This window comes from Hippocampus guttulatus, chromosome 1 (assembly GCF_054856545.1).
Source record: "Hippocampus guttulatus isolate MCC_2025c chromosome 1, RoL_Hgut_1.0, whole genome shotgun sequence".
In the NCBI taxonomy this organism is placed as follows: Eukaryota; Metazoa; Chordata; class Actinopteri; order Syngnathiformes; family Syngnathidae; genus Hippocampus; species Hippocampus guttulatus.
Window position 1 is genome coordinate 23290796 of NC_141261.1, and position 249205 is coordinate 23540000.

Consider the following 249205-nt stretch of genomic DNA (forward strand, 5'->3'; position numbering starts at 1 on the left):
ACAAGATGTATCTTTTGAGAGGCTTTGTTTTCAAACTCAAGAAAACACCCACGAGTAGGAAACGCTCGCCGACCATCCTCCAGGATCCAGCGATGCCGATTGAGAATTTTTATGATACGGGAGCTGATGGGCCATCTCATTAGGAGACACCGAATGTGGCCAAACATTCTCTTTCACATCCAGCCACACCTGGAGGTGCATGGACAGGTTCAAAACAATGGAGAGGATTTCCATGGACATCACACATAGCTGTGGCCGCTTGACACGTCGGACATCCCCGTCTCATGTGTGGAGACGAGTCTATTGGAACCATAAATGCCATAAGACCGCACTGTTTAAAGAAAAACAAAATAGTTGGATCAACTCAAATTTTGCAGGCAAAAAAACGATAAGTTTGTAAGTTGGGAAGTTTAACTAAATGCTCTAATTTTGCTTTTGTGAAAGTTGGTTTTCCCACATTTCACAACAAAGATATCAGAATTTACACACTATATAAAAAATACAGAAAGTTGGGTCAGCTGAAAATTTCAAGGCATCAACCTTTGACAAAATTTTAAGTTGGGCAGTTGAACCAAATGTTTTAAGTTTTGCTAATGCAGAAAGTGTTTCCCCGCATTATTTCAACAAAGAAATAAATGTTTATTGAAGTAACTGTGCTGAGATTTGTCCCCCATTTTAAGGGAACAAACAAGTTACCAAATTGTTTTGGAGCAAACAACTTCCTTGCTTTCTTGAGCTAACTAACATTGTCATTAATGTAAAGTTGTTACGACTCAAATTACTTTTTTAGCACCCCCCCCCCCCCCCCGGCGCACCCCCAAAGTACAGTACAAGTTGCGTTTTTGATTTTTTTTTACAGTCTTATCAGACAACTGAAACCACAACAATCCAACTGCCTCACAACGTAACCTTTTAGGTCAGAATTGAAACTATTTTTAAAAATGATCCAGATAAATCAACCTGAATACATCTACTCCATTAAGGCATGAGCTGAAGCATGTTCATATCATATCCAGACCTTTCTTCGGTACAGGCTGAATACTGGGTGGTACCTCATGCCTTTGTGACCGGCGATCTTTGTGAGCTCTGTTAAGAAATGGGATCTGCATTTCAGTCAATTATAATGGAAGCGGAATATGAAATGAAGACGTTCCCCGCCTGAAGATCCACCACACTTCACCCATTAGTGGTTGTCATGTTGAGACAAGGTGTTGCATTTCTTTCTTCCTTTGTGGGAAGTAAGGAAAGAAAAAAAACGCAGCGCCCACCCTCCAACAAAATCCCAGCGGAGCAAGTCCATTGGTCAAATGAGGAATCTAGAGGATGTGATTATCTATCGTGAATGTTGCATTCAGTCTCATTTTGGCACATGAAGCTTCTGAGCAAACTCCAAAAAGAGTATTTCATGTCAATTTATGTCATAATCTAGCGATCATTCACTCCTAATAATCAGATGGTATGCGGTCATGATTTTCTTTCAGGTAAGTCGATTAGATGTATTTTTTATTTATTTATTTATTTTTACTGCTGGGAATGTTCATTCTATTCACTTGCAAATCAAACTTGGTTTTTTTTTGTTTGTTTCATCTGTTGTTGTGCAGAGCATTGCATTTTGCTTCTTTATCTCAGGTAATAAAATGAAAGACCCTCGTACGTTGCTATGTAGTATAAATGTTGATGAATATACAACCATTGTCTTCCTCCAGACCTGCACTTATCTGCCATTCATGCACTTGAAAGTAAGTCTCGTGTCCATTTTGTAAGTTATTGATCCTAGAAATAATTAGTAGTTCGTTTCCCCCAGCGTGTCAGACTGCCTGGTTTGACGATGGAGATGTTTCGAGAGAAGGGGACTCGGAGCTCTTGACTGACCTGAGAAGCAAACATGGGGGCATGATCTGCTCTGAGCCGGTGGGCATGGAGGCTCAAACTGTTGCCGGGATCAAGTCTCAGCATACGTGGAACATCTTCCACACGTATGGACGTTTTTTTTTTGTGGTTTTTTTTTACATTTCCTTTTGTGAAACTTAAAATGGTCCACAGTTACTTTTAGTGGACACGGGATCGGAATCAGATTTATTGGCCAAGAATGTCAAACACAGGAATTTACGTATCCCGGTTGCAACCTGTCCAGAGGGACATAAACAATGACCAACAGGGAGAGACAGACCAGGAAACCTGGCAGTTATTCTTGATGTACGCAGAAAACAATAGTGAAGAGGAGAGAGAAAAACACTAGAATAGAATAGAGTCAAATAACATACAAAACCTATTTTTGGATGTACAGCACTCTCTCTCTGAAAGTGTCATTTGAAAGCTATTTTGTGATGCTCGCCGAAAGGAAAAGAAGAAGAAAGAAGTTGCTTTCTTTCAGGTTTTATTTGATAATGTCCAAAAGATGGTCATTTTTTGATGCAAATCAATGTTACCGTTGTGTGGATGACATTCACATGGCAAACCATGTGAAAGTTTGCCTACTTGTTCACTTTGGGAGAATAGACGACATGGCTGTGTGTGTGTGTTTCCAATCTTCAATTCTAATTTACTGCATTTCTCGAGCACATTTAAAGCCAACTGCGTAGCGCAAAGTGTTGCAGATATGTGCAACTCTTATGCATGGTTGGGGAACACCAAAGACGGGAAGCGACTTTTAATACGTGATTTAAATCATGTTTTTAGCCACAATGCGTCCGAGGGCCTTTTGTGCCTCAACAGAGAGCAAGCCTGGAGTCTATGTGACGATTACAAGGTCAAGTTCACCTGTACTGGAGATTTCTGTTCAGGTTTGTGAACAAAAACACAAACGAAATGACGTCATTCTTCAGTTTGAGGGTGTTTTGCGGATGTGATTCCCATAGCGTGCCAGACGGGCTGGTTTGACCTGGATGACCCCGAAGGACATGGAGATTTTGAGCTCCTCGGTGATCTGCAACTCAAGTACCCCGGAGAGATCTGCCCCCAGCCGATAGCCATCCAAGCCCAGGTCGTTTCCGTTGGCTCTGCCTCCAGTACTCCAGAGACATTCTTAAAGTGAGATCATGTTCAGGAAATTCAGCGTCAGGACATCGGTGACACAATCCTCGATTGACAGTCGTTTTGTTTACAGCCTAGATCCTACACATGGCTTTGCATGTTGGAATGCAGATCAGATTGACAAGAGCTGTGAAGACTACAAGGTCAGGTTCACGTGTCCCGAAGAGTTCTGTCAAGGTAAGGCATGGTTCTTTTCGCAAAAATGGACGCCACATGCAGCGTCACAATCAGTCCTGGATCGTAACATTCTGATAGCGCATGTTATCTCAAATCAATCAAACTCTTGTTTGGCGATGAAATATGAGTTTAGATGCATGACGTGTCACTGATGATGTCGTGGTACAGTCGCCTGACTTGTTTGCGGGCAGCGTGGGATTGGTTCCCACTCGGTGACAGGACGCATGTGGGTGTGGATAGTTGTTTGTCTCAATGTGTGCACAGCGACTGAATGGCGACCAGTTCGGGGTGTGGTCTGCCTTCCACCAGATATCAGCTGTGATAGGCTCCAGACATCCGAAACAGGATAAACGGTGTTGAAAATGGTTGGACGGATGCGTGACAAATTGTTGTAAACTGTAACCAATGGCAATTTACCGCGGAAACTTCAATCGGTCATTGAATCATATGTAATTTTTCAAAAAAAAGATTATGAAATTATGAAATGCAAGTGATCTATTTCCGGTCTCAGCTTGTTTATATATATATATATATATATATATATATATACTGTATATATATATATATATATATATATATATATATATATGTATATATATATATATATATATATATATATACTGTGTGTCGCTTGCCCTGTGTGGAGTTTGCATGATCTCCCCATGCCAACGTGGGATTTCTCCGGGTACTCTGGTTTCCTCCCACATTACAAAAAAAAAAAAACATGCACGGCAGGTTAATGGAACACTCTAAATTGTGCCTCGGTGTGAGTGTGAGCGTGGATGGTTGTTCGTCTCAGTTTGCCCTGCGATTGGCTGGCAATGAGTTCAGGGTGTGCCCCACCCACTACCCGAAGACAGCTGGGATAGGCTCCAGCCCGCCCCCAACACTTTGTTAAGATAAGTGGATCGGAAAATGGATGGATGGATGGCTCCACTAGCCACTTGTTTATTGTAGTTGCAATAACAAGCAACTACAATAAACAAGGACATGACAGATCAGTATTGAAAGACTTTCCATAATGTAAGGGTACCATTGAGCAGTAGTACTATGACAGTACTATGACAGTACTATGACCCAATGACAGCTGTGTGACAATGTGAAGAGTCATCGAGCAGAGATAAACTGCTCAGTGGTACAATACGATGACGGTTGTGCAGTTGGTGCAGATAATTGTTGCACCATATTTAAGTTTTAATAAGGTGGTCTAAAATGAGTACAAAACTGACAAAGAAATTGTGTTAAATGTGGAAATGTATTGATCCATGTCTCAGTGTCGGAGTGCCGCACACGATGGTTCAATAGCGATGTTGACCAATCAGACGAGGGTGATGTGGAGGCCTTGTATCAGCTGATGAAGGCTTACCCGAATCAGGTCTGCAGGAATCCGCTCCAAATAGAGGCCAGGACAAAAGACGGCTTGCCTTCGAAACACACGGGAGACAGCTTCCTCTTGTGAGTCCTTCATTCACATGCCAATTAGAAAAGAAAATTGTGCTCGGTGTGACTTGTGCTTTTGTCGTGCTTTTAAATTGCAGCTATGATGTTATTTTTGGGTTTGCATGCATCAATGAGAATCAGAAGAACGCAAAACAATGCGAGGATTACAAAGTGGTGCTGACGTGTCCCTCCGATTTCTGTCACAGTGAGTTTTTGTTTATGCTTGTCTATCTATTTTTTTGTAACCCAAGATTTGTAAAAACGGACACTTTGGTCTTTTGAGCAATTCTTGTCTCTCACGTTTTCAATGACAGCTTGCAGGACTGGCTGGTTCAACGTAGACAATCCCACCAACGGCGGCGATTACGAGACTCTGGACAAGGTGCAAAGGGTGAATGCTGCGGGGGTCTGCTCTCAGCCTGTAGCGGTGGAGGCCATGACAGTATCTGGCATCCCAGCACACAAGACCGGCGATGTATTTCAAACGTGAGTGGGCCAAACGACAATGCCCAAAACGATTGCTCTCTACTGTTGCTGCACCAAAACAGTCAAACATTTGACGTCCATCTGTCATTTGATAAATCAACTGGTGAGGATGGGGCATGGGGATTTTTCTCGAAAAGTGTGAGGACAGAACTGGCCTCTCTTCTTACCACCGCTGTGGCATAAGCAATATTATAATATTTGTTCATGTCATTCCAGCGAATGCTGACTTTGTGTTGCAGAAGGTTTCAAACGTTAAAAGGTTCAAAATCTTTTTGCTACCGGAAGTACATTTTCAACTTTACGAAATGTGCAAGAATACGATAATGCAAGAATGCAAGTGCAAGAATAAGATAATCAGTGGATGAATGAGTAATCTCCATCACAAGTGTGCTGAAAAAGCTGAGGTGAAAAGTCAAAGAAGTGGCGTCGTATAATTACAAACACAACTCGTTCTTACTTGAATAAAATGCATTTTACAGGTATGACGCTACTCACGGCTTTGCGTGTGTGAATGATGAGCAGCCCGAGAAACAATGCGAAGACTACAAGGTTCGATTCACCTGCCCACCGGACTTCTGCGCCTGAACCTGCAGTCTTGTATCTTTTGTATTCGTTGAGCATAAGGACATCAACATCTCTTAATGATTATTGTTAGGCGAAAAGCCTCACCCTTCTAAACAAAAATATTTAATGTGTCCATCATGCACGATAATTTTCCCAAAGCGGTGTGATTCTTTGACACCTAAGGCTGTCTGGAACTCACATCGAGTTCTTCTGAGACTTGTAAATGCATGTTGGAATCCGTGAAACAGATAAAGCACGCTTGAAGTTTGAAAAGTCCTTGCACTTTGAAGGAGAGCGTGCTTTTTTTTCAGTGTTCAATAAATCTAGTAAAAACAATTTGATCAGAATACTGCTTGTTTGGAAGTCCAATAAAAAAAAACGGTGCCTATTTTGGTTCAATTTATTCAACTGCCACAAATTACCCCCCTCCCCAACGCCACCACCACCACACACATTAGCTTGTATTAATATTGAACTTGGTAATGGGTTGCTATTGACTGAAGTGCAGTGCAATAATAAAACTATTCAAATTTGTTCAAGGAATATGAGAGGATCAAGTTCTAAAAGGAAGCCAAATTTCCAAGATGAAGAGATGAGGCATTTGGGGTTGCCTTCCATTCATGTTTGACAATAAAAAATGTTTACTGTAGCTGTGCAATTTCAAGAAGTAGGACGCTCTTCACTACTAGATGGCAGAGCTTGCTTACCAGCTCCTCCAAGCCCAAGACGGCACTTGTCCATCAGAAAAGGAGATATCACCAGTACTGTTATCACTTGTTACTTTTGTCACTATATACTATTTGACGGATTTATGATTAACTCTGAGATGCATGAGCAAGTGGACGCTACACTTTTCTATGAGGGGTCAGAAATGACCCGCATCAGAATCATTGTACTGTATTTGAAACCACTTTGGCAAAGTCACATAATCTTTAATCTTATTTGTATCCCATTTTGGTCAAAACATGCCTTCTTTTATTATGATGATGATGATGATTATTATTATTGTTATTATTATTATACAATACATCTTTATTTATCTAACATCTTTGTTACAGCTTTCACAACTGCTGCAGCTGTAACAAAGCTCTTTCCAGAACAATTGTTTCTTTCTGACTTTCGGGTTGAGTGAACGCTGGCGCGTTTTGGCTGCCGCTGCTCAACCCGTATTGTTTTGTGTTTTTTGTTATTGTAAAGTGTCCTTGGGTGTCTTGAAAGGCGCTTATAAATAAAATCTATTATTATTATTATTATTATTATTATAATTAACATAAAATACCAAAATAATATAACACAACACATAATATAAGACACGGACAGTCACGCAATCGTAACCACTATTCCTACATAGGCTTTGTTGTTTTAAGCAGTTCTAGATGAATGAAGAGAGAATCTAAGTGTCATTATCATTATTATTATTATTATTATTTCATTCAATGCTCTAGATGTTTGTTTTCATGGTTTTTTTTTCAGAATCCAGGCATTCAATCCGAGGTACGTCTTTATGTATTTTTCATTTTTTAATTAACTTTTTTTTTTTTAACATGGTATAAAACACATAGCGTCAACATTTTGAACACTGAAAAAGAAACATCCAAAAGAGGATGTCGCTCGCCATTGACTCTGCAGTGGTAAAGTGCAGTAAACCCTTGCAAAGGCGCTTTTGCTCTTTCCAGGCACTCAAAAGCATTTCTACACTCTTGACTTCACCCGATCACACAGAATCAGGAGCAACTGGTTGTTCTCAAGGAGCAATGCATGCAAGCGGGGACTCAGGCTTGAACCCACAACCTTTGAGCTGGGAGACAACCACTTAACCACCTGAGCAACGCCATCTTAGAGTTCATACAACATTGAGGATGAATATTTTGTAAACTTTTATCCCTTAACTCTCCTCACTTGTCCTTTTTTCTGGCAGCCCAGTAATAGGTTGAAATTAAGTTACTTCGCCTTCCATCATTATTTGGTTAATAACTTATATCACATCATATACTTTTCTTGTACATGGGTGTCATGCTTTTGAATATATTTCCTTCATAAAAAGGGCAGTTACTGAAAGCGATGCATAAATGAAAGCAAGCTGCGTTTGGACTTTGCGTGTGAGCGTGTGTGTGAGCGTGTGAGCGTGTGTGTGTGTGTGCGCGCGCGTGTGTAAGAGAGAAAGAGAGAGAGAGAGAGAGAGAGAGGGAGAGAGAGAGCGAGAGAGACTACTCTCTAGCGGCATCTGGCGGGTAGGATCAATATTGCGTTGTCATAATATGGTACTCTGCAAGGATAGAAATTTTACCCCGAGTAGTATTTTGTGTACACATGGTAGCTATTTCTCGGCCACGCATAAGCATTTTGTGTGCATGTCTGGATGCATGTATGTCATTGGATCTATTTTTATGAGAATACTGATAACTCTCATTGAACACATACAGGTAAAACACGTTTTGAAAGAATGTTAACGTTGCACCTTCATTCCCGTGGATGCAAGAGGCCCTTCTTTAAATTGCTGCTCAGTGCTCTGGAGGAGGTTCAAGAATAGCGATGGATGTCCTTGATGGATACTTTGGCCAAGTTCCGTAAACAATGTGTACACTCAAAAACAGTTGAGTGAAAAATAACCCAGTTGGGCTCAACAATGTGACGCTTCCATGTCAGCCGTCAACTTAAGTTGTTCCTTCAGGACTCTCCATTGAGGATACCGCACCAATAATTTTTTTAAAAAATCTTCCTCTGCATTGCTCACTTTTACTTCAACATGGATGATCCTTCAGCCAAATGATTAGGCTTTTTCTTTGCGGTCACTTCTGAACTGGTTCTGCTCCGCCATGTTGCTTTTATGGTTTTCACCTTCTACCTGCGTGCTGCCCTTGTATGGCTCTTGTCATATATGGAAAATACATCATTTCCCCGATGTCAGTGACACATTGACTTTGGGCAGTATTTGAGTTGGGTGTCCCCTCCACTGCATGCGCCAAATACACAGATATGCTGGCAACAACAATTGACAAGTGGCTTGCTAATGAATTAAGTGAAAAATACAACTCATTCTACAACGTGCCCTTCGGAGTTTGCATTTGCTTTTTCAAGTTGCCAACAGTGTTAATATCTCCTCATCGCAATGGTAACAAAATGCTTGTCCATCAGTATCTTTTTCAGTGTAGGAGTGAGGCAAGCAGGGGCATGAGACTAAACCTAGTGATTTCAACCAGGGTATTAAAAGAGTATGTTCAGTGTGAAGCATGCCAGAGACATGTTATCGTGAAATGTTTTAAATAGTGAATGTTGCCATTAGAGAGGACACTTCAGACATTTCTGAAATGAGATGCAAAAATATGGATTCATGTGATGGGAACATGCACAATGCTTTAGTTCCAGCTTAATATATGAACTCCATATATTTCTGAATGTGAATGCTTTGAGTTGAATAGTCACCACAGCATTTTTTTTTTTTTTGAGGCGCAGTGTGCAATGTCAAAAATGTCACCCATGTTCCGTTTTGCACTTATCCCGCTCCATGCACATTCTTGCACGCTTTGTCCGCGAGCGCTGACCATCCGAGCCCCGCATGATGGAAACTCGTTGAAGCCTAGGACGCGTCACTTCCGGTGGAATCTTCCAGCGCTTTGCGCCTTGCGCTTTAAAAGGCTGCGTCGGTGACGCTCCTGCGACGTTGACAGGTAAACGTGCTGCTGATGCTGCTGGCAGAATAAAGTCACGAGAATTGGAAGGAAAATAGTCATAAAGAAAGAGCGCGCAGTTCGGGGGCGTGTTTAATCGGCATTGATCGCTTAATTTGACTATTTTCTCTTCTGCTTGGCGCTCACCCCAGGTAAGGTGACGTAAAATGATCAACTCGTAGTCTCACAAAATGACACATTTAAAGTGAAATTGCATTGTTTGTGACACAGTTGCGCCAATTGCAACAGAGCCTCCCTGCGTTATATCATTTGCATGATTGTATTTCTGTGAATTTTACACTAAATGTGTGAACAAGATGGTTAGTGTTGATGGTGCAGCGCTGTGACAACAGGTGCCAAATATTTGGAGAGGCATTTGAAAAAACCAAAAAGCAGTGTGTGTTCGGTCAGATGGAAATGAAAACTAAAGCAACAGTTTGGGTCTGGAAAAAAAAGTTTGAAAAGTGGAATATTTGATGTTTTTTCACATACATTGTCACGTTGTCTTTCAGCTGTTGCGATTCAGAGACAGTCATGATCCTGTTGACACCATCCTCCGGTAAATGCATCAATCTCATCTGGATTACTGTGCACTCGTCTGGGCAAATTGGGGATTGATTTTGGTTGCAGTGAATAAACGTGATGAGGTTTTCATAAATGATCGCCGTACTCATATCGTGTATAGTCTGCATGCGTTTGTATGTTCCCGTCGTCTTAGCGCTCAAATGAATGTCATGCCTTTATTTTTCAATTCCCGCTGTTTTTCTGTCCTCTCAATCAGCCTTTCAGTCAATAATAGGTAACGTGGTAGTCTTGTGTAACACGGGACTTGCCATCATACATTCAGCAGCAATTCAGATGTAGTGAGCTGCTTGAAATTGGCCAAATCTGTGTGCGTTTGATTTCCAGCGACATACTGTCGTCTCAACAACACCCCTCAAAAGATGAGCTGCATGTTTCTCTTTTGTGATACTCACAAGTCAATGTGTCTGAAAGTATTTTCAGGTGTCATTCAGAATGGGACGTTTCAGTAAAGTAAAAGCATTCCTGCAGTGAAAAAGTTGTTCGTGGTTGTCTGCTCTTGTCTCATCCGCTGTTTTCTTTCAGATGAAGAATCTCTTGAACTGCCCTGCCTTTGGAATCACAGGAAGTTCAGGGTGAAACTTGCTATACGGGCTGCTACAATGCACCATTTAAATCTATATTGCAACTTTTGAAGTCATGATCTAAGCACACTGTCTTGGACGGTACTATGACATGAGAGAAAGCGAATATTGATTTGTGGGGGGCAAAGACGGGTTTTTTTTGGCCCGTGCGAGCTGGTGTCAGCTTTCATTACATCTCGCTGACTTTGTGTTGATGGCTGCACAGTATGTATGTCGTGTATATACTGTAGCTGTTACTCGAATCTGTATTGCAAAATTTAGCGTCACTGTAACACACGAGAACTTGTAAATGAAGCCAAAAGTAAACAGCGTCTATTTCAGTGTACTGTATGCTCTCTCAGCAGTAAACTCGAACAACGCAGGCAAGCTTTTTTTTTCTACTTTAAAATCGATGCTTGGGTGGCCCTTGTCAATCGACTGGGCCCATTAGCTGCTGCCACATTGTCCTAGGTCACCGCTTTTGATTGGTGCTAGCAGACAAATTGATCTCACGTCTGGTATATGCAGTTGAGTGTGTGAATGAATTGCAGTTGTTGCAATTCATTCACACTCTCACTGTAGCCAATAGTGAAAGTACGTACAGTAGTTACCCAAATGTCCATTGTTCGTGAGCAGTGCTTGTGTGAGTGTGTATATATGTGTGTGTGTGTGTGTATGTGTGTACTGACAGAAAAAAAAGCACTTTAATTGATCATGTGGCAGCATAATGAACAACTGGTTATAGCACATCCACCTCTCATTGCAGAGGTTCTGGGCTCAAACCCAGGCTCCGGCTTTCCAGTGTGGAGTTTGGATGTTCTTCCTGTGCCTGTTTGGGTTTTCTACGAGTACTCCACATTCCACAAACGAGGCTCATTGAAGTCTCTAAATTGTCCGTATATAGGTGTGAACGCTTGTGTCTCTATGTGCGCCCTGCCATTGGCTGGCGACCAGTTTAGGGTGTACCCTGCCTCTCGCCCAAAGACAGCTGGGATGGGCTCCAACACGCTTTGTGACCCTTTTGAGCAGCAATGCCCAAGTCCGGTCCGCGACCATATTTTAATCACCTGCACTCAATGCACATGTTTGAATGCAAGTAAATTCAAAGTGGTGTGTGATATGTAGCGCGAGAGAAACCCTTGATAATGTCTGACTGCCTAATGGAAACTGTCAAATACTTCAATGCATATGACACTGAAAAACATTGTGTCTCTTCATTTACGGCCACTTAGATGTGCAATATAGTAGATGGATAATCTACGTAAAAAAAGGATGTGGATCAATTTTATTTTGTGCAACCCCATGGCAAAATAAAATTGCGTAAATTCAACATTTTTCAGTGTGGCCAACATTTTTTTCAACCAGAGATGCAGGTACAGTAAACTTATGTGTTTTTTTTTTAAAACAGATTCTGAATCTGCCAGCGTTTCTTTTTGCTAGCACATCAGGTCTTTGGAATTATGTAATATGCAATATAGTAATGTTTAGAATTTTTCTGAATTCAGGCTTAGGTTCAACAAGAGGCGGTGGACTTATTTTTTTCGGAAACATTAGGCTGTAAATTACGACGCATGGCAAATCCGTATTTTCTCAAACTTTATTCAGTCAAACTTCAAACCCAAAAATGAAAATGTCTCAAAAACCTGATGTGCTAAAAAGAAGTAAAGACATTTTTGGAATAAGCGTGAAAATACAATTGAGGGTCTCTGATTAAAATTTGCTGTTGACCAGTGGAATAGTTAACAAATCTTTTTTGCGTGGGTGGAGGACACTAATGATGCATGCTGTCGGCTGCACACCCCTGACTAAATGAATGCATTCTTGTTATCCGAATATGGCCGCATATGTTGTATTGCCGGTTCCCGCCCAATAAATGTGTGGCGACAAGTGATGCTTCTTTTATATTAGATAGCAGACTCCGTTTTATGCGATAGGTCGTTTCGTATCCAGTTTTTGCTTTTCACAGCTGAGATTTGACTCAGACTGGGACAAATGGTTCATGTTTCGACACACTAAGGTCAACCGGCTCGGTTGTGGGATAGGTAGGGTTTTAGCTTTAGTCTGGCACATAGCTTCACCGGGATAGCTACTAACTGCCGCTGTAATATGATCGCAGGTCTCTTCCAGTGCACCAACAAGTTGCTTCTCAGCGATCAGGCCACGGGACTCCAGATCAAGGAATTTGCTCGTAGAAATGCTGCTAATGCCCTATCAGTTGCCAACATGGTCATGGGCATAGCCTCCATCCTCAGCAGTCTTGATGGGTGAGTCCATGCAGGTCTATTCATTGAAGAATATCCTTTACAGCTTTGTTGCAATAACAGTGATTTAGTTGAAATGCAGGGTTTTTGTGATATACCAAAATAAGATGAGACCAAGATACTGCGCATCATTTGAAAACTTTAGCCTCAAATGTGGTTGCACAAGTGTGGATTCCCTCTTGCAAGCATTCAAAATGAGCCAATCACATTCAGGCTCATACAATGGCATGACCAGGATGTCCTTTTTGGGATCTGCCCCTCTGTGGGACAGAGTGTAAGGGCTAACAGCCAGGCAAAGGTGTGAAGAACTGCCTTTGTTTTGTAAATGGCGCCATTACTGATGCACCACAGGGTACACGTGAGGAAGACAGTACAAAGGGACACCATCGGCAACATTGGGGAGCACCAACAGTTTGGACTAACGTCCCAAGAAGGGACACCATTGGCAACATTCGGGAGGCCCAAAACCTCTGGGTCTGCCAGTTAAACGGGGAGTCACAGCACACTGGCCCCGATGTAAAGTGCCTCTGGTGAACCCGAAATATAATCTCAGACATCCTAGTTAGGCTGCTCTCTAGCAGAAGCTGGAAAGATTTCTGCTCAGACTGATGGCGGTTTCTAACTGTTCATAATTCCCTCCACTTTATGGTGCCAGTTCCATCTGAAGAAACACTGCGCTTCATTATAGGCATGGTGTTTTTTGGGGGGGATGAATATTGTTGTCTTTGTGCCAAGCACATTGTCCCATTTCGAATTATGAGCAAATGTTCAACCTTACCTAACAAACTGAAAAGACACTAACACCCTCACAAGTCGTGTTGAAGACACTTAATTAGATACGTACAGTACATACGCCCTACCGTGGTGGCAAAATAATCCAGACCGCACAAGCACGGCTCTGGGACACGTAATGGACAATCACCCAGAATGCATTGGCCCCTGATGGTGAAAGGTAAATGCCATGATGTGGTGCTATTCCTAATATACAACGAGCCAAATACTGTATAAAAATAACAGATATGAATAGCCAGGCCCTTTCTCGGCTCAACATTTGCATATCCTCATGCATTTTGCTCCCATCAAATAACTCTGATTTGTTTAGGCACCATCATGCAGCATGTTGGTCGATTCTGATTGGCTACCTGCTGGATCTGGCCGATGGAGCTGTTGCCAGGAGGCTTGGCACCTGTTCTGCTCTAGGTAAGTGGAGTGTTGTGGTCGGGTTGTTGGGCTTTTCAGTTTGGCAAAACACAAAGCTCCCTGCTCTAGGAGACTAAGCCAGTTAATCATCCGGATTGTCTTACAAAGTCCGTAAGGCAAACACAGCCTTGAGAAAGGATGCGTATTGCTTTTAAATAATGCAATATGTATTCAAGTTCAGGTTTGAGCAGAAAGTTGTTTGTAGGTTAGAATTACGAACATTTAAATGTCAAATTAAAAATGTACCTGCATATAGTTGAACATTTTGACAGAGCTTAACTAAGCTTTCATAACATTTCCGAAAAGCACTCTACTACATAAAGTTTAATAGGTTTTCAAATGTTCAGGGAGTGTTCAATCATTATCAAGTTAGACTTACATCAGCAGCGCGGGCACCCGCAGCGGCTCCTCTTGTTGTCTGTTTAAGAGGGAGGGAATTTCATCTGTGCTGTATGTTGCACATACATTCCCACACATACAGCACATTTGACAATAAAGTTGTACTTGATACTTGATCAAGTATTAAGCTCGTATGACCAGTCACTTGACAGTGTAGTGGTTCTTTCACTTCAGTTGATTTATATGCAGGCAACGTGGATTCACTTCCCACTCAGGGACGCTGTTGTCTGTCTTTGTGCGCCTTGCGTGAAATCAACTGCGATAGACTCCATTTCCCTGCAACACTCAACGCGATTATCCATCCATTATCCAAGCCGTTTATCCTCACGAGGGCTGCAGGCGTGCTGGAGCCTATCGCAGACGTTTCCGGCAGTTGGCGAGGTACATCAGCCAATCGCAGGGCACACAGAGACCAGTGTTGGTTATAGTGAATGAAAGGTGAAAATGAGAAGTTTGCTTAAAAAAAAAAAAACACTACAGAAAACCAGATAACACTGATATTCTCAAAAACACTCATGGATGACTGACAATGCAAGTAACGATATTTCATGTTTTCATGCTCAGTCTCTTGATGCGGTCATGGTCGTTGCTTCGAGCTGTTGGACTCTTTTTGCTTGTTAGTAAGCAGCGTGACTCAATGGCTGTTTGTCAACATCAAGAATGAGGAGTACACTCTTTTGTACTCGGCATGTACGACCTTCCTGGGAATGTACTTTGCGAGTCTCTTTGTATTCAGAACAGCTGTGACTTGCAAACTTGGCCCCCAGCTCTGATGTATTTACGTAAAATGATAAAAGGGGGCAAAATAAATGACTATGAACTATGGAGTGTAAAACAACTAAATTGAACTTTGAACTTGTTCGCATAGAAAATGAGCTTTCCCAACACTGGGTGTATCATATAAAGTGCAAAATGATGTTTCCCCTTCACAGAGTGCTTCATCTACTCAAACCTCAGAAGCGCATCAGATGAAAGATCCTTGAAATGACGGGAGAATATACGACAGGCCAGATTTGATGTTTTTGGTTCGCTCAACCCAGAATGCGTGCCCGTCAATGACCGATTTAAGCCGATGGGGGAATCCAAGCAGTCAGAAAAGCATGCGTCTGCGCGCCTTTTCCCACTTTCACACATGGGAGAACACAGCCCCTAAAGCTTTTGAGTTTTCATTCAGTTTTTTCATTTGAAAAGCTCAGCACTTCGGTCATCCGCTCACAAGTCACAATAACTGCTTTTTTTTTTTTTTCCTCAAAAGCCCAAAATAGCTCTGAGGTGCATCATCCATTGTTGGCTGCACATGTTAGGGGGCCTTTGTGTCTGTGCCGTGTTTTTCTGCATGACTTTGCAGGTGAATGTTGTTTTGCCCTCTCATGTATTATGTCAAATGAACTTTGTGATTAGGTAGACTAATTCCACTGGATGGCCTCTCAATTGTTCATGTGATCCCATTGCTTTGGTTTCTGTGCATATCTGAAATTGCTAAAATGGTTGACCCGGCGCTTCAGAATGTCACCTCTTCAATGCAGCTGTGGCCCAACTCACCTCTTCCTTGTCTGCTCAAAAGCACGCCCGCTTCTCCTGAGGGATCAAGAGACAAGGCAGTGGAGAATGTTGTTTGCTGAACGGCCGCTGACGCTGAAATTCCCACATTGCGGATGACCGTGCGGCGGAACACCGTGTTCAGTAAAATACCGACAATTTTTTCATCTAACTCATCTTGTCTCGTCCCCCTTTCTTTCTCAAGGTGCAAAGCTGGATGATTTTGCAGATTTCACAACGTTTGGGATCGCCACATCCCTGCTGCTGAGGACGCCTGACCTGTTGGATCACATCCTCTGCATGTGTTACATCCTCTCAGTTTTTGTTCGCCTCTGTTTCTTCTCGAGCGGTGAGTTTCTAAAACCGAACCTGGCTTCCCAACGTGTGCAGATGAGCTGCCAGGGTTTGGATGTTTGCATTCATTCTTCCAGCGTGGTTTTCAATAAATACGAAATAGATGCCCAACGTACTGAGGGGCAAGAGATGAAGACGACGAGCTTCTCAGGAGTGACCATGTTGGATAGCATTAGAAAGGAGGTCATCAGAGGGATAGCCAAGTTGAGGGTTTGGGTGTAGCGCCACTTGATGTATTTTAAAATTTGATCTATTTTCCATAATGATAAAGCTGTGTGGCGAGTGATTCACATGTCAAGTGACTGATGCGACCGTAACCGTCATGTGCTATGTCACATTCATGTCAGAGCTTTTCAGTGTCCCATAGTTAAGGTAGGGAGGAGTCATTTTTGTCAGTAAAGTTTTGTACGTGTATGTTTTATTTTATGTCTGATGTGCACTTTTTTTTTATTGTATTTTATTTTTAACGTTTCGGCAAGACAATTCATTAGGAACACGCCAACATATGGCCCACAGAGAGAACCTCTAAACTCGAGTATTTCTCGTCTCGGCCTTCAGGAATCCCATTCATGTATTGTGGACTGCCCTGCACCTACTCGGCGGGCGTCCTCGCCAGTGCCTCGTTGCTGTCGGGCAACAACACGGCCATGCTGCGAGTCCTCGCTGTGGCCATGATCCTATTCATGATTAATCACAGTTTCTACCCTCACGACCGAGTGCTGGAGTCGGAGGCCTGGAAGAAAGTTGTCTATGCTGGAGGTAAGGCCATTCTTTTCTCAGTGCTAAAAAATGCAATGTGATTAATTTTAATGGTATTGCAATGTGATGAGCATGTTCTGTTAGTTCAGTACAGTGAAATGGTAAGTGGAATTGTTCAAGACATCAATTTGTTGTTTCTGTAAAATGCTCATTAGCATTGAGCACAATTGCAGCTGGACATATGATGAGGCAACCTCAAATATAACTTCAACTTGGACTCTCAAAATGAAAAAAATACCAACCGGTACCTGCGTGTGTAGGTTATACCTAAAGTTGGAACCAGCCCATATTCAAAAATGGTGCCAAACAATATGGACGGAGCAGTTCCAACTGCTAATATCTGTTCACACCGTCAACGTAAGGCTTCTACTTCCATGATGTTATCTGAGAGCAGCAATGATAATCAGAAGAAAAGAAGACATAACCCGGCAACATACTTGTCTTTCTTCTTTTTTTAATCGTCATGAAATATTGTACCGTACCATTGTAGAAGGTTGCGTTTGTCCTTTTTATTGAATCTTTGTTGAATATTGAATTTATTGGCAGATTGGAGAACCAAGCACTGAGAGTATCAAAATCTTTTTATTACGTCTGTCACAAAGGAAATATAAAAAGTGCTGCAGTCAGAATAGGGAAGCACGTTAACACACAAATTTGTAATTTCATTACTGTACTGTATTAAATATTAAAATCATTTTTGAAATATGAAAACTGCACCATCTGTCACGCCTATTGGCACCGCGTTGCCTTGGCATTCATTTGACTGACAACACATTGTCTTCTCCTAACTAAATTCTATCCCCCCCACTTTTCATTTCTCCCTTTTAGGAGTGGGCATGCTGTTCTGCTCGTTCTTCCTCCCCCCCTGTGTATACTACCTACTGTGGTCTATCTCCTACATTTTGTTCCCAACATCTCTTTGGAGCAGTAAAGTGTAAAAATGAGAAGGTGGCTAATTCCAGACTGCGGCTAGCTGCTATGGAGGCTCACCAGAAGCTCATTCACCACAAACAAACGCTGCTGTATTTAGCATCCCCCCCCACCCCCTTTTTTTTAAATATTGGATGTGACACCTTGCAGGGAGAATCCAGATGAGAAAGACAGATATCCTGACACGATTAACTCTAACTCTGATGCCTTCTCAAAAGGTGAACAAGATAAGTCTTGTCCCACCCCCAGCTTAAAAATAATTGTGATCTGATTGGTCTCTGATGTGATCTCTCCAGTCTTAATCCAATTTCCTATCAGTTTTATGCAAATGGCCGCAGTGCCAAATAAATTAAATGACATACACACATTTCTTGTACACTTGTACCCAATTTGTTTTGCACATATTGTATCTGCAATCACGTACAACATCCTAACCTCCATGGATAGAACCCATGCAACATTTTCTCTGTGCCAAATTTGGTGTTCTATGTATTTTTTTTTTCAGTATTCTAATGTTTGGAAAATGAAGCGTCACATTTGCTTCATGAACCAGTTGTATTTTCTTTTTTATTTCTCTTGATGGCACTCTGTGTTCAACATCGAGCTGAAAGCACACCGCATGGTCATTACTTTAAATGGTCATTTCTTTAACCTCTTCATTTAAACCAACAGTGCCATCTGGAGGAGTCAACATACAATTGGTCCATGAAGCAAATTTGAAGCTTTATTTTCCATCATTACAATTTCAACATCAAGATGGTTTGCTTAAAGTGGGAGTTTGAAATTTTCGTTCAAAAAAGTTTGAAATTTTCATTTAAAAAAAAACCAAAAACAAAAACAAAAAAACGTTGTCACATTTGTCAAAACTGGATTACCAGACAGCAGTAAACGATCAATGATCGTCTCTGGCCCTATCTTGTGCCTATTATGTGACGAGCAAGAAAACACCATACCTGAGGAAAAACAACTAACTGAGAGAAGGCATAACTTACAAGGTGTCCATCATTTGTTATGCACTCAGAGCAGGCACACGATGCGGCCAACAGTTGACCTGTCTCCTTGTAAGCACCTTATTATTATATATCTTTTTTTGGACTGCCAAGTCATAATGACAGTAAATATGACAGTTTTTTTTATTAATTGAAAACTGCCTCCTCGACATTAACTATTTATGACAGCATGTGTTTGATCATACTTGAGAACATTCTTTTGTAATTCTAGCATCAGTTTTTTAAGTGTCACTGGAAATGAATTGTTCTCTTTTCTCCCATGCAATTAGTGATTTAGGGACAGTTTTTAGATTTGTTTTTGTTTTTTATAGCCTGTTTTAGAAAGGTTCTGAGTTGAAAATCCACACAGGGTTGTCCGAATGTCATACTCTAACTGCAACTGAACAGTAAAAAGAGTGAAGTGGTCAGAAGCTTGATGCAAATAACAGTAACAGGCAATCTTGACTTCATTCCGTGGTGATCATCTTTAAGCATAAAGATTTGCAAGTTCAACCGACACATTCCTTCTGTGAAAGTCTTTTAGTGTTGAATCTTCTGTAAGCCATGGTTCTCTTGAAGCTCTTTGAAAAATTTACATATATATATATATATATATATATATATATATATATATATATATATAAGAGGTTTGTGTGACTTGAGTTAATCATATTGTCTTGTTGAGCTGCTTTGTATTTTAAAAAATAGCAAAAAGGTGACTGTAATGGAATTTATACAATAGAATGTTTATAGACAAACAGTATTTAGCTTTACGTGTTGTCAGGCAATATTTGAAGAAAGAAATATCGATGTGGCACTGACACAATCATTTCGACAATTTCTTTTCTTTTGCTGCCGGTCACTGCATTGTTTAAAATGTAGACAGATTAGACAACTTGTAAGACATGTAATCACAATTCACGAAGATTTTGTGTGATTCATCAGTGAGAACTTTTAAATTACTCTATTTTGGAAATTATTAATAGCTGAAGCTTTTCTTATACTGTTGAATAACAAATGATTAATAAAAAATAAATATCTGTACAAATACAAAACTTGACTCTTGTGTTTAATCTCCAGAATCTTCTCTTGAAGTAAGTACTAGATGTTGATTTGACTACACCAAGTATTGGTTGCCAGTCAATCCCAGGGCACATATGGCAGGCAAATGGGGTTATGGATTTGGAAAGGAAATTTCGAGTACCTAGTGAATAGTGGTTAGCAAGAACACAATTTTTTTTCATTATTTTTGGCCGTCGGATTTGTCCTGCTCTTCTGTGACACTTTATCGACCATGAAATTTGGGGCCCCACACTCACACAATCTGGTGGCACTTTGTTTTTGTTTTTAAGCTTGAATGCATACTGTGTTGAGTTCTATGTTTTTTTGTTTTGACGTAGTGTTATAGAGCAAGCGATGAAAATAAAAAGCTCATCGTTTTTTTGTTTTGTTTTATTTTGTTTTGTTTATTTCGTCTTTTTAAGAGTCTTTTTGTGACTTGCTGACTGTAGGTGGCTCACTGGCAGCTGGCGGCCACAGACGCTTCCAAACTTTGGATGAAGCGATGGACGTCATTGAAGGAGTTGTAGAGTGGCACCGGGGCGATGCGCAGCACACTCGGTTGACGCATGTCACACTTGGGGGGTAGAAGGAAACACAATGTCACACAGGTCCCCATCTTTCCCCAATGAAATAGATGGAAATGCCATTAATGTGTTACAGCCTCTCCATTTAAAAAAAGCAAAAAAGTGTTTTAACAATGAAAATAGCATTGCACAATCCTACACCCGATATATAAAAGATAAGTAATAATATAATTAAATAGAATGTGAAGAAACAAAGAGTTTGTGCACGATGATTGATTAATGGAGGCTCCTTCTGGTATGCACTACTTGGCCACCGTACAGAAGTATAACAGTCATGCCGGGAAAGGAAAAACAGTCATTCACACGCCACTGTAAACAGCTCAGTATTTTGCAATCATTTAGTCATTTTTCATACAAGACCTGTCTACAGGTGTTGCTACACCATTTGTGTTCAAATCCATCAGTTTCTTAAAGTAAAATAACGCTGCTATTTGTTAGCCCGTCTGAGATGATGACACTCATACCTCAAATGTCAAAGCGAGGAATAAAACTTAAAACTTAAGTATTGTTGTGTACTCTGCTGCTATGCGCTGCTGCTCTGTGTGTCAAAGTAGCAGCTGTTCGAAAATTCATAATTACCGTAACATACAACAACATGTTACCGTTAAGCTAGCAGCCTTTTGTTACAGTAGATGAAATGAGAAATGAAAAGGTTTGGTTGCACATTTGGGTGTTTAAATGTACCATGTTTCATTCTCTTCTGAACAGGCGGTTAGGAATACTTTAAACAGCGTGTTTTCATTATCTTGAATGTGTCATATAAAATGTATTAAATAAAATACAATACAGTAATCCCTCGTTTATTGCGGTTAATGGGGACCAAAACCACCCGCGATAAACGAAAATCCGCGACGTAGCGACCCCCCCATATAGGTACATGTACAGTACATAATATTTATAAGGCCAAATTTAATGGTATACATGCATGTAGAAGTAAATTTTGAAGTAATTAACATGACTTAATGCTGTATACTCATAGATTTAAACATGTAAAAGTTAGGTTAGTTTATGAATAACAAAATACAGTAAACATATAAAAAACATTTTAAGTCCACAAAAGGTCCGCAAACGAGAAGCTGCGAAAGTCAGCAAAACAACAGCAAGTCACATAGAGCAACATATACAGTACTGTACTACAAGTCTTTATTTCTGACCTTCGCCTCTCGCGGGTGTGCCTGGGAACACATCTCGCGCGGTAAACGGAGGTCGACTGTACTGTGTAATACGATGGTGATTCGAGGCTACTCACAACCACACCCCTCTTCTCCAGCTGATGGAAGATTCTTTGGATGGGCACAGAGAAGCAGAGTGACAGCTGGCAGCCTCTCTGCTGCGGGTCAGATGGCGTGATGATGCGCACGTGAGGTTTGCAGGCTTGGGCGGGATCCTCATTATAGTAGTGGCCAATTAGATACTCTAAGTAGCCCGTTAGCAACAGGGACTTCCTGCGTAGTAACTGCATGCTGGTCATGTTAAAAACCTGCAAGACAAACAATACTGTCAACATTTCAATTTAAAGTGATTAATACTGTAATTTGAAGACAAAAACATTATTTTTTAATCCTACACACACACACACACACACACACACTGGACAGCAGTACCTCCAAACTGGCCTGCAGGGCGCACACAAGGAGAACGGGCTGGTTGGACAGTCTGAAGCCTTTCACTCCGGGTTGCAGCGCCAACTCTGCATCATGTAAAATGTATAAAAATGTGAAACGTATGATGTACAAACGTGAAAAGTACAAAATGTGACAAAGTTGGCCTCGCGTAGGACTCCCCTAACTTGTGTTGTGACCTAGGTCCTATCCTGCAGCAGAACACAGAGGCAGGCGCTTCTGCATGCAATGGCACGGAACCTGGAGTTACTGAGCTTTTTACAAAATTGCGGCGTACCAGAAGATGTCCTCAGACGCATGGAACAAGAACATGTAAGGGTATTTTCACATTGCCTATTAATGACAAGTTTTTAGGTGATAAGTTCCTGGTGTGGCAACAATACACTTCCATAAACTGGCACCACAAGATTGCAGTGGTAAAGAAGAAATGAGAAATGTGTGTTTACCATTGCTCATCTGGAAACGAGTTTTTAAGTCATGACCCCACCACCCCGTCAGCCTGCAAGGACAGTATGACACAGAGAGTCAGAATGCTACGAAGTACGATTGGGTTTTCACCGCATGGTTCAAGTGACGCAATTCGAATATGCACCCTGGAAGTGTCAGGACAGGGGGGAAAAAAACAAGAAGCACCACATAAGCATCAGAAATCAGCCAAAGTGAGTCCAGCGTAAATGCAGAGATTAGAGGTACCCTGTCATCCCTTCTTTCATTTAGCATCGCCTGCTTTTTTTTTTTTTTTTGAAGTCCAACCCTCATATCTTGAAATACAGTATCTATCAAGTTGATGTTATGGTGAGACAAAGATGTTACAACAATGGACTTTTAACATACTTACATCATTCTTATCATGCGGATTATTTTGCACACTTGATGAAAGGCAACACATTCATTCTGGATTTGTGCGACTTGGTATGTGCATGGAAGTTGACCTGTAATCGGCATCCAGCCTTAGCTCAAGGACAATACATTTCTTTGGCAATAGTCTCAACCTCTTTTATAATGAAGGTTAAATGTAATTTTCATGAGGTTTTAGGTTCACTTTGTTAGTTTGGATGATAGAAGAGAATTAGTCAGGTGTTGGGGTTTATTGTGTTGCCCCTTACTGCTTTCAAGAAAAATACCTTTGGTGTTTGTTTTTTTTGTTGGTTGCCTGACCAGCAACCCCATATAAGAATTTGTCGAAGGGAAAAGAGAACGGTGCACTTACGCAGCTTTGATGGTGTACTGATGTTTCTCATGGATGAACGCCCCAGCGATCCCACCGCAACCGGAGTTTAAATACTGGACAAACATGGACATCAATTTACAAAGTTGGTCATCATACGTGGCCGGTGTCAATGTAGCGTATGCGGTGACCTTGTAAGAGCACCAACAAGCAAAATCCACGCCCCAATCGTGCAGCTTCAGCTCAACGTTTCCTGCTGCGTGGGCCAGGTCGAAGCCCACCAAGCAGCCCTGGCCAAACAATGTTGTGGTTATCTTCGGTCCATACAAGTGAATTGGACTGTTATTGTTGTACGTTCTTCTCACCTTGTTCTGGGCAGCCTTGGTGATGGCGGCCATGTTGAACAGCTGACCAGTGTAGTACTGAACTCCACTGAGCATCACTAACGCCACAGAGGCGCCCTCTTTCTCGATCACGTCCAGGATGTCCTCTGTTCGTAGAGTCTCCTCCCCCTGGAAACCAAGATTTAGTTATCACCATTTTACATGACATCTGATTGAAAATTTTATTTGTTCTGAAAAATACTAACGATAACGATGAAACGTGGGGCCAATTGAGATCATTTCATTATGTTTGCAAACGCTAGGTTGGGCTCTATCTTCTCGGCGATAAGATTTACCGGTCTGGGCTTCAGCAGCAACATGCTCTGCTCAGGGTCAAATCCTCGTAGTCGGATCTGAGATTCGGCAGCGTACTGACAAAAGACAGCATCGTAGCATGATGTCACTCTGGCCAAGCAGTCATATGAATGACTCGGACTATTAAAGTCACACACATGGTCTGAAGGGAAGGCTTTGTCTTCCAGAAGTATCTTGTGCCGCGCAGCCGTGGGTTGGTAGAAGGAAAGCTACGAAAGCAAAGTCAGATGTGTGAAGCAAGTTCTCATAACTTACATCAGTGAATTTGTCTGCTTTTGCACCATCAGCAGGTGTAGGTTGACCGTCAACCCGTTCATCAACGCAACCTCTTCTGGACGCGCTCCTGAGGGACAAAAAACCCACAAACACAGCACAAAGGCAAGTTAAAGGCCATTTTACTGGAAGTCTGAGTAAGTCCAGGTCCAAAGACTCACTCTTTTTTGTACTGGTTGCATTTGAATAAACACAACTCAAATATGTGGGAATCCGGAAGGTTACATTGAGCTGCCACAGCTGCCCGTATTGTACTCACTGCACAACAAAAAATGAGCCCGCTGATACTTTCCCAATGGAAACCATATGGTGGCAAACCCAATTCAATTGTATTGTGTTACCGACAACTCTTGCCATGAGCACCTCCAGGTTGTTCTCAGCCCAGGCCCAAGGTCGTGACCCCTGCATATGGCCGTGCACGCCCCTGACAAACACACACTCCATCAAACAAAGTTTGTTTTTCAGCAATGTGGCAGAAATGACTTGCTGTACATTTTGGCCCACTTGTCCAGCTCTTCCTCCAAGTACTTCTTGACCATTTTGGGCTGCAGGCCCAGCGAGTTGCCAACCAGGTAGATGCTGTCTTTGGCGCCATCTACCAGCGACAGATCCGCTGTGGGTCATACCAACAACGTCACGTTTCCACACTGCAACATGTTGCAAGTGGACACACTCTGACACGTGTTACGATTTGTTTCTCTTACCGAGGTGTCAAAGTTTTTCTTCCAAGAGCCACATACAAAAAAATGGAAGGAAACAAGGGTAACTTTGAAATTCTTCAACTTGAACTGAATAAACAGGATGAAAGCAAACCATCAGGCAGGGGTTTTCCTACGACATGACAGCTTCCTGTTGAAGGTATTCATGAAAAGAGTTTAGGATTTGGGGGTGGCCCGCTGGCCCGCATCATACTAGAATAGTTTTGCCCCTGCTGTGAGCAGCAACCAAATCGCAGCCCCAACGTCGAATCAAAAGTAAGCGGACAATTTTTAAGCAGTTTACTTGAGGATCGGTCACGTGATACATTCGCCAATCAGACTTTGACCATGTTTGCTTCTGAAACGGAAGTACCTGTATGTCATTTCTGTTACAAAGAGAAATGTCCTTACAATATAAAGTCGTAGATAGTTTATTTGCACACTGCAACGCAGAAAAGCTCCAAATAAAATCAAATTAAGACCAATTGTTCTTATTTGCAATAGTAACATAGTACGGTAGTTGTCGGGGGTGTCACACTGACGGGGGATATGTGTGACATCTTGGGCCATCTTATTGATCTGACCTCCTTCTATCATATCAACCCTTGCGGATACTGAGGTCATCTGGCACTGGCTTTTAACGTCTTCCCAGGGTGAGGACCAGAACACATGGTGAGGCTGCATTCAGCCATTTTGGTCCGCAGCTATGGAATAGCCTGGCAGCGGACATCAGGTCTGCAGACACTGGTGATGTTTGTAAGAGGAGGCTGAAGGCACATCTTTTTAGCTTACCTTTTGAATAACATCTTTTAATTCTTTTGCATCGAGTTGTTTATTTTATTTATTTATTTTTGTAAACTCTGGTGTTTCCTCATGGTGGGGGGCTCCACACTGGGAGGTGTGGCGGCTGTCATTCTTGTCAGCATGAAAGAACTCCCCTTGGGTGCTCTTTTTCTCATGTGGCTTCTCTGTGTCTCCATGTCTGTTTTAATAGAGTTCATCGAGGGAATTGTGTGTTTTGTGTGAATGTGTGTGTGCGTGCGAGCCCAGGCATGCTTTGGGGAATATGTTGAGGGGAGTGGAAGGGTCCTCTTTTTATGATGTACTTTTTGATGCTTTGATTGCTTAGCACTATAAGCTGCATTTCTATATCGTATATGAAAAGTGCTTTTTATTAAAGTTTGAGTGATTGATCTTTCAACACCTACACTTTTCACAACACAAACACTTTTTGCGTTCAGTAGCGTGGCAGGCCATGTTGGGCTGTAGTTTGGACACCACCGTTTTACATTGTCCACACAATTGCTGTCTTGTATTGCTTGTCTTTCAACATGTTTTTTTTCCTCATATTGTTGTTTTTTCTTTCACAATACAGAGAAAGGGAAAAAGTTGTGAAATATCAGGGAAAAAAAGCATTGTCCACTCACAGGTAGGCAAATCTGCTATTTTGGGCATGAAAAAGTTCTCTCTTAGGTGTCTTAATTCGTCATGGTCGTCCAAGAAGGCGGCCACCCGTTCAGAAGTCGTCGGGCAGCCCAGCGAAGCGGCCACCTTCTCCACAGTTTCTCTCACAGTCAAGCCAGAGATCTGCTCCATTGTTGCTTCTCGGTCAGCCTGCACACTCACACACACTTTAACATGACTACATAGCATAATAATTGAGTGCTGGGCCACTCTCACATTCGCGTCCACTTCAAAGTGGCTTCATACCGTTTTGAATTCTGCAGCAAGTCCAGCATTGTTTAACACCTTGCTCTCCAACGGCACTCGCTATAAGCTTGATGTCGGTAAATGGGGAATACTGAGAAGAGCTCTTGCAATTTATTTCCTTTTTCATCAGTCTTAAAGAGCTGAGGTGATTGTCTGTGATATCTTTCAGGAAGACAGAGTAAAAGGGGCTTTGTCTTTTTTACATTTGGAGCTGTGGATGAAGTATTTAGCAAACAATAACACGCTGTTTAAGATCAGTTCACATACAGTACTACGCTGTCTGTCTTCCTTAGCATGAGGAACAGCTGGGTGATGGAGTTCTTATTTGGCCATATTGGGTAGAGAGTTTCAGTCAGAAAAAAAGTCTAACCCTTTGTTCGTTTTTTTCCTTAGCCAAAAGGTCATTATTGTCAAATGTGAGAAGACTTGTATCTGTCATGTAAAATTGTTTGTCTATGTTTTGAATCAACAATTTGACTGATGTTGGGATTGCTTTCTTATCACTTTGTTATCTTATCTGGAACAGAAGTTTACATGAGATAGCCTGCAGTTCCCTCGGTCATCAACTAACTCCCCCCCCCCACCCCCCCCCCCCCCCCAGTGTCAGCCTACAGACGGACACCATCCCAAAAGAGCCGTCCGCGGAAGCAAAGGTCGGTAAAGTAGCTGAATATTGTACTCCAATAAGAATTCTGTTACTGACTAGAAGTAGAAAATAGTGAGCTACAGTGAAAAACTACTTAAGTTCTTTTTTTTTTAAACCTGAAATAACAAATAAAATGGTCCAAATTATAATAAATAAATAAAACATTCTTCGTTTACACATGTGAAACAGCACACCCGGCTTTGCTTTGGTCTCTCACTGTTGTCGAGACTGTAATTAAAGCACCGGAAGGCTCTCCAGCATGTGATTGAAACTGAGTCGGACATTTACACCTGCAGAGTCATCGGGAGAGCACCTAACTTCCGCAGGGACAATGCACCTTGTCTTCACACTGCTTCCCTTAAGGAAGCACTTCAGGAGTGTGAAATGCAAGGACCACAAGACTGACAGTTTTTTCCACAAGGTGATCAGACTCCTGAATCGCCATTGCACATCAACTCTGAAAGTGCTGCCCACAGACCTCACACACATGCTGACAGTTGAAATAGAAACACACACATTGTGCTTTATGCCCCAAATAAGGTTTACATTTTTTCTCATTATGATGTCCCTTTTTATTTTCTCTCGCTCTCTCTCTCTGTCCCTATGTTTTATATTCTTGTGATTGTAAAGGGAGGCATTCAAGGAAGAATTTCAGTGCATGCTGTATTTTACATGCACATGAAAATAACTCTTTCAATCTCGGGGCACACTGGTAGGAAATCAGTTTGTGTGTGGTTCAGAACTTTCTTGGCAATCCACAAGGTTTTGCTTTTTCATCTTATTTGCTGATCTTGGGTGAAACCTGTCACCACAGAACAAATGACATTCTCGATAACCACATGGAGCTTCAAACAACAAAGCGAGTGAGCGAAAAGTGGTTAAGATTGCACGACTATCCGTGTTTTTATGTTGTTTTCTGTTTATTATTTACTTTTTGTTAACTGTTTTGTAAAGCGCTTTGTTACAGCTGCAGCTGTTGTGAAAGCGCCATATAAATAATTTATCATATTGTATTGTACTGTATTGGAACTATTTGGGCTGCAGTTATGGTTACTAATTCTAATGTTGATAATGAAATGTCGACTCTCAACGCCAAGCCCTCAGGGAATGTGAAGACTAGAGTACAGTACAGTACAGTCCAGGAAATTAAGTGAACCGCAGCCTGTGGGGTGTGAAATTGGACTTGCATATACCACCTATAGGGTACAGCACTTTCCACGACCCACATTTTGTTACGATAAAGAACAGAGACAGATAAAGTAAATATGTTAAGTAAAAGAGGACTGAATAAAAGACACAGGACAATTGGCGACCATAAAGTTGTAACTCACAGTTGATTTGCAGATGTTCCTCTTCTGCCGGTAGCCAATAATCTGATCCAGAGGTGCTCTTTCACCCCTGAATCTTTCCTTCCAGTTAATAATTGTTATGACCTCCAACTCAAACGTGCTTCATTGAGTGCACTACTTGTCAGTCAAAGTCTTCATGTAACTTGGATGTTTACACGTCTATTTCAGTGATCCGGCGAGAGCTCATCATGTGCACAGCAGGAAGCGATCATTATTGTCTCAATTGGTCCTCAAATTAAAAAAAAAAAAGTATTATTTATATAGTACAATGTGTCTTTATTCATTGGTCAGAACAATATAATGTTCTTCTACTCAACGCCAGCGGGTACATTTGGCAGGCCAGTCATAATACCTTTGTGGTCGACAAAACATTCTCACACTAAGAACCTTTGTGAGTAAATTAAGAAAAGATCCTTTTATTTCGTGTATCTGTCAGATCTCAAAAAAGGTTGGTGACAACTGATAAACCAGCTCGCGCAGTCATTGGCCTGTACTGTATTTCATAACGTAGTAGGAGGGAGTGGCTGGAATTCAAACCTGATGTGACCTCTCAGCCGTGTCAGCAACTCTCTCAAAGATCCACCCGATGGCAGCAACACCTCTCTAATACTGAGATCCTTATGCTCAGTCATAAGAGTTGAGGTACTGTGGAAGTCACGCTAATAAGTACCCGTAGTTCTAATTCACCTCATTTACCTAAGCAAAAGTGTGCTGTTCTCATGACACGTGACTGTGTGCACAGTGAACCAGGAAAGAAAGCTCCGTAAACAAGGCTTACTATTCTTGCTTTTATGAAGTCTCTTGGGCATCAAAATGTAAAACGGTATACCCGGGAGAATGTGTTTGTGTGAGTGGTTAAAAGACGAAAGTCTTCCATGGATCGGGTGCACTCACCGAGTCTATGAGCTATTCTGAAGCAACGGCAACCACAGCTCGTTTGGCCGATCAGAAACATGTCAAAGATCCACTATTATAGTGATGGGAATTCCGGCTCCTTTTGGCTCGGCTCCTCTTTCAGCTCCCAAATGGCTCCTCAGTTTTTTTGTTGCTTAAATTAATTTACTACCAAAAATAACGGAATATTATGAGTAAAATGAATTACTAATGCAGAAAATAGACAGTATATCAAATATTTATTATTTATATGGCTTTATGTATATTCTTCTGAACATACTCAACATGGAGTACAACATGGAGTGCTACAAAAATAAAAACTAAGTACAAAGACCCATATCAAAACAAGGTCAACAAAAAGTTCCAATCTCTGAATGTGTATATTTTTAAGCTTTTAACTATTTACAGTAAAACAACATAAGTAAGCTTTGAATACCACACAACAAATTATAAGTTAAAATTTGTAAAACAAAAAGAAGAAAGCAGCACCCAGGTAAAAGTTTTAACTTGTCTTTCGCGAAGATTGGCATGAAGAAAAACCAAGTGCCTCAGCTTTGAGGGGTTGATCCTGTTTATCCTCCCTGTTAATATTTGCCCTGTTTTGGAGAAGATTCTCTCGAGGGAACAGATGTTGCGACAACACACAGCCAACCAAAATGGCTGAAAATCACAATCATTTTACCCAGTTCCTCGTCAATTGTGTTCTGTTTTGCTGGTTTATAGCTTTTTGCATAAAGTGGCTCATAGAGCTCTGGGTTGTACATCTAGGCAGTTGTGACATTGCAGCAGCAGCAACAGTTGCAGACACACTAGCACCTTCATTAATAGCTGGTTCCCTTGCTTGTTTTTTCTCTTCAAATTGTACTGATGGGTGGACTTTTCTGATGTGCCTGTGCAGGTTATTTGTGGAGCCTGATCGATGGGATATTTTAACCTTGCACAGTCTACACGCTGCCTTTGAACTATCAATTACATTGAAATGTGTCCAAATTTCACTGCGTTTCCTATCCATTTTCTCACCTTTCCGCTTTCCACCGTGTTGTTTTTTTCGCTGACTAACTCTCTGGTCTCCTCGTTTGTCTTGTTTGCGTGCTGCTCAGTGTGCTGCTGTGTGTGTCTCTTCTCTAACCCCTCCCCCTTCTCTAAACTGCAGCGTGTGCGTGTGTGTAAAACCCTCCCCTTCCTCTTCTTCCACGGATCTTGACCAATCACGTGCGGGTTTAACCGAAGGGGGGAAAAAAACAGGAGAAAAAAAAAGTCGGCTCCTATTCGGACCGGCTCCCAATGAGGAGCCGACTCCCATCGTTCACTTCAAAGAGCCGGCTCTAAGAGCCGGCTCGTTCGCGAACGACACATCACTACACTATTAGCAACTGATGAGTTTACACTACAAAAAAGGCGAAATCATCCACGAATAATTGACCTCTCTCTCTCACATTTTTATCCCAAAGTTCTCACAGTTTGCACTATGAATTAGAAAAGAAGAAATAACCATATTTATGATCAAATCTGAATTTATTTACAACGTTTCAATCAACACACCAAATTGGGGAAATATGAATGTCCCTTCCCTAGAAGACATGACAAAAAGTACAGGCTGAAATGTACTAAAATATCAAAATTTACTGGCAATTATAAAGAATCGTTTTGAAAACTTCTTACAATTAAAAAAGCTGCACAGATAATAGTCCCCCTCTTAACTTTGATCAACAAACAGTTCTCGAAAATAACCTTCTTGACATATTACGTTGCTGTCGTTGTTCATACTCCTGTAAGTTGAGGGGTTCGTAGGTTTTAGATGGATTGCTCTACGTTTAGAATGGGCAAAAAGGAGAGGATGACTTTGTTTGAACACAGCTCTTTTTTTTTCCAACGGCTGCCTCCTAACTCTCGAACGAACACTCCCCCTTCCGGTAACGACCCACCTTCCTGCTTTTCTTCCCCAATCACATGTAAGCAACATAAGAATATTTCAGGACGTATTAAACAGAGTATAATTAAGGTAACTAACATAAAAGAATATAATGCTTAAATATAAAATGATAATAATTAACAATTTAACAAAAGCTTACATTCTTCCCCCACCCACTAGAGAAATGTCCTCATTTCTTCGAGCACTCAACTATAGAATCCAGGTTACAACAAATTAACAACATTGCACAGGGGGGCGGGGGGGGGGGGGGTGTTAAAAAAAGGCATCAGAAACATACAATCACATCAGAACAAAGTCTTTGAAACGCGAAGGAAGTTTAACTTGGCGGTGGCCTGGGCGTGAAGAGGAACCGGTGTTTGAACCCAGTGCTGCAGGCAGAACGGTAGGCCTCTGGTCCACAGATGAGGGAACAGGTAAGTCTGTATCAGTCGGCTGAGGCCTTTCCAATGGGGCCAGACAAGGTGATAAAGGGCCAGGCAAGCATCTCCTCAGGGTCACTGAAGATCTGGAGGGCTGGAAAGGTAGAGCACCTGATAACGCTGATAGGGCCAGGGGTGGATGAGGTGTGTGACCCACAGGTGCTGATGAAGTATCCAAAGGCATGGTCTTTACATCAGGGTGATAAGGACGCAATCGGTTGTAGTGGACTGTTTGGACTTTATCAGGTGGATCCAACAGATAAGAAGATAAGATAAGAAAACCTTTATTAGTCTCGCAATGGAGAAATTCCAGATTCACAGCAGCAAAGTTATGAAAGGAAGAAGTAGAACAACAAAATATAGGAGCTGCTGGAAAGGCAGCCACTCACGCGGCGCCATTTTGAAGTCAAAATAACAAAAATAACACAACACAACACGTAGGACACAGACAGATACTTGATCTTGTAGGTCACGCCAGATTCCTCTTCAGTCGATCCAAGACACTTCAGAACCACAAAAGGTCCCTTCCAGTGTGGAGACAGCTTTTGATGTGAAGTTGTAGGGTCACTCAACCATACATAATCCCCTGGGGTGTAAGGAGTGTGATGGACATGTTGGTCATAGTGATGTTTCTGTCGCACGTGAGCTTGATCCCTGTTCACAGTAGCAGACCTGAAGGCAGATTGCAGCTTTCGGGTCAGTTGTACTGCATAGTCAGCTGAAGTGCCGGGCGTGGAGATTGGAAACGGCACATCAGGGGGGAACAGGGCATTAACAGGCATCCGTGCCTCTCGACCATGGGTCAGGAAAAAGGGGGTGTATCCCGTAGAGGAGTGAGGGCTGGTGTTATAGGCCAATGCCACCTGATTGAGGCAGTCGTCCCACTCTCCAGACTGCTGGAGAAGAGTCTTAGCTAATTGGTCGATGAGTGTCCGGTTAAATTGTTCCACCATACCGTCACATTGTGGATGATATGGGCTGGTCCTTGTCTTCTTCACTCCTAGTAGACCACAAAGATGTTTGACTAGGTCCGACTCGAACTGCCGTCCTTGGTCCGTGTGAAGACTCTGCAGGATTCCATGCTCTCTGATGAAGTTCTCAAAAATGCATTTGGCCACAGTTGTTGACCTTTGATCTGGAATGGCGTAGAGGTTGACGTATTTAGAAAAGTAATCTTGAACCACCAGCACATACCGGTTGCCATGGCTGGTGACTGGCAATTCCATGATGTCAGCTGCCACTTTCTGGAATGGTGAGGTTGCAGTCACTGTCTTCATGGGTGCTCTCTGATGTGGGACAGGATTGCGTCGAGCATCACACGGCACACACTTCTTGCACCACTGACAAATATCCCGGGACATGAATGGCCAGTAGCACAATACCTGAGCACGTTGCAGAACCTTCTCCGCTGACAAATGGCCTGCCACAGGATTACCATGGAGCAGCTTGAAGACGTCTTCCTGCAACTCTTGAGGTATGATAACCTGATAGACTGCTGACTTGGATGTTCGGTTATGAACTTTCCTACAGAGCAGCTCATTGTGAAAGGTGAGCCTTCTGTATTCACGCCAGAGTGACTTCTCTGCAGCGGGTCTGTTTTTCATCCTCCAGAGTGGGGGTTTGTAGCCTTTGGTCTTCCATCTGATGACGTCCGCCAGGATCGGGTCCTGCTGTTGCTTCTCCTGCAGCTCCAATCCACTGGAGGAAAGCTGGAAAGTCGATGAGGGGCATCCTTCGGACTGGTTTGGAACCGGATGATGGGGTATTGGTTCTGGTTCCGGCTGAAGATCGGCGGTGCACACATAGCTGGGTTTTGTGACGACATGAAAAGGCAGCGGGACGACAGAAGGGTTTTCAGTGGTGGCAGGTGGACTTGTTACCTCTGGGCGCCTCGACAATGAGTCTGCATTCTGATGCCGATATCCTTCTCTGTGGATCACAGTCCACTCAAATGGATCTAATTCCAGGGCCCAACGTGCACGCCGACCAGTCCTGTCGCTGTCAATGGGGATTCTTCTCAGGCCCAAGAGGGGTTTGTGATCTGTAATGATGACAAAAGGTTGCTTGTAGAGATAATGCCGAAAATGTCTGACAGACCAGACAATCGCCCACAGCTCTCTGTCATATGTCGACCATTTCCTCTCTGCTTTGGTGAGGACATGGCTGGCATAGGCAACGACCACTTCCCTCTCATCACGCTTCTGAGCTAACACTGCCCCAATGGCAGAGCAGGAGGCATCTGTGTATAGTTGAAACGGCTGGGCGAAGTTTGGGAAGGCCATTACAGGAGGACGTGATAGAGCTTGTTTCAAATAAGCGAATGCTTCTTCACAAGCTGGTGTCCACAGGAATGGTGTATTCTTTTCTGTCAGTCCATGCAAGGGTACTGCATGATGTGCAAAATTCTTAATGAACTTTCTGTAATAGGAACAAAGTCCGAGAAAGGCTCTCACTTCAGTTGGAGTGTGAGGAGTGGGCCAATCTTTCACACTTTGTACGTTCTTGGGGTCCGGCTTTACACCATCCTTTGAGACGATGTGCCCAAGGAAGAGTACATTGTCCTTGGCAAGGTAGCATTTGGCAGGGTTTAACTTCAAACCGCTACACTGGAATCTGCAGAAGACCTCTTCCAAGTGCTGGAGATGTTCTTCAAAGGACTGGCTAAAGATCAAGACATCATCCAAATAGACGAGGCATGTCTGCCATGGGAGGCCATGGAGAACCATCTCCATCAGCCTTTGAAATGTCGCTGGGGCGTTCGTCAGTCCCATTGGCATCACTTTAAAGTGATAGAGTCCACTCCCTGTCGTGAAAACGGTCTTCTCGCGATCTTCCTCTTTCATTTCCACCTGCCAGTATCCGTGCTGGAGGTCCATGGTGGAAAACCAAGCGTAACCTGAGAGCGCATCCAAGGCATTGTCCACTCTTGGCAGAGGATGTGAATCTTTGATGGTTACAGCGTTAAGTTTTCTATAATCTAAACAGAAACGCCAAGATCCATTCTTCTTGCGTACCAGAACGACAGGCGCGGCCCAAGGACTGTAGCTCTCTTCGATGACGTCTGCTTTCAGAAGCTTGTCGACTTGGCGCTGGATTTCCTGTCGCTGGTCTGGTGTCACCCGGTACGCTCTCTGCTTGATTGGTGATGCATCACCTGTGTGAATGCGATGCTTGATGATACCTGTTCTACCTTGGTCGTTTTGGTGTTTGCTGAACACGACGGAGTACTTAGACAGTGTTGAGGAATGGGAGCGGTGAGGTGAGACCAGACCACCACTACCCACCATTTGGTGTGATGGCAGGAACACAGATACTTGAGATAACAGTTCCTCTTTTGATGTTAAACATGTCCTGTGGAGGGGGACCCTAAAGTGGTGGGGTTCGAGGGCACTAAAGGTGATTGTAAAAACAGTGAGCAGGAAATACCTTCAACAGCATTCTACATTGTTTCTTTCAAGTGTCTGAACAAACACAACTAACAGAGAGGAATAACACCATAACCATTAAACCTAACTACGTAAAAAGTAGAGACAAAGAAGGTCAAGCAAAGTTCGATCTTGATATGATGACAAAGTATAGACCACTGCTGCTGGTCACAGATCTTGAGATTAGGGTTCCTCTTTGAGGGCACTTGACAGCCTTCAGGGATTTTTACGAGGTGGTGGAGGCAAGAAAACCCTTGGGGGGCTGTTAATTAACTAAGGGGAAATAGGATCTAAACTTCACACTACATTCTTTGTTTTAAGTACTTCAGCAGATGTTCAGGACAGAGACTAGTATCAATAGTTCTCATAGCAAGGTGAAATTCCTCAACAATGTTCTACTACTACTTCTAGCGGAATAATTCCTTAACAAATGTAAGGCTTTCAGTGACTGAGCTTGTGTTGGAGTCAGACAGGTTTCATCTATCTCAACAGGAGGAGCAGTCATATCAGAAACATGCAAAGCAGCACAGCGTGACTCTTCTACAGCTACAGTGTCAATAGATGAGATGGAATGAAACTCACCAAGGTGTTGACCGACATGCAGCTCGATGTGTTCTTCGGTCGTGTTTAGAACACGAACAACAGTCATTCCATTCTGTACTTTGCTGAGGGTATGGGCCACGACAACTTCAGATGAAGGGTTGGGCATCAGGACTCCAACATAGTCGGTTGGTACTGAAGATGCGGCCGTCGCACCCGCAACACATGCGGTGATGATTTCACTCCGAGCAGGAATGCAGGCAGGTGACATCACGGAGGCGTTGCAGCAGGCAGCTACTTCGTGGTTCTTTGGGAGTAGAGGGAGATTCATGTCCCAGAGTATCAGCTGGCCTTTGCTGACATCTAGCAGGGCATAGTGCTGGTTCAGGAAGTCCCATCCTAAGATCACAGAATGATGAGCTCCTCTGATGACCTGGAAGTCGTGCTGCAACAGTTCTCTTCCTAAGCGGATGCCTAATGACAAAGTCCCCAGTGTGTCCAAGCATTGACCATTGACAGAGCGAGCCAAAGTGAAGGATGTCTTCATTGGGCGCTTCTTCAGTGCTGGATGTGATACTCTGAAATCCTCACTGATGATAGAAATGGTGGACCCAGTGTCGAGGAGAGCAGATACTTCAATGCCTTCCACAATGGAAAGGATGTTGGGGGACACAGTTTCCGAGGGAATATACTTCTTATTGTCTTGATTGTCAGGTTCCAGGTTGTCGGCAGGGGGCGCTATTTCACAAGCTGAGGTCTGCCCCTCAACATCAGCTAGTGGGCGTTTCCCTGTTGCGTTGATCGGGAAGTGCCGGATGGCACATGCCTCTCAGGAGACTGGAAGTGAACACTGCGTCTGGCTGGTAGGTCTCCATCCCTCTCCCTCCGAGACGGCGAGCTGTAGTGTTTCCTGTATGGCCGATCGGACTTGGACTTGTAGTCACCGTAGTCACCTTGCAATGTACTATCTGCAGAATGATAGCGCTGGGCATCCCCCTGAGAGTCCCAGCTGCGTCTGCTTGGGGAATGCCGTCGCTGGCGTTCATGCACAGAGGAATCCCAGTCAGGTCTGCGTGGAGAATGGCGGCGATGCTGGACATCTTCAGGGATCCAATCATGTCTGCTGCGCCGGAACTCAGGAGAGTCTGGACGGTGCCTGCGATAGAACTCTGGACTTCGACCGTAGCATCTGTCAGGTGAGTAGCAGGTTCTGGACTGGTGTGGACCACAATGGTCGGATTGAGAACGGCGGCGTGCACCACCGAGGGGATCACCAGATGCGGAAGATCGATTGGCCCAGTGGTCAAAGCGCTGGCTGCGGTAGGTGTCCTTCTCCTGTAGCTGGTGGACGTCACTCTGTAGGCCACTCACTTTAAGTGTCAGTTGTTCCATTGCTTCTAGAAGCTTAACAGAAGCAGTATCAGAACATGTCACTGACACCTGGTCCATAGTCTGCATAGGTGGGTATGAAGCATGAAGGTTCAGTGCCGCACGTGCTCTTTCACAGCGCCCAGCAACAATGAGGGCCTCGTCAAGGTCACCTGCTCCCATCTCGTGGATCTTTGCTTGCAGGGCAGGATCCAAACCAGCCACGAAGCGGCGAAACTTCTCCCCTTCCTGTGCTACGCGGCCGTAGTCAGGGAAGGCTTCCATAACGACGCGGGTGACGTCAGCACTGTACACTTCTAAGCTCTCACCAGGCTTGCGGGGGCGGGCATTTATATGGGTTTGGAAAAATGGTAGGGACAGGTTAGGACCAAAAACATCCTGGAGCCTCTTCTTGACAGCCCCGTAGTCCTCCTTGACTGCGGGGGAAAGGCTATCCCAGTACAGAAATGCAGCCTCAGCTAACCTTGTCGGTAAAACTGAAGCCAGTACAGATGACATTTCAGTGGTTGGTCGGTCATACATGGCTTGCATCGACACCTCAAAACGCCGAGACCAGCTAGTGAAAGACACGGTCCCATCTCCTTTAAAAGCTGGTGGTAAATCAATGTTGAGGCGGCCTAGCCGAGTAATATTCGCAGCAGCCATAGAAGCAGCAGTGGAATGAGCCACTTCAGGGGGTTGACTAACGGAAGTCTCAGTATTGGACATAGCGAGCTCAGAAACTGTGAATAATGATGGAAACAATAGCCAAGAAGAAGGTAGGAAAAAATTCAAACTGCAGGAAGCCTCAAAATCTCATCCAAATTAGCGATAGCAGCAGCCATTCGGTAGAGCGCAAAATCCATGTGGCTAGCAATATGACAATTAGCACGAAAAATCGTAGCATAAAAAGAGTCAAAAAGCCACACAAAACATACCAACACCGCTGCCACCAATGTAAGTTGAGGGGTTCGTAGGTTTTAGATGGATTGCTCTACGTTTAGAATGGGCAAAAAGGAGAGGACGACTTCGTTTGAACACAGCTCTTTCTTTTGTTTTTTAATTTTCCAACGGCTGCCTCCTAACTCTCGAACGAACACTCCCCCTTCCGGTAACGACCCACCTTCCTGCTTAGAGAATATTTCAGGACGTATTAAACAGAGTATAATTAAGGTAACTAACATAAAAGAATATAATGCTTACATATAAAATGATAATAATTAACAATTTAACAAAAGCTTACACTCCCTTAGTTGTACCTCACAGCTGCTCCCTTTTTTCTCTGCTCTAGACATTTGGAAAATCTACTTTAGTACAGCAACAAAGTCGGCCTACCTCCTTAGAGGTCGAAGCAGTAGAGGCGTAGTTTCTGCTATGAATTGCAAACGATTGAAACGTATTTCGAAACAGGACCAGATGTCACCCAGCCATGAAAAAACGTATTGTGAGAAAGTCTCACATTCGCAGTGTGACTGACAACATGAGTGAACATCTGCTTCGCTTCTCAGCTCTGTGATTTGTTTCCTTTCTTCTTTTCTGCGCAGCACCTGATGTTTAGCTCCGGAACAGTATGGGAAGTAAGCAAGTAAACAGATGGGTTGAGCCAGAAATTCTTCTTGGAGCCATTGGCATGGAAACAGTGAACTGTCACGCCAATCTTTCAAGCAAGTCGTAAACTATCCAGTTCGACACGTTGCGATTAAAGTTCGTGCTTTTACTAAATGAAATATTTTGAGCATCGTGGGAACAATAACACGTCTGTTCTCTTCATTGCACCCATCATCCATCTTTTCTCCTCGTTGAAGGAGCTGCTAATGAGTGTTTAAGTTGACGGGGTTCCTCCACGGCCACTCTCTTCGTTGCCTCCTCCCCCTCTCCCTCACTCCTTGCACATCTTGCGCACGATCAAAGCACCGCAGTCTCCGAAGAAAAATTCAGGCTCGAGATCGCAGCCCGTCACGCTTTTTGCAACTTTTGCGCCAGACCTTGGATGGCCCCGTGCGACTGAAGGCCGCCTGTTGTGTGTTTTCTCACGCAGCCATGAAGAGTCCAGGGCACATTTTGATATCTGACTTGTTCACGCTTCTTCTTGCGGCACACTCCCTTGCACAAAACGGTGAGTGGATCTTGGTCTGTTTTGAGCAAGCCTGAAAGTCAATAGGTGCTTTTTTGGAAAAATAAATAGTAGCTAAATATCGTCATCAAATTGTTAATTTGTCAACACTGACTATGATTTTATAGTCTCTGTTCACAGCCATGTTGTTAGTGGAAGCAGAGCACGTCAACTAACAGATCACTATGAATTCAATTGAATTTGTTGAGGGGTTTTTTCTATTAAACAGGTCATAAATATTTAATTTGAAACGATATCCAATCCAATCCAATATATATACTGTGTGTGCATATATATATATATACACACACACACACATTCATCTTCCGAAGTGCTTCATCCTCACAAGGGTCGCAGGGGGGGGGGGGGGGGGGTGCTGGAGCCTATCCCAACTGACTTCGGGCAATACACTGAACTGAAGTCTAAAGTCATCCTTTAGACATTTAAACATCACCATTCTCTTTGGTTCTAGTTTTGGTTGTTTTAATGTTTCTCTGCTCTGTTGTTCTCGACCACATAACATCATGACTCACATACCCATCTAGCTCCTATCCTTTTTCTACCGCGAGACATCAAAGCTTGCAGTCATAAAGTTTACTGTCAGCAGAGTAATCAAAAGAACTTTAAAGCTAGTTGGATGTTTCCAGAGCCTCTTAAACCGACAGTAAGTGTTCCTGGTCCATGTCCGAGCGCTGAGTGGCGGCCCTTCTGGAAGGGAAAAACCAAAACCACAGTTATGCAAAAGCCACACTCCCAGATCATCATCTTGTGTTCCAAGTAACTGGAAGAGCACATCTGGTCAGTCGGGTCCCCAAAACTCACACTCCCCTGCCCTCCTTTACTCCACAGGGGCTCGTTAAGAAGCCCCTACCCCGAGACTCTGTAAACTCATTAAGCCCCCAATTGAAGCAGTTTAGCCAGGAGCCAAAGTCTCAACCATTGTCTCTCAACTGACATGTCTGTTTGGATGACCTTTGACATCCCAGCAAGTCCGTGGTGAGGCAAATAGCGGCTTTTAAGAAGGTGTTTTGGTGAGCAATAACACATACTGCCCCCAACTCAAGCCGCCACAAATCCTGTGTTTGTTTTTGTAACAGTTTTCTTTCCCCTGAAGGAGGGGAAAGTACATCTAGTTCTCTTTATTTAGATTACGATGTCGACTCGCTTCTGACCCGCACAGGTGGTGTCAGATGGGAGTAGAGCGGTCTGGAAAGTCACTACTCTCTGCTGAATTTGAATGGTGCGCTTGAATCATCAATTCTGTCGATAAAGATGAAAATCATCAATGTTGAATTTGAGGTTACTTATCCCCTGAGCCAGCATACAAATGAACAAAAAGACACCCTCATCCAAAAAGATGAAGAAAGTCACACTCAGAATGTTACAATAGAAAAAAGAGCCTCTTTATGCCCCAACATCTCATTCACCATGCAAATAACAAGTACCAACATCTTCCCTCAGGCCCGGATGAATCTATCCTCTGTATTTTTGCAAAACCCTTTCAGGTCTTGGGATCTTCGTCATCAACTACATGTATTCTGATGTGAAATCTGGTTGTTCTAATCAGGATTCTGCTAACATATATTTTAAACGTTTAATTTAGTAAATTCCTCTTTAATTCAAATACATTCCAGTTAAATCCCATTATGGAAAGATTTCAACCATAAATGTACATAACCACCACACGGCTGAGTAGGGACGCTGGGCTAAGATGTGTAATTTTCAGGCCACGGCCTTATTACGCTCTTTGAAACATTATGCCAAAGCCCGAAAGTAAGCAGAGCTGCATTGAGTTTTGCTAGATGCAGAGCTTCGCATTAGCTTCTGATAAGCGATTGGTGATGATGTGCTGACTCGACTCCACAAAATATGAATACACTGCATAAAAACTCAGGGCTCAATTTGCAGGCAATCCTAATTCTGAATCTCAAGTGCATGAAACAGGAGAGCCCCCTCAAAGCAGATTCATGTCATTAAGACAACCTGGGAACTGTTCTCCTTTGTAGAAGAAAAACCTGAGTATTTCTGCAATTTTCCTTTTTAACACAGTACGCTTTGAGGAGTTGATGAATAGAAAACAGAACTAAAATGCATTTCCTTTCTCTCTCTTCAGCACCAGAGTGTTTCCCAGGAGGCCATCGCACACTGCGAAACCCCTACCGGAGCATCGACTTTGACTCCACTGAGATCCAGAATACAGCCATCCAGGAGCTGGTCTGTGACCACTCGCTGGCACCGGGCTGGTACCGATTCAAGATCGACAACGAGCCGGCTGAGATGCCGACCACCTGCGTAGAGGTACCGTATGTCCAAATTGCTGTTACAGATGGTGATGATGACATAGCAACACACCAAACTATATCTGCATTCACAGCAATAGCCATGATGTTATTCTGAAAATGTTTCAAAAAGGTGTCAGAAGGATGAAGAGGAAGGGAAGCACAGAGGTTGACCAGTCTCAGGGCCCTTGTTACTTTTTCTCTCTCGGGCAGATGAATCGTTGCGGGACACAGGCGCCCGTGTGGCTCTCACTGAAGGGCAAATCCTTACCGAGGCCTGGCGAGGTGCTCCAGATGTCTGCCTGTGCCACCTGGCAGTTCTTTCATGGCAGCACCAAAGACTGCTGCCTCTTCCGCATCCCCATCACGATTCGCAACTGTGGCAACTTCTTGCTCTACTATCTGCAGCCCACTCAAGGATGCATGGGATACTGCGCGCAAGGTGTTCGCATTTGCTTCATAGTCCCGATTGGAGTGTTTGTCCATGTGTTACCAAAATCTGTCTGCTGTTCAGTTGCTCCAACTTTGGCACCTGGATTCTGCCCATCGGGTGAGGTGGAGGTCAACGGTCGGTGCAAAGGTGAACTAAGTTGAGAACTGTGTTGACAGACTTCTATGCAGCTGCCCTAACTGTCAGCTTGCCTCCTTGCCGATAGCCGCGCTTCCGTCGTTGCCATCTCGGCCCATCATCAGCTCAGAGCTAATCGGCTACAGCATCCATTTGAAGTGCTCCTTCGTCCCGCCGGTATCCAGTCACCTGCTCGGCTTCCATGTGGTTTGGGCACGGCACATCGACCACAGCATGAAGGCCGAAATCCACCAAGAGTCCACATTGAAGACCTTCTCGCTGCTCGAGATAGACGGTGTTCACTTTAGACTAGGAGAGACGGTAATACTTGCCAGATGCCCTTTTCAGTTTGACCCTTTAGTGGATGAATTTGACCCCTCGTAGCCAAGGTTTAGTGCTCCAAAGGACAGCAGAGGGCAATGGGAGGGCTGTGTGTGTGTGTGTGTGTGTGTGTGTGTGTGTGTGTGTGTGTGTGTGTGTGTGTGTGTGTGTGTGTAGGGAGGGAGTTGCATAAGAAGCTGCAGCTCAGCTTTGTCTTCTTCACTCCTGTTATTGATCATTGCTGTTGCTTTAAATGTCCAAACTACAACCTGAGGGACATTTGCATCCTTTGTGATGCCAAGAAACTACTTTCAAAATGGTCAGCTTACTACCGATAAATTATTTGTCTTATCTCCTTTCACAGAAAGCTGTGATGTAGAAGTTTTTCAAGGTAACTAAGAAAAACATAACTACTTGCCTAAGAAATGAAGAATGTCAAGTCAGTTCTGTATGTGAGCGTAAGAGGGAAAAGGCTGACCCTCCCCGCTTAAAACGTTCAAATAATGAGCCTTTGAGGGATGACAAAAGTAAAGGCAGCAGTGGATCCAAAAGCGAACCGGCGACAGTTGGCAGAGTTTAAAGGGAGTGTTTAAATCGAGAGAGAGGGTCTGATGATCCAGCTCGGGACACAATGGTGGCTTGCAAACAAGAAGGTGAAGCTCCGGCTTAGGGTAGCAGAGCTGAGGGCGAGGAGAAGGAATGGCACGAAGCACAAGTGTGGAATCAAGTAGTCCGTGGAGGAAAAAGGTCAAAACGGAAAGGAAAGCATGTGCACTTGTAAACGCCGAAATACCACTCAGAATACATGAATCATCTGGCACCCGCTTGCAGATCAGCAGAGGTATCACACGCGGGAGGATCACTGCTGATCAGCTGCAGGTGTGGGAACACCCTCCGAAAATTACCTGGCCCAGCCTGATAATTAAAAGAAAAAGACAAACAGAAGGTCCCCGGAAGTGGACTTCCCAAAATAAATGACCAAGTGACAATAAATACACAGAAGGAAGAGGGTCTGTGACAACACATCACAGAGAGACTGCCATGTGCAAGGTTGAAATCTTCTCGTCAGTCGAAGGAACGAGTGGCAACATGCTTTTTGCACGGTGTCACGATTGGAGGAGTAGGAAACATCTTTTCGCATTACGCACATTGTTGATAATAACACGATAATGTGTTTAGCAGTTCATTTCCTGGAGCAATTACTTGTCACCGGGAAATAGGAAGAAGTGACACTGAGGTGAAGTCATCCTCGCAGCTCGCCGCCGCACAGCTGCAGACCGCCGGGTTGCCATATTTGGGCTCTGGGGTGGGATTAGTCGTGTCAAGTCAAGTCAAGTCAACAGTATTTATAGAGCACTTTCAAACAGCCATCGCTGCATACAAAGTGCTGTACATGGAGCAATTTAACATGCACAATAAACAGTAAGACAAATCGGTAATAAAGGCGGTAGAAAGCACCAAACAGTAAAACCAAGAACAAATCTAAGTCATGCTGAGTCGAATGCCAAAGAATACAAGTGAGTGTCTGCAACATGCTCCAGTAAGCTCGCTCACAAGGCCACTCGCGACATAACTTTGATTGGGGAGCGAGGTCCAAGGTCAGTTTAATGTTGTCATTGTGCCAGTGGGGAAATGTTTTGATGGATGACAAACATTTTGTCTGGAACGGGAGAAAAATAAAGTTCACGTGAGACCTCACAAGTCAAAGATTGTTGATTTTTATCTTGCAGTTCTCGTGCAGCGTGTCTACATTCCGAGTCAATGTCAACCACAGTCGATCTTCTGCTCGGAAGAGTGAGGCCTTCTACGCTGGGCTGAAGGTGAACAGGCAATCTGGTTTGAAGTGAAAGCAGAAAAGGAGCAAACCCCCATTTGCTTTTTCTCTCAAGTTTTCTGTGGAGTCGCTCCACATAGCAGAGAATGGCGAGGAGCATGAGGTCAGAATCCACAGCACTGTGCCTCTCCCCTGCTACGGCTTCAACCGGTGCGGAGTCCCCCTGGTGTTGGGTGTGCACGAACCAGGTGAGATTAGCTGCTTTGAGCTAATCAGCAGTGTGCAAAATACACAGGAATTCTGCACAACCATTTCACTCAACTAAAACAGGCAGGTTGGTTTTGCATATGCATTTCAATGGATGGATGATGTACTGTCTGCTGCACGGATCATAATCACAGGCATAGTTTTCTTTTAGATCAGTGGTTCTTAACCTTGTTATAGGTACCGAACCCAACCAGTTCATATGCACATTCACCGAACCCTTTATTCGTGAAAAATAAAAATATGCTTTTTTTTCTTCTTTTTTTTACAAATTCAAGACATTAAAAAACGCATTTATTAAAAACTGAAAAGAACTGAAATAGAATTTCAAGACATAAGTATACATTTTTTTAATTGTGCAAAAAATGAACCAGCCAGTGATGGCCAAGCTGGCGTGTCTTAACCTCCATGGCAGAGGCTCTGTCGAACCCCTGAGACTGATCAACCAAACCCCTGGGGTTTGGTCGAACCCAGGTTAAGAACCACTGTTTTAGATGAATAGTTATAAGCAAGTTCCAACTCTAAAAAAATACTTTACTCACCAAGTATCGCCACAATGACTATTCAAACACTTTGAGATATTGCAATTTTCTTCTTGCTAAAACCCTTTTCACAGTAACTTCAAAAATACTTGAACGAACGTATATGTAATAATATGAAGAGGCATTCCTATGATTTCACAGACATCGCGGCCCCCTGAGGAAATCCGTAACTATAATGTGGCCCATGACACAATGTATTTTGACCCCCTGATATATTTATTGTATTGCATGTGTTGCACCACCCAAAGAATAGACCCGAGAGATGTCAGTGTGATGGAGCACACAAACTGTAGTCACTTTCACTTTGCATTCCTGAGAAGTCGCGAAGTCTCGGTTGTAACAGTCGAGATTTTTAATACGAAGTTTTTATGGCACCACCCATCACCGTCGGGTTTATGATTGAATAATATGTAGTATGTATGTACAGACAAACACATATTCATACTAGTTGTGATTAAAACGTAACATTGCTTCCTTACATGGCATTGCGCTCACGCCTTACCCTCTTCGCCCTGGTGTCCACAGATGGCCTCGGACACGAGGTCTCCAATGTGGCGCTGTCTGCCTGCCAGGTGCAGCTCCGTCCGACTGCCTGTAGTGAGGGAAGCTGCGGCCAGGCGTCATTCTTCATCACCGCCGTCACTGACTTCATGCGTGATGGAAACCGGATCAGTTTGATCAGCCCCCTGCCTGAACACAGCACACCGCGCGTGTGGAGTAGCTACATTCCAACATCACTGAAAGTGGGTTCTTATTGATGTTCCATACATAAAGAAAAGAAAAAACAAAATGTTGCATGCACAAAATAAATAAATGTTTCAGAAAAAGAACTGTACACAGTATAGAATGCAATATAAATATAATATAGAGATATAAGCAGATATGCAACTACATATATGAAGCATAAGCCATGTGTCCGCTGTGCCACATGCACACAATGTAGTGTTTGAGTGTGTTTTTACAGGAGTTTCATTTTTTTTTCCACATTCCAGGCCCTGATTCCGCAAGTAGTAGCCATTCAAGTCACAATATTAAGGCTTCCCCCCAGCCATAACAAAAGCTGGACTTATAAAATGGCTCAACAGTATGTAGGGTGGTTATACAATTGCTGACTTGCAGAAGATAATGTGCGACTTTCAGTATCAAAAATTCTTGATCCTTGGGGTATTTTGATCAAAGTATGGCACAGACATCTTATTAAGATATCTGGAAACTGTTCCAAATTGTGAAAAAACAATGCAGAACGTCCTTAACGTGATGTGGGCAGTTGGATTAATGAAGACTCTTGAGATTTTTGAAGAACTTCCAAAGCCTCTTCAGAATGAGTTAGGAGGTCCTTGGGGAATGCTGTGGGATCACTGAAGGTCAAGACTTTAATGAAGGCGACTCAATTTGATGTATCATTGGAGTACAACTTAATTAAATGGCAGTATTCACTCTTTACATAAGATACACAAGATTTGAACTACGTCATGAGACTTTTGGAGAGGTCAATGATGATCTTCTTACATGATCATTAGATATGGTTTTAACAACTTCTTGGTGCTGAGACAATTTCATCATCTGTTTTTCATGAAAACATCAAAGCCAGGGGTCAAAATGTCAATGGCAAACTCCCTTTTGTCTTTGGTGTCCTATTCCCACCTACAGGTCACAGTTCAGGATGTTCCCACTTCTGTCTGCTACTCACTGACAGACCCACATGTCATTACGCTGGATGGCAGGTATTTGAAGGACAGAGAAGACCTCATCAAAAGACATATTTACCAACTTTTTCTCACATGATCACACAGGCACTATGACAACCACCAGACCGGCACGTTTGTGCTGTACCGGAGCCTCGCCAGGGACTTTGAGGTCCACACCCGGCAGTGGGACTGCGGCAGCCGACATTACGCCGTGGCTTGCAGCTGTGGCATTGCGGCGCGAGAGGGTAATGATGTGGCCATCGTTGACATGTGCAATGGCCAACAGCAGGAAACGAGGCCAAAGCTCACTGTGAAAGGCCTCGACGGAGAGCACAACGGCAGCCGCCGTGTCCACGTTTCTCATCATGGGAAGAAGGTCACTGTAGGTATCCAGTCTTGCAAATCAGATCAATATTTGCGTGGCTCAGGACATTTCACCATGACGTCATACATAGTGTGATCCAAAAAGTGAAGGATTCTGGAATGGCACCACAAGTAAACAAACCCTTCCATGTCATTTGACAAAGGCAGAGTGGTTGAGAAAATATCGACAGGATCTATTTCGAAAATCGAAAAAATCCTAAAAAAAATATCCGCTTTTTGAGGCATTTCTGGCGGCGTAACACCACAAACACACAAGTTTTTGTCAGGGGCTTGATTCAGGTCAGTTGTAGTCACTTGTGTTCTGCCACCTGGACGTCTCTGAGCATTTATTGTTTACAAACATTGTGAAGTGTCCTATAAGGAGTCGTATTGGCTTCTGCCACTCCTATTGCAGATTGCCTTTCCCTCCGGGGCCTTTGTCCGGGCCGATGTTGACGACTGGGGGATGAGCTTGTCTGTCCGGGCACCAAGTGTTGACTACGGCAAGACGCAAGGCCTCTGTGGCACCTTTGATCGCAATAGTAACAATGACATCCATGGCTACAAAGGCGTCCATGATGACTTGCATGCATTCATAGAGGACTGGAGGTGGGTCACATGATCATTTACTGTCACTGTGTTGTTGGACTTTTACTCACGTGTATATGTTTTGGTTAGGATAGCTCCTGGCGAGAGCTTATTCGATAAAACGCCCCCAGGTTCGAGACAAGAAGAAATGAGACCTTTCTGTCAGTGCCAGAAAGGATACAGTTCTCTTTCCTCCTCCGATGAAGGAGTCGGGCATATGTCTGGTCCCCTCACTCACTCTGACTGCATTGCACAGGAAAATGTGGATTATACTACTCTGTTTCCCTCACTGGATACGACATTGGAATATGTCAAGGGTCTCCAAAGAAAGGGAATAAATCTGAACGTGTCCTCCAGTCAGCCCTTGGAGGGGAGGGCCCATCATTTCAGTGTGCACAATGATGAAGAATTCAAAGATGACCATTCGCGATCTGATGACAGACTCATGAGACAGACAATGTTCAAGTTCCAGTCGGCCTCTCAAAGCATCAGCCAGGCTGACCTGGAGCACCTTGCCTACTTCTTCCCCGAGGATCACCTCGTAAAAGCGGGACTACAAGTCCAACCTCGGTGGCCCACACCAAGTGGCCTGACCTCTGGCAAAGCACTGGAGGCGTGCCACACAGCTTTGTCCAATTCCACAATTGGCACTGTGTGCCGTGAGCTGCTGGGACGTCGCCTTGAAGAGGCTGTGAATCTCTGCATCCTGGACCTACAATTAAAAGATGACCTGGGATGGGATGAGGCAATGCTACCCTACCTAGCGAACGAGTGTGAGCGGAGGCTGCTGGAAAACAGGGCCCAAAGAAACCACAGAGTGCTGGGTCACCCCGGAAGCCCAGAGGAGGTGGTGACAGCACTGCGCTGCCCCAATTTCTGCAGCGGCAATGGAGAGTGCACAGAATTTGGCTGCCAGTGTCACCGAAGCTTCAGTTCATATGACTGCAGCGTGACCATCGGTGAGTGTCTTCCATCACAATACTTGGAGTTGAATGCTCTTTACTGAAAATTCCTGTCTCTGTTTCACCTCGGCAAAGGCCAGCCAGTAGAGCTGATTGGTCTGGAAAACGGCGGCCTATGTGACCTCAGAACATTTAACTGCCGGAAAGTACGGGTCTTCGGGCGGGGCTTTATCGAGTCACCTGACCTGAGCTGCCATGCCACCAGACTGAAGGTGAGCGACCTCCAGGTTCCTTTCGAGCCTATGTTTCCATCAAGCAGCATGATTCACTTCAGTATGGTATGCAATATTTAGTGTTTCCAACATTAAAAATCAAAATAAGCAATTTTGCCCATCCCGGTTCACTGGTAGGTTACACTCTGACATGAGTTCATATCCGTCTCTCTAAATGTGGACATTTGCCTCTCCAGTATGTGAATGGCGTTTGGCTTCCAGGCGAAAAACAGAGAACAAGAGCCACTTTCCTCAGCTCCAAAGCCTTGGGCTGTGACATCCCCTCATTGAGCAGTGAAGCCATCAGCACAGAAGACTTTATGATGGATGACAAACCGTATGCACGTTGGGAGATTAGGGTAGACGGCTGCTTTAATCTCCTAACTCGAGCTGTTTCTTGTATGTTGTATGCAGCCCTAACTGTTCCCCCAACCTTCTCCTCAGGTGACCAATGATGGCTCGCACTACAGTTTAGCCAAGGCACTGACAATATATGACGGCAGTTGTCAGGTGTGCACAGAATCTCACTCAGGAATCTGTAAATTAAAGGTAATTTACATGGTGAACAGAAAGCCATGCCACAATCTCTTGGTCTTCATATGTTAACGATGGTGAATTACCTTTGTGGACTAGAAATTGATGGTCAGTGGGGGGTCTACTGATGACCAAAGCAGACATTGTTTGCCCTTTCCCAAAACATGACATCTGCTTGTGACCATAAAAAGAGCCAAGTGGGCTTTGTTGTCACTGGACCAGGTTTTACAGAACATGGTCACAAAGAGAAGCCAACCTAAACTTGCCACAAGTCGAAATGTAGCTTTTGATGGTCTATTTCTTTGTGAATGTGTCTCTGGCAGGACCGGACGTGTAACATTGATGGAATGTGCTTTGCAGAAGGAGCCACAAATCCAGGAAGTCTGTGCCTGCTCTGCGACCCGGACACCTCAAAATTTACCTGGTCGCTCAACCAAGGTATAGTACTGTGCCTCCATTAAGTCTTTACGGTCTTGTCATTAGTGGGGAGATCAGTCGTTAAGTGACTGCAGGAATGTCCACAATTACCACAAACATGCTCATATGGCTGCAAGCCTCAACACACAGCAGCAGCAGCAATGGGGGGTCCACATCGGCGCTTGCGTCCTTTTATGACGTTGCAGTGTTTGTGTTCTGCTGCTAAAAGACAGACGGCGGTAGATTTTACTGTGAGGTCAGCCCACTGGGAGCCTGTTTTCCTCTATTAGCAGTTGAAAGGTGCTTTCCCAGCATGCACCTGTTGTTGAACCTCCACAGGAAGTATATGACATGCTTGATCATGTTAACGCTTACCAACACTGACAGAGTCTCCAAAAATAAATTCAACAAAACAATCTGGAGAGAACTACAGTATTTTATATAAACATTTTTTTCCCCCAGTCAACCAGCCGCCCACCTTCCATCAACCTCAGGGCGAGCTCCGTACATTTGCCGGAGAGAACTTTGTCTTCCAGTTCGCCGCATCAGACCCAGAAGGTTCAGCCCTGCTCTTTCAGCTCGTCACCGGACCAAAGGGTGCCATCCTCTCACCTGCTGGGCTCCTTATTTGGAGGGTCCCATTACCTCCCGATGACAAGTGGATTCAGTCAACCATTCACTTCACGCTATCAGATGAGTGCAATGCCCAAAGCACTTTCAAGGTTCAGGTAGCTCCACATAATAAAAGAGAATAATCACCAAAATGATGCAAAAGACTATATTTATCAGATGCACATTACTGGTTTGGTCCTGCATAGATCCATGTGGTGCCATGCGGATGTCAGAACGGCGGCACATGTGCGACTGATTTCACTTACCCTGCTGGCAGTGGAAAGTACCTTTGTGTATGTCCTGACGGGAAAGAGGGTGCCCTCTGCCATGAAGATGTAGACAAATGTTTGTCTGCACCTTGTGCAGAAGGAACATGCATTAACACTGGTGGTGGATTTAGATGCAACTGTCCTGAAGGGCTGACAGGTAACGCAGTTTCATTATCCATCTGGCGTCCTGTGGTTTACTTCCATGTCTCTGCAGGTGCAACTTGCCAGGAAGATATAGACGAATGTAAGCGGACACCATGTTTCCCAGGAGTCCACTGTCTTAACAGTCATGGTTCCTACAACTGTGGTCCTTGTCCCCAAGGCATGCCGGGAAATGGCACAAAATGTCCTGGTAAGAATGTTCATACTCTTACAACCTTTGGACACATTCAGTGCTCAAAACAACAAAACATAATCAGTCTCCTTCATAAAGTGGACATGAGGCCAACCACCATCACACCCACATTGGCTCCAGAAACGACTGTCCCCAAGGTTAAAGAAGTTCGGATGCAGAGCGCAACTGCAATTCCCCCAAGAATCCAGGTTGCCAAGATTATGCCAAGAGCAGAACCCTTTGGGCTGCCAGAGTCCCCACCCACAGCATGGACGAGAATTAGCCTAAGCGCTGTCCTGCAGATTCATACAACCAGCAGCACTTCCAAGAATACAACCGGGATAGCACCTGACCCAGTCAAGGCTGGTCCGTCTCAAAACAGCACCACTAATGAGAAGAAAACCACTGTGGTGCAGAACTCAGGAAAACCAGCTGCAGGTGAGGTTTTACTTGGAGGCTGGCCTCTGGCAGAAGTTGTAATAAAATGAGTGGAACTAGAAGATGACCCCTCTCTTGACATAACTTTTGTCTCTCTAGATTAATTTTTTTCTGCCTGTCACTGTCACAGCAACGTGCACCAGCAGGCCTTGCTTCCCTGGGGTCCCATGTATCAACAGGAGGCCGCCGCATGTCGGCTACGTTTGTGGCCGCTGCCCACCCGGCTTTCACGGCAATGGGCAGATCTGTATGAAGAGTGGCAAGGCTGGTAAGAAGGTTGAACATAGTGGGAGCCCAGTTTTGTTTTACTCAGGACTCAGTCAAAATGCTTTCATCTTCTCTACTTCTTCAGCATCCAATCACCTTTCACTTGAGCAGAAAGCAGGCCCAAAGAGTCGATCCTCGCAGATTAGCAGCAAGGTGTCCAGCCCTCACTTACCCTCCCTACCTTGCAGAGACGGCACCAAACGCTTATCTGTCACTAGAGATGCCCCATTACATCGAGCTTCACCTTTAGGGAGGGGAGGTGGTGCCGGAAGGCGGCAGGTGGACACTGTTGACTTGTTGACTGTTCGATCAACGATGAGTGCTATTTCTACTGCTGCCATCAACAGAGACAACGCGATACCCTCCAAGGGGGTTGTGGCGCCCCGCGTGACAGACCCAAAAGTGAGTCTCATCTAGATGAAAGCATCATATGATTCAAAAACTAAACCATCTTCTGTTTGTGGTCATGTCTTAGCCGTCTGAACAAGCTGCACCCTACAAAGTAACTCCAGCATCTCCTCGCATAATCACTCAGCCTGGTCTTGTGGCAAAACCCTTACAGACAAAACCTCCACTTCTCAACTACTTTGAGTCCAGGCCTTGGACGAGACCTGCACGGCCTCTTGGAGTTTTGTCTGGTTCCCTGCCCGAGTCCGAGTTATGTGCAGACAGGGAAGCGGCCGTATTGACCCTGACGACTCCCCGTCACACCCCACCTCTCCAGAGCACATCTTCCATCCAAGCACGGATCAGTAGTCATGTGACGGAAAAGGAACACATCCTGCCATGCGCTGACCAGCCATGTTTTCCTGGTGTCCAGTGCGATACAGCGTTGGACGGCAGTACCCGCTGTGGCCGCTGTCCTGCTGGTTTCACCGGTGATGGAAGGATGTGCCGAGGTGCGTTTGAGTTTATTAATTAATCATGATTTGACTGGTTTGGTGCTTCTTTGTCAATTGTCCTCTGCTCATGTGTTCCAAGCTGTTTGCAAGCACACGTGCGGACGGAACATGGAGTGCGCTGCTCCCAACGTGTGTCTCTGCAAGGCAGGTTACTCTGGTTCAGACTGTCAAACTGGTAAATTGCTAATTCCATTTAAATACTCGCTGTTGAGGTGGCTTCGTACAAGTTGTTACATTTGAGGGTTCATCACGGCAATGTTCAGGCGAAAAGGCAGGTGGAGCCAGCCACAGGGAATGAATTCAAGGGAATCACAAAAAGCATTTACCAGTATTAAGCTTTACACGATCACCAATCACCACTCAGCAAGTTAAAAAAAATATATATATATTTTTTCCATATATATATACGATCACCGATCCGAAAAGATGCACCAATCCATCCAATCTGTTGAAACAACTTGTTGTTTTTTTTTACTGTACAGTTGATAGAGAAGATTACGACCAGCGCACAAATAGCTAAAATGTGTGTATGAATTCCATTGAAATGCATTGTGAAAGTAATAACAATTAAAACCTAAAAATTTTCCCGAATACACTGTTCAACTTTATCCTCAACAGCCAATCACGGTATTACTGAAAATAAGGTTCGGTGGGCAAGCATATACGCCATGAATACGTCAATGTGTGCATGTGAGAGTCCTGCACATTTCTCGAAGTTTGGTATTGTGTAATGTTGTAAGACGTGTTTTGTATTTTATGGATGATGCATTTCTTTCGTGAAGTGACATAAGCTTTGTCATGTGCGCCTCTATGAAGAGGAAAACACCCTAAAATCCCTAATACTGTATTTGGCTAATCATTCTAATATTTTCAGAGGTTGATGTGAGCATACAGTAAAGATGTCAACATAAATTTTGGTGACCATCGATTGCAGTTTTGGCACATTGGGCGACGTTTAGATTCCTACATTAAGGAATTACCGGTAGACTGCCTTTACAGCAGATCCTCTACTTTTTGTTCTACTTTCTTCCATTCATAACTTTGCTGCTGTAAATTGGGAATTTCTCTATTGTGAGACGAATAAAGGTTTTCTTGTCCTTATTCTTATTCTTAATGGTGCATCACTGTACGCCAAGTGAGGACGGACATATTATATTCGTGTTGGCAACTAAAGAGGCATTTGAACTGTTTAATACAAGATTCCATGGGAGCCATAAACTCTTTGGAATTCTAAAATGAATATAAATATTATTTTCCTCTCACTTTTCAATTCTGTAGCAGACAATTGTCGAAACAGGTCAGCGCCATATGTCAGCAAAATAGAGTAAAGTGCTCATCTCTGCTTTCAAGCAAAGCACATATACAGTCTTACCACAATGACATGAAAGGCAAACAAATTCACAACAGAAAAATGAACTGCTTTGTCACAGATCATGATATAAACTCTTTCAATCTTTCCCCCCCCAGCAATTTGTGAACCGGAGTGTTTGAATGGCGGGGCATGTATCGCTCCGAGGATTTGTCAGTGTCCCACAGGCTTTCATGGAGAGACTTGTCAGGAAGGTAAAGATTCATTTGATCATCGCGGTCGAGCAGAACCTCCACACAGCTTCTTGCCACTAATGAACGTCAATGTGTGTAGCTGTGTGCAGGGTGCCGTGTGAAAACGGAGGCACATGCACAGGATTGCAGACATGCTCATGTCCTTACGGTTTTGTTGGGCCGCGATGTGAGACCAGTGAGTTCACGGCCGCTGGAACTTCTCTTCCTGTTTTGAGTCAAGAACAGTTGTATTGTCGATTTATTCATTTTGGTTTGAGTTATGAGCAAGTTTTTGATATGATGCCGCTCCACCGAAGTGGGAGGGAAAAAAAGAGAGTTCATTTAAAGGTACAAACAGCCTAACACGCCAATACTAAAATGAAAACGCTCACCTGCAGCTAAAATAGGCCAAAGCTAACGGGCCATTTTTTTCTGACATCACACACTAGGCCACGGCCCTTAAAGGCACATGCAACACTACATATGTTGTTGTTGGAACTCTGTTTTTCCGGTGTACAGTAATTATACCTTATAAAGCCAGTTTGTTGCTTTACGGTCTCTTTATATTTTGATATGATTCCATGCTATTTAAATGCTAGTAAAACTTACTTTGTGGTATTTTTGTGGAGGGCTGCAACGGATTGATGTACATTTCAATTTCAATGGGAAACATTGATTTGGTATGTAGTTTTGTTCAACTGAGTTACATTTTAATGAATGTAACAAATGAAAATGTCAAGTCAAGGTAGCACTTCAGTATGTTTCCCCCTTTTTAGATCTATAATAAAGCATACTTAGCCATTTTCAAGAGTTAAGGGTGTCCATATGTTTGTGTTGTTGGTCATAGTGGTTTGCAGCCGCCACTGTCACAACAGTGGCCAGTGTGTCTCGCCAGATGAGTGCAAGTGTCAGCCCGGTTGGAGTGGACCTTCCTGTGAGACTGGTGAGCATGGATAAGAGATCAGCGTTCTGCGTGTGTACTTGCGATGCAACTGCACAGGTAACCCACGGCACAGGCCGCACTTTGGTTTGTGTCCCACTGTTTCAATTTCACATTACTGGTACACAGTATAATATAGTACTTGTCTTTTAAGACAAGTTATGTTATTACACAACATATTCGAAAAAGCACTACTTGTATAGTCTTTGAGGTTGGGAATTACAACGCTGAAGAAATGCATATGGCACAGTGACGGGCCGTGCATTTCAACCTTAGGCCTTCAGTGACGTCACATACTGTACATTAACACAATATAGGCTCGTCAGGCAGCACTTAATTTCAGGAGCATTTAAAACCATCAAGTATGCATTCACAATTAAGAGCAGGAAACTAAATTTACAGATATTGTCAAAAATAAAAAGATTTAAAAAATACTAAATAAAATGCCACCCAAATTACGCTGTGTGATCATAAACAAGTCTGTCCAATAAATTGCCCAATGTCGCAGTTTCATATAAGACACCAACCACACAATAACAAAACAAACTATTCTTTGAAAATAAAATTAACAGATCATTTGCATTTTGAGAATAGGCTATACAACAGCAAATAACTGAAAATGTTGAGCAGCTGAGATTGAACGAATTTTAGTGCACGAAGCTGACTACAATGCGCCATTATAAATTGCAGGTGAGCTGATTTATTTGATACATTTTTGTATCTTTGTCATTTTATTTCGTTACCATTAATACTAACGAAATAAAATAACAAGAAGAAATGTAAAATAAAATTCATTTACTCACCAATGTAGTACCTGCTCACTGAGCTGCAGACCTACGCGAGTGTCCCCAAACGTTTTTAAACGCACCGTAGCTTGTAAGTGCCCAGCCGTGCTCCGATTGTTTCCTTGCTGCCTTGGTAAAACAACTTAAATTGGTAAATCCAGTGGAAGGTCCGTTTTGAAAATTGTGTGGAAAGTAGTTCTGCAACCAGATCAACGTCTTCTCCTTCGGCCATTTTGGGTCAAAATGCAGCAACAGCTCCCTCTAGCAGGCGCTAATCCAATCACCGAACGCGCACGTCCAGCGTCGACGTCAGCCCTTCTCGCTGGCCCTGGTACGCAGACTCGTGATCTGATTGGCTATTGCAAGCTGACTGTGCCCGTTCATTTACAGCGCACAGGGGCCTGCTCTGTTTAATCTGAAGGCCCCGAGCAAGTTTAATTTACCTGGCAACACAAGGTATCTGAAATATGATTGGTTAAAAACCCTACCGTAATAAATAAGTTATTTATCGAGTGGCTTTCAAAGTTATTTAAAATAAGCCACTCGACTAAGTGGAAATAAGATGACGTAAAGAATACAGAGAATAATGTTGTTTCCATATTCATGAAAATAAAATAACATAAATTAAATTTACGTTATTCTCAGAAAAGTAAATTTATGAAATTTACTTTTCTGAGAATGTTTAGGCCAGCAGAGAAGGCCTTGCTGGCCCTGACGGAACGCCACTGATATGGCAGGCCAAAACATAACACGGATCAAGCATTTTCAGTCAGAGACAGGTCAAAATGTTCCTATTAAATCTCTAATGTGAATTATGCTGCCATGATGTCTCCATGTTGGCTTTGTGTAGCACTTTGCTCTCCAGTCTGCCTCAATGGAGGTTTGTGCATTCGGCCCGACATCTGCGACTGTCCTCTGGGTTTCTACGGTGCCTATTGTCAAAATGGTACGTGCATAATGATGACAAGTATTTCTATCATTTGGCCTCTGAACCACTGATGGTAGCTCCTCCGTTTGCAGCCATCTGCACACCACCTTGCAAGAATGGTGGTCTGTGCATGAGGAATAACGTCTGCTCGTGCCTGCAGGGATACACTGGCACACGCTGTGAACAAAGTCAGTCACCAGCTGTTTTTACATTGCCTTCTTGACAAATAGCACTCTTGTGGAAAGTACCTTAAAGTGATGTCTGGATAAAAATCCTAGTACAGTCACAGAAAATAACCTGGGTCAAAGTTATTTTGTACAAACTAAATTCCAATGAAGTTGGGACATTGTCCATCTATCCATCCATTTTTTAATTTGATTTTCCTTACGAGGGTCACGAGCGCGCTGGAGCCTATCCCAGCTGTCTTCAGGCAGTAAGCTGGGGACACCCTGAACTGGTTGCCAGCCAATGGCAGGGCACACATAGACAAACAACAATTCACGCTGACAATTTTAGTGTTCCTTTCATGTTTTTGGAATGTGGGAGGAAACTTGAGTACCCGGAGAAAACCCACACAGGGATGAGGATGGGGTGGGGGGGGGGCTGCAAACTTTGAGACATTGTGTTGAATATAAATACAAACAGAATACCGGGTACAATGATTTGCATATTATGTTCAGCCTATATTTCATTGACTACACTACAAACACAAGATATTTAATGTTCAAACTGATCAACTTTTTTTTTCAAATTATCATCCATCCATCCATTTTCCGAACCGCTTGATCCTCCCTAGGGTTGCGGGGGGTGCTGGAGCCTATCCCAGCCGTCTTCGGGCAGTAGGCGGGGGACACCCTGAATCAGTTGCCAGCCAATCGCAGGGCACACAGAGACGAACAACCATCCACGCTCACATTCACACCTAGGGACATTTTAGAGCGTCCAATCAGCCTGCCATGCATGTTTTTGGAATGTGGGAGGAAACCGGAGTACCCGGAGAAAACCCACACAGGCATGAGGATGGGGGGCTGCAAACTTTGGGACATTGTGTTTAATATAAATACAAACAGAATACCGGGTACAATGATTTGCATATTATGTTCAGCCTATATTTCATCGACTACACTACAAACACAAGATATTTAATGTTCAAACTGATCAACTTTTTTTTCAAATTATCATTCATTTAGAATTATATGGCTGCAACACATTCCAAAAACTAATGAGTGATGTTATCACACACATTAGCCTGGCCGTCCAAGAACACACCTATTTTGACTTGACTAGATGAACAACAATTAATCTAACCTACCACCATGTGCTTCTTCCTCTGAGACGAGCAGTTTTTGAACGCCAATTGGCAATTTAATTCAACATGGTGCCATAGCTTTGCTAACGCTGTGAACTGAATAACACACAAAAAAAGAAAAAAAATACACCGTACTTGCACTTGTTTTTCTTACATTCAGTGACAGAGTATTTGTACTTGTGTACTTCCCACAACCGTCCCTCACCTTCTCTTCAGGCGTGTGCGAGCACATGTGCATAAATGGCGGCCGTTGCGTTGGTCCCAATGTTTGTGACTGTCCATCAGGTTGGCGAGGAAAGAGCTGTGACAAACGTAAGAAGCGCTGGGTCTGCATGTGTATTTTTATTGTTGCCATTTGTTCACCTGTGCTTGATCTCCGCGCCTTTTAATTTCTTTTTTTGGTCCTTGCAGCCAGTTGCGAGCAACAGTGCCTGAATGGGGCTGAGTGCGTCGGACCAAACACCTGTCACTGCACACCGGGCTGGGGTGGAATGTTGTGCCACATCCGTGAGTATCAATCACAGCGTGCGCCACACATGCACGTTATCTCAAGGTCCGTTCCACATTAAGCAGGTCAAGAAACACACTCCTCAGACATGAACAAAAACTACCGGTGAGTGAACCCCCACCTGAGCACGCACTTGGTCAAAGAAGCACAAAAAAAAAAAAAAAACTTCCTGTAAGGAAGGAACCTCAAAGAGAAGCCAGGCTCTATGGGATGAGAACAGTTGCCTAGGCCGGTTTGGATTGAGTTGAAGAGGACAGGATTAGGAATGGAGGGGAGATAGAGAGAAAAACGAGTAGAGCAGGGATGGGCAACTTAAATGATGTTGGGGGGGGGGGCGCAATTTTTCATCAGTGCTATTGGGGGGCCATATAGGAGAACGCACTTCCGAACCAGATGTATGACAAAAATGACCTTTTAAATATGGACAAAATGCATGCTATTAAAATGTTAAAAGGCTTTTATAATCCCCAATTCACATATACTGTAAAAGGTTGACTCTTCAAAGAGTTTGAAGCATAAACAACAAAATAACCACAATGTACTGAGTATCATTGCAAATCCACAAAAAAGTATTCATCCTAATTACGTTATAGTACAGGGCAGTAGAAGACCCAGTGTACGCTCAACTAAGAAACGTTTCCCATCTAGTGGTGATTGTTGATATTAGAACTTAAAACCAGAGCATAGTCACGGTCCCACCCACCCGCCTGTTCACGACCAGCAACAACAGGCAGAGAAATGTGAAGGTGTAATGGCATCACCACCACTAGGCACACTTTCAGAAGCTAGGGAGCACACCATCCACCGGGATGAGAAAGATCAAGAGAAGCCTGCTAGTGACATACCACATGGACAGTAACGAGACAACCGCACAAGTTGTCCAAGTGTAAATCACATCAGGACTGATTCATTGTGCCGCACGCAATACAGTGCTCACTATGTGAGGTCTGAGTAAATCGAAGCCATGTTTGCACCTAATGACTGCCAAAGGACAGTTCTATTCATCATGTCACTGTTTGGAATTGTCAACTCACAGACCATTGCGGGGTATGTACAGTAGGTACTGGGCAGCATGGGAATAACTTTGTCAACTTTACCTAACTTGTGTGACATCATAGCATAGCAGCGTGTCAACATTTTGGATAGAACAAAGAAGTCGGTGACACAGTAACAAACTGTGGCAGCAAAAGAAAATGAGGGCTACGGTTGATTTACTGAGTGTGTGTGTGTTTGTGCCATTTTTTTCCCAAATGGCAATGTCCAAAAGTCGAAGGGCATGTCCAGGTCTCAGCGGGGCTTCAGTGCATTCACTCACCATTTGTTTATTCAGGCAAGGAGGTCAAGAGTAAAGTTGTGGATGTTAGATCGGGCATTGTGATGATCATGAATAAACTGATCTTTCAAGCTTGTAATAATGTATCCTTCCATGAATGCTTTCAAATAATGCTTTGAAAAACCTTATTCAACCAAGAGGCCTGCTTGCATGCCAAGTTCATTTTCCACCTACCTGGCATACCATCTTGCTCTTAACTCTTGACCCAAGCAAGGAGTGCACACCTCTAAATGCAGTAGCCATAAATGGCCACTGAGGGGCATACAAAACAACAATGACGAGACTTGGGTCAAGACTTCAACAACAGAACTGAACTACAACTTCTCCATTTATTTACTGTATCTCAAGAAGAAATTTTATTTTTTTTTATTCATCCATCTATTATCTGACCGCTTATCCTCACGAAGGTCGTGGGCGTGCTGGAGCCTATCCCAGCCGTCGTCGTGCAGTATGGGAAGAACACCCTGAACTTGTTGCTAGCCAATCGCAGGGCACGGATAGACTACCACCATTTACACTCACAATCACACCAAAGCACAATTTAGAGCGTTCAGTCAACCTACCATGCATGTTTTGGAATGTGGGAGGAAACCGGAATACCCAGAGAAAACCCACGTAGGCACAGGGAGAACATGCAAACTCCACACAGGAATGCCGGGGCCGGAATCGAACCCATGACCTCTGCACTGTGAGGCAGTCGTGCTCACCCATCACCTGTACCGCCTATTTTTCATTTCACAGACAAAAATCTGTGATTTACAAAAAAAATACAACCCCAGAGAAAGTGGCTCCAACTGTGTGTGTGTGTGTGTTTGTGTGTGTGTGTGTGTGTGCGCGCGCGCGCGCACGTTTCACATTTCACAGACAAAAATAAGTGATTTACAAAAAAAATACAACCCCAGAGATAGTGGCTCCAACCGTGTGTGTGTGTGTGTGTGTGTGTGTATGTGCGCGTGCGTGTCTCATCCCTCAGCTCAATGTCAACAAAAGTGTTTGTACGGCAGCCGCTGTGTGAGGCCCAACGTGTGCGCATGTCGTAGCAGATTCTCAGGTGCTCTTTGCTCAAGGAAGGTAAGAGAAATTCTACATATATATACAGTATATACCTGTATATATGCGCGCGCGCACACACACACACACACACACACACACACACACACATTATGCCCTCAGAATAACTAAAGTGACATCAAATAATGTTACATTTTGATAACAACTAACCATATTCCCTCCCCGATCAAGCGACTCAGCGTTACCAACTCTCAAATGTGAATGGGGAACGGGTGTGTTAGATTTGGTAGTCCCGCTCTCTGGCGATGTTATTATTTTCTAGGGGACAGTGAGTTTATACTTTTATGCAAACTGCACACTGATTACTTAGAATGCAATGCAGCAAAGTGTCATTTCTCATTGTTGTCCCATGAAAAGATGCAATCAAATCTTTTTTTTAAATGCAAAGGAATAGTGTACTTCTGATATATATATTTGTTTTGTTCTCCAGCTGTCCATCTAGATTACGAGTCAAGGTTTTGGTGATTCTGAGGTGTCAGCTAATCTTCTTCATCCTCGAAGCCAATATCTGAAGTAAAATGATCTGTGCTTCTGGGAGAGGGCTCCATCCCAAGAAGGCAGCTATCTCTTTGCTAGCATGATGTTGTGTAATGCCCACCTAAAGTTGATGCCATTTTGCCAACATCACTTTTTTATCCGATTATATTTAATTTAAAAGGGTCAATAACATTTCATTGTTAAACTCATCTTTCCATGTATTTATTTGTTGTTGTGTACAGTATATATCTTAACCCAGTAGAATTTATGATGTCATTGTGTAATGCTTGTTTTAGAAAAATACAAATAAAGAAAGAATAATAATATTTGTTTCCACCATGAGAGACACATAATATTATAATTTGGGTGGGGTGGAAGGACATGGATCTCTATTATTTTGAGCATTTTACATTTCCTGCAAAAAAAAAAAAAACATCTAAATGACAATGTTTGTGCATGGAACTTGGGAGTTACGTGTCAGATGTTTCTCGAATAAAACAACAAAATTAATTTTACTCAAATACATACCTACAGATAGCAAAATCTGATATTTTTGCCTTGGTCTCTCTCGCTCTCTCTCTTTTTTTTTTTAACAGTATGTGAAAACACTTTATACCATTAATTTTTAGTACCGTTAAACTTGCCCCAGTGAGTCACTTACATGAATTGTTTGGCACATTTCTGTCAGAATATCTACCACAGCAAATGGGCATTTTCTAGTCTTACCTTTAATAGCTACAAACGATGTTGGTGTGACTATTGTAAATGTGCTATTTCAGCGAATCATTTCAATTAGCATTCTCAATAAGTAACGTATAAAAACTACCAAATTCGGACTATTTAAAAAGTCAGTGTCCAAGAGATGCGTGACGTGCAAATACACGTTTTGAGTACCTGTACCTCAATGTGTTACAATTGGAAAAAAAGACAGAAATGTAAGTTTCTCTCGAGAGCGTTAAAACAAGCGAATGGCATTGAATTGGAGCGAAGGCCCAAATGCAAAGCTCGGCTGGGTCTGTTTTGCTCATTGAAAGTGCAGTTTTGCTCTTGGTGATCTGTACGGCTTGCCCTGCAGTGGGGCAGCGTTTGCCTTTGCTGCCCGGGTTCAGGGCCAGCAGGTCTCAAGGAAATGGGGATTAAAAGCTTAATGAGGCCACATTAGCTGTGCACCACTTCCACGCTAATGGCCAGTGAATGATGTAAAATAAGCTTTGCTCGAGCGTTTGTTGCTGATTTCGAGCTCTTCGAACAGAGAGCAGAGGCTTGTGTAGCTGCCACGGCGCTGATCCAGAGGTTTTGATTCACTGCATTCAAGAATAATCCAGCCCTTTCACCATGTGTGTCACTTGCCTTTTTATTGGGAACGGCATCAGCAATCCAAATTGAAGCTCTCGTTCTGAATCCATCTGCTGTCCTCTGGTGGCAAGGAGATTTTCGACAATAACAAGTGCACTGCAGTTTATCTGTCTGTGGTTGCCCGCGCGTCAAGTTAAATTGGGCTCGTTAACGTCATATTTCAAGGGCTGCATTCCGGCCCTCTCTGGCCTCATCTTGGACCTCGAATTTGATTTTGAACTCATTCACTGCCATTTGGACATTTTCAAGATCCACAGCATATTGTGGTCAATCGTTATAAATACACCAAATTACCAAATGAAAAAAATAAACTCTCCTTTCACCTGCAGGAAAATAAAGTTTGATTGGACCTATTTCCGTTCTTATCAGCAGTAGAATAAAGAAAATGGAAATGGAGATGATTTAGCCAGGGCAAAATCTTTCACTCCTTTTCCGCCAGGTGAACTCCTTGTTTGTTTTGACACATTTAATAAATGGGGAAAAAAAAGCTTGTTGCTGCTATCATGTGTTAGAACAGGGGTGGGAAAAGTAGTGCTTAACGGCCACACACACATTGCGAATTTCAAAAATGACAGGAGGCCCAGCGCAGTTGTAGATGAGGTTAAAAAAAGACATTAGAATGTGTATGCAAAATCAAGTAAATAATCCCTTTTTTTATTTAATGTAATTTATTAAGATATCCTTTATTTGTCCCGCAATGGGGAAATTTACAATCAGAGTTCAGAAAGGAAACCACAAGGTAGGGAGAGGGGAAAAAAAAAAACCCACGCTCGAACTATCCTCTTCTGAGGATTATTTAAATCCAGGATAAAAAAAAAGACCCTGGCACATAAATAAGCATATGACAGTTACAACAAGTCACAAGACATAACATGTAATGAGGGGGGAGGATGAATGGGAAGGGGGGAGGGGGAGGGGGGTGACCGCGACGCGGTCCGTCCAACCAGCTGCACAGTCCTCCGTGCGCTCCGTGGATCATTCCACGTCGCGGGGGAAGAAGAGGAACGATGAAGGCGGTGAGGATGAGGATGTGTATGCGCGTGTGATTGTCTGGTTGTGTCTGCGTGAACAGGCCGCAGCTGCTTCGTCAAGGTCTGCTCATGAAGACAGTCCTGGCTTATCAGTCCATGGCCGAGAAGGAGGGGGGTGATGGTGGGGGCACTAGCTTCCGTGCATACTTCCATCCAGGGGAAAGGGTCCAGATAGCGTTGTTTTGGAGGGACGGCCGCCAACAATTTCAGACAGCCTTGAGTCCGTGGCCTGTATCTCTTCACTGGCGCCGATCAGCCAAATCCGCAATCTCTTTCCGCAGTGCGAATTCCAACTTCTCCATGTTGTTGTCGATCGTACGGAGTCGCTCCAAAACCGCATCCATATTGCGGTTGAGCTCAGTCACCGCTTGAGTCTGAGTGTTGGACATTCGCGCTAAACCATCCAGAATGACCGGCAGCTTCTTCACTTCCAATAAAGCCGCTCCCGTCGGTTGAAATTTGCGATAGAACAGGAAGCTGCTAACACCAAACAGCAGCATACCTGTTATCAGAAGGCCGATAATGTAGATGTCTTCCACATCCTCAACGGACAGTATTGCCAGGCACACCGTTCTCCACTTTCTCCGTGGATCAAGGGCGTATCCGGCAGCAAATGTCCCCGAGGGGCAAGTAGGCTCCCCACTGCCTGCTCTTTTCGTCGAAATTTTTTTGTCAATTGCATCGAGAGACCAGCCAACCAATTCCATGGTTTGTTCTTCGGATGAAAATACGGTAGGAGGCTAGGAGAGTTAGACAAAGACAGCACGAAGACTGAGTGGCGAGCAAGGAGAGGGTGGGGGTGGAGGACAGGAGCTGAGCAAAAAGCGTCCGCCTTCGTCGAGAGCCAAGCAGAAAAGTAACTTTTAATATATAATTATACAAAGTATGTTAAAAAGGCCTTTTTTAACAAACATATTCTTAATTTATTCACAGAAGATGCTTTGCAAACAGCAGCGCAGATCCTCACCATAACTGGTAAAGGTTCATCTTTGTCACATCAATCACTAAAACTTTGACCCAGGTTTTTTTAGACTTGCCTCTGGAGTTGGTTTTTTTCCCCCCCCAAATTCCAGCCTGGCCTTTGCATTGTATTGTACTGTACGTGTATCTTAGTGTTGTTTTGTGCATGGAGAGAAGATTGTTTTCAACTCTGCCCTCTGGAGATTGTTGCTGGTGCCATTAACACTTGTTTCTGGGCTTTTCTTTTTTTTTCCAACGTTGATTTCTTCTCAGATATTCCTCTTTTGATGTCAGGCTTGAATGTGTTTGTCTGGAGTAAAATTAAAGTAATTAGCCTCCACCACATTTAGAGGTGAAAGTAAACCTCAGCCAAGCTTGTTCAAGCAGGGGTGCGATCATGTTGGCCCCTCCTGTTGATTCGTTGTGATCTGTAAATGAAAGATACAAGTCTCAAGTACAGATGGTTTTGTTTCATGTCCAACATTGTGGCAGAGAGTTTGTTTGCCTTGATTTCAGGTTTTGCCAGAATGAGACACTTACCATCGTGTAGCAATGTTTTTTTAATGCTCATTTGTAAGCGCTCAATCGGGTTTAGATAATTGCCACGGTTTAACATTCAGAAAGGGGTCTGTCTGTCTTGTGGATATTTTGACATTGACATTGATCTTCTAGTAACATTGTTGCTTTTCGGTGATGTGACGTGTTTTTATTCACGAAGGAAATAAGTGCAATTTTCCACCTAACCATATGAACTTCTCAGCACCGATCAATGGTTTCTTTCTGTCATCCAACAGATTTGATTCAAATCAGCTAAAAGGTGGCGAGACTCATCTATGGATATTTATATCCCATCCAAACATGGCAAGATGCAAGGTGGCGAAGGGGAGGGGTGTTGATCTCCCTCACAGCGACCACTGACATGGCAAGTCCACCTGGACTGTTCACTCAGAGGAAGGAACACAGCTTGATACACAAGCTTGGAGGCTGCAAAAGAATGACACATTTGCTGACTAAAGACGCATTGCTTTTCACAAACTAATCCATGTCAAAAATTTGCTGAAAAATTGTACTAGTTATGATGAATTTACTGTAGCCTAAACCTACACACCTTCAACCAGCTGAGGCCTGGGGCCTCTTCAGAAAATCCAATCTCCTCACCTTTATGCAACATTCCCTTCAATTTTGGGTTAGGATGAGTTGGATTACATCATTGTAAGGTTAAAAAGAGATACAATGTTAGGTCCTTTCTAACATAACAAAGGACTGCATGTTTCAATTGAATTTGACTCCACTTTCCGAACTGACATCATCGCGCAACAAGTTTTGCTGAATCAAATCTCTTGCTTGCAGACTTTACCTGCAAAACATTAGTTCAATAATTAAATGAAAAACATAGAGACGCAAATTATGTTTTGTGAAAGATCACTGGTGATGTTTTTCATTGATTTTGGAATTGCCCTTTCCTTGTTGTTTATCATTTTATTTCTGCTTTTGTGGAACCACGCCTTCCCTTGTGCTTTGAATTTATATTTCTTCATTTGTGACAAAAAGAAAGTTATACGACTATTTTTTTAAATGAATGTTTTTGTTGGGTTTTTTTGCCCACAGTTGGAATAGTTAATAGAAATTCTGCTATTAGAATGATGAAATCATTAAAAATTGTTGGAGTGAAAAGAAAATCAAAATAAAGCACGAATCTAAAATGGAGCATAATACAGTATACTACAGTACAGTATATTCATTTCTTTTCCTTTTTACTCTTCACGTGCAGAGAATGAACAGCAGGGGGTGGCACTGCCTCACTTGTCTCCAAACTGACCTGGGGGGGGGGGGGGGGGGGACAATTAGACTTACGACACTCAATGGCACTTTCCGGCGCGATAGGACAGTAAGCAGTGAGAATTTATGTTTCTGTTTGGCAGGCACATAAATCACGTATTTTTTCATCATTCATGGTACCAATCCCAAAAATATAACATTTAGTGATACAGTAACACGCCATCGTGAATAAATCACTCTACTAATGTAGCAGCCATGGCTAATGTCGCTTGTTTACAGTACTAATGTTAGTTTAGTAATGGTATGGGTATAGCGCTGCTATTTTGTTGAAGCGAGATAGCCAATGCGTTCTCTGCAGCTATACAGTATTATGACTACATTTTCATAATCGGATGCCATTATGAGTGGCCATTTTTGAGAATTGCACCAGTGCAATGTTGGTGACGGGCGTGGCTTTCGTCTGAGACTCATTAGTGGTGAGGCTACATTCACATCTCCTCTTTCTTACTTCTTTGTATTCACGTTTTCTGTATGCAACCCACTCTTCTCATTTTTTCCCCTTCTTGGTATGGGACCAGAGGTGGCTGGGTATTTGGGCACTGACTGGGAATCGAACCTTCACTCAATTTAAGGTAGGAGCATGTACTACCATATGACCAGTGCCCCATGTTGACAAAGGAGTAGAAATCAGCTTCAAATATCAGATATGAAGTAAAACGTCATCATAAAAATACCTGCAAATCGCATATGTGGGTCTATGTGCACTTCGTGACTTCCCACCACAACAGGTGTCCCCCTCGCCACCACCCTCCACCTGTCTTGCCTTCTCTGCCGTGGGCTGGCGACGCAGAAAGCAGCCGTCATTCAGTAGAAATGCTATGCTGATCCGCAGCGGATCCCTCAGTCACCGGATCAGGAGCAGCTGCTCGGGCAGTCGGTTCTATTTTCACCCTGTGGATAAAGTGATGTGCACACCGCGTTCACACGTCAGGCTGCCAGGATGAAGTCCGCAAACAGCGAGCGCACCGACTGCTTCGCGTCGGACCCAGACGACCCGGAAAGCGAGAGTGACGGTTCGGATGGGAAGTCCACTGGCGCCTGCAGCCCACGCCGCGGAAAGGAACCGGAACCTGTCAGGCGGAGGTGTCGGCGGAGAACCGGCACAGAGGCGCGTCTACCTGGTGTGAGTAAACAGAGGCAGGCGGCCAACGCGCGGGAGCGTGACAGGACGCACAGCGTCAACACGGCCTTCACCACCCTGCGAACGCTCATCCCCACCGAGCCTGCAGACAGGAAGCTCTCCAAGGTGGAGACGCTGCGTCTAGCGTGCAGCTACATCTCCCACCTTGCTAACGTGTTGATGCTGGGGGAGGAAAGCCGCGACGGGCAGCCGTGCCTCCGCCACCAGGCCGGCGTGCACTGCCCCGCGCAGCGTAGCGCGCCGCCGCTGCGGGCCATCTGCACCTTTTGTCTAAGCAACCAGAGGAAGCAGGTCAGTCGAGTGGATGGACCAACTAACCGAACTCGAAGAACGCGCCAACAAAAGAAATACATTTTCATCAAACGGGCCAAGCGTTCTCGCACAGACTACTGTACTTGAAATACACGTGTTTAAAAAAAGTTTTAATTTCAGATAACAGAAATGGAACTCAATTCTCAACTCCATTTTACGTATGCAGTGGACCCCGCTATTCGCTGGGCACTGGGACGGCCCGCGAATCCTGAAAATCCGCTATAATTGACACATAAAATAATACAAGGGTAATTTTTTTTTCAAATCTCAAAACATTTTTGAATAAACGGGGATATCCTACCAATAAGCATTTTATGTGCAAACGGGGTTTGGCTTTGCAGCCACAAAAACAAAATAATGAAAACACACACACACACACACATACACATATATATATATATATATATATATATATATATATATATATATATATATATATATATATATATATATATATATATATATATATATATATATATATATATATATATATATATATATATATATATATACATATAAAAGTGTGTGTGTGTGCATTTTTTAAAATCCGCAAACAGGTGCCAAACCACAAATATATACTGAAATAAATGTGTGTTTAGTGTACTCAATTGTATTTTATCAAGTGGTTGCACAAAAAATAATCTGGACCCAGATACATTTTAAGTCGATGTCTGCTTCAAAAGCCACTGGATGACATAAAACTGAGTAAAGGCAACACACCTTTTTGCCAGTGTGCAGGTGTCCATTATAGCACTAACCACAGCTTTAACAATGTGCTGTACATAAAATATACATAATTCAAACAGTAGAAAAAAAACCTGCAGTATATTTTTTCTAATTTAAATACCCAATAACTCCCTTATACTTTGCCATTTAGCATACCGGAAATGGAGTGTTTTATTCCTCCTCCTTGCACTTGTGTGAAGCTGTTAGTCAATGACAGAAAAGCAAGACTGAACGAAGTTTCCCGATGGTGCTGCAATCATAGACCCTATGGCATAAAATAGTGGATTGTAGGCTGGAATTAAACACATCCATTAAGTTGATGTTGGTGGCACTGTCAAAATAATTTTCTTAAATAAGGTCATAAACGGGGAATATCTTGCATCTCTGATTGTGTAATGATTGGTCAGGACCTTTGATGTCGCTGTTATCCTTTTTCACAAGACCTCATTCAAGTCTCAAACACAATTCGTGTTCCTTCTGTCAAGTTACAGCTTTTTTTCTATGTCATATCTACGCAGGTTGGAAAAAAAGTAACAAGCCTATAATGACAAGAGTAAAAAGTAGACGTTTTCTAATTCAGCGAATAAATGTTAAATTTCACGTAACAGTATTTTAACTGTTACGTGAATTTTCTCAGTCTGCACAATTTCATCCTGTAGCAATAAAATGCAGTTAAAAGCTGACATTTGACAAAAGTGGACAAGTAAATGTTTGTTGGGAACAACCTATTCTTTTAACATGCAACTGAAGTTGTGTGCTTTTCACTTCATTACAAATGCCTTTTTTTTTTTTTCTCAGCAGCTCAAAGATGGCAGCAAGCGTTCAACTAAAGCTTAAGGCCTCGGACCCACATGGAGCGGTCGTGCAAGTTTACATTTGTACATATTTAAAATATTTATTCTTAGTTTAAAAGTTAGGGAAAAAGAAAATGGACACCGAAAAGCACTTTCTGTTGCCATCATTTGTGCCTGTGAAGCAACCTGTGTTTTGGTTGAGCTGCAACCTGAGCCCATGTGTAAGGTTGCACTATTTTGGTCCCAACAACCCCGCCGTAGCTATTACTACAGGAAGTAGACCTTGATCAAATACTTACAATGTTGCTTTTTGCACAAAACATCACTCTTAACGATGCACACGGCCCTTTTGTACAAGGTGTTTAGAAATTGTGCATACTGTATTTACAACACAAATATATAACCCTCTGAAGCAATGTTGCACTACCTCAAACATGTTTACCTCAACATCAAATGTGTAACATTACTGTATTTGTGTGGCTCGATACCTTTGCACATCAAATCATCTTCTGGAAAAATAAATATTTTTGTACCATAAAAAAAAGCGTCATCATTCAGCTGGCATGTTGCATGCAGGGAAAACCTTTTCCTCACATCAGTGGTGCGCGTATCCGTCGGAATGCTCCCTTGGTCAACTAAAAACACGCATGATCATTTCATAAGCTTTATTTCCATAAAAAAGTCAATTGGTTTACATCAGATTAAAGAAAGTAGAAACCAATAATCTGATTGCTGGCGAGGCAATATATAGGGCGTGTCTTTCAACGGACTAACCACAACACACGGGGTGGGGGGGGGGGGGGGTTACAAAAGGAAGGCGGAGTTTGAGTGAGAATGAGCCAAAATGATTTGGGCCGAGTTTTAAGTGAAGGGATGTTAAAGAAATGAAAACAAAAGACAAGGAAAAAAAACTTTGGCAAAAAATTGTCAGTTGGCCTCACAGTCTTGTGGTAAATTGATGTGAACTCCGAGTAAAGGCCAGAGTGAGCAGAGGCCACAAGATCATACGGAATGTTTGCTGTCCAAATTAGAGGGCACTACAAGAGTGGGAAGTGAAGAGGACACCAACAGTTACAAACGAGGACCGAGCCCTTTAAAAAAGGTTCTAAAATAACATGTGCAGGTTGTGAGGGAACAATACCAGGAGGTAGAAAAGTCAGAAGGGCATTGACATTCTACCAATCCCTTTTCTACTCATTAAAAAAAAAAAAGTGGTGGTACGTGAGGGGGGTCTGGGGTGGGAAAGCTCATCTGGCGTCTGAGGTTTTCAGTCCGCTTCCTCTTCATCCGATTCAGACTCTGCAGGGGAGAGAAAAAATTAAATGTTAAAAGGTCAACGTTTCAATGACTTGATCACAGCATAAACCAATTTCCAAACTAGGGCCTGACCAATTTGAATTTCTTTAGGCCAATGCTGGCACTTGGCAGAAAGAAAAAATACAGATTAGGCCGAGTGATTAATCGGCTGATAATAAAAATTTTTTTAAAATACATTACAGATTAAATAACTTCATTTTTGGTTCTAACCCAAGACAGCATTGCGCTTAAAAATTACAATCACAATCATTAACGTTATTTTTCAAGTATTGTTCTGGTACATAACGTGCTAAAAAAACAGCATACAAATGACAATTATGGTTTTTTTTTGCTCACGTTAGAAGTGATCTCAGCAGTATATAAATCTGTGACATTATTTTCCTCTGCTGGACAAAAAGTCTCCTCTGTACTGGCTTCAGTGTCACTTTGCATTCTCACCTTCTTCTGCGTTCTTCAACCACTCCACAAACTTTTTCATCTGCTCGAGGAAGACGCTCTTCCCCTTGGCAAGGTGGGCTTCAGAGTACCACTTCAAGATGGCCTCTTCGCTCAATACATCCGCTGAGGAAGAGGAAAAGGGGAGGGAAAATCACTATGGCTGCTAGTTGCTGTAGGCAACAAAAGGCCTTAAAGGCCACTGCGCACCAACCGATGAGAATCAACTGGACAATCTCCCTTAAATATTCCCCTTGCCACAGAAATGTTCCCGTGGTCGTGTTGAGACGCCACGTCAAAGAAAACGCATCAGCCGTTGGCCACTGTAGCCATTTAAAGCGGAAACGGGTGAGACGAAAGCAGAGAGTAGATATTTGAGAGCTTTTGGCTAACGACAGCCTCATTCATTGACTGAACTTGGGCATTCTGGCAGCAGCTCTCCACGCTTCATTTTCAAGTAAAAAGTAAATATCGGATTTTGTCTCAAACTAATTTTATGAACATTTGTCAGTTTCCACATGGTCTTATTTTTACAAATTATCAACCAATCTCAAGTGTTGTCAAAAGCTTGAGAGCAAATCTTTGGACTTGACTGGACACTTCAATTGTGTGAGGTGTGTTACATTTGTATTGCTTCACAAATAGCGTTTCCCCATTAACTATGAAAGTGTTCCTTGTTGGGGGGGTCGAGGAAGCCGTCCACTAATGGGTATTGCTGGCAACAGTGACGTACACAAACCTTCTAATCAATAACAACACACTAATTCAATAAGTGAATTTTCAGCAAATTAAAAAAAAGTGATTTTCCTTTTTTTTCTGGGGCAGGCAAGCAATTTACATTTCACATCACACCAAATCTATCTGCAGATGGTCGGCCATCCAACTGTGTCCGAACCACACATTGCATGACAGTTGAGTGGCAGAGGTTGTGCATGCGGCAGACCTTTATAGAGGAGCACCACGATCTTCTGAAAGGCCTTCATGAAGTGGATGTTATCGTAGCAGTACTCCTGGATCTTTAGCAGCAGACTGAGCTCAGAAAGACCCTGGGAGGTGAAGGACTTCAGCAGAGGGCTATATTGCTGTTGGGGGGAAAGAAAAATCACGTCACGTCTGTCCTGCTGAACAGGCGCGAGGCCACAAATGCACAGGGGAAGTGAACAAACCTTCAAGTGTTTGATGGCTTGTTCGGTCACCAGCTCTTCCTTTTTATTCCACTCCACAGAGCTCATCACACAAGTCCAAATGATGCTGATCATGGCCTGCTCAGAGAGGTTGGCCTTTTTCATCTCCTCCCTGGTGAACGCAATGATCTGTGGGAGCAGGAGACCATTAAAGCTGATCCTGGGGAACAAACAGAAAAGGCGTGTCGCTCCCAGCTAGGTTGCCTTGCCTCTTTGAGTGGGTCTCCGCGGGACATTTGCTCCTGGAGCTCCTTCTGCAGCTCCTTGCGGGCACCGATGGATTGCTGGTTGCGGGCGAAGTCGGACAGCTCCTTCAGCCCAGCGTCTGTAAAGTACTTAGAAAAATGCTCGCAGCTCCGCTTGTTGGCAGGAAAAAGTTCCTGTAGGGAAGAGGCAGCAGTGTCAGAAAACGCAGCGTGGGGAAATTCTTGGCCTCACGAAATCTTTTACCATCAGTCTGTTGTCCATGCCCACTTTGCGGAGGCTGCCAGCTACTGAGTTGATGTCTTTCTCATTGATCCACGACTTGAACAACTTGACGGCAAAGGCAGCAGACACTCCTAAACAGAAAAGTGCGGTGGTGACGAGGACAGTTCTACCCACATACACTCAACACGACACACGTGCCCCTTACCCTCTTTCACAAGGTTTTCGTTATAGAGGCTGCTGAGGATGGAGGCTGATATGTTGCCGTTGGCCAGCAGAATGCCAGTCAGCATGGCCAGCTTGTTGCGCTCAGACTCGGTGAACCCTTTTAGAAACAGCAGCAACTGTGCACACAATAACATGATGGTTACAGAGTCATCTGCAATTTGCGTGCAGTTGTCCTTTAGCAAAATGAGACACTGCGGGGTGCTGTAGTCTCAGTCATGCTCATTTGTCCAACCCATACCATCCACCGTTCACGACATGTATTCACTACCAACTCAGATCTTCAAAATAAATGTGCTCACCTTCTTGATTTCCTCCTCAAAACCCTTCTCCAGGTACTTGTAACGCCTGATCAGCTTGTTAAAAACCTGGGGGAGAAATATTTTGGAGAACATTTCAAGTACGTGCCAATCAACAGGTCGTAGGGTTGCACATTTTCTGGAAGTTTCAAAGGTGAAAACTTTCCACAGGATGAAATCAGGAATTCTCAATAATTGCAGGTTGGTGCTCAATAGGGAACTTTACATATCATTAGAAGGTTGTTGTAGCATAAACCTGACCAAGTTAGCTTTCTCGTTGCTTGGCCAATATAGTGTTTATGTTACAAATCGGAAATCATAGGTAGAATCTGCGAACAAGCTGTTTTTCCACTCGGCAGGCAAATGACCAAATAGCATGCAGAATGATTTTTTACCAACCACACAAAAAGAAAACATACCACGGGAACACACCCACCAGAGACATAAATAGGGTGATTCCACACTGACCATGTTTACACTAAAAAGGCCTTTTCGATTAAAAGTTAAGATGTCTTCAACAAACCGGTCCAGTTGCCCTCGTTCAACCTTTCTGAATCCAATTTGGAATAGTTCCACATAATCCCCACCATAACTTACTTATAATTAATTTTAAATTTGCCTGAATGTTTACAGAGACTAATTGAAAGATGTCCACCCCTACCTACAGGTTCGTATCTAAACTTCCTACCTACCTGAGCATATGCTTGCATTGTCTCCAGGTCTTCTTGTGCCGTAAAGAGGCAAAACTCTGTGCGGGTCATGTCGTCAGACAAAGTCCCACCTGGGGCTGCATGAGAACGCAAAGACAATCAGACATCAGTTCAATAAAAGGATTGTTCACGGCAATTCCACACAACGTACCCAGCATTCCACCGGCCACCAGGATGTCAAAGAGTGTCTCAGCATAGCGGCGGTAGTCAAGCTTGGCGCCAGAGGCATCAAGGAACTTCGCAACCGCCTCCAAGTCAGTGCCAGTTTGATTCAAGCCTTGTACGATACTTTCTTGAAACTGAGTAGGGTCAAACCTCTCCTTTTCATCTGAAGAGGGAGAGCGTGCAATTGTGAGAACGCGAAAAAAAATCCAAGGAGATCATACAAAAGTTTCACCAACCTCTTTTCCTAGTTTTGAAACGCTGGCCTGTAAGCGTCGGCTTTTGCTGCTTTAAATTATTCATAAAAGACACCTTGCAAAAGACGAGACCGGGTTTAAGGAGGTTGACAACGTAGAGTGCACAAGTGTTATTTCCGGGTGCGCTGTGACCAACTACTTTCAATCTAGTTAACCGCACATTTAAATGTCACCAACAGCGAACAAAGACTAAGACATTCCACGCAGCTACATCGAAAGTGTGGCATGAATAAAGGAAAAGAAATTGAACGTGTCATACACGGCTGAAATGAAAAACACCTGGCTTGAGCGGACAAGATATGGCTTTAGCTGTTAGCCTTAGCTCCCCGAGGGCCTTACCATGCGCTGAGCTAGCACAGGTTAGCTGGGCCCAACAACGACCTGGTTAATCTGAACTACTAAACTGACGGCGGACCGATTTCTTGTAACGACATTTATTTTAGGGAGCCCTTTCACGTGAAAAAATGTCGGCCAAGTGTCACCTGGCAATCTTTGCAACGTACCATCGAAGGGGTGAAAATCCGTAAATTTGGCTAATTTAGCGTAACGAGCCTTCGAACGTAGCCCATGACGGCAACGCGAACGTGTAACTACGATTTATTTTAACGCAATCGGATCACATTCCGTGTCGTCTTTAATTATCTGATGACGTGGACACAAATCAAAGTCAATACCCATTCGACTACTCACCGAAATGAATGCAGATAAAAAACGGTTATGAACCAGAGGACTCGAACGGAGTGTCGCGAATGTTAGAGAGCCCCAAACAAAAAGACCTCAACGTCAGGACTTCCGCAGGTTCCACCCTCTGCGCATGCGCTTGTAACATTCACTTCCGCTTTGAAGGAAAAAAAAAAAGAAGAAAGAAATATTTGGGTCTACCTGTAATTACTGTATTTTTGCGTGAATGTTGAGGCCTTACAGCTGTTATTCTAGAATTTCAACTTTATTTTAGACTGTTATTTTTGCACATTATATTTTATTCCTCGCACTGTCTTGACGTGCTACTCCTTCCACATTTTCCGACTAAGTCTCACCATTCCAACTTCAATTTATTCCAAAAATTCATGGTTTGCATTTTTCTCTTTTAACCAAAACATTCAATGTTACACATTTACATCCCATTTGAAGTTCCAAACATTTAGATCCTTCAAATCACCTTGGGAAGAATTTTCAACATTTTAAACTTTCACATATAGTAAAAATTTCACATTTTTCCCAGTATCATTCATAAATTTCGAGCCCCCCCCCCCAATCACATTCTGCATTTACCACTTCTATTTTTCACATACATTCACTCAGTCACACCATCCCAATTTCAACACAATCAACAGATTGATGCTATTCAAGGCTACTGTTTTTTTATAATTTCAAGAATTCAAGTTTGAATTTTTTTCACCAAAAATGCACTATTAATTTCCAATGTCACACTCAATTTAAACAGATTCAAATCGTTCCTATTTGAAATGTAAATAATTCAGCTCATTTAATTAACCTTGATAATGATTTTCAAATGGTCCCAAAATGTCATTTATGAATACCTATTTGGTTTTTCCCTCTAATTTCTACTTTGTTTGACTGATTCAAGCCGTTCCACCTTTGAACTGTTCAGTTTATCGCTACTGCAATTTTTTTCAAAATTTAAAAAGAGAAAAATTATAATTCTTTTGTTTTCCCGTCTAATTTCTACATTTTTTTCCACAGATACAAAGTGTTCAACATGACTATTTATCTTATCTATTCCGCAATTATTTTTCAAAATAAAAGCCCCAAATTATGATTTTCTTTATTTTCCTCCTTTAATTTGTATATGTTTTGAGTGATTCAAACCATTCTAACTTTAAACTGTTCAACGTATCCGTCCCACAATTCCTTTTTCACAATTTGAAAATAAACGCCCGAAGTTGAGTTTTTTGGTTTGTTTTTTTCCTCTCAGGTCTACATTTTTTGACCGATTCAAACCGTTCCAACGGATTCTCCATAATGGTATTCACCCTCCAGTCTCCACAGATATTAATGGCCATTCTAACTTGAACAAGTTCAGATAATTTCAGGTCATTGTATGTTATTTCATGTGTTTCAGTATCATTCCACATCATTCCACGATTTTTCATTCAGCCTCTAGAAAATGCATTCGGTCATTAATATTATTGTGCTCTGAGGGGTGCTTAGGGTGCCTCTGTTTCATACATAAAGTTATTAAGTTTGGGTTTGGATGGAAAAGACAGCCCCGAAGGATAAGGTGAAATGTCACATGTAAAATTGGGCTTGTGCCTCGTATCATCATGACACCTATCATCATCCACCAGTTTGGAGGTTACAGCAAATGTACACAAAGGCTTACCGTAGGCTATGTAAACGCTGTGTATTTGTCGCATTTCTTTGAGAGTCAAGAACAAGTTATAATACAAGAAACTGGTGGGATGTTTTCAAGGACAAGCGAGACCGCAAAGCTCGAGACTATTTCTGCTACGTTGTTCATTTTGAGGATTTATGCTTCCCTGCCAGCCATAAATCGTGTGCAGTGTTGCTGCACTATTGGTCCGTATATTGTTTTCTGTTCATTTGTTAATGAAGTTTGATTTTTTATTTTTATTTTTTTTACTTTTCCAACTGTAACTGTTGCATGTTTGCACCGTGGTTGAGAGGAAATAAATTTAATCTGTGCTGTATGTTGTACAGAGAGCATATTTGATAATGAAGCTGACTTGACTAACTGATCCCTGTTTGTAAAACACATTTAACACAGTTCAGTAAAAAGGCAGAAACAACTGGCAAGATGAAAATGGCTCTTTATAACACAATTGATTTCTTATAGAAGAAAAGAAAACCTACAGCAGTGGTATTCCTCATGAAAATGTACCGAGCACGCTCTGACAGTTGACGAAAGGTTGCCGAAGGTGATTTTTTTTTTTTTTTTTTCAGCTAGCAACCAAGCCATGTGATGTTGCTTTGAGATCTCTGAAACTAGTTTTCCTTCTGTCTTCCGCTAAGCAGCGAACAGATAAAACCTTTTTCTGTTGTCAACTTTCGTCACTTTGCGATTGGGAGAACCATTGCTGCAAACCCTAACATGGCAACAGTTGAACCATACAGTATTTCAATTCAACTGGCTAAATATGACAGTCAGTCAAAGGGAACAATGCGACAGAGCACGTTTCACGTCTTGCATTGTTGTCCCCTTGTCTCCAAAATGCCTGGTACGTCGATGATGATGCACAATGCACATTTCCAAGATAGGTGGGGGAGAATTTTTGATTGATTACGAGACGCTGGTGGTTTTGGCATGAACCTTGTCATCATCCAACTGTTGATGTAGTTAAGCTCTTTCAAAACAATACCTTCTCACCATTTCTTAGAGGGAAAGATCATATTTATTTGTGTCATATTCAAGTATCAGGTACAACATTTTGTAGTTGTACTTCTACTGTACAACTATTGAGATGAGCATAACAGTATGGAGCTTTCAAGAAGTCATACATAAGACAAGTAAGCAGAGTTCATGTTGTAATCGAGGGTTTGCAACTTGTCAACTGTCAACAGGTAAAAACACCACGAATTAGGAGAATGATCACTTACATTTTTAAACATGTATATATATATTTTATATACAGTATATATAAAGGCTCTTGAGCTGGCCTTTTTGTTTATAGAACTTCCTCGTAGTTACATGTGGATGTTGTAAAAATTAACTCCATGTGGACATGAAAAGGTTTTCTTTTATCGTATTCAAGTGTTGCATCAGACTCACATTGTCTTGTATGTTATTAAAATAATAAAGATGTAGGTGAAAAAAAAACCTGTCAAGAGTCACCATAGATGACTGAGCCTTTTAGATGTTTATAGCCCAGGGTTGGAATCATCCTGTTTCCTTCTCTAGATTCTGAAAGGCACACAAATTAAATAAATAAATGCATAATTCGTAACAGTATAAAAAAATGACAATTGTTTTGAGACCATCATGTTTATTATTTTACTGGTTTAATCAATATAACTAAAACCCAAGGGCAGTTGAATAGCAACCACCTTTTTCTAAAATACTGTACTTGTAAATATGATCAATTTTTTCACATTTTTTAATGTTTGTTCTTTAAATGTGTGATTTTTCTCTTATCACTAGAAATGGCTATGAGAGGAATATTTGTGTTCAGCACCAGGCAAAGGAATTCTCGAGGCAACCCTGATCCATTTTGCATGAAACTCACATCTTCCAAAATTTCATACTATACAGTATAACACCGATAACTGTCTTGTCACACCACACCACACTGTGACTTTAATTCTCATCCATTACAGCAAAAACGAACACAAGAAATGTGAGATGTAAAACAGATTCAAATCTCATTCTGAAATAACAAGCACAAAAAGAAAAAACACAAATATTACAAAATAACTCATTACGTTGATGTATATTAAGAGGAAGACAGCTTCACGCCTGGGCAAACGGGGATGCGCACGCAAGGCAAATCCTCTCGGCGGTAGCTGGGCTGTCCAATGAAAACGGACCCGAAAGGCCAACCTCTTTACGTGCTGCTGCGACAGCATCTTTGATCGCAAAGAACACTGAGCTGCCCAAAAAGAGGGTGGGCTCGCCGATACCCTGGAGGGGTAAAAGATGAAAGTGCAGAGGGTTAACCGAGAGCAAAAGCAAATACCCGCTTCAAGACAACCTCTGACCTTGGAGGAGTAGATGGCGTGGGGATTGTTGGAGTCAGAGAGGAGATGGACGTTAAAGCTCAGCGGCAGATCGCACACAGCAGGGATCTTGTACTGAGATGGCCCTCGGGTGTACAGAAGGCCGCAGGGGGAAAACTTTAATTCCTCCATGGTGAAAAGACCCAAACCCTGCATGAACGCGCCTTCAATCTGCACGAGGCGATTTGCGACAAAGGAAATATTGTAATAAATTGCATGACCATGTCAGAAAAACAACAAAAAGGCTGTTCTGGATTGCGTCAGGTTTTGGATATCCTCACTTGGCCAATGTCCACGGACGGGTTCAAACTTTGGCCAACGTCGGCAACAATGTTTGTCCTCATGGTCTAAAAAGGCCAAAAAAACAACATCAGTGTTTGCTACCGCAGCAACAGACTGATAGTCGCTTCTGAACGGACCCTGTAGTCTCCAGTGAGGCAGTCCAGCTCCACCTCGCTACAGCAGACCCCATATGTGAAGTAAGGGAAGGGCTGACCCTCCATCTTGTCCCAGTCTATATAGCTGTCTGGACCCCTGAACAGACAGGAAACACTATGTTCACGTACTCAGTTGTTTGAGTTGTTCCTTGAACACCACTGGTGGGTCGTGCCCGCCCACCAAGTTGCTTGTTTGTCCTAAAATGCTGGAAATTCACCCGTTTCCGTTGACTGTAACGCAGTTCACAGTAGACAAATGCTAAAATGAAGGATTGTCTCTTTCTTGTGTTGCTACTTGGGAATCTCCACTCGGTCCCGAGCTGCAAGCAGTTGATGCCTTGAAGGGCTAGCCCTTAGCAGCTCCTCTCCGAACGGGCAACATGACACCAACGAAAACCATCTAGGTTTAACTCAAATCAAACAAGTTCAAAAACTTGATTCATCCAATAGCGCTGCATACTCGCGCCTGATTGCTAGCTCCCCTACAACCGCAAATACCATACTGTCACCAAAGTCAATGCTGTGAGTTCTGATAGTTGATCATAGACATTGGCACCCCTATGGCCCCTCGCCAGCAGTACCTGGGCACTGAAATGTAGCTAGTACTCCTGCAAACCAATTCTTTTTGACTTCACAGCGATGGCATATATTAAGCTGTATAGGAATTTCTTGGTAAGTGTTTGCTCACGTGGTCCCCCACTTGCGCCATAGATGGTACTTTTTGGCATCCTAATGACTTATTTCAGGAGGTTTCTCGAAAACGGTGTCGATATATTGTACTGTTGTGTGTTTTCAAGATGTCACATCTGTTGGACATTCACCTGGAAAATCCAGTAGCAGACAAGCTGATCTTCTCCATAACAGCTGCACTGACCTGCAAAGAAAGTCATGGAATACTTTGAAGCTGTTCGGTGTATGGATCAGCCTTCCTCAATCGAATTTCTCATTTCATCCCACCCAACTCTCCCAAGTTCCTTTCGGGTGCTTCTGTCGGATTGGCTCCAGTCCCTGGTAAAGAGTCTGACAGGCATTCTAAAGAAAGAAAACATATACATTTTAAACACTGTGTTCACACCTGTATCGTTAAAAGCTACAAATAAATGCATTCAAATTCTGGAGCTGCGGGAAAACAACGTATTATTTTCGCAAATGTTGCATCACGGAATACAATAAGAGGAGCCATTTAGGGTAAAAAGTATTTAACTCATAGGCAAGCCATAAAGTACTGAGGCAGGATGGTTTTCACATCACACGGGAGGCGCTCTCCAGTGCACTTGGGACCGAACCGAGACCAATTCCGGGAGGTCTAGGAAAGTTTGATTTCATCCACACCAGAGTTCTTTTCTGTGTTCGCACGTGACCAACTGAACAATACAAAGGCGGGGAGATCACCAAGAGTTTAATTAAAACAAACTACAGTTTTAGGAGTACGAGTAAAGGTACCGCTCAGGCCTCATTTACTAAAAGCCCACATAACAGCCACTAAATTCAATTGTTCACTCTAACAGAGTACACGCGCAGTTGGTGGGCTAGTGATCGATTAAGATTGGAAGGCAAACCCAACATGATGGAGTTGTTGTTTTGATGGTGTTGTAAGTGTTCGTATAAAAGGCCAACAAACCTTACTGAGTCACAGAAAAGAAAGCAAGCCCGAATTATGGGGAAGCCCACGAACAACGCAATCCTGTTTTGCACGCGCACACCTGCCGTCAATCTGGCCATTATGGTGTTAGTGCTTCAAAATAAGCGGTAAAAGTAACAGGAAAAGGTCGCAGACCTTGACGGCCATGCCATTGGCATCGGTGCCAAAGGAAGCAGCAGAGATAAATGTGTTGGGAACGGCGTTGGTGCTGGTTTCACCGATGTAGACTTTTGTCATCGGGATGTGAAGCTCCCGGCTCGCCACCTGCTCGCAAACAAATGTTGAGTGATTATTCAGGAATTTCTGCCGCTGAGACATCCACTTCCCTACCTGCTGCATTTTGGTATGGACTCCTTGACCCATCTCTGTCCCGCCATGAGTTACCAAAACAGATCCGTCCTGATAGATGTTCACTAGAGCCGCAGACTAAATACACAGAACGTATTCCACATTGTTTTGGAAGACGGCGCTCAAACAGAAACAGCTTACTTGATTCATGACGCCCTCCGAGAAGGCTATGCCATATTTGATCGGGATGATGGAGAGCCCTCTCTTTTTCCAGCGGTTCTGCTCGTTGAATGTGTCGACAGCAATGCGGCGAGCGCAGAAGTCCGACTTGGCCTTACATTCGTCCCAGCAACGCAGCAAGTTCTCCGGGCTGAATTCCACCTTGTAGTGGGTGAGTGACGGCCCCTTGTACATGTTGATCTCTCGAACCTGATCAATCATCCATTAGTTAGACGTTTAAGTCCAATACAATGGTGCCTTGACTAACGGCTTTAATTTATTTCATGACTACACTTGTAATTCAAATCAATCATTCTTCAAGTCAACCTTTTCCGTTACAATAAATCAAAAAAGCCATAATCCCTTCCTTCCCCTGCAAAATATGTTTAAAAAAAAAATAACCAGCAGTGTAACTCTACAGCATTGTACTGTATAAAAGCATACTACAATAACATAGTTAAATAGATTGTTCAGAATGAAAGCAGGTTTGCATTCTGATTTCATGTTTTCAATGGACATTGTGTCGCTCCATCTGGTGCGGGCTTTGGCCATGAGGAGACAGTGTAACATACATCAGGGTTATTGGGGTTAATGAAAAGGAACATCCATCCATTTTCTGAGAAACAAAATAGACAAACTTAAATTGAACAAAAAAATGATGTCAAAGAAATAAAATGAAAATGGCAGTGCTTTAAAAGAGTGATAACTAACTGAAACTACATCTTATGTTTACAAAACTAGCTAAAACTATATGTACAAAAAAAATGTTCTTTTCGTCTTTGTCAATTAATGTCGTACATGACATTTTGGAGTTAATTTTAAGTATATTTATTTCGGTATTACTATAAGTCCATACTGAAAGACGGAAAGTCAAACAGGAATGACAGGAATTGCAGTTTACATTACGACATAATAATTACTTTTTTTTTTTTTTAATCTTGCACAGGACAAAAATTCTATATATTAAAAAAAAACTAAAACTAAGAACTAAACTGACGGAAAGCATTTTTGAAAAAATAAAAATGAATACAAAGGAACAAACGCATTCTGAAAACTAATTACCCGGTAAAATGAACAAAGTTTTAAAAAGCCAGAACAAATCAAAAAATCATGATAATAAAAACTCCCAAGGGTTTATAACCCTGACGAACAAAGCTGCAGAGCTGGAGGATCAGCTTGTGACTATTGTTTGCATTGTCTGAATATTGTTGAAAATTTTTTAACGAACACAATATCAGTTCTAGTTCAGTTAGCCCACCTATGATGTTTCATATTACGTGCCAACAGTTTTTGCTTACAAGACTTGATCTGAGTCTTACTGTTTGGTGCTTTCTACTGTCTTTGTTATTAATTTGTTGTTTTATTGTTGTATATATGATATTTGCTCCATGCACAGCACTTTGTATACAGCGATGGTTGTTTTAAAGTGCTCAATAAATACAGTTGAATTGAGTTGAGTACAACACAAACCCAAAAAATTGAACGAGCGAAAGCCAGTAACTTGAAACATTTGTCAATCGGGGCACTTATACGTCAAGGTAGTACAGTAATTCGTCAAGAGGATTTGATTTTAATTGACCTGATCCACAGGACGCTGTAGCATTAGCCCCACATCGCTGATCAAGTTCTCTATAACGCAGGCAACCTGAGGCACCCCAAAGCCTCGGAAGGAGGTGTTGGACGGCAGGTTGGTTCTGCAGGCGGCAGCTCGGCCACGCAGGTTTGGAATATTGTAGGCATTGTCCAGATGAAGCAGGATCTTCTCCGCTACCTGCAAGATCAGTAACATCTGAGAATTGCAATGAAAACCACGTTGACACCAAGCCGTGCGGATCGGTTCATATGATTCGGAATGGTGACCCGACTTGCGCCGTCATCACCATCATTGGGACATCATAGCAGCACCCAATCATTCGGAGTGTTCACAAGCAACATTGTATCTTGTCTTCTTCACGTGTCTCTGCCTATTACTTTGTACAAGAATTCAAGCTTTATTCAAAGGCACCTTTTTGGTAAAACATATTTGTTGGACCATTGATATGAATCAATTTTGGTCTGCCTTTTTTTTCCTGAAAGTGAAGCTTATTAAAATCTGCAAAGAGAAAGCCAAGCAAACCCAGCTGAAGTTAACAGCTTGGTGGAAATTGGTACGTACAAAGATGGATACATCCACTGCGTTGCCAGCATTGGTCCAAATTTGGATATCTGCCGCAAGGATCCTTCCATCTTTCTGGAAGCCAACCTGAAACAAACACACTTGCTTGCAAGCGGCTGAACTTCAAAAGGCAGAGCTTTTGGACAAATATGTGCACTACCTTATATTTTCCCAGCACAGGATGTCGTCCACCAGTGATCAGCATGTCCTCACCTCGCTCCAGAACGCAGCGGACTGCACAATTAGTCCTGAAAGGAAAAAAAAAAAATCAAACCTCTTTGGTGAAGTAAGAGACTTGAAGAGGATATAATTTTTTGAGTTTCTGATGTATGAAGACCCACTTCCACGCAGCCACAGACGTGATACAAGCCAGTATCACGGTTTTAACAAATTTCCCTCCAAATGCTCCACCCAGTCTCTTGACATGACAGCTAACTCGGTTGGCTGGTATGGCCAACGTCTCAGAGACGGCGATCTGAAGGGAGGCGATATGAGAGCTCGTCTGATGTCATGCGGGCGGAAATGTACGGCAGACAGATACAACGTACTTGAACTGATGTCGGCGACTGAGAAGACGCATAAATTCTAAACTCCGCCTGCTCTCTCAATGGAACAACCAGTATGCTCTGAGTCTCCATATAGAAATGCTCCTGGCCACCAATGCGAATTACCCCTGAACAAAATATTAAAAGGTTGACATTTTGAAGTCATTTACTGCACTGAGTTTGAACGCTGTTTACCTTCATGAACCAGATCAACACTTTTGAAGGCCTCTTCCACGTTTCCTCTTTCGAGCTTCCTCCTTGGCTCAAAGTAGGATGACCTCTTGATGGCGTCCTGTTTCAGACAGGGGCGGAACACTTGTCTCAAACGCTCCATCAAATAGAAGCCGTCATGCTTTCGTATGTCGTTTCCGTCAACCAGACGTCACCAACTCCGGTCCGAAAGGGCCCCTATCCACAATGCGGTAGATGTCTCCTTCCTCCAACAAATCTCATTCAAATAATCCAGATTGTGATGAGATGATGATTTAATCAGGTGCGTTGAAGGGGAAAGACATCTAAAACACTGTGGATAGTGGCCCTCGAGGACCATCGTTGGTGACCCCTGCTGTAAACTCACCTCGATAGTAAATATGGGTTCTGGCAAGTCTTCATAGCTGATGTTCACCGCTGATGCGGCTCTTCTGGCATGTGCTCTAGTATCCGCCAAAACAGCACACACTATCTGACCGATGCACGACACCTGGACACAAATACAGAAGCAGTTTGCGAACATGCAGACGGAGGGTGGGGGTGGACGCATTTTTCAGAAGTAAAGCAGTTTTTGTGAACAAATGACCATTTTCTTGCATTCAACTACTCCTTGCTATAGAGGCCAAAGAACATGCTTATTGCACACAATGTGAAATGGAAGCGAGAACGTTTTTAACCATTTTATTATTATTTTCGGAGATCTCCTACAAATGCATGTGCTCTGATTTACTTTGTCCATCATGACAGCAAACTATCTACGTGTTTTAAGCAAAACGACACTCAAAGACATTAGCTGACTTGATCTGATCAATGTTTCTATGTATTTTCTGACATGTTTTTAATCAAATGCTAACCCAGCCATTCCCAAACTGTAGAAGATATTCAGAAAGTGGTGGGGACATGTCCACACTGTCCACTTCACCTGTTTTGTTCTTGTTTTGGTTGTAAAGTGTCCTTGAGTGTTTTGAAAGGCGCTTATAAATGAAATGTATTATTATTATTATTATCTTTACCTGTGTCTGAGCGAGCATTTCTTCATCATAACCTGAAAACATGCGAGTTTTCTTCCCAGGAATATCGTTTGCTGTGATGACATCGACCACCCCTGGAAGTAGCAGCGCATCAGTCACGTCCACATTACTTTAAAACAAACAAACAAAAAAAAAAAAAAAGACAAAACTTAGTAAAACAGGTGGAACATAGGATATTGACCAAAATGGTTTTCCTCACATGATCTTGGCATGCGCCCGTGAGCTAGTGACCAGCGACAGGAAAAGCTCGCCATCAGTCTTTGGGAGATCATCGCAGTAAATTGCCTCGCCTGTGGCCTGGCTTATGGCGGAGCTATGAATGATGGCACGGCCCACGGGGTCCTGGTCACTTTGGCCCTTTGACACATGCTGAACAATTGGGAGCCATTGTTTGATACGACCATGAGAAATGGACTCTGCCTGGAACTAGAACTGGCTGGTATTCCAGAATTGGATGACATTTTCTGTCCCCTTCATGACATTAAAATAATCCAAGCACAAAATACTGAAGTATGGTACACTTGTTGTGTACATTATAGTTGTGCAAAGACTTAATGTAATAGTCGATGTTGTAGAATTAAAACAATAGTGCTTAAGCATAGCCTAATTTGCCCCACACACTCCCCATACTCCCGTCTTGATGACCAATTTATATACAGTATATGACATAATAGGTCAACTTTTTTGGGAGTAGGATTTGGTCTTCCTCGTGATTATTAAAACATTTTTAAAATGACAGACACATTATAAATTACAGTAATTATGGTCTGATGTTTTGTCTCTCAACATAAAAACAATCTTGCGACTAAAAACATTTAAGCCATCTGGTAAAAGAGAAAAAAAAAACTGAGCTATACCTGAAATGATGCAATCGAGATAATTGATGTGACCCTGGATAGACCTAAGGTAAATCTTTTCTGCTATGAGTGTGCCACTCAAGCCAACAATGCAACCCCGTTCCCCATATTATTAGAAATGGACAATGACATTTGACTTTTTTGTTATATAGCTGAGTTTGCATTGACCATCTGTAGCAGCTAACACAGCTAGCATATATGCTTGTGCAAAAACTCTAACATTAACAATGATTTGCAAACTTGATACTATAAGTAGAGCAAAACTAAAATTTCATTTGCATTTAAATAATATTTTACATTATTTAGTTGCAAAGGCTTTATTCAGCATTTTTAAAAGATATGAGTACACGCTAAAGGCTTGCATCAAACAAAGAAAAACATCACATATGTCAAAAAGTATACTGACAGACAAATCAAATTAAATGATGGGTTACCTGCTATTCTTTAAAACAAAACCAAAATCTTATCAAATAAATGGTCTGTTCAATATCCATCTCCCAGATCTGAACGCAGCCTTCAAAACACATCCCACAGCATTCTGATGAATAAACTCATGTGTGATGGTATCTTACACTACTTCAAATCCTGCCTTCCTGGTTGTATCAGTTCATTCAACTTAATCTGTTACCGATCATCATCTGTGTACCTCAAGGCTCCATCCTGAGACCCCTCCTATTCATTGCATATTTTCAGTTTACCGTAATCGTCTTCTGCAAATATAATTACTTACTTTTATTGCTACATGGTTGAAACCTAGCTCAGCCTCTCCAGTCACAGTGGGACAATGTTTTTGGGTCATATTCCCAAGACATACCTGGAAATGCTGCTGGCTCAGCTGGATTTCTCTGGGTAGCGGTTCCATATTCTCCACAACAATGTTTTCAATCACATTCTGCAAAAAACACTTATTTGAAACCTCCACAACATAAACAAGATAGCCTTTGACGCAAGTGGTTACCATCTTTTTGAGGCTCTGCAGGACCTCAAGGTTGAATTTGAAGAGGAAGCTGAGAGTCAGAGAGCGACAGAATTCTGCTTTTCCTCCCGGAATTGAAGGTGGGAAGTCAAACTCCTTCACAAGCGCCTCATAAGCCCGGCTCAGGGTTTCAGCATTCCAAGGTCTGAATAAGATTCATACTTAATTTAACACCATTAAATAACTAGACTTTTAAAAGTTAAACTTCCTCAAGAACGAAGAATTGATCTGTTTGCCTTGGACCTAACATTTGTGGAGTGATCAAATTCTTAAAAAAAAATCAGAAAAACTGATTAAAAAAAACAACAACAATGATACAGAGTAAATCATGTATCGTCATTGTTTAATCTTGTGGTCCAACATCAAATCCGTCTTACCGCGCAACAATTGTAGCGCAAGTTTGGACAGCTTTGGCTGTTTTTGGTCCTATACCGCCAAAGTATATACTGACGTCCTCCACTACTCTGAATCCTTCGGAGAACAACACTCGCATCCCGGTTGTTATTGTGGCAAAAGCACACTCCTTCCTTGGAGCCTGGCGAAATGCACGAACAAGTTCTCCCTGTAGCAGAAACATGGAATGGGACCAAATATTAATATTGCCGTTAATGTGTCTGCTTTTTAGGTATTCTCAAAAGAAACAATTTTACCTTTCTGGTAAAAGGGATCAGCACAGAGACCACAATTTCCTCTGGCCTCAGGATCGTTTTCCCAAAGCTCAGAAAGAATTCCTGATTGAGGGGAACCTCTCGCCATCCTCCTGGTGATTGACAATAGCAATCATGTGAGCCAGCACAGATAATCTAAAGTGTCCACAGTTCCTGTTGCCAAAATCTCACCAGAGGAGATGGTGCTCACGCTGCAATTCCCAGCAGCCAGAATTGGGTTCAGGTCTGAGTTTGGATGCGCACTCATGATGTGTCCTCCAAGGGTCTAAAGAAGCAAAATGTTTGTCAGATGATTCTTCTTCTTGTTCAGTGACCTCCTGCATATTCAGGGAGGTGGGGGTGTACAGTGATCCCTCGCTATATCACACTTCATTTATCATGGCTTCAGCACATCACGTTTTGTTTTTTTCCAGAGTGCCATTGTTAATGGGCATAGCTTGCCAGAAGCAAGCCAGAAGCAAACCGTCTTTCGCGGTTTTTCACTTATCGCGGCAGGGTCCCGGTCCCCATTAACCACGATAAGTGAGGGATCACTGCATACTTACGGCAACATTACAGATCTGCTGGCTCCCAAGATTCTGCAGTTGTTGGATCAGCGCTCTGAAAAGGTCTGTCTTCTCCTCTGGAAACTGGCGACAGAGTTTCTTTAAAATAGCCCAGATCTCGGAGAGTGGGAAGCCTGTTCCCACCCAAACACCTACAGGGAACCAAGAACTAGTGATGTGAACAATCATTGGCTGTCAAAGCAAAGTCAAATGGACATTACCCACCGTGTGTGGTCTCAGTCACCTCAAACAGCTCCAAGACTCGGATGGGTGATATAATCAATGGATGCACAACGCCCTTGAATTTAAAATCCGGACCTTTAAAACAGACTACAAAGGTCAGCATATTGCACACAGGACTCTTCTCCTCAGACGACATAATATTCATTTTGACCTAATTTAGTGTTTCCCATGATCAGTGGAGCTTCTGGGTTGCTGGTCTTCAGCTGGACCAGCTCTTCAAGCAGGACAGGGGACACACATGTGACCCTCTCCCCATGAAAGGTGAGTGTCTGCGGGCTAGAGGTCTCCGCCATCAGCTGCAAGCAAGAATATAACAGGCCAAATGAGCAGTCCAGTACTCGGTATCCATCCATCCATTTTCTATCTATTCTAAGTGGGGTTAGCGTGAGCTGATTTAGCGACGTAGGCAGCCATTGGCATGGTATGTATAGATGAACACCCATTTACACTCACGTTCACACCTCTGAACAATTTAAAGTATTTAATTAGTCGAAGAAGTATGATTTTTGGAATGTAATGGAGGAAGCCAGCGTACCTGGAGGAAACCTACAGTACGCAACCAGGGGAAGAGCATGCAAATTCCACATAGCAGAGATTCCAACATGGGCCTGTTTAACTGTGAGGCAGACTTGCTAACCACTCATCCACTGTACTGCTCCACTCTGTACATGCTGAATGGAACTCTTTGTGTGTGAAGATACTTACAATCAGTTCAGGGGGAAAGATCAGTTCTTGTGTATGATCTATGGGCAGGAACTGTGACTTGTCAAACAACAAGGGAGTTTCCTGTAAAACATCACATGGCCAAGTAAAGAATTTGTCATGCTAGCTTAACAGGAGGTTATGAAAAATTTTTCATGGGAAATCCCAAGAAAAGAAATGGCAGCAAAATACCACCAGTTCAACTGACTCCAGGGTTTTCTTCTTCGCTGCCACTGTTAGTGCCTCCGTTGAGTTGACAGCAATTGGCTTCCTGCTTGGGTTAAACACCTTTTCAATTTGAATGCTTAGCTACCAAAAACGAATTTCTGCTATGAATTCAGTGGACTGCAGCAGACGCACCTGACAAAAGGTCCTGCAGCCATCAATGATTGGGCGATAGCCAGTGCAGCGGCAAAGATTTCCTGAATCATGAGGGCGAAGGTCAAATAACATGTCTGATCAGTGACCTCTGCTCATTTGGGAGGGTGAAATAAAAATCATATCAGTCTGGAAGTACCGGCGAGTGCCTGAGTGATGTCCTCTAGGCTGGGCTGAGGGTTATTCCGAAGGAGGGTGTACATGGACATCACCATACCCGGAGTGCAAAAGCCGCACTGTGAGCCGTGCGCCTTCGCTATTCGCTCCTAGAAACACATCAGGCAATGCTGATGACAAACGAAGGCTGTGTTCGAATATGTTGTTTCAGGTTGTATGTAGCTTACAGTGAACCCAGGCATTTGCGAAATTTAAGACTGCTGTGACATTGATTGGAAATAACAAGCTCATTTTAAATAGCACAGCCACGTTTGCAGATGCATATATGCTTTAAGCTTATATTTTATATTTCATTCTGTACTGTGTACAGTTCATTTTTGTTCATGCAAATACTTTCTGTTGCCTCTACTTTCTTCCTTTCTGCTGTAAATTGTGAATTTCTCCATTATAAAACAATAAAGGTTTTCTTATCTCATCTTATCTTTTTGTTACTCGTGGATTACAAATATTTGTAGCAGGGCCAAAAGCAGGTGGAGGTTCATTGTATCCTCATAATCAGGAATGGCACTATCCAACCAATTAACAAGGCCATTAATAAATTTGGTGCGGCCCGGTGGTCGACTGGTTAGGTCGGGTACTCCGGTTTCCTCCCACATTCCAAAAACATGCGTGGCAAGTTCATGGAACACTAAATGGTCCCAAGGTGTGATTGTTCGTCTCTGTGTGCCCTGTGATTGGCTGGCAACCGGTTTAGGATGTACTCCGCCTTTCGCCCGAAGACAACTTGGATTGGATCCAGCACGCCCCGCTGCTCTTAAGAGGATAAGCCGATCAGAAAATGGATGAGTGGATTGACAAATTTGTACAACCACGATGCAGTTGCCACACTCGCCAGCTGGCAAGTCACTCGCCAGCTGATTTAAAATTCACCCTTATCACAACTTACACTTAATCAAACAAACGCAACAATCAAAGCACATGGCACACCCACAAACCAACTTATACAATAGCAAAATAGCAAAGCTTTAACCCGCACATTATTTTGGCACGTTTGTGATATTGCAAACAATCGCGGAGAAGTTAAGGATGCTAATTTAGGACCGCAAGCAAAGTAGCGTTTGCAGTAAATCGCAACATTATAGAGTACCAACATTGTAAACTTAACACAGTTAAAGCAGGCAACATAAAACCCACAATATGAAAAAAAAATAGAAACACGCTTTACCTGTTGGCTGCACGCCGGGTCAAGATGTTGCGACCTTGGTTCTGCGTATAGGCGGCTTTTTTCTTTCAAGCTAATCTCGGTCACGTGACATGCAGAACATTTATAGGGACCGCTCGCTAAGATGTACTATACATTCATTATTCATCTTTATGAAAGTGCAACCCCCGTCTCTCTGTTGTTTGTTTGGCAACCGACTCCCACCATTGCTGGTAATAAGGACAGCAAGTTCAGACATGGAGCAACATCCCCCCCACGGACTTGAATTTAAATTTGAATTAGACTTGTTAGGAGAAACTTGTCTCGGAGGACAGGCCCCCCATGCCGCTACAAACATTGGACAATACATTTCAGGCATATGCACACCCAATACTGCCCTCATGTCCTCCCGCTTGTCTGTCTGCCTCCCTCTAATTGTGTATTAATTAAGATGATAGCCTGATAGGGAACCCCGCTTTTCGTGTAAAACGTACAATGTAGTTTATCATCTTTTTTTTTTTTTTTTTTTGGTATTAAACAAAATTAAGAAATCACAGTGAGTCAGCTCAAAACCACAACCAGCAGGTGCCATCTTGAGTGTACAGTAAGCAATCATATGAAGGATGCAGGCCTGACCTGGACCGGGTGGATCCTGGTTTTAGTGCTCCCAATGCCTTCCACTGTGGTGATGGCGGCTCCGTGAAGCTGGCAGAGTGGAAGCAGGCAGGCGTTGACAGAGTAATGACTGACTTGACGGTAAAGGTGTCCAAATTTCTTTGGGTCATCCTGCTGCTTTAAATGATCAAACATGCTAAAACCAGTAAATTAAGCACCAAGACGTGCAAAGGTCGCTAGATTCCCGGGGCAAAAGGCCAAAGGTTTATGCCCGCATTTCTTGACCAATTCAATGCATTCCAACATCGAGTCTCACACGCCCCACATGAAAAATTTCATTGTAAAATAACAGTAAATTACTGGCAGCAGTAATGCTGGGAATTAACTGTTATTTTATAATGCAACTACTGCAATTCATTTTAACAGTATTGTATTTTGAATTACAGCATCCAGTATTAGCAAAAGATAACAGTGGGTGGTATGGCAATTTTCATATACCGGTACTGTTATTTATTTTAAGAGCGAACTCCTGTATTTTAGGATAAGTGTTTTATTGTATTTGCACACGACATGCCAGTTTAGATATTAAATCTGCTCTTTAATAATAATAATAATAAGGCAGCAGATTTATATGCTGCTTATCAGTCACACACTCAAAGTGTCCAAAATGGATTCACTGCGCATGAACACTCTGGGGACAGTAAACTACATATGCAGCCAAAATGACACATGACACGGAGAAGAGCGGAATTTGAACAGCGCAGCCTTTGGTTACTGGACAAGCCGCTCTGGCTCCTGAGCCACGGCTGCGCCGTATTTTGAGTGTTTCTTGTATTTGACTGAAATTGTGTACCTTCTTGTGCTAAAATCTATCACAAACATGTCTAGCATCATGCATGCACCAAGTATTCGCCTGTCTGTGCCAGCTGAAAAAAATGAGCAGGTTCAAGTGTACCGCTACCTTGGATGACCCATTATCAAGTATTGTTGGGGAAACGGCGCAATGTTGTAAAATTTGATAAACATCTGGTGTTCCCATTCAGGCTGTCTTGTATTCTCCCAAACAGCATGCCCGCAATCCTCGTGGTTAATTTTAACGCTAGGCGATGAATGTTGCTTTTCTCTAGCAGTGGAGATCGGAATGTGGTCCCTATCTCTACTGCTTGACAGAAAATACTGTTTTATACTGTTAAATTAAACGTTGGTATTCTTAACCAAGCATTAACGTAGGCGTGAATATTTAACAATATTTTACAGAAAAGAACATCAGAAATCTACAGCAATCCAGTTTTATGCTGTAACTCTTAATTTACATGCTATGACTGAATATTTAACAGCATTTTACAATTATTATAAATATAAACAGTGAATGTACTGTGGCATTTTTACAGAAGTTTGTTTCAGTGTACACTGAAACAAATTAATTAGAGTAATTTAACTGCTTTTTAGTTCAGTTTCACCTCTTTGGAATTCACATGCAATTTGTTCAGAAATTGCATTCACTCATTGACTGGATGCTGTAATTGTACATTCTCTTTTTTTCCCCTTTAGGGCAAACACATTTTTCTGATTCTGTTGCAAAACTAATTTAACTGAGGTGTCATGTTCTGCACGCAGTTATGAAATCGGTATTTTCGATGAAAGGTGAGCGAGTGAGCAAATATGCAGTGCATTTCACCGTTGCCCACTGTTGTATAATGATTACCTTGATCCACATTGAGGTATTGCTTCACCAAGTCTACGCTGCAGCTAACAATTATTGACTATCAGGTATATTCAGTGTCCTGTACTCCCGTCAGAATCTAATGAAGCAAATGCTCTCTATCTTGATTGACAGCAAAAATAGTGGAAGAGTGCATTTTGAAGGATACCAAATGCTTTTGTTTGCAGGTCGATAGCGTGAGACCATCACAGTGCAGGCCCCGCAGCCTCCTCCACCGCAACCGTATTTGGTCCCAGTTAACCTCACTTCACATCATGGTCAAGTTGCAATAATCATTAAGATTTGGATAACACTCACATGATCTCTTGTGATGAATGAATGCATACAGTCATCATGTTTGTGCATGCGGAGTAGAAGGATACGCTTTTCTCTGAGGAAGGACAGTAGCGTCGTTTCAGGATCAACATGTTTCTCCGTCACCTGTTGATAGCACAAGTCAAGTGATTTTCAGGCTATTTCTAACTATTTCATTTCGTGGTAAGGGAGAAAATGCATTGCAAATGCAAGTGGACATGTTCATCATCTTAACGTACAGTACATTGTTTACGGGACTACTTGGATGTTGATCAGCAAAGTATGCCAACACACTGTGTGCGCTGATTTTGTTGGTGTTGTTGAATTTACTGAATTTTATTTTGTCAAGTGGTTGCAAAAAATAAAACCATGAGGACCCAGATAATGTATTTGGTGCAACCATTTGAAAAAAGTATAATTGAGTAAATTCAACACACCATTTTTCTAGTGTGCAGCTGCGGAAAAAAATAAGAGACCAAAAGAAAAAAAACAGCATTTATATGCTCAAAATGAGAATATTCATCTTCGAAATTTGGGAGTCATATTGTCCCTAGTTTATAGCAGTGGTTGTTAAAACAAAAATAGCTCTTAAAAATTACCTTGAAATGTATTGTAGGTAAAAATGTACAGTAATTCAACTGATCTGTACTTCATAAATGTACTGTCCTGGATTCAAAAAGATTTCAACAATTTCATTCAGTTATTCTTTCTCATACAACCAGGAGGAACTGGGGTACGTACCACACTTTCTAGTTTATAAAATAATAAAAATATTTTTTTCCCTTTTACAAAGACATGTCCCTAGAAATAGTACCCAGCTGCACGCTAGCTACACCTGCACAATCAAAGCAAATATAAAACTAAATGCACCACTTTTATTAACATGTTCACGACTTTGATGTTGTCGAATTTCAACCTACTGTATATTTTTAATCCCCATGTGTTATACAAATGTAACTTCACCAGCCACTCCTTAGCTAATCTGCACAATTGATGAGTTTACAAAGCTTACAACAAAATGTTGATTGACATTGTCACAGAGGCAACATTATTTGTTATTGTGAGATGTATTTCTAATATTGTGCAAGGCATCTGCACAAATCCATCCATTTTCTAATTTGCTCATCCTCACAAGTGTTTCGGACGTGCTGGAGCCTATCCCAACTGTCTTCGGGCAGTAGGCGGAGGACATCGACAAACAACCATCACACTCACACCTTGGGACAATGAATGTTCCATTAGCCTGCCATGCATGTTTTTGGAACGTGGAAGAAACCCGGAGTACCCCAAGGAAAACAACGCAGACACGGGGAGAACATGCAAACTCCACACAGGAATCGAACCCAGCACCTCTGCAACGCGAGACCGACGTGCTAACCATTCGTTACCGTGCCGCCTGCTCTTGAATTGGGTCTCTTTATGTTGTACGAGTCTACTTCATGAAGTGTGTGAATCTAAAACAAGTTGAAGCAGAACATTGCCATCCACGCAGCTACAAAAAAAGGACAAACTTACCTTTTTCCCGTTGACAAAGAAGCACAAAGTGTCTCCTGCTGCGCCGGCAGACATTTTCACTTAAGAATGGTCTATGAGTCGATTCTCACTGCTCCTTGTTGATGATAGTTAAGCGCTAAATGGTGTCGTGTGCGGCTCGATGCGCAGACTTTTCTTTTGAAAGCGGGGGCGTAGCCGGTGTTGCCATCATTTCAAAATCTGGACAGTCTTTGAGCTCACTGCTTTTTATCATTGGTTAAAATTACGTCACATGGTTTATGGACGTGTTGTCTATCAGAATATCCAATTCTGGCATTGCCTTGTGTTGAACTCGCTTAGCTTTTGGCATTTATAAATGGATTTTTGGCAGGGGTTTTTTGGGGGGGGGGGGGGGGCAAATTATTTGTTGTGTGGATGCGGGCTGTCCCACTCATACCAGCCAAGGCGTGTGGATGTCTCGTTCATCGGGAAAAAATGCGGGAGGTAAACACTGCATTCATCAAGTCATGAACCAAATCGAGCATCACTACTTCAAACAGATGATTTTAAATGATTTGTTTTAAATGGCCGAAACACATCCGCCCTCCTTTGACAGTCTTCGTTTGTATGAAATATAAAAGAAGCAAAGATTTTGATGTAATAATCGTAGCCTATTTTTTATGATTAACTACCCAGCCATGTAAATTATCTCAGATTAATGTAAATACTGTATATAGAATATTGTTCTGGGGGAAATCCCTCACAAAACACTACAACCCTACTTTGAAGCACTCTTTAAAAATAATACGTTTTTGTCATTGCGTTAAATGAAAATGTACACAGTACAGTATATCAAACGCTTATTCACTCTTAAAGCACCAGCAGATGCAGTTCATGCTCCTGAAAAAAACATGTACACTTCACTTTCCATCCATTTACAAAATCATTACAAACCCATTTAGATTCGATTTAAATTTGTTTCAAGCGGAAAACTGTCTTGCAGCTCCATGGTTGACGTGTGAGGGACTATAAAGTTCACAATCTCTACTTTTTCTTGGAAATTGGCAACAAACTACGATGGTGAAAAAAGTAGTCACAACAGTTCAAAGTTGGCATTAAATCGAGGTGTTGAGCATAAAATAACACACATTTTCTGCCCAATATAGTTGTTGCATTCTGCCATCTCTCAACATATTTTAATTTTCTATTTCTATTTTCCATCACTGTCTTCATGATGAGCAGACCTCGACGAAGCAGCTATGACCTGTACACGCATACACATACACAACTGGACAACCACACGCGCATACACATCCTTGTTATCACCGTCTTCATCGCTCCGATTCTTTTTCCCCCGTGACGTGGTTCGATGATGCGGGGCGCAACGGTGACCGTGCGGCTGGTCATCATCAGCCGCGTCGCGGTTACCCTACCCTACCCCCCCCCCCCTTCCCATTCATCCCCCCCCCTATACATGTTATGTCTTGTGACTTGTTGTAACTGTCTAATGCTTATTCATGTGCTAGGGTCTTTTTTATCCTGGACTTAAATTATCCTCAGAAGAGGATAGTTCGAGCGTGGGGTTTTTTTCCCTCCGTTTTTTTTACCCAGCGTTTTTCCTTTCTGAATTCTGATTGTAATTTCCCCATTGCGGGACAAATAAAGGATATCTTATCTTATCTTATCTTATCTTTTCCAAATCTGCCACTTTAGGTGGCACTTGAATGTGTAGCATGACTGCTACTTCATTTTACATCGTGGGAATCAACAGGCCAGGTTTTCATTGGGTGTGACGTTCAACTGTGAGTTCAGCCCAACGTCACCCTGTGTTTCAAAATCAACAAAGTCGTTGCTCATTAATATCCGTACAAATATATTTTGGTAAGTACATTGACTCTCCAGTTTACATTGGTGGATTAAGGACTGAATAGACAATAATTTAGACATGTTGGGCCATATTTTCATGCTCAGCACAAATCTAGTATGTACCGTAGTCTAATTGTGCACATGGGTGGAGTTTTCTTTCTTTTGGTATTTTAGCAGACAGGCGCAGCAGGAAAGGGACAGTTGCCATTGTGGAAATGAACACAGCTGCCTTCTTTCCCAGCCAATGGAAGCGGCTCTCCTCATTCTTTTTAAATCAAGTGCAGGAGAAGCACACGGTCTACATGGTGGCAATCGGCGCATGCAATGTACATTTAAAAGGAACTGCAAGAAGATCTCCACTTACAGATGATGTCAACTTGGCCCCTGTGACGTGGGCACTTGGAGACCGCCCAATGGGGATGGTCTGAATAATATATTGAAGATGACAATTCAATGAATCGATTTCTGCAATGATTCAGAGTGACTGATGCACGCTGTTGTCATATTTATGAATGAAATACCAACGACATCCACCACACATCTTTGCGTTACGCCACAACTTAGACTTGCTTTTTTCTGATGTCTGCCAAATTTCTAAACATGATGAACTCGACTTGCTCTGGCACAACAATGAAGATGTGCCAATTTTTATGCCAAGCGCACATGCAAATCTCTTCCGAAATGGAGCCCATTATGCAAGGGGTTTCCCATATGTGAAGGTAGGGAGGGTAACGGAAAGATTTTAGAATTACTTAGCCTAAAAAGCAATTTACTAAGCCACATTTTTAACCAACGGAAGTGAGGTAAAAGTTTAAACAAGATATGATAGATATGTCCATCAATTGTGTTTTTATTGTTCATATGCTGTTGTTAAAAAGAGCAGTGTGTATTAAGCTGATCCTTTTTAAAGCAGTTACTTGAGCACCATAATTCGATATGTTCTCATGTGAACCTTGACACATAGCAGAGAGTGGAGCAAAGCATTTTTACTTCTTCTTTATTCACCAATGTAAAGAGAAATGTTGTTAGTTCCCCAGTTTGGACAGCCTTGGTGTAAAACTTTGCTCAAGCTGCAATGACGAACAGAAGACAAAAATGTATTTGGCGCAACATCTTCAGCCATCGTGCATCTTTTGCTTGCATGCAGCATCATCTGCTACTTGGTGGTTACACTGAGAAGAGATGAGGTGGAATTAAACAACAGTTCCTCCAACAAATGTGCAAAAGTCTCACTGTTTGAAAGTATGGCACTTCAAAATCAGCTTTCGTAAGATGCTACAATAACAGTCATTCAAGTAGCAAGTTCAAAGGCATTCGGGCCCGTTTCCATTTACTCCTTTTGGGGATTCCACATGAGTGATTGTTTTGTTTAAAGGCTTCATGACCTTGACATCATCTTGTCTTCCTGGACTCCAGGTGCGGGGATGGTCCGTTCTGATATCCACGATGGATGACAAGGTGGTGATGTCACCACGGGGACAGAAACTTGCAGTCATCATTCATCTTGTAGATTTCAGGTGGCTATGATTGCCCGTGCGTATGTATGTCATTTCAATGGGAGATTGTGAAATGGGTTCCCTGCAAACAAAACATTTTTCAATTGATTTGCACTGCTGAAAAATGTAAAAGACCACCTCCTGATGTAATGTTCACATCCACATTTGCTTTAAATGTAATAATGCTACAAATATTTGTTGTCAATAATCATGGACTTAATAGCTGTATTTTCTCTCATATTCAGTTTGTATATGCGGCTAAAGAAAAGAAAAAAAATCACATCCAGCTTTATTGCTCAAAAATTTCATTGCGTCTAACAGCCTCTTATGTAGTTATATATATACACACATACACGCTGTGTGCTTCTGTAACACCACTTTTAAGGATGATCTTATTTTTAATGAACATTTTAACCACTCTGCAGAATATTATTCACTAAAGTTATATGTAGTTTAGAAAGTGTAGTCTGGTGCAGTCGAGCTTGCCTCAACTTGGATAAGCTTTCCCTTCTCGCAGTAATGAACACTCAAAAGCAAACTTGATAAATTAATAAATGGCAAATTTTTATGCAGACATTTTACTATTATTGTTCGGAAGGAAGTTGCCCCAATAAATCCTTCAAATTTACATTTTTTAAACAACAACAAGAAAAAAAGAGTGAATCACAATACCTCTTGTCTGTCCCTATGGCGGAAGATGCTGAAGGATATGTGTTTGAATGCTATGCTTAATTGAGTTCTGACTCGGAGAAGCCCATGAGCCACCCCAAAATTTGGGTATGAAATGGAACATCAGTTTAAAATTCCTCTCTTCTTTTATAAATGTTAAGATGTCACTGACATTGAAAGAGTCAGCATTAAAGCACTATGGATGGTCTAATGCTGATGTCATGGTGTCATGGCAGGGAGTTTACCAAGTATGCACAGAATATCCCCTTGAAAGACTGATTTGCATTTAGCTGATTTTAGCAAGATTAAATATCAAAAATGTGCCATGTGCTTAAATGCAAAAATATGCTTTTCACGAATGGTTTGTTTCGTTGGGCAAAAAGCAGATACATGGTAAAGGGAATTATTCTTTTTTATGGGGAAAAACGTTTTTGTAGTTTATGCTCATGAGTTCTCTGAAAAGCCTAGTGAGCCACCTCAAATTTGGGCGTGAAAGGCAAATTCAGAAATGGACACTTCTCGTTTTAATGACAAGTGTTCAGCACTGAACATCCTCGCTCGGAATGATCACGTGCATTTACCCGAAATGGTCTCTAATGTACTGTATATTCTAAATGATCACATACAGAGACTCGCAATGTGTCCCATGCTGTCATTCATGTAAGATGAAAATGATCGCTTTCCGCTTCTCTCATTGCCTCTTCTTCTTCTGCTTGAGTGATTTCCTCCTCTTGACGATCATTTCGTGCAACTTGTCCATGCCCTCGTGCAGCCCCTCGCCGATGATGGCGCAGGCGGGCTGAACGTGGTACGGCGTGGACGGGCTCAGGTCGGACAGGGCCAGCTGCCGCTCGATGTCCGCCACGTCCAGGGCTCGCGGCAGGTCCTGCTTGTTGGCGATGACCAACAGCGGAGTCCCGTGGTTCTCGGAGAAGCGAGTGATCTTGTGTAGCTCGGCCCGGGCCTCCTCCAGCCTCTCGACGTCCACAGAATCCACCACGTACACGATACCGTCCGTGCAGCGGCTGTAGGGCTTCCACAGGGGCCGCAGCTTCTCTTGGCCACCGACGTCCCAGAAGTGGCAGCTGATGCCCCTGGAGGTGCCTGCACCGCCCAGCCGGATCCTCTCTGTGTTGAAGCCGATGGTGGGCACCGTGTTGACGAACTCGTTGAACCGGAGCCGGTAAAGCACGGTGGTTTTACCAGCAGAGTCCAAGCCTAGCATAACAATGTGCAGGGACTGGAAGGCTGCCAGGTTGGAGAAACTAGTCCCCATCGTGCAAGACCAGTGCCTGCATGCGCGGCATCAAGTCGGGGATGGAAGGATGCTTCAAAAAGGGCAGCGGCTCGGGAGGGTGGCGCAGAGGCACTCCAGCTGCCTAAATCAACATTTCATCTTCTCAACCTCCGCATCCCTGCATATTCGCGGGGTGGTGCATCGAGCACTCGTGACAACCCGTTGAAATGTCACATTACGTCCCCTCGTGCATCTGCAATGTCGCGGTGCTGAGTTTGCTAACCCACACGAGTGCGTTCCGCGTGTATGAAAAACAAGCCATGTAGCGACTAGAATGTTTGTAGCAGAATGGATGAGAACTGACATCCGGTTTTGGGAGGGAAAAAAACACTGTATTTGGCAATATAAAGTCAATCGCTTTTATTCTGAAACCTCGCGTGAACTATTTCCTCTGCACACAAACCCTTCACCAGATTTAGCCGAAGCATCCTTGCAAAGCTGTAAAGTTTTTTTAAAAAATCAAATAATAATACCAAACATTTTCTTTGTCTCTTGGGCGTCATTTTTTATTTATTCCAATTGCCCCACGGGGATAAATCAAGTTTTCTGAATCGGAATTATTTCTGTTCATTTTTGAAATTATGACGTTTGCGGTTTGTTTTAATCCATGCAGTCTTGGACCATTCTTCGCCACTAGATGACAGCAAAGTTTCGTCACATGAGAACGTGGCACTCGTATCGGAATGTTTTCTTATTTGAAGTTCAGGGAATAAAATTCACATCCAGCCACCGACTGACCCCATCAAAAAGACAGATAAACAAAGCCAGTGGCACGCAGATATACATATGCAATGAAAACAGAAGTTGAGAGTCAACAGAATCGGGGTGAAACTGGTGGAAGTTGTAAATAAAAAACAATGCCAATAATTTCAAGCCTCTCATACATCAACGTACAGCCGCGCAAAATAGGAATGGAGGGGGACTCAATGATGAGAGGCAAGTTTTCTTTCATCACACGAACTGAGTTTGCTCATTGAAAATTCAAATGTAGTCCAGTGGTTAGTGCGTCGACTTCAAAATGCAGGGGTAACGGGTTCGATTCCAGCTCCGGCCTCCCTATGTGGAGTTTGCTTGTTCTCCCCGGGCCTGTGTAGGTTTTCTCCGGGTACTCCGGTTTCCTTCCAAAAACATGCATGGCAGGCTGATTGGACGCTCTAAAATGTCCCTAGGTGTGAGTGTGGGCGTGGATCGTTTGTTCGTCTCTTTGTGCACTGCGATTGGCTGGCAACCGGTTCAGGGTGTCCCCCCGCCTACTGCCCGAAGACAGCTGGGATAGGCTCCAGCACCCCCCCCCCCCGTGACCCTTGTGAGGATAAAGCGGTTCGGAAAATGAATGAATGACTGAACGAAATTCAAATGTTTATTTTTACTTGTTACACTGGATGCGAAAATCTGTGTGGGAAATATTTGAATTCGTATTCGTAAAACTGATTCTGAAAAAATATACAGAATTGAATTTTCATTGAGGAGTTAAAAATCTGTACAATTCAAATTCAACAATACAAATTCTATGTATGTATTTCAAATTCAGATTTTCAATGTATTTTTTTTCCAAGTTTCGTGATAACAATGCAAGTATAAATCCTTCAGATTCAGTTTCTGGGGGCACAGTTGGACTCCACAAGGCGGTCACAAAGTCGCCATTTTATCTTTATTGAACTTGGAAATGTCTCATTGAGATTAAAAAAAAAATCAAAGGAGTCCTGGCAAAGAGGCAGCAATAAACACAAACTACAGTTATATATTCGGCACAGAATTTTCCAAAAACATTATGAAAAACAAATGCATATTGTTGAATTTGTCTCAAAAACTCAGTTTGGATTTAAAAGCAACAGCAGTTTGTTGACATACAAACACCAATGATATTCATGCCATGCAGTACACAATAGGAAACCATTTTACGCAGCTTCTTATTCTTTTGGGGCTTGGCGTAGAGATGTGATTTGGTTTCTGCTGAATGCTTGGCCTGAGCTACTCTAGTGGGATACAGGACCAGAGGCTACCCTAAAAGCCTAAGTTATTTATCACCTTTAACAGAAAGTTGTAATGTAGTAGTGTCGCAAAAGTCACTTTATGCTTCCCTTTTTCCTATTTCATATCAGGTATTTTTTTGGGGGGGGCAGATGTGAGGCCATGAATGAGTCAAGCAATTTTTTTCGCCATACCAACACACGTTTGTACATGACATGGCACAAAATACGATACCTGAGGCCACCAAGACTTGTGGAAAAAAAATAAAAATTTAAGAACAAAGTATAGTGTATTAAAATAAATATTGTATTTGACTTTCGGGGACAGAAAAATATCTTGAATCAATTTTACAACACGACTCCAATGTGAACTGTCGGGCAAGGGAACAATGTGCTGACTAAAAAGATGTCAAATGCTGCTGTCCTCACATGTGTCAGAACGATATCTGAAGCCAAATTGGAAAAAAGGATGTGTGTCGTGACTTTTGGGACACTTTGTTTATTGCTTGATGGATTGGTTTGAGCATGTTTGACAACTTTTAGTTGAAGAAATTCAAAATGGTCCTTGCATTCTTGCATTTTTCTGTTTATGTCAGTAGTAATCACGGTAACTCAGACAGCAAAGTCGCCATAGCCGGTGGGACAGAAGGCTGCACTTTGGAGGATGTCGAGGCAGTTGACCAGGATGAGCGTGCCAGTCAGGTGCTTCCATCTCTTGGTGATGGGATTCCTCATCTTGTCCAAACCCACGTGGAGCTCCTGGATGACATCGCGATAGCTGTCCCCAACGTGTGCTGCCCACGTCAAAAGGAAGTCATAGGCTGGTTTCCACATGGACTGATGGGATGCAGGGTAAGGTTTAGTGGCAATATAAATGTTTTGGGGAATAACTTACATGTTAAACAGAGGAAACTTTGCTCAATCCTCAAAATCAGATTGAGACTATTCTTGTGTGAACTATGAAAGTCAAGAGAGAGTAATGCCATTGTAAGATAAACTATTCACCATGATGTCACACTGACCTCTGGGTGGCAAAAGATGGAGCTCAAACACAACACTCTTTTTTCATGGTGAAATTAGCCATAGTCAATGTCTTTCCTTCAACCCAGAAGTACTAATCTGGTGCCTATTGTTTACAAATATTATGAAATTGGCCATAGCATTTTCGATCAGCAGCAATGACTTTGAGGAGCCAAACATGTTTGTATTTTTTTTCCCCAGATAACCCACAATCCCTGGCACTACCCTTCCATGTAAGACTAACCATGCAGCAGACAAGCTCTGTCATGGAGCACCTCTCTGTCCACCTTTCACAACACTTCTTTGAATATACTGTACACGACAGTGATGTGCTCTTGATGTAGAATAAGACTAAACCGGGACAATTCTCGCCTTGGTCACACATTGTGGTGTGTAATGATGTGATGTGTGTTTGCGGAGGAAAGCGCATACTTTTACCCAATTGTTTTCCATTGAATTGCCCTTACTTCCCATAAATGTCAATTCATTCACACAATTCCCCAAGAAAGTTTCAAATTTGGAATATTTCTCAAAATATCAAAGTTAACTCCTCAATAAGTTTTCCAGAAATATTACACACCTTTGTGACCCTACTTACCACTGCATCTTTTGAAGTCCTTTCTTGCCAGCGGTGTAAATAATTTCCGCTCCATTGTGTTATAAATTGGCCAAAATGCAGCTTTCAATATTCGACCTAAATGACAATCACCAGTAGGGTGTTCTCACCTCACTGTCCAGCACTCCGCTTTTATCACGATGCGGTGCCTCGTAATCTTCCATCTGCTGTCTGGACACCCGGGCCAGTTTTTCTGCAAGTTCCCTCCAACGGGATGCCACCTCCACTGCCGTGGTCAGCAGGACAAAGTCCAGTACCAATCTGGCGACAAGACCCTGGCAGTCCATCTTGAGCAAAGCCTGATGGGGTAGCAGGTAGGGTTAAGGAAACGAAAACTCAAGACCCCTAACTTGGGATGCAAGATTGTGGAAATACAGTAGTCGTTTAACATACAGAATGGGACTTTGCTAATATTTTTGGATGGAGCGGATGACTATTAACTCAACATTCCCACTTTTGCTCTTCAATGAAGCAATTTATTGTTCCATAAGATATTAAAAACTTGATGAAGTTATACTTTACAAATACATCAGATTTTCATGCATTTTGCATGCATGTGTACTTATGACCAAACAAAATGTTTATATGTATGCTTATAGCTTTCCATAAAGTTTCCCTCAATATCTCCTACAATTCCCAATTTAGCATCCCATGAAAATTTACAAGAAACCTACCGGAAACGTTCCACCAATTTGCAACGCTAATCCTGACACCCACAAGGTCAGTTTTCACTAGACTGAAAAACATTCGGAGATCCCTTTCATTTACCTCAGCTAAAGATAACAGCCCTGCCCGGCCGGCACGCTCTACTCTCCGTCACCACCTGGCAGAGCAGAGCGGCAGCCTTCTAACGTGCTGCCCTTCATCGACTGATTTAAGCTGCACAAAGGCTTGATTCTAAACATAGCTTGACAAATACACTTACACACACACACACACACACATACATAATCGGCTTCGGCCTGTGGCACGAGCACAATGGTCTTATATGCAATGAAGCAACTTTGCTTTGGACAGTCAAGTCATTTAAACCAGGACAAGATGGCCACGTGAAATTGAAGCGGTTTCAAAACAAAGTTCAGGATGTCCGAAGAGGCAGAACCTGAATCTGATATGGACAACCGAATTGGTCGAGGTTTCCACCCATCATCCTCCACTGACATATAAAGACTAGTTTCTAGATGATGGCGGTCAGAAGTGTTCATGCTCATCAAAGAAACTTTCCAGCTGTCTGTGGAGGTGTTGACGCGTCATCTTAAGTCACACTGAGGACAATTCTGGATGGTCCAGCTCCATTTATTGTCGAGCGTCTGATGCTGATGTCCATCCGATGTTTTAAAATGTTTTTTCGTGCATGATTCTGCTTGTAAACTCTTGTCTGTTGTAACCCAGTCTGGTGCTTGAAGAGATCTGCCGAGTAAGTGTCGGATGCCCCTCCAGGCCGCCTGCTCACATTTCACATGGGAGCAGTTGGAGGAAGGAAAACAGATCATGTTTTCTATGATTTTGCAGTTGTGAGTGTGGTGAGTGGATGAAGAAATAGGCTGTTCCTTGTGTTTAAAATGATGAGGGTAGAGTGGACAGAATGTGTGTGTTGCTAAATGATGAAAATGATCACGACCTGATATGATGGGGGTGCGTCCGCGCTCTTTGTTTTCTTTCGGTATCAGTTATCGCCTCCCACAGCTTCTCATGGCAGCATCCCCCATTTGGCAACCGGATTCCAGCCCAAAGCTGCCAACGCATTTTAATCCTGCTTCACTTGTGAGCACCAAAAAAGAATTAGAGGCTTATTTATTAGTCAAGGATTTTCTTTCAGGGTCTGAGAATTTTTGATTGAGCAATAACTATGTAAGGCTGGTGATGTTTTCCTGGCTTTGAGTGTCACCGCACGCCAAATTTACTGGGAAACACACATCCCAGACCCAGAGTGCTTTGCAGCTGCTCTGAGAACAGGAGCCTTTCAGTTGCAGTCCAAAGCGGAGTCATTTCGAAATGTTCAACATTGTCTGTTAACTTTAATTTTAACCTAGATATTCAATTAATTCTTTTGAAAACCCAACAAACAACATATTTACAAGGACTATCTCCATCAAAATCAAAAGAAGGCTGGACACTGTACCTTCTCTGCCACAGCCTTTCTAAGCTGACATATCCACTGCTTTTTATGGAAGGTACGGATGCAGGATGGGGGGGGGGGGGGTTGCACTTGCTCAATCAAGTGCAACCGGCTTCTGACATAGTATCAGAAAGGTATTAAAGGCATAAGGCCGAGAGCCGTGACTAGAGTGAAGTTCACTCGCCATGCCCCATTTGTGTTGAAAGCAGTTACGGCTCTTGCGCTGAACTCACCACACATCTCTCTTTATATATACATGTATATACAGTATATATACAGTATATATATACACAGTATATATATGCTTAAAGGAGGATACTGTATTGACTATGCAAATACACACTTATACACACATACAACATGCCAATGTCCAGCTTTGATGAATTATGCCACTGATGTACTGAAAATGCATTGTAAAAGTATGCTGTGTTTGAAGTTGAATGTCTTCCTTCTAGAAAGTTGGGGATTACGTGGAAGTCCTGTGCATTTTGGAAAGTGGTTTCACAATCAACTGATGGACCCACTTGTTGCTAAGACGATACGTTTACTCACCATCATCAGCTCCCGCTGAAACGACTTCCTCACTTGGTTCTCCACATTGGTGCACTCCTCTTTGAGTTTCTCCAGAACACATGCTACCTTCTCTGGCTCATTGTCCAGCTCGGTCCGACAGAAGTAATGAAGTGACAAGTTCCCATAGCCCAGTGCGTCAGCAAACGCCCTCCAGTTTCCCACATTCTCCATCAGGACTGTCCTCACAGTGGCATAGATATATGTAAGAAATTTGCAAGGTTTGAGAATTTGCTCCAGCAGCATCATTGTTGTCAGGTCCGGCCCACACCAATGAATGGGCTTGACCTTTCCCAAAACCAAAACGTTCTTGGCGTGGACAAGCCCCATCTTGCCCTGATAGTATCCAATGTACCACTCTTTTGTGCGCAACTGCCCCCTTAGCTTAATTTTTTCCTCACTAAGCAGGGCGATAACATCGCCCTTCTTGTACTCCAGTAAGTAGTTGCTCTTGTGCTGCCGTATTACAGTTTTAATCAGCTTGCCAAATTTGAGGCTAGTAATGCAGCGATCCTGAAATTTGGGGTATTTAGAAGTGACAGCCAGTGGTGACAGGGTGATCTTGTCCATCTCTCTTTTTTTCAAGAACCTCCTCTGGCCTGTCGGCTTTATTCCAGACTGTGGCGGCGGTTGTGGCGTTTGGATGCAGAACTGGGTGATTATGCAGTCCAGTGTGTCCTTGACTTGGATCCTGAGAGTGAAGTCTGAGATGGTGTTGGGATCATGTGATGACACCATATAGATGAGCCGGCTGACCTTGCCTCGTTTAAGTTGGAATCCCCGGATGACCCCAGCCCCGTCGCAGGCTTTTACCTGATAGTTGGTTACGTTGGGGTACAACCCTACCTGGAGGTCTTGGGGAAACCCCAGGGGAAAATGTTGCTTCCCCCACAAGTGGAGGGTGACTGGAGGGCTGGAGCAAGCTAAGCAACCAACCTCACTCACCACCAAGCTCTTTGGGGCGCAGTCATGACCAAACATGGCCACGACTGTCTTAAAGGAAGGATGGATGTGCTTGGGTCCATAAACACCAAGTGTTACCTTTCTCTGCATGTGATCCCACACGGTCATGCAGTGACTGATGTACAGGGACTGAACCACAATCGCCACATACATGCACGGCTCAAGACTGTCCAGGCGTACTTGGACCATGTCATTATAAATGTAACAACCCGGAATGGGCTTGTAAGGCCCATCTTTGCAGTCACTCCTAACACAAAGTATCTTGGCAGAGTGCCAGCCATCCTCCTTTAACGTGACAGATACTTTAATCTCCAAAGTGACGAAAGACCTGATCTCCATGTTGCTGAGTTTGATCTCCACCACCGGGCTGACAGTGGAGCAACGGTCGTTGTTGAGTTCCAAGGGAAGATCCAGTAAGGCGCTCATGGAGACCTGCTGCTGGTCACCCTGACAAATGTGACCTTCAGGAATGTGCATGGTGATATGGGTGTCAGGCAGCTCAACAACACCTCCGCTGCTCCCCAACCGGCACACAATGCTGGTCTCAATCGGTTGGGTCTGACCCCAACCTGGATTCTGGCCCAGCGATTGCAGGTCATGGTACGACCTGGCCAGCTTTCGGTGGTTGAGCCATGCTGTTCGGAAGTCCTCACGGCTCTGAAATTCCTCTGGCAAAGGTGCCTTCAGGCCCGTGAAGAAACAAGAGGAAGTTATGTTTGGATTAGATTGTCCTTGTAGAACCGAAAGTTGGGAGAGACTCTGTGAACGTTTACTCTTTGAAAAAGTATTATCCCTGTGGAGGTGTTGCATTGCTTGGTTGCGATGACTGCTATTCTTGGTGTCAAGGTTGGAGTTGCTTGGATGCGCAAGAGTGTCTAAAAGAATCAGATCAGCAGAGTTAGTGACACTTGCTTCGCTGTAATTCCAATCTAATGGATGGATGATGGCGTTATCAGAAAATGGATGCTTGTTGTTAGTTGGCGAGGGTTTAAAAGTCGCCCCTGTCCACTCTCCGAACGCTTCAAAGTCCTTCAGCATCCCTTCTTCCTCTCCAAGACTGTCACTGAGCGAACCATTCCTGAAGTTGAGCACTGTGACATAAGCAGCAGGGATGTATCCCATCTCTCTGTTGTTGTGTGCGTACCACCACTCGCCGCCTGATGTGTCCAGAACAAAGAGTCGATCTCCTTTGGAGAATTTCAGCGTGCTTAAACTTCTGGGCAAATAATCCTTGATGGCGATCACTTCCTGTGCAGCCCCATAGGAGACAGATGTGTCCAGTCTTAAGGCACTGGGAGAAGGCACTGAAAGCAAAAGAGATCAACAATAGTCAAATAAACTACATGGACACAGCTCAAATAACAAATCAATACACAATTCTATGAGACAGCGAGTGTTTAATCTGAATATGTAGCAACATGTAGCAACTTGAGGAGGCTAAGCGGGCAAGGTCCAGAAATACTTGGTATAAGAGCGCTTGAGGGGCCTGAGCCAAACTCCATCAAACATCTTCATCACGTACAGCGGCGATTGTGAGCTAACATCAGTGACCTCTGAACGCACAGATGCTGTTCTTTATAAATGCACACAAATGCGACAAACACTCTGAAATCATGCTTTCTTCCCAAAGGAAGAGTTCGAATGAAAAAGGGAGACCACCCCCACAATTTCCACTTTCTGTTGGCCTGCTTATGTGTGTTTGTTTATTTAGCAAGGAGCGTTTGAAGCTGGAGAGGCTTGTACAAGATTCCACCCCCATTCCAATAATTCTATCAAATGAAAGTTTTCAGGAAGAACAATACAAGTGAAAAGACAAAAAATAAATGTAGACAAAGTACGAAAACCGTCAGCTCACAAAGAGCCCTTTCCTTCCTCTGTTTCAGCCAGTTGTATCTTGTGTTTTGAACACAAACTTGTCATGAAAAAGGGAATAAATTTCCTCTTATTCAAATTGAAAGCACTTCTAAGAAGAACAACTTTAATGGCAGAAGAAGTACATAATTGAAGGCATAATCTACTATTTCTAGCTCAGCTCCTTAGTGCAACAGAGCATAAATGCACTTCAATCAGTGAAGCAATTTACACTTTGTATACAGTATGGCCAGGTTATTCCTTGATATCTAACTTTCGTATACCGCAAGATTCCCTTGGAGGAATACCTGATGCCATATGTGCCAATCATCAAGACAACATGACTCAGCGGGTCAAAACAATTACCGGTACATGAGAGCAAATGAAATATTTGTATGAATGAATCATACCTGAAGAGAACATTTCATCGACTTGTGGGAGGCCAGCTGGAGTCCCCTCGCAGAGATCCACAAGCATCCCCTCAGACTTGCAGCGAGGGAGGACGTGATTGCTGCTCGTTGTGCTGATGATTCGGTGGGCAGCCATGGCCAAGCCTCATTCAATGCTTCTCATCTGGAGAGGAATGAAAAGATGTTTTTTTGGACTGGAGCATTCAATGCTGAAAACAGCTCTGAACAAAGAAATGGTCTTACAATCAATAAGTATCTAGAGATAAAATGAAAACTTTAGCTACCGAGTTAGCACACGCTTGAAAATCGGAAATGAAATGTGGCTGATGTCAGCCATGACAAGGAGCTCAAGGTCAAATGTTTATTAAATATTTATATCATCAATGTTATCTGTGGGTGGCACGGTGGGTGGCTAGTTTTCTAGCATATCGTTTTGATTTTGGGCTCCAGCTCTCCTGTGAGGAGTTTGCATGTTCTCCCCATGCCTGTGTGGTTTTCTCTGGGTACTCCGGTGTCCGCCCACATTCAAAAAAACATGCACAGTAGGTTGATTGAATGCTCTAAATTGTCCCTAGGTGTGAATGTGAGCGTGAATGGTTGTTTTTCTATGTAGGCCCTGCGATGAGCTGGCAGCCAATTGAGGGTGTAGCCCAACTAATCCGCGAAGACAGCTGGGATAGGTTCCAGCACACTCACGACCCTCGTGAGGATAAGTGGTTCGGATAACGGATGGATGGATATTATTTGTGTTTATGTGCACATTTTTCCAACTCATAGTACTGAGTTTTGAGATCGACACAATATGTGTCAAAATTGTATGATCTTTTTTAATCAATTTAGCTTTGCTAAGGGACTATGTTTTTTATTTGTTAAATTGATTTCAAAGAAAAGTAGACATGTTTACATGAAAGTGCTAAATTTGAATGAAAATAAGTGGAGAACAGAGTAAATATCATACTTTCGAACTCTTAATAAAGAAATAAAGAAAATATTTACCTTTCACATTTAAATAACCCATTGAGAAATACTTAATTCTGAATTTTCCACTTTTATACACACGCACACACACACACACACACACACACACACAAGCGCATGTCAAATAAAGGATTTCCAGATTAGCTGGTGACCTTACTGGCAGGGCTAAAACACGGTCACTAATTTACTGTGGCATGAATACAAGATTCCTCGATTCAAAGTATTTCGAGTGAATTAAGGTGGAAATCTGACATAACACTTCACACCTGCTTTGCATTTTATTCATTGCTGTGACTGTGTGGTGATTATCATTTTGTAATCATTGACATTTTACAAGTACCTTTTTTTTTTATCATGTTCAGAGTCACCTCACATTCATCATATTTTGCAATGTGTGGACCTGTTAGCAAAAACAAAAATAAACGTATTTGAGTGAAATGATATCATTACAAGTGTGTGCGGGTGGGGTGGGGGATACCATTAAAAATAAATGTGAAGCTGTGAACTGACCACTTGCTGCTTCAAAACCGGTCCACTGTGACAAAAATCCACAATAATCCACAGTCATTGTCAGTGCTCATTTCAGTTTCTTTTCTTTCTTCTATGTTGCCTCGTTTTAAGATTCTAATAACAAGGTTGATGGCTCAAATGAAATCCCTCCTCCCGGTCCAGAAGTTTCAATCCACCAGACTGAAGGAGGTTGCTCCTGCTGCTGTACGTGTGAGATGTGGGCGTGGTGACGTCAGAGCAGGGGTGGAGCCACGGGCACGCGACCGCTCAGGTTGCAGCTAAATGCGACTATCAATGGACTGATAGGATAGGTTTCAAAGAGTAAATGGTGCAATTCTTAACTGGTCTTTTATTTTAATTTTATTTGAAGATACACCGCTACAATATGTTTTTACATGATTTCAAGTAAGAAGGCCCGCTTTCACGTCATAGGGGTCAAAGTCGGACCTGCTTGAAAGATACAAATTCCCTGGCAGCCCACTCCCATCATCATAATTTGATTTCTTCTTTTCTGTTTCCAGGTCAGAGCTACTCTTTGAGGCAGTTCGATGCTGCACTGACACAGAGCTCACTTCACTTCAGACCTCTATGTCAAAATTGTAATAGCTCGATCTTTTTTTATCATAAAAATAGCCCTAGGCAGTACCGAACTTTATAAAAACATACAATAATACATAACACTGATCTCCGGTGGAATCTTTACTACTTTAGATCTGTCAGTAATTTGTCCAAATAACACATACACACACGTGTACTAACAGTAGTATAGATTTGTGAGAAAAAAATAATTGAAACTGACTGAATTGGAGGCTGCGGTCCAGTGTCATTGAGAAGTAAATAAAGAAGAGAAAAAGTTAAATACTTTAGGCATTATATTCTTATGCTTTAATACATTGTGAGCTGTTTTTTTGTTGTTGTCGAGGAACGGAAGACGATCACGAGCAGGCTGCTCTTAGTGGGCCTTTCAGTTCCCGTCTGTCCAATTAGTCCATCCTGGAAGGAGGAATTAAAATGTGGGCCATCAGGTGGGAGTGTGCGCAGGTTAGACACCCTGATCCAGGAGTTTCTAATCCGGGGTGAGAGTGGGGGCTGCAAAGGATTATGGGATTAGGGCGGGGAATATGCCACATGAGAAATCTACATCCTCTATTGCCATGGTGACAAAAAAAATATCTCCAAGAGATTTCATTAAGCGACAACAAAGCACGTCAGCACAATTGCATGAAGTGATTTTGGGTCTTTTTCTGAGCCGATCATCTCTTTGATATCTGGTAATCAATGAAAACAACTTGACAGGTTTTGGCTTTACTGAGAGTCATTTATATTTCATTCATATACTTAAAGTTGACTTTTGACATTTAAACTAGACCTCTAAAAATTTCAGGACTTTCTGCTGGTAATTCCAAGAAAATAGAGCTGCAATTGATGGTCCCTAATCCGTTCTGACTCTACAGGAACCATCATGTGCCAAGTCAAGTCAAATTAAGTTTATTCATAAAGCCTTTAATCACAAAAGAATCTCAAAGGGGCTTATCAGGCCCCTCAATAAAATCACCAACATCCCCCGGTGTAGTCTCTCCATTCCAGGAAGAGAAAACCCATTCATAATTGTAGGTGCCAGCTCTGTGTCACACACTGAACATGTATAGATGTTAATTGGATTGAAGGTATTTTCTAATAAATCACTTGGTAAACGGGATGCTTGTCACGTGGTGTGGGTGTGGTACGTCAGCACAGGTGGTAAAATCAGCTGTTTACTTGGCGGAAGTGTTCTTTCTTTTGAACTGTCAGAGGGTGAATGCGGAAGGCCTACTTTTTGCTGACCATACATATACACGCATGGAGGCATGATAATCACACGCACAATTCATCGCTTTGGAACACAATTTAAACCTACGAGTAAAACATACTGGACTTTTCATTATTATGTACTGTATTTATAATTATTATGTGGCTCTTTGGACAGATGAGCATTCTACACACTTGGACTAGTGATGCGCCTGGTAAAGCATCCCTGCACTCGGCCTCTTTGGTGACCACAAGTTGCTTTTGAGAGTTGCCTACAAAAACCTTAAGTACTGGTCACAGATGGAGGAATCCCCCTTCCAGGATGACCAGGTTACAATGGATGCCAAGCGGGCAATATTAAACACGTAAGATAGTGCTGTACAACTTTAGTTACAACAGCATATGAGCCCATTTAATGAAATGAAGCTCCGCCTCAGAACTTGTTTCAGTCAGCCGGTGCAGAATCCACAGCAACACTTAACTCATCTTCACCTAGTCCCCTCGGAGACTCAGTTCGGCCTGCTGGCTGAATTTGCGAGTAAGTACTTCTCACTACTAGTGGATACCTGCTGCTGATTATGCATTTTCCAGGCTGATGACATGCATATTGCCATGACAACGACAACACCAGACAGCCGAGTAACCTCGAAGAATGACACTTTCATTATCCATCCATCCATTTTCTAATCCGCATTACCTCATGAAGGTCGCAGTTGTGTTTGAGCCTTTCCCAGCTGTCCTCAGGAAGTAGGTGGGGTACACCCTGAACTGGTTGCCAGCCAATTGCAGGGCACATATAGACAAACAACAATAAGACAGAGGGACAATTTAGAGCTTTCAATCAATCTACCATGCATGTTTTTTAGAATGTGGGACGAAACCAGAGAAAACCCACGCAAGGCACAGAGAGAACATGCAAACTCCTCACAGGAAACCAAGGGTCGGATTCGAACCCACAACCTCCGCAATGTGAGGTGAACGTGCTAACTAGTCATACACTATGTCCCTTCTTTTATTTCTCTTGGAAGGAAAATGTGTGTGGCAAAGAGACAATGACCTTGATATGAATGCACAGCAACTGTCAACCATCCGAAGGAGGGTGGGGGTGAGGTTTTTTGTGTGGTGGGAGGGGCCCCAGTGCCAGAGCCACGACACCCGTCTTCACGGATGTGCATGTGTTTCTCAACACACTTGTATTCGCTGCTGTCAGACTGAGCTGGTGAGTTTTGGTCACATTGTGCATACTTTTGATAGGTTGGTGCATAGCTGCTGCACCCATGCCACATCCAAATTGTGAGAAAACCATTGACATTCAACAGAGTGTGGAATGAACATTTCATATTAAATTGATGTGATGCTGATTATTCAGATTTAAAGTTAATTCCGTGTTTGCTACCTCTTAGCACTACAAACTTAGTAATGAGTGAGTAATACAACAAGAGTAATGTCGAAATAACAAAAATGAACAATTTTTTTGTTTGTTTTTTGGTGCAGGTTGCTGTGGAAATGGGAGCTTTCCCAACTCCTCCCCCCTTGGACGCGACCCGCCATCCGGCGTCAGTGACCAAAACTGTGGCCGGTATGTGAATGAAAGTTCCTGAAAGAGACATTTTCAGTCGGCCAAGATCTTGTTATTAAAGACCAACACTCTTAGTTAAATATTGTAAAAGTCAACAAAGACTTGAAGCAGATTGGCTGCGCTGTGAAACCACAAATGTTTGATTTTGTTATCGGTAACTAAACACCTTCACCGGGTTCTCATCTCCTGCTGCACTCCTGCTTCTTCTTCTTCTCACCTGGCAGAATTTTTACATTTCATTTATTTGGAAATATACCAAGAGGTCACACGTACTCTACTTCATATAAGAAAAAAAGAAACTTTTTGTCATACGCTGTGTTGAAATAACGATGACATCACTACTAAGGCTGAGTAGGAGGGAGTGTCTTAATTTATCAGCCTTATATCAGAGTAGAGTCTGTGAAGGAGCAACTCCCTCGTTCAGCGTCTGTTGCCGTGGCGATAAGAGCAGCCAGCAGGTTGCGGTTTCAATTCTTGGCTTCGTCCTTCCTGTGTAGATTTTAGACTTTTCCTGCACTAAGTGACTTAATCAATTACCGTATTTCGTTTCGACTCTCATTAAATATTCAGTGGTGCCTTGATTTAAGGGTTTAATTTACATTCCGTTCCCCAAAACACTCGGATCTCAAAGAGCTGCCTCAGTTCAATGAATGGAAATTCTGTTTCAGTGCCGCACTTGTATCTTATTGCATTTCATAAAAACATACGGTATAAATCTAATGTAAAGAATGACAAAGTTTGCGCATCATGATTTCATGCTATAAAGCCCAACGCCTTCGCGCTTCATCTGGAGTGCATGTCGGGGCCACCAGGGGACAGTATACACATTCGTACGAAACAAAGAACGGTTTCGCAATTGTGATTCGGTATCTGCAGAAATTTTACACGGTTTTCTCAGAGGACAAAAAAACTTAAATAATTTTAGAAATAAATAAACAGACTGATGCCAATTTTGTTAGCTGATATAATTGCTTTGCGTAAGCATTAAGCGATCAGACTTGTGTAGTTTGAAAAAAATACACATGTAATTGTCTTTTTTTATTGTTAAATTTCAACTTGGAATTGAAATAAATGGTTGGAATAAAAAACCTGGCATCTTCTGTGAAAAAAAATCTGCTCATCGGGATGAAGTTCAATGCCACCATTTAGTGCCTGTAACTCTTTTTTTTTGCTTACAACCCAGGACCAAAAAAAAAGCTCTCTGAGGCTCATGTCTCGAAAAAAGTACAAGTCAAGTCATTCATAGAGGAAGTTGAGGTACCACTGTATTCGTATAGGTAGATAATTAATTTTTGTGTCTACTTTTTGGGACATTTGTGTTGGTGATGTGTCTTTTTTTTTTCTCCGTGGATCTGTGTTTAAGAATTGCTGCTCTGGAAAACACCTCAGGCTGAAACGTTTCTCCTTAACTGAGAGGAAGAACTGGGAGTCAGACCAGGAATGATTCACCAATTTTATACTTCAACTTGTGTTTTCTTTTTTTCTCTTCAAGACTTCAATGTGGAAGGCGGAATCATTGGGGCCTTGATTGGAGGTGAGAGCTTAAGACCAAGGGCTCTATTTTCACAGACTGCATAAATGCCGCCGTATCCTTATTCTCATGTCAAGGCAAGTTGTTGTCAATTTGGTAGACCAGTCTCTGTCAAGATGGCCGTTCCATCGCAGTGAGGGTGTGTCTATGGTGTAGTGACAATTTGATGACAAAGAGTCAATCTTAATTTATACCATCCTAGACAACACCTAAATGCTGGTATGTGATTTTGGTGAATTTGGGCACAGTCAGACAGGTATGAGGGATATCAAATGTCTTACATTCATAAATGCGTGGACAGTGGGCATCATACCCTCTCAATCATTGTTTTTTATTTTTCAAATACTCCCACTGAGCGACACAGATTTTGGTGGTTACACAAACAATTATCAATGGGGGTGGAGGGGTCTCCAATGCCCACTTCACACCGTACATGTGCTTCTGTTATGTTGAAACTATGAGTGCACCTAATTTAAACGGAACGAAAGGACACACTTTGATTGGTCATGATTGAAGTCGGCTGTGACCACTCCCATAGCATCACCGTCCTTATTCTTGCATAGCCGCTGTCCTGCAGAGTTACGTCACATGCCAGACAGGATTTATGATTTTGTTCATTAAATTTTTGCTTTTGCTAATGGAAGTAAAATGCATGGATTTCAGTATTGTACTTTTATGGTTGTGTCTTTCCTCTTGTAGGTGTCATCAGTGCGACACTAATCCTCATCTGTCTGATGGCATTCGTGCTGTGGCGCCGGTCCAGACATAAGGGCTCTTATGTCACCCATGAGATGGACAACCAGGATGATGATGACGATGTTGATGATGATGGTGATGAAGATGATGATGATTACTCAGGATGTTCTGACACTGAACTCCAACATGAAGTACCTCTTGAAATAAGTGCGAAGGACTAGAGCAGGAAAGTGTGAACATTAACACGAAGATGGTGAAAGTACAGTGCCAGTTAACGATTTAGACACACTATCTCATTCAACAGTATTGTGGTTTTTATTCTCCAAATATGACTACACTTTGAAGATTTGAGAGAACGAATCAATTTTTGCAGGATACAATGGGTATAAAAGTCTACACACTCTTGTTCAAATGGCAGATGCTGCGGAAGCTCCTTGGCTTGTCCTGTATGGCAGGACTCTTTATTTAGAGTTAATCAGAGGGATTTTAACGTTGACTGGTGTGTGCCCGACTCTCATTTAACACAAGTTCCAGTTTATAAAATATGTGCCCACTTGTGGAATTACATGATTTTAGTTGTCTATTTTTTACATCATCTCTCAAAAAGATTTTTTTGTGAATGAATCTATGCAGTTACAGGTCACATTCATGGTGAAAATGGATTTCTCTTCGCCTCATTTTTTATATCACAAAAATTTGACACTTTAATAGGAGTGTGGAGACTTTTGATATCTATCGTGGATAGATATTTCAGTCACTTTGTAAATAAAATACTTCTCATTTTTACATTCACTTGTTCTCTAATATATGAGGTAATAAATATGTGACAGTCAGGCGCCAATACTACCAATTTTGAGATATCATAATTTAGTAATTTTGAATTTGTACCGTTTTTATTTTTTTAATATACAGGAATTAAATGTGGTGGCCCGGTAGTCCAGTGGTTAGCACGTCGGCTTCACAGTGCAGAGGTACCGGGTTCGATTCCAGCTCCGGCCTCCCTGTGTGGAGTTTGCATGTTCTCCCCGGGCCTGCGTGGGTTTTCTCCGGGGGCTCCGGTTTCCTCCCACATTCCAAAAACATGCATGTCAGGCTGATTGGACGCTCTAAATTGTCCCTAGGTGTGAGTGTGGGCGTGGATGGTTGTTCGTCTCTGTGTGCCCTGCGATTGGCTGGCAACTGATTCAGGGTGTCCCCCGCCTACTGCCCGGAGATGGCTGGGATAGGCTCCAGCACCCCCCGCGACCCTAGTGAGGATCAAGCGGTTCGGGAAATGGATGGATGGATGGAAAATGAACATGTGAACAACACCGCCTTGTGGCTAAGATGTATCAATGTATCCAGGTGTCAGACGGACAGACTGAAACCACTCTCAAGGAAGGAAACCCGGGATATAATTTAGACATTTCCCAGAACTTCTTACAATGTGTTTTACAAATAACTGAGACAATAACATTACTGCATAGTCTCAATATTTTTTCTGGATGCTAGGGAGTGGTGAGAGCTGGGGTTGGGGTGGTGGGAGAAGTGCTCAGGGGGGAAAAAAATTGTGGTACTATTTCACATCAAATCATTCATGGCCTCTTATAACATTTTTCTGCTCATACTTTCTCTGTTTCCAGTACAAATTCATCCTGACATCAGACGATAACACATAGTTATTTAAGATTCAATTAACTATGAAAGTACATGAACACATAAATAAAATAAAAATAAGATATATCTATCTATATCGGTGTCTGTCTCTTTCTTCCCCCTCGCTCATATATATATATATATATATATATATATATATATATATATATATTATATAATTAAAACCAATAAATCACATACATTTAAAGTTGTCGTTTTGTGTTCGGCCACGTCTCAAAGCTACTCTCTGCAGGGTCGTATGTAGTAAAAATAAACAAAATAAAATAAAAACAAAAAAATGAAATAGACGGCTCGTATTTATACCACCTGGAATAGTGTAGAGTCCAGCATGTGTTTTCCAGCCGAATGAGACTTTTATTTTTTTAACCTGAATGTTGCCACCAGCACGCGATTCAGACGACACACCAGCGGATTTTGGCCAATCGTCACAGGAACAAAGTGGAGTGAAACTGGGGGGGCGGTTCCGTCGTGACTTTTGTCAGTTGTGCTGCGATGGTCTGTTGACTTGTGATTGGCGTTTCGCCGGAAAGAAACGGAAACCAAAAGGCATCTCTTCACATTTCAAACGTGAAAACCCGTGTCTTCCTTTCTCTTGGGGGATGCGATTGTCTCTGGTGCCTCTGGACTGACAGTGTGCTCTTCAAAGGATTACAATCACGTTTGTGACATTTTGTGGGTTCGGATCTCAGCATGCTGGCGAGCTCGGCGGTTTACGCCGTGAAGAAACGGAAGAAGCCGCTTCAAAAAGTGTAAGTCACAAGAAAAAAGACGCTTTTGTGAACCCGCGTAATTTCTTCACTTGCGGTCTGTTCGTTTATTATTATTCTACAGCTACGGCACTATGCATGTCGTCGTGGGTGGAGTGTTGTTTTTGTAAACTTATGTTATATTATTAATTATCATTTTATGTTTGAGCATCATATTATTTCATGTTAAGCATACCTAAATTATATTATGTTGTTTAATAATTGCTTAGACATTTTTTTTATGTTGATAGGTTCTGATTGGCTGTTAAAGTGAGAGAAGCAGGAAGTGATTTTAGTTACGGCGGTTGTGTTCTCGGACGTGCTGCGGTGCAGACGGATTTTTTTTCTTTTTCTTTTTCTCTTTTTATTAAACTGCATTGACCCATTTGGATAACTTGACATAGCTGGCAAATATCTAATTTCTGACAGGATAATTACGACTGAACTGACGAGTCTTGCAGAAACAAAGTAAAACAACAATGCAAAATAAGGAGATACATGAGCTAATGATAACAACTGCAAAAAAAAGCCTTACCTGTATATGTTTTATCAGATAAGACGAAGAATTTCTGAATGCCAAAAGCTGGTGGTTTTTGGGTTATCACAAGACAACACATTTGCCACTAATCATTATTGTCTTGCACAAAAAAAAACTGAAATAAGGCCAGTGATGGCTGTACCCTGGTTCCCTGAATCTGTTGCGTATTCTTTGTTCCCTTGGCTCACATTAATTATATATTTTATTCTACTACTAAAGTACAGTTATCCTGACAAACCTACAAGTACTTTCCATGACTGTTTTGATCCACAAACATGCTGTGACACTGATTAATTTCAGCACCACCTTGACCTTACGAGACATCTTAACCAGCGACGGTCATGCGATGCATGTAGACTGAGTGCAGGGCCAACCACTGTTGTTATTTCATGCCGGCAGTTTCATGCGAGCCACCCCATTCTCACGAGTGGGCTTCGAGTGCTTCGTGTTTGGAGCTTGGGGTCAGCAGGCAAGCAGAAAAGTGTCTGGTTTTTGCACAGTGCTTTTTGTGGCGTGACACATGAGATAGTTTCCCCCTCTCTTTTATCCACTACACCTAAGTTGTAGTTGTTCTCAAACTCATTGAATGAAGAGAGAGTGTTTCGATTTTATTGACAGGTCGGCGTGGCCTCGTTGGTTTAGTCATCAGAACACTGGAAATTAAGAACAAATGAACACCCGGTAAGTTTCAAGGTAATGTTAAAATACTGTCCCGCTTATTATTATTATTTTTTTTAAACAAGCACCAAGAAAATCACATCTTTCTTCTTGCCAAGGGAGCTAATATAAGATTCAGGAGTTTACCTCTGTGTTGTCTTTCCATAGCTGTGGTCTGCCCTGCACATTTCTTGAAATTTCGGACTTAGGTCTCAGCACTGTGTTTTGAAGTCCCTCTTTCCAAAGTCTCGCAGAGAACTAGTTTCTCCCAGGGGCCTCTCAGCCCAATTCTGTGTGACATCACCTTGAAAGATGTTTGCTAATACTGGACAGGTTGTTGACCTGGAGATGATTACCCAACCCTACGTTCAGGCCGAACGCAAAACCTCGCTTTGCCCCACGTGTCTTGTGCACGTTTGCGGAAGAACTACGAGACAGAAGAGGAGCGGCGAGTCCTTCTTTTCTGACAGCAATAAGGTGGTTGTGCCAAAACCTAATGCAAAATATAATCGTGGTTTACATTTCAACAGTTGTAAACAAGTAAATACATTGATACATACATTCAGATTGGCCTAAATGCTGCAGAGGAGAATGTGGCTCACGAGGTGAAGACTGGCTGGTATGTAGGTGAGACAGGTGCAGTGATTGGGGAGACACCCAGCCCACACTGAATTAAGGGAAAGGCAAGCAAAAACAGAACAGAGGCAGTGGCCACACAGTGGAACACCGTAGACAGATACAATCGATTCTAACGCAGCGACTGGGCACTGAGCCCCTCACAGGTGGACCGAGCTTCTCACCCTCTCTCCAAGAGAGAGTCCGGACACCCCACGGTGGAACCCCACTGGCTGATTATTGTTCTTTCCACCAGGAAAGTGTCGATAGCCATCTCACCTTCATTTCAGATCCCACGTTTTCTGGAGGATTATTGGCAGCAGATGGCTATTTGTGCTTGAAGGAGGGAAAGAATGTCTGCATTTAATTCATTCCGCCACATACATTTACTGTAGCCTTGAACACAGCACCAGGACCTGTCACAGCTTTGTAACAGTGAACTAAAACGTTCACACGAACTGTAAAGACAGGTGCTGCAAATATGTTGCAATCGTCTGGGTTGTTTCAAGCTAAGCAGATGTCTGCTTATAAAAGAATGCATGTCATAATAAAATAATGCGGTATGGTATCCTGTGGTTTATAAATACTCTGGGTCGTCTCGTGATTTTATGATGTCTCATCAAGCCAGTGAGAGCTGATGCCATTTCATATAGTACATCCTGTCCTCGTATGTGCTGATTCAGGCTGTTACCTTGCTTCTCACGATGTTGTCTTTGATTCGTGGTTCTGCTTATGGTGGGAGAAGGCGTTCCAGGTTGGCTCCTGTTTATTAAAAAAAAACTAGAAACAATCTGCATGTTCTCCTGCTTGTATGCACCTTACTCATGTTTTGAACTGATTTTCATCTTCTCTCTGGCAGACCCAAACTGCCACCTCCTGAAGGTGCCCAATCAAACCCGTCCAAACGGCATCGTGACAGACTGAACAACGAACTGGACAAGCTGACCAGTCTGTTGCCTTTCACCGAAGATGTTTGTGCTCGTCTGGATAAGTTGTCCGTGCTTCGACTCGCCGTGGGTTACCTGAAGGTTAAGAGCTTCTTTAACGGTGAGTCTCAGCAGCAGAGCTCAGAGCTGCAGAGTTGCGCTGATAGTACGCTTCATTCCACTTTGTCTTCACTCAGATATCTTCAGGATTTAAGTTTCAACCCAATCAGTCAGCAGTTTCTCTGTAACTTAGCAATGCCAGAGCTTAATCGTTTATTGAAGTGGTGGGGCAAATGTCTACAGGTTATACAATACAATACAATACATGCTGATTTGTATAGCGCTTTCACAACAGCGGCAGCTGTAACAAAGCGCTTCACAAAACAGTTAACATAAAGTAAAATAATAAACACAACACATAACATAAAACATGGACAGTCGTGCAGTCCTAACCACTTTTCCGTCACACGCTTTGTCGTTTGAAGCAGTTTGAGATGAAAGAGGAGAGAATCAAAGTGTCCTTTAACCAGTGGATCGGAGACGTCATGCTCAAAATGTGCACACGTCGGCTACAAGCTAAGTTTCAAAGTCAACAAGAAGCTGTAGCATCCATTAACGAAAAAAGAGATTGGTTCACTTCTCCTGTCCCATGGAAATCCATTTCAATTCCAAGTGGCGACTCACGGTTCCAAATACGCATTGGCGCTCTGCGCCAACGCTCCTCTCTCCTCATCCTCAACTTCAGCAGCCATCCATCCAGCCGCACCAACGCCGACTGTCCAACAGCGCCGACATAGCCACTGAACAAAACGGGGTTGTGAAAAATGCTGCCCATTACAGGCGCAAAAAACACAAGCACCCCAGGTCTGTCCAGCACCGACAGTCAATGGCGCCGACATTCCTCCCAATCAAAATCTGTGCTGGCACAGGCGTGCTGCCGAGAAGGCGCAACCACCAAGCAGAGATACTTCTTCTTTGACGAATGTCGTGGCCAAAAAATGCTGAAAAAGGTCCGTATCAGGTCCACACGATGAAACAACAAACAACATGTGACAAAACAAAAGACAAAAAGAACAAAAAGCAAGGCTCATGAAGAGCACTTGCCGAAGGCTGCCTACTCGGGCAAATCCAGAGATCCAGAGAAAATGAGCTTTTTGTAAAAGCATGCATTTCAAGCATCATTTCAAGTTGTACACTATTTTTTGCTTTTGTGGCAGCTCAAATACCTCAATAATGTGTTCCTCCTACAAAAGAACATTACAAATAATGTTTTTGTCGCAAAATAATTTATTTGCACACAACAAAACTATTGAACTATGAACAAAAGTGCAGCTGTGGAGAAGATGGTTTTTGGCTTCCATCCAGTTTGTCACCACATCGATTCATCCCACCACGTCCAGATGCACGACCTATAAATTATAGAAACATAAAAAGTTGCAAATATATCTTGCTGCAGAGTGAGGTACAATAATTTTATTTACCTTTCTTTCCACCACCAAAGCGAGGAGTCGTCATCTTTTGGCTTCTGGTTGGACAATCTGTAATTTATAGAAGTATGTACAATTACCACACTTTTATTTTTCTATTTTTTTTTTTATTGTTGCTTTCCACTTAAATTTCAACATCTCTCACACACACACATACATGCCCGCACACTGCTATTTACACTATTCATTCCACGTTGTTCAGCATCCAATTTGAAATGAAATGGAATATGAATTTAACACGAGTGGTTTTAGCAGAGCTGAGCGGACCAAATGTGTCCTGTTTTTTTTGTTTGTTTGTTTTTTGAAAACCTATGGCGACATGCAAGTCAGCGCATTTACGGCGCATATTTTCATCCACATCTACGAGACGCATCAACCGTACATAAATGATTAGTGTTACTGGCAACTTCATAGTGTAGCGGTACATAAAAGTGACTGAGGAGGCATAAGAAGTGATGAAGTTTTGAATGGGAACTTGCAAGCGAGTCAGCAGTTACCTCCTCGTTCCAGCGGCTCTGGCGAGGACTCTCAGCTCCTTTCCGTTATGTCCGAAGGCACATATTCGTCCGACATCGGGATCCAAATCGCTCTCCAATTCATCGTTTTCGCCGTCGTCTTTACGAGACGATTCCAACGAATCGCTGACGTGTGCCCGGCGTCGGCCATGCGAAGCAATGCAGCCTCTTTGCCGTCATCGCTGGAAGTCGCCGGGGAGACGATTTGTGGGCGATGTGGGGCATCTGGAGGCACAAAATGCTCTGCCAAGCGATGATCGCTGACGTGGAGCAAGTTCATCTTCATCAGATGAACTCGAAACTCGGCGTGAGCTATGCGGGCTGCGTGTAGCACGCCATGTTTGTGCAGGCCGACGTTCGTTTGACGGGTGCCGCTTTCGATTAGTGACCGAAGCGTCATTTTCTCTTCCACACAAACACCATCTCCTTTGTTGTTTTGTTTCGAGGACGCTTTTATACCGAAAAATAAATCATTTTTAGTTAGTTATTTCCTTTTCTCCATCGTTGCTAGTTGCTAATGTTCCAATCCACTATCCACATACGCCCCTCCTTCACTGTACGCCCTTTCTACTACTTCTGCTGCGTGATCCTGGTTGATTTTTGCACCACTGCCACCCGATGGCCATTTTTTTGCTATTTAACATTGCCGTCAAGCCTAATCCTGTGGTGAGAAGTTGCATCGGACTCTCTTGCACCCTCCCCCATGAAAACACGTGATTGACGTATTAATACGTCATGGGGAGGGAACGGCTATGCGCAAATTGACGTATTTATACGTCAAATGGTGTAAATGAGTTAATCATACCCCTCAGATCTTGAATTCTTTCAACCAATCCATCCCCCAAACAAGCTCCGCCCCTACCTCACCTTTACCCCATTCCTCCTCACCAAAACCTGTTGTGGAGTCCAGGTCGTTGTTGAAATGGCTCGACCTTTTTACCTTACACTGGAACAACTCAGGGCTTTATGCATTCATGGGGCTTGGCACACCCACCACACTAGAAAGTTCCACAGAGTAGCTCAGTTTTTCTTCAAAGGCTCTTTCAAAGTGGACCTGCATCAGAAATGCATTGTGTTGCTTGTTATTATCCTTCTCATTGGCTCTTTGGTATTAAAAACGTCTCACGACTATTTCTCCGTCGACTGTATTGTTATGATCTAAGAAGATATTTGTTCATTCAGACTTTCATGGGCTTTCATCACTGATCAGTAATTATTATTTGACTGAATCATGGCTGAAAATGTCAGTTCAGTATTGGCACCAGCACTTGGTGTAGCACTTGCGGCTCAGTGAATTCCAAGCAGGAAACCTGAAAGTGACCAGACAATGAGATGAGTTTGGGAATTCTGAAAATCTGACATGCGATCTGCTCATTTCTTCTAATCAGGCTTCATCAGTCCCACCGTCGGTCAGACGGTTGTACATTTTCTGGCATTCACTGTATTGAACAAAGATAACCCTGAAGTGCAGAGGTTCATCTGGAGGTCAAATTAGAGTGAATAAAGACGCTTCTGTCTCTCTTGCCTGATCCTTGTCTTGCTCTCGGTCCTCAGCCGTGGGACTCAACAAAGTGTGCGTCCTTGTCTGATGGGAAACGTCCATGGGTCAAATAGCATCAACGTTTCAGACAACACCAGCATTGTTTGGTGTTTTCTAGCTAACATCCACAACTGTGTTTTATCCTCAGTGCCCTCCATGTTGTTGGCTGCAGTCGTACTTGATGATGCTTTCACTTATCCCACAAAGTTGTTCTCAAGTATCGTAAATAATGCTTAAATATAATACATTAGGTCGGAAGTTGCCACATGCTTCCAGGGTTGTGTGAAACCACTGCAGCGCTAGCAGAGGAGTTCTCTGGCTGTGGAGAGAAGTTTTTTGTGGTCTTATCATCGATCGATCAAAGCTCCTCTCTCCACTGGGCCTCAGGAAATACGAACTCTTTTGAAGTAGCTCTGAACTTTGTCTTGTGCTGGACATGAAGACTTTTCTCACCATGTCAACAAACAGAAACCTCTCCCCACCCACCACCTCATTGATGGACTTTCCAGATGTGTTTCTCAGCGCTTCTAGGCCTCTCTACAAATGTTAATGAAAAATCCAGAAGTGAAAGCGTGGCTCTACATAAGTAAAAGTGCTTCACTCTTGGGATGAAATACCACATCCTTTTATTTCCCCCTCTGAGATGTTATAGATCGTGTTTCATGCTATTGTGTAGAAGTCCAATCTAACTTATTAGTGGGTTACCTCTAACATATATCACGTCATGCTACTGATCCACTTCACAGGCCATGGAACCGGATGCTAGGTTTAATGGACGGGTCCAGAAACGGAATTTGTAAATCAGGAGCTGGCTGATGAAAATTTACTGACTTGTGTCTCTGACGGAGCCAAGCTCAAACGAAAGTTTGTCCCGGGAGCACAAGTTGCGGGAAGATTCCTGTATGTAAGTGTGATAGCATCAGACCTGCAGCGCTTCATGAAGGATTGCAGTCAAAGCAGAGCAGCCGAACACTCATGTTAAAACTTGCCCAAGCAGCCGCAACACAGTTGTGTGTGGCTGGCTGCACTTCTATTTCAGGATATGAAGTAGCAACCTGATGCTGCTGAGCCAAATTTAGACCGGGTGAGTCTTAGAACTGCCTTGATGATTTACTCATAAAAACACAGCGATGGTGTCCCCAGATATTGAGCTTTCAAACCCTTGACATCTGGAATATTACTGCGCCTTGTTGGCCCTCCGGAAAGTAAAAGTACCAGTAGGTACGAACCTTGGAGTCCAGTCATTATGAGTTACTTCTTATCCATTGCTCTTTTTTTGCACGGCTGTTTTAGAGGTTGCGGACTGTTTCTTAGTGCAACGCAGGTCAAATAATAACAGTTTTCATGATGTCAGAGGTTTGAGAACTGTAGGCATCCGGAAATGAGGTGGAGGAGGCAACCTTCCAATTTTATTTGCAGGAAAAATGCTGCTTACGACGTATGCTACGAGGTACTTCCAGAAACGTGCGCCATTGATTGTTGCATTTATAAATGTATTTTAAGGAGCAGTTGTGTTTGTTTTTCATAAGGAATCGTACATATGTGCTTTCAAAGTGCGCGTGTAAAAATGCAATTTTTTAACAAATCAACATTGCAGTGTTGAAAAAGTCAGTTCACGCAGGATTTAAGTCATGGAAGACAACAGGAGGCAACTTCCTGTCAAGTAAATCAGTAAATCGGTTACCTCATCTCGCTGTGGATGAAAGTCTCTCCACCCACAACTACCACCTTCACCTCCCATCAGACTGCTTCATGAGGAACCCAACCGGTCTTTCTATTCTCCCTATCTGGTCCCAGATGTGCTGTCACGAGAGCATCCCACTGGCCCACCAGCAACACTTGGTGCTGTGATGCTTCTCTCGCAGGAAGCACTCACTCAGCTGGCAGACTATGAAACAAACGACAGTGTCTCTCATCTGCTCGCTCGTCACCAGTGACTCAGCGCCAGGCGCCACATACAGTATGTAGTGCACATAGATTGGTCTGTGTGGGCTTGCTCCTCTGAGACCAGATCTGTTTGCATTCCTGCCTCACTCACAAGATCATGCAGACTCCAAGAAAAGGAATGGAGAAGAAAATAGAGAAGCAATTTATAGCCCACACTTTTCAAACGGATTTCTCCAGTTGTTTGGGAGAGGAAGTTGGAGCACGAGGACGTGTCTGTGATGAGGTTTCTACTTAGAACATGAGCCAACAACAAGCATCGCAAACTATAAAAACAAACATTTTCACACACGTTATGAGCCTTGAATATGCGACTGAGGGGATCGAGCCGGGGTTTATAACACTTTGAGGAACAAGCTGCTTTGAGTCACGTGAGAAACGCTGTCACTTGCCAAGATCTAAAAACAGGATTCCTTGTCTCATGCTGAGATGCAGATTCCTGAGTGCTGTTTGTCTTGTTTACATACTTTGAGCCAGGAGATGAAAGAGGAGCTGGCGCGTCCTTTCCAGCTGGTTCAGACATGTCTGCCCCACCCCCCAACACACACACTCACGCACGCTGGCAATGACTATTGATTTTGTAATGGCTCTGTGTAGCAACGAGAGTAAGTATGACTGACATGGCTAATTTGATGAGCATGTACCTTACCAGACGTAACTTTATGAATGACAAAGCAATTTCTGACTTAGCTAAGTTTTTGTTCAGACTGACGATTACCTCCCAGATTTCAGTGTCAGGAGCTTGTGTCCCATCATATTTATGTTCAGGGTCAACAATTTAAAGAACAGATATTACCACCACGTCTCTCTCTCTCTCTCTCTCTCTCTTTCACTCATGTTTGCTTCATGCTCTGCCTCATGTCAGAAGCTGTTGAAACTCTTGAAGGCATATTAACCATATCTGCCACATTCCTGTGCCAGAATATTTTTTTAGTCACGGTGATTATTTTGAGGACAGCAATAAACCTTCTTCCCATTCATTACTTGGGCCGATTGCCAGGGCAACCAAGTGGCGGAGCAGCACCGCAGCTCATATGAGGATGGAATATGTCTGATTGGAAACTCGCATCAACAAATGTAAAAAATGTGAGCCGTAGTCCTGTTGTCATGGTGATGTAACATCGCTGCACATGTTGAAGACATTGAGCCAATCTTTTAGATCTTAGATCTTTTTTCTAGATCTCAGAGCATTGTACCTTATATTCATTCATCCCTGCATCCATAAATTAACTTTATTGACTGATATCTGTTACTGTTGTGGGTGCACAGGCTTGCCTAGCCTGTTTGAATATTTGTGCTTTTTAGCTTACACAGTGATACCATGACTCGTGAGTGCCCCAACATACGGGTTTTTCAAGTTAAGAGCTACTGAATTTTTTTTTTGTTGCTTTATGCCACCAATTCTCTGACGTGAAAACAGGAGAGCAACAGTCACCCCACTTCCAGCTGTATATTTTTCACTTCTTCGGTTGCTGAGCTTCCTGAGTGTTTCTTGCTTACAAGACTTGACAATTAAGTTCAAACATCGCTGTTGAGGATTGCAGGGTCCTTGAGAAAATATCAGCTGACTTCACGGGAAGGCAAACAACTGCGTTAAATCGGTTGCAAGTCAACCACGTGGCACTGAGTGGGAACAGAAGCTACTCAGGCTGCACAGAAGTCAGCCCAATGAAATCGAATTGCTTTGAAAGGAATCAACAGTATTAAAGGCGAAGAGAGTTGTGTGTGTGTGTGTGTGTGTGTGTGTGTGTGTGTGTGTGTGTGTGTGTGTGTGTGTGTGTGTGTGTGTGTGTGTGTGTGTGTGTGTGTGTATACGAAAATTGGTGTCTATGGCGTGCCTTCCAACCTGTCAAGTGGAAGGTGATTTGGACAATGACAATATAATGCTTGCATCTTAGTCGAAACAGTTATTGTAAGACCGTTTTCTGTTCCAGTGTGTTTTACCACAAAGGCGGTTTAGTGCAACCACTTCAACATCCAAGAATCCAACACATGGGCTCATAGGGCAGTTTCTAAAAGCGCCACTGCCTTTTTGTCTTCGTCTCTCCCTTGGTGGCCATTGCCATTTCAGCCCGCAACTCATTCAATGCCAAGGATGCTTTTTCATGTCTTGTTTTTTTTCCAGGCATTTAGTCACAGGTACGCGTTTACTGCAGCCTCTTTAACCCTTTCATGCACAAATAATGATAACCTGTAACCCGATAACATGATTGGCTGGTCACTGTAGTAACCGCTGTCCCTGAAAATGCTGAATTCTTGTTGTGTTTCTGGGTTTCTGGAGGGCTTCTCCACTCTGTCTCAAAGACAGCAACAATAATGATTCGTCTTTCAAAAAAGAAAACCAAACAGTTTTCAAACAGTAAATCGTGTATTTTTGTAACTCTGCTAGGTTACTGTAATTCGCGCTCATGTTGGTGTGCCGTGACGCATCAGATTGAGATCGACTTCTCCAAGCAGTCTTGGTCTGTTTGTTTGATGTGCACTTATGTTGGCATGATAAAATTCGCACTCCACCCGCACTAGCGGAGCAATTGCATCAGAATTTGGTTCAAACAAACCAAACAACAAATGTGAACTCCCCCTGAGGCAAAGAAAGATAAAATAGTGAGCGGAAGCACTCAGACATGATCAGACACACACTGTATATGACAGCACAAACTGATTCACCAAATAGTTTTTTGTTTATGCACACACACACACACGCTTGTGCACAAAATGCCAATGCATAGTTTTGTCTTTGTTCACAGGCCATCTTTGAGTATCTTATATCACACATTTAATGAACTTTCTGTGTATGTCCTGTGCATATGGGTTGGAAATATGCCCAAGTAATACAGTATATGTTCATGCTGCATGCAGTGTACACACTGTGCACGATAACTTTACTCAAGCAGTCCATCAATTCCAGCAAGTGGGAGGCTACTTCCCACTTTGCTGCAGAAATAATCCCAAGGGTCTCAACAAAACATCTTTGAACACCTACCAGCCCCCACCACACACCCACATTCACTCTCTTGTCTAAATAAACTCTTGACACGCAACTCTGCTGGCGGCCAGCCCAGTTTGTCTGAGGGCATATCATCTGTCAGTCGCCACTCCGGGTTGCAGTTGCGTGCCCGTTGGCGAACGAACCCACTTTTTGGTTAGAGAGACGCCTTACTTGATGCTGATTTTCTCTTCGTCTAAGTTAAATTAGATGGCCGTGACCGTGGCAAAGCACACATCCAGGCTTGGGTATTCATTTATTTTAATTTACACAGGAGGTTTTAACGTGATGCGCGCTCCGTCTTCTGTGTGCAGTCAGAGGGACGGACGAGTGGGAGTGCTTTCGCTGCATGTACCAGAAGGAGCATTAAAACAAGCACTCGCGCTGTGCGACCGGGTGAAATTTTATCCAGCAGATATTGACAAAAATGGCAGCATTTGCGAGCACATTGGGCGCACTGTCGAGCCCTACTCCAAGGAAGAACCCACTAACACAAGGCAGGCTCTGTGGGATGATCGACTGTCTCGGTCGGTTCGATTGAGATGGAGAGCAAGAGTGGAGGGACAGAGAGTCGACAGACAAAACAGGATAGAGCGGTTCAACAACCGGGGGAGGGAGGGGAGAGCAATGAGCACAGAACGACAACGCTCCCAACAGCTGTAAAAGTCCCATGGTGTCAACAGCGACGGCGGTAATAGTCCACCCCAACACAACCGTCGCCAGCCTATATTTCTCCACTGCGAGCATCACTGCAATCGCTGTCTGTAGAATACTGAATTGAATAGCCTTATAAACCTGCTCAACTATAAAGCACTAAGGTCAGGCACTGTTCTACTGAACCATAAGAAACTTGTGGTATGTTATGAATAAAGTGGAGCACTATGCTCCTAAAGTTAATGTTTTCTTGTCGTTTCCAGAATCAGTAAGAGTAGGATGGGAGGTAGAACACTTGGTCCAGGAAGGTTATGGTTGTCTCACTATTTAACGCATACTTGAAACCTTCCTGGTTTGTCTTTGTTCAAATTTAAATTCAGGAATGATTCAGGCTTTAAAGCTGCAGCTGCCTTTGTGCACTGCGCTCTTATCCTCGACTACAGTCTTTCTCAAATGGGAGTACAACGCTCACATTTTTGTAAATATTTTCCGTTGTTTTTGATGGGGCAACACTGAAGAGATCGCACATAGGTCAGTGCTGCTCTCGCTGTTTAAATTTAGTGTTCTTGCAAAATAACGCCATTCATGTTCAAACCACTGGCAACAAAAGTGAGTTCACCCCTCAGTGAAAATGCTCAAATTGATGCAATTATTGTGTGTGTGTGTGTGTGTGTGTGTGTGTGTGTGTGTGTGTGCATGCGCGCGTGCGAGCCGCCAAATGTTTTCCATCTTTCTTTCTCTTTTCCTCCACCAGCCTCCTTCCTCTCCTTTCTCTACTCAGGATGCTGGAGGTTAAAAGTTCGCACGCAAGGCTATATTAGTGTATGTGTGCAAGTGTATTTGTGCCTGCGTGCAAGTGTGTTTGTGTGCGTGCTTGCTTTTTTGTAGAAGACGTAAACAGCAACGAGAGCAAATTGGCCACATTTCCATCTGTTGTTTTGAAACAATGAAAGCACCTTTCTTATCTTTCTCTTTTTTCTGACACTTTCTATTCTACTTTTGAAGAATGCATATTGGGGGTTTTTTTTCAAAGGAGAAAATATACTTGGGTGTCCAGTCCTATTTGCTGTTCGTACGCTGTTTTCCTATGAAGTTCAAACACTTTGCACTCGGCTTATCCTGTTCACTGTCGCAGGGAGCTGGAGTCTATCTCAGCTGACTTCAGGCCAAAGGCACAATTCACACTTGACTATAATTACCTCCTTAACTTCATTTAAAAATGTTGGTAAAGTCCAGTTTAGCCCTTTAGGCGCTGGAGTCTTTGCAATAAAATATTCCGTCTTGACGTCACTGTTTCAAAAGGTTGTTGCTTTAAAATGGTTAGAGATAAAGGTGTACTGTAAATGTTGCTTGGTGCCCTGTTGCTACTTTGGCGCTTAAAGGGTGAAGGACAGAACCATAACATTTTATATTCTCTCTTACTGTAAGCATAAGTCATATATGTAGCGCTAGCAGGGTAAGATAAGATAAGATAACCTGACAAGAATTTTCTGTTTTCACTCTTCATGCCCAAACCTGCCCTACAAGAATCAGAACAAGCATGGCCGAGAGTGAAAGGTAGTGATGGTGATGTCGATCTGCATGTCAGCCGCAACCCTCACCCCTACCCCCCCCCCCCCCAAAAGACACAAATAAAAAGCATGCACATAGTACTCCTCCCGCAATTCAAAAGGTCGAACAATAGTACGACTCAGCTCACGAGTTTCAAAGTGGAGAGAAACCACAAAGTGCCCAAGTTTGGGAAAATAGCAGGGGAGGAGAGTTGTCATACAGGAAGGTCACGTGTATTTCATGAACTCATGTCAGTTCCTTACGGGGTGGTAAAACATTCAGTCACTTATTTTTCATAGTCATCATTTTCTCAGCCCTCTCAACTTTACAATTTGCCAGTCAAGCAACTTGTTAACATAGCAGCCCTTTTGTACAATAACCATAAATCTCTATCTCATAAATCATCTATTGAAATTGGAAGTCTGTGGCAAGTTTCGACTTGTCTCTTGTTTGAGGATTTGCAGTCCTCCAGCTGCAGCATCGGTGTCGCTTTACCCTAATCCCACTGGTGGATTCAGACCAATGTCCATTGTGCTGGCCGATCGTCTGCCAGGGGGTTTTCCAAATCAGCGCCACCCACATCCCAAATCATTTGAGGTCATTGAGTTTTCATTTCTTGTGGACTCGTTTTAAATGCAGTCAATAAACCTTTTCAACCCCGAATATTGGCAGTATTCTGTTTTTTTTAAAGCCACGTAAACGCACGCCAAAACCTGAATATGACCTTAATCGAGTTTTTAAAAACCCGAATCTGACTACTGAGTTACGTCTTTGCTAACCTGAATATTGTGTCGCCGAATCGAAATCAGGTTACCTCCTTCGAACGAGGCACTGGCTAAAATGACGTCGCGCAACTCGCCAGAAACACACAAGCGGAGGTAAACAATCATGTCGAAGCTCAGAGACGCAGCTCAAAAGCTCACACTTTTTTTCTGTGGTGAGTAACGTGGACATGATGGTCAACGGTATCCATGCATCCATCCATTTTCTGATCCGCTTTATCCTCACAAGGCTCGCGGGGCATGCTGAAGCATATCCCAGCCGTCTTCGGGCAGTAGGCGAGGGACACCCTGGACTGGTTGCCAGCCAATCGCAGATAGTAACAAGCGGAAATGATGTTGCTGCTTAAATCTGGTTATTCAAATAACCCTGTTGGCTCAAACACATGGACTGGTAAACGGGTTATTCTGAGCTTTTCGGAAATCAGAAGTTTGAATATTGTCAGGTACGCTGTCATTGTTGCAGCCTTGAAACTCGCATTTGGCATTTCCCTCCAAAGCGACCATGTGCATTTTCTACTAGACATTGCTAACAAGACGGGAACATTGAGTCTTTCCTGTACTCATGATCTAGTTCAGGTGCACACTGCACAAGTCATTGAAAACGCATCCCAGTTCAAATTTGTTTGTTTTGGGCCTTCACCAAGATGGTTGTGGCCAACGGGTAATTATGTGGTTGCTCTCATTATCTGCATTTAGCTCCGAGTTCTAAAGAGCTGAGATTGTCTTTTGTTGGTCTTTCTGTTGGTTATTTCAACACCGTGACTCATGTTTGTTCTTTCAAACCTTCAAAAATTACCTGCTTCCTCTATGAGAGGACATTTTACGGCGCCCGGTCTTGTTTCCTGACAGTGATTAGCGCTGCTTGATAAGCTCCACAGGAGGAGGACAGAGATTTGCTGAGTGACACTGTTGTAAGACAGCAGGAAACAGTTGGCGGCTCCACCCTGATGGAAGGCAGCGCGCCTCTGCTCTCCTGATTCCACAGGACAGTCAAGGCTGAATCAATTCAGATTTCTGATTTACCCACCACAGCTTCTGCTCACCGAGTTGTGAAAAAGAATCAATATCCACTGTACTACCGGTACCTTCTTTGTTTGTCTTCATCTTTGAAATCAAACGTAACTCGGGCTACAAAGCAGTCGAACATTTGAGGGAAATTTACAGAAAGTTCCCGTGCAAAGTTAAAATGTTGAATTTTGAAAATATTTGTCATGAGCTTTATGGAAATTGTGTGTAAAATAATGGAAAGGTATAATATTCAAGCCAAATAAAAACATCGAGCAGCTATAATTCTATGGAGAACGTCATCAAATGTTTGATTGACGAATCAGTTCCTTCAATGAAGAACAGAAACCTGAATGTTGAGTTTATTATTCACGACTGTGACCAACCATTCAAAAAAAAAAAAAAAAAGAACCCGCTTGCCCTCAACAACTGTCCCAGTCAAAAATTCAGACGCATTTTACAATACAATACAATACATGCTGATTTATATCGCGCTTTCACAACTTTCTGCATTTTTGGTCAGGAATTGGTCTCTTCATAGTCAATTGTACCTGCGTATAATCTGGTTGTTTTTTCATTAAGATTATGAATGCTCACTATTATGATTACACTATTGCTATAAAGATTCAACCTTCAAATGTATACATTCATGATTTTTTTTCCCATCTACCCTATTTTTAAAAATGTCAATGAAAGTTTTCCACTTTGAAAATGAATTCTATTTTGCAACCCCAAAGTGACCTGATCCTCCCGTTATCACAATAGCCACCCTCAAGAATGGACAAAATGGGTGCAGCAAGACAAGTCCCATGTTGTGGGGACATGTCCATAATGCCTTCCTGTCCTCCACTGGTACCTCCCAGGTGTCCTCCATCGATGGAGTCAGCTTCTCCGAGGGAGACCTGCTCCTCCAGGTCAGGTCTGACTGATCTTTGAAGAAAGAAAGTGAAGCGTTTCCTCCAATATTTTTTTTGTTTGTTTTGTTTTTGTTTTTTTCTCCAGGCATTGAATGGCTTCGTGTTCGTGGTGACCACCGAAGGTTATGTCTTCTATGCATCACCCAGTATACAGGACTTCCTGGGCTTCCAGCAGGTAAAAGCATCAACAACAGACAGAAGACCCTTCACACTTAGCCTCATTTTATTCAGTTTTATTTCATTTGGGATTTTTGTAAAATTACTTCATATTTGACCTTTAAATATAACACTGCCCCCCTGTGGCCATGACATGCACACCAGAGGGTGCACACTGTTAATGGGGAAAAGGACGATTTGTGATCAGAGTATGTTCAATCAAAAGCATGGTCAGGAAACAAATTAAACTCGTAAGTCAAGGCCCCACCGTATTTTTCTTCAATGGTTGGTATTAAAAAAGCAAACTAATGACGACTGCTAGAAGACGTTGCTGTATGAGTGGAGATCAAGAAGCTTAACCCATCGCTCTCTGTTCTAGTCAGATGTCATACATCAGAGTGTGTTTGAGTTGATCCACACCGACGATCGAGCTCTTTTCAGACGCCAACTTCACTTTGCTTTTGATCCGCATTCCAGCCAGCAGGATCGCATTGCAGTGGGCAGCAGTAAGTCATCCTTGCATCATCCAAATCCGGTTTGACCTGAGCTCATCCTAATGTTGAAATATTCACATGTAGACGAGCAGAACAGCAGTGAAGTCAGCACCAACATACGAGAGTACAACCCACAAGTCATCCCTCCAGAAAACTCATCCTTCCTGGAGAGAAATTTCTGCTGCCGGTTCCGATGCTTGCTTGACAACTCATCTGGCTTTGTGGTAGGAAAAAAAAAAAAGATCCAAAGTATTGGCTAGAGGTCCAAAGTTGGCATTTGTGTCTGACGTGATGGATCTGGCATGTTTGTCTCCAGGCACTGAACTTCTGTGGACGCTTGAAATTTCTCCACTGTCAGAACCGGGTGTCGGAGCTTCAGGAGCAGGTGCTCCCACAGCTCGCTCTGTTTGCCATTGCCATGCCCGTGCAGCCGCCATCCATCTTGGAGATCCGCACCAAGACGCTGATGTTCCAGAGCAAGCACAAGCTGGACTTCACTCCGATTGGCATTGACACCAGGTGGAGGGTCGGATTTGGGATTTGCAATCCAATGAACTCAAGTACACAGCTATGCTCTGAGCGGGCAGACAGTGATGGGAGTTTGCGCATTCTTTTCAGGGGAAAGGTGGTTCTGGGTTACAGCGAAGCCGAACTCTGCATGAAGCGTTCAGGTTACAGCTTCATCCACGCTGCCAACATGATGTACTGTGCGGACAACCACGTCAGGAGTGAGTCATGCTCTTCTTATGCATGATCAGGGCTGTGCAAAATTCAGAGTTTCACAATTCAAATCAACTCAATGGATGAATTTGAATTTAAGTTGACTCCACCCCACAGAATGTTGAATTGCAATTGAATTTGAATGACCAGAAGTGAGACAGAATTCATTGCAATTCAGCAAAACCACATTCTCATCACGTATCAGCTCCAAACAAAATGCCCCAAATGTTCGACTTAGACAAAGCAAGGTAGTCTGGCAAATGAAGTGCTGATCCACCATCATATAAAACAATTGTCATAGTTTTTACAATTTCAGCGATCTGTCCTGAGTAGACTTTTAATGTTAATTAAAAAACAACAACAGTTACTGCACTTTTACTACCTACTACAATTAAGTATTGTGTACATAAAGTCCGTATCATAGTATTTGGATTAAATTCATGTTGTGTAAAGGTTGTAAAGCTTCATTGTTAAATCCACTTTAATTCTGCATGATGAATTTCTTTGAATTTTAGTTGTACTTTCTGCAATTTGAATTTCAATTGCAGTTCCGCTTCCTGCCTGCCACCGCAATTCAAATTCAATTGAAATTCATTCTCAAAGCAGTTCTGAATTTTTATACTGCCCTGGTTTAAATATACTTTTAGGGTATTACTTGGACCTAATTCTCGTGTTTGTCCAGTGATAAAAACAGGAGAAAGTGGTTTTACCGTCTTCAGACTGCTGACTAAAAAGGGAATGTGGCTCTGGGTCCAGGCCAACGCCAGGCTGGTCTTCAAGGAAGGGAAACCAGATTTCGTTGTGGCCCGGCAGAGAGCTTTGACGTAAGTTGCCGGAGATGTTGTCGATCTCCAACAATGCATTCTCTATGTGGGAGGCTGGAGCCTTTGTCGAGCTAAGTTCTCTTTGGGCAAGCCATGATAAACATACACTTTTGGACTGTGGCGCGAAGCCAGAGTGATTTGGAAATCTCTTGTTGCCTTGCCTGGCTGTCATGATCAGCGAATGATTTGTAGCCTGAAAGCGCTTGTTTACAGTTTCCTTCAAGGATGTGTCCTTAACAACATGTCATTTAGATACAGTCTTTCCAGATTATGAAATAACAATTGCCACAGAGCATGATTTGAGGCTTTGGCTCCTGTTAGACCTGTTTTTGTTGTCACTGCTTGCATGCCTTCATGATAAGTAGGACCTGTTCTAAATGAGTTCTCGAGATTGTCACGGTGTTGATCTCTTTTATTGGCTGCAGAAACGAAGAAGGAGAGGAACACTTCCGTCTCCATCGGCTGCAGCAGTCGTTCGGCTTCACCACTGGCGAGTCGCTTTTGTATGATCTAGCGCCAACCGTCGACATGCCTGACACTTGCTCCCCCGCAAAGCAGCGGAAGCTCGATAACTACTCAGTCAGACCAAACTCGCTCCTGGGCTGCATACTGAACCAGGACCAGTCAGTCTACTGCCAGCACAATAGTGCCAACACGCTAAACACCCTTAATGACACTGCCTTTAAGGACACCCACGCCACAGTCAGTGTTCCCGGAGATGCCTGGCAGCACCTTTCACCCAAAGCGGCTGTTGACAGCATGATCAGGTCCGAGGACACAATCGAGGGTGTGATGGAGACTCTGCAGCAGATCCTGGGGGAGGGTGAGCTGGCAGATGTGGTGGATGTGACACCCGACGAGCTTAAGAGCTGGGAAAGCACTCTTCTGAAGGTGAGAACCAACAGCTGCGACCTGGGCGACGACCTGAACGACTTGATCATTGAGGACATCCTTTTATATGAGGAGGAGCAGCTCCAAAACGAGGCTGCACTGCAGGTGCCCGAGCAGCTGGAAACCTGCGTCCAAACTTTGAACGTCCAGGACCGTGGCCCTGTTCACCACGGCATGGTGCAGAGCTTCAGCTGGCCTCAAAAACCTCAGGGCCATTTGTTACCCAGTCAAGGGCAGATGTCTGAACAACCCTCCGCGGTTGTGCGGACGATGAAACTGACCCACATTGGTCTTCCTCAGCTGAGTTCTTCCGGTTTAAACGTTCCGGTGGCAGAGCCCATTTCCTCTCAGCAAGCACTTTTCCTTCCTGCGCGCCTTCATGGTGACCAGGACCACACTGGTAGACCTCCAAAGATCTTGGACGCCCGTTTAGTGGACTCATGTCGCGAGACGGAAAAACTGAGGAGCATACAGACGAAATTCATGGACAATAACCAAGAAATTGTGTTGTGCAGGCAACCTAGTCAGATTCATCCCAACCAAATGGTTCGTCCAAACCGGAACTGCCATGAGTGCAGGGCACCTAACCTGGCTGTGGATCACCATGCACAAACACAAACGGAGTTTAGTTTACAGAGTGGCCAAAAGAACTCAAACCATAGAGACACGCAGAATAATGTTTCCAGGGGCCCAGTGATCACAGCAGAGTCAAGCTGCACGCACAGCCACTTTGTGCCTCCGACTCAAGGCGGACAGAATCAGAGACAGTCTTGGCAGCTAGAGCCGCCTCCGCAAACGCAGCTAATTTCAAGCGGACCAATGAGTGTGAACTGCTGGTCAGAATTTCAGCCAAATCCAGGACTTGCAGTGGACCATGACCGTGCACCGTACAGTCCGGTATTCAGGACTTCTTTTCCTGCTGAGCACGGCATTGGAGGGGCGCCTGTCATGGCTTCAAGCAGTTGTATGTTCAAAACCACACCCCACTCTGTGCCTGCGAACGTTGGGCACGTCAGTCAGACTGCGCCCTGTCAAAGATTGAAAGACAGCATCAGTCACAATTCCAGTCCCTCTGGCTTTTATCAGGCTGCGTCCAATTTGATGTTCAATTCGGATACGGCGCCGCTTTCCTGCCAAATCACCCCAGATAGTCAGAACCTGCCGATGCAACAACAGCCATACCTGAACCTCAGTGACCAGGTAAAAAGACACCACATGTCATTGAAAAGCATCTTAACTGTTGACTTTGGAAGTGAGCTTTTAATTATTCTTGTTCCACAGCTCATCAGCCACTCAGTTGTCGGAAATGGTGTCCTGGCCTTGCCTCATTGCGCAACGGGAACTCCCGCTCCTCAGAGAACAAACAGGAACATGAACTGAAAAGGCAACTGTCTGCAAAACCAGGAAAAACACAAACGTGCTTTCAAGAAGGACAAAAAGCTCAGGGTAATCAAGCATGAGAAGAAAGATCACCTGGAGTTTGATTTGCGTTTTGAAAAATACGATCACCACGGGATCATGAAAGCTGAGCATTGAGCTACTACCAAAAAGATGAAAGCTTCAGGGATTATGATTTAGTCCAATACAGATGACCAATTGTCACAACCTTTTTATAGCATTCCATGACGGGCAATCTAAAAGATATATATATTTTTTAATTATTATCATTTCAATGTTAGAAATCTACTGTCAGTGGTTAGAAAATGCTTTGAACCATAAATATACTCCAAACCAATTGACCAAACCTGAGCTTCTGTTTTTCGCTGTTCATTTTTGACGGCAGCGTCTGACTTGGCATGTTTTTGTTGATGCTTCATGGAAGCATTCCAACTGTTCAATAGTTGAGGTCTGATGGAGGGACTTGATGTCAGTCCACTGCCAACTCGCCCAGACAAACACACACAACTGACTCCCCTTGAGATCTCCGGAGGATAAAATGATTTTATGTGCTCTTTTGTTTCATTGAAACATACCATGACTTCATTCATTTCAAGCCCTCGAAAGGGTCATGCGCACAAGCTTCATCTAACCAACATGAGATCAACTTTAAGCAGTAAAATGAAGCTTTGGAAGCACCCTGTCATTCTTCACTTATTTGTATTCGTGTCATTTGTTTTTTCTATTTTGGTGGGGAGCAGCAAAGACAACGCCTTAAAATGACAAAGCTGATTAGGATTTGACTGGAGTGAACCCCAAGTATATCTTGCCTTTACTTTTCCCTCTTTACTTCCTGGATATTTTGTTCACTGTAATCATGGAGTTCAACAGAAAATAACGAGTGTCAGGAGCTGTGTGTCAGCCTTTGGAATAATTACAAAAAAGTGACGCTGCCACTCATCATTTTGCAGCAAAAATCCGTCCTCTTCATCTTTCCTCTGTCTGTTTTGTGGTTAATTCATGTCTCCCCACAGAAGTAAACGACAATGGCAGCTATTTTCTACTTTAAATTACCGGTAGGTGGAAATGCTCACAATTATTGTCTGTGAGTGGCAAAGACGTTTTAAACCGTGATGGAAAACAGAGCTGGAGTTTTGACTCGTTTAAAAAAGTAGCTGACTACTTTCTGAAAAATCACTTTCTCCCAATTGTAATTGCGGTATCGGCGCAAACAGTCCGTAAGTGTGCAACTCGCATATTTCATCGTGGATACCTGCCTTCTGTGGACTGTCCCTAAGGCCTTCTGTCTGGTGTGTACAGGAAAAATATTCAGTATTGTGTTCCATTGTGGTCCTCTATTTCATGCTAATGTGCATTTTACAAATGCCAATCGACTAAAGAAGCCATCGCTAGCAACATAACAACTTTGGGTTTATCTCACACCGCCTTCTGGAAATTTGTTGCACCAACCAAGGGAAAAAAAACACAAGTTGGTGTGAACCTGGATAGAGAACCCATGTACAGTATATTAACCGTAACGCGTATGTATGTGTGTGTGCGTGTGTGCATAGAAGTTTGTACCATATGTACTGCATTTACTTTGTTTATATTTGTGTAAATGTATATGTATGTCCTATATGTATTAAGGGATGTTTGTTTGTGTGTGTGTGTGTGTTCCTTTATCAATACATATTGTCACATTGTGTACATCACCCTATTCATGTAAGTATGCGTATTGTTTTTCTGTTGTTATGTTATTTGTGCTTTGAGTATGAATCTTTGAACGGTAGCCACAATAAATATTGGGCATATGGCACGGAGGTCCTTAAAAAAATCTGCTTCGTGTTTGTTCATTTTTGTAATGTTCTTATGGAAGGAGAGAACTTGATCAACTAAAGTAAACCAACTAATTGTGGGATTGCCAGGGAAACAAACGGCGTGCCTGTTTTTGTGATGGCGTAGCGCAACAGCGTCCACTGGATGTCAGTATAATGATGCGCAATGTTTATTTTTGCTGGTAGGAAGCCTCAACTGCATGCAGTTGAGTGATCTGAGCTGAGCTGTTTCGTTGAGTCTGTGATTCCCTCTCAGCCTGAAGCCGCTGTTAGGAAACAGACGGCGAAGCACTGATTCTATTTTCCCTCCTGCAGGTAGCTCATCTTCAGTACGCTACTGGGATGAAGAAATGTTTGTTCTCGGTAGTTTTATTCTTTGTAATTAATGTCAGACTTGATGGCTGGCCACTAGCTCATTTGTAACCTGGAAATGACTCCCGAGAGTGGTGAGGGAGTGACGCGCTCAGGTAGTGAGGGGACCGAGTGTGTGTTGAGGGGTGACGAGTTGATGAGGTGGTGAGGGGATGAGGGGATGAAGGGTGGTGGGAAAATGGGATGAGGGGTGACAGGATGATGAGGTGAGGGTTGATGAGTGACAGAATGGGGTGGTGAAGGCATTATGTTGGGTGAGGTACAGTAAAAGTGACCGGAATTGATGAGGTAGTGAGGGGGGCATGAAGAGGTGAAGGAATAATGTTGGGATACAATAAGGATGGTGACGAGATGAGGAGGAGACAGCATGAGGTGCTGAGGAGATCGCCCCTCACAGACACCGCCCCCCCCCCCCTTCCTCCCAGCTCTGTCACACACGTCAACTTCAGTCTACTTGAACGGGTCGACCACTGCGACCCGGTCGGCTGCCTCAGGATTTTGGATAAGGAGGCTGACAGTGATGAGGGGAGGAGGAGAAGAGGACCGGGAACGACGTTGCAGCTATTTTGATACCTCATAAGAACTGAGTCCATCTGGGACGGGAGCCAGGAACGCTTCCGTTAATGAGTCAAAGGAAGTCGTTTCAGATCGTTGTTTTCCGAGCCCAACATCTTTGCTTCGGAAAACTAGTTTAACATTGTTCACGTGCTTGTCGTCCATTCGGTTGGATGGTGGTGGGACAAGTTTACGAGTCCGGCTGGCTGGAATTCTCCTCTGTGTGTGGATGTGCCGCTCCACTGGGACTAAACTGGAGCCAACATGTACGCGGGACGCAAAAGAAGAAAACCGCTTCAGAAAGGGTAATGTGTGTCATGAATTAAAGACCCGCCTGTCGTCCGACCCGGCAATTCCGGTCCAGTTAGCAGCTGTCCTGCTTGTTTTTGACGTGTCCCTCTTCCAACACACTTGATTCAAAGGGTCCCTACCAGGCTTTTACAGAATGCTGCTTTTGAATTAATCAATTGAATCAGGCGTGCTGGAAGAGGGACACTTCTAAAGCAAGCAGGACTGAGGTTTTCTCGGACCCGAGTTGCCAACCACCAGACTCGCTCAACTTGATGTTAAAAAAATGCCGGACAGTGTTTCACAATTTTTATTGCCCAAGACACATTTATTTTACATTTGAAATATACTGCGGCACACCACCAAAAAAAAAAAAAAACGTCACCAAAAAACTGTATACATGTGTCGATTATGGTTTTTCTGGCCTCTATGTAATTATTATGCCTGTCGCCATACACCACTGGCACACATGCTGTGGTGATGGTGAAATTACACAATTTCGCCACACATGATCAGCACAAATAAAGAACTTAGAAAATTGTACACTGAACGCCCCTAGGGACATGTTCACTTCAACTAAATTTTAGGGTTACAAAATACAATGGGAATCAGAAGCTCGTTGAAACTTTTCATGTTGATTTGATTATTATTTGTATTTACTCTATTGCAGACTGTTATTTTCCTACTTTTTTACTGAGCCAAGGTACATATTTTACATTAGAAAAATGAACAGTTCAAATTTGGAATGGGAATGCCGAAGAACTTCTTTTATTGAATGCCTCATTAATTTCAATGAGGTGTTTGGGGTGAAATGTGTTGATTCCGGGAAACTAATACCTACCGTCTTCAATTTTTCAAATACTGTATTTTCAATGGTTTGAATCAGAGGAGAAATCTGAAATAAATTCAATGTCAAAGAAGTGGGGTTACTACTAAAGACATTTGGGGGAGAATAACTTGTATGCATGAACACTTTGTAGTGTTCACACAAATGAATTGCAAACATTGTGTTTCAGTTGCGATTTAAAGTTCTTGGTATCCTCTCACTCATAACCAGAGCCAAACTTACCACACCAGACGGGCACAAGTCCAACCCATCCAAGCGGCATCGAGACCGTCTAAACTTGGAGCTGGACAGGCTGGCCAGCTTGCTGCCCTTCCCTGAGGATGTCATCTCAAGCCTGGACAAGCTGTCCATTTTAAGGCTTAGTGCCAGCTACATTCAGGCCAAGAGATTCTTTTCAGGTATGAAACAGTTCATTTATTTATGCAAAAAGAAGTTTTAACAGTGTTTTTTTTTTCAGGATTTTTTGCCCCCCCCCCCCAATGTATTTCAATGGCATAAATTATACGTGGATTTTCGCTATTTGCCATTTCGCGTGTTACCTTACATACAAATGATTTTGTCTCGAGTTGGACTGGAAACATCCATCCATTATCTGAGACATTTGTCTTCAAGAGGGACGCAGGCATGCTGGAGCCTATACCAGCCGTCTTCGGGCAGTAGTCAGGGTGGACCCTGAACCAGTTGCCAGCCAATTGCTTGGCACACATAGACAAACAACCAATCGCACTCACAGTCACACCTTAGGACAATTTGGAGTGTTCAATCAACCTACCGTACACATTTTTTGGAGGGGTGGGGGAGGCAGGAGTGCCCAAAGAAATAATCTGACACTGCAGAAACCAGCAGGAGGTCAGTCCCCATTTCTGTCTTTCTCCAGAGCAAGTGCATCACCCCTGCATAACCCCGAGTTCATCACAGTGTGTGAAATGCACTCTTAAATGGATTGTAGGTCAGCCTGCTAGCCTGTGGCCATGAGATGACCTCCCTCCCATAAATCGCAGACACACAGTAATGTAGGTCTGAGGAGATGAAAGCTTTGGGGAGTAAAAACACAGCAAGATAATCCACTCACACCACTTTACAGACTTTGTGGACGGGGGCGGGGGCACGAGAACCCACTTTTCAACTCTTGACTCGTGCAGCTCACACCCTTGTATTGTGGCGGCTGAACTGGTCTGTGTACACTACGGATTTCCGCTATCCATTTTTTAACAATATATAATAAAATAACACTTGACATGAGCTGCAATGTCATTTTGTTGTTGTTGTTTCTAAAGGGAGGGGGCACCATGAAAATGTTCAAAAATGTTAAAGTAGTCCCTGCATCCTTCTATTTTTCTGTACACGACCCTTAGAGGAAAATCAATGGACACTCCTGGTATCAGGGGCAGGGTGGCCATCAGGAATCTGGGGAAAATATGTTAACTTTCCTGAACGGCCGGTATATTTCTGGTCCGGTCCTGGACATCATGTCTGCACTCACCAATTTAGGCATTTATGCCTTGGGCCTCTGTACTCTCTGCAGCTCTGAGTGACTTCCGTCTCTCTGAACATCTTGCTCGACCAGAAAAGCACTTTGCATCCCCATGTTCTGAGGCACATTGCTTGCGTCAATGGTTTTGTCTTTGAGGGCAGAGGTCAATATAGGAGACCCTATAAGAGGTTTAGACAGGTTGACAGCACAGAAAAGGTGGCTTGTATTTAAAGAGTCAGTCTTTGTTGTGTCTGCTCCCAAGAGTTGGCTCCTGCAAGTGTTGTCGTCTTCCTCCTGCCGGTTTTTCCCTGTTGCCTCATGCTGTTGCTGTTCTCTCGGGTTTTCCTGGATTCAGTCTTTGTGATATTCCTCCTGCAATTTTACAATCTGATATCCAAGTGACAAAATAGCCCTCAGCCTTCATCTTCTTTTCTCTTTTCTCAAGTGACATCGAACAAACATCTCTCCAATGGTGTGAGCAAAATTACTGACGACCATGATAGTGAGGTGCCAGAACAGACAGCCCAGTGTATGCCAGAAGGGGAACTGCTGCTCCAGGTAAATATATTGAAAAATACTTTGGAACCGTAATTTACAAGTGCCCCAATTTACAAGTTAATCGAGTCACGAGCAGTCGTTTGGTCTTTTTTTTTTTTTTTGCTTTGCATTGTTCAAGTGAAGTGGAGGGGGCACATTCACAGATGCACTTTCAAACATTCACTGAACGGGACAAGAAGACATAAATGCAAATCTAAAATGAAAACACTCCCAAGGAGCATGGAGCACACTTTAACTCAGTTTCTAAATTCAGTTGCTAAATCAGTTGCTAATCTTCTAAACCATCCTACTGATATGCCCAAAACAACCGTTTCAAGATTCAGAAATCAGTTGAAGGCAGAGATTGCTGCCATTGTGCGCTCACGCAAGTATTGATTTGAAAGTACCGGTAGTTCACACAAGCAGAAATGCTTCCACAATCAGGTGCAGGGTCACATGAACATTAAATGTTGACAGTCATTTGATTTTTTATTTTTTTTTACACTTGTCAAATGCAGGCCAGAGCAAATCAATTTTTACAGCATTTGCTGTGAGCTGGAGGCTACGTCAACAAATTTTGTGTTGATTTGAATCCTCAATCAAACTAATTGTTGAGACTTGTCATTTGTTTATTTTCTTACGCTACACAAAATCAGAAGATGCTTTTTTTCACTTGACAATAACAGTTTATGGAAAATAACATCTCATGTAAGCACTGTCAAACATCACACATTCACCGGGGTAGCTGAAATGTTCCGTTTTCTCATCGGCGCTAGTTTTGTTGTCCCTGCAGGCTCTGAGTGGATTTGTCCTGGTCATCACAGCAGAGGGAATCATCTTTTACTGCTCTCATACCATCCATGATTACCTCGGCTTCCATCAGGTACAAGATCAGCCATGAGACGCAAGGGATGACACTTGGCAAAATCCAGCATGCTTATGTTTTCAAAAAATGAATATGAACTGTCTGTCAAGTTTTTACGATTTGACAGTAGCGCCTACTTCAGGTCGGAAACATACATACTGAAGGAGCTAATTTAGTCTAATGTCATTTTGACTAGCGGGATTATAAAATTATTCATATAATGTGTCACTCTTGCACTATGCGCACACACACACACACACACACACGTCATTTTTCTATTTCCTTTTAAATTTCAGACTACAAGTCCTCTTTTGTGGTGTTTTTCCTATCAGACGGACGTGATGCACCACAGTGTGTTGGAGATGATTCACACTGAAGACCAGCAAGAGTTCAAGAGGAACCTGCATTGGGCGCTCAACCCTCCCGGTAGCTTTGGATCCCCCTCGGACACTGCAGCAGGTTTGGCACCCACTGTTTGACTCAGCGAGATCTCTTTGACTTCATTCCAATTTACTTTATGTTTTATATCGATAATCACAACAGGAGTTATCTCAAGACATTACACATATGGGGGCAAATTAGGGACACATACCTCACACCTTAAGAGATCAAGGGAAACCCACATGAGCACTAGACCACAGAGCCAAGGAAAACATTTTTTGAGAGAAAGCTCCTGTTGCATTTAAATAACTCCACTGACCCACAAAAAATCCAAAACACGCTCAGGTTGTCACAAGTCATTTTGTTGCTTCTGATGAATCTAATTGGAGGACAAGAAAGGTGGCATTAGCTCAAAAATGGAAATATGCCCCACGTCACTTCCAGTTACCTTCATGTCAGCAGTTAATGCACGCACCTAGGTCAAGGACAATCTTTTCAGCATCTTCTATTTTGTGGTAACACATTTCCACAAGTAGACGGCGAGTCAGCTCCCTCATACCCGGTGAGGTACAACCCTGATGAGCTTCCTCCGGAAAATTCCTCCTTCTTTGAGAGAAGCTTTGTTTGCCGCTTCCGCTGCCTACTGGACAATTCTTCTGGCTACTTGGTGAGATTTCATGACTGAATGTTACTTTCGGTTTCTTTTAATGAACGCATTGCAAAGGCTTACTGTGTTTTCAGGCCAGTTAGGAAAGGCAAGGCACATTTGATACACCAGGCAACCCAATGTGCTTCAAGGCACACCACTTAATAGTATTTACAAACACAACAGCTCACAAATGTTCAAAAGCAAAGCAGAGAAAACAAAAGTATCTGACCAAAATTCCTAAAAGATCAGTCAGCAACGTTTAAACTCCTTAACAGAAGACTTTAATAACTTTTAAAACACTTGAAGGTAAACAAAAATAAAACTACGTTACCAAAATTACCAATAGACCGTACTGTGAAATTCTGTTGGCATTTTACTTGCGTGCAGCCGAACAGCTAAATGCAGCTTCACTCTGTTTGCTTTGAACTCTGGGCTCCACTTATTGACCCAAGTCTGCACATCTGAGCCCAACTGAGTTCATCTTCAATAAGCATTACTTTAATGTAATCAAGACCAAAACCATTCAGCGATTTATAAACCAGTAGCAGAATTTTCAATGTTCTACAGATGATTGAGAGCCAGTGAAAAGCCTTTAGGACTCGAGTAATATGTTCTGCTCCATTTGTTCTGGTCAGAGCTGTTACAATAATCACGTCTACTGAAGATAAAAACATAGTGGATTACCCCTGTAATCTGCTTTAATCCCCCCCACCCCCGCATCGCGGAGAAGATATGAGAGCGCATGGAGAATTTGCTTTGTCATAGTCACTAACTCCAGAGATGCTGATGACTATCCTAAATTGGAAAATGAGCAACCATTGGATACAATATGGAAATGGGTGAAATAAATTAACCTCTGTCATTGTGTTATATGGAAATAGGGTGCACTCCAAATGGATCAAGAAGAAGGAATACAATACAAAATGATTATTAAAAAAAACAAAAACCAAACTACTAAACAAAAATAAATTTGCAGCGCTAATACAAAAAAGAACAGCACCCCCCCCCCCCCCCACCTCGATATCTCCAGAGTTCTCATCTTGTGACAAAATCACAAGCAAGTAACCCAAAACTTGGAGCAGGAGTGCAATTTCATGCTCAAGGTTCACCAAACTTGTGTCTCTCCTCCCTCCCATAGTGTTTGCATGAGCAGTAAGCCCGCTTTCTCCTTGTATCTACTGGTCACTATGGCTTTGTTTTCATAATCCCTCCTGCTATTCAGTACCAGATTCCTGACATCACGACAGCCCCTGAACCCACCAAGGTCAATTAAGCAGCGCTAACAGTCGAGGGGGGCTGGGGGTAGGGCATGGTGGTTGTCGGCACACCCGACGCTCTGTGTGTCTGTGTGTGTACATGTGTGTCGAGTCGTGAATGAGGTGTTCCGGGGTATGGAAAAGAAGGAGAAAGTGTTTAGAAGCTTGCAACTGTTGAAAAAGCTCCCAATGGACAGTATTCCTGAAAATATACGGTATCTATCCATGTGTTTTGTTTAGTTTAGTTTTTTTGTAAATATTTCATTGGATTGTGGCAGATATGGCACAGCCTGAGTGGGTGCATACTCCAGATCAGTTTACGTCAACAATTAAGACTTGATGTAGTCAATATTACCCTTTCTAAATGACTCTGCTGACCAATATATAGAAGTTCAAAAGTGGTTCTCATTGTTGAGAATGAGGATTGTCTTTTATAAGAATCATTTCCCTGCAGAAGGGAGGGTACATGATGGCCATCTACCAGCCATCCAGGACTCCATCCACAATCGCATATTTGGTGAATAAATGAGTCTGAATGTATTTCGGAGCCTACTGCTAATCTATATCCTGCTGAGATTGTTTTGGTGTGGTCAAAATACAAAATTATGCGTGACTGCAAGCCTTTGAAGCATCCTGCAACATAAAAAAAAAAGTAGTCCAAATAGGCCAATGATTTTCTTGCAAGATGGTGAACTGTGATGTGCTTTTCATCTGAAGAAAGGTCCTTCGTTTTTCCCCATATGCATGATAATATATACTATAAATTATAACAGAGTGTAATCTAAACAGTCTGAATGGGAAAAAAATGATTAGTCACTGGAACTTGGTACTTTATCTACATTAGCTGGCATAGCTGGCTACAGTTTTACGGTCTTGGTGGCCAGTAGCAGTGAAGCTACAATCGAGTGAAGAGAGAGTCGATAAAACAGCTGATTTCGCACTTGCATTGCTCATAGATTCTACGTGTCCAGTGGCATTCTGTGTTCATACGGTGTCCAGTGAGCAATGCATCAAAAGGACTTTCAGTGAGAGGCAGTGGTTTTACGGAGAGTAGTGAGAAGATATTTCCATTTACAGTTTCCAATAGTATAAGTAAGAATACTGATGCCAGAAAGTGGAAGAAGAGGCACTGAAGACGCTGAGTTGTCTCCACGTCTTTCAGGCGTTGAGCATCCAGGGTCGACTGAAATTCCTCCACGGGCAGAGTGGACTGCGGAGTCCCAATGAGCAAGGTGGCCCTCTTCAGCTCGCCTTGTTTGCCATCGCCACACCACTGCAGTCACCGGCTATCCTGGAAATCAGAACAAAGAACATGATCTTCAGAACCAAGCACAAATTGGACTTCACTCCCATGGCCTGTGATGCAAAGTATGTGCGTTGGTGCTGATGTTTTCGTGTTTCATATGAGCTATTTTGCGCATACGTAGAGAGTGCCACGTTTGTGTTTTTTAGGGGTAAAATTGTGCTGGGTTACACGGAGGCAGAGCTGCGTGTCCGAGGTTCGGGATACCAGTTCATCCATGCTGCCGACATGCTGCACTGTGCTGAAAATCATGTCCGAAGTAAGTTCGTGGTTAACTGCCATATCACTTGCCGAATCTGAATTTCAACCTCCAACAACAGCTACGTTTCGCCCTCGACCTCATTTTTGTACGGGGGTCGCTGGTTGTACAGTAAAAAAAAAAAATGATACTCAAGACAAACTCTGAAGAAGATTTGTTCTGAATTTTTCGCAGTTCAGGGCATAATATTCACCACAGCAGAACACACACTCTAAGAAAAATAACTGAAGAACAAAAGAAGTGGACCTTGAAAAAAAATGAAAACGACATTTGGGAGTCACTGTAAGAATGTGTGACTATGGTGGAACCTGGAAATTCAAAGACAAACACTCCTGTAAAAACACACAAAATATACAGCCACACACACACATTTAGCAAGCCAAGTGATGGTGAAAGACATCCAACCAACTACGGAGAACCAAACATCCACATTTCTGTATATATCCTCAGCTCATCTGATTCTCACCACTATTTCATTTATTTTATTTTTTTTTCAGTGCATGGAATATTGCAGAACATAGAAAATGATACCGTAGTGACCATCTGTCTTCATCTCATCTGATAAGTGGTGGAACAGCGCACATTTACTGGAGTTCTACAGTAACAATGTTAACATATTGACTCATGATATATTGAAATGCGATCTATCAAACGTTGGAGCCGACATCCATCGTAAAGTCCTTAAAACCAGACGATTTGCTTTCCGAATGGGCTCTATTTTTTGGTCAAGTTGATTTTTAATAGGGCAACATACTTATTTAGTTAACTTGGGGGGCAGAAAAGGAGAAAAGATGGCCATGATGCACATGTAGAAGCATTTAGTAAGACTTGATACTGGAAGAAATTCATAGACAAGGCCCAGTTATGGACTTGCAGCCTTATCAGGAAAAATATATTGAATATTCTTATCCCTGGTTCTTGTATTGTTTGTAGGTGACGTATCCAAATGAAATTCCAATTCACCAAATTGTCTGAGTATTTCATCCAACAAAGAGGAAGTACAAAAAAGACAGTCAAGTCAAAACAGCAGTGCTGTGTTGGATGTACATCTCCCACGGGAGCAGGAAGTCAGTGAGTCGGACCGTATCTCAGCTGAATTCGGGTGAGAGGCTCGATACGCTCTGGATTGCTCCCCAGCCAGTCGCGAGGCATGTTTTGACAAACATGCATTCACGTTCACGTTCACGTTCACGCCCAGGGGCAATATAGAGTCTTCAAATGACCGAAAACCATGGTTTTGCGACATACCGTAGGTAGGAAGAACGAGGAGAACATAGTGCGCATGTTCTCCTCGTCCACACAGGCAGCCGAGATTGGAGCCCGGAAGCTCTTGAATGTAAGCTCTTGAATGTGAGCTAGTTGCAGAGCCATACCATCGTCAATGTTTTCTCTGATGTGATTCTAGTGATCAAGACTGGTGAGAGCGGCCTCACCGTCTTCCGGTTGCTCACCAAGGATAACAGATGGAAATGGGTCCAATCCAACGCCCGCCTCGTCTACAGAGATGGCAAACCGGACTACATCATTGCCACACAGAGGCCCCTGATGTGAGTGGAGGATGTCCGCTTGTTTTTACAGCGGGACAGGAGATTGTTCGCTAATTGTTTGTCTTTCAAATAGAGACGAGGAAGGAGGGGAACACCTGAAGAAACGTTCCATGCACCTCCCTTTCACCTTCGCCACTGGCGAGGCACTTCTCTATCAGACTGGAAATCCGCTCTTTGGCTTTCCCGAAACTCTCAAGGGCAAAGCCAAATGCAAGAAGAGGAAAATGGAAAAGTTCCCTGAGAACCTACATCCAAAGTCCTTACTGGAAGCACTGATGAGCCAGGATCAGTCTGCTTACGTCTGTCAACCAGATTCAGAGGCTCACAAGTCCCACCCTTGCAGTACTTTTAGTAAACAGCAAGAGGAGACTGCTGGATTTGGCGAGAGCTGGCAGATGCAGGCAAGATGCAACAGGGAAAAGTCCAAGTGTGATCCACTACTAGCCACCCTGGACTCTCTTTCTCTGGATGGAGATGAAAGTTGCTCCAACAGCGAGCTCCTCTGTGCCTTGGAGAACCTTGGCTTGAATGCTGAAGACCTGGAACTTTTGCTGCTGGATGAGAAGATGATCCAGGTAGAGATGGTTTCCGGCCATGGCCCCACATTTGGTGAGCTCACCAACAATGAAATGACGTCCCACATTCATGAGTCATCGGAGATGGAAGCTCATGGAGAAGAACACAGCGACATAGTTGGATTTGGACTCAATGACTTTTTTCCAGACATTGCTCCAAGTTCTACCCAGCAGATGCAAGCACACCGTGTGCCCGCTACCCCTGCCATTCCGTCCGTTAGCGGGCAAACGCAGCAGCTGCCCATCGGGGCAGGCAGGCTTCGGTTTCCCTCTGGAAGTGTCGATGCCAGCATCCTCTCTGGTAAGAGCCTCTGGCTGCTCAAGGCTGAGAAAGCCCAGCATTGTGACAACCACACTACTCACCAAACTCTTGTCAACGAGGAGAACAAAGATGTTATCTCACCACTGGAGCCAAGTCACCACTGGCAGCAGGGAAACAGCCAGACTTTCTCCCCCAGCTCCCAGATGTTGGGCGGAACCTGTTGCTCCAGTAAACACGCAGCTTTTTTTCATAATGTATTGGTTGACCCTGTCGTCTCAACCACACAGCACGCAGATGGCTCAGAACTGAATACCGCAGATTTTTGTCATGACCAACACTTGGTGCAGCCACACTCACTGCAGGGTCAGCAATCCCACAAACTCCAGAGTCCAGTTCCGCACCCGGTTGTGGCCCAATGTGCTCCACAGGGTGCTGCTCTGGAGCTGCAGCAAATTTTGGCTCTGACGCAGCCTTCGCTCGAGGCCTATAGTCTGTTCCACAATGCCAGCGCAAGACAGGATGACCACAATCAGGTGAGACTCCAACAAATCTTCTTCAGCGATCATCATGCATGACCTGTAAAGTCAGCTTCATTGAAAGGAATACCCATCCTTACAATTGCACAATTTTGTACAAACCGGTCAGAGATTTTGTCCTGCTTTAGGCCAACTAATGTTCAGGTATAGGTTATTTATATGGCATTGATTAGGTCTTCTGGATGTTGTGTTTTTAGAAAAAATGTGTCTTTCCTCAGAATTTGGCATTTTGCCAGATATAGTGATTTTGCAGTTGGATCGTATTGACTTCTGATATTTGGATATAAGCAGTATCAGAAACAAACGGGAATTGTAAAAAAATTTAGTGCAACATTAGTCTCAACATCCATCCAATCCATCACTATAATTCATCCATCCATCCATCCATTTTCCGAACCGCTTGATCCTCACTAGGGTCGCGGGGGGTGCTGGAGCCTATCCCAGCCGTCTCCGGGCAGTAGGCGGGGGACACCCTGAATCAGTTGCCAGCCAATCGCAGGGCACACAGAGACGAACAACCATCCACGCCCACACTCACACCTAGGGACAATTTAGAGCATCCAATCAGCCTGCCATGCATGTTTTTGGAATGTGGGAGGAAACCGGAGCACCCGGAGAAAACCCACGCAGGCCCGGGGAGAACATGCAAACTCCACACAGGGAGGCCGGAGCTGGAATCGAACCCGGTACCTCTGCACTGTGAAGCCGACGTGCTAACCACTGGACTACCGGGCCGCATCACTATAATTTCTGAATAATAATAAACTTTCACTTCCACTAAGATGGGGAGCACATACGTTAAGTGGTGCGCAGGTGCGCGTGCTTTATGAAAAAATGAAAAGTGCACCCAATTCAAGTGTGTCACTGCAGATCTCTGTACTTAACATTTTCTTTTTTGAGGGGGCCTGGGGATTGGGGGGGGGGGGGTCAGCAAAGCAATTGTACTGGCAGGCAACTCATTTCATTGAGTGATTTTTTTCTTCTTTTTTTTTTTGTTTTTTTGCGACAGCATACTGAATTTAATAATTTCACTCTAACATAACAACAAACACCGGAGCTCTGTTTTTATTCGCTTTTGCCATAGTCTTTAAGGTCAGGATGGTGAGGTTGTTGGATTTAGGGAACAAATGAGCAACAAGAAACGACTTCAGGTGCTTCTTTGTGAACTCCACTAAAATGATGAGCACCCCTGTTGTCTGACAATCTTTGAAGCTCACTTTCTGTTTTTGCGAGAGGTTTCATGGATGTGGCCATCTTGGAAATGGGGGTTGCCACAGTGCTGCATGAAGCGTTCGTGAAAGGGCGACAAAGACTGCTTTGTTAAACCTGAACTTTGTTTTAGATCAGTATTGATCTGAAAGATAGATCTTTTCTCGCTCCGTTTTGTTTCTTAACATAAAAAAAGACAACGATGGAGTTGGTGTATTCTTTTTGGCTCAAGTGGAAAGACTTGACAATGCCTGAAGTCAACGCTTGAGCATTGCACTGAATTATTTTGCTGTCAAAGAAAGTCAGCACATAGAAGCTTCAGGCATGAAGCTCTGCGTTAACTGTGATGTGATGTGTCCTGAAATGCAGTGTAAAGAAAAAAAGGCCCCTCTTTCAGTGCTGTCTTTCTCATGCACATACATAAATCTTTTAGAAAGTCATGAGCTGTCCGATAGCACCGTACAATAGAAGTGTTTAAGCATAAAAAACAATGCTGCCACAGACTGAAGAAGAGAGAAGGGAAAAGATTGTGTACAATAATAAAGAGAATAAGGGACACCGCTGGCCTCAAAGGTGGCTGACCCAGCAGACATCCATTCACAGGGCTCTGGTGTTATTTTTCAGGGTCATTGACAATCACACTGCTGACTTACTATTTGCCTGTCATTAGTTCCCTCACGATGGGGCAAGAAATCTGGGTGGTTGTTATGAAAGATTCACGTTCTCAGCACTGACTTTGTAATATGAGTTGTGGTGTGGATTGGATCATCAGACAGTGCATGCATGGGATTAAGGTTAGAACGACTGCATTTAGCAAATAAATACGGATCTCGGAAATTCATGTCTTAAATAGGAGAAAGTCCGAAATGATCATTGTGCATTCACTGTCAGACATTTTGCCAGCATTTTTTCCAAGATTTACAGAATCTTATTTTGAAACAATATAAGCAGCAAAGCAACCAAAATAAAAATAGACTTGTTTCTCCAGGAAAATAATGTTTTATTTTGTTGTTGTTTTTTGTGATAGTTTTCCATTCTTTAGTAATCGGTACATGGTGCCACCAAAAACAGTTTCTGACCAAAAATCTGTCATTATAAATGTCAAGCAGAACTGTGACTTTGACGCTAGTCTACAGTATCTAGTTTTTGTGACACCACAAACCATACCATTTCAAAACCAAGACTAACAACTCACTTTTGAAGGTAAAATATATATTTTTTTACAGATATACAGCTATGAAGTGTGCCAAATTGAATGCCATGTGGCTATTTTTTTTCTCAAAATTCACCATTCATGCAATGGACTGTGCCATAATTTCACACGATCGCAACACAAACATTAAAATATTTACTGTGAGCATATCTTTTCGAGCGTGAGGTGCCTAAACTGGTCCGACTTCCAACGTGTTGGCATTTCTCTTCCTTTCTCATAACTGATGCAACAAAGACACATCTTTATCTCCTACTAGTCATTACAGTGGTTTACAAACCTGAATTTCACAGACAAACAAAGACAGTTTTCCACACATGCCCGTTGGATGAGAAATGTAAACATCCACAGCAATGAATGAGTTCTTGTCAGGTGCATTTTTTTGTTTTCATCGTGAAACTGTTTTGCATTGCCCTTTAAACGCAGAGACATTTGACTGATGCTGTATTCTGGAGTCATTGTCGTCTCAATGTGACTACTTTCTTGCGGTTTTCAGCTGGAGAACGGTTGCCTCCTCAGTGCCTCCAATGCCACCTTCATCCGGACCTGTCTCATGGCCAACGGGGACAGAGAGGTGGCAGCCAACTTTCCAAACTCGTGCCCCGATGGTCTCACAGACGCTCAGAAGTCAGAATTTATACTCTGACAAGAAGGTACCGAATCTAAAAAAAACCAAAACAAAAGTCAGCGAGAGACTCTGTGAAACATAAACAAAGCATTTAGCACCATTTCTCACTGATCACCAACCAGTGATAATGTATGTGACACTGTGTTGTAATATTGCTGTGCACAGAGAATCAAAGTCTGGTGTTCAGGAGCCGGTCGGATCTGTGTGCACTTATTTCTTCTGAAATGCAAGCAGCACCCACGATGCTGGACATACACCTCTTTCTTGAAGAAGTTAAGTGACAGCAAAAGTCATCATTAGGTTTCTGGTTCATTTCAAGTGGAAGAACTTTCTGCTCAACTTTCATTGACATCATTTCACATGGTTGCTATTCCTACTACTAAGCATATTGCCGCAACACTAAATATAAAACCAAAAACGGGCTCAGTATTCTGAAATGACATGAAACGTGTTCTGTAAAAAAGGTGTTGTTGCACTAATACTGATCTTTCATAGGGTGGCAGAAATATGCTTCCGTAAAGACATGCCAGCACGTCGCCACTATGTCAAGGTACGGCTAGCGCATCACATTGTTTGTTGACATTTGTTTCTTTTTCCTTTCCCTGCTGCTGCCAAGGAGCCCAACACATGGCAGCATCCCAACATTAATTGTCACGTGCATTTTTGCCTCAGAGGACTGCAACCGTGTTGTGCACTTCATTAATGTCCCTCATGTTCCCGACATAAAAATGGCAGCTCGGTTATGTCACAAGAAAAGCATTTTCATTTTCCCGGGTGGAGAAGTTACTGGCTTGTTGTTGCTGATCAACACTTAATGCAGATGGTGAAATATGCATAGATATGCTTCCATACAAGAGACAAAGTCGGGGCTCCAATTTGTGGTTCTCTTGACTCAGGGGGATGACATTCCCCATGGTGAGCTTTTTTTGTTCTTTAGACCTGCTAACCAGAACATGCACTGAACAAAAATATAAACACAACACTTTAGTTCTCACTCACATTTTTATGATCTGAAGTCAACGATCTAAGCCTTTCCTAAGTACACAAACAGCCAGTTTCCCCTCGAATATTGTTCAGAACTGTGTCTAAATCTGTCTTTTGCCGAAATAATCCAATCCCCCTCACAGGCGTGTCATATCAAACGCATATTAGACAGCATGAATACTGCACCACTGTGCCTCACATTGCTCCTAGTAAACGGGCCCCCAAAAAGTGCACTTTTACTGTATTGGGGGAGTCCATTGTCAGTGGGGTGGAGGGTTCTCAGAGAAGCAGTAAAGATCTGGTGTGACCAATCTTTGCCTCAGGCAGTGCAATGCTTCTCCTTCACATTGAGTTGATGAGATTGCTGATTGCCATCTATGGAATGTTGGCCAACACCTGTTCAATGGCTGTGAGAGGTTGCTGGACACTGGCAAGAAGTGGACCACGCTGCCATATGCGCCCATGCAGAGCATCCCAAACCTGCTCCATGAGTACGCTGGCCATTTAAGAACTGGGAAGTTATCGGCTTTCAGGAATTGTGTACAGCTTCTTGCAAGTTGAAGTGATGGCCGTGATTGAATGGTGCAACTGAGAACCCCCCCCCCCCCCTCTTCCCCCGCACGTCCCACAATACAGTTAAAGTGTACGTTATAGTGTGGACAGCGTCAGGCACGCCTGTGTACTAAATAACTCACACCAGATGCTGACTGGTTTTCAATCCTTAAATATTTGAGAGAAATAGGCCTCGCTTGTACGTAGAAAGTCTGCTCAGGAAGAATGGAAGCAAAAGCAAAACTGTTGCATTCATATGCCTGTTCAATACATGTCTACTGATAAATATTCTGATGCAATGTTTCTGGAAATGTGTTTTTCATCATCCGCATTGAAATGATCACACAGTGACTTAGCAACATTTAGCATTTAGCACAAATTCCAAACCAAATGTGAAACATGTCAGCAGTGGCTCCGTGTTGAATGTCCCAAAATGATTTCTATGATGTGTTCTTGTTTTTTGTAAAATTATTTTTTGTTTGTTTTTATATAAAAACAGTTTTGAAACGTGTACTTTTGAGTGAAACAAGACAATCACATTATTATGCGCTGACAAAAGTAGTGCTCTGCATGTAAATGTATGTTGTTGTTTTACAAAGACATCTTAAGAATCACCTCGCACTCAAGTCGTATAGTAGATAAAAAATGCTGTATTCTATGATTCCGGTTTGTATGTGTCTTACTTTTTACCATGGTAACAATGAACTACCACAGTGGTGAGGTGAGTTTCACCAGCATTCACCTGATTAATAGCAACTTTGGAAAGCATGAAGTCCTGCTTACTCTTCAAGGATCTACTGCCTATCACCGTTACTTTTGTCTCAATCAAATGATCATAACTACGTTTCTAAAACGTATCGTCTTTCAGCTATGTGGAAATAAAACGTTTGGTACGATCACAACCAAACACCTCTGCTGTCGTCTTTGAGCCGATGTCTCCTTCTCTTGCGTCTCGCGGGACTTTTCCTGTCAGCCCACATAACCAACCCCCACCCGTCCATCCTAAAGTTGGAGATGTAAACAAGCACGGAGAGTTGGCGTACGTGGCGACTGGGCCGATGGCTATGTGCTAGTTCCGGTGTGCCTGGTGTGTATTTTGGGTTGACTTCTTCACACACTTATACTATATACACCTTCTGAAGTGATGCACGCCACCGACAACCTTTGGATGCTTTTAGCACAAGCAGACAACACCGCCAACCCCCAGCGCAAGACCTTTTGCACCAGCATTCGTGTGAACTCACAACCAATCCCAAAACAAACAAACAAACACCGATACCAGAGGCAGCAGCTTCAGATAGACCCAAATGCCACGGTCTGCTCTCACTTCTCGAAAAATATGAGATGACTTCCAGGGGCGAGCTGGCAGCTCCTACGACCTGCTGAGTGCACAACGCTGCAGACGTTACATCTTTAATGAGCCACCCGGAATCATTTATGAGAGTTTTCTTTCTCCCGCAGTCTTCAGACGGTTAACTTTGCAGTCTTGTGACATGATCAATCACCCAAGCAAGATGTTGTGTGTCCCACTTTAGCTTTGTGGTGCTGCAGACTCCTGCAGCCGAAGCCCGCTGGGAGAGGCTGAGAGCAAATATGTTGATGTGGGGACTGAGATCATTTACCTCATTACCATGGCAACCGCCAAAATCGTCTGAGTCGGGACCTTTTCATTGGTGCGTTGGCCATATTGCAGCTGTGCTTGTGAAGCCTTAGGAGTTCTGTGACAGTCCATTCTCTGAAATTCAACGCCTTGACCAGGGGTCTGTGTCTTTGTGTCCTTTGCTCCACAAGGCAAATATTAAATATTATATCACCTTCTAGAACCATCGCAGTGATTTCAGGCCACTCAGACGGACACAGAGAAAATGTGTTGCTGCGTTCTGAGTAGCGAACACTAAACCTCATTCACAACTATTGTTGTATTCTTATACTGTATTTCCCAGAAATACATTCATCCGTTATCTGAGCCGTTTATCCTCACGAGTGTCGCGGGTGTGACTTTGGACAGTAGTTACATCCTAAACTGGTTGCCAGACAATCGTAGGGAACAAATAGACAAACAATCATTTGCACTCACATTCACACTTAGGGACAATATCGACTCAATATTGTCCCTCACTCTATATCATAGAGTGTCAAATTAACATACCATGCATGTTTTTGGAATGTGGGAGGAAACCAGATTACCTGCAGAAAACCCAAACAGGTACGGGTAGAACATGCAAATTCCATATCGGAAGGCTGGGGCCGGATTCAAACCCACCTCCTCTGCACTGTGAGGAGGGCGTGCTATCCATCCATCCATCCATCTTCTACCGCTTATCCGGGGCCGGGTCGCGGGGGCAACAGCTTTAGCAGGGAAGCCCAGACTTCCCTCTCCCTAGCTACTTCTTCCAGCTCTCCCCGGGGGATCCCGAGGCGTTCCCAGGCCAGCTGGGTGACATAGTCACTCCAGCGTGTCCTGGGTCTTCCTCGGGGTCTCCTCCCGGTGGGACATGCCCGGAACACCTCACCAGGGAGGCGTTCAGGAGGCATCCGAATCAGATGCCCAAGCCACCTCATCTGGCTCCTCTCGATGTGGAGGAGAAGCGGCTCGACTCTGAGCCCCTCCCGGATGACCGAGCTTCTCACCTTATCTCTAAGGGAGAGCCCGGACACCCTGCGGAGAAAACTCATTTCGGCCGCTTGTATCCGGGATCTCGTTCTTTCGGTCACGACCCATAGCTCGTGACCATAGATGAGGGTTGGAACGTAGATCGACCGGTAAATTGAGAGCTTCGCCCTTTGGCTCAGCTCCTTCTTCACCACGACACCTTACTGTGGTGGAGGGGTTTGTGTGTCCCAATGATCCTAGGAGCTAAGTTGTCTGGGGCTTTATGCCCCTGGCAGGGTCACCCATGGCAAACAGGTCCTAGGTGAGGGACCAGACAAAGCACGGCTCACAAAGCCCCTTATGATAGATAAAATCGATGGCACTCAGTTTCCCTTGCCCGGACGCGGGTCACCGGGGCCCCCCTCTGGAGCCAGGCCTGGAGGTGGGGCTCGTTGGCGAGCGCCTGGTGGCCGGGCCTACACCCATGGGGCCCGGCCGGGCTCAGCCCGAAGAGGCAACGTGGGTCCCCCTTCTCATGGTCTCACCACCCGTGGGAGGGGTCAAAGGGGTCGGGTGCAATGCGAGCTGGGCGGCAGCCAAAGGCGGGGACCCTGGCGGTCCGATCCTCGGCTGCAGAAGCTAGCTCTTGGGACATGGAATGTCACCTCTCTGGCAGGGAAGGAGCCCGAGCTGGTGTGTGAGGTAGAGAAGTTCCAACTGGATATAGTCGGACTTGCCTCCACACACAGCCTGGGTTCTGGTACTAGTTCTCTCGAGAGGGGTTGGACTCTCTTCCACTCTGGAGTTGCTCATGGTGAGAGGCGCAGAGCAGGTGTGGGCATACTCATTGCCCCCCGGCTCAGTGCCTGTACATTGGGGTTCACACCGGTAGACGAGAGGGTTGCTTCCCTCCGCCTTTGGGTGGGGGGACGGGTCCTGACTGTTGTTTGTGCATATGCACCAAACAGCAGCTCAGCATACCCACCCTTTTTGGAGTCCTTGGAGGGTGTGCTGGAGAGTACTCCTGCTGGGGACTCCCTTGTTCTGCTGGGGGACTTCAATGCTCACGTGGGCAATGACAGTGAGACCTGGAGGGGCGTGATTGGGAGGAACGGCCCCCCCGATCAGAACTCGAGTGGTGTTTTGTTATTGGACTTCTGTGCTCGTCACGGACTGTCCATAACGAACACCTTGTTCAAACATAAGGGTGTCCATATGTGCACTTGGCACCAGGACACCCTGGGCCGTAGTTCGATGATCGACCTTGTGGTTGTATCATCGGATTTGCGGCCGCATGTTTTGGACACTCGGGTGAAGAGAGGGGCGGAGCTGTCAACTGATCACCACCTGGTGGTGAGTAGGCTCCGATGGTGGGGGAAGATGCCGGTCCGTCCTGGCAGACCCAAACGTATTGTGAGGGTTTGTTGGGAGCGTCTGGCGGAATCCCCTGTCAGAAGGAGTTTCAACTCCCACCTCCGACGGAGCTTTTCCCATGTTCCGGGGGAGACGGGGGACATTGAGTCCGAGTGGACCATGTTCCGTGCCTCTATTGTTGAGGCGGCCAATCTGAGTTGTGGCCGTAAGGTGGTTGGTGCCTGTCGTGGCGGCAACCCTCGTACTCGCTGGTGGACACCAGCAGTAAGGGATGCCGTCAAGCTGAAGAAGGAGTCCTATCGAGCCTTTATGGCCTGTGGGACCCCAGAGGCAGCTGACGGGTATCGACTGGCCAAGCGGAACGCAGCTTCGGTGGTCGCCGAGGCAAAAACCCGAGCGTGGGAAGAGTTCGGTGAGGCCATGGAAGCCGACTTCCGGACGGCTTCGAGGAAATTCTGGTCCACCATCCGACGTCTCAGGAGGGGGAAGCAGTGCACCACTAACACTGTGTACAGTGGGGATGGGGCACTGCTGACTTCGACTCGGGACGTTGTGAACCGGTGGGCAGAGTACTTCGAAGACCTCCTCAACTCCACCAACACGTCTTCCTTGGAGGAAGCAGAGTCTGAGGACCCTGAGGTGGGCTCTCCTATCTCTGTGGTTGAAGTCACCGATGTGGTTAAAAAGCTCCTCGGTGGCAGGGCCCCAGGGGTGGATGAGATCCGCCCGGAGTTCCTCAAGGCTCTGGATGTTGTGGGGCTGTCCTGGTTGACACGCCTCTGCAACATCGCGTGGTCAACGGGGAGAGTGCCTCTGGATTGGCAGACCGGGGTGGTAGTCCCTCTTTTTAAAAAGGGGGACCGGAGGGTGTGTTCCAACTACAGAGGGATCACACTCCTCAGCCTCCCTGGTAAGGTCTATTCAGGGGTGCTGGAGAGGAGGGTCCGTCAGGAAGTCGAGCCTCAGATTGAGGAGGAGCAGTGTGGTTTTCGTCCCGGCCGTGGAACAGTGGACCAGCTCTACACCCTTAGCAGGGTCCTCGAGGGTATGTGGGAATTCGCCCAACCAGTCTACATGTGTTTTGTGGACTTGGAGAAGGCGTTTGACCGTGTCCCTCGGGGAGTTCTGTGGGGGGTGCTTCGTGGGTATGGGGTACCGAAACCCCTGATACGGGCTATTCGGTCACTATACCACCGATGTCAGAGTTTGGTTCGCATTGCCGGCAGTAAGTCGGAATCGTTTCCAGTGAGGGTAGGACTCCGCCAAGGCTGCCCTTTGTCGCAGATTCTGTTCATAATCTTTATGGACAGAATTTCTAGGCGCAGCCGAAGCGTTGAGGGCGTCCGTTTTGGTGGCCTCAGTATTGCATCCCTGCTTTTTGCAGATGATGTGGTGCTGTTGGCTCCTTCAAACGGGGCTCTCCAACTCTCACTGGAGCGTTTCGCAGCCGAGTGTGAAGCGGTTGGGATGAAAATCAGCACCTCCAAATCTGAAACCATGGTCCTCAGTCGGAAAAGGGTGGAGTGCCCCCTCCGGGTTGGGGGAGAGATCTTGCCCCAAGTGGAGGAGGGCGTGCTAGTCAGTCGGAATACCATGCTTCCTTAAGACAAAAGCAAGGGCCGCAAATGCAATTTAAACAGGCCCCAAAATTGAACCCAGTGGAACACCATACAACAGTGGAGCAGAGTGGGACTCAGAGCAACCAAGGCTAACACAAAAAGTCCTGCCTTAGACAAGAGGTTTCCCTCCCCCCGTCTGAACTGTGCCAAATCCAACATTAGATCTCACGCTCCATTCTAACTTAACTCATCAAAAGGAAACCCAAGATAGTTGGACTCTTCTACTTTGGGCAGTGTCTCCTCCTTGACTCAGAGATGGCACTCCACCATTTTCTGACCGAGGATCACTGCTCCAGATTTGGATTTGCTGACTCTCATTCCAAATACTTCACGCTCAGCCCAAAGGGAGTTGAAAATCCCGGTTTGATGAAACCTACAGAACCAAATCACCTGCAGAAAGCAGAGATATAATGGTGAGACCACCAATCCACTTACCCTCAACCACTTGGCTGCATCTAGAAATGCTTTCCTTAAAGGTTATGAACCAAATCGGTGAAAAATGGCAGCCCTGGCAGAGTCTATCCCTAAATTGAAAGAGTCTGATGAGTTTTTGTTAAGATCACAAACCTGATGGTCCTGTGTTTGTAGATGCACATCTGTATGTATATTCGAGGCTGATCTTTTTTTCTTTTCATTTTACCTAAATGCAAAATTGAAAAGAATACATTGCAGCAAATTATAAATGACTATTACAGTAGACAACATTTTCAGGCCTGCTTGGACTAGTGTTGTTTTGTGTTAACTAACAATGGCTGGATGTTTCCCTCATGTAGGTGCTATGCCCTGGGAAACATCAACTGTTGTCTTTCAAAATGACAATAAAAATGTCTCAGACCTAAATTGGCCCAGTCATCGCAGGAATTGTTCAATTTAAAGAATGGGGTAAAGGGATAAGGTATGTCAACGTAATGAAATGGATTGCTGATAAATGTGCAAGTGTGCATCAGTAAAGAGTCTTCCCTCCTGTGACTGCACACACCCTGTCGGTATTCGTCGAAATGTCACTGTGCATTATATCCAATCCAGCAAGCAGATTCTCCCGCACTTCCACCTCTCAGCTTCCTGTACGCAGCCACCCCGGACAGAATAAGTGTGCGCTACTTTTGCTTGTACTTAACATCACCTGACAAATTGTTGAGCAACATCAAGTCCAATTTGGAATCTGAGCCCGCCCAATTCGTTCTCATTTATCGCCATGGCTGCTGCTTTAGCTTATGAGGGTCTTGCAAAGGTCGAGACGGTGGCACGACGACCTGTGCGCGTTGTCATGAAGCTTTCAAGACTGCACTAATGGCTAGCTTGAATAAGCTGGGAGGCTTTTAGGGCAGAAGCGCCCCCACCACCTCCACTCCACCCCTCGCTGTAACCCATATACTGTATGAGCTTTGACCTCCTGCTCGTTGCACATGCTACTGCAGCAGGAATTAAATACAGTAATCCCCACCTTGTGATGCTTCAGTATTCACAAATTCACAATGCTTATTTTCTGTGGAACTGACCAGCTATTCAGTGGAAAAATTCACCTCTTTCCGTTTTTGTGCTCTGAATAAAGGCCTTAAAATGCCACAAGAGGCCGCCAAAGTCCTGTCAAAACAGGAAAGTATTGTAGTACATAAATAACCATGGTCAACCAATTTTTACCAAATTTATTTCATAAGCGATGTAAGTGAACTTTTCCAGATGAATTTTTATTGCCTTGATTTCGGGTCTGCCCCAATGTTTTTCCGAGCAAATCAGGTTTTCATAATCAGAAGAATACAATCTGTAATACAGTAGAGTCATATATTTAGTAATCTTGATGAATTAAGGGTTTGGTGCAGCAAGGTGGATTTTTTTCCTGAAACATCATAAATTACAATGCATGGCAACGCAAGCGTTTATACGTCAAAGTTCAAAACAAATGAAAATACCTAAAAATCCTGATGTGCTAGAAAAATGTAAAAGTATTTATTAAATCAGCGTCAAAAATTTGGATGAAGGACACATCAAGCCATCTCTGTGTCACGTTACGTGGTGGTGGTGGACCCCAAAAGGCAGGCAGGAGGGAGCAGCAGGGTGTATTTGAAGAAGTGTATTGATAAAACACAGAGAAAACTAAATCCAAAAAACAAACCGTCCAAAGTAACAAACAAAAATAACAAGTGAAGCTAAAACAGAACCGTGACCAAAACATGACCGAAACAAACCTGACAGCAGTAAAGGAACAGCAAACAAACGAACATGACAGTAGCAAACAGCAACAATGACCAGGCACTGAATGTTCGGGCTGGGAGTCCTTTTAAAGCCCTCATTACCTATGACCAACAGGTGTGCAGCTACCGGGGGAGCCCTACAGTGCTACCTGTTGGTCCCTAAACCGAATCATGACACTCTGAGGTATAGGAATGAGCTGAACAGTTTAAAGTTGAAGCGGTTTGGTCAAGAAATTTGGAAAATATCGTCAAGTCCGCCAAAGTGTTATTTTAGAGCTTTTATATTGAAATTTCTGAGAAATGTTTGTTTCAATGACAAAGTGAGAAGCACCATACAAGTATTCTGTAAGGATTTTGTTACCTGTTGCACGGGAATGCATCGTCCGAGTGTTATGCTTCATGAAAGCTACCGTGTGACATCACTGAGTCAGCGGCATTCTCCCACCACAAGTGCTGCGCTTTGCCCTTCAGAACAATAACTATAGTTATAGAGGGAGTGTTTTGTTAACTGTGTAATATTTTAATTGGTCAAAATGGAACAGAGATGTTTAGTTTTTATTTTTGTTGTTGTTTTGAATGAAGAGGCCATATCTTTTTGAATATTACAGTGTCACTGCATGTAGCCTGACTGGCCTCAAAAAATAGCTCTTTGCCTCACTAAAGGGGAAGAAAATGGGGGCTTCTAAGCTTCGTATTTGAATAACACTGGTTTAGTCTATTAATAGAGGCTGAAATTATGCATCAATTACGTGAACACTACAGGGCTCCGTACTGATTCTTTTTTTGCTGTACCATTTTCACTTGATCCTGTCAGGCTACATGGCTAATTGAAATGTGCAGCAGGCTCGCATTCTGAAGGGGAAGCCCTCCTCTGCCACCTGCTGGAGACAAAAAAAACAGAATCATTACAGATGCTATCTATCCATGCATAAATCCATCCATTTTCAACACCGCTTATCCTGAAGAGGGTCGCAGGGAATTTCTGGAGCCTATCCCAGCTGATTGCGGGCGGAAGGCAGACTTTACCCTGAACTGGTCGCCAGTCAGTCGCAGGGCACAGATCACAGAAAATATTATTATTGGAAATGTGTTCTCCCAAGAGGGACTTTATACAGTATTTACTCAGACAGACCTAGGTATATCGAGATGTAGCCATCCATCCTAAAATCAGCCCATACTCAGCTCTGAGTACAAATGTTGTATTCGCGTGTGACCTTTTTGAGCGTCTGCCTGAAGGCTTTTGGCACGACTGGCTGACGGCTCGTTGTAACACACGAAAGAGTCTGAACTGGTTTTGCTGCTATTTGACACATGTCAGTGGAGCAGAGTTGGAGAGTGAGAATTTAGATCCACAATGACTCACAAAGTCCATCAATCCTTTTGGACTTTTGTGAGTCCAATACACTTCTCCCACGTGGGTTGACCTTTGACCCCTCCTACATCCATACTCCTGCCGGTCATATACACAGTGTGCGGCTATCTTCACCTGGTCCCCCATGTCAACATGCCAAAACAGTTTGGATCAGAGCAGTTGTTTTGTTAAGCACAGCAGATGAGGCCGGTGGTCAGGTTGTCGCATACAGAAGCGGAGAAAAGGTTTCTGATAAGCAACTGACAACAAGGAAAAGCAGCAATGACAAAAAAAGTTGTCGTTATGAATACAAAAACAGAATCAGCACAGACGACCATAGACACTTTTCAAAACACAAACAACCCGAGAGTCTTTGTGGCTTAAACCGAACGGAGATCAAACGGGTACAAGTGATACGAAACAGTGCGAAGAGCAAGCTAGGACCGAATGGCACACATTGCTATCGGGTACGGCAATGAGACGCCACCCACCAATGTACCAGGCCAACGTTTCCAATTAGTTTCCAAAATTCCTCAGATTAAGTTGCTACAGAAATTTACTGGATACTCATCAACAATTACATAACATCACATGTTTCTTTTAAAGTCTTCAAAGAACCAACAGGTAAACCTGAGCCACGTGCATTTCTGTGTTTGTCTAGCACTTTTGAAAGATGTCCCTTGTTGTGTCAACTTTGTTGCAATCTTACTAAATAATTCAAGCGTGTTTTCTTTTTTCTGTGTCCTTCCCTACCGCCGGTTCTGTTCTCTAGGAAGCTGCCAAAGCTCTCACATCCATCCCACCTAAAAGCTCTGACATCTCATAGGGCGATCACACACTGAGCTGACTAAAATACTGCTCTTGTTTACGCGTTCGTGCTCCTCTCAAACACAACCTTGACCTAGATGCTGGACAAACAAGCAAAGAAAAGGAGTGTATTGCAATCGTAACAATGCAGCATACGTGTAGTCGTCACAGTTTTAATTTTGTTTTGTTGTTTTGTTTTGTTTTTTCTTTTGGCAGCGGTGGCGCAGAAATCATTATTGAAGATCTATCGATCTATCTATCGAGCTAGCTACCTCCCTACCTACCTACCTCTCTACCGACAAAGTATGACAGTGATGACGGTGGCCATGATATTGGTTGTTATGATTATTTCAATAAGGAATGGGTTCATACTTGTCGAGGTGAACATGTAACAGTCCAATGGTGGGCACATTGGGTTCAGGACCACAAATATAGACACTAATGAATTTTCAGCAGGATGTCCAGTCTTTGGACCCATTGCAGTGGTGACCCATGCGACCACGAGCTACTTCCTGTTACAGGCTCAGAGATGCCAGGTTGAATTTGAGAAGAGGCGTCGAGCGGGCATGAAGGAGGCACCATACTGTGTCACTGTCCGCTTTGTTAACACCTCTGTCTGTCACATGCGCAAACAGCTCCAGGGGTCCACACTCCATCCCGAATACCTTCTTGCTAGACTTTAAGACCATCCATCCATTTTCTAATCCGCTTATCCTCACAAGGGTCGCAGGCATGCTGGAGCCTGTCTTTGGGCAGTAGGTGGGTGACATCTTGAACTGGTTGCCAGCCAATTGCAGAGCACACATATACAAACAAACGGAAAATGGATGTGTGTGTGTATATATACATATATATATATATATATATATATATATACATATATATAAACACACACACACACACATATATATATATATATATATATATATATATATATTATTTACATTTATTTTGTGCAATGAAACCCTTTTTTTTTCCTCCCCCCCCCCCCCCAATTTGGCTGCTGTAGACTGCAAATTTCCCCAGTGTGGGACAAATAAAGGTTATCTTATCTACGATACCAGAGTCATCAAGCATATGCTGGATATTTTGTGGCCGAAACATGTCCAGATGTGTAGCTTTTGAAAAAACTGCTGGACAAGAGAACAACCATTTTTCAGCAGGGCGTGGTTTCTCAAATTCACAGGACAAGCTGCTAATAGTGTTTGAGAGAAATGACAAAGACTTGATTTTTCATGATTTTTCTGATTTTATTTACTTGGTGATTTTCTTTCAGTTAAGCTAACGTGAATGTTTTGGGAATGTGGGAGAAGCTAGAATACCCACAAAACACCAAGACAAACTCCACGCAGGAAGACCAGAGCGCAGCATACAAACCAAACCTCATTATTGTAAGATAAGATAAGATAAGAAAACTTTCATTAGTCTCACAATGGAGAAATTCCCAATTCACAGCAGCAAGGCAGCCATGATTGGAATTAGAACACCGCGCGGCGCTCCTTATGCAGTGAAGTTATTGTTCTATTTTTTTTCAATACAGCACCTCACAAAAGTGAGTACACTTCTCATATTTTGTACACATTTATTTCGCAATAATGTAATGCGCCTCCGCCTCATTTACACAAGAAACCTTGTGAGCCACATGATACCCGTGAGGGAAAATGGCTAATTGGTCTCAATTTTGGATACGTTGTTGTTGTTGTTTTTTTAAACATAAATGAATGTGGGTTGAGATATTTTGAGGGTATCATATACAGTATGTATAGGTACTCTTACTCTGAACAGTCACTGCCCTTATCATGTGTGTCATTGCTTCAGTGCTGTCTCTTTAAAAGGTACAAGAAAAATATTTTTTTTAATTGTGTACTAACTACTTAAATTTAAAAAGTTCACATTCTGAAACAACATTAAGTACCGGTACATTTCAGCTTTAGCAGCCCTCAATCTTCTCCGCTTTTAAAACGGGATTTTTGCGTCCCCTGCTGGCCACTAGTACACTTCACAGTGCTCTGCGAAGAAAACGTTGAACAGTGACATTGTGTTGTGTTTATTGATTATTGTCATAAATGCTGCGCTGTTTGGAGAAAGTGTGTACAGCTAAATACGACACCTTTACCAAGGTGAAAATGAAATGAGAAAACTCTTGTGTGTAGATTTTCACACATATGAAAACAAAGTCATCTGAAATAGTACAGCAAGGCTGATACCCACAGGTCACAACACACAGATGACACAGGATAACCGAAAATGAGAACCAGTCTGCCTCAGCACTTTCTCTTATCAGTTTGTTGTTGCCTTGCATCATTTAGCATACACTTTGTTAGCATATTAGCATTGTATCGGTTTGTATTGGAAACAGTATGCTGACAGAGAGAAATGGCAAATCCTTATCAATGTGCATTAGCGTCTCAACTCAGGTTTTTTTTAATCTCATTATGTGTTTAGCTAAGAGAAGAAGAAGAATATATGCATACATGACAACTGTGAGCATAAATTTACATGCTAATCTCATTTTCACCTTTTTACTGAACAATTGAAAGTGGCATGATACGTTCAATTGTCTGTCAATGGGAAGCAGTGAAATAGAAAGTGCCACCCAGCTGCAGTGTGAAAATGATGTAGATTAAGATATGTAGAGTACAATGTTCCAAAGTAGAAGAACACAAATCTAATCCTTCAATGCGTGGATTAACGTCTTGATTCATGTTTTCCTTTAATCCTGCTCCTCTCTGGAAGCGTGAGGCATGATGTACTCAACAATCAAATACTTTCATGATTGTGTTTCTCCTATTTTTGGTTGACAAGTTGCCTCTTGGACAACAGAAGCGCTTCCTGACTGACCCAAATGCAGCAGTAGAACAGAATATGTTATTTTGTTTTCGGACACTGGAACTCTGTCATTGCCTGGCAGGTAACTGAAGGAGTGACATTGTGCTCATTGTATTCAGGCTGACTCAGTGAAACTGGAACCCCACAGATACCCGATCGCTGCTGTTGCGCGAATCCTGCTCCCTTCTCCTCATTACAAATAGAACTCCGCAAAAAATATTCTTGATTTTGTTAGGGAAGTTAAGAAAACTCGAGAATCCATTTAGTGTATCAATTGCTTGTGAATAATAAACTGGGGCGGTCCGATGGTCAACTGATTTGCGCGTCGGCTTCACAGTGCAGAGGTGCAGGATTCGATTCCAGCTATGGCCTTCCTGTGTGGAGTTTGCATCTTCTCGTGCCTGCGTGGGTTTTCTCCGGGTACTATAGTTTCCCCCCACATTCCAAAAAAATGCATGGCAGGTAAATGGAACACTTTAAATTGTCCCTAAGTGTGAGTATGAGCGCGGATGATTGTTTGTCTTGGCTGACAACTAGTTCAGGGTGTACTCCGCCTATTGCGCGGAGCCTGCTGGGATAGGCTCCAGCACACCCGTGATCCCCGTTAGGATCAATGGCTTGTATAATGAATGGATGGATGGATGCATGGATATAACTTTTATTGTGAAAATTGTTGAAGTTTGAGAATCTGGGAATTATTGGCAGATGGAAAAATAGGTCCTGTCATGTTCTAAAATGAGCTAACAGTTTAAAACTGGAATGAGAATAATGGGGAATTTGTTTCGTGAATGTGTGTGTGTGTGTGTGCGTGTGTGTGTGTGTGTGTGTGTGTGTGTGTGTGTGTGTGTGTGTGTGTGTGTGTGTGTGTGTGTGTGTGTGTGTAAAATGTGAAAAGTGCGAATTTGGAGAAAGTGGAAAATGGTTACAAGGATGTCCGAAATGAGGTGGTGAAATTAAAATGGTTTGAATCAATGGAGAAATGGGCAAGGAGTAAAAAGGCAAAAGAAGAATGATAGCGAATGGTGTTGAAAACAAACAAGTCTTCCTCATTAGGTGCCTCAGCTGTTACTAGCTAAAGGCCAACGTGAACATGTGTTCAAGTACGAGATAGAACTCCACATGGCGACAGAGCGCTTTATCTGGCACACAGATTTGGATGGTATTAATGTAATCGTTCTCTCGGTGACCAACAGGTCTGCTAGCAATTTATCTGATACATTCTGCCTCATCTGACAGATGAGAGTAAACAATATGACATCTGGACCCGCAGCCAGGGGCGTCAAAGCGTGGGGGGATTGGAACGGTGTGGGGGATTGTGCCCCAGGCACAGCCACATCGAGAATCAACTATTCAGACCTACAAAAAAAATGTGCAGTTAACAATTTTCCTAAAGAAGGCGGCAACTGGTTAGCACGCCCGCCTCACGGTGCAGAGGTGCTGGGTTTGATCCTGGCTCCAGACTTTCTCTGTGGAGTTTCAATGTTCTCCCCGTGCCTGCGTGGGTTTTCTCCCACATTCCAAAAATATGCATGGCAGGCCAATGAAACGCTCTAAATTATCCCTAGGTGTGATTGTGAGCGCCGATAGTTGCCTTGCGATCGGCTGGCAACCAGTTCAGGGTGTCCCCTGCCTCCTGCCTCAAGACAGCTGGGATAGGATCCAGCAACCCCCGCGATCCTTGTGAGCATAAAGCGGATCAGAAAATGAATGAATGGAATTTTCCCGAAAGAACATGATTTTGGACTGTTGCCTTGTTTGTCGACTGTCTATTTTCTGGAGCGTCTGTCTTTAGTACCGTCACAGAGCAGCTGTGGCCGATACCAGCTGAATTTGGGCGAGAGGCAAGATGCACCATCAACTAGTACCCAGTCAATATACACAAACAACCATTCATTCACAGTCATGGACAATTTAGACCAATGGATTTTTCATTATGGTTATAGTTTTGATCACACAGACTTTTTTTCCTTTTTTCAATTCAGTTAGTTTCTTTTCTATTTCTTCATTTATTTATGAGAAAAAGCTTTGTTTTAGTTTCGCTTGCATCTGCATGCAAATTCCTCATAGGAGGGAGATTTCTGCACATACAGTATGTTCCATGAAATGGTCGAGATTAAGAGCTTCTTGCAATCCATTGAGTAAGGCCTTCTAATTCTGCTCTGCAACTCACTCTGCCATCAATTACTTACCCTCCCTCCTCCTCCTTCCCCACCCACAGCTTGGCCCTCCCTCCCATGGCCTGGTAAATAATTGACAAGCTCTCCTCCCCTCACTGCTGTGTGTCTTTCCATCTTTCCATCCTCTTTGTAGTGTCCCTCATTAGGATTTCCATCCAAGTGACCGCCCACCTCCCTCACTTGCAGCATGTCTAGTTTCCACCTGCTGCCTGCTGGATGTCGACGGCGGTCGGAAGAAGAGAAGCAGCTGTACGTAAGACAAAAACCAGTCAAAACAATTATACAAATGTTACTGGAGCACCATTAGACAATTAATATTTAATACTTCTATGATCTTAATATTCTGTTATTTTCATCTTACTTGACGAACACTGTTGTGGTTAGCACATCTTCAAAGTCAGTTGTATGTATTAAATATTGTTTTCTTTTGCCAGTGTAAGTATCCAGAACCATGAGGGAGTTCCTCTTCATTCTGCTGGCTGTGTCAGCTGCATCCTCGCGCTCTCACAGCAACTGGTGCGAGCTGGGTTGTGATTGTCGTGGCGATCTGAGGTTCACCATCTGCTCACGAGCCTTCTTCACCGAGCTGCCTGGCAGGATCCCATCCAACACTGAACAATTGGACGTGTCGCACAATCGTATCGTCGTCATCCCTGAGCGCTCATTCAACAAGAACCGCAAGCTGCGTGTGCTCCTCTTGCAGAACAATAACATCAGCGTGGTGCAAGATGGCGCCTTCTCACAGCTGGAGTTCCTGCAGAAGCTGGACCTCAGCATGAACCGGATCGCCACCTTGGACAAGGGTTTCTCAATGGGTTTGGCCTTCCTGCGGGAACTGCAGTTGGCTCACAACTCACTGAGCAGCCTGGACAGCAGCAGCTTCACGCACCTGGAAAGCCTGCAGAAGTTGAACCTTAGTGGCAACAGCATCCGCACCATCCAGGTCAGATCGTTCGCCTCCATGAGCAGCTTGCGACATCTGCACCTGGAGGGCAACCGGCTGATTTCTCTGAACAATGGCATCTTCTCCATGCTGCGCTCGCTGGAGCTCCTCAACTTGGCCGCCAACCACATCAATGAGACACAGGCGGGCATCTTCAAGCCGCTCACCAGCATGACCCTCCTCAACCTGGCCAAGAACCGGCTGACCGGCATATACTTCAAGACCTTCCTGAGCATTCACACGTACAGCACCCACATCCTGCTGGAGGGAAACCCCTGGAATTGTGACTGTGACCTGCAGAGAGTGTTCCGGAAGCTGAGCAGCATCCAGAGACTCTTCCTGGATGACTACTACAATCTGACGTGTGCACAGCCCGCAGCATTGCGCAACTTCCGTCTGATCCAGGTGGATACGGAACTGTGCATTGCCGAAACGTTCACAGTGCTCATCATCACCGTCACTGTGGTCATAACGGTGCTGGCCGCCATGCTGATGGGGGAGAGGAAGAGGAAACGGGAGAAGAGAAGGAAGCACTGGACGCAGCAGGGACAGCTATCAGACGAGTCTGACTACTGACATTGATCCTTTTCATTTTCCTTTGTAGTGGTACCTTGACTGGCGAGTAATGGCGGTAATGGTAGCCCCTCGCAGTCCGGCGCTAGTAATTATAGGTGAAAGTCAGCACTGGGTGAGTCCGGTCATTAAGCACATGTACAGTATGTATAGCAAAGGCACACCTGGAGTTCAGCTGGTTGTGTCAGTCGACCCTGGATGGTTGGTTTTGCCAATGTTGTGCAGGAGGGCCTCGCGGCTAAAATCGTAGAGTCGTGATCCAGGAAGGAGTTGATTCTTGACAGATAACGGTTGTCAACTAAAAACTGCATTACAGTGGGAGGTTACCACTAAATTACCATACAGTGTAGATTGTCTTTCCGGCACATACATTTATAGATAGTCGATGGCAATTACTGTTTTTACTGTCACTTATGGGTTGTCAAAGGTATGCAAGTCGTGTGCTGTGGGAGTAGTACGTCAGCACAAGTAGTACAATTAGCTGTTCACTCTGTGGAAGCGGTTGATCCACTGTAATTGTCACAGGGTGAACAGATTGCTGACTCGTTCATGTAATGCTAATTCAACATTAATCCACACATTTTGACTGTATTGAAATCCTTTGAACCAGTTATGATGTCACCAGCTTGCTTGTTTTGAACTGGTTATTCTGGATATGTGGACAATAATAGCACGTTAGAGAAATGTATATCTCTTATTATATTCTATCACGTTTTTATGCTACAGCCTTCCATCCAATTTTTCTTGATCAAAAACACGTAACAAAAAATTGTGATGTTTTCGGGGGGCTGGACTGGATTTAAGGTGTTTGAATTCATTTCAATTGAGAAAATATCTTAAACATACACATAATTTTCAAGTGACAGACCTTATGAGTTTTTCAAGATACAAACCGTCAGTCTACACATTATTTTGTCCGACATTGCAAGCAGTGATTAAGATAATAATATGATGTGTAATTATCCAATTGATAAAACGTAACACGCAATATGAAACGCCATACATTGACAAAACTTGCATCGGTGTAGTTTTAAACAACAGACATTTGAATACAAGCTGTGCAGCAACGCATGCAAACAGAATTTAACAGTGGTCTGCAACTGCAGCTTTCATCTTCGCATTCCACCATCAAATCGAGCACATTAGATTGCATGCTCGTGGCCTCGAAGGATTTCGACATTAACTATTGAATCAAAGCATGAAAAATATTAGCATAAACTGTTTTATTGTCTACATCCTGATTAATTAGGGCATTATTGTGGTTTTATTATTAAATGGTACAATACTGTTGAGGCCTACCTGGATTTTCTCCGGGTACTCCGGTTTCCTCCCACATTCCAAAAACATACATGGCAGGTTGAGTGAAGACTCAAAATTGTCCCTAGGTGTGAGTGTGAGCGCGGATGGTTGTTCCTCTTTGTGTGCCCTGCAATTGGCTGGCAACCGGTTCAGGGTGTCCCCCGCCTACTGCCAGAAGAGAGCTCGGATTGGCCGCAGCACGCCCCGCGACCCTTGTGAGGATAAAGTGGATCAGAAAATGGATGGATGGATGCATGGAATACTGTTGAGTGCTATGATATATCATTCCATTTTCAACCCCGCTTATCCTGAAGAGGGTCACGGGGAGTCATTATCCCAGCTGACAAGCAGAAGGCAGACAACACCCTGAACTGGTCGCCAGTCAGTTGCAGGGCACATTCAGAGACAAATGACCATTCACGCCCACTCCGTTCCCACACCGTCACGGAGTGGGAACGGATCCCATGCTGCCCATAAACATGTCAGGCGAGTGTATCACTACACCATCAGCAGATATATATACATATATATATATATATATATACATACAGTATATTTATAGCAAATTGAAAAACGTTTTTTGAATTTATTTTTTTCATTGTCTTTCCATCCATTTCAATGAAGAAAGATGACTCTTCTGAGGTCTGAGGGTGTTTAATCACAAGTCAAGGTACCGTTGTACTGGTATATACTTTTGTATTGCTGCATGAAGCATATACTCTCCTTATTTTTAGCTTCATTCCCAATAAAACCAGATTATTCTAGCCTTCCATAATTGTTCTACTTTTATACCCTTTCAAGCCTTTCGTGTCATAGACAGTTTCACTTTTTTGCAGTATTGAAGGAAAGCGCTTCATTAAAATAACAGTGGCATCAATGACTGACTGGGAATCAACATTTGCCTTCATAATTCATTTCACTACAAGGTCAAGAGCTGTATTAGAAAATTCTGATGACGTCACGTAACTGGCAAAACAATCAAAGTCTATATCGCCCCCTGCAGGTAACATGACTTAATGCAAATCTTGTGTGCAGGATGCGTTTGGATGGACATATTTCATTCTTAATATTTTAAATAGGATAGTCTCGAAGAAGAGTTCTTGTTTTGCTTTAAATTATTTCAGTTCAATATTGTAATTAAATTAAATACGCAGAACTTGAGTTCAGTTCGGACGTGGCATCCGCTGTTGTTGATACGTTTCTGTCGGCCCACAGCGTGTTATTTTATTATTTTATTATTTTATTTTCACAATCGTGATAAATGAAAGAAAATAAATCTGCGTCACACGGTCGAACCAGAGTCTCCAGTCTCGGTCTGCATTGTTCATTTATTAATACAATTGGGAGGCTCCCTTTATTCGACCAGCGCAATAAAGTTATTCGGATTTGATCCGTACATCCGTACCGGATGTAGAAAAAAATAAAGCCATTACGTTCTGCAGCTGAAAGTCCAAATGATTGTCAGGTAAAATGTCGTGTATGCAAAAACATAATAATAATAATACTAGTCATAATACAGAATTAGACTTCATACATATTTTAAAATGCAATGATAAGTCAGCATTACTTCTTTATGTGAAAGCAGTTCAAACGTAGTGTAACAAAGTTTCTTATTTTGAAATCTAATTCCGGAAATGCGTTTCATCCACCATGGGTGATCTGACGCTGATGTTGGTGCGGGACAGGTGGGAACTCCGGTTCGACGAGCTCACGCGAAAAAGACAAACGAGCCGGCGACAAATAGATACTCGTACTTAATTTATACAGTACGGCGACTTGGATTGGATTAAAGCGGTAAACGCAGAAATTCTACAGCATTTCGTTAGTGAAATGTCTTACCAGAGAGCGAAAACCTCAAAGAGAAAGTGCAAATAGTTTGACGTGAATGGGATCGGTGACCTAAGCAGGTAAGCGGTTGACATGTCATTTGTCACCCATTTGCATTTGCCAGGAAATTGCCTCTCTCACACAATATTTTTCGCTGCTAAAATCCGTTTCTTTGATGTATCAAATGTGGCACAACTGTCCAAATATCTCATCGTTTTGGTTGATGTACACTTGTATCGTACAGGGGTTGTGTAGGAAAGGAAAAAAGCACTTCCGCAACAGAGCGAGTGAGGGATAAATTCCATATTGCGGCGCACGGGCATCTCGGTGCCTTTCAAGAGGCTCCGGCTTGCTGCGTTTACATGGCTTGTGTTGGGAATTCTTCACAAATGTTTAACCTCATGTCGATAGTTTTATATAATCATCTAAAAAGTCATATATGTGTTAACAAAATGAATGACTCATCCTACAACCAAAATATGTTTTTATTTTAACACCTGCATTTTGCCCTCATTACAAACAGTAACCTTTTGTAACATAACAAAAAAAAACTTGAAAATGAACTAATAATTTTGACTGCTTAACTACATTCTTGTCTTATCAGTGTTTTTACTGCCAGAACTACACTTAAAAATAAATAAATGTACAATAGATTTTACTGTTATCATTGCAAATGCTTTTGTAATCAAAATGTTTATATTATATACAGTATATATATTTATTTTTACATTACTTTAAATGGATTTTAAATGTCTTTTCGATGAATCGTTACATCCCTAATAGCCATGCATTTACCACTTGCAGCAGTGTGAGTATCATTAGTGCATTCGTTTTAGCTGTTTTGCATGCAGTAAGTTCTGTTGGCCACTTACCACAAGATTAGTTCAGTTTTCGCCTCTTCCCAATGCTTTTTGGGAGTGTTCTCGATTTGTACTTGTGCATTTATCTCATTAAGGAAAGGCTGAGAGTGTGTCTGACTGTTGCTCTCCTTGTTTCCACTTCACTAAAGTACTTGAAGTTTATGCAAAAGTCACAATTTCGCCACTAAACAGGTAAAAACAAAAAGTTGACCAAGTGAGGGCTTTTAAATGTAAAAACTTTGCAAACGTTTGTGCACTCAATTTAGTCAAGGGATGATAGTATTTTGGATTAGAAAATTGCTTTGGAATTTCAAGGTCCGAATATTTGCATCTCATAATTGTCCAGATATGCCATCTGATGACAAGGTTGCCATCCTGACCGACGACGATGAGGAGGAGTCACAGGACAAGTCGGTGCCAGAGGGAGCCTTCAACAAACTGTCATTGCAGCAGACAAGTGTTCCTGCTCCTATTTCCATCGACTCCTCAGCCGAGCTGCCTGTGAACTCACAATCCAGGCCGTCCAGCTCCTTGAACTGCTGTCAGAGGATGTTGCACCGCATCAACATTCAGCTCCTCATCTCGAAAATCTTCTATTTCTTCTTCTATGCCGCCTATGGCTCCCTGCACCCACTGCTTGCGGTCTACTATAAGCAGCTGGGCATGTCAGCCAGTCGCAGCGGCTTGCTGGTGGGCATCCGCTACTTCATCGAGTTCTGCAGCGCGCCATTCTGGGGCCTTGTGGCCGACCGCTTCAAGAAGGGGAAGGCGGTGCTGCTGTTCTCGGTTTCCTGCTGGCTGGTGTTCAACTGCGGCATCGGCTTTGTGAAGCCAGCCGACATGAGATGTGTGGAGGAGGGTGTCGACGTGACCACGCGGCCGCCGGTAACCAGTGCTCTCCCGCCCGGAAATGTCACAAAGGAGAGTAACTCCAGCGACCGCATTCGCCGCAGCCTCATTGACCTCCACTGGCTCACTAAGTTCCCAGTGCCCAGAACCAAGCGAAGCATCAACGATACAACCCCCGATATCAACGCCACCACTACAACTATCACGCCTGTTCCGACAATCAGTCCCAAGGAGCACCACATCATCTACGACAACGCCCAAGTGGAGAACATCTTCCTCATTATTTTACTGCTCATCATCGTGGGCGAATTCTTCAGCGCTCCGGCCGTCACCATTGTCGACACGGTCACATTGCAGTACCTCGGCAAGGCCCGCGATCGCTACGGCCTGCAGAGGATGTGGGGCTCTCTGGGCTGGGGGCTGGCCATGCTGCTGGTGGGCATCTGGATCGACCACACGCACATCAGCGGCATAGTCAATGGCCTTGGCTGCATCGTGCCCGACTTTCGCAACTATCAGATCGCCTTCATCGTCTTCGGTGTGCTTATGGCTGCGGCCTTTGTTGTAGCCACTCAGTTCCACTTTGAAACGGGTGGTGAATATCGGCAGGAGGTTCCAGAGGGTATCGCTGAAGAGACAGACAGCCCACGGGCGCCATCTAATTTGAACCCGACCGACAATAGCACCGTTGTCGATCAGGAATTCCACTACAGCGACCTTCTGAAGCTGCTGTGCAGCGTGCGCTACAGCTCGGTTCTGTTTGTTGCCTGGTTCATGGGCTTCGGCTACGGCTTTGTCTTCAGCTTCCTGTACTGGCACCTGGAGGATCTTCATGGCACTTACACGCTCTTTGGCATCTGCTCTGTCCTGAGTCACGTCTCGGAGCTCGGCGCCTACTTCACCAGCCACAAGTTCATTGAGCTGGTGGGACATATCAGGTGAGATCTTGAGCGTGCACATGCACAACATTTTCATTTACCGGCACATGAATTTCATGGCTGTATAGACGAGAGATCCCACTCGTCCCACTCAAGGCCCTGCTGTCAGACGCCCCCCAATCAAACATTAAAGCACAAACTGCGGACAGAGCTCGAAAATGTGACCAGTATGCTCGCAAATGCTCCTAATTTTTTCAATGTGTGCTCGTAAAAACTTCATCCTGTCGCACAGCACGAGTGTTCTGCCCACAGTAAAGGTTTCGGGCCATTTCATGAATAGTAATTGTGTTTAGAATATTCATTTAGTTATCGCGGTGCATTGTGGGTAGCAGACGCCGTGTTTCATTAGACGAGTCGTTACAGAAAGCCTGACCGTGGTCGTTGCAACTGGTCCACCTGAGTCATATTGTTCCTTCGTTTCACCTTTGAAAGCAATGGCTTTTCACTCTACATTTCATTGAGCTGATGTCACAGTTGTTCAGTGTACGCCGTCAGACCGCAATAAAGGAGCAAAACGCTCAGTTTCCTGGCTCATGAATTTGGCTTGCTGTTCACCTGCGTTAACATACCTGGAGTATCTAACACGTAGCGATAACAGTACAACGAGTGCATGATTTAAAGCTCCTCCCGGTACATATCATCGGAGGCACTCCAACGTTGTCTGTCACACTGCACACATAAGGTGGAGTGTACATCAGGTTAAAACCTTCCTTCGTACATTACATAAATATCTGGATGTGTATGGCCATCTAATTTAACTCGCACTTTTGTATCTATGTATATACTGTATATATCTATATACTGTATATATCCATGTGTATGTAAAATTTAAGATAAGATATCCTTTATTTGTCCCGCAATGGGGAAATTACAAAGTGTGTGTGTGCGTACGTGCGTGTGTGCGTGATTTCTTGGAAGTAGTATTTTCAATGTTCTGTGAAGTGCTTTGTTACAGCTGCAGCAGTTGTGAAAGCGCTTTATAAATTAGGCTGTACTGTACTGTATATATTCAATTCTGAAAAAGCTGGTCACACCAGTGCTACCTGTCCAAAAGTGAGTGTAAAGTCCTCCTGCCCCAAAGATTTACATGACTTATTTTCCCACTTGGACGAATGACACTACAGTTGCAAGCACCACCCCATGTAGACTAGCTAACAGGTTTGCCAGTTAACAGCCAACCACTTTGACACCTTCGTTCCTTGACACCAATGTCACTCACTATGCCAGCCCCCCCCTTTTTTTTTTTAAAGCCATATATACTTTGCTTCTTACATGCATGTTATTGTATTTAATAATGCAAAATCATTATTTATCTGATTACTCGACCAACTGGTGGGAGAATCGGTGGATTGCGAAAATATCAATCAAATATAGGGGCAATTGTGTACATGGCATGGCGTGATTTTACATTATTTTCACAGTTAACCACAATTAAGAAGTAGTCCATGACAAAATTAATTTTACTCCCCTGCGAACTATTAAATGTCATTCAATAAAAAAAGTGCCCATCCATCAAATTTGTTAAAATAAATTAAGTTCCTATTTTTGTTAAATGCAACTTTGAATCCCACAATTTCAGTTTCATAATTGCGAGAAGCAAAGGTGTTGAACACCCATCGTTTGGAGCGTTGTCCGTTTTGTGCTCAAGGGCACCTTGACTAGGATCTCAACAACATCCAAAATCTGTCCATCTTTCACTGATGTGATGGTGAAACCACAATCCGCTGCAACATTTTGGAGCATGTGTTAGATGTCCTTCTTCCAGGCCTTCTCATTCTGTGTGGATGCCATTAAAGCAAAATGACACAACCGTAATCTTTACGAGACGACACAAATAACTAAGTTGAAGCAGTGCAATGACATGGTGCTGCCGTTTAAAAGGTCGTACCGAGCTGTCATTTGAATGTGCGTGTCTGCAAACAATTTGTGTGTGTTCTGAGCAAACGTCTCCTGATGGATTTGTGGTCGAAGCCTTCGAAAGTAATTAACTTTAGGGCGTGTGTCGATTGCTTTGTTCATGTAGGACAGCGTTGACTGTCATCAACATAAAGACGTTACAAAAACGTTGAAACTGCCAACGTGTTTTCGCCCTCAGGGTGCTGTACATTGGGCTGGGCTGCAACACTGCACGCTACCTCTACATCTCGTACCTACAGAATGCCTGGACCGTGCTGCCAGTGGAGGTCCTTCAAGGTAACATCACGCGCATCAATGTTTTGGGGCACAGATGTCGAACTCACCCGCCACATCATTTTATGTGGCCTGTCATGCAAATAATCTGCATCTACTACTCCTATTCTGAATTCTCTTGTAATAAAACATGTATTCCAAACTTTTTTAAAAAATATAGTTAAAAGAAGTGACTGTTTTTTGTTTGTTTCACAGGCGAAGAAGTAAGTGTATGTTTTGGATGTCATGTCACCTGTGGTTGCGTTGCAGGTGTAACCCACGCCTCTGTTTGGGCCGCTTGCATTTCCTACTTGAGCGCCGCTGTGCCGCCAGCTCTCAGGACGTCCGCCCAGGGCATCCTGCAGGGTCTTCACCTCGGGCTGGGCCGCGGCTGCGGCGCCATGGTGGGGGGGCTCCTGGTCGGATATTTTGGTACGATGTCCTCATTCATTTGTGATTCATTCCTGCGTGTGAATCTTAAATGATATCCCTGATGTAGATCGTCCTCACTTTGAAGGAAATATTGTTTTGATAAATGTCATTTATTTTCACTGCTAAGTGCTTGCCTCCATGTGGATGTTTCACAGTGTGCAGTTGTCTCAGCAAAAGACAATAGAGGTTTACAGTGTGCGCCGTCTGTGATATGGTTACAAAAATGTTTGATACGTGTCTTTAAAGTTATGCGGTGGTCGGCAGCTCTTAAATTTAAAGTGATCTCATAACAAGTAGGCTCCAAGGTGGGGAATCTCCAACGGAATTTAAATTGGGAATTTGAAATTCTCAAAACTATATTTAGAGTCAACTTTCCACTGGAATTAACCCAAAATGGAGTTTATTTTTCCCCTCTGTGAGTCGTCACCTTACCGTGGTGGAGGGGTTTGTGTGTCCCAATGATGCTAGGAGATAAGTTGTCTGGGGCTTTATGCCCCTGGCAGGGTCACCCATGGCAAACAGGTTCTAGGTGAGGGGCCAGACAAAGCACGGCTCAAAGACCCTTATGATGAGAAAAATATATGGACCAAGGTTTCCCTTGCCCGGACGCGGGTCACCGGGGCCCCCCACTGGAGCCAGGCCTGGAGGTGGGGCTCGTTGGCAAGCGCCTGGTGGCTGGGCCTACACCCATGGAACCCGGCCGGGCACAGCCCGAAGAGGCAACGTGGGTCCCCCTTCCCATGGGCTCACCACCCATGAGAGGGGCCAAAGGGGTCGGGTGCAATGTGAGCTGGGCGGCAGCCAAAGGCGGGGACCCTGGCGGTCCGATCCTCGGCTGCAGAAGCTAGCTCTTGGGACATGGAATGTCACCTCTCTGGCAGGGAAGGAGCCCGAGCTGGTGTGTGAGGCAGAGAATTTCCGACTGGATATAGTCGGACTTGCCTCCACACACAGCCTGGGTTCTGGTACCAGTTCTCTCGAGAGGGGTTGGACTCTCTTCCACTCTGGAGTTGCTCACGGTTAGAGGCGCAGAGCAGGTGTGGGCATACTCATTGCCCCCCGGCTCAGTGCCTGTACATTGGGGTTCACACCGGTAGACGAGAGGGTTGCCTTCACCCAGCCTTCGGGTGGGTGGACGGGTCCTGACTGTTGTTTGTGCATATGCACCAAACAGCAGCTCAGCATACCCACCCTTTTTGGAGTCCTTGGAGGGTGTGCTGGAGAGTACTCCTGCTGGGGACTCCCTTGTTCTGCTGGGGGACTTCAATGCTCACGTGGGCAATGACAGTGAGACCTGGAGGGGCGTGATTGGGAGGAACGGCCCCCCCGATCAGAACTCGAGTGGTGTTTTGTTATTGGACTTCTGTGCTCGTCACGGACTGTCCATAACGAACACCTTGTTCAAACATAAGGGTGTCCATATGTGCACTTGGCACCAGGACACCCTGGGCCGTAGTTCGATGATCGACCTTGTGGTTGTATCATCGGATTTGCGGCCGCATGTTTTGGACACTCGGGTGAAGAGAGGGGCGGAGCTGTCAACTGATCACCACCTGGTGGTGAGTAGGCTCCGATGGTGGGGGAAGATGCCGGTCCGTCCTGGCAGACCCAAACGTATTGTGAGGGTTTGTTGGGAGCGTCTGGCGGAATCCCCTGTCAGAGGGAGTTTCAACTCCCACCTCCGACAGAGCTTTTCCCATGTTCCGGGGGAGGCGGGGGACATTGAGCCCGAGTGGACCATGTTCTGTGCCTCTATTGTTGAGGCGGCCAATCTGAGTTGTGGCCGTAAGGTGGTTGGTGCCTGTCGTGGCGGCAACCCCCGTACTCGCTGGTGGACACCAGCAATAAGGGATGCCGTCAAGCTGAAGAAGGAGTCCTATCGAGCCTTTATGGCCTGTGGGACCCCAGAGGCAGCTGACGGGTATCGACTGGGCAAGCGGAACGCAGCTCCGGTGGTCGCTGAGGCAAAAACCCGAGCGTGGGAAGAGTTCGGTGAGGCCATGGAAGCCGACTTCCGGACGGCTTCGAGGAAATTCTGGTCCACCATCCGACGTCTCAGGAGGGGGGAAGCAGTGCACCACTAACACTGTGTACAGTGGGGATGGGGCGCTGCTGACTTCGACTCGGGACGTTGTGAATCGGTGGGCAGAGTACTTCGAAGACCTCCTCAACTCCACCAACACGCCTTCCTTGGAGGAAGCAGAGCCTGGGGACTCTGAGATGGGCTCTCCTATCTCTGTGGTTGAAGTCACCGATGTGGTTAAAAAGCTCCTCGGTGGCAAGGCCCCGGGGGTGGATGAGATCCGCCCGGAGTTCCTCAAGGCTCTGGATGTTGTGGGGCTGTCCTGGTTGACACGCCTCTGCAACATCGCGTGGTCAACAGGGAGAGTGCCTCTGGATTGGCAGACCGGGGTGGTAGTCCCTCTTTTTAAAAAGGGGGACCGGAGGGTGTGTTCCAACTACAGAGGGATCACACTCCTCAGCCTCCCTGGTAAGGTCTATTCAGGGGTGCTGGAGAGGAGGGTCCGTCAGGAAGTCGAGCCTCAGATTGAGGAGGAACAGTGTGGTTTTCGTCCCGGCCGTGGAACAGTGGACCAGCTCTACACCCTTAGCAGGGTCCTCGAGGGTATGTGGGAATTCGCCCAACCAGTCTACATGTGTTTTGTGGACTTGGAGAAGGCGTTTGACCGTGTCCCTCGGGGAGTTCTGTGGGGGGTGCTTCGTGGGTATGGGGTACCGAACCCCCTGATACGGGCTGTTCGGTCACTATACCACCGATGTCAGAGTTTGGTTCGCATTGCCGGCAGTAAGTCGGAATCGTTTCCAGTGGGGGTAGGACTCCGCCAAGGCTGCCCTTTGTCGCCGATTCTGTTCATAACCTTTATGGACAGAATTTCTAGGCGCAGCCGAAGCGTTGAGGGGATCCGTTTTGGGGGCCTCAGTATTGCATCCCTGCTTTTTGCAGATGATGTGGTGCTGTTGGCTCCTTCAAACAGGGCTCTCCAACTCTCACTGGAGCATTTCGCAGCCGAGTGTGAAGCGGTTGGGATGAAGATCAGCACCTCCAAATCTGAAACCATGGTCCTCAGTCGGAAAAGGGTGGAGTGTCCCCTCCGGGTCGGGGAGGAGATCTTGCCCCAAGTGGAGGAGTTCAAGTATCTTGGGGTCTTGTTCACGAGTGGGGGCAGGAGGGAGCGGGAGATCGACAGGCGGATCGGTGCAGCGTCTGCTGTGATGCGGACGTTGTATCGGTCTGTCGTGGTGAAGAAGGAGCTGAGCCAAAGGGCGAAGCTCTCAATTTACCGGTCGATCTACGTTCCAACCCTCATCTATGGTCACGAGCTATGGGTCGTGACCGAAAGAACGAGATCCCGGTTACAAGCGGCCGAAATGAGTTTTCTCCGCAGGGTGTCTTGCGGGTGGCTCTCCCTTAGAGATAAGGTGAGAAGCTCGGTCATCCGGGAGGGGCTCAGGGTCGAGCCGCTTCTCCTCCACATCGAGAGGAGCCAGATGAGGTGGCTTGGGCATCTGATTCGGATGCCCCCTGAGCGCCTCCCTGGTGAGGTGTTCCGGGCATGTCCCACCGGGAGGAGACCCCGAGGAAGACCCAGGACACGCTGGAGAGACTATGTCACCCAGCTGGCCTGGGAACGTCTCGGGATCCCCCGGGGAGAGCTGGAAGAAGTAGCTAGGGAGAGGGAAGTCTGGGCTTCCCTGCTAAAGCTGTTGCCCCCGCGACCCGGCCCCGGATAAGCGGTAGATGATGGATGGATGGAGTTTATTTTAATGGAAAGGTATTCTACATAACATAATTGATTTTCATGTATTATATTTTGTATTTGTGTTTTGTCATAAGCAGTCATGAATGCAAAGTAGATGGCTCTTCTTGCCCACTTGAAAGGACGCTGCGGTACTCTAATTGTTCTGCTGCTTTAATGTCACTTCACTTGAGCGGCATCGTCTCCGAAGCTTGCACGTTACCCTGATTTTGCCTTCCTCCACAAATCAAAACACTAAATGATAGGTCATTACTGGGAAACAAAAAAGAAAACAAGTTGGGCAACTTTCAGGTCAAGGTATCACTACACTTGGATGACATCAGGTTGCCAGGATTATGCCAAAATAGAATTTCACCAAATATATTGAAGTTCCCTGTTCATTTCCAAGCTGTTTTGTAAATTCCTGGTTCATTGCGTTCCTTTCCCAAGAAAAGTTTCCAACTTGAAAAATTATTGGAAGTTTGCAATCCTTGAGACAAGATCACTACAGTTAGCGTGCACCCACACCGATTCATACATAGTTAAAAGTCCTGGAGCAGTGCATTGTCATGTGTGACAACACGACGAAGCAAAACTAATGTCAGTGCTTTCAATTTTTGCAGGCGCTGCAGCGTCATTCCGGGGGATTGGCATGGCTTCCCTGATCATCCTCCTCATCTTCGTCCTCATCCAGTGTCTGACAGGCCAAACGGAAGGAAACGGTGGGTAACCTGCTTTGCAAACCCTTAGGCATTGCCAGGCCCCATGTGGGTTCTACTTAGCTTTGGAATTATCATCGTCGTTAGTTTTCATTACGTTTTGACTTTTGGGTTTTATATTTTCTGTGATTAGTTGTGGTTTTCAGAGCAGGTTCATTACAATGTATTAATTTAATTTTATTTTTTAACAGTTTGTTTCAGTTGTAGTTTGCAGGGGTTTTTTTTGTTTGTTTGTTTTACATTGTGTTTATTTCTTGTATGCAACCTTTTGCCTTTTCTTCTCTCTACTTTGTTTCACTAGAGGCCAAAATGCTGGCAGAGAACATTCCAGTCCCCTCCAGCCCTGTTCCCATTGCCACCATTGACTTGGTCGAGAACCAAAGCAGGGACCAAGGAGGGAACCCCACCCTCCACCAGCAGGTCGCGCCTCTTCCTGTGAAGAAGACCAAGTACCAAGAAGAGCAGGAGGACATCGCCCGGCCGGCCTGGGTGCTCTCGGGTGCCCCCTGGGTCACCATTGCCTTTGCTATTGTCCAGATCAAAGAAATGGTGAAGATGGCAAAGAGTGGACAGTCGCCACGTGAGACTCAGCACCTACAGGTGAGCCGTGTCACTTTGGCAATTCGTATCAATTCTTATTAAGTCTTTTTAGTGTCTGAGGGGAAAACCTTTCACTTTATTAGGTTCTGTTTTGTTTCATAGGCCAGTATTTCCAAGTGACAGAACACAAGTGACTAACGTTGACCTAAACTGAAAATCTTGACAAAAACTCACCAGATACAGCTCAAAAGATTTCATTTAAATTTGATTTCCTTCTAAAATAATAATGCAACACAATCTGTCCTCTGTCCTCTATGATCATAGTAGTTGCAAGAGCCATGTTTCTAATTTGGCATTTTTTAATTAAGCACTTCTTTAATTCTATGGTAATGATTCGGGCACGATTTGCAAAATCCATCCATTATCTGAACCGCTTTGATTTTGGTATATATACATAACTGGATCTGTGCCCCTTCTCATAACTCCCACTTTCCGGCCCTGGATCCATCCCAGTAATCGGATATGTTTGTCCCAGGTGTTGCTGCACCAAACACTTTTCGACTGCATCCAATATGAGAATGTTCGTATGCATTCCCGATCCATATTTCTCACTTTAAGACATCCCATTGGCGCTGTAAAGACAATTTTGCTCATCAATGTCTTAAAAAAATAAAAATAAAAATAAAAATCCCCAACTCCAGCTCTCAATGAGCCTTCTTTATTTTACGTTTGTTGGAGTGAGTCAGTTTGCTTACTTAGCTGGGTGTAAAAAGGCGAGGTGGGTCACGCCTCCAGGATCTCAGTTTCCAGCACATCTAACACACCTGTTGAAATGTTAATTATAGCCGGAGTTCCGTCTCCCTTTGAAGCAATTTACCTTCTGTCACATTTATGTTCAATGTTCTGGAAAGCGCTTTCACAATGGCTGCAGCTGTTGTGAAATTGTATTCAACTGACGATTCTCATATTAAAAGTACAGCGGGAGAGAAGAAGGCTAAATTACTATTTAATTGCCACCCACCACTTTCGTGTGACATTATGTTGAAAATGCTGCGCGTCTTCAGATACGCACCCTTCATTCAGTTGATTTGCAAGTTAGCGTGTGCTGTGTATTGACAGAAAGTGTGGCCCAACCATAATTTCCTGTGCGATGATATCACTCTTACATTCTGTTTCCTTTTTTCACCGGTTGGTCCCTTTCGCTGCAGAGAGGTGAGAAATTTGTTTCCACAGTCATGTTTTTTGCATGGGTGGGGTCCTAGGCTGTGTTGTACATAAGGAGGCCTTCAGGGACACACCTCAGGACGACCTGTCACACATTAAACGCATTCATACTTGGTACTGACATGCTCACGCTCACGCACACGCACACGCGCGCGCACACACACACACACACACACATACACTGCAGAATTATTTTTTACTTACACTCACTTCTAAAATGATAAAAAACTGTCATCCTCTCACACATACAGAAATCTGCTCACTGAAATATATTATTGGAGTAAGGTATATGAGAGTGTTTCAGGTGTAAATGTGAGACTGTCACAAGAGTGTGAGAGCAATTTCCAGATTGTGTATGAAAGCTATAAAGTAGTGTGTAAGAGCATTTATGTTGTGTGCATGAGACCATTTCAGTAGAGTGTATGAGTGGGAAAAATCATTTTGATAGCCAGATTGTAGTGTGAGAGTGTTTCTGTTGTGTTTATGAAAGTGTTGCATTTTTTGTGTGAGAGCATTTCAGTCATGTGTGTGACAACTTTGTCAGTAGTGTGTTTCAGCACTATGTATTAGTCTTCCATTCATGCGTATGAGAGGATTATAGTGTGATTCTTGCGTGACAGCATTATAGTATTGTGTCTGAGAGTATTTCACTTGTGTGTTGTTTCACAGTAGTACTCCGTGAGTTAGTGATAGGATGAGCGACACTGGTGCGTCAGCACAGTGCCGAGAGCTCAAGAGTGAAAGCCCGTAGCAGTGCGTGTATTGCTTTAAGAAAGAATCACGTGATCAAAACAGGAACTGAATCGTTTGAATGTGCAGCGCCAAAGTGTGGTTATAAGGAAACAAACTGTATCAACATGTCGTGGGTTTGTTGGCTGGAGTTTTGCGAAATTATGGATCGTTCTAAGAAGTTTTCCCCAGTGTGGAATAATTTTGATCTTGGTAAATCTTTTTCTCCTTTGAGCATTGTTTACTGTTATATACTATATATACTATAATTTTTTATGGTGGCACATTGCACCCACTTTATCAGTTTCTCAAGTGACACAAACACAGTGTCAATACAGTGCTGACACAGTTTGTGAAGTGTGTCAATACACTCCTTGAGGTATCCTCATCCCATCACTACCGTGAGTGTTTTTAAATCATGTTTGAGAGCATTTCAGTTGTATATATGAGCTTGAGAGTGTTTCGGTAGTGTGCATGAGCATGGCTCTCAACTTTCTTTACAGAGCACGTTAAAAACAACCATCAGTGCTCCACATGCATTAAAATTCAGATATACAAAAACAAACGGTTACAACAAGACATTATTAATCTAAAAATGTACCTTAAGATGAGTTTTAAAAATAGACAGAAAGGGGCCTTGCCTAAGCAGGAGGTACTTTCAAAGAGAGGGACCAGCAATGGAAAAAGCTCGATTGCCTCTGAGGCTCTGCTTAGTCCTTTGCACCTCCAGTAGCATCTGATCAGCTGACCCGAGGCACTGGGCAGATGCATAGGGGTGGAGGCGTGTAAGGAAATAGCATGCTTCCTTAAGATCCAAGCAAAGGGCAGCAAATACATTTAAAACAGACATAACCCCAAAATTGAACCCTGTGGAACACCATACAACAGTGGTAGAGTTGTCGACAGAGCAACCAAACCACAACACACACAAAAGAAAAATTCTGGCAATTTGGCTCTCAACCACTTGAGAGCACTACTGCTAATGCTGCAAACAAGCCTAGAGTATACTGTGTGTCTTTTAGTCGCCTGTATGGAAGTGCTTCAGTGGTGTGTTGTGAGAGTATTTCAGTCACGTGTGCGAGAGGAAATTCTGCATCATGTCCCTGGCAGCCCGTCATCATCATTATGCATGCCCGTGATCGTGCATGAAGATATTTTTGTGCCACTAGTCTTCCTTGCATGACATCGACGTGAATGTTCAAGCACAAACAAGGGCGACGTGTGTAAGCTGTTTCTCGTCTTCACGACCAGGTTCCTAATGACGGAGCAGCGGCGGTGGAGGCAATACACAGAACCGCTGGTGATTGCGACATCGTACCCACAGCCGGACCGAGCCCCACCCCCACAGCACCAACAGACTCTAACAAAAAGCAGCAGACAGCGGATGAAAAAAACAACTTCAAATATCCGTAGTTGAACTTGCTGTCACTTTTAAGACTGTAAATCCTTCCGGTGATGACAAAGTGCCTCTTTCATAAGTTATACCATATGATGGTGATCTAATTTAAACATAACTGATGAGTTGAGTCTATTTTCAGGCTTTTCCAAGCTGGAGGAATTTGTTTTATGTGAAACCAGTTTTCACATCAACATTGCGGTTTGCTCACCTTGTCTTCCACATTCCCAGCAAAGCACTGTATTGCTTGAAACTGTATTTCAAACTATCCTATCATTGCAGTTATTTCAAATAGCTTGTATCATGTATTGGAGATGTGGTGACTGCAGTTTGGAAAAGAATCATGCCGTCAAGCGCTCAGCTCACTGAAAGTGACCATTTAAAATAAAATGCCAAATAATTTCCAATACTGCACATGTAGTGCTGAAGGCTTGTTCCATCTGTCTGATCTTGATCTTGCCTCGCTGAATGTGAAAATATTCCCTTCCCTCCGCAATGCCAAAATATTTACTTCCCTGCAGAATGTTTTTGAAGTTGTGTTGGTGACCACTTGGTGGCAGTAGCGCACTGGAAGGATCGCTGTTTTCAAGGCCCCGGTAGGTGCCTCTGGAAGGTTATTGAGGTCATGATACGCCTACAAATGATTGGCGCGCGCGCGCGCGCGTGTGTGTGTGTGTGTGAGTGGGAGGACAGTATTAAGCTTCCTCAAAAAGTAGACTATTGTTTAAAAAAAAAAAAAAAAAAGTAAGTAGTTGGTGTGTAATTTGTGTCCCCCCAAGATGCTGCTTTGCAACCAGAATTGAAGAATGCTTCCGCAGCAGAATAGGGGCTTTTCTAGACCCCTGGGGCCCTCAGACAGGAAGGCCCACAGAACCTCCTCCCCTGCCCCAAATAAAATAGTTTTTAACTAATTCACACTTGTTAATGTAGACCAATATCAGCCTTGTCTCCCAGGCCCCCTTCTAGCCAGCATCAGCATGTAAGTGGAGAATTTCACACACATTTTCGTTGTGGTGTCTAAAGCAGCACCTGTTGTGTGTGTCTGTGATAAGAGCCAATATCAGCCATCTCTTGAGGTCCCCAGCTTTGGGGCCCTGAGCTGCTACCTGGTTTGCCTTCCCTGTTGTGGCCTGTCTGGCCACAAGGGCAGCATTTGGGGCTCCACTTGTATTGTGGACATTTAGCTTGGTTGGCTTGGTCCCCAATGTGAAATCGATTTTTTTCCCATCTTTTTACCTTCGAAGTCCACAAACATTTCAAGAGGAATAGACACAGTAATCTTTTACACCGTAACCCGCACTAAACTAACTCCTATGTCTTGTCTATTGGTTTGTATTCATCGTTTGTTACCTACACCCGAGAAAATAAGGGAGAATAAATAAACTTACCGGTACATCACAAAAGAGGAGTTGTCATTTGGTTTCCAACCATCCTAGCAACGCGCTTTCTCGGCCCATCCTTTCCATATTTTGGCAATCAGGGAAATCTGTGGAGCTTCACGCATTTGCCCCGTCACATGTGGCATCCTACAACTATACATAATTGCCCATTTTCACGGTATTTGTTCAATAAATGATGAAAGATTCCCGAAAAGACATTGAATTCCACACCAGCAGGCGAAGAGCTGCAAGATGGCACCTGCAAAATGACGTAACTGCTTACAGCCAATCATCCACAGCGGTGACAAGTGCAAAATCTTAAATTGGCCAGACGGCTTTAAATACGAGAGGCCCGGTGTCGAGTGGTTCGCGCGTCTACCTCACGGTGCAGAAGTATCAGGTTCGATTACAGCTCTGGCCTTCCTGTGTGGAGTTTGCATGTTCTCCCTGTACCTGCGTGGGTTTTCTCCGGGTACTCCTTTTTCCTACCGCATTCCAAAAACATCCATGGCAGGTTGATTGAACACTCAAAATTGTCCCTAGGTGTGGTTGTTCGTCTCTGTGTGCCCTGTGATTGTCTGGCAACCGGTTCAGGTTGTCCCCCGCCTACTGCCCGAAGACGACTGGGATAGGCTCCAGCACCCCCCACGATCCCTGTAAGGATAAAGTGGATAGAAAAATGGATGGTTTTAAGTACTGCGCTGCATATATACTGTATCTGGATTGCACTGATTCCAGGTGGCCAAAGTATGCGCCATAAGCAGCAGCACAATGTTTGTTAAAATGAAACAAAAATTGCAAAACAAACTGTTTGATTTTTTTACATTCTATTTACTTGTGTCATTCCAGTATCTTTTTTATAAAGTGCAATACTATAGTGCCATTACAAGACATAGGAGTTGAATCAGTGCAGCTGCTGGTTTTACCGTTGTACCTGAATACGGAGTGTTTTGCCAGCTCTGACTGTTGAACAGAGTTAAAGGCTCAAACGTAGAAGCTTATGTGAAACATTGCTCACATTGGGAATGTGTGCGCATGTGTGCGTACACCATGCCAAGATGGCTCGTATGCCCCCCGCCGCCTCTGGAGATGTGATCTGTAATTAAAGGTGTTTGTGTATGGACCATTCGCCTTTGCCTGAAAGTCACAGACTGTGCGCTCATTGTGCTTGCAGTGATGTGGGTGGAGCTGCGTGTGGGTACTTGTATGCCAGGAAGTTGCAGAGGTTTGTTTCTAATTGAGTCAGGGACTTGTGCTGGCGAGGTGGGCGTGTGCGTGGAGGGAGGCGGCGGCGGCTCTAATCTCAGGATGCTGTTGCTGCTACTGCTGCTGCTGTTGTTGTTGCTGCCTGCACATCAAAACGTTCACATCAATAATCATGCCAGTGGCCGCATTGTTTCAACAGAGGCATTCTGTCATCTACCTCATTTTTGCCTGACAACTGCTGTGACTTCAGACACAGTAACACGCGATGTAAGCCAGGTGTGTACGAACTACGGTCAGTGGGGCAGTTGCAGCACGATTTTTTTTGGGGGGGGCGGGTAGCCCGTGACAAATAATAAAAGTAACCATTCACACGGCTACATATCGCACCACTGAGTCAAGGTGATTCTGTTACATACAGTGATACAGTAAAAACGTATTATATATTATATATTGGTTTTATCAAGTTACTGTCAAGAAATGAATGGCGAAGAATGTCAGTGAGCAAGTGAAACAGATCGTGGTAGTGGCAGAGTTGCATCCATTTGGATTTTTGAATAGAAGATAAAGATTAGGGGGAATCTCAACTGTTCAGTTAGTTTATGAGAAATGCCAACATGTTGGAAGTCGGCAAAGCTGAGGCACCTCACACTTTACTGTGTATGTACACTGTATCATATTAACAGAATATGAGTTTATAGTTTGTACATGAATAATCATTTGAAAGAAAACAAATTAAAACTGACTACGTCTAAAAGAACAGAACTCAAAATAGAATCACAACTAACGACTCTATGATGAAATACCCAAACCATGATACCCCTAGTGGGCAGCACTTTTATTTTCAATGTTTTTCTCTTGTTCATGTTTGTAGGAGACCTGTAAAAGATGAGTTTAGGTTGAGGAAATGTAATTTCAAATGAAAAGGACCAATTTATGTGTTGTTTTGTGTTATGTGTCCACCTGAGCCTATTGCAAGGTACATACTGGCAGTATTTGAAGTCTTGAAGTGTTGTGGCCTTGGTTACCCTCACAAGTGGCAGCCAGCGAAGATCGCCCAAGGCCATTATCGCCTGGCTTGCCTGCCCTGTTAGTGCCATCTCTGGGTGTGACGCATCTCTAGGCTGCTATGTATGTTCACCGTGGTCATTTGTACTTTACACTTTGAGTCAAGGCCGATTTTCACACTGCAGACGCCTATTGAAATTCACGCGCGCGCACACACACATGCACACACACACATTCTGCTGTCTCGGTGTCTATGTCATATAACCTCCGCCTGCATATGCTACGCCCACACACATCCTTGCCCAAAATGCCTGCACACAGTCAGTGTCCTCAAACATACACACACACGCACACACACACACATATCTACATCACTCCTCTGCAGACACTTCCCGCCTACTCAAGCACACACATGTTCAGTCAGACATAAGCCGCTCATACATCCCACACTCAACAGACACAAAGTAGGAGCCTTACACACACACACACACACACACACAAGAAATGTGCTTTGTAAAAAAGCTGCTACTATAAGACTAGATTTCTTTTCCCAGTGGCGTCCATGACGTCGATAAACTTGAGGAAGTGCATTGGCTCCAAATGAGGAGGGACATTTGTGCCTCTGGGTTGTCCCCCCTACCCCCACCCCCATTCTTCCATCTACCCTCACTCATCTCTCCTCCAAAGGGGGAAGTTGGATTAAAAAGGAGCTGCTGGAGTGCTGAGGATGTGGGCTGTCTGGGAGTGGTGAAGTGGAGCGGCGTGGGTGCTCTGACAGGACGAGGGGCTGACAAGCCCAGGCGTGGGCGTGTCATTGAAATGGCTTTCTCCTCCGGGGGAGCAAACAGAGAACGAAGAAGAAGAAAAAGGCAAAGGAGGAGGGAGCGGCGAGCTGCCGCACAAACGGAAAGTGAGATATGATGAGGCTGCCTGCCAAATGAGGCACATGCACTATCAGCAGGTGGGAGGGCGGACGCCAACAGACACAAATAAATTAAAAGTCTCGCCTCCGCTTGAAAATGATTGACAGGGCTTGAGGAGTGTGGAAACCTTGGAAGCTGCCTCCTTCCACGCTTTGCAAATTCCCACTAAATTCAACTTCCCTCTGTTTGAAACACTTCAGCGGAATATTCACGTCTGAACCAAATATCGACAAAGCAATGTAAAAAAAAAAAACTGAAAGAGAGAGCGTGAAAGTCAACCAAGGTTGAGGTCTTAAAGAGTGTGTTCAGCATTAAAACTGCGAGCAAGATTCAATATGTAGTCTCATTTCACTAGTCCCCCCTCCTTCTGACCAAAGCCACACCCATCACTAATTCACACAAAACACATATCCAACTTCAACAAAATTGCAGCACTAGCAATAATAATCTTGCATTAGCACTGTAAAAAAGCCAACTTTAGCCACACAGCTACATTGGTAGCATGACCTATTTGTAATGGACTGCATCTATAACACAGAACCTAATATTGTCAACAGTGGGCATATGATGCCCTCTGAGACATTTCTGTGATTTAAGGGCGAGAAAAATAAATTTGACTTGCCTTGATTTGAGCTCATCTCGTATTTTTCTGTTCTTCAGTTTGCAAAACTATGCCAACACGTTCGAAAAAGTTTGACAGGACTTGCAGAGTGTAAAACCTTGGAAGCGACCTCCTTTCATGCTTTTCGCATTCCCGCTGAATTAAAATTCCCTCCATCTGAATCGGTTTAGTGAATGTTTACACCAGGGTTCATACTGATGGCACCGTTGATTATATCCAAAGAACCTGCGTCCAAAGCAGTCAGATGTTTGGGAAACAAGGACATGTGGGAACAAGCAGGCCCGATGTTGACCCACCTTGCTGTGTGGGCGTGTGGACATCTTATTTGCTCCTAATTCTTCTCTCTGCCGTGCGTGCATGCATGTGTGTGCACGCGTAAGTGATAAGTGGGTGAAGAAGGAGGTCAAAAGAAGCTGACGCTCCTTTGCTGTCTCCTGTATGACTGGATTTGATCCCGTCTGCCTCACTCATCTACAGCAACACTATCTGCGAAGGTCATATACCAGCATAACAATAAACACTCACACACACACACACACACACACGTGCACACATACTGTACGTATTCACAAGAGTTCAGAGAAGGATTTAGATATAAAGGTGGGTGGGAGAAAAATTCTCACCGCTTCATGTGTGCATTTAGAGAACATATTGTTAAAGTTGTCTCATCCATGACAGACAGATGGATGGATAGATTGATCAATAGATAGACAGACAGACAGAAAAATCAATATTTAGCATTTTAGTTGTGTGTGAGAATGCCTTCATTGGTGTGTGTGTGAGCGGAAAAAAATGTGTGTGTTTGTGTGTGGGGTCGGGGGGTGCATGCATTTGTGTGAGCATTTCATTCATGAGTCAGACCATTTCAGTCGTGTATGAAAGTGTTTTGGTAGTGAGTGATAATGTTTTCGAAGTGTGCTGTATATGAGCGAAATAAAATTTGATTGGGTGTGTGAGCGGGAAAAAAATCACTAGTGTGGGAGGGTGTTTCATTAGTGTGCGTGACAACGTTTCAGTGGTGTGCTTGAGATCATTTCAGTAGTGTGTGTGGGAGCATTTCTGTTGTGAGTGAGGGAGTGCTTCAAGTAGTGCGTGAGCAAAAAAATACAGTATTACGTGTGTGTGTTTGTGTGCGTGTGTGTGTGTTTCTGTGTGTCACTGTGAGAGCATAATAGTGAGAGCGTTTCAGTAGTATTAACGAGATTGTTTCATTAGTAAGAGGCAATCTTGAATCGTGTCCCTAACGGTGCTTCATCCATCTACAGCAGGGATGGGCAACTTTAAAAAATTCTTCAAAAAAACGTGGAGAAATACTCAACATACATTTTCAATGGAAAACAAGAAGAAATGCATCCATCCATCCATCCATCCATTGTCCGAGCTGCTTATCCTTACGAGGGTCATGGGCATGTCTTCAGGCAGTAGGCAGGGCACACCCTGAAGTGGTTGCCTGCCAATCACAGGGCACATGTAGATGAACAACCATCCACCCTCACACTCACACCTAGGGACAATTTAGAGTGTTTCATTAACCTGCCATGCATGTTTTGGGAATGTGGGAGGAAACAGGAGTACCCGGAGAAAACCCACGCAGAAAAAAAAAGCACAGCTTTATGGAACATGCCATAAAGCCTGGAGGCTGGATTCAAACCCACGATCTCTGCACTGTGAGGCGGACTTGTCAAGGGGGAATCCAAAATATGAAAGCCTCTTGAAGATAAGAGGGAGAGAAAAAAATCTGCAAATACACGAATGCAGATACTGAACTGCGAATATGCAGGAGTCTTCAACCGTAGTTTGAAGCTGTCATATCACCAATCACCACCATATGGCAGAAAAGTCCACGTTTTTTTAATGCAGATTTAGAATGATATGCAAGACAAAACCTTGATAAAAATATAAATTTTGAGTGAGTTGATTTTTGTGAAAAATGCCCAAATTGACTCCTTGCATTTAATGTTGGTTTCTTGTTCAGCAATTTTGTGGCATCCTTCAATTGGATTTTTAAAAAAAATGCAATTAAGCCATTTGCTCTGGGGGTGGGGGTGGAGGGATCATAGTGCATGTGGTTATTTATTGGTTGTTTGCTTCAAATCCTTTATTGTGTTGGATTCTGTTAGGGGAGCTGATGCACAATTTTCTGTTACTGTGGCCTCTTCAACCCTTTCAGCTTTTTCTCACATTCATGCCTTTCGTGAGTAGCATGTAGATGTTAAAACCTAATGCCTGCTATTTCAGTGAAAATAAGCAAAGTTCAGTGGATGCATGACTACAGTCATGGAAATATGTTGAGACGAACTTTGAGCGTGTCGGCTTGCAAAAGTCCTTTTGTGTATGTGGGCGTGTAACCTGCTCGTGTTTGGTATTCTGTGCAGAAAGCCTCCCACGCCCGGTGTGTCCACCCACGCGCGGATTTGCGTCACACGGGGAGCAGCGTGGGCGCGAGGCGCACAGAAGACTTGAAGGCGTGGAGGGAGAGAGACAGACAGGGAGAGAGGGAAAGAGACAGAGAGAGAGAGAGATCAAGAGAGAGAGAGAGAGAGAGAGAGAGAGAGAGACAGACAGACAGACAGACAGACAGAGAGAGAGGTGACGGAATATCCCCAAAAGTCAAGTTACGGGTGTCAAGCAAAACAAAACAGGAAATGATAGGAAAAAATAAAAGCTCAGATCTAATTTATCGGAGTTGCTTTGTTTGCATTCCAGAGAATTCATTGGTATTTTTTTTAATTGACCCCCATCCCCTATCATAATCCGAACGGTCCAGTGGTTAGGACGTTGACCTCACAGTGCAGAGGTACCAGGTTAAATTCCGGCCTCCCTGTGTGGAGTTTGCATGTTCTCCCCGGGCCTGCGTGGGTTTTCTCCGGGTACTCCGGTTTACTCCCACATTCCAAAAACATGCATGGCAGGCTGGTTGAATGCTTTAAATTGTCCCAAGGTGTGAGTGTGAGCGCGGATGGTTGTTCGTCTCTGTGTGCCCTGCGATTGGTTAGCAACCGGTTCAGGGTGTCCCCTGCCTACTGCCCGAAGACAGCTGGGATAGACTCCAGCACCCCCCGCGACCCTAGTGAGGATAAAGCAGATCGGAAAATGGATGGACGAGTGAATAATCCGAACGCAGATCAAGCAGAACGACCTTGAGTACCCCTAAAAGTTGCCTATTTTGACTTTGAAAATGGTTCCGAAAACCCCCCAACTATTTCAACATAATTTTTACAAGGACAATTTTATTCTGAGTATTACACCTTTAATTCTGAAACCTTTATTCTCAAATAAATATGACTGTATTCCTGAAAGAATGCATCTTTTGTTTACCAAAATAAGGCAATACTCCAACAATGAGAGGGTGTCTTTTGTTTTATAAGAAATCATGTTGGGGTCAGATTCATGTGATGATCCGTTCTAATCATATCAGAGCTTTTAATTGGCCCAAAGCTAAATTAATAGAAGAGTAATTAGTTTAATTTGTTTGTTTTATTGGTATGCTGGTCCCCATATATAGGCATGCATTATATTTTACATACCATGTAATTTAGCGGAACGTATTTTGCTGACCCCTATGCTATATGACTCACAGGGCTTTGTTTGAAAACCACTGACGTAGAGAAACAAACAATGAAATGCTCTTTTATGAGATGGCAGAAGTTGCATTTAACTTGCATTATCCACTTATTGCCAATGTAGTGATAGTTTTGTGTTTCGGTAAACAGGTCACATTTAATGCTGAGTATTTGAGAGATCATCAAGTGTCTCATTTCATACTCGATACTTTTTGTGGCATTTTTGTTGGGTTTTCACAAATAGAAAAGATAAGGTAAAGATACGGTAAACAAATAAAAGCATGAATTTGAAAAAGTAAAAGGGACATGAAATAAGGACATTATGAACCTGACTTAGGTCATAAGGGACAGTCACAGCGTGTCTGAGCTCATAATTATAAACCACATGAAACTGCTTGAAAGGTTACAAATGAGGGCATTTCAAGCCTGGTGGTGATGTGCACCATGTTTTAAACTTTGCTTTTGTTTGCCCACAACATGACGAGACCTTAAATACATAACCGTATTTAGAAGGTTTTTTGCATTAATATGGGTATGTATGACATGTACGGTATATCATTTGTGAAGCAAACCAGCACCGACCAATTCGACCAAACATATAAACAATGAGTAGATCTTTGCTTTCAATGTGAACATAAAGCCACGAGTTCATTTTTTTAACATGCTCGCATTCGTTAAGATAACCTGGTTGGGACCACGAGAGCCTGAAGCTTTTATTTGCTAAAACAAGCGGAAGTGCTTGTGTTTGAGGGACTGCTACTTTATTGTGTTCAAACTGTGCTGTGGGAGTGGAGAGACTGTAGAGGAGAGGAGTCAAATACTTACTACACGCGCAACACGCACTGAGGAGAAGGACGCACGGAAGTATTTCTTTCTTCCTTTTTTGAAAATCGGATTCTCTGCTCTTTTTGCTTATCTTAACGACAGTAACACGTTTAGGGGGAAGGGGGATTCCAATACTAGAGCGTCTCTCCGCCTGAGCCAAGAAATAAGTCTTCGTCTTTTTTTCCCCAACTGTAAAATATCTTTAAATTCTTTACATTGGCGTCCGTGGTTTTTAAGGGTTGCGGGTGTGTTAGTTTGCGAGCTTTCCTCTTACAGACTGGCAACCGGCCTTCGTGTTGAGGGAGAGGAGTGGACCGCCACGCGAACGCACCAAAGGAGCCCAAAACACGGCAGGTACGCGCAACTCCAGAACCGCACCAGATCGCGTGCAGTACGACAGTCTTGTGTTGTGCATATTGTGCAAAACACAGCGTCACCAACGCACATGTCGTTGCACAAATCGGTGCCACGTCAAATTGATACGACAATCACACCGAAACTGACGGCAGACGGTCCGTTCATGTGGATGTCAGACTTGGAATGAATGGATACAGGCATTCCCAACCTTGAACTGAGCCAACATTAGAGCGATTTCAAGGCACACCACCAAACAACATTTCAGAAAGTTAATCATCGTCACTGTACCCCCAAATACACAGTGTGAAATGTGGGCATGCTTTGCTGAACACAAAGCCAGTATTGTGAAGTAACACGGGTTAGTTTGATCTTCAGAGGAAGAGCATGTAATTGTTCTGCCCGTCTCTAGACATCGCTGACACAGATAGATACATAACCTGCAGTACATAAATAATACTTTTCATACCAGTGTTTCTTTCAGCACTGCAGATGATACCACCAAACAGTGTTGGGGAATCACTGATGTACTGTAAAGGCGACATTGGCATCAAACTGCTCCACAAAGTCTACTTACAGTGGATGTTGTTGTGTAATAATGCTGTTTTGGACCAAACGTTTGTAGAGACTAAAAGAACGCCAGTGTACTCAGCTGGAAGCTTGGCCATGGCTACGTGTTAGCAGTCGCCATGGTGACGTGGTTCCTAGTGCGTGATGGGAATTTCTCGTGAATCAGTGGATTCAAAGTGTCTCTGCGTGTGTGCGCAATGAAAATAACAGCTGAATTTTGTGAATAGGGAGTACAGTATACACACACATGCGCGCGCACACACACACGCACACTGATACAAGAGTTCTGACGTGGACTTCTGACGTGGAGAGTGATGGACTTACTACTTTTATCAATGTAAGACACAATGTCGCAAAGACACAACATTGATTCTTTCTCTCTCTCGCTCTCTCTCTTTTGCTTGTGTGTTTATTTTATGATTTATGGCCGGAATGGTAAAAAATGAAGAAAAATCCAAATGCATGTTGTGTGTTGCAGCTCACAAATGTTCTTACAGTACCTATAGTGGTGACCTTTTAGCAGCAGCTGGGCCTGGATATTTGGAGCCGCTTCACTAGGTCATGCTGCTGTCTTGTTTCAGACGGCTTTTGTGTGTTTCCCACCCGGGGGGCCCCTGCTCGGGCCTATTTTAGGCGAGGCGAGCCCGCCACCTACACATCCTGCAGGGGTGGAGAGAGGCATGTGGTCCTCCCAGCAACTGTGCTGAGGGGTGCTCTCTCCTCTTCTGGAGTGACAATAAGCTTCCTTGGGGATGTGACTCTTGGTCAGGGTCTCTTTAAGATGTAGCGTCACTTCTTTGCATGCCCGTGCCATAGATACAAATTCACAGTTCACATGTTGTCCGCCTGCATTGTAGGCTATGACTTATTTTAGGGATCTTCAACTTTTGCTCCTCTGGGAGCAACTTTTACACACTGAAAGTGCACGAGGCTCCTCCTGTTTCGCAACATTTAAAAATGTTACTCAGTGGAATCTAACTTGAAAAATTTTGAACAAAAGCATAAACCCACCTGGTTATGGATTTTAAAGTGTCCCATGCTGAAATTGCATGTATCGGGTGAAATGTTTACACTGACAGATAATTGACAAATAATCACTGAATCTCGCGAGCACCTTCGATTCTGAATAGCCGGAAATTTTGATTGATTTTACAAAGTGACGAATCCAGCGTATACCTTTGTCAAGCGCCATTTTGGAAGAACCTGTTTTTACGCAAGATGGAAGGCGAAGAAGGGGGAAAAAAATAATTCTACTCTCCCGCTTCATTGTTTTCCCCGTTCGCTATTCACTAAAATAGCAACAAAGTTTCTGTCATTAACACCTCAGTAGATAAACATTATTCAGTGACAGCAGGAAATAGCATCAACTGTGATTGTTTTTGAAGCTTTTTGCTCTGTGTGAAGTTCAGGTTAGCACTGTTTGCTCTTGTTTTGGGTCTGAATCTGGTGTCTGATATAAATAGTGTCTGATTAAAAGGTGACAAGTGTGTTTTTCTGCATGTGACCCCTGAAAGAAAGAGTTTGGACACCTCTGATGTAAAAAAAAGTAGCTAATGTGTGTAAGGTTGTGTTAACAGCATTACCCGTCCTCTCTTCAGTCATGGCAGCGGTGTTGCCCAGGACGCTGGGTGAGCTGCAGCTCTACCGGATCCTCCAGCGAGCCAACCTGCTCTACTACTACGAGGCTTTCATCCAGCAGGGCGGAGACGACGTGCAGCAGCTCTGCGAAGCCGGTGAGGAGGAGTTCCTGGAGATCATGGCGCTGGTCGGCATGGCCAGCAAGCCGCTTCACGTACGCCGGCTGCAGAAGGCGCTGCGCGACTGGGTCACCAACCCGGCCATCTTCAACCAGCCTCTCACCTCATTGCCGGTCTGCAGCATTCCGGTCTACAAACTGCCTGAAGGCTCACCCACACTGCTGGGCGCCCAGGACCGGGCCAACACGTCCAGTGTCAAGATGCCCAAAGCGGTGGCCACCTGCTCCGACACGGGAAAACCGGATGTGACTCGGGACAAAGTATCCGTGGGCTCGCCCCTGCAGGGCAATGCCGAAGCTCGGTTCTGGTCCGGGCACAGCAACGATAGCGAGCACAGCCTGTCGCCGTCGGACCTCGGTTCCCCGTCCTCCCCGAGAGACGTGATGGAGGCTCTGGATGCGGCTGCCGTGCAGTCGGTCCTGGAGTGTGTGGAGAGGATGGCACCGGGGCTCACCAAGGCCGACCTTGCAGAGGTCAAAGAGCAGCTCAAAAGCAACAGGAAACTGGCAAAAATGATCGGACACATCTTTGAGCTCAGCGACGACGACCCGCGGAGGGAGGAGGAGATTCGCAAGTACAGCGCCATATACGGACGCTTTGATTCCAAAAGGAGGGATGGCAAGCATTTGACGCTCCATGAGGTGGGACCATACGAAAGCCCAGAAACAATCAATGAACCAATTTTGCACTCGTGCTGATGTTTTTTTTTTTTTTTTTACTGTACAGCTGACAGTGAACGAGGCAGCGGCGCAGCTCTGCATGAGGGACATGGCCCTGCTTACTCGCAGAGATGAGCTGTTCGGACTGGCCCGGCAGATCTCCAGAGAGGTCACATATAAATACACCTACCGCACCAGCAAGTAAGAGTCACCGCTTTACACCCTCATTTTCTGGCATCACAAATGACACTTGCTAAGTTGGCTTCTTGTCCTCAGGTCTCGTTGTGGGGATCGAGACGAGCCCTCCCCCAAAAGGATCAAAACGGAGGTGAGTTGTCTGTTTGCTTATTATTTAACAGATTCTCATTCTCAGACAGATGGGACGATTTTTATTGATATCGTGTCTAGATCAATACATTGGTTAAAAAGTGCAATCCACATGTTTTACATCCGATTGTTTCATGAAACATGAAAAGTCGAAGTGATACAGCCACAAATGTGTTTGCATTATTGTTGCAATGTGATATTTGATTGACCTGCTCATGTTTATGACAAATTACTCGAGGGGAAAAAAAATTGAAATTTCGATTATTTTTCAGCCCTATTTCAAGTTGTTGAGTTTTGCCCTAGATGATAAGGCATGACACCTTCTTGGTCCTGGCGAATAAGTCAGGTCCTAAGATCCTTCAGAAGCTCCAAAATTGCCTCCTCCTCACCACAGTAACCTCCGTTATCGTTACACACAGCAATGCCAGTTCTCGCCGGCCTTTCTACGCGTTATTTTAAGATGCCAAATCAGCCATCGTAAATCGTCGCATGTCCGATAAATTACACTGCGTGTGCTAAATTCACATATTTTCATCTACACTTCCCATAACAAAATTTATCGCGCTGTGATGTTGCCTGTTTGATGGACGCGATCCTGGGTGGGCCTGCTTGTTAGATCAGCTTCCACATCTTTTTGTGTTGGCAATCAAATTTGTGCGCCTTGTTGCCTGTGCAAACCTTTAGTCAAATAAAGATGAACAACAATGTACCGAACGCTCTCAGTAAATCAATCTCTCTGTTGTGCTTTTTCAGGAGAACTTTTTCGACATCCAGGAGGCGCTGCAGGCCATCCACATGAGGCAGGAGATGCTAAGGGAGCAGCTGGCCTGCGCCAAGTCCAAAGGAGACGAAAGCATCGGACGCAATCTGCAGGTACAATTACAAAGGTCGTCAGCCACCGAAATCTGATTTGCTTTCCGGCACGCAGTTTATGATGTTCCAGCTTTGGCCTCATGCAGCGGCATTGACCTAAGTGGATGTTTCGTGGCAGTTGTTCCTCATCACAGCGCTAGCGTAAGAGGTCCATCAATGCAATGTGGAAGGAAACACGCCTCTTTAGGCGTGCGACTTCCCGTATCAGTGTGTCGTGTGCACGTCTGAGCTAATGTGATTTTCCAAAACGTTATTCAGAGAGGGAAGAGATTTCATGGCTCATTCACAGCGCCATCCCTGCGGAGTACGAAACCCTTTGACGTTCTAATCTAACGCGACACTGACATGTGCCGTGATGATCATTTCACTTCCAGCGAGACGTTTGTGTTGACGCTCACTGATGGCCAGTCGTGCCAAGTAAAGTCAACAAATACTTTGTTGCTGTACTTAAGTTGATTTTTTTTCTGATATTTTGCTTAACTCCCTACATTTGAAAACAGATATCTATGCTTCCGACTCATTTTGTCAAAATAAGGTTGTTACTTTTTTCATCCCAACACGTGAACACGTAAAAAACATAAATCAAGAAAGAGAAAGTCAATCATGGTTGCGATACTGATTGATATTTTAGGTTGGAAAAAAAAAACAACAACAAAAAAAAAAAGGGACAGCAGCAACATGGCTGAACGTGAGCCAAGGAGCATTAACGACAATGGACAAAATTTTGACAAGTAAGAAGTTCTCCATCTTATTGGAAAGAATTGTTTGATGTTGTCTGCTCCAAGGATAATGAGTGCAGAATGTTTTGCATTGTGCCAATTTAAAAAAAGGCCGGCTGTATGTGTGTGCACATCACGAACAGAAGACGGAGGAGCGACATAAAAGATTGTCAAACGTCTATCCTGTCAAAAGTCTATCCTGAGAGCCAGCGTGTAGACGGGGGCTTCTCATTGTCGTGGTTGCTTTAGAGCGCCTCATTGCTGCATTGTGGAAAGGTCTCTCGATAACCTGGTGGGACATGTTCCAGCCACCAAAGGTTATAAGTGGTTATATTTTCACGCCACATAAATTGGTGCTAGACAAAGTAATATCCATTTTTCCAAATAGTGCTGCTTGATTGACAGTTGACAGTTGAGCGGGGCTTTGTCTCAACATTCAGTAGAAACGCCCTAAGTGTCTGAGAATGGAGACAATGGCTTAATTTTTCACAATTTTGAGACCTCAGTTTGGATCCTTGGCGAGGTTGTTCCGTTTATTTACTTTACCAGTACTTAAAAAAACATACATGTATTGTGTAGTTTCTCAGTTGTTATCATTTTTAAAGTATCAGTTTTTGATTTCTTTTTTTTTTTAACTCAAAAAGATCCCAAAATAATCTAAATAGGAACAGTGATAAAATGCACAAAAAAATCTGTCTTTTGACCCGAGGTGTGTGGAGTTTTTATAGGCATTGTAGGTGCAGACTGTGGATAATTTAGCCAGCACCGCTGATGGGTCAACTGTACAGTGAGGGTCTTATGAGTGCAGAGTCACTCACAGGGTTGTTTTTTGTGTCCTTAGATGCAGCTTGAGCGTCTGCTGGCGAGACAGATGGAAATCCTGCAGGACGCCGCAGTCCAGGAGCGACTGCAGGCTCTGGACTGGAGGATCCCCCCTGCGGCCTTGAAGTACCTCACCAGCACCCAGAGCGTCAACGGGGCCGCCAGTGACTCCAGCAAGGAGAATCAAGGTAAACATTTCCTCCCTGGGGTTCACATCAAAACTCTGTTTGTGCTGCGTACCAAAAGTGCTTGCTTTGAATTTGTTTCTTCTCCTGGAAGAAAAAAAAAAAAGGGTGACTATTCAAGTTTTGTCTTCAGGGCTCATCTCCTCTTCCTACATCACCCACTCTGACAGCTTCTTCTATCGCTCTTCCCTCAAATCCCACAATGCACCTGTAATTAAGCCGCCTACACATGTTTACCTCGAGCCAGTTGCCCTGAGGGGGTGTCTCTCTCTCTCGCTCTCTCTCTGTCTAGCTCGGTCTCCTCTCATTTCCTTCTGTGATTTCAGCCTTTCATGCACCCTGTAACCTTATAACATGATAAGCTGTCCACTGAAATAACCGCTGTTCCTGAAAGGGTTAATAATGTCGTCATTGATTTTAAATGGCACAACAAAGCAACTTTATTCATATAGCACGTTTCATACACCGGGCAACTCATTGTGCTTCACACAACCAAAAGCACAACATATAAAAAACACGGCGCAGCGATTATCTGCACCACCCGCACAACCGTCATAGTATTGTATTGCTGCACCACCTATTACACATACGTACAGCACATTTGACAATAAAGTTGTATTCAATTCAATTCAATCTCTGCTGGATGACTTTGTACATTGTCGCGCAGCTGTCATTGGGTGCGACTACTGCACGATGGCACCCTTAACTTTCCTGAAAGTCTATCGATACTTACATGTCATGTTAGTAACAGATGTTTAACATGTGCTCCCTCAATGGCTTGGGTGTCAAACTCATTTTTTGTCGCGGGCCACTTTGGAGTTAAACCTTTCCTCAGAGGGCCGTTACGACAGTGAAACCAAAAAAATGTTTCATCGTCTCGTGGCATTATTACTTGTCAACAACAAATGAATAGTTTAGTTTGGAAATGATCCAAGTCAACTATAATAGTTTATTCAATTATTGTTCAAATGAGTGCAATGAGGGAAACAAAATTATTGCAAAATCTCAACGTTATTGATTGCACATGACAATTTGACATTTCGGTTGAGATTTTAGGAAGGATCATGCAAGTTGACACGCATGATTTGCTTTCGCAGGCCACATAAAAGGATGTGCCGGGTCAGATCTGTCCCCCGGGCCTTGAGTTTGACACCACTGCTTTATGGCACAAATCACGATATTATATTTGATGCTAAAAAAAAGTCACATAATGACTGTTAAAAGGGACGGAAATTCTGTTTCCCAACATTGGTTGAAAAAGTAAATATCTAAGTCGTTTCATATCTGAGGATTGGATGGAAGACCAAGATATCTTTGGCCAAACCCGTAAAATATACCCTCGGGCTAATTTACTGATTAGAACGTTTTCTACGTGCCCATTGTTCAGGGCATACATTACACCACACGACACTGCTCAGCTATGGTCCAAAAAGTTGAGTTTACAGAAAGTCGAGTTTACAGAGGCTTAAAGTTGCCTATAACGTTCTTGGCTAACCTGCCGGCTAATCTCTTCCGCGTTCGCTCGCCCCCTTCACAGAAGCGCCGTCGCCGCCGCCGCGGCAAACGTAGCGGTCAGCTCGTGAAGCTAAAACGGGATCTGAGACACACTTCGATCGCTCCGGCGTGGTGTGCCCTCAACCCCGTCGCCTCGTGCTTGCTAACAGTCGTTGGCTCTCCCGTCGCGCCACGGCATTTCTACCCTCCACGCCTTTCTCGGGGAGGAATCCAGCGAAAGCTTTTGAGGGAATTCCCCCGGGCTCGGCGATCGGAAGAGGCAATCCCTCCCGTTGCTACTCCCACAAGGATCGCGTTGTTAAACGCCCGGTCGCTGACGAACAAGACCCATATTCTGAGGGAGTATTTCCTTTCCAATGACTTGGATTTCCTGTGTCTGACGGAGACTTGGGCAGGTACTGGTGAGTACAACGCTTTGCTTGAATTGTTGCCACCCGACTGTGATTTCCTCGATACCCCGAGGACATCAGGCCGTGGTGGAGGAACGGTGAGCATCTTTAAGAACAATTTCAAATGTAAACGGTGCACATTCACCACATCGGCCACCAGCTTTGAAGCAACCTTCTTTGAAGTCGGTCGTGTTTTCCCGGTGCTCTGTGCTGTCATTTACCGTCCTCCTAAATACAACAAAGACTTTTTAAGCGACTTTTCAACCTTTCTTGCGGAAATCAGGCTGAGATATGATCATATCCTCCTAATGGGGGATTTTAATATCCATGTGTGCTGTCCGGAAAAAACGCTAGCAAAGGACTTCTTAAGACTTATCGACTCTTTTAATTTCGTGCAGTATGTGACCAGCCCAACACATGAACAAGGTCATGTTTTAGACCTTGTCCTTGCTTATGGTCTACCGGTGTCAAATCTGGAAGTCCTTGAAAATGGGATTTCTGATCACATGGCAGTTTTATTTGACGTAGTCTTATCGCATGCTGCTGTGAAATCTGCCGCTCCTAGTTTTAAACGCCGAATTTTTAACCCTCGCACTGCTGGTCGTTTCTCTGATGCCTTTAATAACCTTTGCGTACCCTCGTCTAACACAGAGGAACTCACCTCTTGGTTCAACTCATCATGCTGTGCCATCCTGGATTTGGTGGCTCCTTCAAAAACTGTGCTCCCAAAACCTAAACCCGAGCCATGGTTTAACGACATTACCCGCGCAGCTAGGCAGGGGTGTCGCAAAGCCGAACGCAAGTGGAAAAATGACAAATTGCATGTCTCTTATCAAATTTGGAAAGACTGCTGGCGTAACTACCAGCTCACAGTAAAAGAGGCCAAAAGAGAATATCTGTCGGACCTTATTCAAGCTAACCGTCACAACCCACGCGCACTATTTAAAACAATAGATTCTGTACTCAAACCCCCTCTGCCTACTTGCTCGGATTCTTCACCCGAGATGTGCAACAGATTCCTTCAGTTTTTCATTGATAAGGTCTCTACAGCTAGGACTCCGGTCTCAAATACCGCATCTGACCCCTCTGTCCATGTTCCATGTTCAGCTGTGCTAAATTCTTTTGAAACTGTGTCCTTGGCGCTTTTGGAGGATGTAGTTCGCCAGACAAAGCCATCTGGCTCCCCTTGCGACTCTCTTCCCCCGCACTTCTTTCAGGAGGTTCTCCCGAGTGTTGGCGCATCAGTCTTGGATATCATCAACAGCAGCCTCTCTTCTGGTGTAGTTCCCCAACAGTTTAAACATGCTGTGGTCCAACCCTTGATCAAGAAAGCTGGCCTTGATCCAGATGTGCTGTCAAGTTTCAGGCCCATTTCCAAGCTGCCTTTCATTTCCAAAATTCTGGAAAAAGTGGTGCACATGCAGTTGAAAATTTTCTTGGATGAACATAACATCTTGGAGGTCTTCCAGTCAGGTTTCAAGACGATGCATAGCACGGAGTCAGCCCTGTTACGCGTTTCTAATGACATCCTCCTGGCAAATGACTCTGGAGACCACGTGTGTCTAGTTTTATTGGACTTAACTGCAGCATTTGATACAGTGGATCACAGTATTCTGCTGTCTCGTTTGCAGCACTTGGTGGGCATTGGCGGCAGTGCTCTTGAGTGGTTTAGGTCCTATTTAGCTGACAGAACCTTCTGTGTCAGCCTTGGCTGCTCTGAGTCACGCACTGCTCCCCTGTCATGTGGTGTTCCACAGGGCTCAATTCTGGGGCCTCTGCTGTTCTCGCTGTATCTGCTCCCATTGGGTTCCATCTTAAGGAAACATGGTATTCCCTTCCACTGCTATGCAGATGACTGCCAGATCTATGTCCCACTGAGCAAGAAAGACGCCTTCTCATTAAGGCCACTCCTATCCTGTCTGGAAGAAATCAAAACCTGGATGGCACAAAATTTCTTGAGATTCAATGAAAAGAAGACAGAGGTGATATTGTTTGGTCCCAGTGGCCCTTGTACATTCCATCCTGTAGACTTGGGCCCCCTGTCTCCTTATCTTAAGTCAACAGTCTCAAACTTGGGCCTTAAACTGGACAGTGATTTCAAACTCGATCGGCAAATTGGTGCCGTTGTTAAATCCAGCTTCTTTCACCTTAGACAGCTGGCCAAAATAAAACCTCTCCTCTCACATGAACACTTTGAGACAGTAATTCATGCCTTTGTCACATCCCGGCTCGATTACTGCAATGCCCTTTACTTTGGAGTCAGCCAGTCCTCCATTAAGCGCCTTCAGCTGGTCCAGAATGCCGCCGCTCGCCTCTTGACTGGTACTCGTAAGAGGGAGCACATAACTCCTACTCTGGCATCCCTTCACTGGCTCCCCATTCATTTTAGAGTTATTTTCAAGATCCTCTTATTTGTTTTCAAATCTCTGAATAATCTCGCGCCACCTTACCTCTCTGAGCTCATCCGCCCCTACACACCTGCCCGGCGCCTCAGGTCTGTGGACCAGACTTTATTAGAAGTACCAAGAACTAAACTGAGGCTCAGAGGGGATCGAGCCTTTTCTGTTGCTGGTCCCTCTCTCTGGAATGACCTCCCACTAAACATTCGGCAAGCCTCCTCGCTGCCCATCTTCAAAACCCTCGTCAAAACTCACTTGTATTCTTTGGCATTCGACTCAGCATGACTTAGATTTGTTCTTGGTTTTACTGTTTGGTGCTTTCTACCGCCTTTATTACCGATTTGTCTTACTGTTTATTGTGCATGTTAAATTGCTCCATGTACAGCACTTTGTATGCAGCGATGGCTGTTTGAAAGTGCTCTATAAATACTGTTGACTTGACTTGACTTGACTATAATGAGGCATTGAGGCTTCTTCTTTGAATACCAAGGTGGTGCAGTGCTCGTCCAATATTTGTCTCGAAAAGAAGATGCACTACTACTGACGGTATTTTTTTCTTGTCGCCTTGACAAGTCAGAATCTCATCAGAGAAGCCCTGGTCAGCCTAGTGAAAAGTTGCTCTAGGTTTACTTCGAAGGTTAGACTGCATCGGTGTCATACTTTGTGTACATTTTAATAGGTACATATCTTTTAGCTTTTACCTGTATATTTTTCTTTTTGTGTTTGTTTTCTTTTTGTTTGTTTGTTTTTTGCTTGTATGGACCCCTTTCTACATGAAAGAATTACTATGACTAAAAGAATGTAAAAAGTAGCTGTCTGAAAAAAACGTCAAGTGAAATTGATTTTAAAAATGCTTCATCAAAGGAATGGGAAAGAAAGGATAGTTTATTCATCTGGATTTTCTTGCCGCTGACTTCACTTCCGATCAACTTATTCCATTTACGTGCAGCAGCTAAATGTCGGCTTCACCATGTTTGCTTTGAAACCCAGGCTCCACTAATAGGCCCGAGTCTGCACACCTCGAGCTCTCCTGGGCTTATATTCAGTCAGACCAGTGGCAGAATTTTGAAATCAGTCTACATCCGATAAGGAGCCAGCGCCAAGTCTTTCGGACTGGACTAATGTGTTCTGATCTCTTAGTTTTGATCAGAACCCGAGCTGCGGCATCTGGTTCAATGTTACGGCTCAAATGACCTGGGCCTCATCATCGTGCTCGTCCGTCTGTTCTCCAGATGAGCGACCCGTAAACTTGCGGGTCGTGAGCCAAAGCATGCAGGAAGGTGACCTCCCGTTAGGCAAACAGCTGGCCAACGAGTTGAAGCGTCACCACAACCACAGCAGCAGCACAGAGGAGACCAAAACACCAGCAACAGGTCCGTGCGGAGTGCTCATCATGTTGTCCTTGCATATTTCGATGCTGACGCCGTCAACGCAAATGTTTGCATTCTTAGAGAACGGGATGTCACAGCGGGCAGCCGGCAACACTGAAAAAAAGACCATCAAGTCAGAACCTGAGGACTCCACATAGTGCCTCCCGCTTGGTCTCCTGGTAGTATGCAGTTATCAGCCGTCACTAGAAACTAAGCAAGCACAGCCACAGTAGAGCCTTAACAACCAACGTTGCCTCATGAAGAGCATTTATTTTCATTGATTTTCATCTTTGTGTCAGTTGCCAAAGCATCAAGAGAGCATGAAGACATGCCCCACCATGCTTGGCGGGTGCTATCTCTCCTAGAAATGCATTTGCTTTCTTACCTCTGAACAGTTCTTGTCGTTGTCGACATTCATGCTGGGCCTGAACCTGAACTCTGCCTCCGATCTCTCGGTCCAACGCGAGTGAGTCTTGGAACCAAATGGGTCATAAAGGAGACTGAGTTTGGGGTCAGTCCCAGTATCGGCCTCCTTTTCTTTATTTGTGGGATGACTCCACCTCTCCTCTCGCTTGTCTTGCGTATATTTATGGGAGATCATTTGAGAGGAAACATTTTTGTGAGCAACAAGCGGCGGACCCGTGTTATGGTCAGGTTTGCCAAGTCGAGTCATTGCGTCATGTCACACTGCTGGTGAAATTCAGAACCACACCTCTGCTGACCGAAGAATCCAGGCCTGAAGATGCGGCGTTGCACCAGTTCTGAGCTTCAGTGTAAATAACCTGTGATAACAAATTGTGTTAGGCTAATTTCAATCAGGATTCTGCTATGTCAAGTGTAACTTTGCTGTAGATGTTTGTGTCAATAGTGCTCATGTGCATAAAAAAAAAAGAACTTTCGGTGTCATAGAGGAAAAAAATTCAGGTGTGAAAGTGTGGTGTATAGACGAACCTGCTTTCCACGACGACTACGACGATGTTGACTAGTTATCTCCTAATGCATATTTCATGTGTGTTGCTGTTTAGCCGTAGAAACACCAGTTGTGTGTGTCCTGACAAGTTGGTCCGACTCTCCCCCCGCCTGCAGGTAGTTCACTCAGTGGCAGACCAATGCAATATATATGTAACTAACATGTATGGATTGTTTTGTGAACGTGCGTATGTCCTCCAAAGACGCTAATGTTGTCTTCACGTGCGGCACACTGTATTCGTATCTCAAGATTTGCCATGGGATTCATTGTTTCATGTCAAGAAACTCGTGAGGACTCACGATGATGTTGTGATGTTTTTAGTGGGAGCCTTGTCGGCCTCTCCTCAATGTCTCCTCACATTGGTAGATTAGGCTCCACCTAGTTATGCACCAGTTTTTTTTTTTAAACACTAATATATTTTATTTGTTATACAGCACATAACATTAAACTTTATTTTTTGAACCCTATTGTGATGAATGTTCTCTCTGGTCAGTGACTGCTGAGGGTTTTTATGGGTTTCATCAATTTTCCTTCTTTATTGTGCGGGTGCTGGAGGTTGATATCCTGGGACAGTGGTGTCAAACATACTGTATGTGCTTCGCGGGCAAAAAAAAAGATGTAAAATGGGGGGGGGGGGGGGGGGGGGGACAACCGGCAGGATGACCTTGATTGTGACACGTCAAAAATATATCTAACGTGTTTTGTCAAAAATTCTATAATTTGGAGGTGGGGGGGCGTGGTGGCATGACTATGGGTTAAGAATTACATGTTGAAGCTCAACATACAGCATTCTTTTTGTCAGTTGAAAATAATACTTGACTGAAAACCTTTGTACCTTTACACTGTATGTGTATATTTTAATACTGTAATTTATGTAGTAGGGCGGCCCGGTAGTCCAGTGGTTAGCACGTCGGCTTCACAGTGCAGAGGTACCGGGTTCGATTCCAGCTCCGGCCTCCCTATGTGGAGTTTGCATGTTCTCCCCGGGGCCTGCGTGGGTTTTCTCCGGGTGCTCCGGTTTCCTCCCACATTCCAAAAACATGCATGGCAGGCTGATTGGACGCTCTAAATTGTCCCTAGGTGTGAGTGTGGGCGTGGATGGTTGTTCGTCTCTGTGTGCCCTGCGATTGGCTGGCAACTGATTCAGGGTGTCCCCCGCCTACTGCCCGAAGACGGCTGGGATAGGCTCCAGCACCCCCCGCGACCCTAGTGAGGATCAAGCGGTTCGGAAAATGGATGGATGGATGGATTTATGTAGTAATATTGATTTGGCTTCGGCACAGGTGGAATCTTCAAATGGAATCATGTCATCGCTATAAATTACAAAGCATGGTAAAATCCGTTTTAAAAAAATCTCCACATCTGATGTGCTAGCAGAAACAAATAATAACATGTTTTAAAGTAGCGTCAAAAAGAGAGACACATAAAGCTTTTGCTGATTCAAATGTGCTGTTGACCAGTGTTAAATGCTGCGACTCAGGCTGTACTTTGTGACCCCTGAGCGTCAATGAATTTGACACTCATGTATTCCACCATGAACAGGCTGCAGAAGTCCAGCCAGGTCACAGGAGCACCTCGACCCCACTTGAAAGTGATCTTTCGGCTGGTTGTGGTTGAATCCCCGCGTCGGCTATTTGCATTCACGTCACATCAAGACATTGTGAAACTAGCTGATGACTCACTCTGACGCAGGTTCTGTTAGTTCCCATCTTTTTCTCAAGCGTGCACACGCACATAGACACGTACACGCCCGCACACGCGCGCGCCCGCTCAGACTTTCTCTGGAGAATCGCTCAGATCATGAACGCCTACGCCCGCTGCTGTTCAGTGGCGGCCCTGTTCTGCACGGCCAAACCTCCCTTCCCTCTGCCCCTCCCTGTCCTCCTCCCTGTCCTCCTCCGGCTCAAGTCACTGATGATGATGATGATGATGATAGGTTGCCGTGGCAATGGTTGGAAGTGGGCGGCTCCACGGGGTTGGTGGTGGGCGGCAGCCAGCCACTAAGCAACGTGGGAGGGATCTGCAGAGCGCACCCATCAGCCTCACTTTGAAAGCTTTGCAGAATGTGTGGGTGGAGAGAAGATGTGATTCCGTGTGGAGGGGATTTTTACACAATAATGAACTTTGGGAAGTGAGAAAAGTGGCACTTTTCTTGTCAATTTTCACATCGCGCATTTGATAATCACGGCGCTAAAATAAGCAACACCACTTGCAAGATATTGTTTCAATAATATCTATACGCACATTTTGGCAGAGATAATGTTCGCTGTCCGGAAAGCATTTCCATGGAGACTCAAGTCAAGTCAAGTACAACTTTATGTCAAATGTGCAATATCAGACTGTTAAAGCAAATGTTGTGCAAAAGCAATATTTGATGATTCATAGACATCCAGAAACAACGTGTCTGTGAGAATGCATGTTTGGCATAATGTATTTTAATTCCCACTTCAAATATAGCAACCACGTCTGACCAGAAGGTGGTGCTGTGTATACAGCGCTGGAGATGGAGGAACAGTAACACTCGCATCAGTCTGTTGAGGATTGCATGTCGTGCACTATCAATACTGTACTGTAGTTCACCCGGGTTGAGAGCACGACATACTCGACATACATATTACTGAAGAGGGTCCTGAACACCCTGTTTATTGACCTGAATAGCAAATGATACGAAATGGCTTTAATGACCTTTATCCACCTAGTAGAATTCCATGCATGTGCCAAAGAGTTTAACTAAAAGCAATCCTTTTTATTAGAGTAATTAAATAATTACACCCAAGATGTTACGCTTTTATTGGTCATCATTGATCTGATTTTGTGTTTCTTTGTTGTTAAATGAAAGGTATTCCATATTTGTACAGGCCTTGTACTGTACTTTATTGGGAAATATTGACATTTTATATTAAAAGTTAACAATAAAGTTGTATCCAATCCAAGCCAAAAGGTCATATGATCGACGGCTAAACTGACCAATGGGTGAGAGCCAATCAAAATCCAAGTTTTTCAATTCAGGTTGTGACGACAAACTCGTCGTCCATCCGCCCGTTACTCACTTACTCCATTACTCCTCGGTGTTATTCCTGCGAACGCGCTCATTCATTTGTTTGCAGGATTCGCTCTCCTTTTGGTTTTCGTTCTGTTGACGCCGAGTTTGCAATGTTCCATTTACGACCAACGGTAGGGCTCAAGGATATCTTTCAGAGGCAGCTGAAGCGGCGTTTGGCAGGCGGAGTCCACGCTCCCCTTGCAGCCGGCTACTGGAGCCGCTCTCCGGCCACGGCCACAGAGCAGCACGACGCTAGACGCTTTTGTTCCAAAGCAGACGGACACACTGAGGCCAACAAAGATTCTGCCACGGACAAGTGAGTAAAGTCATGCGCGTCGCATATGCTTAGCCAGCCATTCCCAACTTTAATGACGGGGTTGAAGAAAAGACGCTTTCATGTAATTTCATATATGACTCAGGAATTTATTATTAGAGTAACACGTACACGTGGAAAAAAGTGGATTAGTTAGCTCACAATTCCTACGGTACTGCACAAATGTTAGCAAGGCCTCTTGAAATATTTCTACAGCCAGTTGTTAGCTACTCCAGCTTGAGGCTGTTGGAGCACTGATGAAAAGTAACTAAGTACACATACAGTACTTAGTTACTGTACCGAAGTAGAATAGTCTGTTAGCTGTACTTAATCGAGTAAAGTGCTTATTCCCTGAACGGAATTCAAAACACATGTATCATCTTTCCCCATGAAAATGAAAGGAAAATGGCATTTCTTTTTTCATTCAATTTAGTGAGATGTTGTGCTGCCCCTTCTTCCATGTGTTGTGCCATTGTTTGTATTCAAATAATCATTACATAAAGAAGGGGTCCCCACCGCTGTCTTGTGGCTCAGTACCGGTCCACGGGCCATTTGGTATGAGGCCGCACAGAGAAACAATGTAAAATATACTGTATGTTAACAAACCCCTATATGTGTGTCCTACCATTTTATCGGTAAATTGTTCAATCCCAAATCACAATGTTAACCAACATGCTCTGTGGCAGCAAGTCTGATTGTGGGATGTTGTAAAACCAGTGTTCTGATATATGATCAACAAAGAAGGCCAAAGAGCAATCACGTGTGTTATGTGAGAGTCACTTTCACTTTGGATTCACCTTTATTTCAGAGGCGTACCAGAAAAGCCGCAATTTAGTTGCTGTTCCCTTTCTAACTGTCAAGTAACTCATTTTGTATGTTAAGATTCACATTTCTTCATACTGCAGTTGTGCTTTCCCTATGAGCGCCCCTACTTGTGAGTTTGAATCACCAAGTGTCCAAACCCTAACCCCGTATTGACTATTAAAAGTATTATTTTACAATATTTCTAAAATTATAATTATTTGTAAGAAAACGTTTATATTTTAATTTATTATTATTTTTTATTCTGTAGTACAGTATTGTATAATAATTGTAAAAAAAAAATAAAGCTGAAGACTTTGCAGATTTCACTTATCATGGTTTCTTTTTGGAACATAACCCCCTGCGATAAACTGTTTTTCAATTTTACAACTGTGCTATTTGATCTTAAAACGCGTACCGAAAAAATGGGAGGTGTTTTTTTTAGGTGGGATTGCAATAGGTGAATGGCACCTCAATTCTTTTCAATGGGGAAAGTTGCTATGAAAAAAAAGAGTCCTTTGAACAAAGGGCGACTTTAGACCAGGAGACCCAAAGCAATGATTTAGCTCAGTGGCTTTCAAACTATTGACACCAAGTACCAGATAAGTCAGTTCTTCACTCTGCCAGTACAGTGTCATCATGACCAACATTAACATACAGTAGCGTATTATGCCCAAGTGAGCCAAAGGTTTTATTCCTAAAAAGTACATTTAACCCCCCTGCATCATTATGTACACTAAAAACATTAAGACTGCTTTCAAATAAAGGGAAACACAAAAATACGTTCAATGCAAATGTCTTCCACAAAAAGTTCAATAAAACTGTAGTATGCTCAGTTGGTGAAACTGTGAGAATGACTGATCGAGCTCAAGTGGGCTTGTGGAATTTTCACACCGCTCGGATTTTTCCACACTTGGTGTAGCCAAAGCTGCTTGCTGGCACACTGCCCATCACTTCAGGTCTTCAGTCACGATGATATTCGGCAGCAGATGCGTCATTGCCAGATTGATTTCTGAGTTACTGTTAAGCCATTCTCCTTCCACTGAAGGCTCGTTTGTGGTGAGTGCAGCACCTGCACCAGTACAGAATCCATCACTTTGACTTTCAGCAGCTGAGCTGGAAAAGTGCTCTCAAATCTGACTGCTACAGATGTTGCAGATGTTCCGCCAGGAGGTTTTAGCTTTGTTTGCTGTCTTATTCATGTTATAATGACGATTTGTAGCTGGAATGCCACTCAGGGGAATGCATGGGCCCACTGTTAAATCATTCAATTCCCATGATGTATAAACACGTCTTGAAAACCCGCCACGTCCGCCTACCCGTGACGTATTAATATGTTGTTTCTTTCTTTCTTTCTTTTTTTTTTTTTGTTTGCCAAAGTCTGCAGAAGGACCTGATGCAGCCTCTTGCAAAGGATAATGCTTGACTGCATTGTGAATAATTAAAAATCTTTCCAGCAGGTGACAGTGTGTTTTCAGGGATCAACCAGGTTCATGCTGCAGAACAAGTAGAAGTTGCGTGGGAGAAATGCTTGGGGGGAGTTGTGGAGTAGGGTAAAGTTGGGTGGAGTAGCGTATAGTTAGTAGAGTGCATTTGAACCAGTAGCGATGGAGAAATCAAAACAATTAACCTGTGAGGATTGCTTTTGGGGAAGAAAATCTTCCACCATGACTAAGGAGAGGAGTTCCTCAAAGCGGCAGGACGCGAAAATGCAAAAATAAGAAGCAGCCATCAAAAGCGGCTTTGTGGGCACGAACATCGTCTGCCTCATGCAAATGCCACTCTGCAGCGAAAGTGCCTTCGCAAAAGCAAGCCAAGTGAAAACAGAATGTGGGTGTAAGGCCTGTTGTGTGCCCTTGTGTCAGGGCAATTGCACAAAAAATATGCATAAATTGCAGGGTGAAGGTGACACACATGCACCCTTTTGTGGTGTTGTTTTGTAAAGAGAAAGTCTTTTTTTAAATGTTTGAGATGTCACAGAAGCAAAAAATAGTGGTGCCGTACTTGAAATTATGCTTGAAATGCATGTTTTTACGAAAAAGTCTTTTTTACAGTTTTTCACTCAGAAAATGGAAATCTGAGGAAATTTGGCTATTTTCTCATGCTGATTGCTAAAGAGAGTCTCAACTTTCTTTTGGCAAGCTGCATGTTTATTTCGCTATCGAACACAATAATCGGTGGGCCTTGCAAATCAGCAAAAATCCAGAAAATTGCTTAATGAGAGAGAATTAAAAAAAAAGAGAAAGAAAAGTAGTTAGCAGGCTCCTTTCTGGTTTGTGGCACTCCAACGTTGCATGGAAACAGCTAATGCAGACTCACCAATGTGGTGGCCTCAATGACTACATGAGTAGCCCGCAGGGTTCTTCTAAAAAGGGCTCACCAGTCATGGGACATTGTGATTTCCTATGAATTTTGTAGAAAATCTAAACGCTTGCAGAAATGCACAGTATGAAAATAATGTGTTGCAAATTGATTTTCATCTGTTTCCGACCCTATGAAATCATTGTTGGTAATTAGTGTCTTCGCATCGACAACGTTCCTTGATGATTAAAATAAATGTAGTTCAAAGTAATTTGAACACATTTCAGAAGTGTGCATCAAACTGGTAGCCATTGGCATTTACAGTATCAGTAGTCAACAAGTAGCTGTCGTATTTCTGCTCGCAGGGTTTGCCCTTTTATTTTCTGTGGCGGTATGTAACAACAGCTGCAAAACTGCAACAAAAGAGCTAGAAGTGGATGAAAAAAATGGCACAGTACTGTACGCCACGCAGATCTCTGCCAATTGTTTCTGTTGTATTGTTCATCGTCACAAGTTCATTATTTCCTCTGCACATTCTCTTCCTTATGTTCATCTTGATCTGCTTGCTTTGCTTTGTAAGTATATTTTTACTTTAATTTGACTTTGGGTGTGTTTTCCATCAGTAGAGGTAGACCCCCCCCCCCCCACCCACCCCCACGCCTGCCGCTTCCTTTAAATGTCCCCATTAACTTTCTAAAGCTGCTTGACTCCTTGACCTTGTCCGCCTCATCCCCTTTTTCGAATCTCTCCTCATCGGCACTCTTTCCCGATGATCTTCTGGACTCCAGAAAGAAAAATGTCTGATAGTGTCCAAATTGTGAGCAGCTTTGCTTCTCGTGTCACACTGGCCTGTCTCCCATAACGCAATCCAGCGGCCTGTGAGCAGACAGCTTTGTGCAAATCCCAATCAAATGTTGATTTGATTTGGATCGTAGCTGAGTGTCGCCGGCCCGCGCTCTCCTGACCTAACTAACTTGCTTTGCCGCTGCGAGTACCAGCCGGGTCCACGCCTGAGTGCATTCGTTCATCTCTGTGGGAACATTTGCCGTTCACTATTTTGTGTTGCTTTGATTTGACCTTCAAACAGCAGCTGTTGCATTGAGGTTGATTGGAAAACTGTGCAATACGATGGCGTTCCCTGGCTGGTAGTCTGGCAATAGCACTTGGGTGCACATGCAATGACTTGACCCGACTTGTGATGTGTTGCACAGTGAGTTTGAGTGTCAGCTCACCTGTCCGTCCGTCCGCCCGTCTGTCTGTGTGTGTCTCTCATGCAGGAGAAGAAAGGCAGGTATTTTACCCAGCCTGGAGGACCTGCTCTTCTACACCATAGCTGAAGGCCAAGAGAAGATCCCAGCACACAAATTCACCACAGTGAGTCCGAATAAGGGCTGTTTGGAAAATTTCACTGGGAATTTTATAGGCCTTGAAGTGAACCAACCAGGAATAAATGGAATGTTGGCTATTAATGAGGGGGAGCAGGGGGTTATAATCCTGACTAAAACAAGCAGATTGCAGACAGGTACGGTTGAATATGAAGAGCCCATTAACCGAAAAGCGTTAGTCAAAATGCAGAAGTAAGGCCACGGTTGAGGCAAGGTTCTCTCATTATGTAAAAAATTGAATGGGATTTTGTTTGTATTTTTGGATGGGGGTTGGGGTATAGTTTTGTTCGTTTTCTAATGGGTTAGGTGAGGGGGTGAGTCATATTTAACCCAACATTTATGTTTTTGTTCTTCAATGAAAGAAATTCTTTCATTGAAATAAAACATTTAAAACTCAATTACTGTTCCAAATTCCCCCCACTTAACTGCTCATTGACATTTTCTGTACATTTTGCTCCCTTTTGCAACCAAAGTCTAAACCAAGAATTGTGCTGTGCTTTTCTTCTTTTCTTTTCTTTTCTTTTTGAACTTACTTTTGATGAATTACTCAGCCATGCACCCTTCCTCTCTCCACAGGCTCTCAAATCCACTGGGCTTCGCACAGGAGACCCCCGGCTGAAAGAATGTATGGAGATGCTGAAGGTGACCATGAAAACAACCTCAGATGGAGCCCTGGATAGACACCTCTTCAAGAAGTATGTTTTTAAATGACCACAACTGACTCTTATTGTGAAGAAACACAATTAAAGCTGCTCAGGGTCCTCATCCATATTCACTGATGTTGGTCCCGATTGGACCGCAGCCAGCACATAGCCTGAGAGCAAAAAAACCCAAACCAACATATAGACGTCTACACCCCCTGTTCAAATGCCAGTTTTCCGTGGCATAAAATGAATCATCTTGAGCACATTTGAAGAAAACGCTGAATCTTTTCATAAGAAAACCTTTATTTGTCTCACAATGGAGAAATTCTCAATTTACAGCAGCAAAATTCTCTGAGCACTTTCGCCCCAAAGCAAAGCAGGTTGCTTGGGAAGTGTGATGGCGATGCCCGACAGATGAGGTTGGCTCCCTGAGCCGGGGCATGATGACGGCTCATGGTTGTTATCCTCTCCCTGCGTTGTCTTCCAGAGTTTATTTATAGAGCTAAGCCTCATGCAGGAACCACGTGAGCAACTAGCCGGTGGAGTGCTGCATTTTTTCCCCCACAGGGATCCCACGCTACCGGGATTACAGCGAGCGATGCCAGAGAGATAGCAGAGACGCAAATCCCAACTAGCCGAGAGACGCTTCCACACCACTGCCTTGTTTTGTTTCAAATGGCAGAAACTGCTTTGAGTTGAGAAAGAATTTGAGTAATTTGAAATTTTAGTGAGAGACTTGCACACAAATTGACAAGGGCTTGGATATGAAAGAGAGAAGATATGATACAACACATTACAATTATTTGCTTTTTTTTTTTAAGTGTTGGGGTCGTCATTGTAATGAAAGCATTGCTTATCGTTGGCCTAGTAATTTAGGAGGCGGGTTTAACACGACTACCCCCTCACCACAAGCAAAGGTCAAAAGTGACATGTGACCTGTAATTCTTGACCGCCCTCCTAATGAAGGCATATCAAAGACATGTTAGGATATGTGTGAACTGACGTAAATTGTGTGTGTGTGTGTGTGTGTGTGTGTGTGTGTGTGTGTGTGTGTGTGTGTGTGTGTGTGTGTGTTGGGGGGGGGTACTATGCCCACTTTTATCCAAAATACAACATGTTTCCTTTTGTGTGCAGATGTGTGCAGAGCAACATTGTGCTGCTCACTCAAGCCTTTCGTAAGAAATTTGTCATCCCGGACTTCCAACCGTTTTGCCGCCACATTGGCGAACTGTACGACAATGCAAAGAACATGTCTGGGGGACAGGTGAGCAACCAAACAAAGGCCGGCCTGTCTGAGTGCACACATTGGAATGGCTACCAAAGAAATGTTCCTGCAGGTGGCTGACTACATTCCCCAGCTTGCTCGCTTCAGCCCAGACTTGTGGGCCGTCTCCTTGTGCACCGTCGACGGTCAGAGGTACAATTTTACTTGGTAATGTATATGCCAGTACAGTGAACGCTGGATTGTCACGGTGAAAAATGGACATAACAGACCCACCCACGATCGGTGAAAATAGATGAGAAAGAAGAGATCATATAAAAGACCTTGTGGGACAGGGGTGTTGTTTTACCCCTCCCACACACTTAAAGCATTTCTCTTATGAAAGCACACTTTTTAAAATATTCCTGAGCACCTGTTCTCACGCTCGCTGTCAAGGAACAGGAGACTTTCGTATGATGCCACTTTAACATCCCACTTCTCCAAAATCGAGAGGGCAGAGCGTGCTGGCTTCCAGTCACTCTCAGTGGAAGTTTATTGCTAAATTGAAACATAAAAACAAATTCAACCTCAAATATTTGGTGGCCCAAATTTCCAGCTAAACCATGCAATTCTTCCAAAAATTCGCTACCTTAATTGTAGCATATCATGAAACGCGAAAGACGAGCTAATGGAAATGTTCTGGTTTTTAAGCACAATATAAATCAAGATGTATTGCACTTTAGAAACAACTGCAACTTCAACACATTCGGAACGGCAACATACACAAAGAGAGCATTCGAACAGACACTTAACGTGTTCTATCTGTCTTCCAGCGTAGCTCAGTGCTGTGGCAAATGCATCGACAAAGCAGGCGTTCACTGTACAGCGCCTGCAAGGAGTCACTAAGCGCCATTCACGTGCGTCTTTTGTTCCAGGCACACGGTAGGTGACACCAAGGTGCCCTTTTGTCTGCAGTCTTGCGTGAAGCCACTGAAATACGCCATCGCCGTTCACGACCACGGCACCGAGTACGTGCACCGCTTCATTGGCAAAGAGCCCAGCGGCCTGCGCTTCAACAAGCTCTTCTTGAATGAGGATGGTGAGGAAGCACACCGGCACGCCTCCGACTTTGGTGGCTGGCCGAAAGAAGAGCTTTTTCTGGAGGCGGCATGAAATATTGATGGGGGGTTGCAAAGGGGGCTGTGTGGCTGTTGAGTGGTTAGCACATCCGTCTCATAGTTTTCTCACATCCGGCCTTCCTTTGTGGACCTTGCATGTTGTCCCTGTGCGTTAAGGTTTTTTTGGTGGCTACGCCACCTTCCGCCCTCCTCCCCAAAACAAGCATGTTATGTTCACTGACGAGTCTAAATTGTCCATAGGTGTGAATGTGAGTGTGCATGGTTGTTTGTCTTTATGTGCCCTGCGATTGGCTGGCCAACATTCCAGGGTGCACTCTGCGTCTCGCCAAAAGTCAGCCGGGTTAGGCTTGAACTCATCCACAAAGCTAATGAGGTTCAGTGCGAAAAGAAAAGGGATGAATGCATGCATGGCTTGTATCGGAGCAGATTGGGCCTTCTCAGACAAGCTTCCATTTCAGGAGTTTAATAATAAGCGCAAATAGAAACATTTTGTCCAACCAGACAAAATAAAACAATCAAATGGCATGAACAACAACAACAGCTTTCTAAGGAGAACAAAGTAGATCTGATATTTTATTGAATATTGGCTTTTGTTTTTTTTTCCATTAGAGAAGAAAAACATACAATACAATACATGCTGATTTATATGAACGTTGATTTAAATATTACTCGCTCCCTGACTCAACCTACAGGTGTTAAAAAAATTAACCAAAAAAAAAGAAAATCTCGGTATCCATAAATACCCCGAAAGTCCCATTCCACTTGCACATAAAAGGACGTCTTTCCTTTAGCTTTGCAAGACTCGCCTCTGCATTTTTCTTGCTCAACCCTTTTAGGCGTTGGGCTTTACAAATTCAACTGAAATCAACTTGTGTGAAAAGTACCAGAATTTTGCAACCTCCTGTCCCACGAAGCCCGTCTGTCTAAAAACTCCGCGGTCAACTTGTGTTTGTCTATTGCTTTTGGTATGCGGTCATTTTATGTCACTTCTGTGAGAGAAGTGACCTCTCTGACGCGATCTGAAACTGTGTGCCGCAGACAAACCACATAACCCCATGGTGAACGCCGGCGCCATCGTCTGTACATCTCTCATCAAGGTAACAAACAACACATAACAACAAAATCAAGTAGCTGATCTTTTTTAACACACCGTTGATTCAAATTGAGTTAGTTTGGCAAGTGTTCAGAAATGTCAGATTAGTGCACTCAAGCAGATTACGGTTATAATCGCTCAGAACGGGGATTTGGTGGAAAGCAGCATAACATGTACTTTGTGCGTGTGCACACGTACACGTACTCACGAAACATTGGGTCACCTTCACGAATGAACTCAAGAGGGCCCCCTGCTGTACAATATGAAAAGTGACTTGTGGCTTGAACGTCAGACACGAACAAATACACTTATGCTGAGACTTGAATTTCGTAAAAAGTGACTAGAATGATAAAAATTGGGAATGTGTTCCATTTGTGTTTCAGCAAGGAGCCAGCAATGCTGAGAAGTTTGATTACGTGAGTATTACCACCTACATTTGTCATACATCTATGACCACTTTTTTTTTGACACACTTGCATGTCCAACAATCCGAAAGCTACTGCTGCCTTGACTCCACCACGCAAGCTAGCACTTTCCTCAAATTTGGACTCTCAACACAAAGCAACAACAACAACAAAAAACTTGTCAATTGGATTGAGTCAATGTACCACTGTACTCTACGTGCTCATTCTAATGAATTTGAGTGATAAGTGCAGGTCATGAACTTCATGAACAAATTGGCGGGAAACGAGTATGTCGGCTTCAGCAACGCCACGTGAGTTCAACAAAGCGCCGATATTGAATTGCGATTCAGGTGAAGCTAATCCATCCTGTGCGTGCCCCAGGTTCCAGTCTGAGCGTGAGTCCGGAGACAGAAACTTTGCCATCGGCTACTACCTGAAGGAAAAAAAGGTCAGATTCCATCGGCACCTGTTACCTCCGTCCATTGCGCTCCCCTAATAACAATACTGCCACAGATTTTCTACCCAAGTGAATCAAAATCAATTTAGCAAGAAATATTGGGTGAGTCTCTTAAAATGAAGTGGCCAGCCAGATCGGCGCCCCCTGGCCTTCTGTTTGCCCCTCATGCTGGGGCAGGGGTGCCCAATCCGGTTCTTGCGAGACTGAGGACAAGCTGGTTTTAGATGTCTCCCTCCTCCAACATACCTGATTCAAATGATCAGCTCATCAGAGAAGCCTGATAATGCTCATTTGGTGTGTTGGAGAAGGGAGACATCTCACACAGGATGAATTGGGGCCCTTGAGGTCCGGACTTGGGCAGCCCAACTGTAAGGTGACCTTGAGTGACATGAAAGGCACATGTTCAAGTCTGGCTCGTCTTTTCTCCTCCCTCCAGCCTCTGAGATAAGCAGAGTCAAATGTCAACCGTGTTTTGTTTTTTTGGGGTCCTCGCAGTGTTTTCCAGAAGGAACAGACATGACATCCATCTTGGACTTCTACTTCCAGGTAAAAGATGAGCAGCAAATCCACTGAAGAGCAACGTAGTGACAGTGTGATTGTTTTCCTGTCAGTTGTGCTCCATAGAGGTGACCTGCGAGAGTGCCAGCGTAATGGCAGCAACCCTCGCCAACGGTGGCTTCTGTCCCATCACAGGAGAGCGCGTGCTGAGCCCGGAGGCAGTGCGCAACACTCTCAGCCTGATGCACTCATGTGGAATGTATGATTTCTCTGGACAGTTTGCTTTCCATGTAAGTATCGGTGTCCCGCTAGGGCACGGGTGTCAAACTCATTTTCATCACTGGCCACTGTTATGCCCTGTCGAGCGATTGTAGCGCATAGAATGAAACAAAGGTTACTATTTACTAGTGATGGGAAAATTAAGCTTCAAATTTGCTTCATGAACCAGCTGCTGTATTTTTTTGACTCACCTAGATGGGACTGTCTGTTCAACTTTAGGCTGAAGGCACACCGACTTGCCGTTTTGTTAAACCCTTTTACTTAAACCAAAAGGGCCATCTCGAGGAGTCAAAAAAATACAACTGCTTCATGAAGCAAATCTGAAGTTTCATTTTCACATCATAGTATGCGGTCTATGCCCTGCGATTGGCTGGCAACTGATTCAGGGTGTCCCCAGCCTACTGCCCAGAGACGACTGGGATAGGCTCCAGCACCCCCCGCGACCCTAGTGAGGATCAAGCGGTTCGGAAAATGGATGGATGAATGGAAGTATGCGGTCTATTTAAGTCGAGTCTTGAGCTGCCACTGAGATTAACCACGACTACTTCACACCACTAACTTGGTGGGGAAAAAAACTTTTCAATGTTAACAATATTTAGTTTTTTTACCAAAAATGTATGAGAAGTAAAACGACTTCTTAAACGACTTCTTGGTGATCCGTAACAAATATTGTACATCCAACCAAACATGTGAATCCACTAATCAGTCATCAGTCTGAGCCTTGAGTTTGACATGCGTGCCTTGAGAAAAAACGTTTAAAAAAAGCCTTTGCCACACGATGTACGCCACACATGTTCTCCAAATGGTTTCAGGTGGGCCTCCCAGCTAAATCTGGCGTCGCTGGCGGGATCCTGCTTGTGGTTCCAAATGTCATGGGCGTCATGTGTTGGTCTCCTCCTCTCGACAAGCTGGGCAACAGTGTGCGAGGCATCCAGTTCTGCACGGTAATCTTGCACCTCCCATCTCTGAAACGGTTCTTCAAATTAGCCGAGTGACAGGCCGAGACATTTGTTTTATTTTGAAATCCACTTTGTTTGGCACATTTTCCAAATAAATACGCTGTAAAAGATAAGTTCTCAATGCATTTTACGGATAAATTAATCATGCAAGTAAATAAATGACGTTACAAAAGGTAATCATCTTGGAGCAAATTCCTCGCACCTCCCTGGCCATCATTTTTTAGGAAACTCCCCAAAAATGGTGTTAACATTGCATCGTCATGGAGAGCAAGGCATTTTCAACACTTTAAACTGCTCAATAAGATGTAAAGATAACAAACACTGGCCAATGGTTTACATTTGTGGGGGAAAAAATGTGAAATTGATCAAATTTGTCACAAGAGAGAGGGAATATTAATAACCATTATTGTTGTAGGTGACATACAGAAAAAGAGAGAGTGAAATTGACACCCAGTATTAGCGTTTGAGGCTCCACCACATAAAACGTACTGTACTGTATTATTTTTTTCAAGAACCACAAAATCATTTTGTTTCCTGATCGGCATGGCTGCTGGGTCTCGCTTATGCTTAGTAGCCAGAAATATATTTTTATTCTTTTTTTTCCCTCTCTTTTTTGTGGTGGCTGTTAACTCTGCAATGTCAAAATAGCATTCACTGAAACTAAGATTTTGGGGGATTTTTTTTCCCCTCTCCCCCCCTTGTGGTTTCTTTTCTGACCTCTGACTGTAAATTTCCCCAGTGTGGGACAAATAAAGGATATCTTAATTTGCCACTCATGAAAACTAGATGCCGAACCCCCTACACTGTGCAACAGTTCAGTTGGGTTTGATGTTCCCCACTCCCCCAGATTGTACCATGCCATTTAAATCTCCAGTACGCATGTCCTCCTTTTTTTACTGTAGCTGCCGCTCGTCTCCTCCCGCTCCTAAATAAAAGTGAAGTTGGGGCTTTGCGTTATAACGGTGACACATATGGCTACCATCAAGCGGAATCCACGTTCCTTCAAAATCATCACTTTTCAGGGGAACCCCCAAAAATGTCTCGTTTGGTCAACCATTACTGTTGCACCATCGAAGACAGCAAGCCATTTTCAACACTTTAGATTGAGCAATAATGCATAAAAAATAACACCCACACGTGTGGACTGGCCAATTATATAGAGTTGTCGGGGGGGAATGAAATTGACCAAACTGTGACTTACGGCAGTGATATATCTGTATTGTCAAGCTGCGGTTTACTTAATGTCCAAACCGGTTGTAAAAGGCGCCAGACTACTTCCTGTTAGGTCACTTTGCAACGAGCACCAAATATGGGCAAGCTTGCGCCCTGTCGCCGTTGTCCCGACTCCATTGTGCGTCCGATTCGCCAGTGGGCACCGCGAAAATTAAAGTATATTTATAGCATGTAAGCGCCGATAACCGTAGTGATGTATCACCTTTTCGCAGGACCTGGTTTCCCTCTTCAACTTTCACAACTATGACAATTTGAGACACTTTGCAAAGAAACTGGATCCTCGCAGGGAGGGAGGAGATCAGAGGGTGAGTGATGACATGTCTGAGAGTTGTCAAATAGTCCAGCCAGCTTGTTTGGTGATGTGCCACCTGGTGGAAAACATCCATCCAGCCGTCTAATTTCTTTGCTCTGGGCCTCTGGGTTCTTTCAGGTAAAGTCTGTGATCAATCTGTTGTTTGCGGCTTACACCGGAGACGTATCAGCACTGAGGAGGTACATCGTCAAAAACGCTCAGACATTCGGGACCCAGGACAGCTGGATTCTATTTGAGTCCTCCATATTGCATCTCTCTGAGGCTATGTTTTGCCATTGCAGGTTTGCGTTGTCCTCCATGGACATGGAGCAGAGGGACTACGACTCCAGGACGGCTCTGCATGTGGCTGCAGCCGAAGGTGACGCTCGAATAACATTTTGTTCCCTCAGCTTTAATCTTAGGAAGCTGATATCTTACGCATTTGTTTTGGTTTGTCTTTCAGGTCACGCTGAGGTGGTTCGCTTTTTGCTCGAGGCCTGTAAGGTCAACCCAGTCCCCAGAGACAGGTAACTACTACAGCCGTAAATGTCAAAGTTGGGTAGCTTACATATGCGCATGCGGCACTTCAAGAAGGAAGGCAATCAAAGTCCACCATTCAGTCGCACGGGACCACAGCAGCAGCACAGGAGCAAGCCTCATATCAATTTCATCGAGAGCACAATGTACAAATTAATGTACAAACTAAGCAGAATGTTACAGGGCCTGAAACATTCTGGCCCTTCTTTTTTTTTTTTAATCCAGTTACTTTTCCTCTACAGCACATTTTCAAGTCCAGCTCCGTTATATCTAAGTACAATGCTTTTACATGTAATCTTATAGAACTGTTTGCTTTTAACATTTTGGGGGGGGTACAGTTTGATGTGCACTTTATTTTAATTGAATCATTATTGAAATGCTAATCCGCTGCCCTTTCTCAGCAATGCATCTTTATTTACATGGCACATTTTGTGTGCTGCTGACCTCTGATCCCTAATGGGTTTATATTCCAGGAGTATTTCTTGAATGTATTCAGAATCTAAGCCATTTAGTGATTTAAAGAGCAGTCGCATCATTTGCAAATCTACAGCTAACTGGGAGGAGCGAGTGTCAAGTTAGAAAAGCAGACATATATAATACAACACAGGCATTGAGATATACATGGAGACGTCTCAGCTCCTCAATAAGCCACAGTGATGTTAGTTGTTCTTCGCAGAGGATAAATAATACATTCCTGTGTGTATTCTTGCATTATGTCTGTGTCAATATTTTTTGGGGAATAAACCCCCTGCCTCAATTTTGATGACTCCTTGGGCTAACTCAGTGTTTCTCATAGTGGGGCGCACCCCCCTGGGGGGGCGCGAGGCTCCGTCAAGGGGGGCGCGTTTGACCTCGGGGAACATGCTTTTTTATTTTTTTACTGTCCTAAACTAACGTGCAGTTGCACCTCCACTACGTTAGGGGGCAGTGGCGCTCTCATTGGCAGAGTTTGCGCAGGGAGCATTCTCAGGGAGGAAATATGACGAGGCGTATGTAGCGCTTGGCTTCAATGTAACTGCAGTAGCAGACGAGGAAAGATCGCTGTGCTTACTGTGTCGAAAAAATTTGGTTAGCGGACAGCATGACGCCAAATAAATTAAGACGTCACTTAAAGACATTACACCCCAATCACGCTGATAAGCTGGTTGAGTTTTTTTCAGCGAAAACGTGCCGAATATTGCCAACAATCATGCCGCTTTGTGACTGCTACTTCAGTTAACTAAAATACAGGTCCCTGCTACACATTGAGCAGGAGCCGAGAGTTGCTGTGTCCTACTTCAAACCTCGCTTCGAAAAGCTGTGCATTGCAAAACGTGCTCATTGTAGCCATTAATCCAGACGTCATCTTTGATTTAAAAAAAAAAGAAAAAAGCACATATTCTTTTACATTTTTTTGTTTTGCTGGTTAGTTTTTTTAAATATTGTGCTCCTGAGATAATGTTGATTAGTTTGAATGCATTATTAGTTATTGATTTTATGTCATTTTATTTTTCAGTATCGTATGGTTTGACATGGTCAGTCAAAAATATTTATTGTTAAATTAAGGATTTAATGTTATTTTTGAATTTCAGATGCACTTTAAATCTTTTCTGTTCCAGTTACTAAAGCTATTCTTTGTTGCAAGTTGGTCCATATTTCTTTCTTTTTTTATTCTCTTATACATAAATAAGGATACAGCGTTGTGCAAAGGTGTACTTATAACAATTTTATAGACAAATGATACTATTTATAGTGGTGCCGGGGGGGGGGGGGGCGCGAGATGTTTTCCTCTTCCTAGGGGGGGCATGACAGAAAATAATTGAGAACCACTGGGCTAACTACACTACAGTCTATTTCTGTTTCAATGTTGGTCATGGTGGTAGTACTTTGGAGGACGAAATATTTTTTTAAATAGTACTTTGTGTAAGCCGTTTGAGAACCAATCTATGAGAGCCATGATCATGCTTGATTTTCAGTCAATTGCCCAGACAGTGGACTAGATTACAAAGGATGATGATTCATGTTGCAGGTGGGGCAATACGCCGATGGATGAGGCGGTTCACTTCGGCCACCATGATGTGGTCACCATCCTGCGCGACTATCACAATCTGTACAGTCCTCCGGAAAGCCCGGCGACAAAGGAGAACGCAGAAAATAACCTGGATAGCATGCTGTAAAATGTCTGGAAGCGGCATCGCCACTTCAAAGCGTCTTGCACAGAACTTGATATAAACATAACTTATACAGTATGTTGTTCTGATGACAGCAAATGTTAGCACCTAAAAAAACGCTCTTAATCATGTTGTTGTTAGCTGATGTTGTTCTTGTACTTTCAGCGTCTGTTGGGGTAGTTGTAGGTGGAAGCTTTACTTTTGTAGCGTCTTGGAGGATGTTACCAGCCAAAAGCTGAATGCTGGCTTCATTGAGTGGCAGCTGGTACTTTTTTTTTTTTTGACCGATGTAGACAAACCGTATTATTTTCAACAAAGCCACATGGTGGAATGTATCGTCTCCTAACACTCAGTGCGTTTGTGTGCGTGTGTCTCTGTATTTTATATCTATTTGTGTATATTTAACAAAAGCTATGCGTGTATAAATAAGTCACTTGTGGATCTCCATGTGGCACCTTGTTGAATTAAGTCTTGAATGGAAAGTAATTCCCAATATTATGACTTTAAAATGTTTTTGCTGTTTACATTCCCAAAACATGTATTTATTTTGACTTATTTGGTATTTATTCTGGAAAAAAACTCAATTTAAAGATGTCGACAAAGGTGTTGGCCGTATTTGAAGAGCTCAAAGAAATACTTCAAAACAGGGTCGCGTTTGTGTTTTGGAAGCTTCAAAACTTGACAGAATGTTGAAGCACAATAACTGCAATTTTACTGACACATTTAGCAGAGCGGATGGTCAAATGGACTTGAGCTGATTCCCACTTGTGTTAGTTGTTGCTGCTGTGACTGGATGTATTGATTTCTGGAAACCTCACAAATTAAATATATACCGTACTACACACTTTTTGAGCATATTTTGTTGAGGAAAAAATGCAGGTCTGAAATGTGAGGCGGTAGCTAGGCCGGCCGAGATTTTATGTGGCATTCCCCTTTAATCGACTATTTTACAAATGAAGCCGAATTTGTTCCATTTCCTTTAATTCATAAGATAAAAGTCACACAATTGAAAATGCAACATGCAACATTTTCACTACTGTCCAACAGATCATGTGAGCTACTTGCTGTTGCAACGTCTTATGAAACTTGACAAAAATCATGTGAATGCATGCTTTTTTTATGTATAGCCAACAAAGTTTTTCCCCCAGTGTTTTATCACTTGCAGTAATTAAGTGGGCATTACTTTACATTTGAATTTCGATCAACTTGGTCGTGGGTGTGCTGGGGCCTATTCCAGCTGTCTTCGGGCAGCCAGCCAATGGCAGGGCACACATAGACAAACAACCATTTATACTCACAATCACAGCTATAGAGACAATTTAGGATGTTCAATTAACCTACCATGCATGTTCTTTGAAATGTGGGGGAAACCGGAGTATCTGGAGAAAATCTACGCAGGCATGGAGAGAACATGCAAACTCCACACAGGAAGGCCGCAGCTGTAATCGAACCCTCCACCTCTGCACTGTGTGGCAGACGTGTTAACCAGTCGGATCATCGTGCCACACTGTAAATAAGCGGAAGTAGAAAAAGAAACGTAATCCACAATTTTCTTAATTTCTATGACAGCCTTACATTTAAACATGTTCCACTTTTCTCCACAAAAAAATTAGGCTCTCACAGCTGTAACATTAAATAGTTAATTTATTTATACCTTCTTATTGACCTTTAATATGAAATAGTTATATATATATATATATATATTGTATTGTATATGTGTATAAGTATTTCAAGTTTTGTTACTCAACCATGGAACCCTTTTATATTCATATATTTTAAGTGCAACTTGCACATCATACATTTTGAAATACTGTATACAGCAACTAAGACTAATGCAATGCAAGTGACCGCCACTCGCACGGTCAGGATGGCCAATTTCAAATTAATTCACCTTGCTTCTCTTCGCTTATTTAATTGTTTGAATTGATTTCAATGTATTCCTATTTCCTTTTAAGAGTCATTCGTACTTACCGGATATTGAAGGTGACTTTTCAGCCGATTTTTGGCGCCCTTAGCATCCCCAACCCCCGGCCCCCCCAAAACCTAAGTGAACGTCGGCGGTTTGCAAAGGTAGGTATTGTCATGAATAACCGTGAGACCTGGGTGAGCAAACGGCGTGCATCTTTTGCTGTAAACTGCACTGACCGCGGTCCTGAAGGGCATACATATTTTAGGATTTTGTTCTCATCAATTGCCTGCAATGCACTGTAAGGTTTCTAAGAACATCTTTGTAACTCTTTCCCAGCCAAAAATAAAATTCTATTTGGAATTTGCCTCACCGTTTCCGGAAGGGACGCTCTCGATTTGCTTACCCAGTTGCTCAACAGGGTGATATAAATTTGTATCGAATGGCCACAAATGAGCATTCCGTGCACACATTCTATTTCTATTGTGTGTACAGGTCATTTCAAAAAGTTCCACGTGACTCCTTGTGAACTTTGAGCATCTGCCCCTCCAAAAGGTCTCTTGCACGCCACTGATCCCATTCACACTGTGGCAAATGAAACAATGTACCAAAGTCAGGCAAATCAACCCATTTGTAACTTAATCAAATGACTCTTAACAACAATGAACTATATTTCATGACAGTCGATTCATTTGTACAAGTGGTGAACCGTTGTTGCGGCTTTCAGTTTGTCCCATCGGGAGTCGCCACAGCGAGAGCCAGCCGCAAGAGCGCTGTAGGAGTTCGAACCACCTTTTCTCGTTTCTTTGCACACATTTCTAAAATTGTGTGTTGTGTATGTAGGACGGCATCTTGTGTTTGGTGACCTCAAGAAACAAAACCTTTTCTGCAGCTCACGTTTAACCCTGAAAGTCTGCCGTCATCTGGGAAGAAAAAGACAACCAAAAAAAGGTGTTTCAATTGGCTTTCCTCGATGCGCAAAGCGTATTGGCGTCATTCCTTTTTGTCTCACCGCATCAATATCTGTGCGACTGACTGACTGCTCCAAAAAGCGGTACACGTCAGGCGACATGGGCATCATTTTTTCTTGCAGCCGGGCCGGATGTCTGTAGCGTGGTGAGAGAAGTCACCAGTCACTTCAAGAGCTCGGTGATGCAACACGCTCCTCATTTGACAACGCGGCTTACACTTCTGAGACGGAGATGAGCTCAGTCTTCATGTAGCCGCTCTTCTCCGTGTTCTCCACGTCCATGGGCTCCGGAGCTGGACACCAGTTGGACACAAACCACGTACAATAACAGCGGCGGTAAGAAGTATTACGCGGACTTCGTGACTACTTAAATTACTGGTACTTGCATATCAAATCCGTTTTCCTCATCGTACTGTAAAAAGGAAAGATGGCATATGTCTTACCCTCGGAATTTTTGGCATAGTACTTCTTAAAGGCCACGTCTTTTGGGATGTCGGGGTAAAGGAAGCGCAGCGGGTTATCAGGGATGTCGTCGGTCGCCATCACCTTGTACGTGCGGATGATGTCGGCCAGTGAGACGGCGGTCAGATCTTTCTTTGTGTACGGCTCCACTGAGTGGAAGATGGGCTTGTCTGAAGGAAACAAAATCACGTCGGTCGGATACGAGTGAACACGCTCGAGTAAAGCGGGTGAAGAAGAGCTCCGGTGCTCACTGTGCATGTCATGTTCGATCCACGTGAAGGTAATGGCGCCTTCTTTGCTGCTCTCGCTGAACCTGAGCAAGAAGGTCCCGGGGCACTTGTCGCTCAGAAGGGCCTTTTCGCGCTCCTTACTGATGAATCCCAGGATGAAACTGCGTGGACGTGCGACGGTCAAGTTTATTTGATTGACTGTGGTTATGTCAAGGCACGTTAACACATGCTATGCAAGCTAACACACGGGATGTATTTTGAAATTCAGTTCCATATTTCCACCTTTCAATTTGAATGGATGCCTGTATCGAGTGGCTCTATCGAGCAAAGCTGAGCTGAGCTGCTCTAGAACCACACTCAGCTACGGCTGTTGTTGTGCCCATTGCGCTGCCCATTATCCTTTTTTGTTTCACTTTCTATCAAGCCCGTGTCTCTCCATCCCGGTTTTTTCTTGCCTACGCTGCCACTTTGCCAACATGGCCACTGGTTGCTCTTCTTGAACGTGTCAAGTAAAGAAGAGTGAGTAAGGCCACTTCAGATTCCACACAGCAAAGACTCACCCGTCGTTCCAGAGGAAAAGCAAATGTCTCTTGATCAGATCCAGGATGCCTTCGATCCACAACCAGAAGGGAAACGCTTTCTCGTTGGCATTTTGTGGCTACACAAAAGCAATGTTTGTCTTAGTGGAAATGCAAGCACATCATCTTATTGCACCACATGTGGCATTTTCTAAAGTGCTGTCCGATTCCTTCCGTTTGTCACCTTGCAGAACTTGTTCCAAGTAATTAGCCCGTCCGGGTTCCCCTGAGCTTTGGGACCTGCAGAAAGTCAGGCATTCTTCTCGTCAACCCAAGAAGACACGTGAGGATTGTTGACATGTTTTCATGCTTTGGCGCGAGTTACGGTGGCGGTTCTGACCCAGCAGCTTGTCGGCCAGCATGTTGAGCTGCTCCTGGCTCAGGCCTCGCTTGGTGACAGAAGAGAACTGCCAGCCCAGAACCTCGGAGAGTTCAGACCACTTGGCTGCCGGAGGAGACAGGAAGAACTGCAGGTTCTGGAAAGGGAGACAGACCAAAAGGAGCATTAGTCAACCACTGACGAAGCGTTTGGGCTATCTGGCATGAAATTTCATGATGAACGTTAAAATCCATGTTAACTTGTACAGTTGAACCCCATTTGACCTTCTCTCAACTTTCCTTGCTGCTTTCTTAACAAGAAGATGAAGTGCAAAATTCACAAGAGTTGTTTGATGAATGAGGATTTCCAAGGAGCCTTTCTGTGACTCTTCCAGTTTCTCTCTAGCAACATGCTGATGACACTCTGTGACACTCTAAGCTCAGGCTTCCTATGTGAAGCCTCCTATTTTGGAATAATCTCGAGGCACCGTCAAAATGTTGAACATCCTAATCAACAGGACTGTTTCAAAACTACTGTAAAATCCCGTGGATAATACGCCACCCCAAAACTTATTTTCTTCTCTGTACCCGTGTATTATACGGTAACCCGATGTGCTGGTATCCATTCTAGTCATCTGGTTGCATTTCTGCAAGTGCATGTTTTTAATGCCCCCATAACAACACTCGCACAATACAGTGCTGAAGCTTTACAAGCTGACGAAAGTTTACAAGCTTCTGAAAGGTGAAATGAAGTTCGCCTAGTAGATTTTCTAATCATCCTGAAGTTCCAGCCCATGATGAGTTGCCTCCAACAGACTTGATACCATACAAATGTCTGACTTAGTTAGTGGCCAACAACATTGGTGCTGATGTGCTCACCTTGGGCTCACTGGTCAACATGTTGTACCACAAGATGGAGGCCCAGCCGCTGGGCAGCTGACACACGTTGGAGATCACCACCACGGGCAGAGACAGCGCCTGCCACAGAGACAATCAGCTGTCATCTTCTTGCGCGGCACAAGCAACATCTCCACAACTCGCAGAATCGCACCTCCAGCTTGATCTTGGTTCCGGACTGGCTGAGCTGCAGCTCCGTCTCAAAGCTCAGAGAGTGAAGCTCCTTTGTGACGATCAGTGGGACCTAGACACAGCAACACACCCGCGTCCGTATATTTTGCAGCCTGAGCAGAATGGTGCAAACCACAAAAAGAAGTAGCCATCGTACCTCACTGTTTCGGTTTCCTGCGACTTTCTGCTCTTTTAATTGCTAAATGAGGGCAAGGGTACAGTTTTAGTAGACTTAGATACGTAGTCAAGTCAAGTACAACTTTATTGTCAAATGTGCAACATACAGCACAGATGAAATTTCTTCCCTATCAAACAGACAAGACAGGAGCCGCTGCGGGTGCCCGCGGCGCCATTAAAAGAACAGTTCACATAAAATGACAAAATAATACAACACAACACATAAGACACAGACAGTCGTGCAATCTTAACCACTTTTCTTGCATACACTTTGTTGTTTGAAGCAGTTATAGAAGGGAATGTCCTGAATATACTCAATTCAGAAAAGGTTTTTGATCTTGGACTTTAATGTGAAATTTCAGGGTGAACCTAAAATGTACAATAACCTTTCCAGGTGAACTGCTTTTTGACGTTCTCAACTTTGAATGCGTGTCTAACTGGTTCGGTTTCTCAAGTTCAACTTTCTGTTTTCGAACAAGGAGCTGAATGGAAACATTCACAGATGTTCCATGCATGAACATTTCTAAGAACATCTACTTCTATCCCTTTCTGTGACTCTTTCAGTCTATCTGTGTTGTGACCTGTGGATGACTTGAAGACATTCAAAGCTCAGTGGCCACTTCCTGTTTGAATTCTTGTAAAAAATTGCTTTTACTTTTGGGTGGCCACTTCCTGTTTGAAGTCTTATGTTACTGGACGATTTCTTGGTGGCCACTCGGTTTCGTGATGTGAAAACTAGAGCTAGACCGATATGGATTCTATTGACGTCGAGGCCAATTCTGATATATGGCAGAGTAAAATTCCAATAACCGATTAATTGGTGGATTATCGAAAAATATATACAGTATAATGAATGAAATAATAATTTAATAATAATTTTTGTGGTTACTTAACAAGCTATGAATTACAGGCAAAACAGTTGACTGATTGACAATACTTTGTTCTTTAGGATTTAACAACAGACCGAAAAAGTGCCATTTTTGTGTGTTTTTTGAAAGTCAATTATCTTTGCCTCAGTTTGTAATGTGTTAAAATGAAAAAAAAAAAACGTTAATATTTTGACGGTTTTTTAATGCTATTATCAGACCAATAAATTGGTTGAGCACCAGTTAATATCTGCTCCATGCTCCTTGTGAGTGTTTTCATTTTGTGTAAATGTGAACAGCATGACAAAAAGGACTGTTTAAATACATATTGTAAGTAACTGAACCAGGAAATGTACCGGGCAATTCATGGATCAACACCTGCTGTGAATTTCAGAGGTTCAGCTCCTTGTTAGACAACAGCAACTTGTGGAGCAACTCGTCGATGAAAGGGCCAAATGCCCCCAACTTTGGTGTGTCGCTCTCGCGTAACCTTTATTCAAATCTCACCAATTCAACTGTGAAATAAAACAAGACTTGCCAGATGTCTAAACTCTGCTGCCAAGCTGCCGTTCGACTCCTCCATGTTCATGACTTTGGTGTTTGTTCCCAAGATGTTGAACCTACGGAACCTAAAAGACACAGGTGGATCTCGCACTGCCATTTGGCATAACGGATGTACTTGACTTACTGCATGAACCAAGTGTTAGAGGGACAACATACCCTTTCTTGTCCGTCACATCTCTGAAAAGATCAAGATGGCACATTAATGGCAAGTTCTTACAAAGTATTGTCGTGCATGTGGCAGCATGAGACTGTACTTGTCAAATAGCGTCTTGACTTTGAGCTGGTAGTTAAACTCCGGCAGCTTCACCAGGAACCTGAACAAACGTAGGGGATGGCAAGAAAATGGGAGTATGGCATCAGTGCAGTATGTATGTCTTGCTTCACGAATGCTTCGCTGAGTTGTTTCTTTTACCCCAGTTTGACGGTGAACTGAATGGCGGTTTTCAGCACCAGAGGCCTCTGAGGGTGGGTGGGCATGCAGGGCTGCCGCTCCACAACCAAAGCGCTGCTCACACACACAAAAAAATGACACATCACCACATTGGATGAGGAACTGGCCAAGAGAGGATCACTGATGTTACTTGGAGAGGAGGGTCTTCAACAGCTCCAGGGCTCGGACCTCCAGGAAGTCTTTCTTCAAGGTGATGGGGTCGCTTTCGTATGTGAACTTCTGCTCCAGCTCTTGCAACTTCATCAGATGCTGGCGAAACTGTTGAAGAGTCTCTGCGACTGTGGTGAACCTGCAGGAGACCGGGACTTGCTGGTCAGAGCCATCGCTTGATCACTTTTTTACTTTGTGGTCCAAGCTAAATTTTGAGCTTCACATATGCTGCCATGCGAGTGAAATTGGGGGGCAGCCACACTCACCGACACACTTTTGACTATTTATTGAACGGGATAAGCCGCCAAACACAGAAATACAACATGAAAACACTTACAAGAACCATGGAGCATGGACTCCATCCATTGTCCATCTGATTTTATTGGCCGTTATTAGCTTTTCACATTTTTTTTGCCAATATTTACTGATTTCTTTTCTTTTTTTTTTTTACACATTAACACATCACAATATAACACAAAGATAATGACATTCAAACACTCTTCCCACCCCATTTCCCGCCCCACAAAAATCGGCAAAACAAATCAGCCATTTTTTGCCAATTTTTCACTCTGTTATAAAGTTCAACAAATCCTAAAGGACAAAGTCATCTGAAACTGTAATTCACACTTTTATTGTTGTAAGCATTAAGGGACCAAAAAAAGTCATTTTATTCATTGTATTATATTTTCTAATGAATTCTTAATTCAAATTCATAAATTCATTTCTACTTAATCAGCCGAGTAATGGGTTATTTTATTCTGCCAAATATGGCATTGGCCCTGCGATTCGCCGGCAACCAGTTTAGGGTGTACCCCGCCTACTGCCCACAGACGGCTGGGATAGGCTTCACTCGTGAGGATAAGCAAATTAGAAAATGGATGGATACTGTAGATTGCATTGGCCTCAAAAACAAGTCCCTCTCGGTGAGGGCCTAATATAAACATGTTATCAGAATTTTATTCTGCCAAATACTGAAATCGGCGTCAGAAACCTCACATCGTCCTCTTAAACACACACTGAAGTTGGAACACATAATTTCTATTTCAGTTCATTTCAATGACGAATATCTCCAGTATTTGATCTGTGGGTTAGTCCTGGAATGAATCCGAGTGCTAAGTCAAGGTAACCATTGTAGAGCCGGTACATTTGAGATTGCGCCGGCGCTCACCAGTTCTGCAGCTGATCCAGGCAGGCGTTGGGCGGGCCGCCGATGCAGGCAATCTGCTGCCGCCGCTTCCACTCGGGCAGCTCCTCGGAGATCAGGTCCGACAGCAACGCTTGCGTCACATTCAGGAGCTCCGACAGCTGGAGCATCACGTCCTGATTACACAGAGGTTGACGTGACTTTTCTTTTACTGTCACTCGAAATCTCACTTCGATCACATGCTTAACACAGCATTCCATTTCGACAGATTTCAGAAATTAGTTTTTGTCTGCAGTATTGAACAGACGGTGTTTCTTTTGATTTCGCACAACATCCGTGGTTGGGGCCGACATTGTCGCGTAGTATCAAATTTGCCTGCATCGATCCAAGGATGAACCAACCTGACGTTTGGTTTTCAGATCCAAACACATCCGGGTGATGACCATCTTCTCCCTCTCCACTTCCTTTGGCCCCATATCATTCAGTTCGTTCTCTACACAAGCACCCAAGCCCTCATGTCAGCTCCACTCATGCGACTTTTACGTCTCTTAGCCTTTTAGACTGGCATGGTCACCTCTGTTCCTCAGCGTGTTGAACTTGAAGTCGTATTCATCTTGCTGATCCTCCAGATTTTTTATGGTTTGATCTGCCACCTGAGACACAAATTTGTTAAGAATATTGGAAACATCCGCAAAGTCAAACCTGAAGCGGAGCGCATGAAATATGGTCAATGTATCACCTGAGCTCGCTCCCGCATCTCCTTCACTTTGCCGCCCAGTTTCTGTTTCTCCACCACCATGGCTGTCGCCATTCCCTCACCCTCCTGCAATTTTTACATTCCGGGTTTAACTTGACGTCTGGAAGTGTCTTTAAGACATCAATCCAAAGCCATCCTTCCAATCGTTTTGTTGAAAGTACAAGGGCAGTTTTACCATGGAGCTCCTTGCGCACGCAAGGATCATACGCTCATCCTTTAGGTTCTTTGAAATGATCATGGCCATGTGCACTGGGTCATCCTGGAATCGATCCTGGAAAAGAAGTTTATCAATGAATCGAACAGAATGAAAGAGTTTAACTTCATTGTCATTTTAAGGAAATTTAGAGTGCCCAACCATTTGTGAAAATAAAATCATGCAAAAGTAAACAATCATAAATAACAAACACAAACCCAAATGTCAGGTATAAAGAACACACAATCATACATTCATCTGTTACAATTCAAGTTAAATCAAATTTGCACAAACCTCTAAAATATCATGACAATGACTTGAAATAGCACAGAAGGTGAACTCCAATATGGCGTACTTTAGTTGGATCAAAAGGTGATTCATGTTTATTCAGATTTTCTTTTAAAAAGGAAAATTCATATTGCTTGCAGAAGTGAATGTTGACAGTTTACATTAGGTAATAAATTCATAATTCATTGCACTTAGAATGTGTTTGTGGATAACTTAAAATGGTGTAACACTATATATAGCTTCCAAAATAATAGACAACATGGTGTGGACCTATTTAATTGACTATGATGCAGGTAGATCCGGTGAGTGGTAAGCTGCTGCTAATGCAGTCAGGCGAACAGAAAAGTCAAGCCAGATTTTTTTTTGTACCTCTTAATAACTCGTCTTGGCTATTTTAATGACCTCGCTGTTCATTTTGTTTGTAGCATCACCTTCATTTTGATGTAAACCGGAACAACATCGACAGGAGCAAGTTTTTGTAGTGAACAATGGAGGAACGACTAGTGCATCATGCTTAGTTAATTACGAAGAGTTGGGGGTGTGGGGGGGGGGGCACAGCGCAGTCTGACCTGCAGGTTCCTCTTAATCTTACGGCAGTTGTGTTGCTGTAGGAAGTTGTTCTCCAGAGCAAAGCGGCTGTGTTGGTCATCCAGCTGGGATAGGAGTTCATGAAAGCGCACGATGGCTAATGATTCTTGACCTGCCACCAAGTCCCTGAGGATGCCCACACAATACAGGAGATGTGCTGATCAGTACTACAACTCAATATACACTATCACATTAGGTGGTAATATTTGTTCCATGAAAGGTTATTCATTTACTCCCAACAGCATATTTGTTCCTCTTCGCTGCCCTGCTCCTGGTACATGCGGATGGCAGATTTTTCTGGGGCCAATCAGATTTCAGCCTCAATGTGTGGCCAAGTCAATGTAACCTGCCCAGAGCCTTCACAATTAGGAGTGCTACTTCATGCAACTTCAACTATATGAGCAACGTCCGTTAGGATTTCAAATTCTTTCTCACTTGGCCCGAGCGCTGGCCCTCGATGATGACAGCATTTTGTCTTCTGCCTGGTCGGTCAGAGTAAAACTTGTTACAGCCTACTTGGACTTGGCATAACACATCTGCAGCGATCTATACAATTCAATACATTTTCATAATCAGCATCTCTGTGAGTAGGATGTACGATAAATCCTGCATTCTTGCACATCCCTGGATTCACCGATTCTTTTTCAATATTTTGTAAAATATCCATCCATCCATTTTCTGAACCGCTTAATCCTCACTCGGGTCGCGGGGGGTGCTGGTGCTGCCCAGCCGTCTTCGGGCAGTAGGCGGGGGACACCCGAAACCGGTTGCCAGCCAATCGCAGGGCACACAAAGACGAACAACCATGCGCGCTCACACTCACACCTAGGGACAATTTAGAGCGTTCAATCAGCCCGCCATGCACGTTTTTGGAACGTGGGAGGAAACTTGAGCACCCGGAGAAAACCCACACAGGCCCAGGGAGAACATGCAAACTCCACACAGGGAGGCCGGAGCCGGAACCGAACCCGGTACCTCCACACTGTGAGGTCGACGTGCTAACCACTGGACTACCGGGCCGCCTCATTTTGTAAAATATTTGGTTAATATTTTATTCTATTTTTTGGGAGGGGAGGGGCAACAATGGTCTTCATGGAAAAGGCTTAATGGTGGTATAGCCACAATTATTCAAAACCTTTGGGGGGATTTTTTTTGAGTGGGCAGATTGCAGATTTTCACAAAAAAAAAAAAAAAAAAAAAACTAAACAAAAATAACTCCAAATAGCAGACGTCCACTCTATTTGTATTCTTAATATTTTGCCAAATTATTATTTAAATATTTTGAACCGCTCCAGATGATGTATATTGCTTGTTTTTGCATAGTACTGATGATTTCTATAATTGCAATGTGATAGTGGTAGGAGGCCCAGGTAGTTGAATTTATTTCTGTGACCACATTCCTAACTCAAAACACTCGTATCTGAAATTATTGCAAACTGAAATAAATGGAAAGGTCGTTTACAGTATCTGTTGCAGCCTCCCACAAAAAGTGAACAAAAATGTGTGTAACCTCTTTGCTTTTATTCACTTAGTTGTGCTTTGTGATGTGTTTGTTATTTTAGGAAAATAGCACTCAACAACACTGTACTTCATAAAAACATGAAGTCGTACCATATTTGGAAAGAATTTAAAAATGTTGCGCATCATGCTATTTCATGGTGATTGTGCGGCTTCTTCTGGTGTGTCCTGGTTGTCAACATTGGAGCAGGATATTACAGACTTATTGTACCTATGGCCAAGAATATATGCCTGTGAGCATTTATATATTGTCTGTCTACATGTGTTGCTGTGTTCAAATATCTATTACTTAAAGGGCTATAACATTGCGACAGTGATGATATTGGTAAGCCTGTCCATGGCATCTTGCATTGTTTGTCGGCATTGCATTCTTGATGATTTTGCGTCAGTGTGAGTAATCTCACCAGTCGATGCTCTCAATCCACTTGCACAGGTACTCTCTGATGTCCATGGGGAATGAGTCATCATAGAGGAGGTCCACCTGCTCCAGGTACTTGGAGTCCAACATCTGAAGTTGGTTCCACTGAGCCATCTCCTAAACAATGAGTAAAACAAGTCTTGAGAAATACGGTGAAGCAATTTCCATCCATCCATCCATCCATCATCTACCGCTTATCCGGGGCCGGGTCGCGGGGGCAACAGCTTTAGCAGGGAAGCCCAGACTTCCCTCTCCCTAGCTACTTCTTCCAGCTCTCCCCGGGGGATCCCGAGACGTTCCCAGGCCAGCTGGGTGACATAGTCTCTCCAGCGTGTCCTGGGTCTTCCTCGGGGTCTCCTCCCGGTGGGACATGCCCGGAACACCTCACCAGGGAGGCGCTCAGGGGGCATCCGAATCAGATGCCCAAGCCACCTCATCTGGCTCCTCTCGATGTGGAGGAGAAGCGGCTCGACCCTGAGCCCCTCCCGGATGACCGAGCTTCTCACCTTATCTCTAAGGGAGAGCCACCCGCAAGACACCCTGCGGAGAAAACTCATTTCGGCCGCTTGTAACCGGGATCTCGTTCTTTCGGTCACGACCCATAGCTCGTGACCATAGATGAGGGTTGGAACGTAGATCGACCGGTAAATTGAGAGCTTCGCCCTTTGGCTCAGCTCCTTCTTCACCACGACAGACCGATACAACGTCCGCATCACAGCAGACGCTGCACCGATCCGCCTGTCGATCTCCCGCTCCCTCCTGCCCCCACTCGTGAACAAGACCCCAAGATACTTGAACTCCTCCACTTGGGGCAAGATCTCCTCCCCGACCCGGAGGGGACACTCCACCCTTTTCCGACTGAGGACCATGGTTTCAGATTTGGAGGTGCTGATCTTCATCCCAACCGCTTCACACTCGGCTGCGAAATGCTCCAGTGAGAGTTGGAGAGCCCTGTTTGAAGGAGCCAACAGCACCACATCATCTGCAAAAAGCAGGGATGCAATACTGAGGCCCCCAAAACGGATCCCCTCAACGCTTCGGCTGCGCCTAGAAATTCTGTCCATAAAGGTTATGAACAGAATCGGCGACAAAGGGCAGCCTTGGCGGAGTCCTACCCCCACTGGAAACGATTCCGACTTACTGCCGGCAATGCGAACCAAACTCTGACATCGGTGGTATAGTGACCGAACAGCCCGTATCAGGGGGTTCGGTACCCCATACCCACGAAGCACCCCCCACAGAACTCCCCGAGGGACACGGTCAAACGCCTTCTCCAAGTCCACAAAACACATGTAGACTGGTTGGGCGAATTCCCACATACCCTCGAGGACCCTGCTAAGGGTGTAGAGCTGGTCCACTGTTCCACGGCCGGGACGAAAACCACACTGCTCCTCCTCAATCTGAGGCTCGACTTCCTGACGGACCCTCCTCTCCAGCACCCCTGAATAGACCTTACCAGGGAGGCTGAGGAGTGTGATCCCTCTGTAGTTGGAACACACCCTCCGGTCCCCCTTTTTAAAAAGAGGGACTACCACCCCGGTCTGCCAATCCAGAGGCACTCTCCCTGTTGACCACGCGATGTTGCAGAGGCGTGTCAACCAGGACAGCCCCACAACATCCAGAGCCTTGAGGAACTCCGGGCGGATCTCATCCACCCCCGGGGCCTTGCCACCGAGGAGCTTTTTAACCACATCGGTGACTTCAACCACAGAGATAGGAGAGCCCATCTCAGAGTCCCCAGGCTCTGCTTCCTCCAAGGAAGGCGTGTTGGTGGAGTTGAGGAGGTCTTCGAAGTACTCTGCCCACCGATTCACAACGTCCCGAGTCGAAGTCAGCAGTGCCCCATCCCCACTGTACACAGTGTTAGTGGTGCACTGCTTCCCCCTCCTGAGACGTCGGATGGTGGACCAGAATTTCCTCGAAGCCGTCCGGAAGTCGGCTTCCATGGCCTCACCGAACTCTTCCCACGCTCTGGTTTTTGCCTCGGCGACCACCGAAGCTGCGTTCCGCTTGGCCAGTCGATACCCGTCAGCTGCCTCTGGGGTCCCACAGGTCATAAAGGCTCAATAGGACTCCTTCTTCAGCTTGACGGCATCCCTTACTGCTGTTGTCCACCAGCGAGTACGGGGGTTGCCGCCACGACAGGCACCAACCACCTTACGGCCACAACTCAGATTGGCCGCCTCAACAATAGAGGCACGGAACATGGTCCACTCGGGCTCAATGTCCCCCGCCTCCCCCGGAACATGGGAAAAGCTCTGTCGGAGGTGGGAGTTGAAACTCCTTCTGAAGCAATTTAATTGTGTTATATCTGGTCAAGGTGCAGATGTGGTAAAAGTAGTCACAAACTGTACTAAAATGTATATCCAGATACCTGTGTAAAAAAAAGGCAGTAAACAGTATAGAAACAATGATTCAACCCCTTAAATAGAACTAAAAAAGGACTTAAGTACTTGGTAAAAAAGTAAGAATTAACTTTTTGTGTCACTTATATTTACCATTTTGATAACTTGGGTCATTTTTTAACCAACATCTAACTGAAGAGATACATTGTATTTGTTTTTTGAGACAAGACCGGGTGGGAGAAAAATACCCCAAATCTGGTGATTTTCAGGCTGGCGTAAGACAATCATTTTTAAGGTTGACAATGTTAAATATCTTGTCGTTCCTTATCTATTTGTTTTAATTTTCTGAGGTACTTGTCTTTCCATTATTCCTGCTGTCCCTGTTTGATTTGGTTTCTGTTTGTGTTCTGTCTGACGACCTGGCCTCACCCACCCACAATCTCTGACTGGCCACTGCAGTGTTCAAGTAAAAATAAAACAGAAACCATGTGGCGCTTTTATTTATGTGTCTGTCTGTCTTCCAAACTACGGTGGCTAAATTGACGGTTGGTGCTCAGAATGTCAACACAACTGAAATATGAATATAAAAAACATTGCCTTAAAACATTATTTTTTAATTACAACAATATATAGCCCACATACACATATAGCAGCTTATTTTAAAAAGATAAATTGGTGCTTTATTTTCTCATGTGGCTCCTTTGGAAAATTATCTGATCTCAAGATGTCAATAGCCACTAACGTTATCACACTACATTTGTGGTGACGTCGTCTTGTCGTCATCCACGGAGGTTGAAAACAGTACAGCAACATTTCGAAAGTTAAGGGAAAAAATGTGTCGCAATTTAGGCGTAGAAGGTTTTCAGATATAGACAGACAGATATCTACATTAAAATATAGGACGTGAAAGTAAAACGTCGTGGAAAATATACATACACAAAAAAAGTGCAATACGTGTAC

The 249205-nt window shown here is 43.8% G+C and overlaps 17 protein-coding genes and 2 long non-coding RNA genes across 46 annotated transcripts in view; 11 read left to right on the top strand and 8 right to left on the bottom strand.

The window, feature by feature from the left end:
• The first annotated feature begins 1466 nt into the window (after positions 1 to 1466).
• Positions 1467 to 5721, top strand: LOC147211032 (uncharacterized). Its single transcript, XM_086125949.1, has 11 exons — positions 1467 to 1481; positions 1602 to 1629; positions 1707 to 1739; positions 1805 to 1976; positions 2680 to 2783; positions 2859 to 3030; positions 3107 to 3210; positions 4485 to 4665; positions 4749 to 4855; positions 4965 to 5136; positions 5616 to 5721. The coding sequence occupies exons 1-11, from the start codon at positions 1467 to 1469 to the stop codon at positions 5719 to 5721; spliced, it is 1194 nt and encodes a 397-aa protein (XP_085982075.1).
• A 3567-nt stretch (positions 5722 to 9288) lies between these two features.
• Positions 9289 to 19987, top strand: tmem269 (transmembrane protein 269). Of its 4 annotated transcripts, none has more exons than XM_086120653.1 (7): positions 9289 to 9368; positions 9881 to 9927; positions 12630 to 12777; positions 13877 to 13974; positions 16118 to 16261; positions 16825 to 17025; positions 17854 to 19987. In XM_086120653.1, the coding sequence occupies exons 2-7, from the start codon at positions 9903 to 9905 to the stop codon at positions 17961 to 17963; spliced, it is 726 nt and encodes a 241-aa protein (XP_085976779.1). In that variant the 5' UTR covers positions 9289 to 9368; positions 9881 to 9902; the 3' UTR covers positions 17964 to 19987. The 4 variants fall into 4 exon arrangements, with proteins under 4 accessions (XP_085976779.1, XP_085976768.1, XP_085976789.1 ...); XM_086120642.1 differs by having other exon boundaries at positions 9330 to 9520; XM_086120663.1 differs by having other exon boundaries at positions 9330 to 9520; positions 9881 to 12777.
• A 404-nt stretch (positions 19988 to 20391) lies between these two features.
• On the bottom strand, positions 20392 to 29689 carry kynu (kynureninase). 5 transcript variants are annotated; one of them, XM_086120699.1, is made up of 14 exons: positions 28737 to 28803; positions 26477 to 26663; positions 24844 to 24964; positions 24693 to 24775; positions 24360 to 24421; positions 24216 to 24287; positions 24060 to 24134; positions 23746 to 23892; positions 23572 to 23670; positions 23423 to 23496; positions 22659 to 22711; positions 22195 to 22280; positions 21840 to 22070; positions 20392 to 20580 (listed from the first exon to the last, which is right to left on the bottom strand). In XM_086120699.1, exons 2-14 carry the CDS (start codon positions 26643 to 26645, stop codon positions 20461 to 20463), a joined length of 1392 nt encoding a protein of 463 aa, XP_085976825.1. In that variant the 5' UTR covers positions 26646 to 26663; positions 28737 to 28803; the 3' UTR covers positions 20392 to 20460. The 5 variants fall into 5 exon arrangements, with proteins under 5 accessions (XP_085976825.1, XP_085976817.1, XP_085976809.1 ...); XM_086120691.1 differs by lacking the exon at positions 28737 to 28803 and adding an exon at positions 29649 to 29689 and having other exon boundaries at positions 23423 to 23670; XM_086120683.1 differs by having other exon boundaries at positions 23423 to 23670.
• A 9684-nt stretch (positions 29690 to 39373) lies between these two features.
• Positions 39374 to 61921, top strand: LOC147211035 (von Willebrand factor D and EGF domain-containing protein). Its single transcript, XM_086127134.1, has 33 exons — positions 39374 to 39449; positions 41560 to 41744; positions 41939 to 42167; positions 42240 to 42305; positions 42382 to 42614; positions 44345 to 44434; positions 44504 to 44636; positions 45720 to 45937; positions 46845 to 46918; positions 46988 to 47264; positions 47661 to 47854; positions 47924 to 48792; positions 48871 to 49007; positions 49205 to 49366; positions 49452 to 49556; positions 49865 to 49979; positions 50421 to 50686; positions 50777 to 50996; positions 51054 to 51191; positions 51273 to 51611; positions 51742 to 51879; positions 51964 to 52280; positions 52354 to 52777; positions 52860 to 52955; positions 54248 to 54343; positions 54423 to 54518; positions 55170 to 55265; positions 56898 to 56993; positions 57068 to 57163; positions 58501 to 58596; positions 58696 to 58791; positions 61099 to 61196; positions 61627 to 61921. The coding sequence occupies exons 1-33, from the start codon at positions 39374 to 39376 to the stop codon at positions 61636 to 61638; spliced, it is 5883 nt and encodes a 1960-aa protein (XP_085983260.1). The 3' UTR covers positions 61639 to 61921.
• Positions 61922 to 67799: 5878 nt separating this feature from the next.
• LOC147211036 (transcription factor 15) lies at positions 67800 to 70370 on the top strand. The gene is made up of 2 exons (XM_086120739.1): positions 67800 to 68291; positions 69837 to 70370. The coding sequence occupies exons 1-2, from the start codon at positions 67800 to 67802 to the stop codon at positions 69873 to 69875; spliced, it is 531 nt and encodes a 176-aa protein (XP_085976865.1). The 3' UTR covers positions 69876 to 70370.
• Positions 70371 to 70482: 112 nt separating this feature from the next.
• On the bottom strand, positions 70483 to 75674 carry bzw1a (basic leucine zipper and W2 domains 1a). Its single transcript, XM_086120726.1, has 12 exons — positions 75538 to 75674; positions 74830 to 74902; positions 74580 to 74756; positions 74411 to 74505; positions 73722 to 73787; positions 73403 to 73538; positions 73219 to 73328; positions 72978 to 73148; positions 72751 to 72897; positions 72528 to 72666; positions 71588 to 71710; positions 70483 to 71131 (listed from the first exon to the last, which is right to left on the bottom strand). Exons 2-12 carry the CDS (start codon positions 74891 to 74893, stop codon positions 71100 to 71102), a joined length of 1260 nt encoding a protein of 419 aa, XP_085976852.1. The 5' UTR covers positions 74894 to 74902; positions 75538 to 75674; the 3' UTR covers positions 70483 to 71099.
• A 2042-nt stretch (positions 75675 to 77716) lies between these two features.
• On the bottom strand, positions 77717 to 96068 carry aox6 (aldehyde oxidase 6). 4 transcript variants are annotated; one of them, XM_086120763.1, is made up of 34 exons: positions 95904 to 96068; positions 94457 to 94514; positions 94243 to 94339; positions 92393 to 92501; positions 90578 to 90704; positions 90421 to 90482; positions 90269 to 90331; positions 90064 to 90144; positions 89510 to 89654; positions 89341 to 89433; positions 89116 to 89267; positions 88742 to 88835; positions 88553 to 88662; positions 88280 to 88464; positions 87741 to 88047; positions 86269 to 86438; positions 86052 to 86178; positions 85406 to 85528; positions 85024 to 85120; positions 84832 to 84956; positions 84625 to 84758; positions 84444 to 84531; positions 84284 to 84370; positions 83708 to 83899; positions 82111 to 82338; positions 81952 to 82047; positions 81757 to 81885; positions 80937 to 81011; positions 80801 to 80853; positions 79962 to 80076; positions 79824 to 79889; positions 79525 to 79713; positions 79249 to 79447; positions 77717 to 78730 (listed from the first exon to the last, which is right to left on the bottom strand). In XM_086120763.1, the coding sequence occupies exons 1-33, from the start codon at positions 95955 to 95957 to the stop codon at positions 79277 to 79279; spliced, it is 4002 nt and encodes a 1333-aa protein (XP_085976889.1). In that variant the 5' UTR covers positions 95958 to 96068; the 3' UTR covers positions 77717 to 78730; positions 79249 to 79276. The 4 variants fall into 4 exon arrangements, with proteins under 4 accessions (XP_085976889.1, XP_085976879.1, XP_085976898.1 ...); XM_086120753.1 differs by having other exon boundaries at positions 77718 to 78730; positions 79283 to 79447; XM_086120772.1 differs by lacking the exons at positions 92393 to 92501; positions 94243 to 94339; positions 94457 to 94514; positions 95904 to 96068 and having other exon boundaries at positions 77718 to 78730; positions 79283 to 79447; positions 90253 to 90331; positions 90578 to 90699.
• Positions 96069 to 98559: 2491 nt separating this feature from the next.
• On the bottom strand, positions 98560 to 101461 carry LOC147211039 (ADP-ribosylation factor-like protein 4C). The gene is made up of 2 exons (XM_086120791.1): positions 100519 to 101461; positions 98560 to 99305 (listed from the first exon to the last, which is right to left on the bottom strand). The coding sequence occupies exon 1, from the start codon at positions 101166 to 101168 to the stop codon at positions 100584 to 100586; it is 585 nt and encodes a 194-aa protein (XP_085976917.1). The 5' UTR covers positions 101169 to 101461; the 3' UTR covers positions 98560 to 99305; positions 100519 to 100583.
• Positions 101462 to 102536: 1075 nt separating this feature from the next.
• sh3bp4a (SH3-domain binding protein 4a) lies at positions 102537 to 112360 on the bottom strand. The gene is made up of 5 exons (XM_086120803.1): positions 112197 to 112360; positions 110709 to 110871; positions 107467 to 109751; positions 104906 to 105094; positions 102537 to 103996 (listed from the first exon to the last, which is right to left on the bottom strand). Exons 2-5 carry the CDS (start codon positions 110842 to 110844, stop codon positions 103772 to 103774), a joined length of 2835 nt encoding a protein of 944 aa, XP_085976929.1. The 5' UTR covers positions 110845 to 110871; positions 112197 to 112360; the 3' UTR covers positions 102537 to 103771.
• Positions 112361 to 115139: 2779 nt separating this feature from the next.
• On the top strand, positions 115140 to 119499 carry LOC147211041 (uncharacterized). The gene is made up of 4 exons (XM_086120817.1): positions 115140 to 115203; positions 115479 to 115563; positions 117056 to 117097; positions 117794 to 119499. Exons 2-4 carry the CDS (start codon positions 115491 to 115493, stop codon positions 118009 to 118011), a joined length of 333 nt encoding a protein of 110 aa, XP_085976943.1. The 5' UTR covers positions 115140 to 115203; positions 115479 to 115490; the 3' UTR covers positions 118012 to 119499.
• A 415-nt stretch (positions 119500 to 119914) lies between these two features.
• LOC147211042 (uncharacterized) lies at positions 119915 to 142609 on the top strand. 2 transcript variants are annotated; one of them, XM_086120839.1, is made up of 11 exons: positions 119915 to 120195; positions 122862 to 123049; positions 136158 to 136306; positions 136395 to 136484; positions 136845 to 136971; positions 137044 to 137183; positions 137276 to 137478; positions 137578 to 137687; positions 138362 to 138503; positions 138929 to 140594; positions 140676 to 142609. In XM_086120839.1, exons 1-11 carry the CDS (start codon positions 120137 to 120139, stop codon positions 140772 to 140774), a joined length of 2973 nt encoding a protein of 990 aa, XP_085976965.1. In that variant the 5' UTR covers positions 119915 to 120136; the 3' UTR covers positions 140775 to 142609. The 2 variants fall into 2 exon arrangements, with proteins under 2 accessions (XP_085976965.1, XP_085976955.1); XM_086120829.1 differs by having other exon boundaries at positions 137276 to 137687.
• LOC147211043 (uncharacterized) lies at positions 124198 to 125694 on the bottom strand. Its single transcript, XR_015101898.1, has 3 exons — positions 124913 to 125694; positions 124410 to 124466; positions 124198 to 124337 (listed from the first exon to the last, which is right to left on the bottom strand). It is a non-coding gene; the product is annotated as an uncharacterized LOC147211043 (long non-coding RNA).
• On the bottom strand, positions 136528 to 138540 carry LOC147211044 (uncharacterized). The gene is made up of 2 exons (XR_015101900.1): positions 138390 to 138540; positions 136528 to 137719 (listed from the first exon to the last, which is right to left on the bottom strand). It is a non-coding gene; the product is annotated as an uncharacterized LOC147211044 (long non-coding RNA).
• A 608-nt stretch (positions 142610 to 143217) lies between the features above and the next one.
• Positions 143218 to 159802, top strand: LOC147211045 (aryl hydrocarbon receptor-like). Of its 2 annotated transcripts, none has more exons than XM_086120868.1 (12): positions 143218 to 143838; positions 144879 to 145066; positions 146588 to 146700; positions 147473 to 147562; positions 147841 to 148003; positions 148462 to 148592; positions 150993 to 151198; positions 151283 to 151392; positions 152798 to 152939; positions 153013 to 154309; positions 157228 to 157384; positions 157525 to 159802. In XM_086120868.1, exons 1-11 carry the CDS (start codon positions 143798 to 143800, stop codon positions 157375 to 157377), a joined length of 2631 nt encoding a protein of 876 aa, XP_085976994.1. In that variant the 5' UTR covers positions 143218 to 143797; the 3' UTR covers positions 157378 to 157384; positions 157525 to 159802. The 2 variants fall into 2 exon arrangements, with proteins under 2 accessions (XP_085976994.1, XP_085977002.1); XM_086120876.1 differs by having other exon boundaries at positions 147877 to 148003.
• Positions 159803 to 173939: 14137 nt separating this feature from the next.
• On the top strand, positions 173940 to 176996 carry LOC147211046 (uncharacterized). The gene is made up of 2 exons (XM_086128254.1): positions 173940 to 174086; positions 174272 to 176996. The coding sequence occupies exon 2, from the start codon at positions 174289 to 174291 to the stop codon at positions 175354 to 175356; it is 1068 nt and encodes a 355-aa protein (XP_085984380.1). The 5' UTR covers positions 173940 to 174086; positions 174272 to 174288; the 3' UTR covers positions 175357 to 176996.
• Positions 176997 to 178330: 1334 nt separating this feature from the next.
• On the top strand, positions 178331 to 192507 carry LOC147211047 (major facilitator superfamily domain-containing protein 6-A-like). Its single transcript, XM_086120889.1, has 7 exons — positions 178331 to 178559; positions 179686 to 181126; positions 183222 to 183319; positions 183566 to 183727; positions 188109 to 188207; positions 188506 to 188804; positions 191949 to 192507. Exons 2-7 carry the CDS (start codon positions 179688 to 179690, stop codon positions 192108 to 192110), a joined length of 2259 nt encoding a protein of 752 aa, XP_085977015.1. The 5' UTR covers positions 178331 to 178559; positions 179686 to 179687; the 3' UTR covers positions 192111 to 192507.
• Positions 192508 to 201590: 9083 nt separating this feature from the next.
• LOC147211048 (NGFI-A-binding protein 1-like) lies at positions 201591 to 214992 on the top strand. Of its 7 annotated transcripts, XM_086120953.1 has the most exons (11): positions 201591 to 201807; positions 201893 to 201970; positions 204139 to 204168; positions 204240 to 204273; positions 204419 to 204938; positions 205024 to 205157; positions 205233 to 205284; positions 206037 to 206156; positions 207717 to 207885; positions 213418 to 213558; positions 213637 to 214992. In XM_086120953.1, exons 3-11 carry the CDS (start codon positions 204141 to 204143, stop codon positions 213711 to 213713), a joined length of 1275 nt encoding a protein of 424 aa, XP_085977079.1. In that variant the 5' UTR covers positions 201591 to 201807; positions 201893 to 201970; positions 204139 to 204140; the 3' UTR covers positions 213714 to 214992. The 7 variants fall into 7 exon arrangements, with proteins under 7 accessions (XP_085977079.1, XP_085977072.1, XP_085977062.1 ...); XM_086120946.1 differs by having other exon boundaries at positions 201591 to 201970; XM_086120936.1 differs by having other exon boundaries at positions 201591 to 201970; positions 204240 to 204938.
• A 2570-nt stretch (positions 214993 to 217562) lies between these two features.
• Positions 217563 to 234098, top strand: glsa (glutaminase a). 2 transcript variants are annotated; one of them, XM_086121035.1, is made up of 18 exons: positions 217563 to 217884; positions 222261 to 222357; positions 222945 to 223063; positions 224147 to 224276; positions 224350 to 224429; positions 225149 to 225312; positions 226391 to 226449; positions 226829 to 226861; positions 227102 to 227160; positions 227231 to 227297; positions 227802 to 227852; positions 227918 to 228094; positions 228896 to 229027; positions 230488 to 230580; positions 230706 to 230767; positions 230870 to 230946; positions 231031 to 231094; positions 233113 to 234098. In XM_086121035.1, exons 1-18 carry the CDS (start codon positions 217679 to 217681, stop codon positions 233258 to 233260), a joined length of 1818 nt encoding a protein of 605 aa, XP_085977161.1. In that variant the 5' UTR covers positions 217563 to 217678; the 3' UTR covers positions 233261 to 234098. The 2 variants fall into 2 exon arrangements, with proteins under 2 accessions (XP_085977161.1, XP_085977170.1); XM_086121044.1 differs by having other exon boundaries at positions 222267 to 222357.
• A 1675-nt stretch (positions 234099 to 235773) lies between these two features.
• stat1a (signal transducer and activator of transcription 1a) overlaps positions 235774 to 249205 on the bottom strand; it is a 13767-nt gene continuing 335 nt past the window's right edge. For 4 of the 9 annotated variants that reach the window (XM_086120974.1, XM_086120982.1, XM_086120990.1 and 1 more), the window contains exons 2-23: positions 245887 to 246017; positions 243946 to 244090; positions 243071 to 243166; positions 242878 to 242961; positions 242713 to 242791; positions 242540 to 242631; positions 242163 to 242314; positions 240975 to 241133; positions 240806 to 240898; positions 240648 to 240707; positions 240550 to 240570; positions 240368 to 240458; positions 238944 to 238985; positions 238770 to 238859; positions 238598 to 238696; positions 237741 to 237876; positions 237585 to 237640; positions 237383 to 237480; positions 236574 to 236983; positions 236348 to 236423; positions 236173 to 236266; positions 235774 to 236083 (exon numbers count right to left, since the gene is read on the bottom strand). In XM_086120974.1, the coding sequence (XP_085977100.1) occupies positions 236060 to 236083; positions 236173 to 236266; positions 236348 to 236423; positions 236574 to 236983; positions 237383 to 237480; positions 237585 to 237640; positions 237741 to 237876; positions 238598 to 238696; positions 238770 to 238859; positions 238944 to 238985; positions 240368 to 240458; positions 240550 to 240570; positions 240648 to 240707; positions 240806 to 240898; positions 240975 to 241133; positions 242163 to 242314; positions 242540 to 242631; positions 242713 to 242791; positions 242878 to 242961; positions 243071 to 243166; positions 243946 to 244090; positions 245887 to 246014 (2325 nt within the window). In that variant the 5' untranslated portion in view covers positions 246015 to 246017 and the 3' untranslated portion in view covers positions 235774 to 236059. Of the gene's footprint in view, positions 236084 to 236172; positions 236267 to 236347; positions 236424 to 236573; positions 236984 to 237382; positions 237481 to 237584; positions 237641 to 237740; positions 237877 to 238597; positions 238697 to 238769; positions 238860 to 238943; positions 238986 to 240367; positions 240459 to 240549; positions 240571 to 240647; positions 240708 to 240805; positions 240899 to 240974; positions 241134 to 242162; positions 242315 to 242539; positions 242632 to 242712; positions 242792 to 242877; positions 242962 to 243070; positions 243167 to 243945; positions 244091 to 245886; positions 246018 to 246091; positions 248275 to 249205 lie in introns of those variants that run through there. The other 5 variants (XR_015101911.1, XR_015101912.1, XM_086121007.1 and 2 more) reach the window with 4 other exon arrangements.

What these genes read in the sequence shown, in the direction of transcription:
- LOC147211032 (XM_086125949.1), top strand. An exon ending in ATTTTGCTTCTTTATCTCAG is followed by an intron (nt 1,630 to 1,706) that starts GTAATAAAATGA and finishes GTCTTCCTCCAG; the next exon opens with ACCTGCACTTATCTGCCATT. An exon ending in TCCCTCCGATTTCTGTCACA is followed by an intron (nt 4,856 to 4,964) that starts GTGAGTTTTTGT and finishes TTTCAATGACAG; the next exon opens with CTTGCAGGACTGGCTGGTTC.
- tmem269 (XM_086120653.1), top strand. Translation starts at nt 9,903, where the DNA reads ATGATCCTGTTGACACCATCCTCCG. An exon ending in CCTCTGTTTCTTCTCGAGCG is followed by an intron (nt 16,262 to 16,824) that starts GTGAGTTTCTAA and finishes CTCGGCCTTCAG; the next exon opens with GAATCCCATTCATGTATTGT. An exon ending in GAAAGTTGTCTATGCTGGAG is followed by an intron (nt 17,026 to 17,853) that starts GTAAGGCCATTC and finishes TCTCCCTTTTAG; the next exon opens with GAGTGGGCATGCTGTTCTGC.
- kynu (XM_086120691.1), bottom strand. Translation starts at nt 26,645, where the DNA reads ATGGAGCAGATCTCTGGCTTGACTGTGAGAGAAACTGTGGAGAAGGTG. An exon ending in CTGGACAAGTGGGCCAAAAT is followed by an intron (nt 24,776 to 24,843) that starts GTACAGCAAGTC and finishes TGTGTTTGTCAG; the next exon opens with GGGCGTGCACGGCCATATGC. An exon ending in TCAACCTACACCTGCTGATG is followed by an intron (nt 24,288 to 24,359) that starts GTGCAAAAGCAG and finishes TTGCTTTCGTAG; the next exon opens with CTTTCCTTCTACCAACCCAC.
- LOC147211035 (XM_086127134.1), top strand. Translation starts at nt 39,374, where the DNA reads ATGAAGAGTCCAGGGCACATTTTGATATCTGACTTGTTCACGCTTCTT. An exon ending in TGACTGCAGCGTGACCATCG is followed by an intron (nt 48,793 to 48,870) that starts GTGAGTGTCTTC and finishes ACCTCGGCAAAG; the next exon opens with GCCAGCCAGTAGAGCTGATT. An exon ending in TACCTGGTCGCTCAACCAAG is followed by an intron (nt 49,980 to 50,420) that starts GTATAGTACTGT and finishes TTTTTCCCCCAG; the next exon opens with TCAACCAGCCGCCCACCTTC.
- LOC147211036 (XM_086120739.1), top strand. Translation starts at nt 67,800, where the DNA reads ATGAAGTCCGCAAACAGCGAGCGCACCGACTGCTTCGCGTCGGACCCA. An exon ending in TAAGCAACCAGAGGAAGCAG is followed by an intron (nt 68,292 to 69,836) that starts GTCAGTCGAGTG and finishes TTTTTTTCTCAG; the next exon opens with CAGCTCAAAGATGGCAGCAA.
- bzw1a (XM_086120726.1), bottom strand. Translation starts at nt 74,893, where the DNA reads ATGAATAATTTAAAGCAGCAAAAGCCGACGCTTACAGGCCAGCGTTTC. An exon ending in CGAAAACCTTGTGAAAGAGG is followed by an intron (nt 73,329 to 73,402) that starts GTAAGGGGCACG and finishes TTTTCTGTTTAG; the next exon opens with GAGTGTCTGCTGCCTTTGCC. An exon ending in GCATGGACAACAGACTGATG is followed by an intron (nt 73,149 to 73,218) that starts GTAAAAGATTTC and finishes TCTTCCCTACAG; the next exon opens with GAACTTTTTCCTGCCAACAA.
- aox6 (XM_086120753.1), bottom strand. Translation starts at nt 95,957, where the DNA reads ATGTCTGCCGGCGCAGCAGGAGACACTTTGTGCTTCTTTGTCAACGGG. An exon ending in CCAGGATCCACCCGGTCCAG is followed by an intron (nt 90,705 to 92,392) that starts GTCAGGCCTGCA and finishes ATGTGTTTCTAG; the next exon opens with GAGCGAATAGCGAAGGCGCA. An exon ending in AAGGAACTTGGGAGAGTTGG is followed by an intron (nt 80,854 to 80,936) that starts GTGGGATGAAAT and finishes CTTTCTTTGCAG; the next exon opens with GTCAGTGCAGCTGTTATGGA.
- LOC147211039 (XM_086120791.1), bottom strand. Translation starts at nt 101,168, where the DNA reads ATGGGGACTAGTTTCTCCAACCTGGCAGCCTTCCAGTCCCTGCACATT.
- sh3bp4a (XM_086120803.1), bottom strand. Translation starts at nt 110,844, where the DNA reads ATGGCTGCCCACCGAATCATCAGCACAACGAGCAGCAATCACGTCCTC. An exon ending in CGATGAAATGTTCTCTTCAG is followed by an intron (nt 109,752 to 110,708) that starts GTATGATTCATT and finishes TTTTGCTTTCAG; the next exon opens with TGCCTTCTCCCAGTGCCTTA. An exon ending in GCGGAGTGCTGGACAGTGAG is followed by an intron (nt 103,997 to 104,905) that starts GTGAGAACACCC and finishes GCATCCCATCAG; the next exon opens with TCCATGTGGAAACCAGCCTA.
- LOC147211041 (XM_086120817.1), top strand. Translation starts at nt 115,491, where the DNA reads ATGGGAGCTTTCCCAACTCCTCCCCCCTTGGACGCGACCCGCCATCCG. An exon ending in AGTGACCAAAACTGTGGCCG is followed by an intron (nt 115,564 to 117,055) that starts GTATGTGAATGA and finishes TTTCTCTTCAAG; the next exon opens with ACTTCAATGTGGAAGGCGGA. An exon ending in CATTGGGGCCTTGATTGGAG is followed by an intron (nt 117,098 to 117,793) that starts GTGAGAGCTTAA and finishes TTCCTCTTGTAG; the next exon opens with GTGTCATCAGTGCGACACTA.
- LOC147211042 (XM_086120829.1), top strand. Translation starts at nt 120,137, where the DNA reads ATGCTGGCGAGCTCGGCGGTTTACGCCGTGAAGAAACGGAAGAAGCCG. An exon ending in GGTTAAGAGCTTCTTTAACG is followed by an intron (nt 123,050 to 136,157) that starts GTGAGTCTCAGC and finishes TTATCACAATAG; the next exon opens with CCACCCTCAAGAATGGACAA. An exon ending in ACTTCCTGGGCTTCCAGCAG is followed by an intron (nt 136,485 to 136,844) that starts GTAAAAGCATCA and finishes TCTCTGTTCTAG; the next exon opens with TCAGATGTCATACATCAGAG.
- LOC147211045 (XM_086120868.1), top strand. Translation starts at nt 143,798, where the DNA reads ATGTACGCGGGACGCAAAAGAAGAAAACCGCTTCAGAAAGG. An exon ending in GGCCAAGAGATTCTTTTCAG is followed by an intron (nt 145,067 to 146,587) that starts GTATGAAACAGT and finishes TCTTTTCTCAAG; the next exon opens with TGACATCGAACAAACATCTC. An exon ending in ACAATTCTTCTGGCTACTTG is followed by an intron (nt 148,593 to 150,992) that starts GTGAGATTTCAT and finishes CACGTCTTTCAG; the next exon opens with GCGTTGAGCATCCAGGGTCG.
- LOC147211046 (XM_086128254.1), top strand. Translation starts at nt 174,289, where the DNA reads ATGAGGGAGTTCCTCTTCATTCTGCTGGCTGTGTCAGCTGCATCCTCG.
- LOC147211047 (XM_086120889.1), top strand. Translation starts at nt 179,688, where the DNA reads ATGCCATCTGATGACAAGGTTGCCATCCTGACCGACGACGATGAGGAG. An exon ending in GCCAGTGGAGGTCCTTCAAG is followed by an intron (nt 183,320 to 183,565) that starts GTAACATCACGC and finishes GTTGCGTTGCAG; the next exon opens with GTGTAACCCACGCCTCTGTT. An exon ending in GCTCCTGGTCGGATATTTTG is followed by an intron (nt 183,728 to 188,108) that starts GTACGATGTCCT and finishes CAATTTTTGCAG; the next exon opens with GCGCTGCAGCGTCATTCCGG.
- LOC147211048 (XM_086120900.1), top strand. Translation starts at nt 202,788, where the DNA reads ATGCGCGCGCACACACACACGCACACTGATACAAGAGTTCTGACGTGG. An exon ending in AGCATTTGACGCTCCATGAG is followed by an intron (nt 204,939 to 205,023) that starts GTGGGACCATAC and finishes TTTACTGTACAG; the next exon opens with CTGACAGTGAACGAGGCAGC. An exon ending in GACCAAAACACCAGCAACAG is followed by an intron (nt 213,559 to 213,636) that starts GTCCGTGCGGAG and finishes TTGCATTCTTAG; the next exon opens with AGAACGGGATGTCACAGCGG.
- glsa (XM_086121035.1), top strand. Translation starts at nt 217,679, where the DNA reads ATGTTCCATTTACGACCAACGGTAGGGCTCAAGGATATCTTTCAGAGG. An exon ending in TCTGTACATCTCTCATCAAG is followed by an intron (nt 226,450 to 226,828) that starts GTAACAAACAAC and finishes TTTGTGTTTCAG; the next exon opens with CAAGGAGCCAGCAATGCTGA. An exon ending in GACGTATCAGCACTGAGGAG is followed by an intron (nt 230,768 to 230,869) that starts GTACATCGTCAA and finishes TTGCCATTGCAG; the next exon opens with GTTTGCGTTGTCCTCCATGG.